Source organism: Ruditapes philippinarum, unplaced genomic scaffold (assembly GCF_026571515.1).
Source record: "Ruditapes philippinarum isolate M1 unplaced genomic scaffold, ASM2657151v2 ctg67_1_1_1_1, whole genome shotgun sequence".
In the NCBI taxonomy this organism is placed as follows: Eukaryota; Metazoa; Mollusca; class Bivalvia; order Venerida; family Veneridae; genus Ruditapes; species Ruditapes philippinarum.
Window position 1 is genome coordinate 313,172 of NW_026859561.1, and position 245,598 is coordinate 558,769.

The 245,598-nt window shown below is 31.5% G+C and overlaps 9 protein-coding genes and 1 long non-coding RNA gene across 12 annotated transcripts; 6 read left to right on the top strand and 4 right to left on the bottom strand.

Annotated features, from left to right (window-relative positions):
* The first annotated feature begins 103,811 nt into the window (after nt 1-103,811).
* Nucleotides 103,812-110,599, top strand: LOC132756971 (chymotrypsinogen A-like). 2 transcript variants are annotated; one of them, XM_060748114.1, is made up of 6 exons: nt 103,812-104,053; nt 104,388-105,033; nt 106,463-106,556; nt 107,341-107,509; nt 108,336-108,481; nt 109,902-110,599. In XM_060748114.1, the coding sequence occupies exons 1-6, from the start codon at nt 103,996-103,998 to the stop codon at nt 110,064-110,066; spliced, it is 1,278 nt and encodes a 425-aa protein (XP_060604097.1). In that variant the 5' UTR covers nt 103,812-103,995; the 3' UTR covers nt 110,067-110,599. The 2 variants fall into 2 exon arrangements, with proteins under 2 accessions (XP_060604097.1, XP_060604098.1); XM_060748115.1 differs by having other exon boundaries at nt 103,863-104,053; nt 104,391-105,033.
* Nucleotides 110,600-114,511: 3,912 nt separating this feature from the next.
* LOC132756972 (uncharacterized) lies at nt 114,512-119,452 on the top strand. The gene is made up of 2 exons (XM_060748116.1): nt 114,512-116,333; nt 117,435-119,452. The coding sequence occupies exons 1-2, from the start codon at nt 114,870-114,872 to the stop codon at nt 117,648-117,650; spliced, it is 1,680 nt and encodes a 559-aa protein (XP_060604099.1). The 5' UTR covers nt 114,512-114,869; the 3' UTR covers nt 117,651-119,452.
* Nucleotides 119,453-128,006: 8,554 nt separating this feature from the next.
* Nucleotides 128,007-132,187, top strand: LOC132756973 (uncharacterized). Of its 2 annotated transcripts, XM_060748118.1 has the most exons (5): nt 128,007-128,483; nt 128,958-129,030; nt 129,571-129,638; nt 129,838-129,901; nt 130,137-132,187. In XM_060748118.1, the coding sequence occupies exons 4-5, from the start codon at nt 129,886-129,888 to the stop codon at nt 131,678-131,680; spliced, it is 1,560 nt and encodes a 519-aa protein (XP_060604101.1). In that variant the 5' UTR covers nt 128,007-128,483; nt 128,958-129,030; nt 129,571-129,638; nt 129,838-129,885; the 3' UTR covers nt 131,681-132,187. The 2 variants fall into 2 exon arrangements, with proteins under 2 accessions (XP_060604101.1, XP_060604100.1); XM_060748117.1 differs by having other exon boundaries at nt 128,007-129,030.
* An 11,743-nt stretch (nt 132,188-143,930) lies between these two features.
* Nucleotides 143,931-155,520, bottom strand: LOC132756995 (uncharacterized). Its single transcript, XM_060748156.1, has 3 exons — nt 155,362-155,520; nt 146,051-146,257; nt 143,931-145,080 (listed from the first exon to the last, which is right to left on the bottom strand). The coding sequence occupies exons 1-3, from the start codon at nt 155,405-155,407 to the stop codon at nt 144,848-144,850; spliced, it is 486 nt and encodes a 161-aa protein (XP_060604139.1). The 5' UTR covers nt 155,408-155,520; the 3' UTR covers nt 143,931-144,847.
* A 1,412-nt stretch (nt 155,521-156,932) lies between these two features.
* Nucleotides 156,933-160,841, top strand: LOC132756975 (uncharacterized). The gene is made up of 2 exons (XR_009629393.1): nt 156,933-157,848; nt 160,655-160,841. It is a non-coding gene; the product is annotated as an uncharacterized LOC132756975 (long non-coding RNA).
* A 4,334-nt stretch (nt 160,842-165,175) lies between these two features.
* On the bottom strand, nt 165,176-189,435 carry LOC132756976 (atrial natriuretic peptide receptor 1-like). The gene is made up of 25 exons (XM_060748119.1): nt 189,018-189,435; nt 186,664-186,773; nt 184,535-184,669; nt 183,848-184,072; nt 182,829-182,935; nt 180,954-181,049; nt 180,399-180,506; nt 179,037-179,169; nt 178,576-178,718; nt 178,181-178,298; nt 177,052-177,127; nt 176,460-176,562; nt 173,445-173,669; nt 172,966-173,070; nt 172,278-172,349; nt 171,757-171,925; nt 171,191-171,349; nt 170,580-170,775; nt 170,014-170,154; nt 169,533-169,656; nt 169,186-169,254; nt 168,103-168,265; nt 167,559-167,669; nt 166,856-166,947; nt 165,176-166,217 (listed from the first exon to the last, which is right to left on the bottom strand). Exons 1-25 carry the CDS (start codon nt 189,254-189,256, stop codon nt 165,663-165,665), a joined length of 3,774 nt encoding a protein of 1,257 aa, XP_060604102.1. The 5' UTR covers nt 189,257-189,435; the 3' UTR covers nt 165,176-165,662.
* A 5,500-nt stretch (nt 189,436-194,935) lies between these two features.
* Nucleotides 194,936-197,817, top strand: LOC132756977 (zinc finger protein 724-like). The gene has a single exon (XM_060748120.1). It carries the CDS (start codon nt 195,110-195,112, stop codon nt 197,696-197,698), a length of 2,589 nt encoding a protein of 862 aa, XP_060604103.1. The 5' UTR covers nt 194,936-195,109; the 3' UTR covers nt 197,699-197,817.
* A 2,530-nt stretch (nt 197,818-200,347) lies between these two features.
* Nucleotides 200,348-219,445, bottom strand: LOC132756990 (atrial natriuretic peptide receptor 1-like). Its single transcript, XM_060748152.1, has 25 exons — nt 219,216-219,445; nt 217,688-217,797; nt 216,973-217,107; nt 215,824-216,048; nt 215,541-215,647; nt 214,978-215,082; nt 214,118-214,225; nt 213,614-213,746; nt 213,022-213,164; nt 212,362-212,485; nt 210,957-211,032; nt 210,210-210,309; nt 209,623-209,847; nt 209,147-209,251; nt 208,254-208,325; nt 207,387-207,555; nt 206,881-207,039; nt 206,104-206,299; nt 205,474-205,614; nt 205,042-205,165; nt 203,798-203,866; nt 203,162-203,324; nt 202,733-202,843; nt 202,355-202,446; nt 200,348-202,034 (listed from the first exon to the last, which is right to left on the bottom strand). Exons 1-25 carry the CDS (start codon nt 219,443-219,445, stop codon nt 201,168-201,170), a joined length of 4,089 nt encoding a protein of 1,362 aa, XP_060604135.1. The 3' UTR covers nt 200,348-201,167.
* A 5,859-nt stretch (nt 219,446-225,304) lies between these two features.
* Nucleotides 225,305-229,908, bottom strand: LOC132756978 (thioredoxin-like protein 4A). The gene is made up of 2 exons (XM_060748121.1): nt 229,872-229,908; nt 225,305-226,354 (listed from the first exon to the last, which is right to left on the bottom strand). Exon 2 carries the CDS (start codon nt 226,328-226,330, stop codon nt 225,902-225,904), a length of 429 nt encoding a protein of 142 aa, XP_060604104.1. The 5' UTR covers nt 226,331-226,354; nt 229,872-229,908; the 3' UTR covers nt 225,305-225,901.
* A 3,154-nt stretch (nt 229,909-233,062) lies between these two features.
* On the top strand, nt 233,063-243,451 carry LOC132756979 (SAP30-binding protein-like). Its single transcript, XM_060748123.1, has 10 exons — nt 233,063-233,206; nt 234,101-234,200; nt 234,653-234,827; nt 235,350-235,462; nt 236,043-236,082; nt 236,469-236,557; nt 237,596-237,687; nt 238,228-238,340; nt 238,945-239,061; nt 242,981-243,451. Exons 2-10 carry the CDS (start codon nt 234,105-234,107, stop codon nt 243,136-243,138), a joined length of 993 nt encoding a protein of 330 aa, XP_060604106.1. The 5' UTR covers nt 233,063-233,206; nt 234,101-234,104; the 3' UTR covers nt 243,139-243,451.
* Nucleotides 243,452-245,598: the final 2,147 nt, after the last annotated feature.

Below are 245,598 nucleotides of genomic sequence, written 5' to 3' on the forward strand. Positions count from 1 at the left end.
TCGTGTGTAACCTTTTCATGTTTGAATTCATTTTAATAGAAAAATTTGGATAGACACAATGTAGCACAGGTAAGTTTACTTTTGAAATTAGTTTTAAAAGTTTTGAATAAGTAAAATAATAATTATTGTTAAATGTTCGATTAATCTTTATGCAAAAAAATACAAAAATAATATGTTAAAGTAACATAAGGTAAATATTATAGCTTTATAATGCCTATTTCAAATTTGATATCTTTTGCGGTCTTATCTGCATAGCTAGCTTGTTCTCGTTTTGCTTTTTTAAGGTTCTTATAAACAGATAGAAAAGTATTATGTTGTTCTTGTAATGCAATTTTGTGATACTCTTCGCCATGATAGTGCTGCCTTGGTTGTAGCAACAGGTCGACCGGTAATATTGCGTCACGGTTATATAACAAATAAAAATGGACTATGCTTTGAAGTCCTAGAGACATTGAATCTAAGTGCGGCTAGTGTCATGTTAAGATGAATATCCCATTGTTTGAGATTTCCCTGGATTCTTTTAGCTAAGATATCATGTATGACATGGTGAGAACGTTCATTTTTCGCGTTTTCCGGCAGCATGATAGGTAGTTGTACGCACGTGATCAAATTCTTAACTCTTTAAGTGTTTCTTTAAAAGCATTACTTGTAAATTCTGATCCATTGTCAGTGACAATTTGTAATGGACATGCGTATCTAGGGTAAATATCTTCTAATAGTAAATGTATAATTGTATCAGTACTTTTTGTCAGCAGTAGGGAAACACTCGGGATAACCACTGTAAAGGTCAATAAAACAAATAATGTAGCGGTTACCACTCATTGTTTTTTCATAGGGCCCTATAACGTCGATACTTTTTTGGCTTTTTTTAAAATTTTAACTTTGGTTACTTTTTTGTTTCCCCCCATGGGGTGCTTTTTTTTTTTTTTAAGGTTTTACGGGGGGACTGACAATCAACACATTTGGGAAAACCTTTTCATAAAAATTCTTTGGGAAATTTTTTGGCCAAAAATATTTTTTTATTTTTTAAAAATTCTCTGTTCCTGGGGGGGACCTTTTTTTTATTTAAATGTATTTTGAGTAATGAAAAAGGTTTTTTTTTTTTTTTAAGGTTGGTTTGGGGGGGCGGGAACAAACAATCAAAGGGAATTGGGATCTTATTCACATTAGACAAGATAATCAGACTTGGGTTAAAATTTTCAAATTTATTTTGCCCCTGAAACTGATTTTATTTGGCTTTGCCCCTTTTGATTTTATAACTTTTTATTTCCCCAAGAATATTTTGGGATTTTTTATCTTGCTTTTAAGGGCAATTTTTAAAATTTTTCGAATTTTTTAATATTTTTTCTCCCAATTTGGGGTTTCTTGAAATTGGTATTTTTTGTTTTATTTTTTTGGGCAAAAAAAGGGTCCCTTTTAGAATAAAAAGGGCTTTTTAATTTTTCCATAGCTTTCATCATTTTTTCCAACCAAGAAAGTTACTTATATCTTTATTTGAATTTTTATTTTAATTTGAGACTGTTATTTTTCAAGGGCATTTTATTAAATTTTAGTTTATAAAGTTAAAATTTTACCCGGATTTTTTAACATTTTTATGGGTCAGGCGGGGAAGGGTTAGAAAATAATGGCAAAAAATTTTAAATTTTTTCCTGGCAAAAAATTCCAATTTTTCCCCAGTTTATAGGCAAAAAATTTTTAAACCCCCCAAACGGGAATTTTTTGTTTTTGCTGGGTTGTTTTTTAGAAATTATTTAAAAGGGTTTATTGTCTGTAATATAAATAAAACTCTGGCATTATGTTAAAAACATCTAATTTTTGTAACGCATAATGAATACTGATAATGCTTCTTTTCTATTATGGTTCTGTATTCTTTTGGAGGATTCACTTAATTTTGAGATTAAGAATATTTATAGGTTTTATCCAAATACCAGATTTTGTCAAACATTTTCTGATTTTTTTAAAAACATGCTCCGACCCTAAGTTTCTTGAGGAGTCCGTGTATAGAATATAACGGCTTATTTGGGGTCTTGTTGAATGCTAAAAGTGGAAATTTTACGTGTTTAACTTTTTCTTTAATTGTTCAAAAACTTTCTTTTAACATTTTTCTTCATTGTCCATTATAAAACCCCCGGGAAAACACGTTTTCTTGTAAGATTGATTAGAGGTTCAACCACATTTCCCGAGAAATATTTTAGGGCAAAATCTTCTATAAAAAAAAAACCACAGCAAGCACCAAGTAAAAGGATCTGACATATCTTTAACCAAACATTTTGGTTTACCGGAAGTGACCTAATAGCTTTTACTTTTTCTGGGTCTGGTTTTTATACCATTCATGAATCCAATTATAAAAGCCAAAAGGTACTTTGTTTGTTGGCTGAATAAAAACTGCACTTTTTTCAGGTTTAAGTTTTAATTTTATCTCCCTTTAAAGTTTTTGGAAAATATGTCTGTATATGTGATAAGATGTTCATTTAATGACCTTCAAAAATTGAATGTCGTCAAGATAAACTGACAGCAAATTTGCCTCTAAACCTTGTAGCAACATTGACATGGGAAGTTTCTTGGGGAAAACTCCCAGGGGGCAAGAAACTAAGGCCCAAAAAGGGTTTTTTTTTTTTTACTTTGAACTTTCGAAAAAACAAGCCCCCCGGGGAAAAAAAAAAATTTTGCGTCGTAAAAGCCGTTTTTTCCTTGTCTTATTCATGCACGGGTATCTGCCAAAACCCTGATGTCCATGTTCTAGTGTTTTAAAAATATTTCGAAAGACCCTAGTAGTGTTAAAATATCCGTAAAATTAATGGGAGAGGATATTGAATGTTTGGCTTTGTAATTTTTTTTTCAATTGTCTAAAATCAAACAAAAACCGTTTACTGCCGTTCACTTTCCCCACAATAACAACAGGAAATCGAATTTAAGGGCCTCTATGACTTCTTCTTTATAATATTGGGGCCCCATCTAACATCTCATCGATTGGCGTCCTCATAATTTTTCTATTTGTTTAAAGGTGTGCGAATGATGGGCTTAATTTGATTGGGGGATGATTACCTTTGGTATTTTTCGGTTTACAGTTATCTGTCTGTGATAATTTTCAATAATTTCTTTATTTGCGGAAAAATTTTATTTTTCCCTTAATAAGTCGCCCTGACCAAAATATTAAAATGCCTCTGAAGGTGTATGAAATGTCACGGTTCGAAATCGTTGTTAAGAGGGGAAGTTTGTTTTGAAGAGCCTGCTGTGACCGAGTTAATGCTGTCCTCAACTTCGTGAACTTTAGCAACTACTGAATCTCGTTTCAATCTTATAGTTCTTTATGTGTATTACTTGACGATCATAATAGGAAATCTTTCTATCAGCCGAAAGTTTCATAACAGAATTTGTTATCATAAGACCTGGTTCAGAAGCAATCATTCCCAGTTTCTATAACTTTTTAATTCATATAAATTTATCATTTTCCAAGCCTGGATTTTTGTTTTAACTTAGTCAGTGCACACATTAACTGTTTGAGGTTTCAGAATAACATCCTGTTTTAATCTAAACAATTGATGCAATATGAATATCTTCATTCGAGGGGTACATATGTATTATTAACTCTTAAGCAGCCTAAATCAAAATATAATATCTAACGCCCATTTTGTGTTAACCAATTCACGGCCTAAAATAATATTTCTATTCATTTTAGAAACAACATAGAATTTTTGAGTTGTTTCTGTTTTTCCTATTTGAAAAATTAAGATTTATATAACCATCTATATGTAAATAATTTTCCGTCAACTGAACATAAATTTATTTTCTGTTTTATAAGTTGAGGGGGATTCTTCAATTTTCTATATATTCTGCGATGCAGAAGACAAACTTCAGCACCTGAATCTAACTAACGATCTGTATTTATAGTTTTCTATTTTAATCAAAACACGAATTAGGGCTTCAGCTAATAATGCTATACTAAATAAATTTGGTATTTTATCGTTCCTGTCAATGACCCCTTTGTGACAGGAACTTGCTAGTTTTCCCTGAAAAATTTACTTTGTTTCTGTCGTAAAAAATTTTGTTTACGACATTCACGCATAATATGACCAAAATTATTACATTTCCAGCACTTAATCTTTGATTTCAAACTATTATTGCTATTATTTTTCCTAAATCGTGAAAAATTTCGTCGGTGAAATACAGAATATATTTTCATTTTTCCTAAATCTACAACTACGCACATGGTGACCTGGTCTCTTACAGTACACGCAAAAATTTCTTGTATAAGTGATGATTAGAATTATTTGCTCTGTAATTATTGTATTTTGCGTGATTTTGAGAATTAGAAAATTTTACTCTGGCAGAAAATCTAGCTCTGAAATTTTGTTCATTCATTGCGCAAGTAATTGCTTCTTGTAAAGTTTTTGGCTTTTCTCTCATAAGTTTAAGTTTTTTTTAATAATTATGCGCTAAATTATCCGTAAACAAATTCTACTAACTGAAGTTCAATTAAACTATTATCTCCTAGTTTATAATTTTCAAAGCGGTTTCAGCACAATTAAAAAAAATTTCACCAAAAAATTTGAACACTTTCTCCAAAATCTTGTTTTAAATTTCTCAAAAGATAAAATTCATGATGTAAATCTTAATTTCCCCAAATCTAGTACTTATTTCTTCTTTTAATTGTTCCCACGAAATTACGAGGATTATCACGCAAATATCTACATATAAAATCGCTTACAGTCCCTTTACTTGATTGAAATGCGACTAATTTTATTTTATTATCATCCAAACCTTTTAAAACAGCATATTTTTCTATAGATTTTATCCAGTCATTAAAATATTTAGAATTTCCATCAAAATTTTGTACTATTTCTGATAAACCCTGTGAACCTATGATAGTTGAAATATTGTTCAATTTATCTGACAAAAATTTTCAAAAAATTGTAGCTATTTCTTGATCTGACATCTTCAAATTAGCACAAATTACAGGTATATATAACGATCACTCACCTTTAATTTTCTGTTTTCAGGTACTTCGTTGTGTCGCCCGCTGTCCAAAATCGTCGCTTCGACATCGCTTGTCTTTAGGCGCCAAATCAACCGTTGTCGTATAACGGAGAAAGAACTCACGGATGTTACATTACTTTTTAATATACAAATACAAACACGCATGTGAACGAGTGGAATACCAAAGTCGAACTCCTCCTTGGACATTTTTGAGAATAGTATATATAAAGACAACCTGTCATAAGGACATTTTAATAATGTAATATAAATACACACGTTTTAGAGTTACATATATTTTAATTCATTTTGACATTTAAGATCAGCCGCTTTGTATCCTGAAACTATAATCTCATAAATCATGTCATGTTTTCCATAGGTGCACCCCCAATTTGAAATAAAAAAACCAATATATTGTATATTACAAGTTGACTTGTACAAAAATCTTTTTTGAATATAGCGTGTGTATGGATTACTCATTAGCCGTTGCAACCCAGCTTACGGACATAGTGTTTTTAAAATTTAAAAAGCGATAATCAAGATTCCGCACTTTTAAATACAAATGATCAAATTTTGCTTTGCTATATTATTTTAAACATTTCCATTTATTTTTTTTATAATTATTAGCAAATTATTTTTTAAGATTTAAGCGAATAATGATTTGTGTTATTGTTCATCATGGCTGTGAAGAAAGAAGTCATGGTTTTAAAGAATTTAAGTTTAAACGAATACGTCAAGAAACGAAATATTTCATAAAATCAATATTTTTGAAAATTTCAAATTACATGAATATCTTTATTAGGAGAATTGGCCGTATTGCATATCGGATACAGATAAAAAAATTTTTTAGTTTTCTTATTTTTTAATTTTAAAAAAATGATTTTCGGTATAAAGAATTGTGAAACACTGTTTCACTTTAAGAACTTCTTTAAAATTACTAAAGTTAATTATTATTCAATTTTTAGTATTGTGCCGTGCAATGTTTGTCAAAAGACACATTGTTATGGGCCTACGGCCGAAAGAAATGAATTATTCCTTATCATTATGAGATAAGGGAAACAGTCGTATTAAATTATAATTTTGTTCATGAAAATGGGATTTAGAACAAGTGAGTTGCCTTCATCATTGTTGACATTCATTTGTGATAAAGCTATCAAAAATGTTAGAATAAAAAAGGGATTTTGATTTCTTTACAAAAATACAAAATCATTAAAGATGCACTAAATGGCAAAAGGCAAATATAAAATATGGCTCGCTTAATGGTCAACGTGTGTTTTAAAGGGATCAAAAATTTTAACCTTTTGAAAATAATCTTCTGTTTAAAGTCAGATATTTTTGGTCCATCACATGTGCAAGTTTTTAACACCTGGTCTATTATTATAAACAATCAAACTAGAATAATTTAACCTTGGTGTGAAAGGTCATTCCTGAAAAATTCTAAATTTCTGAAATTAAACATTTATCTGTACATCGGTTTTTCTGTAAAAAACGTGTGTGTTGTCAAAATAAAAAAAATCTCCTGTTTGCTGAATTAAATTCTATATGAGGGTTTCCCTACTGCATCTTGATCTTGGACATTAGGCCATTTATCTCTTACCGCTAATTCAGAGAAAAACAATGCGGGATTAGTTGCCAGTGACTTGCAGAGACAGTGGTAATCACTGATTAGTTATCAAAGGAAGTTAATTAGTTTGATCGACCTAGTTATCAAAGGAAGTCAGTTAGTTTGATCGACAACAAAAATAGTTTTAAAATCGGCTTTTCGGCCTAGACAAAAAAAAATAAAAATAAAAAATTACTATGTTCTACTGGGAAGTTTAATACGTCCCAATTAGATTCCGTGGGTTTCGCTACAAGATACCACGGAGGTAACACAATTTTTTAAGCCAATTTCTTTAAAAACGCCAAAATATATTTTGTAATCTATTTTTACGTTTAGGTCTTTAAATTACATTCCATCAAATACACCAAAACCGGTGATTCAAAATTCCATGATGCACCGTTTACTTTTCTTAGAGCAGACGATTTGATTTTTTGAGATACAATCAAATTCATGTTTAAAGCCATGTTTTTATAGTGGGGAATAAAAAACCATATATTTAATTAAGGTTAAAGATAATAAATGGAAGTACACAATGAATTAAAAAAAACGATATTAGGTCATTTAGAAAGAAAGACTTTTTACGAAAAGAAAACGATTTTCAAAATATCACTATGTCTTTTAACATATTCCAAGAGATTTTAAATTTAAATATAAACAGTAATTAACCGATATAACGATATTAAAAAGTAAATGAATTCTGACAGATTGGAGTAATGACAATGATTTGGTTTCAAAAAATGATACATATCTTCTCCCCGACATTTTCCTTATTACGGGGGTTTAATCATTAAATTTTAAAAATCTTATAGGGCAATCAACTCAAATATTTTCAAAATAAATTTAATTTTAAGTTTAATTTAGTTTGTGATAATTCATTTAAACCCCAAAATACCCTCGTTTATTTTTCCCTTTAAATTTAAACAATAGTCGATATTTTTAGGTACTTCATTTTTAATTTCTAATTTTTTTCTTTTTTCCCTTAATTTCCCATCAATTTTTCCCATATTGTGTGCATACAATATATAATGTAATTATGTACACTGTGATATAGCAGCCTTTAGGAGCAAAATAAAATAACAAAAATGATAAGTTGCCTGTATCATGCAAGAATATGAAATACACATATAGTTCCATGCCGCCCTGAGCTTATCACGTGACACTCGGGTTTTCTAAGATGTAGGAATCTGTTGTCCAATATTAAATAGACGCGGTAAATAGCTTAGGCATCATAGAAATTTTAAATGTTCATTTGAGTTCATATTAGAATTTCACACGTAAAATGTAAAATGGTAGACAGTAATAAGGAACCAGTTTTTATTATAACCAACTTTTCATTTCTCATTTGTTAATTACTAGTGGTTTCCTGATTACAATAACAATTAGGCACATATTGACATATATTATTTACAAATCAGGAAATATCAAATTTCACTGCAAATAATAAGATGCATCAAGTTAATAGGCTTATCATATTGAACGATTTGAAGCACAAAATCATGTTTGTTGGGCTTACTTGAAGTGCTCAACAAACACTATGTTTTACAAAATATTTTTGTTAACTATATCAAATAACGAAAGAAAAGATCATATGTTTTAATGGTGTTGTTTTAAGCATCTATTAGAAACATGATTTATTTTGTGAATAACGATTAGTTGACTAATATAATAATAAAACATACGTACATCTTTTGTCATTGATATCGATGGTACACGATTTATCAAGGTGATAATGTAAAAAATTGTAATGAAAAGATTACATACTTTTGATAATTATTAAAATTCAGGTACATTAAATAATGATTATTAAGAATTTAATGTTTACATTTTTGTTAGTAATATATTCTATACGAAGTCAAACCTAATAGAAAGTTGATATTAATAAAATCGTTGATTAAGCGGTAAAGGAAAATATTTGCAGGACCTAATTTGAAATTAGAAAAACAACATTTCTTACGTTAATACAAATGTTAAACGCTGGAAATATTTTAAAACATTCATAATATATATACGTTTCAGCTTGACAATGTTGTATCATGACTATTGATAATTAATCGTAAGCCTGCTGGCGGCAACATGTTTTACCCATACAAACTGTGAAACAGTGAGTGGAAACCAACATTATTCGGCACAGCGTTACCTGTGTTAGTCAGTTGAAATACAAAATTATAATTTTTATTTAATCGTATGAATGTTCTATGAAATATTTACCGCAAGAGACAAAGGCTGTTGTTAAGAGCATACGATATTTCAGGGATGATTTCAACAAATCAATAATTTGTAACAATGACTCTCAGGTTTCCAGAAAGCTCGATATTTTTACCAGTAGGCCGATAGTGGTTTGAAACACATATTCAATACTTGCTTTATTCTATATCTTATATCCCTTGTTATTGCCAATAAAGTTTCTTTGGAATAATCTTATAATATATACAAGCGATTTCAAACGATTAAACAAGAAAATGCGTAGGTGAGAGCAATGAAAATTTATTAAAATTGACTGCTATCTTTAAAATACCTTAAGTATTAAAAGATGTGATACTATTGCTTTGACTGGCATTGCTTTCATAATCAAATAATAATAAAATCACAGGAAAATAAAAAAGGTTTGTACCATTTACTCCATAAACCATATTTTAACTGCTTTGAGTGATTCATTTAGAGGTCCTGTGATATGAAGCTAAATTTAAATAAATTTAAATTTACTCATTAAGAATATTTAATCACGAGTCACGTATTTTAAAGTGATAGAGATACAGATTTGAACTAATTTAGAAGTGGTTATCAAAATGCATGCTTTAAATTATCACTTTTTTCTATTACTGTGATCTTTTTTATTGAGTTGACTAATTCTAACATAACTTGGCTACTCAAGACAATTGATCAATCAGCTTACGCTCCTGGAGTAAAGGCCTACATTTCCTGAATTGTTTATGTTTGAGTTGATAATTAGTGTCTTAAATTTAAAACCGAAATTTGTAGCTATAAAATTTACGATTTCGTGCTTCGCCTTATTTTGTACAAGAAGGGGATATTGTTTCATTTATTTATAATCGAGTTTCTTCCATTACTTAAAAAAATTTTTTTTTTAATGATAAACGATAAGGCTTATGTAACTGTTATATGAAATAAATGTAAAGTTTCTATAAATGCTGTAATTGAAAATGCTATTATACGTTTATATAAATTACGTCAGAACTTTATGATATACATTATTGTTAATACGAACGTTTGTTACCCGGTATCTTTAATTTCTTGATTAAATGTATTATGTTAAATGAGGTAAAGTCACACATGAATAATTACTCTATATTAGTCAACAATGTTCCTGTTAGAATCATATGGCGTGATGGATACGCACAATTCGCCCTATGCTGCTTGAATTAAAAATTACAAGTACAGAACTTGATTACCTACAACAGTTTGTACAAAGAATCATTTGTTTTACGTTAAATAAGGGGAAAATATTTATAACATTCTATATCTATTAGCATTGACGAAAACATGTGCTGAATGATACCCTGTGAATTATGCGGAAATGTTTTTTAACGTTTTATACAAGTTCATATTATTTAAAATTGTGAATTTATAGTATTGATTGTAAAACATATTTGTTTGTATGCTTGACTTTTGAGGTCATTTACTCACCTGATGATGTGTGGCTTGAAATTGAATAATAAACTAATGGTCAATTGCAAGATGCAAATGCATAATGTACTCTTTTGAAGCTAAAAGTTAATTAGTCAATCTGTATGTTGCAAAGATTTATACAAAGTTGTGAATATGTTTATATTACAGCTGATTTCTAAGGTATTCTGTTTCTGTTTTGTAATTGCTCTCAACTTCCAAAGACGGTTTTGTCCCCTTGGGCCCCATAGTAGATTTTAACACGAACCGACTTGGGCCAAAGAGGTCCAATGCTCCAGGGCAGCTTTTTTATTATCTTAATTTTCAAATGTGTACTTTTGTACACATTTGCTGTTGAACAAATGTTAAATATATAGATACTATTGTCACAAAATAAAAGATGGGCCAGAATGTTTATGTCAAAGATTGGCTGTGTTAACTTCTGTTATGAGTCGTGTTGACCCTTTATCTTGGTAAAGTAGCATGCAGGGGGGTCCAATTAGGACCTATTTTTATCTGTTTTAAAATCACGTCATAACGTCTATATAGAAAATACGATATTTGACCTGTAAAATTCTAAATAAAATAGATGGGTTCAATAGTCATTAAAATGAATTTCATATAAATCGGGATACCCTAACCTGTTCACATGTTAGTGATCAGCTTGTGACATTTGCCTAAGGAAATCATTGATACCAAACGGCTAGAAGAGGTTTTATTAGGAAAAATAAAAAAAAAAAGTTAGAAATATTGTAACTTGGAATTCATTGTCTTCCAAATTTCATATTATTTAATTGTCCTTTTAAGTTTAAAGCGATAACCGAATTTCGCACTTATGAAAAATGATCAAATACTTGCTATTTTATTCAACATTTCATTTCTTTCGTTATAATAATTAGCAAATTCTTTTTGTTTTTTAGATTTAAAAATAATTAATTGTAAAAACGCATGTTTTATATAGTAAAAATGCTGTGAGAAGGAAGTAATGTTAATCAATTAAAGGTAATTATAAACGTTATACGTCAAGAAACAAAATATAATAAAAACGATATTAAAATTGAATTCAAGATGAAATCAAATAACGTGTAATGATCATAGAATGCCGAATTGCATGATGCGATACAGATAAATTTTCTTTGTTTTTTTTTCTTTCTTTTTAATGAGGAAAACATGATTCTTGGTAAAAAGCGTTGTGAATACTGTAACTTAGAACTTCTTGGATAACTAAATATTATTTAACATTCATAGTGCAATAACAACTAATTATGGTTTCAAAAATGTATGCAATTTTTGTCGGTTAGTTTCAGGCATTGTCCGCCAATTTAAATATGTGCGCACATATTGTCAAAGGCATGTTATGTCTCGGAAATGAATATCCTTTATCATTGTGTAGATAAGGCAACAGTTGTATTATAATATTGTAATGAACATGAATTCAAAACAATTGAGTTGCTCATCATTGTCACATAATTTGCGATAGAGCTATCGAATTGAAGTCAAAAGAGTATTTTGACTTCTTTACAAAATACCAAATCATTATAACTGCACTAAATGGCAAAAGGCTTCATGATCAACATGTTTTTTTAAAGGGCCCAAAAATTATAACCTTTTGAAAATAATCTTCTGTTTAAAGTCAGATATTTTTGTCAATCATATGTGCAACTTTTTACTATTTGGTTTATTATTATAAACAATCAAACTAGAATAAATTAACCTTGGTATGAAAGGTCATTCCTAAAAAATTCAAAATTTTTGAAATTAAACATTTATATGTACATCGGTTTTTCTGTTAAAAACATAAATGTTGTCAAAATGAAATGCTCTCTCCTGTCTGCCGAATTATTCCCTGCGGTCTGGAGACCGCAGGGTATTGGTACGCGTTTAACTTTTGAGGCATGGAGGAGCACGTGACCTGTTTTCGGTACATGGAGGAGCATGTGATCTGTAAACCTTACATGATTGGTTAATTGACCTTTTCGAAAACCTAGCTAAATACCGTTTGCCGGTACGTTACGGATTTACCTGTAGGGAATTAGTCCGAATAACACCTAATTAAGAATGAAAAACTATTACTTGATATTTCTAATTTTCTATAATTATTTTACCGTTTAAGGTGGAAAAACTTGAGTGATGTGTTTGAAAATTATCAATGTTTCTTTAATATCTATCTCAAATTTTACAAACAATAAATTGTTTATACTGAAAATCTACAAAATTAAAATATTCGTAGTGGCATCTGCCATAATAAATAGAGATATTTTCTGCGTAAACTTGTGTGTTTACTTTACTTATTTTTTGCTCGGAATTATTCATAAAATGGTAGGCCTATTTAATCATTTTCTTAAAAAGAAATAATTGTTTTATGTTCGACCTTCTCCGGTCTTCAACGGTCACCTTCTTCTATATTGATCGTTTATTCAATTGTCAACTATATTCCTGATACAAACGTTTATTTATCCCCCCTCCCCCCAAATAATGTTGAAAATACTTAAATGAAATATCTTTATATCATTAAAATGTTCACCGCAGGAAACCATTTTACTTGTATTCTATATGGCTTACGTTTTTCCTACTTTATCTTGATCTTGTACATTAGGCCATTTATCTCTTACCGCTGATTAAGAAAATCAATGTGGGATTAGTTGCCAGTTACTTGTAGAGACATTGGTAATCACTGATTAGTTATCAAAGGAAGTCAGCCACAAAAATTTAAAATCGGCGTTTAGAACAAACTAATTAGTTAAAAATATCAGGTCTACTGAAGTTTAATACGTCATTTTCGGTACGAAATACACGATGCAAGATATGTTTGTAATCTCATTTTGATTTGGCGTTATGTCTTATATCAATTCATCAGATACATCAACCATGATTCAATTCAATGATGCACCGTTACTCTCCTGGACAGCTTCTTATGATCAGACGAATTTGATGTTTTGAGATATTTCGTCAAATTCATGTTTTGTAGATGAATAAATGTTTAAGTTTCAAGATAATAATTAGAAGAAGACTTTGTATTTTAAAACATTAATGAAAGATCCTGTATGTTGTGATCAAAGTGGTAAACCACACTAAGAGAATTATATATATGTACATAATTATGCAAATAAAATAATTTTCAAACATCGAAGAATATGTAAAATATGTTCTGCAAATATTTGGGCCTATAATATGCAATCATTAAAATATATGCATTCATTTCTTATTGTAAAATTTTACTTAAACTTTATAGAAAATAAAAGTTTTATTACCTCCCTTTATTTACATGAAATTTTTACTAAAAGAAATGATTTTCAAAAACTCACCATGTCCATCAACATATTCACAGAAATTGTAAAACATAAATATAAAACAGTAATTAACTAAATAATTGATATTAGAAAATATATGAATTCTGACAGATAGGAATACTGACAATGGCCTGGTTTTAGATAATGATGCTCATCTTCTAACGACCTTTTCCGTGTAACGCGGTTATACTATTAAATTAATAAGCTTATAGACAATCAACTGCAGTATTGTTCATAGATTCCATCTTCTTAATGTTTTTTAAGTTAGTGATAATTCATCTAATACCAGTTTTCATAAAATGATCAATTTTTGTATGCAAACAATGTATAATGTAATTATGGGCACTGTATTATAGCAGCCTTTAGGAGCAAACTGATGCAACAACGATAATGAGTTGTCTGTTTCATGCAAGAACATGAATGACACATATAGTTCCATGCTTCACTGTGTTTATCGATATAAGGATCTGAATTTGTTGCCAAATGCCAAATAAGAACGGTAAAAAGCTTAACCAAATGTATTATAAAAAATTAAAATGATCATTTGAGTTCATATTAGAATTTTACACGTAAAATGTTACGAGGAATTGTGCACAGACAATATAATTATGAATTATTTCTGTTTGCAGATCATCTACTCGTTTACCATCAAGTTTGACAGAAGAAGATATAACATATCTAATATCATTCAGACAAAGGCCTCTTTGTACTGTATACGATGCTTCCCAATAGATATTAGTTCTTGTTTAGTTGTTTGTTGTATATTATTTGTTTGATTGTTGTTTGTTTAAGTATTGACAAGTGAGTCGTCATCAGTCCTGTAAGCAATAATGATAATGCTACATTTGTAATAACAATAGTCAGTTATTTGTGTTGTTTTACTTCTAAAAGACACTTTGTTGATATGGTAGAAGTGAAGAATTGACAATTTATTTCACATCATATGGAATATCAAACAATGAACATTCAACGTTTGAACTACTTGATATTCTATAACAATCGATATCAAATACAAATCTGTACCCCATATAGCCTCGTTTTCATTTTTAGTCCAAAATATCTATATTGAAAAACATTTCGTACTCCATCTACTGCATCTAACCTCATTTTCCCTTTCTTTGTGAAACAAATCAATATAAATTGTGTATTTTACTTGAGGTTACAAAGTTATGTCAAAATGTAAATTGCAATGTATATAACGATAAGATAGATAAAATATTTATGTCAATCATGTTTTCCTTCCTAAACAGCAGGAATCAATATCAATGTAATCGAAAAGGAAATCAATTTCAAACATATCTTCGAAGATGAAAATGAATAATAAGGCATCAATTCTCTATATTACGTGTGTATCAGTTTTAAACTATTTTCTTGTTTCCATGCTATTTTTCGAACAAAGTCCGTCTGTTAACAGTTTGACTTCCTGTAAAATTAACAGGGAAGGACTGAATATAAGATGAATTTTCATTGGTCATTTTAAAATTTCAAACTGAAATCGGCAAATCTCATTGGTCATTCTAAAGTAAATTGTAAAAGACAGTTCTAACCATTCTATACAAAATGTAAAGGATAGTTTTTACCATTTTAAAATAAAATTTTAAGGATAGCTCTTTAATTGCAATTCTGTTTTCGGGCAATGGTAAAGATATTTAACCAAGTTTACAAAACTCACTAGATAACATGTACTACAGAGATAATAACTACTCTAGAGAAACATAGTGCTCTAAGGAATAGACATGTATTTCATGAACTTGTCATGAAACCTAAATATAGTTTTTAATTAATCATGAATAATATCGGGAGACAATGCTCTCTACTAATGGTAGAAAGTAATTAAGAACCAGTTTTTATCATATCCAACTTTTCATTTCTCATTTGTTAATTACTGGTGTTTTCTCGTTTACAATGACAATAACAATTAGGCACGTACTAACATATATAATTTATAAATCATGAAATATCAAATTTCACTGCAAATAAGATTTCTCAAACAAAGCGGCTAATCATGAAGAACGACTCGAAGCACAGAATCAGGTTTGTCATGTTTGTTGGGCTTAACTGAAGTGCTCAATACACATTAATATAGTTTTACAAAATATTTTTGTGAACTATCCCATATCAAGTAAGTTAAAAAAACAGAGTCATATATTTTTTTAAAGTGTTGTTTTAAGTATCTATCAGAAAAATAATTTAATCGAAATAACGACATTGACTAATATACTAGTTAAATACTTGTTCACCTATGGTCATCGATATCGATTGCAGACTATATATCTAGATGATAATGTAAGAAACAAAACTATAATTTAAATAGTTCTTTTATAATTCAATAATCATTTAAATTGAATTCATCATTACTTAAAATTTCATTGTCTGATTTCGCGTAATTATTAAGGCGTAATATAGATTTCGTTTCTAAGGAAATATCATATTGTAAAAAGGTTTATATTTGCATATGTGTATAATTATGTTAATGGCAATAGGCGTGTGATTGTTATTATTATCCCTTTAATTATTTTGATTTAATCTAGAATCTATCATTTGATTAATATTTGACATAAAACAGATCTTATGTCGATGTGTCTATATATCTGTTAACACGCCAGAATAATTTATAATCTGCTTTATCAATATATGTAATATAGGATCATGCATCTCACAGCAACACTATCCATATAAGGCATGCACGTTTATACATGAAATTAAACAGATAAGATCGTACACAATGTTCTCTGCCGAATTTATTTTCAAGTAAGCTGCTTTAAACAAATTTTACGCGTTTCCAAGCTCCTTTAATTCAATTCGTGTGGACATCTTCAATTTCTTCGGTCCTCCTTATTACGGATGGAAGTTTATTTATGCAATACAATTTGATTCGCTGTATATCGTAAATCCGGGTTTATTTATCCTTTAAACAACAAAAAAGTTTTTTTGCGGATCCGTGTCTACTTGGATAAAAGATAATTGTGTTGGTTGTTATTTAAACAATTCCGAATAAGAATATATTTATACCTTTATTCGGGTTGATTTTGTGGTACTTCTACTTCCTTCTAAAAAGAGCCTTGTTTTTGCTATGATTCCTTGTAGCATTTTACTTTTTTGTGTTTTTCCAACTGTTTTCCTTGAAATTACTTATCAGAAAGTACCAAATCGACTGCTTTGTCGATGTAACCAATCCAGTAAACTTTGAATTATAACCTTTCTATATATGACTTGATAAGTTGTTTGATATGACTGACACCTTCATAACTTAGATTTTTGAGAGAGAGAAAACGAACAGCTCAGAACGTGTCGTTTCTTACGATCAGATATGGTTTTTCCTCATTAGCTTAAGACTTCCTTGAATCAAGCGTTCTCTTCATCATACATTAATCATTCAAAGTTAACACTAAATCCATCTTGCGTGGAGAGGAATACGTATATGGAATTATAATTCTTCCATATGATATAAAACAATAAAACCAATGGAAATGATTATAGACCGTTAACAAGAATAGTCATTGTATCATAAGGCAAATTACCAAATTTAGCATAGTCTTTATAGCTCCAGAAAACATTAGCCATTAATGAACGTACTTTTTACATTATTTCCTGTATGTTATTACCTCCTCAATTTATACTTGTAATAAACAAATGTGTTTGTATTCCAAAATTTATAATGAAAATTTCAACGGACATGAGGTTTTAACTGGCCCACAAACGTTTTGTCAAGACACAATGGCAAGACTTACATACAAATAAGTGTTCTTAATTTTCTGAATACATGTTCACTACGATTGAAACCTACATTTTCAATTGTAAGGAAATAGATCTCTCTTATAAAGAAAAGGATATATCTAACATTTCCTGTCACTGTTTAAAAGATTTTTCTGAAAAAAAAATCATTTTCATTTAAATAACGCAACACCGTTATCTATATTCAAGAGACACTAAAATGATGATTAAATTCGTAAAACTGTTATTGAATATAGAAGATCGGACCAAAAATCTAAATACTTTTTATTAATTAATGGAAATTCGTTAGAAGTTACAGTATTATTTACCGTATCTCGAGTTAAACATGCAATTTACATCGTTTGTTTAGCGTCGTTTAGAGGTGTTTATTATTGCTGGCTTGTTTATCCATTTTAAGACGAGTTGTTGTTGTGTTTTAATGTTGTAAGTTTTCTTTTGTTCTTTAAAATTATTATACTCTACTATCCAGTTAAAACGGGGGATACATAATCTATAAAGAAAGTCCGACAAGGCATAATTCAAAATGTAACAGGCTCAGTTTGATAAGGAAGCAATAACCACAACAAAATTATATGAAAATTGCAGATTCGGTTTGATTGTGTCTGTACATGAGGGATAATGAATAAGTGCAACATCACTCACGCCCCCGAGCACCGGCTTGAGCGGTACTAAATTCTCAACACTTAATAGTGCTGGCAACAATGATCCCGAAGGACCAGAAAAAATATAACAACGCTGAAGTGAAGTACGGGGCAACTTTTTACACCTGCCACACAGCACTTGACACCTGCTGTTGTAAAGTATAAAATCTGGAAATAAAGTGATAGAATCTGTTCAAAGACGGTATGTATTAATGCATAATACCGTTCCTGCCGCCTTGCACCGGCTTATGCAGAATTAAGATGCAGAAACTTAAACCAAACCTCAAACATTGCCCTTTGAGCTTGTTAAATATCAAACATCTCATACATTTTGTGACCTTTACTCGATAAATGATGATTGCTGTACTGGTATTTTCATCAGACCAAAATAGAAAAAATACAATATGTTTCAAGAAGAAAATATTTAACCTATATGATTTTATTGTTATTCGTTGTTTAAAAAATTAACAATTTCCAGCATATTTCTGATTTAGGTTTGCAAGTGAACTGAAATATTATTACTTGGCATAGTTACCAGCTGTGCGACTTTTCCAGAACAAACTTTCCCAACTTGTGCAAGTAAAATGATACATTGATATGAGTTAATTCTAGATTGAAAATGTATTCATCATATTCTGTATGACATTGTGATTGTCAAAATGGTTTCTTGCATTTACTGGGTTCAACTGTATGCGAATTGTTTAGATCTACTTTAATACTATACATTAATCGTATATTATTAGTTGATCCAGTTCTTCGCGAGGTAATAAAAGTACCGCGGATTACGTATGTTTAGCAGTTCCTTAAAACAAGGGAGTTATTTGAAAACTAATTTTGATTGAGTGTTTGTCTTAACATCATACCATCAATTTCATCTATTAATGTTATGATAATGCCCTTTCTACCACATAGATGCCTTTCTGTTATTAAAATTTCTTTATCTAACTCGTGTTTAAGTGACATTATGCCAAAAATAGGGTATAAAGTGAGTGACCAGGTAAAAAAGAGAGAAATAAGAATCCCTAAAGAAAGCCCAACACGGCAAAATTAAAAATGTTGAAGGCTCGGTTTGATTGAGCCTGTTCATGGATGGTACTTGGAAGTGCAAACTACCGTCCACGCCCCTTGCACCGGTGCCATTCCATGAAAAGCGGCATATGGTCCCTAAGTAAAACAATGCGTGTGCCCTAAACGAGAAATCGATTGGCGGAACTAAATAAAGTTGAATTTTGAAAGGGGATCAGAGGTAAAGTCAAAGTAAGTTATCATTTTGCCATAATTCCTTTCAAGTCTTATGGCCTATAAATATCTTACGTGGCCAAATGTAACTTTTGATGAAACTTTTGGAAATATCCATCTAAAATAACGTTAAATCTATAAAAAGAGTTGACCAGTCTTATTATATGTTAGACAGATGTACATTGTATATGTTATCCGAGATATGTTTTCACATTAACAGTTGATTAATCACCATTATAACAGTCAAACTTTTGAAATACACGTGTAATTAAGCTGTAATTGACAATGAAAAAATATGAACATAATAGATGATTGCAATAATAATTGATAACGAATGAATAAACTTTTTATAAGGTAGAAAGTCACTCTATTTATTCATTTTGATCATTTCGAAACATAAACAAGCGAAACTCAAGCGCACAAAAATCAAACCTGTTACTTTGACAATAAACCACTAAAGGATTGCATTTGGATGATGTTTGTAAGTGTTAAATACCTGATCTGATAAACCAATGTATAGCAGGTAATAAATTGTTCTAAAATAACAAAACATAATTGCTCGTTATAAAAATGTTTATGAACAGTATCAGCATATTTTTTAAGTTTAATTTTTCTATTGCTTTTATCTATATTACTCATGGAATTTTTTTTTTCCAAATAATGATTTTTTATCTTCCAAAGACTTTGATTTCTGATCTGATGTTATGACAAATGAAACTTATAGACAATCCAGTGAAAAAATAACTAAAATAACTAAACACAAATTTTAGGTACATATTCATCCTTATATTTAAGCAATAAAGTATGCAACAATTTTCAATGAATACATTTATTCAAACAATTATTTGACACTTTTACGTTAGGTTTTTGGATTGATAACTGGTTTATGAATACAAATAATATTGATAATGTCATATTACCTTTTCTTGTAAAGAGATATGGTAGATTTATTCAATTTTTTCCTAATGTGGTGCTTACGAATAATTTTCATATTCATACATAATAGGGGCCTGTTTAAAGCATTACAATGCTGAAGTTGTTTAAAAACTGAAACTACAATTATCGTGATCAAAAAGGTTGTTTTATGAAGTATGTGATTTAAACTCGTAATTAAGAAAAAAGAAAGGAAACTTTGTGTAAATGTAATATTGTCTCATCTCGTGTTTCAAACAAATACTCCCACTCGAGCCTATGTCACTTGTGGAAATACTATATTTGAAGCTCACAGATAAAAGAATAAAAACACAAACAAGAATGATATCCTCAATATGATTCTCATTACTGTTTACATTACAAAACGTATAATTTTATTATAAACATTGAGTTATAGCAACCCAAAACAGAAACAACAAAGATATCTTATTCTTTGTATCATGCTAGAGCATGAAATACATAGTGTTACACTCCCTTGTGTTTATCAAATGACATTCATGTTTTGTAAGACGTAGGAGTTTGTTAACAATTGCAAAACGAACTTGATAGATATCCCATAAATGAAATTAAAACTGTTCACATGTTAAGTTTATACTGAAATGTCACACGTAAAGCTTAACAAGAATTACCCCCTAATGTGCGTGTTTACAATTAAACAATACTAGTTAGTAATTATTAATAATTTATATTCGTAACTCATCTATCTGTATAATTAACTACAGATGTGGACCTGAGGAACGTCAAATATCATACAGACAAAAATCTCTTTGTAATGTATACAGAGTATCCCAATAGAAATTAGTTTTTTGTTTATTTGATTATTTGTTTGTTTTGTTGTTTGTTTTAGTATTGAAAAGTGATGCATCATTGGTACTTGGACATTAACGATTGTAATGATAAAAAACAGTTGTGTTGCTATGTATCCTTTTAACTAGTTGAAGAGAGAATCATGGCTGTTTTTTAGTTGGTTTCCCAATTATCCTATAATTGATGTTGAATTATGATACAGTTAGTTAAATATTTAAACCATGATTTCCTAATGAATATGACTCAGCCATATTTTTTTTCTGAAAGTCAATACTATTTCGGATATGAAATAGAATAAAACGCATTAATTCTTTTCTATTTTACGTTACTCGTGTGTAAAAAAGAAACCTGTAATAAAATGTGTCCCGATGTGTGAAAATCAAAAGCGGAATGTATTATTTAACATACTAGATGTAAAAATATTAATTAAACTGCATTTTAACATAATTGCATTTGCAAACAAAAGAAAAAGATTGTTCAGATTGTTTAATATTATATAAATTTTAGTAATGTAAAATATTGAGATAAAACACCCGTCATCTAAATTATAGGATTTAATTTTTGGGGAAGCCATCTTGCAAATGGTAAGTAAATAAGAAACTAATCCCCTCTTAATGACTATGGATATAAATAGCCGGATAAAGACTGGAGTGGTACTCAATTTTTAACACTTAATTGTTGGAATCAATGACCCCGAAGGACCATAAAACAACAATGAAGTGAAGAACTTTAATTTCACAATAGTGCTTGTTGAATTTCGTTTGGAGGCTTCCATCTTGTTTAACATAGCTTTCCAATGAATGCATCCCTGTTAATCATCTTGTATGTATAAGCAATGAGAGATTTCAGAAGACAATGACCTTCCTTTTGAAGTTATGACTGTGAAAGCTGATTCTACCCAATTGAATATCACTTGTTCATTCAAAATACAAAATAAAATGGTTTCTACATAACTGTTTTCGATGCTTGTTTATCTGCTAGATATCTGTTTTCCCTCTATTTTATTGTAACATCAGTGTCATTTCTGCCGTGTGGTGGCTGTAAAAATATCTCCCTTTACATTTGATTTAATATGTTATACTTTCGATTAAAGATCGTTCAGCAAGACATTATTATGGACGGTGCATTGTTTTGGTACTTTTAGTTATTTCCAATTCCTGTGCTCGTTAAATCACCCTTAGAATATGTTGCCTGCTTTTAAATATTGTCTTGTGACAGCTTATCTGTAATATGAAAGCTTCATAATATCTGAACCCCTTTCAAAATTCCATGTAATATAGTTTCGCCCATTTTTTTTTCGCCAAGGGCACACTCAATTTTAACTTGCGGATTATATGCGGCTTTTATATAGAATGGCGCAAAAGTGTCACATTGAAAGTTCCATGGTAACCGCCATATGAAAATATGTGTGGATGTTTCAAAATTCAAAATTTTTCTAGTTCATGTTAAATTTTAAATTCTCTTTAAGCTGGTGCTGAGAGCGTGGAGGGTAGGTCGTAATTACCATTACCGTCTATGAACTGGCCCAATCAAAACGAATCTGTAACATTTTCATATATGTCATATACTTATTCTTCCTTTTAGCGCAATATATTCAAAAGCAAAAACGTTGGATGTTGGTATGTATACGTGAAAGGAAAGATGTGGTTATTTATCTTAGAGCATAAACACATTATTTAGAGAGAGAAAGATAGACAGAGAGATATACATTCAAACACCATGCATACACACAAATAAAAATAAATAGTTTTTTTGTTGTTGGGTTATTTGTGTTTTTAGGGGGTAGGGGGGTTCAAATAAAACGATATCAAAATATGTTATGATATGTATATGTACTAATAAAAATGACAATAAATGTCATTCCTACAAGACATTGAACTTCTGGTAAATTGTAATAAATTCTACAATTCAATTTCCCTATATTCATGAATTTTTTATGTCAATATGTGTTTGATGTCGTATTATTATTGCAAGAAACCTTTAGTAGTTAACAAAACACTTGAGCATGTCCTATGTTTAAACATTCTTTTGCATCATAAAAAAACAGTTTTTCAATTATGTGTATACAGTAATGACAATAAAACCTACTCGTACGTAAAAAAGTTATTTTCATGACAACAAAATGAAACAGCTACCCTACAGCTATCCGATATTCTTAGACAAACAAATAATTGTATCATTGAATAAACACTCTGTACATAAAACAAACTTTTGTAAGACATATAAACCTTAAATGAACCAGGCTTGGGGCCATTACTTTGCAAAAGAAAATGCATTCCATTACCATTACTTTTGTGGTTTGGTGCAGTATCAGTACCAGTACCATTACTTGATTTTTGGCAAGTAATGCAGTACATTACCATTACTTGGACCAAGTAATGCAGTATAATTACCATTACTTTTGAGAATAAGCATAAGCTAAGATGTTTTGTAGCTTTAGTTCAACCCTTTCTCTGATCAAATTCATTGTCAAATGTTTTCTTGAGGGCATTTGAAACTGGGGTTCCAGTGCCTCTGCAAATTGCTTGAAATGATCACCCTTAACCGTTGAGAGTGGTACAAGGTCGGCAGCTGTCACAAATAAAACGGGCGCCGTCCGATTAAACGATTTTTACAAAATCGGCAGATTTTTTGATGTCGTGGACGCCGGACGATTTTAAATCTGATACATTGCGTGGTCATGAATGAAACAGTCGTCGGGCGATTTTCGCCGAGTGGATTTTACAGAAAGAATTGAACGGATCAGGCGGTCGCCGCCCGATGTCCGTTCGGCGCCAGTGCGATTTAAAAGTGAAGCGGATGGTTGCGCGCGGGCACCGGGCGACAATGACTTTACATTTAATGACATCCTAGATAAATCAGCCAGTTGTAATTATGCCGGGAAGGCCAAGGAGTTGGTCAGTGTTGTTGACAACGAGTCACCAACGGCTAGTATCGAGGCCGTAGAAGGCGAAAATCAATCAGACATTCGCATGGACATTGAAGAAAAAATTCATGTTTACTAGTATTCAAAAGAAATTCACAAATATATTTTTGAGGCAATTACAACTTCTTCAAGCTGAAATTACAACAAACACAAACAGCCCGTTCGCCGGATGACAAAACGATGACCGCCCGGTGCCTGTACATGAATCGTCCGGGTACCGGGCGATAATCGTTTGACTACTTGTCTCTATTCAGGCACCGGGCGGGGCCCGGCCGATGTCCGCCCGGACGCCTTTTAAATCGGACGCTGTTTTAATAGAAAAAAAATCGCCCGATCAAAAAATCATCGCCCGGTCGCCGCCCGGCAACCGAGCGATGTCCGCTCGATGATATTTATACTCAGTGACCCCAAAAATTATCGTCCGGCCGCCGTTAGCTTTTAAGTATTACTTAAAACTCGAAGGCGCCCGCCCGATGAGCAAAATTTTCAGCTGCTGCCGTCCGATAGTCACTGCCGCCGGACGGACGCCGGCCGATATTGCGATTTTTTGGAGAAACAGACGCCGCCCGGCGGCATTTTCTTATTTGTGACCTAGGCTTAAGAAATTAAAGTGTTTATGGCTTTCAACTGCTTAGGGTTGTTTGGAGAATACTGGTCTGAAGATGAAGGGGATTCTTGCACAAATGTTGTGATTTTTGCTTGTTTATCTGCCTTCTTTATTGATGACTCAATGTATTCATCTCTGTGTTTTACCTTTGAATAAAATTACAACCGAACTGAATTTACATAGAATTTTATTTTAAGTCAGTAATAGTGATTGCAAGTATGCATTTCGTGATGATTAGTGTGGCACGCACATGGCAGCTTGACATAATGTAACAATGAAAACTCCTAAAAGGTGATAATGCCCGATGGTCAAAAAAGGCAAGTGTCAAATAGTAATTTTATCTTGCATAATAGATTTGGTAGTAGATTTTTGAATTTGAGTTTTGGTTGGTAGCAAGACTTTTTATAAAGGTGTATAAAATATTAGATTGGTTACATGTCATTTCTATGACAACAGTGCGTCAATGGTTATATGCTATGCTCAAGTCTATAATGATTGATATTTTACTGTAAAATTGGTGAACTCAAACTCATCATTTAATCCCCATTCTACACCGAACAATGTACATGCCTGCAAGTACAATAAATGTTTCAATTGATACCAATGTTATAAATCAAGTGAGAGGGGATATTGAATTTTCATGATTTTATATTTATTTGACTTATTAAGGCCATCACAGTTTTATCTTGTGTTTTTCTTGATCATCCATACCATTTATGATGAAGTAGGTTTGGTGAAGTAATGCAAAGTAATGCATAGTAATGCGCCTCAATCAAACCGAGTCTGCTATTCTTATGTAATTTTGTCGTGATTAATGTTTCCGAGGGATCACTTTGTTTCCAGATTTTTTTTCCATTAAATTCATGAATTTTGCATTTCAGTACCATTACAAATAATGCAAATTGGCATGCAGTATCATTACATTGCATTACCCTCCAGAAAAGTAATGCATTCCTACTGCATTACCATTACCAGTATCATTACACAAAGCCTGAAATGAACGTTGGAAATCAGATGAGAATGGACCGTTCCGGTTTTTGTAACGGAACGTTTAGCCACACCTTTTCCATTCATTGCTAGGTCAACTGTTCGCAAACAGTATCACAAACAAAACCATGTGACTATTCTTTTTGCAAATCAGGTCAACCAGTGACTATGTATTATTTCAGTGTAGCAATTGGATAACAAGTTAGCCAATTTACATAAATCTGTAAACACTGGAAAGGTCCATAATAAAAGTTGATTTCTTTTACTGGAATGACATAATGTTCCCATCAGTTTGTATTGTTTTGATAACTTTCTTATGAAAGCAATCAATACGTAGCAACTTTTGTTGACACTTTGGAATAGGGCTATGACTCTGGCACAATCAATAATTTTATGACAATAGAATAGCATTGAAGGTCTTGGTAATACATAGAATGGCGTGAAAACTCCATTTTAATTTTGAAATTTGCCATTTGTCTATCGATCAAAACAATATCATGTTAGTAGGTGTCCCTTCTTACGTAACAAATGGTAAATGCATGACCTTGTTCTTTTTTTAATCCAGTTCACTTCTAAATTTGAATATCATTACTTATACAAATTATTATAACATAATTTCACACATTTTTGCTGTGTCAAACACTTTTCTTCTAATAAATCGAGAGTAAGAGAAAATCAATTTTGGTATGTCAACAACAACGAAATTACAGTTCGCCAAAGTTTGTCTACCAATGAAATCGCTCTATTTTGTTTAAATTTTGCCGAAGTATTTTCCATACAGTGCTGTAACTCAACTGTATGTATTAAATACGTGAAATGAGCCGATTTAATGGACTCCGCCTATTTACATAGTGCACTCGGTGTGAATAGACGGGGCTAACTGTAAGTCGGTTATAGGTTATATACAGAGTTTTAATAAACTAATTTTCTGGCTTCACTTCGTTCGCTCGAAAATTAATTTCTTAAAACTCTGTATATAACTTATAACCTATACTTACAAAATACTAAGATGACGCCTTCGTTAGTAGAAATTAAGAACGTATAACTTTTTTCTAGCCCTTTATGTTTCGTTCTTGATGTTCTTTTAGTTCAGACAAGCTTTATACTAACCAGTTTTATATTTGTAGTTAATAACAAGCCTTTACAGTGTCACAACAGATCAGTTATAATATACATGTACATATTCTCACAATAATACCTATTGACATGACGACACAAAGGATTAATTAAAAATAAAACAGCAATATATTTAATGTGTCAACTTTATAACATGAAGTTATCTTTTTTCAAACATCGTGCCAAAGTTTTACAATTCTTTTCTTTTGCACACATGGGGTTCAGACTCTATCAAATAAAAAATTTTGATATCCGTGCAATGACAAAATCTCCATTCACACTGGTAAAGACCCCATTGTGTTACATGTATTAATCAACAAAGATAAGAATATTAAAAATATTAAACAATAGTTTCCACTGTTCCATGGGGTGATGAAATAGAAATACATTATTTAGCTGTTGTTTATTTGTCGGTGGTAAATATTGAATTTGAGACTATGTGTCCATAATGATGTCGGTTATCGTTTTAAAAATATCAGTGTAGTCATTATGTTCAACTATCTCTTCTTGAAAAATTGAAAAATTGTTTAATTTTTCAATCAGTTTTGAGAGTTCTTTACTGAAAAATAGTTAGTATTTTAAAATATTAAACTTTGTATAATGTCCATAACCCTTAAATTCAAAATGTCACGCGCGCCTTGTTCTTAGTAAGCATGTTCATGGATTACGTATTTTTTCTTGCATATCAGACAGGATTATCTACAGTCCTTACACTGCCCCCCCCCCCCATTTAGGACAAGACGCATGTTTATAATGACGTCATTCCTACACGCCTTTTATGGATGACTTGCGTTCTTAGGATGACGTCATTGTGTTGTCATGAATGAAATTGTAAATCCATACACTAGTATAAGTGAAATAATTAAGTTTTTGTATTTTCTTTTGGAAATAGCATTTATTTGTTATATACAAGAAAAAGAATCAAACACCGGTTGTCGTCACAGACACGAATATCTAGTTCTTTAGTAACCGTTTAGCGGAATTTCGGCAGACGTTAAAAGTTTCTCTGTACCGGCAACTGTTGTACGATTCTTATAATCAATCAATCCAGCCTTGACCCGGCTTAAAGTGAAACTTAATAAATAGAACTTTTAACAGTATCAACCGGTTATGATAAATGTGTACCTAACAGTGTCAGACAGCAAACAAAAAGTGTCCCTGCTCTCCTGCTGTTTTCATTTTGTTTAGAAAATACATGTACATAACTGTATAGAAGGATGCAAAATAAAATTCCTGTTATTGTAAAACAAACATAGGAGAAGAATCTTCAATTTGAGTATAACTCTCAAAAGAGTCATATACACAATAAAGTAAATTACGAATTACATAGCAAGATGACGTGACTTCAAGTATTGCTTTTCTTTTAAGATTAATGGTTATCATTCATTAACCGTTCAATTTACAAGTTATTTGAATTAACTTATTTTAAAGATTCTCCATTAGAATAGTAACAAATTATTAATGTATCAATCTTAATTGCAATATCGGGAGATACAATGCTAACTTCTATTCTAGAGTATCCATTAATTATAGATAAATGTATATGATAAAATATGGACAAATCTTTCTTCCATTCACTGATCTATGTAGTACATTTATTAATTTAACTTAGAAGATTTTTTTGCAGTAGTTATATGATACAAATATGAAAAACAAGATCAACAAGGAAGGACAGCGTTCAATGAACGCAACACAAACAATTGGAATTATACAAATAACAACATATAACTTTTATCTTTTGCTTAATGCACAATTGATTATTGTCTTTGTGATCATAATTAATGATAATCAACCATTAAACACAATACATCTAGTCATTTTTCTTACAAACGATAGCAACTTTACATGAGAGCATAAACTACTAAACTGCAACGTGTTTGAAGGTGTAAAATAACTTGCAATATACTTCCAGCTTAAAATGTCTGCATGTTGTGATGCTTTTGTTATAGGATGTCTTTGAGTAAGACTTAAGAACAACCTTAAAGTTTTTGTTTGGACTTGTTTTTGTTTTGATTATTAAATTCTAATAATAAGCAAAACTGTACAGATTTATACACTCTTTTTAAGTTAAACTGATAAAAGTTTCTTTGTTAGAAACCGGACAAAACTATAGATGATGTGCAATCAAAGTAAGATGTGCATGATTTTCAAAATATAAGAATGAATAATTTCCACCAATAAACAGACAGAAATGGTAATAAGAAGATTATTTATAATAAGCTAATAAATTAAAAATTTATTAAATAAAATACGGATTTTCATTTTCCGTAATTTCATTGAAAAAAGAATTCACTTCAGTGAAACATATTTTCCGTATTTCTATGTAATGGAAAGAGCATCGAAACACGAGGCTATTTGTATGAGGGGGCGTAGCAGGGAACGTATGTTTATGTTTTACTATGATACAAAAGAAAAAGAACATCAAACCACTCGGCAATCTGATAAATACTTGGGGGATACGTCCCCTCGTAAAAATCAAATAGCCTCGTGTTTCGATGCTCTTTCTATTACTTGTAGTATGTGGTATCATACGTGAAATCAAACCACGTAGTAACTATTGCGATGGAAAATACGTTGCAACTTTGCACAACCTCCGCATTTGATATATTGACGAACGGAGTATTCAATTAGCGTTAAATCTATTAGTTTACCATGATGGGAATATTAAACAAAAGTTCCCACTGTCATCATACGCCGTGATAAATTACGTTTACAATGAGTTCTCTACATTGTATGTGAAGTGTTCCATATCGTCTAAAGGTTGTTTTATTTTTTAATGAACCTTAATATGGTAATATTTAAAATTAAATTCCTTATATCCATTTGTTCTTTTATTTTACTGGATACTTGCCTTTTTAAATGCCACGTCATTTTTTGGAAGTAAGGATGTCATATAATCAAAGGGATGCAAGCTCAGTGGTATTTTCTGATCTTTGCAATCTTAATCGTACAGTTTATCTGTATGTATTTTCCTTTATAAGTTTATTTTGATATACTATAATTCATCTTGCAGGGCACTGGGTTGCAGCGACTGCATTTAGACTTTTTGCTATAACAGTTTGAGTTTGATACAAACGGAATTTTGCATGACCAGAGTTTCTTACTTGCATTATGAAATCATTTATGTTCATATTCTTATGACAGCCACACTTTATCCTTGCATTTCGTGTCTTAGTCCTTAAGAAAGTATGTTTAAATGCCTAAAATGACACTTAAAAAAAGAATAACAAAATTAGTTACCTTGACTGGGATTTGTACCCCAGACCTCTCATTTTCTAAGACGAACGTGTTACCCTTGGACAGTAATACGCTTAGTGTGACCATAGCGGCCTTCGTTAATCGACATCGCTAAAAATAGCGCTTTGTTTACATGGATTAAATTATCGGGTGCTTAACTTATAAGACAATTACATATGGCCTAAATTCGTCCCTGTCCTAGAGTCAACATCCTTACTTTATTTTTCAGAAAGTTTAAATAAAAATGTTCATTTAGACGGTCACAATAATTCGAATCTTTACGGAAACACCCGAGCAATTTTCGTTGATTAAAATGATATTCATCCGTGTAATTTGTGATTGTACATTTATCTACAATTTTTTAAGCCAAACCTATTTTTAAACTTTAAATGCGTTATAATTCGTTGGATACTTGTAACAAAATAAAATTATTTCCTTCTTTACATCGCTATTTTTAAGCTGTTTTGAGAACTACTTTTGTTGTTAGGATTGTCGGGAAGCGCTGTTCCAGATATTGATTATTAGCATTGTATTTCCTGATCTGCGATCAGAAATTACAAAAAAAAGTGGAAGCATGGACGTTTTATTGAATAAAAAAAAAGAGAAAAAAAGGAATATTTTTTAAAAAGAACTCATCCTTGGTAAAAGTATATTAGATATTTTCTGATAATTTTGCGTTATTTCTTAGTCTGAACAGATTGATATTTTACAATACATGTGTAGAACATAATTTAGAAATAAGACCAACACTATTTCTAACGTTAATACGAATTATGACGCTAGAAATATCTTAAAACATTCAAAAATGTCTATATGAATACATGCAAGTAATCATTTTTTATTAATGTTTCGTGAATAATTATTACTTCATCTGTTTGATTCTATGATTTTTCGATTAAATTACTTTTGTGTTTACCTGAGCGAAAGTAGGGTGCAAACTAGAACAGCCAAATTTGAAATTGGCGTAGCGCTATAGATTTCTTAGGATTTCCTGCTTAAGCCGATGCTATGGGGCGTTGGTGGTATTTGCATTTGACAGTACCGTCCATGAACAGGCTAAATCAAACCGAGTCTGCAAAATTTTCAATTCTGCCGTGTTGAGCTTTCTTTGGGGGTTCTTATCTCTCTCTTTCGTATTTGCAGTCTCTGAACAGTTAATATAAGCTATTCAACACATATCTGTTATTCTGTTATTCTGGTGCGAAGAAAGAATTCCATTCTGGTGCGAAGAAAGAATTCAATTCTTGTACTTGAAAAATTCCGAACCGGTGTAAAATAGCCGATAAAAACCGCTCAAACTAAACATTATTTCTTAATTCGAAATGAAAGAATCGTAAACCATCTGCGTGTTAGGATAGAAAATTGTTGATAGATTTAAGAGGGCACAAAATGAACTTAAGTGTTCATTTTTGTAAATAAATGAATTAAAATACGCCAACACTTTCTGTGTTCTTAAAAAACTGAATTGGCTGTAGGCTTTATTAAATTATCTTCATCAAAATGCAATTAAAGATAACAATACAATTAGGCCCTTCCAAATGACAGAATGTAAGCGTAAGTGAAAATTACATTACAATAATAATATTCAGATATAGAAATCGCTTCTAGACTTATGCTTAAATTGATAAAATGATTAAGTTAATTAATATATTCATATAATTCAAGATGAAGTAATTATCAACATGACCTAATTTATTTTATAACTTAATAATTGCCAATTTTTGAAAGAGTACATAATTTTGGCACTATGTACGTCGACAATTTATAAACAAATAAACGGTTATTGGAAACAGTGAATATAATATAAGCTGTTTTTTAATGAGATTTCACGATAAGTCTGTTACCGCATAACAATTATCTACGGGTAAACATCCTATTTCTATAATTATAAATGATGAATAAATAAGTAATTTCAGGAAAGTATGAAAATCAATAATTTGTTTTAAGTCATTAACATACCTTTCACGACTGTTTCACACTTTAACTCAAAATTCAGAGTTTCTCTCTGCATTTGAATAAAACTTGTCATCGTGTGTTTATTGTAAGCAAATTGGTTATATTTCGAATATATATCTTGGCAAATTAAAACAATGAATTTTGCAATAACCCAATGATGGCCATTGCATATCCTAAAAGAATAGTGCTGTCTGTTTTGTATTTATCTTTTTTTATGCATTATTTTTATATTCTTTTCGTTTATGATTAAAAGGCTGAAACTATCTTTTACCAAAATCTTTATATTAAATTCTCCAATCATGGTCGATAATTCTCTAAAGGTCTGTCTCTAAAAGTAACTCTGACTAAGTAAGTACATTTCATTATGTTCTCTTCACAATTTAACCAATCAACCATAAAACGCAATACATGCAGTTCTTTTTTTAAAAACTAAACAAAAACGACATAACTAAAAAGTCGCCTCCAACCCCCTATACACTCAAAACTAACAAAAAAAACAGCATGATATAGCGCATCTTGTTATGTGTATTACAATTGGTAACTTTACAGTTGACATGTAAATTTTGTCGGAAGATAATTCTAGAGTAAAATTTGTACAAAACTGTACATTCATTTCAATTTATCTTAATTTAATTTTAATTAGCAAAGTTTTGCTGTAAATAAATACACAAGACAACTGAATAGATGTGGCACATTCGTATTACGTTATACAAATGTTTTTGCATCTGAAAATAATAGTACAACAAATTTCCTTGTAAGGTCATAAAATTTTTAATATTTACTTTACAAAATGATATTTCTTATTACTTAAGATTTTTTTGTTTTCATGGGGTTTTTTTTGTGTTGTTGTTTTTTTTGTTTTGATTTGTGTGTGTGTGTGTGTGTTTTTCGTTTGATTTTGTTTGTTTGTTGTTTTGTTATGTCACAAATGTTTGCTTGCATGCATAATCCAAAGCAAAAAAAAAAATACCAAAAACACAGCAGCAAAAACAAAAAATAATAACAACAAATCACAATTAATTTCTGGATCTACTTCTTTTGCAAAAGATATTTGCGTAGAAATTCAATATTCCCTGATTTATGAATAATACATGTCGACATTCGTTTTTTTATTGGTACTAATGTCGAGAAACCTAAAATAGTGATTAACAAATGTGAGAACTTATAACAGTACAACACTAAAGCTTGAAGGTATTAGGGCAAAAACACTTTGGAACAGGATAAACCCACATTCCTGTTTAAAGTATTTGCTAATATTTATTTAGAAAAAGATGTTTTTAATCAAAGTTTATTGTTTGTGTCCCTGCATTTAAACAGAATACATGCAAACAAGCATATACATATGTATTTGGCAAAAAAGTATCAGCAATATGTTTGTTTTAAAGGAGATATATTATCAGAAATGTTGAAAAACGTACAAGGAAAACTCGTCTAGTTTGTTTGACTGCAAAAATACAAAATTGTACAATGTTGGCATTTGCATTAGTGATCTTTAGCTTTTATTCTCCCTCTTGTTTAGTGCTTTGTGCTTGTTTCTTTTGTTTAAGCTGTTTTCATGTGAATATCGGGGAATTTTAAAACATTTATGATTAATTTAATACTTTTTTTAGAAAAAAAGGTTTATGGTTCCAGGCAAAAAGAAAATTGTAACTTTTGTTCAAAATACTCCTTCATCGATATTTACAACCTAATATATTGTATAATGTATTGACAATATAATATATGATAAACAGGATCAACAAAGAAGGGCGGCGTTAAATGAACAAATTTACATTGAGGCGTGAATAAATGAATCAACGCACCAACTGAATAATTTGAAGTATCCTGGTTTTTTTCACAAACACTTTGGCAAAATATACATACATACAGATGGTGTCTAGAAACATCAAATGTAAATGTCTTATATCTTCATATAAAGAAATCTTGTTTGACGCTATAGCTGAACTTGCCCGTAAAGAGTTATTAATCAACAACGATAACATTATTAAACAAACGAAAGTTCCCACTGATAATACGAGGCGTGATAAATTCGAATTACAATATATTTTATACTTTGCTTTTTCCACCGAGTGCTAATATTGATTATCGATATGTTGTATGATTGAATACCATATCCATGTGAATGTCAGCATCAGTAATTGTTTGTAAAACGTTGATGTTATTAAATGTGGGAATATGCAATATATATTGAAATAATGAAATAGACTTAACAGGGTTAAGTGAACTTTTAATCGGTCACGAAATCAACGAACTCATCGTGTAGCGTTTTATTTTCGTTATTGATAAATATCGATAGCTGTTGCGTTAAAAGTCTTATGTTACGGTTAAGAACTGTTCACTATTTAGTAAAGAAGATGTAAACGATCGGAAAACACGAGATGGTATTCCTAGGGGCTCCAGTTCGATACCCGGTCAGGCAGCACATGTTTCTCTCCCTGTGACACTTGCATCGTACAATGACAAGTCTAACATTGGAACAATGACAAAATTTACGCTAGTATTACATATATGATTAAATCGCGTTGGCAGTACTAAAACAGAAGTCCCCACTGACAGCATACAGAGTGATCTATTGCATTTTCAGTGTGTTCTAATTTAAATCGTATACTCGACATTAATTTGGCATCATCACTTATTTCACGTTAATGACATATTTACGTGTGACTACACTAAGTGTTAACATTGATCAAAATTGACATATTTTAGTCATACAGTGTTTAACAAAGTATTCGTACAATATGTTTCATCTGTAGATTTTTACAAGAGTATAACAACATTTTACTTTTTTACACAAAAAACACTAATAGTACATTGGAATGTATGCATGCATCAGAAAAATCACCATTCTCTTAACGTTCTTATCTGTTGAAAAATGAATTTGAAGTTCCAAAGTAAAGATAGTTTTAATATTTAAAATTGAGCAATATAACATTTAGTTATTCTAACTGAAACATGGAAGAAGTAGAGTGTCAAACCATTTATCGCGATTTAAATGTTGACGTACTGTTTTCTAAATGACCTCACGGAGTTGATGACATTTTATTTGTACAAACGTACATTGTTTGTTCAAAGCGTTAAGTACCGTTAACTAAGATTGGCACAGATTATGTGTTTTATGTTGTTGAAAAGAGCTCTACTGAGGTCAAAACGCATATTAGCATACAATTTAAATTTTAACATCAATTAAGTGAAGCATTTTAAATAGAAAATATGCCTAGAATACACATATATATAAATATACTCAAAATGAAGTCAATATCAATTTTTGTGCAATTTTTAGCCCGATTAGAGTAAACAGGTTTTTCAGTTTGGGTCATTTTGCACAATTTAAATGAAAATCTTGAAAAATGGGGTTAGGAAATGATCTGATAATTTGCATACACGGTATTGGTCTAGATAAACATCAAATAGTACACAAATTCCGAAACAATATTTTCAGTCCCGACAAGTGGAGTTTCTGGAGATGCTGGTTTTTCGGGGTTGGATATATATTACAGCATGACTTTTTAGAAAATGAGCTATAAAACATTGTTAGTGTGCTCTGTTAGTACTTTCTATAAAATGTGAGTAATTGCTGAATTTGGTATCGAATCAAGGAGCAAAAGCAATCGAGAAATTGATGTTGTTATTTTGTGATTATTTATGAAAGTTATATAAGTTATTCGGATATTCAAAATTCAACTCGATTATGGGATGGGGGCGGGAAAATAGTGTCATATTAAAAGCGATGAAATCATGGAAAAAAGCGTAAAAAACTCGTACCAATACAGCAGCGTGTGCAAAAATAATTGTAGTAATGTTATTAAAAAAGACTAAACTTAACAAAAAATGTATTTAATGAATTTAAACAAGAGAAATGCACATGGGAAATTTTTATTATTGACACCATTATATGTGTACAATATAATTTACAACTTTAATCATTGTATTGTAAATAATTGAATAAAAACGGAAGTATTAAAGTTTGTAAACAGAATCCCTCTTAGATCAATTACGATTTCTAGAAAATGGTGCAATAAATTGTCAATGTACCTAGGCAAAGATACAATTACAGCGATCTCCAAATACATGTATTGAGAGATAAAATAAATATTGCTAACTTCAAAGGCATTGAATTAGTTTTTGACGTGAAAATATAGTAAGTATTATTTTCCTTGAATGTATGACAAATTATTTACATGTGACTGTATATTTTGATGATAATAGTTTTCACTAAAAGGCGCTGGTTATATGTCTATATTATCCGTCCATCCGTCTCTTTTCATCGTTCTTTGTTCCTACATTTTTATAAAGTATCTGTGTTGACTTTATTCTTAAATTATACCTATAATTGGCAACGATTAGAAGTGCATTGAAAAATAACCGTTACTGCTTATACGTAGTTTAGGTATTGAATTCCGTAATAAGTTAGTTCGCAGTTTGAATCATAAATATAAATACATTTGTAGATAGCATTTAGGATAAGTGCAAAGGATGAGAACAAAACCACAAAGCCCTGAAAACGTTAAAAAGATTATTATAAATGCTCTCACTCGCACATCTAAACAAATTTTATCCCGTTTTTAGGCTTAAACCCGACTGTAAAACATATAATGGTTTGTTTGGGTTTTCAAATTATAATAAGTACTAAACCCAGTCTTTGGTTCGCTACATTTTTTTATTTATTTATTTTGATATTCTAACGACTTCTTAGAATGAAAATATATCTTATATACAGTCGACAAAAACAACAGTCCGATTATGAGCGTTTGCATGTGCGCGATGACATAGTATCCTACCATTGACTACCGTTAACTTTCTTACCTTTGAAATAACGGTAATTTATTCAATGAAATGTTACGGGAGCGTAGCTCGGATACTTGATCGAAGAGAATCAATAGTCATAAAATCCCTTGTATCATTTCACAGTGACAAATGATTAATTAGATACGTTTTTCGGTAAAAAAAGAAACCCATGAGCTTAGTTTAGAGAGTACAAAAGGAGTCAGGTGTCAAATTTTCTTTTCTGTCAATAATTGAGTTAAACATACGTTATAACGAAATAAACCTCGTTATTCTTCTAAAACAATACTGTTCACAGTTATAACAAACCGCTAAAAAATTGTTTCACAGTAAAAGCTAATAATACTGTAACACAAAGGCAATAAAGAATGTGGAACCCTCAAAGAACGTCCAAAACTCGTAAATTGGAAATTTTCAGTTTAGGTACGATTGAACCAGTTCATAGAAGACGGTCTTCATCCCACTGTTATTGTTGTCTTTTTTCTCTCTTTTTCTGATTTTTATAGATCATTGATTTCAACCTTTTCGCTTTTAAATATTAGGTACTGATTATGTTGGTGACGGTAAAGAGGCACAAAAATGCACAATAGCCTTCTCATCTTTATTTTAAGTGTAACATGCTACCATATAAGTCCCCCGACGTGCAGATTAAAAATGCATGTATATCATAAGTATCATTGACTTTAAATGAATCAGAACTATTTTCATCTTTTGAAATCGATTAACATGACTATTTAACTTTAAAAACAGCACCAGCAGTATAAGTAAACTTAAAAGGCAGATTTCAGGTCTAAAATATCATGCAAGGGGATAAACATAAATTTAGAATAAAGAATTTATGACAAAAAGGAGATTTCGTTGAATTTACACAGAATCCTTTTTTAATGTTTTGGTGTTTAAAAATATGTTTCAAGACATCAAATTTTCAATATTTTCGAGTTTGAATGTTGAATTCTGCTTAAGCCGGTGCTAGGGGGGCGCTGACGGTAACTTACACTTTCCAGTAGCATTCATGAACAGACTCAATTAAACTGAGTCAAATATTTTCAATTTTTCCGTGTTGGACCTTCTTTAGGGAATCTGATTTTCTCTATTTGAAAGCAAAACAAAATACATTCATTTGAACTTTAGGCTAAAATAATATCGTAATTCAAGGTACTACTTATAGAGCTTTATTAAATAAAACTCTAGAATAAATTAAACTGACTGATAATGATAATTTTTTGTTAATCATGAGTTACCTGTTTGTTTGAAAGGGTATTAATTATATGACAAATAAGACTTGTGCAAGAATCAATATTTACGGCAATAATCAAGAGTATATATCTACAAATATAATATAGCTTGACTGTTGTCCAGTTTGAATGGATATTTGATATGGTTTGACCAGAAAAATCATATAAACCGAGTCTGTAATTTCATATAATTCTGTCCGAGAGATCATACTTTGTCAAGTGTAGTGTCAAGTGCTGTATGGCAGCTGTACAAATGTGCCCCATACATCACTTTAGTGTTCTTATATTTTTCTGATCCTTCGGGATCAATGATTCCATCAAGCGTTGAAAATTGAGTACCATAACCATGTGAATGTCAGTACCAGTAATCGTTTGTAATATATCAATGTTATTGAATGTGAGAATATGCAATATTATATTAAAATAGTTTAGATAATGAAGTGTACATTGTCCTAGGCAGTTGTAAGGACACATAACTCGTGCAGTTTAACATGTTCAATCACGTGATGTTGAACTAGATACTGACGTAGAAAGTTAACCAAGTAGACTTTATCATAAAAGTATTTCAGGTATAATTACAAGTTTAAATTACTCTTTATCTTTATAACTGTTTCAGACACAATTATCATAGTTGTTCCTCTTCTGACTGAGTTTGTCTTTAAGAATACTAGATAATATATGATAACTTACCCTTAATGATGTACCTTTACAAAAGTCCCGACAATTATCACACAAACAAGTAAGTAAATGCTGTCCGATATTGTTACAAGGCAAAAAACCTATGCCAAGCTGTTTAAAATTAACTCTTTGAATATAAGATAAATTTCAAAGTTTAATGGATGAAACAACATAATAATAAGAATAATAATAAAAGCAAAATATAGGCATAAATTTACTCATTTGTTTTAAGTGACATGCATTTCATATGTGTTGTGAATTAAACATAAAGGTTTCAAATATTTTTGCATTGAGAAAACATTTGATGATGTCGACCTATGTTATTTGCTGATGTAATTAGGAAATAAGAATTATTTCCTTAAATTTATATAACCAAATCACGAACAACTAATAAACAATGTCAAGACCAATATATCATGTCACTACCACTTCTGAGAAAATACTTATCCTTTCCAAAAAAGATTCATTTAGTATTTAGAACAGACAAAGATGATGCAACCTGATCAATGCATGATGTTAAAAGATACGCTGATAGGTCAAAAAAGTTCCTCTCTTGTGCTAAAAAATGAAATTCAATATTCAAAACTTATCTTTGTTATTCATATCATTTGATTTATATTCCTTGGGAACATTTTCGAGAAACATATAGTAATTAACCAATGTATAGCAATAAAGCTTGTCAAGAAACTTCAAGAGTTTCAGAACAGTGGCATATTTTAGATTAATGTATGTGCTATCACGATATTTTTTAAATGATAAAGCAATGAAAACACCATGCAGCAGTCCGATTCTCGAGTATATGATGTTTTGATGGGAAAATAGTCCGGCATATATACGGGGTGTCAATTATTGAAGTTAAAGATTGATTATACACATGAAGCCGGTGCTAGTGCTTTCATTACTCTTAAGAAAACTCACCTTTCCAGAATATTAATAATCATAGCAGGTGTGTGTGTGTGTGTGTGTACCCTTTACCTCATTTCCTGGATGTTATATTTCTCTTGTCCTTCCTAATTATGCATCCTAGCCTGTGCTAGTAAGATATTTTGCTGTGTTCATTATCTCTAAATACGTTCAACAAAACAGAACCTGAAATATCAAGTTTTTTTAATTTTTGTTTCTGTTCTTAATGTATTTCCTTAAATTGCATTGCTTACGAGATATACCAAAGATACAAATTTTTCTTTACATTGATTCGAAATAATATTTTGTTTAAATGTAATAACATTTATTAATTATTAGATTCCAGTCCTGACTTTTTATTCGAATAACAATAGATTTAACCAACCACAAACATTGGCATGTTTATACATTCATTGTTGCTATATTCTTATTGCAATTCATTTATCTGATGTAGTTGTCTATTTTGACAATAAGTGTTTTCTTGTGTTTTGTATAAAAGCTAAGTTCTTGAAACATTTTAAATAAACATGCATAATTCTGTCAAAGGCGAAAACACCTTATATATCAAAAGGTAAATCACATTTTGCCTTCTCTTGTCTTTAAGGGAACATTGATATGTTCGATTTACTTCTAATTACTTCAGCATCTAGCCCTCGAAAACACAAATGAAACATAAAAGGAATGATTTCAGACAAATTAAACTTAATTGTCCAGAAATAAATCATTCTAAGTTTATTTACACAATGAAAAATGTTATCTGTAAATGGGAGTATACATATTGATCAAACAATTAATGTTTAAATTGGTGTTGTGTTTCTAATTTAAGTGTAAAGAAGATACAATAACTATTTATAATAGTTTTTGTTTTCACTTTAAAAATATTTACATTGGTTCATTATTTTTTATAAGAAAAATTCTTACTAAAATACAAAATAACTCTTATAATAACCTTCTTAATGAAGTAATAATGAAGGGAATCTTTGCAATTAACAGTATATAATTACATGTACTACACTATATTAAGTGAAGGCTTTGCGCATGTCGTTTTATTTAAAGGACATTAATAAGGAAGGGAACTCAAAGTCGCCACATGTCCGTGTAACTAAATACTTAAAAATAGAATTTTCACATAAATTCGCGTTTTTCAGTTATATTGTTTATCAAAGTTATATGTCAATAATTTCAGTTGCTACGAAGAAATTGAAACATACACATTCACTGCAAAAAACATCTCGCATGATTTATGGATTTGAAGTTGTTTTGTCTGTTGTTGTCTTTGTTGTTGTTGTTTCCTTACATAATTTATTAATCGTGAAAGTATTATAATTAAATTCAGACGAAAAATTACTTCATGAAAGTGTCATAGTAATATTTGATATTTTATGAATGCTAAGACAAAGTTCGTTGCTTTTCAGACCTTATCAAAAATCATTATGGTTCTTGACACGAACAACATACGTACATATGACCTTCTATTAGACCATTTGTAGAGTGCCTGTATTGTGATCTTCAATGAAATGGACTTATTAGTATACTTGTTTTCGGCAATAATGCTTTTTTCATTTTACAAGTGGAGACAATAACCAATGGTTACATTTTTACACAAATGTACAATGTATAGTGAAACATCAGTTATGTACGCAACGACTGACGTAAGCACCACTTAACATTTAAAGGAATTCCACTGAGGTTTATGAGCCTAAAATATATAACTTTATTTTCTTATATTAATCGGAACGAACAATGTGCAAAACTACATTTAGAATTTTACTCAGAATTAAATCGAAAAACGTTCTTGTGCGAAATTTTGTGCCCGCCATATTTGAGTCAAAAACGTTTAACGCTACCATATTCTGGCAATTTTTCACAATTGTTCAAAAAGTTATTCTTGAGAACGTAATGTGAGCGGATGAAATTGTGAAGTAGATGTACCACCATCATATAAAAACCAGTGTTCCTTTAAGAAACAATAATTCCAAAACCAGACGTTTTGCTACATGTATCTTTATGTATTTACACATAAAATGAAACAACAAAACCAATTTTTGTAGAAGTTTCTTTAACCACACAATTCTTTAAATATTATAGACTTGAATATTCTTAATTGACTTTCAAACAAATAACAATGGTATTTAATATCGTTTCCGTTTATAAACTGACAATATAAAATTTCCTTTAACTCGCTGTTGTATGACAAAATGTATTTGTCTCAAGATTCTCATTAAATACAATTATTCCTTCACAATATCCCGATGAATAAAATTTTCTTTATATTTTTTCATAGTTCATAGTTCTTATCTAGTTCCTTCTTTACAAATTTTCATATCATTTGATAATTTACTTTAAAGCTTGACAAATCAAATAAAGCTTTTGTATTTTGAGGTACTAGTAATACAAAAATAACAATTTGCGACAGAATCGAACTTCCTTATACAAAAGTTGCTACAGATAAACGGTATGTAATTTTAATACATACTATTAGAATATTGTTTTAAATGTTATGATAGTTATTTATCCAAAATAAAAACGCTTAAGAAATAATTAGAAATTCTCACTTGTCAAATACAATTTGTATATAGTTTTGCCTCTAGGATATTATATCAGAATATTGCGAACTATAAAGATAACTATTTTGACGTATAAAATAGTCAGCTATGGCACGGTTCAACTCAATTTAGAATGGTATATTTTAGAGTTTTAATAGTCATTATGGCTTAAATGTTTCAAATTCAACATATGTTAGAGGAAATTATAATTTAATACTGTAACAAATGTCATATTTTAATGAATTTTTTAGTTATTCATACACTTAGGATATACTTTTATATAGAGTATGCAATATTTACTTAAAAAACATATGAGCGAATGTGAAACCATATGACGCCTTGTTTTGCGAAACTTGTCAAAACATTAGGCAAAGTGCAATAAAGTATAAAAAGTTATATTATTGTTTTGTTATACTTATGAATATGAATTAATACATAATAATTTACGTGAATAGTGTTTCATCAATATAGTTATATATGACAACGCGTCAACAAAGATTTATTTATAATGTTAGTAAACTAATCTGGAAACTATATGAATCATTCCTTTTGCAATGTTTATGATTCATGACAACAAGCTAAATCATTTACAGATTATACGAAAAACTGTAAGCGGTCCATTGGATTACAAAATGTTTTGAAAATATAAAGAAGAATTTAGTCTATCAAACTTGATTCTATAAATAAAGCCAGCTTTTTGATTAAGAAAAGTTATTTGAAAGGTCAATCTCCTATTTCTGATTCATAAATTATATATGTCGGTATATGCGTAATTGTTATTGAACAGGAGAAACATGTAGTTACTAGCAAATGAGAAGAGAAAGTTTGGCTAATTAGAAAACACAGTCCTAATTGCTATCTACCATTAGGAAGGATAAATTATCAATGAAAACTGTTTTTGTTTCATGACATGTTTCATTATCACTGAATTGGTTATTTTTGTATTGCTATAAACTTGTTATTTGTTTTATGCCAATAAAATTATTTGAGTTGAGTTGATATCAATGAAAAACATGCTCTTTGGCACTATACTTTTCTTTATCTTCAGTTTGTTATGTTTTGTCCTTAAAACAAACAATTAATCAAAGTATTTTAATGCTTTATGTGGTATTTAAGGACAAATATCATTATGATTACATAATCTGATTAATAATATTGTATTATTTGCTACATATATTGAGTTAAGCTTATTCCGGGAAACAAATTGAAATTGGCCTTTGTTCCAATGTAAGATTTGTAGATTGATTTATGTAAACATGTTCTTACGAAAATAATTACATTAGAATTGAAATTAGAACTATAAAGCACTACTAGAGAATTTAGTCAATACACTTTACATACCGAAACAATTTCAACTTTCCAACTGCTTCAAAATATTCATCCTTTAAGTCAGCTTGGTTTATTTTACAAACAAGTATTCTAACATGCATTTAAATAGTAAAGTTATATTGTCTTTAACATATATCAATATTTTAACTTGCCAACATATTTTATCATTTATTCTACATTGTATTTTTTTATTGACCACATTTCGAGATGATGAAGAGGGCTGAAGTGATATGTATTTAACTGAAAATAAATATCACTATTTTTTGTTGTTTGATAAAATGAACAATGAAATAATCTAAGAGAATGTCATTAAATATTGCAATATTAGATTGCATGTACCACTCTACTTTGAAACTTCATATTGTTAACCTATTTGCTTGAAAAGAATTCCTTTCATGCGCATGGTTGATACCAGTTTTATGAAGATATTTACTGCAAAAACTTGATTACTTCATTTTTTATTCAGAAGTGATTGCATCAATAAAATATTCATAACAGGAACATGTTACATGTCATTTATAATTTAGATAAAGTGCTAAGAATAACGTTTGACAATATTCTAAGGAAACGATATTAGCTCGTTCGTCTGAGATATGCTGATTGTTTCGATCTTCAACTTCTTCATATATCAAATATGTTCCTAAAATGAAATATTCTGATTGTACAAATGCTAGCTACAGATGAACGTTATATTGTTGTAAAAGAACATGAAATGAGTGATCTGTTAGCATTTGTAATCCTTTTTTAGACGCAGCATCAAACATTATGTATGTATAAAAAGGTTTAAGCGAGAAAATATAGTGTATCGAGATAAATTACTATATTTGAGACTATTTACGCTGATATTGTGTTATGATATTTAAAACTTTTGTATATTTGAATATTCCGTAGAAAAGAAAACTTTTCATTGAAATATATTTTCCAGACCTTTCTTCGTAATAATATACCAAGCTTCTGCTTTAATTTATCATGAAAAAATCTTAATCCTAAATTTTATAACGAGTAACATATAGCACACGAGTATGTCTTTATATGAGAAAAACAAATATGATGACATTCGCTCCTTTATAAATGTCGACAGATGAGTGATTTTATTCTTTTGTTTCTTGTCGTATTTTATGCCATTTTTCATGATGAAACTTTGTTCATGTTCTATTCTTCTAAATTCATATTTTTGCCTCAACTTTAAATTTAGGTTTTCAAATTTCATACGTTATCTTCTTATGTTTTATTTTTATCTTCCTGGTCACTATATCTAGTTAATCGTTGAACTTGAAAAATTGATCAATGTATGCAGTCATATCATTTGTGCATTTGCTGAAACGGTTAATCACGAGATATTCTTGCCCAAAACAAATAATATTTTATTCTTTCCACAATGACCAATTATTTTTTTAATCTAGAAACCAACAAAATGAATAAATCATAAGAACATGATCTGGAGGATGTTTGTAGAAATATTTATTGTCCTTAAGGGTTAAATAAATTATGTCTTATCAATTCGAACTTTAATCAATTATTCTCTTAAATTTTAGGTAATCACATCTGGTATTGCTTAGATAGTTTTAAATCTAAATTAAAAAAATTCAGCTCTTTACGGCTGTTTACAGCTGTATTCAACAATATACTTAATCAAAATATGCAAGTTATTACAGACAGGTTTTAGAAGAATAGACTAGAAATGGTTATTAATAGTTACTGCATAGTTGGAGAAAATTCGAGTACCGTGAACGTGACATTTTCATCAGAGTCATAATGTACATATTGGTTTTTCTTAATGTAGTTTGTTAATTTGGGAGTTTATATTACCAGCGGATTCAGTTAATCATTAAAGATTTCGGGTTTTAAGTTCAATGATATTTTTTGTACATTTGTGTAAATTGAAAAGTATTCATTCATTGATACATAAGACAGCTGAAATTTCACTCTTATGTAACTTATCATAGAAAACAGTCTTAAAGACACAATATATATTTCATATGGGATCCCCGCTTAAAAGTAAAAAGAGAAACTCATTTTGGACAGAATATAAAACATCAAAAAAGTATTTTCATAGACATCTGTAGACAATAGCATTTACTTTACTTATAAACGTTTCTACAACAATAGGAATGTACGTGTGAGAAACCATATAAAATGTTTGCGTATTTGCTATATGAACGGCTATTCTTATATAAAAAAGTAATATATAAATAAGGAAATATATTATAAATTGTTTTATATTGTTGATATCGATGTTTTTGATGATATTTCGCGTTTACAATATGTCAATTAAAATGGACAATAAAATTAAAGTGACATTATGCTCATATTTTTAATGTTAAGTCAAGTTAAATGAGTAATATTTTTTAAAAGATTGACTTTTATGATGGTGATTGACCAGTATTTGATAACGACAAAATATAAACAATGTAAAAACGGCCTAAATCATAAAATGACTGCCACCCTTAAAAAAATGAACGTTACTGGTCGATATGTACCCGAATTTCGGTAAGTCATGTGGATTATTGATAATTTGTTTATAGAAAAATATCAAATTTGAACAATATTATTGCACATGCGAGTTCTTTCGATTTTACCTGTCCACTGACCATTTACACTTAGATGGGCATAATGTCACTTCCTTTAGGTGTTTAAAAAATAACGTGATAGTGAACCTTTATAATATTCTGTTTGACAGAAATCAGAACTGTTTTCCAGCTTCAATGAAAATGATATTTATTTGCTTTAATTGCCTCCTTTTTACAAAGGGTAATAAACTTATGAAGTACTTGTCACGTGACTGTTGTTCAATCAATAACTTTCCGACTGTACCATCCGGAAGCCAAACGGAAATTGGAAAAAAAGCGATAGTGATCCTTTAAATATTCAATTTCACAGACAGCAGTTTTCTTTTTCTGAGAACTTATAATTTCTCTTATTGTTGTATTTTACAAACAGTAATTTACTTTGTAGTGTGATATTTTGATCTTAATTTGTTTCAACAGATTTTCAAAATCTTTTCAGATTGTGACACCTGGAAACCAAACATCGTTTAAATAGCTCTTTTTACGTATACAAAACAAATAGCAAGAAATTTATATCATTTAAAATTTCTTTTTAACCCTGATATAAGAATTTATTTTTATATTATCAATTTCTTTTTCATTACTGATAGGTCTGAAGAAAGATAGACACAGTCATTTTATGAAGTAAAACAACAAGAAATACATGATAAAGTTTGTAATCCACTACGAACTACTTTTTACATAAAATGTGATTCCTTACGTGTTGTGTAAAAAGGAAATCTGTATTCAAGGTTTAAAGATTTCATGGCAAATAACAATACGTCATCATTACCATATTAGGGCATAATTGATTGAAAGGAAACATAGTTGTTCGGCTAAGTTCTGACTCTTTAGACTAAGTTTGTCTTTAAAAATACTAGATAATATATGATAACTTACCCTTAATGACGTACCTTTACAATTATCACACAAACAAGTAAGTAAATGCTGTCCGATATTGTTACAAGGCCAAAAACCTATGCCAAGCTGTTTAAAATTAGCTCTTTGAATATAAGATAAATTTCAAAGTTTAATGGATGAAACAAAATAATAATAATAGCAAAATATCGGCATGCATTTCATAGGTTATGTGAACTGAACATAAAGGTTTCAAAATGTGGTTGCATTGAGAAAACATTCGATGATGTCGGCCTATGTTATTTGCTGATGTAATTAGAAAATAAGAATTATTTCCTTAAATTTATATGACCGAATATCACGAACAACTTAGATACAAGGTCAATACCAAAATATATTATGTCACTACCAATTCTGAGAAAATACTTTTCCTATCCAAAAAGTATTCATTTTGTATTTAGAACAGACAAAGATGATGCAACCTGATAAATGCATGATGTTAAAAGATACACTGATAGGTCAAAAAAGTTCCTCTCTTGTGCTAAAAAAATGAAATTCAATATTCAAAATTTATCTTTGTTATTCATATCATTTGATTTATATTCCTTGGGAACATTTTCGAGAAACATATAGTAATTAACCAATGAATGTATAGCAATAAAGCTTGTCAAGAAACTTCAAGAGTTTCAGAACAGTGGCATATTTTAGATTAATGTATGTGCTATCACGATATTTTTTAATGATAAAGCAATGAAAACTCCATGCAGCAGTCCAATACTCGTGTATATGATGTTTCGATGGAAAAATAGTCCGGCATATATACGGGATGTCAATTATTGAAGTTAAAGATTGAATACACATGAAGCCGGTGCTAGTGCTTTCATAACTCTTAAGAAAACTCACCTTTTCAGAATATAAATAATCACAGCAGGTGTGTGTGTGTACCCTTTACCTCATTTCCTGGATGTTATATTTCTCTTGTCCTTCCTAATTATACATCCTAGCCTGTGCTAGTAAGATATTTTGCTGTGTTATTTATCTCTTTCAACAAACAGTTCCTGAAATACGAGTGTTTTTTTTAGTTTTGTTTCTGTTCTTGTTGTATTTCCTTAAATTGCATTGCTCACGAGATATACCAAAAATACAAGTTTTTTTTTACATTGATTCGAAATAATATTTTGTTTAATGTAATAACATTTATTAATCAAAAGATTCCAATCCTGACTTTTTATTTGAATAACAATAGATTTAACCAACCACAAACATTGGCATGTTTATACATTCACTGTTGCTATATTCTTATTGCAATTCATTTATCTGATATAGCTGTCTATTTTGACAATAAGCGTTTTCTTGTGTTTTGTATAAAAGCTAAGTTCTTGAAACATTTTAAATAAACATGCATAATTTTGTCAAAGACGACAACACTTTATATATCAAAAGGTAAAGCAGATTTTGCCTTCTCTTGTCTTCAAGGGAACATTGATATGTTCGATTTACTTCTAATTACTTCAGCATCTAGCCCTCGAAAACACAAATAAAACATAATAGGAATTATGTCAGACAAATTAAACTTAATTGTCCCAGAAATAAATCATTCTAAGTTTATTTACACAATGAAAAATGTCATCTGTAAATTGGAGTATACATATTGATCAAACAATCAATGTTTAAATTGGTGTTGTGTTTCTAATTTAAGTGTAAAGAAGATACAATAACTATTTATAATAGTTTTTGTTTTCACTTTAAAAATATTTACATTGGTTCATTATTTTTTACTTTATAAGAAAGATTCTTACTACAATACAAAATAACTCTTATAATAACCTTCTTAAGGAAGTGATAATGACGGGAATCTTTGCAATTAACAGTATATAATTACCAGAATATATTAAGTTAAGGCTTTGAGCATTTCGTTTTATTTATAGGACATTAATTAGGAAGCGAACTTAATGTCGCCACATGTCTGTGTAACTTAATACTTAAAAATAGAATGTTCACATAAATTCGCGTTTGACCTTTTTGAGTTATAATATATATCAAAATCATATGTCAAAAATTCCAATTGCTACGAAGTAATTTAAACTTACCCATTCACAGCAAAAAACATCTCGCATGATTCATGGTTTTAACAGGTTTTTTTGTTGTTGTCTTTGTTGTTGTTGTTTCCTTACATAATTTATTGATCATGAAAATATTATAATTAAATTTAGACAAAAAATTACTTGATGAAAGTGTCATCGTAATGTTTGATATTTTATAAATGCTAAGACGAAGTTCGTTGCTTTTCAGACCTTATCAAAAATCATTATGGTTCTTGACACAAACAACATACGTACATATGATCTTCTATTAGACCATTTATAGAGTGTCTATGTTGTGATCTTCAATGAAATGGACTTATTAATATACGTGTTTTCGGCAATAATGCTTTTTTATTTTACAAGTTGACACAATAATTAATGATTACATTTTTACACAAATGTATAGTGAAACATCAGTTATGTACGCAACGACTGACGTAAGCACCACTTAACATTTAATGGAATTCCACTGAGGTTTATGAGCCTAAAATATAAAACTTAATTTTCTTATATTAATCGAACGAACAATGTGCAAAACTACATTTAGAATTTTACTCAGAATTAAATCGTAAAACGTTCTTGTGCGAAATTTTGTGCCCGCCTTATTTGAGTCAAAAAAGTTTAACGTTACCATATTCTGGCAATTTTTCACAATTGTTCAAAACGTTATTCTTGAAGAACGTAATGTGAGCGGATGAAATTGTGAAGAACATGTACCACCATCATATAAAAACCAGTGTTCCTTTAAGAAACAATGATTCCAAGAACCAGACGTTTTGCTACATGTATCTTTATGTTTTTAAACATAAAATGAAACAACAAAACCAATTTTTGTAGAAGTTTCTTTAACCACACATTTCTTTTAAATATTATAGACTTGAATATTCTTAATTGTCTTTCAAACAAATAACAGAGGTATTTAATATCGTTTCCGTTTATAAACTGACAATATAAAATTTCCTTTAACTCGCTGTTGTATGACAAAATGTATTTGTCTCAAGATTCTCATTAAATACAATTATTACTTCACAATATCCCGATGAATAAAATTTTCTTTATGTTTTTTCATAGTTCCTGTCTTGTTCGTTCTTTACAAATTTTCATATCATTTGATATTTTACTTTAAAGCTTGACAAATCAAATAAAGCTTTTGTATTTTGAGGTACTAGTAATACAAAAATAACAATTTGCGACAGAATCGAATTTCCTTATACAAAGGTTGCTACAGATAAACGGTATGTAATTTTAATACATACTATCACAATAGTGTTTTAAATGTTATGATAGTGATTTATCCGACATAAAACGCTTAAGAAATATTAGAAAATTTAACTTGTCAAATATAATTTTTATATAGTTTTGCCTCTAGGTGATTATATCAGAATATTGTGAACTATAAAGATATTTTTTCTGACGTTTAAAATAGTCAGATATTGCACGGTTCAACTCCATTAAGAATGACATATTTTAGAGTTTGAAAAGTGATTATGGCTTAAATGTTTCAAATTCAACATATTCGTATATTAGAAAAAAAATATACTTTAACACTGTAACAAATGTCAATATTTGCAGACAATGGCTACGAAAAAAGGTCTCACGATATATAAAAACTGATAACGTAACATTGTAAGTAACACTTTTATGAGATTTTTAATAAATTCATACAATTAGGATATACTTTTATATAGAGTATGCAATATTCATATAAAAACATATAAGCGAATGTGAAACCATATGACGCCTTGTTTTGCGAAACTTGTCAAAACATTAGGCAAAGTGCAATCAAATATAAAAAAGTAATTAAAAGTTATATTATTGTTTTGTTATACAAATATGACAACACGTCTATAATGTTAGTAAACTAATCTGGAAACTATATAGCATTAATCATTCGTTTTGCAACGTTTATGATTCATTACAACAAGCTAAATCATTTGCAGATTATACGAACAAAAAACATGACATTACATCGGTTCAATTAATTACAAAATGTTTTGAAAATATGAAAAAAAGCCTATCAAACTTCATTCTATAAATAAGAAAAGTTTGTTTTTTTATTTAAAAAAGTTGTTTGAAATGTCATTCTCCTATTTCTTATTCATAAATAATATATGTCAGTATTTGTGTAATTGTTATTGAACATGAGAAACATGTAGGTACAAGCAAATGAGAAGAGAAAATTTGGATAATTGGAAAACGCGGCCCTAATTGCTATCTATCATTAGGAAGGATAAATTATCAATGAAAACTGTTTTGTGTTTTATGACATGTTTCATTATCACTGAACTTGTTATTTTTGTATGGCTATTAACTTGTTATTTGTTTAATACCAGTACAATTATTTGAGTGAAGTTGATATAAATGAAAAACATGCTCTTGGGCACTATACTTCTCCATCTTCAGTTTGTTATGTTTTGTCCTTAAAATAAACTTTTAATCATTTTTTTAAAGCTTTATGTGGTATTTAAGGACATATATCATCATGATTATATAAAGTGATTAACAATATTGTATTATTTGCTACTAATATTGTATTAAGCTAATTCCGGGAAACAAATTGAAATTTGCCTGTGTTCCAATACTGTATTTGAATGTAAGATTGTAGATTGATTTATGTGAACATGTTCTTACGAAAGTAATCACATTCCGAATTGAAATTAAGAACTATAAAGCATTACTAGAGAATTAAGTCAATACACTTAAAATATCGAAACAATTTCAACTTTCCAACTGCTTCAAAATACTCCTCTTTAAGTCAGCTTGGTGAATTGTAAGGCTTTCTTTACAAACAAGTATTTTAACATGCATTTAAATAGTAAAGTTATATTGTCTTGAACATATATCAATATTTTAACTTGCCAACTTATTTCATCATTTATTCCACATTGTATTATTTATTTATTTTACCACATTTCGAGATGACGAAAAAGACTGAAGTGATATGATATGTATGTAACTGAAAATAAATATCACTATTTTTTATTGTTTGATAAAATAAACAATGAAATAATCTAAGAGAATGTGATTAAATATTGCAATATTAGATTGCATGTACCACTCTACTTTGAAACTTCATATTATTAACTTATTTGCTTGAAAAGAATTCCTTTCATGCGCATGGTTAATACCAGTTTTATGAAGATATTTACTGCAAAAACTTGATTACTTCATTTTTTATTCAGAAGTGATTACATCAATAAAATATTCATAACAGGAACATGTTACACGTCATTTATAATTTAGATAAATTGTTAAGAATCACGTTTGACAATATTCTAAGGAAACGATATTAGCTCGTTCGTCTGAAATATGCTGATTGTTTCGATCTTAAACTTCTTCATATATGAAATATGTTCCTAAAATGAAATATTTTGACTGTACAAATGCTAGCTACAGATGAACGTTGTATTATATGAGGATAATGTCAAAATGATTTTCTGTAAAAGAAAATGAAATGGGTGATCTGTTAACATTTGTAATCCTTTTTTAGACGTAGCATTAAACATTATGTATGTAATAAGAAAGCGAGAAAATATAGTGTACCGAGATCAATTTCTCTATTTTAGTATCTTTGAGCTGACATTTTATTATTATATTTAAACAAAGACTTATTCCGTAGAAAAGAAATCATGTCGCTAGATTATATTTTCAAGACCTTTAGAGTGTAAAAATGAACCAAACTTCTGCTTTAATTTATCATGAGAAAATCTTTATCCTAAATTTTATAACGAGTAACATATAGCACACGAGTATGTCTTTATATGAGAAGAAAACAAACAAATATGATGACATTCGCTCGCTTTATAAATGTCGATAGATGAGTGATATAATTTTTGTATCTTATACTTTATGCAGTCTTTTATGCTGAAAGTGTGTGCATCTTCTAATCTTCTTCTGAATTCATATTTTTGTCACAACTTTAAATTTCGGTTTTCAAATTTCATATTTTATCTTCTTGTGTTTTATTTTTATATTCCTTTTCACCATATTTGATTAATCATTGAACTTGTAAACTTGATCGATGTATGCAGTCATATCATTTGTGCAATTGCTTTTCACAATGACCAATTGTTTTTAATCTAGAAACCAACAAAATGAATAAATCATAAGAACATGACCTGGAGGATGTTTGTAGAAATATTTATTGTCCTTAAGGGTTAAAGAAATTATGTCTTATCAATTCGAACTTTAATAAATTATTCTCTTAAATTTTGGGTAATCAAATCTGGTATTGCTTAGATAATTTAAAATCTAAATTATATTTTTTTTAATTAAGGAGGTTAATTTGTAGTATTTGTTAGCAATTTTTTAAAAGCTATATTTAGCAATAAATTTCAACAATATATGAAAGTAATGTCTTAGAGTGAGGTCTTAGAAGAATTAACAAGGAATGATTATTTAAAGTCACTGCATTTTGTTGAAAACTCGAGTACCGTGAACCACAGTGATATGTGTACATATTAGGTTTTTTAATGTACAGGTTTGTTGTTGTTTTTTTGGAGTTTACATTACAGGCGGAAGCATCGCATCATTAAGTTAATCATTAAAGGATTTTGGTTTTAAGTTTTATGTTAACTTTTTGCATTTTGTACATTTTTGTAAATTGAAAGGTATTCATTCATGATTGATAAATAAGACAGCTGAAATTTGACTTTAATGTAACTAATCATAGAAAACAGTCTTAAAGACACAATATATATTTCATATCGTTTTCCCGCTTAGAGTTTGAGGGAAACGTATTTTGGACAGAATATAAAGCATCAAAAAAGTATAATCATAGACATCTATAGAAAATAGCATTTACTTTACTTATAAACGTATAAACAATCAGAATGTACATGTAAGAAACCACATAAAATGTTTGTGTTTTTGCTATATGAACGCCTATTCTTATAATAAAGTAAAATGTAAATAAGCAAATATATTTCAAATTGTTTTATATTGTTGATATCAATGTTTTGGTGATATTTTACATTTACAATATGTTAATAAAAATGGACAATAAAAATTAAAGTGACATAATGCTCATATTTTCGATGTTAAGTTAAATAAGCAAAATTTTTAAACATTGACATATAACGAAATAAAATAAAAAGAATATAAAAACGACCTAAATCATAAAATGACTGCCCCACTCTTTTGAATTTCCATAAGTCATGTAGATTATTGATTATTTGTTCATAGTGAATATAAAACGGGACACAATTATTGAAAAACGCAAGATCTTTTGATTTTTGCCTGTTCACATTTGGATGGGCATAATGTCACTTCCTTAAGGTATACAACATAACGTGATAGTGTACTTTAAAATATTCTGTTTGACAGAAAGCAGAACGGTTTGCCAACTTCAATAAAATGATATTTAATTATTCTAATTGCTCTATTTAGCAAGGGTTATTAACTTTTTAAGTACTTGTCACGTGACTGTTGTTTAATCAATAACTTTTCAGGCTGTACCATCTGGTAGCCAACCGTCAATTGAAAGAAAAGCGATAGTGGCCCTTTAAATATATAATTTTACAGACAGCAGTGTTCTTTTTCTAAGATCTTATAATGTCTCTTATTGTTGTATTTAACAAAGAGTAATATACTTTGTTGTGTGATATTTTGATATAAATTTGTTTCAAGAGATTTTTTCAATATCTTCAGAGGTCAGATGTAACACCTGGAAACTAAACATCATTTATCTTTTAAATAGAACTTTTTACGTATACAAAACCGATGCAAGAAAATTATATCATTTAAAATGTCTTTTTAATCTTGATATAAGTACTTATTTTGATTTTATAAATTTGTTTTTCAATACAAATAGCTCTGAAAAAGATAAACACAGTTATTTTATGAAGTACAACGACAAATATATGATAAATTTTGTAATTCACTACATACTACTTTTTCACACACAAAAAAAACGTGAGTCCTTACGTGTTGTGTAAAAAGTAAATCTGCATTCAAGGTTTAAAGGTTTCATGACAAATAACAATACATCATTATTACCATAATAGGGCATAATTGATGGAAACGAAGAACCCGGAATGCCTTAATAACTTAACGCATTGCTTGCATTTGTTATAAAGTTACCTGTTATATGCGGCTTTTTATCAATGTATTAATATTATTAAAATGTTACAATGATTCAAAAGATGCTTAGAAAGTTGTGCATTAATTTGATTATCAAAACGCCTGAAATGTATCATGTAATGTATTATAAGTAATCAAAGTAAAATTAAATCAGTTGAATTATGTAACTGTGGAACTTATTATCACTTAAATTTGTAGTGTTTATTGTAATGAATTCATCATTTTTTGGAGTAAATTTTCTTAAATGTACGCTCATATCACCATTCCATGTGTTTAATCGCATTTGTTCTTGTTAAATGTAACAATGTAATAGAAATACTAAATTAAGTGTAAATTGAATAATGTGAATACAAATAACAAATCCTCTATGTCAGTAACAGTCTGTATAGACAACAGTAATGGCAATATCAAACTGAAGCCGATAACATGTTTAGCTGGCCGAGTGGTTAAGGTCGTTGACTTAAAAGCTCTTGCACACATCATTGTGGTTTGGAATCGTGCCATGGACTTTGGTTTCCTTTATGTGAGGTACGTCTGTGGTTTTACAAAGATGCCCATTTGTGTCTGAAATGATGTACGAAGGGGAACATGAGGTTTTCCCCTACTATCTGGAAACAACATTTTTTAGCTTCTTAAGATGGTATATGATATTTTATAGATGATTTTGATTTTATAGTAATGCCTTTCCAAGGAAGGTCAATGTCTTTTTCATTTTATTTTCGAATTTCAAAAATATCAATGATACTACATATATTGGAGGATTTACATGGTAGTTTAAACAACAATCTTCAATAAAGAAGCATTCATTTGAAAGATTTGTTAAACATTTAAAAAAGACTTTCAACGAAATGCAGCGTTCATTAGAATAAAATCGCCATACTTGTTTATACGTCACCTTTTTAGACTTTTAACGGCAATAAATTACTTGTTTGCACGCGAATGCAAGATCAGTTTTCCCAACATCATATCATAACTCTTATCTGAAGCACTTTGTTTTCGTCAACAAAGACTTGTTACCGAGGAGATTAATTATCGTTAGATTTGCCCTCCTATTGCTTAATAAATTATTCATCGCTTATATTGATGATTTAAATTTGTTAGTCATCAGATGAGAAAGACTCTAATGTAACCAATATTTGATTGTCAAAATTGACTCTTAATGGAACGGACTTCTGTGACATATTTGGCAAATATGAGTTGCTTACAGATAAAATTTAGATATTCGGACAACGGACAATCCTAAACACTGGTATTTAAATGAAATGGTTTTTACAGCGGAACAGCTTTGTTCAGTCTATATAACAATCGTTGGTTACCAGAGTACAAAAATTCAACTATTGATTGTACTGTTCTAAGAATAATTTTTAGAATGAAAAAATAAATAAATGGAATTTATAAAGAACCTCTTGGGCTTTTCAACATTTTCTGTATTAAGTTTGTTACATATATATCATAACTTCACACATATACTCACGAGTATCATTCACTAGAAGTAAGTAATTTTGTTTACAAATGACATGAAAAGATTGGACGTGGATATTGCTGATAAGTATTTCAATAACTATCTTAATTCAAAATCAATTATATGATTAATGTCATAAAGAATGAGCAAGCTGACCATATTTTTCTTTACGTAAACAACTAGGTAACTCTTGAATGCAGATTAATACAAAACAATAATAAAAAAAGTATTTATTGAAAGTGTATCATTGTAACAATGGTTAAAGCAAATCACAGCATTTTATCACCCAATATATATCATAAAAATATTTGGATACAAGCTTATCGAAAGGCTTTATTTTAAATTACAAATGGCCTAAAATATGATCTGAAATCATTTCATTGAAATGCAATAGCCTAACAAACTTGATTCTATTATGAAAATAATTTGTTTTCGACTAAGCAATATCATTTGCAGCGTAATTAAATATTTCTCGATTCGTGAATAATATATACATTGTCCTTTGTTGATATTGTTACTGTTATGGAGAATCATGCACTTACAAAAATGAGAAGAGAATGTGTTGATAATGAAACATCTTTGAGGTAATTACTATCTACCGTTAGGGGAGAGATCATTCCTAAACATGATATCTTGACAGTTTCAAGAATCATGTCAGATTAATGTGAAATCACCCGGAGCACTATGATTTTTTATGTTCAGTTTTAAAATAGTTGTTATATTGTAGCCAATTTTGTGAGCTTTTATTATTTTGTATTGTATTGAGACGAAGTAGGACATAAAATGTTAATGAGTTACATGTCATGCTTTCAAGCGATTTGGATTTTCATGTTTCATTTTAAGAACAAAAATTATCCTTTTAAATCCAGAAATTAACATAATGTGTAAATAGTAAGAAAGAAATCATGAGAAAGATATAAAGTTTTTTGGTGATTTTTCCATTCACTATTAATCAATTATTCTCTTTAGTTATTAATATTGCTTACAATTGAAATTCAAATTTGTCACTGTTCTCTATTTAAGAGTTAATTTAGTTTACATTTTGTTTCATTGATAGTTTAGTTTCTTCATAAAAAAGATTTCAGATTCAATTTGGAAGAAAACTCTATAATCATTTTACTAGTAAAGTTGCTTTAGTTTCGTCAGTATTTTACGAATTATTGCATTCTTCAAAATTTGAGAATCATCACATCAATATAATGACATAGATAAAAATCTGAATTCCATGAATTTTCGTGTCGATGTTTATAAATTAACTTACTTGATCTTCAACATGGACTGGTAGATTTATTTGAAAGCCGGTTGAGTATGTTACAAAATATTCTCTGAACAATACAGTCGTATCGTTGAATGACGCTAACGAATTCGTTAGAACATTGGACTCAACATTCTTCCAAGTTCGGTTTTGAGAAATTATTTGTAAGGTAAATTCTGGAAAATAGCAATCTATTCAATTGTTCATGCATTAGACACCTGACTTCGCTTAAACATCACTTTATCATCTACACACATAGGAAATAAGTCTACAGACATAATATATTTGGTGTGGTAATCCTGAAAAAAGTAAAACAGGATCACACACTATACAGCATATATAAAGACAATAGCATATGCCTTTTATGACATTTTAAGCAAATGTGATAAAAATATCGAAACTTTTAACAGTTAATTATTAATTACCACAGATAGAAAATATTCATTACAAACCAAAGAAAGTAAATTAAAGTTAACTTTAATAACTTTTTTTATGTTTTAACTTAATATTACTAATTATAATGATTGTTTATAATGTTCTATTTTCAAGCTTGTACACCTTTTTTGCTCCTTAAAGAAAGGGTAAATGAAATATGACAATCATCTATTTGACGTATTCTACAAAGATTCAAATGTGTTCTTTTCACACTCCTGCGTAACCGGATATACACTGTCTACGTGCGTTCGGAGAACGTGCTTTAAGATTTGCCATAAAACGTTTTGGATTCAGTCATTGAACAATCCATATTTTGTTAAATAATACAATATAAAGTGAAAACCTTTTTTGTTTCTTTTAGATTTTTTACCCATTAATTTTTGTAATTTTCTTTTGTTATCAATCTCTTTTAAATATAATAGGCATGGATATTCTTAACTGTCTCTCAAACCCGACAAAACGATATCTGATATCATTTTCATTCAAAGGCTGTTGAATGACATTTTTTTGTAGAATTCTAATAAAATAGTACTTTACTTTAAGAAAATATTTGGTTCGATAAATTTTTCATTTAATTTAATTTAATTTAATTGTAGTTCATTTTTACAAGTTAAATTACATTCGGTATTTGACTTTGTAATACATGCTATCAGAGTAGAGTGTTTTAAAGTTTAATTTGGTAATTGTGGTGATTTATCTAACACAAATACACTTCGGGAAATAATTTGAAGTTCTGGATTGTCAAATACAATAACATATCCTTTTGCCTCTAGGAAATTATATCAGCATATTGCAGGCTAAAAAGATAAATAATTTAGTTAGGAACTATTCTGACGTATAAAAGCTAAATCAGCTATTGCATTCTTCAACTACACTCGTAATCAGGAATAAATTAAAGTTAAGGTGACAACGGAGTCAATTATCACTGAAAATACCTAAAATGAGATTTTTTGCTAAGTAGATTTATCAACCTTTTCTGAACACATTCGTGATTTAATTTTGGAAGCAGTTAGTCCGAAAAAATGTGTTTTTAAACGTTTTAAAACGGTACCTATACTATTTGTATCTGCTATTCGCGTAACCTGTCGATTATCGATAACGCTCCGCCCCCTGTTGAGGCATCAATGAGAGAAATCGGCAGTTCCATATATCCGTGAATTACAGGTCCATACTGGTCCATACTTCTCGTAATACATGTATCGTACATTTACAGTACATCTTTTATGAAAATCTCAACAATTAGCCTTTTTTTTACAAATTAAGAAATTGTCGGCCAATGTACGTAACATAATATATGAAACATAAATAATTAAGCATAGCGGCAAATCGCACGACCACGGGGTTGATTAAAAATGTAGTTGCTAAAATATCCATAATGTGAGAAAACAATTTGTCTGTCCCGTTAATCTGATAGATATTACATTGAGTTGATAGACTTTTGTACGGATTCAAGGGCTTACTTTACATTCAACCTCGTTTTCTAACAATGTCAAGTAAAACAACAACAAAAACAGACAACATTTTTTATGTGAACGCCTATATGACTTGTGGTAAGGTGTCCCTGACAAATTTCTAAATCATTTTAGATTGTCTAAGGATGATTATTTCTCTATGAATAATAAAAAGATATTAAAATATATTCTCAGTGAAAATAAATTGTTCGCCAGTAAATCGGACACAGTACTAATAAATCTGGGACAAAGTATGAAATTTATTGTCTATCCCGGTCGAAACTGGATCTCTATGCCGTGCATAGATGATATTCATGATAATAGAAGTCAAGAAGGCCAGATCATAATGATCGAGTAATACCTTTTATTTCTATTAAAATATGTGAAGCATGGAAAAAATATATAATATCCCGTTCTTATTTGTACATCTACCATGGACTTTAAAAGACTGTAAGAAGCTCCGTTTTTTGTTATTTTATTTTATATTTTAACGGAATTTCATACACGAATACACAGGCAGAGTGACACTGGTATAATACAATAATAATGCTGAAGATAATAATAATAAACTTCAAAAAGGAAACAATTAAATACCCCGCTAGAGGTGCGCAAATGCGTTCCATTTCCCCCCACTGAGTGCCTCAAATTTTACCGATAGTCACGTGACATGTGCGACAGATACCAGACGGACAGTAAATCACGTTAAGAACTGAAGAAATTTCGGCTATAAACTGATATTAATCAGCAGCTTTTTAATTGGTCAGATGTCAATGGGTCATAAAATGTTGTTAGAGTATGTTACCGCAACTTGTGACCCTCTCTGGTGCGATATTTGTGTATTATGCAATTATTTAGCGTGAAACGTAGGGGTCCGAGAGAGAACAGCCGATTAATGACACTTCGTTTGATGCGGGTCGGACTAACTTTGAATCGGCATAACTTTTTTAATAACCAAGCAATTAACATGCGGTTTAAAGCACATGAAAGGAAATTCATTATCGGAGGGAACCATGTCAGGGATTTTTGTTTGCTCAATCAGCGACTTAATGCCGGCTCGCCACGGCGAGCCGGTATTACGTTAGGATTTTACTGAGAAACAACCTAAAACTCCGAATCAATCCAAAAATTTAATCGAAGCTTAGCTTCCAGCTTTCTACAAAATTTATCTATCAGGGCTAGGATCCAAAATTATTTAGCCAATCAAATTTGATCTTATATAGCGTCAAAAAACCTTCAATTTTCACGCCATTTTTAAAAAGCAGCAAGTATTGTTTTGAGCGCAAAGATATATTGATAATTAAAATGTTTGTTTTCATGGATTCTTTTCAGAAAATCATGTTTACACTGACCTTTGATTTAGCGATTTCACCAGTCCTGTTTACTCTGTAGTAAGTTTTCGTTTGGTTAATAAACATAAACGACATCTGGTTCTGTGCATTTTTTTCTTTTTCCTTTTTTTCCGGTCATTTCATCCTTTCCGGTATTTAGTGTATGTATTTACTGGCCGGGATCCGGGACGCCCGGGATCCGGGATCGTATAAGATAATAAGGGAAACAACTAATAAACTATATTTGTGTTGATTATTGCCGTAATGAAAGGCCATTAAACGTTAAGTTTTTTTATTGTATGTAATGAAAGTTAAATTGATTTAACTTAGGATATAGATATATTTAGAGCTATTTATTAACAAAATCACAATACTTATAATTATATGCCTAATTAATTGGAAAAATCAAAGACTTTATTCTTGAATTGGTCAAATCCCGGGATCCCTATATACGATTCCAGCTTTTCTGATAACAATATTCTTGAACTGTCCAATTCCTGGGATCTCTTAAATTTTTAATATGATCCCGGCTTTTCTGAAAACTATATTCTTGAACTGGTCAATTTCCGGGATCCGATATTTTTAATAGGATCCCTGCTTTTCTGGCTGAATTGATTGACAACTTGTGTTTACTTTAGGACTTGTACCTGTCACTTATTTCAATACTTAATAACATATTACAACTTAACTTCGTATAAAGAGACATTTTTATGAATTCTATTTATCTATTTTTTTCTGGTCAAGGTCAACAGGCCATATAGTAAATGTGCATAGACATAGGGACTTCATTCTATCTGTTTACATCTTCATATATACTCATATTCCTCTTTGTTAAACTTAGAGAACTGGCTTCCTTAACTTTATATGTCACTTTTATTTTGATGTTCGCTGAAGTCTTTTCAGCTAACAGAACTGTCATTTTTACATTTAAACACGCCCCTGGAAATAAATTTCGAAGCGAGTCGCTACTAGCTTTTTTAAAAGCTAACCTTGTTATCTTTTATTACGTAATATGTATGGTGATAAAAGTCGCATAAAATGTTTGACGTTACGTAATATTTTTTTGAGAAAAGATAGAAAAAAATTGAGACACGGTTCCCCAGATCATATAAGTATGGTTATTTTCCAAAAGTTTGATGACAAAAAAAATAAGAAATGACTTTGATATGACGATTTAAAATTTTAGGATTTTTATTCAAAATCAATCATTTACAAAGGCATTTTTTCAAATATGTTATTTTTTTATGATGATCAACGACATTTAATGCACAAAGATTAAATAAATAACAATTATTACTAAAATAACTTGGTTTAAATGACATTTATGTGAGTACCACGGAAAGTGTCTGTTGTCACCTTAAAAGTCATTATGGCAAACAAGCAAAGGCTACGAAAAAAATTTGCCACGATAAATTGAGGATATTTTAGTTTTTTTTATAAATACAGGATTTATTTTCATCGAGTGTTATGAAAATAAATATTTCATGAGTGGCGGTAGCTGTTTATTAGATACATTTTTTGACATTACAATTTGAAAGATTTTCTTTAAAATTTGTGTATTGGCTGAATTTTGAAAAAAAGGAGTCCGGCAAGACACCGGTGAAAATACAAAAAATATGTTTCACTGCAGTGAAAAATAATCTTTTGCAGTGAAAATACGCAAAACAAAAAACAAAACATTTTATTTCATAAATATTTCTCAATATTTCATTCATAAGTATATAGTAAATAAATATATTAACGCTTTACTGCATCTATCTTTTAGTAACATTCCAAGTAATACCTATATGTCAGTTATTGATTAAGTCATAGATTCTGGAATTATATAATAATGTATTGTCATAAAAATACAGAGCGTATGCAATACTCATAACACATATAAACGAATATTAAAACCATATGATGCCTTGTTTTGTGAAATTGGTAACATACGCCAAAATACAATTCAAGAAAAAGTAATATTTACTTTAAAATTATATTATTTTTGCAATTTTCTTTTAAATTTTGACATTATCGTTAATTTGGATTGTGTGTAATCAAGCTATATTCATGACGACACGTCAACAAATATTTGCTTATATTGCTAATAAACTAATAAATTAATAAACTAAATCAAAGCACTGCAAGTACTGAGGTATACATTGCTTGACATCAAGACCATGTGATTTTAATCTACTGAACTCAATAGAAGTCATCTTCTGGTTACATTCAATTTCGAACACAAATCTAGGCTTATTTCTTCTCAAGTTATTAATAGGACAAGAAAGAGGTGTTGTTCCTACAGACTAGTGCTGTGTTTTTCCAGGCAAGACTATATGGTTTGCGAAATTGAAGAGCAATACAGAAATCAGTTTGCAAAGACCGGTTTATTATCTGCAGTATACAATGCTGAAATAGTAAAATAGAGTCTTCAGTGTTTTTATCTATTACTTTAAAAACAAGACCAACATGTGGGTTTGTAGTCTACAAAAATGTGGTATTGAATCATTCAGTAAGACTTAAAAGTTAGGTGAACATTTTTGTTTACATGCAAAACGCATTCACTGGAAAATATGCACTCCATAGTGCAATTATTGATTCAAAATAAAAGCATTTGTACTTGACAAAATTTAGGCATCAAAGCCTTAAGCTCTAGCCTTGTACATTCTTAAATTTTTACTACAAGTACATTACGAAAATTAATGACTCCCCCCCCCCCCCAAAAACCCTCCCAAAAGGCAAATTTTATCCCAGGGCTAAAATTAAAACAATCTTGGTAGAGGTCGACTACACAATGCTTCATGCCAAATATCTTACCTTTAGTCTTTGTCAATTCAGAGGGGAATACTGTTTAAGTTTTTTTTTCTATACATGTATATACATTTAAGGAAATCCTAAGACACCATGGTGCCTTGTAAACCTTGTACCTTCAGACAAGATTGTTTTAAAAGTTTTTTACTATATACATACCATATATAATGAAAACCCAAAAAGACTCCTTGGCAGAGCCATTTTGACACCAGGGCTATAATTTGAACAAAAGTGATAGAGGTTTATTACACACGTAAAGGTTTCATGCCAAATATCAAACATCTAGCCTTTGTCAATCCAGAGGAGAATATTTTTTAAGTTTTTTTATTCTATACATGTTTATACATTTAAGGAAAACCTATGACACCCTAGTCTATTTCACTAGGGGCAACATTTGAACAACTTTGGTAAAGGACGTACTTGTGATATTATTTACCAAGTATCTAAGCTCTAAGCCTTAAACCTTCTGATAAAAAGATTTTTAAAAAAGTTTTTGCTATATACATATAAGGAAAACCTTAATATATGACCCCAGGGGTGAGGCTTTTTTTACCCTTGGGCTGTAACGTGAATAATCTTGGTAGAGGTTAACTACCAAATGTTTCATGACAAATATCTAACCTCTAGTCTTTGTCAATTCAGAGGAGAAGATTTTAAGTTTTAACTACATACATATCAGGAAAATCTATGAACCCTAGTGCAGGGCTAATTTGACACCCAGGGTATAATGTGAAAATCTTGTGAATGTCTACCAGACAATGCCTTTTGCGAAATATCTATGCTCTAGGCCTCATTTAAGTCTTTGAACAACTTTTGAAGCCCTTTACTCATGGAACAACCCTGTCAAGTTTGGTTGAAATTGGGCAAGATGTTTTCAAAAGATGTTAACTATATAATTTATAAAAACACACACACATGCACGCATGCATGCACACACACACAAAAGAGGGAATCGCTATATGCCAACACAGCATCTACATGCATCAGACCAGCAGTCCAACACATTTTCAAAAAATAAAATGACAATTACATTGTTGATGTGTTGAAAGCCTTGTGAAATTTAATAAAATTAAGCTTTATAATATCTAGAATAAACTTTCATTTTTTCATTCCAAACTGTAAACAAACAATATGAGGTATGGTACATGTTATGGTCAACCAAGTGGATCTCATTGGAGCTAGGTGGAGAGGAGTGTGGGAATCCAAAGATTAGTAAATCATGTTTGCTTACTGAGTTCATCAGAAAGTATTTAAGCACTAAGTTGAAATTTATATGGCATAATGCACTTTATGTGTGTTAATATGTTATATATCAAAATTAAATACTCAGTATCTTTTTTTTTTTGTTAACTATAAACTTAAAGAATTAATAAATTTCTTTTACATAATCTATGAATTCAGTTTATAGTATCTTTTTTGGTTTGACTTTTATCACAGTCTGTGCTTTTTGTGATACCATACTATTGTTTCCGGCACCTTTACTCCAAGTAAGCAAATGAAGTAATTGAAGACCAGGACCTTGAGTGTAGTAACTTCCTTTCTGAGTGGGAGATCTGAACATCACTGTCTGTCCTGTCCACCATGTCTCGATATCGGATTTGTCTTGGTACAGACCACCCTGTCTCATGGTCTGCAAGGTCCTGTATGTATGGCCAGCTGGGACTGTTTAATGTCACCGAGGAGAACTCCATATAGTTTTTTGACAATCAATAAATATTTTACAATCCAATAGGAAAAAAAAGATTCATGTAGTATCTTTTTTAGCTAAATCCTTTCAAGCTATCATCATCATGTACAATAAAACTTACTGGTAAGGAGTTAATTAAGGGCTTCTCCCCCAATACAAAAAAGGTCAAATTAAGAAGTAGTACTGTTACAATGCCTTATCAAAAATAAAGTCACATGCATATATAGACAATAACTAAATATTTAACAATATTGATTTAATACAATTAAATCATTAATATATGCAGTCCAGCCAATAATGAGCTGAAAATATTTATCAATATCAAAGAGTGAGAAAATGAAAAGCAGCCTGACTAAAACTCAAACCAGCTAGAGACACTCAGAATACCATACCTCAGCACTACCAAAAAACCCAGAACCCTTGGAATACCATACAGCAGCTCTACAGCTTAAATATTTTCAGTCTCATAGTTCTATGCATTGACATAATCCACAGCATATTGAAATTTTTCCTTTTTCATTGGCACACTTAAGTAACAAAGTGAATTGACTTATGACTCAGTTATGTACCATCATAAACATATATTGGACCCTAAAAGTAACAGGGTGAAAATATCACAGGGTGAGAAAAATGTGCAGTTTGACCGGAATCAAACCTGAATCAGAATATTATACATGTATGTGGGCTGTACTGACTCACTCAGCTGAGCTATCTAGCTGGCAATGTCAATAATCTATTACACATGGGCATAGAAGTCAAAGAAACATTCATTGATAATGACCCATTATTTAATGTAAATCATATCAGAAACATCCCTTGAAAATGATATCATTTCATTTTTGACCCACAGTTATTACCACTACCTCCTAATGGGCCTTAGTAAACTGAGCCTGCAGAATTTTATAATTTTGCTGTCTGTCAGACATGGCAATTTCTTATGGGTTTCATCTTTATCTCCATTTGAAGGGATGTAACTCATGTTTACTAAATAGTTTGTTCTTATCTGTCTATCTTAGCCATTACAGACTATTCTAGCTGTATATAAACATAAACAATCTTTTATATTAACAAACAAAACATAATAAGATGAAAAATTTACCAGTTGGAGAAATTCATCAAATGGATGGAGGTCCAGGAATGATGAATATGGATAGAAATATTTTTTTTGACTGGCTTTATGTACCTTCTAGTTATCAGTGTGGCAAGGAATTTTATAATTATTCAGTTAAACCTGGTTTTCATTTAAGATTTCATCATAAAAAGATCTTCAGGACTCTAAATAAATTCATATTTGTGGTATCAGGGGAAATTAAATTACTATTTGTGCTAAATCTGATCATAAACATTAATCTAAATATTTTCAATGTACCTGTGTTGAGTGTCATATTTCACTCAACACTTTGGTTATCCAGGTCAACCCTTTTTTTACTAATGGCTTTAATTTAACTGACCATGCAATCATAAGCTCATATATGGCTAATAATTTTACCTTATATATATATCAATAGTCTAAGGAGTTATGTAAAAATAATGTTAAGGGTGGCTCAGCCTGACTGAGTGATTTGATTGTAAATAACATATTTCAAAATATATTTCTGGACTCAACATGCTTTCAAAACTCTGTAAGAAAACTGTCAAATGATGAATAATTATCTGGATTTGTTACCCAAAATCTGTGTGATTCTAGCACTTCATTTTTTCTAGGATTGCAATAGCTTTCTATTTTGTCAAATATTTTTTTCACTTTCAGTTTATGTTCTGCATTTGCCCATGTAAATTGATAACTTTAGGTCCAGCACAGTGTAATAGGATATTTACTTGTATCTTTTCATCTTTCTCAGCATTTCCACTGGCAATCAACACTGGTAAAGTAAATTTCCATTGGCGCTTCCATTTGATAAAGTTATGTGATATGTTACCATTTTCAACATCTAAATGTCCAGGGGGGTCTAAACATATCTGCCATGATTGTCAGTTCGAATAATACCGATTACGAAGGCTAAATTCGAATAATATTGAGTACAAATCCTTAGTTCGAATAATATTGAGTACGAATCTTCCCCTTCCCGAAAATGGCTTTTGGACGATATATTTCACTAAAGTGGCAGAAAAGCTTCACACTGCAGGTGTGAAACAAATAATTGCATACTCCTCCGATGCCACCACGTTGATAGGGTTCTATTATATGCAATTATATGACAATACGTCAGAACGTAAACTTTAATCCATTCATACAGACGCTTACAATGTTACATAACACTAGATTAGACATATATATCTGTATATGCTCGTTTTCTAAAACAGTTTGAAATAGAAAAAGTATGCAAATCTATATTTAAAAGTAAATAAGGTTTATTTGTTTGATTTAATATTAATTTTGGGTGTTGGACATATTTTTATACAGAGTCTGTCGTAATTCATTCATTCTTGCACGCGCATGCGTGGATACGAAGTTTGAAGCGTAGGTTTACACAATGCTTTTATGAATGAAATAAAAAATTTCATATTTTTTGCTTTCATGTTTAGAAAATGTTTATTTGAACTGAAAGTGCATAGTTTTGAATTTTCAAAGCCTATTGACCACTATGCAAACAGTATATTAATAAAAAGTGATCTTAATGTGACAATCCTGCAAAATGAGGATCTACTTTTATCGAGGTTTCATCCAAAGGTGGATGTTGTTCAGCAAAACACGTTAGGTGTACTAAATCTGAAATACAGCTATAACTCTGTATACATTGCAAGCAATGTATACAAAAACCATTCCTTTAGCTACATATATGCTAACAAACTAAATCATTTACAGATTATCAAAAAACATAGGTTCATTGAAATGCAATGGCTCATAAAATATTTTAAAGCGATTACAGACATACTTGAATCTGTATTTAGAATCATTTACTGTTGTCATCTTTATAATTGAGAAATGATATTTGATGTGCAATAATCTGATTTCTGATTCATAAATAATATATCAGTATGAGCGTAATTGGTCATGTAAGAGGGGACGCGCAGTTATTCGCAAATGAGGAGAGAAAATTTGGTTAATTAGAAAATTTTGTCCTAATTGCCATCTACTATTAGGGGGCGGGAGACAGTATAAATGAAAACTATGTTTTTCGTTTCATGTTTCATGACAGATCAAAGACAAGCACTCCATTGGCACTATACTCTTTCATGTTTAGTTTAAAGTAGCTGTTATGTTTTGTCCTTACAACAGACTTTCAATCAAAGTATATTAGTATATAAAGTATTTATTAGCTTCGGTGGTATGTTAGGACATATATCATTATAATTACAGAATAACAATATTGTATTATTTTCCTAATTCAGGAAAACAAATTGAAATTATGTGTCTTTTTTCTATAATATTTAATATGAAGGTAATTATGTGTATATAATTCAATTTATTTACAAAATGCACAAGTCCCACAATAGCGGGAAACATCAGCAGTATACATACATAAACATATACAAATACATAATGGAAAACGGCTATATTACATTAAAATTTTTTTGGATAATAGTAATATATAGTTACAATTTGGTGAGCAAAAATATATATTATAGTAAAATATTTAGTATGACTAATGGATCAAATAGAATGTTTACACCTTTCATAATAACCTGAACAAAACGAAACGAAAGCCTATCGAAAAAAACAAACACGAAAGATATCCAGGTTATAAATAGGTTCTAACAATTTAACATTCATTTCAGTATCAATTGTTTGTAATGAAACAGAAAGTTTCATATTTGAATCGTAGATTTGCTTGAGAGAAAAATAAAATGTGCGAAACGTACTTATAGCATAAAGATTGTAATTTAATACTTAATGTAAAAGTGTGAAAATATATATATTATACATATAGCCGAGATGACATAGTATTTCAAATATCTTAAGATATTATACTTTTCAAATTTCAACAAAGGTGATTGATTACATGTTGCATAATTTCAACCTTTTTAAGAAAGATAGAGAGAGACTTATATTAAGTACGTATAACAAAGAAACAAATTTTCTTTTAAATAATTCAAATGCCAAATAAATAAATATATTTATATGCTTTAGTCAATATATAATTCTTAATTTTGTATATTTAACAATATAAACTTAACTCTTTCATGATACACAAGAAAATGAAAATAATGCAATATATTTGCAGCATATAGAGCATTTTTGTCAGTAATGTCATTTCAGAAGAATAGTAAATATTCTAAATTTTCTAAAAAATGTAGTATTTTAATGTTTCACAATGTGACATATAAGTTTTAGTGAACCTTTCATAAACATCCTATGTGAACTATGTGAATAAAAATTACAGAATATACTGTTTTAAACAGAAATCATTAATATCTAATACATAAACATGGTATATTAGTATGTTGACATATTTCATCTACCAATACCTTAATCTACAGTGTACATAACATAGACAATATATGTAACATAGAGAATAATCAAGAAAAAACAAAATATTGCATAATTTTATTACAACAGATACTTAAATTTTCTAATTTCTTCATATTTCTACAGTTTAATAGTTCTATGAATTTAAACATACTTGGTCTTTGTCGGTAAAAATTATCTATATATTTTCTTCTTTCGTTTTCAAATATTGGACATTTAAAAATGTAATGAAATTCATCTCCTATATCTCTACAAAGAGTGCATTTACGATCGTTTATGGGTATGTTTTGCCAACGTCCCGTTTCAATTGGAAGTCGATGGTTCCTTGTTAAAAACATAAAAAATTTCCTAGCAAAATACAGAGGTAATGTGTCTATGTAAGCGCTTCTACAAAAGTTTTCTTTTATATATTTATACAAATTTGAGTCTGACGTATTGTTAATTTCAGCTCTCCAGCTTTGAATATAGATATCTTTTAACTTTTGAAAGTTTGCTTTAATAAGCCATTTACTACTGCTAAAACATTGAGCATACCATATTCCAGAAAAACCTGTCTCACATAAATATTGTTTAACATTTTCTATCCAGAGTGACTTAACTAAATAACTATTTTGTAGTTCCCTTAAAACAATATACAACTTTGATGATAGTTTCGCTGTTTCATTACTATTTATATTATCAATAAGTCTTGTCCAGTATGATACAACCCTATTTTTAATATGAATTTTTAAAGGAAAAATGCCTGTCTCTCCGTACACCATATAAGACGGTGTAGACTTTTTTAAATTAAAAATATATTTGTAAAACTTCAGTTGAACTTTTTCCAAAACAGAAACATCGCCAAATCCCCAAATTTCACTTCCATATAATAAAATTGGTTTGATTGTCTTTTCAAATAGTTCAATTTGTAAATCAAACGGTAAAGCTAACAATTTAATTTTCCTTAACAATGCAAACATAGCTTTATTTGCTTGTTCTGCAATTGCAATTTTAGATTTATAAAAAGAGCCACTTTTATTAAAGTATATACCTAAATATTTATATTCATTTACAACTTCAAGAACGTTTTCTCCTATTGTAAACACTTTACAACTTTTAGGACGGCCTTTACTGAAAATCATAATTTTTGTTTTGTTTACATTAATGTTTAATTTCCATTGATCGCAGTATTCTTTGAATTTATTTAAAGCAATTTGAAGATCTTCTTCATTATCACTGAATATGACGGTGTCGTCAGCGTAAAGTAAAATAAAAAGTTTCAAATAAACCCGAACCCCTTCAACAAAAGCTTCTCTAGAAACTCCATTTACACCACTACTATTAAGATAGCTTTCAAGGTCATTCAAGAAAACTGAGAATAAAAAAGGAGACATGTTTTCCCCTTGACGTACCCCAACAAGACAGTCGAAAAAAGGCGTACATCCTTCAGAAGTTACCACTCGCGATTTAATGTTATTATAAAGACTTTTAATGACATTAAAACATTTTCCATTTATATTATTTTGTCTCAATTTTTGCCATAATCCAACCCTCCCCTATAAAGATTTTTATATAAGTCTCTGCAAATCTATTCCACATTCCGAATTGAATATTTACCATATTTCGAGATGGTCTTAAAAATAATCCGAGCTCTGAACTTTAAATTAAGTATGATATTGGAAAAAAAAATGTTACATTATAAAAAGAACAATGGAAAAATAGTATAAATATGATGATCAAATATTGCAATAAATTAGATTACAAGTACCACGCTATCTTTGCACTTTATATCGTAAATCTATTTGCCAGCAAAACTGGTCTTTCTTGCAAATGTTAATACCAATTTTATGAAGATTTTACAACATAATTATGATTATTTCATTATTTATTCAAAAAATGACATCATATTCATTATAGGAACATGTTACGCGTCATTTATAATGAAGATGAAGTGTTAAGAATCACAGATTTCACAAGATTCTATGGAAACTAGATATGCTCGTTAGTTAATTGTTTCCGTCTTTAACTTTCTTAAATCAAAAATGCTAATATTAATAATTTTTATTGTAAAAAGCTAGTTACAGATTAACATAATATTATAAAAACATAACATAACGTAAATTTTATTTAGCTTTAAACATATTTTAATGTTTATAGCTATTTAATTAAAATATTCAGTCACGTGTCTTTTGTTTAAACACTGAAACAACTGAAAATCAAGCATTATTAAATAAACTGCGATTACGATCCTTTGTCATTTTCCTTTTTAGAGACAGCACGTCAATTTTGTTATCTTAAATAAAATTTGGTATTTAATTGCTCTACTTGCTGCATTTTACAAAGGTTATTTACTATGAAGTCAAAACTCGTTTCAACAGAAATAACTTTTCAGAGTGTAATAGCTGTAAACTAAACATGATTAAAAGACGACCGTTTCTTTATTTTAAATATGAAATATTTCGTACAATGTGAAATTTGTTTCCATTGTTTAGAAATATCAAAGTCAAAGTCAAAATATCTTTATTTTTCATCAGTTCACAAAAAGTGACAACATGATACATTCCAGAAATCATGAAAATATTAAATTCGGGTAAAAAATAGGACAAAGTAGGCTAGCAAAGATCGCATTTTAGAAAAGTGAGGATCCTTTCATAAAGAAAAGGAAAAGTTGATTTCACGTTTCTTCTTTTGTATATAATTTCAGGCTACGAGAAAGTGTGAGAAAATCATTATATTCAAATATGACAAATTGATTCAAAAATGATAAAATAAAAAACTTATAGGCGGAGAAAAGTTCATTGAAACGAAATTAATGTACACCGCACGATTTTTATTATTATCTCAATTTGTCCTGTTATGTCGATTAGGTTTTTTAATGAAGCGTTACGTAAGGCAACGCTCCTATTTTTATATTTACAGACTAATGCGTTTGGAAAACGTTTATACGTGCAAACTATATATGTAATCAAGGGAAATACCAGTTTGTTTTACATCATATATTCACATCTGGTGTTCAGTGATATTTGGGAGACATAAAATGTTACTTCGTACTTCCGACATTCACCTATTGAATTATCATTTTGTTTCATTGCACACTAGGGATTTCCCTTTTCAAACGAGAGCACAAGTTCTTAAGTTGCATGACAAGAGGGTTAATCTTTCTCGTTTAACGTATACAAACTCGATACAAGACATTTATATCATTAGGAATTTCTTTTAAAACTTTACTTAAAGAATTTCGCTTGATATTATGAATATGTTTTTATTACCATTAGCTCCGAAAAAAGATAAGTACAGTAATTTTTTATGAAGTAAAACAACACATGATAAAGTTTGTAATTCGCTACTTATTTTTTCTAGATGAAACGTGCCGCTTGTCGTGTTATGTAAAAACTAAATCTGAATTACAGTTTCAAAGTTTCATGACAAATAACAATGCATCTTAATGACTAAATGAGGTCATAATTGATTGAAACGTAGAACCGGGGTTACCTAAATGCTATAACGCATTGTTTGCTTCTTGTAACGAAGACTTGTTTATAACGTATCATGTTAAACGCAGCTTTCGTTAATAAAAAATAAATTAATAATTTAATAAAAGATGTTACAAGTATTCAAAAGATTGATAGAAAATAAACTTATCGCGTTGATAATCAAAACGTGCAAAATGTATCATTTTCATTAAGTAATCAAATAATTATTACTTCAATTAAATGGTGTAACCGTGGGACTCATTAACACATTAATTAATAGCGATTAGTGTAATGAACTCTTGGTGTGAATTATCAACAAATACTCTTCCATAACCATTTAAAGTAATATATCGATTTGGTCTTGTTGAATATATCAAGAGAAGACCAAATAAAGTTTTGTGAATACAAACAAGATGATTTCAATGTTGATTTTAGTCTATAAAGGCAAACCGGAGTCGATCTTATTTTAGGGTGTCTGTGGCCGAGTTGCACCCTACCCCGCTAGATTATCTGCAAACAACATTTTCTGAATATATATTTAATCCATAGCCATAGCTTTCCAAAGAAAGGTCAGTTATAAGATTTGTTTGCCATTTAAGAAGAGTTTCAACGAAAAACAACATACATAGCATGATATTCATATCCTTCCTTATAACCTTTTTTATAAAACTTTTTTTTATAAATCATATCATAACTCTTATTTGAAACACTTTGTTTTCGTCAACAAAGACTTGTTACCAGGGAAATTAATTACTGTTTCATTTGCCTTCCTATTGCTTGATAAATTATTCATCGCTATATTGATGATTTAAATTTGTTAGTTATAGGTTGAGAACGTCTCAATTATAACAAATCTTTAAAATAAGACAACATTTTCATTTAAAGGAAACAAGAATTTGTAAAAGAGTTGCCAACGTCCCCCGCCTCGGGAAGTTTTATATGAAGAATAAAATTGTGCTATTTCAAAAGATTGAGGTATGGGTCTCAAGACTTTCAGTCCAAAATTATGATAATTGCTAAATCTGCAAATGCAACAATAAATTTTTTAAAGAAATTAAATGAAAAAAAAAACAGAATTTAATAACTCTATCATGTTAAGCTTTGACCGCGAAGTGGGACCTTGACCTTGGAGGTAGGGGTGAAGGTGTTGTGCAAGACATATCGTCTTATTATTGTAACTATTTGTGCCAAGTATTTTCAAAATCCTTTAAACTATGAAGAAGTTATAGATCAGACACAAAATATACCCTATAACAGATTATGTTTATCTTTGATCTCTAAGTGTGACCTTGGAGGTAGGGACCCATGTTTCGCGCCTGGCATATTGTCTTATTATTTTGATTATTTGTGCAAAGTATTCTTAGAATCCCTTGATCTATGAAAAAGTTATGGACTGGACACAAAATATATACCCTAAAACAGACTTTGTAAATCTTTGATCTCTAAGTGTGACCTTGACCTTGTAGGTAGGGACACAGGTGTTATGCATGACATATCATCTTATCATTGTGACTATTTCTGCCAAGTATTTTCAAAATCCCTTGATCAATGAAGAAGTTTTGGACGGGACACAAAATATAACATATATCAGACTCTGTTAACCTTTGCCCTCTATGTGTGATCTTGACCTTGTAGGTGGGGCTGCAAGTGTTGTACTTGACATATCATCTTATTACTGTGACTATTTGTGCCACGTTATTTCAAAATCCCTTGAACTATGAAGAAGTTCTAGATCAGACACAAAGTATATATACCCTATAACAGACTATGTTAATTTTTGACCTCTAAGTGTGACATTGACCTTGAAGGTAGGGATACAGGTGTTGTGCATGACACATTGTCTTATTATAGTGACTATTTGTGCCAAGTATTTTCAAAATCCTTTGATCTTTTAAAAAGTTATGGACCGGACACAAAATATAACCGGTTGTTGCGGATGACACATCGTCTTATTATTGTTAACAATTGTGGCAAGTATTTACAAAATCCCTTCAAAGATAAGAAAGTTACGAACCGGACACGACATATACCCTCAAATAGGCACTGCTGACCTTGAATGAGCGACCTTGACCTTGGAGGTAGGGGTCTGGTTATTGTGCACGACAAATCGTCTAATTATAACAAATAATTGTGCCAAGTTATTTCAAATACCTTTGAATAATGATAAAGTTATGGACCGGACACGAAAGTGTGACGGACGGATGGATGTTCTTACCAGAGCTTCATTATGGGATTTTCTTTTGTTATTTCTTTTGTTCTTTTTAACCCCACAATGCAGAAAATAACCCCACAAGAGAAACGGAATGAATGACATCAAAGACATCTATTGTTATGAGAACAATAGACAAAACCCCATAATGTAGCTCTGGTTTGTATGGACAGACATACGGACCGACGGACGGACAGACGGACGAAGCCTATTTCTATATCCCCCTTTTATCTTCGAAAAGGCGGGGACAATTTTATCTTGATACTGGTATTTAAATGAAATTGTCGCGGTAGAATATGTTGGATCAGTCTATATTTCATACATTGGATGTCTTAAATTGCTAAACTTTACATCACTTTTAACTATTCTTATTATGAGAGTACAAATATTTAACTATAGATTTTACTTTTTCAATCTGTTATAAAAGTATTGTATAAACAAATAGAGATAAACATAATTCATAAAGAATCACTTAATCTTTGATTAAAATTTCTGTATTTATTTTGTAACATATACACTAATTTGATAAGTAAGCATTGTGACAATGCATTCTCACAATGTCACACATTTACATAAAAGTAATATACAATAGAATAACAATATTCAATTTATCCTCGAAGTTGTCTTGTTTACTGCGGGCGTATAAAATCGAAATTGCATCATATCGGAAATTATTTTATTAAATTTATCTTAATTCAACATTAATCAAATAAGTAATGTCCAGTAAAATGAACAAACAGATCATTTTTTCTTCACTTCAGCAAGATAACAAGGCAATACGATAAAAAACAATACAATGCAAAAAAACTTTACTGTAATGAAACCTGATAACATTTTACAATGTTTACAGCAAAAAAAACACAACTGGGCTTTATTAACACAATCATAGAATCGTCATTAATGCTGATTAGGCATATAATTTAATACTAAAAAACAAACAATCAATCCGTCAAATAAGACATAATTAATTTCTATTGGATGCATCGTGTACATTACAGAGCCTTTTTGACTGTATGATATAAGATATGTTATTAATGTTTCTGTCATAATTGATGAATAGATGAGTTACGAGCAGAAATTATTCATAACACTTGCTCATTTGTACTCGCAAATAAGAGGTAATTGTAGTTAAATCTAACGTGTGAAATTCCAGTGTGAAATTAACATCTAGACATTTTAATTTTTTCTAAACTTTGCATAATGTTTGTTACATAATTTCACATATTATGAAATATGGATTCCTTCTGATAACTATAAGGAGGCAAGGAGCTATATGCATTCTTGTTCTTTGATAAAAAATAAAGTTTTCTTTTGTTGATTTCCCTTCTTAATATAAATGTATGATCATCATGTTCCTCTGTTAAAAATAAATTGCTTTTTACACCTGATAAAATGTAGCGAATGCACTTCCATAATTTGCAGCATTTGATGCCCCAATATAAATCATATCAAATATATTTAGTACTCGAACTATAAAAATTATTCCAATGTATTATCTGAAAGAAGTTTATTGAAAGCAATAGAAAAAAATATTTCAAATATGTTGTGTTCTAGTGTTTAGCCTTACAAACTTGATTTTGTTCTTCGAATAATTGTATCCAAATAGTCTCTTTGTCTAAGCAAAGTAATTTGCAGCGTAATACAATTTTACCTGATTCGTGAATAATATATATTCTGTGCCTTATTCGCTAGAATATTGAAACGGAGAAACACGCAGTAATAAAAAATATAAATAATAGGGGGGATAAAAATATAATAATAATACAAAGTGCCAAACACAATCTACCATTTGTATAGATAGACAGAATAGATTGTGTGAACATTGTACAATGCATGTTGTTGAAAGTGAATACCACTTTCTTTTAATTTGTACACATTATTCTGAAATTCGCAAGAAATATTTTTCCAAACACATCATGGCCATTTTAACCTTTATTTGTCAAGTAGAAAACAATCAACTTTACTGAATGTATCGAAATTTTTAAATGAAGCATTTTTGAAAAGAAATGAAATTAATATGTAAGTTAATGCATGTCATATACTTTACTGTTTCTCCAAATCAGCTTCGCAATGATGTAACAATTATATAACAATGATATGTCATTTGATGCATGTGTGATTTGTATATATATTGTAGATTGTTAACCTTTGCCAAAGGCATTTTGTATGCTGATTATTGCAAATAAAATATTGAATTGAATTGAATTGTAAAGATCACTATCTCTGATATTCAAGTATCAACAGAAATTGATGAAATAGATAAATACAGAATCCCTAAAGAAAGCCCAACGCGGCAAGACATGTCCTGTAGCGCTATGCCTCTTCATGCCTTTTCTTAAAATTTTGAAATAATTGCTAGATTTGAGGCAAGCTAAGTTTCGTAATCTTAGTCAACTTTCTCAAACATATTCCTAAAGAAGACTTTCTTTCGATCAAGGGTTTTATAAGACTTACATATTACCTAAGGTTATCTATTGTTATTGATCAGGTGATATAATCAGGATTCGGTACTTAAAAGTAATATTGATACATGACACTTTAAAGGCCCTTTATGCCCCAGTTATGTCTTTATATTTATTTCTCAAATAGCTTTCGGTGTACTTTTACAGTTTCCAAAATGTTGGACCATTTTAACCAACTTATTGACCAATTACCTGAACCATCTTTTTCTTCTGTCTTACATGAAATATTCATAAAAGGAACAAGTAATAAGTCATTCATAATTGAGATAAAGTAGTATGCCAGTGTTGTAAGGAAACGACGGGGGGCGAGTATGTCTGAGATGTGTCAATTGTTTCCATCATGAACTCCTTTATAATATAAAAAATATGTTGGCATAATGAAACATATTGATCATTATAAATTATACTTTTAGATTAACGTTATTTTAATTAGGTATATTGTTCACCAATGCATATCTAAAAAAGAATTGGATATAATGTTGTGTTTGTGGTTTAAAGTTATTAGACGGCGCGGTTCATCAAACGTGTTTTAACATTTTGGTGATTTAACATGATAAACAAATACAGAAATGCATTGATGTATATCTTTCTTATTAGATAATAATTATATCCACATTGATTGACTTAAATATTTTTGTTGGCATATACTATTTATTTTAATAATCCTTGTATTATATTATTATAGTAGAGAGTTTGCCGTTGTGAAATATATTTCACTGTTTCCATAAAAGTGACGTATTCTTATATCCTACTACGTTTTGTTTAAGTTATTATTTTTTCTTATAACCAAAAACGAAATTTTAAACTTTATAGGTATTGTTCTTGATAAAACTCTTTGCTGTTCATTTAACCATATAGTCTGATCTTAAGTTTGTTATGAAATACAGTTAAGTCTAAGAATTACTTCGAATGACAAATGTAAAACAATCACGATTTACAACTCAATTAAAATATTTCTACTTAGATATACATAAGAGAAATAAATGATAAATTTCCGTTGAGTTATTAATTCCTTGGGTAGTATTATATTGAAATGAAGCAGGACATCACATAAATACAATTAACTCTCTTGTTTATGGATTTTCTTGATGGTAATTATTACCAAAAATAATAATGTATCGTTTTAAAACCAACAATTATTCTTGGAAATCTGGAAATTGTGCAAATACAATGTAGTAAGGAACACATTAGAAAGTTGAAAATATTATTCCTTGAAATATTTATTATGTTTAATTTAATGGTCAATGAAAGTATGTATTATCAATTTGACAGTAAAGCAATCATTAATTTTCTTGATTTTAGATGACCACATCTGATATCAATATCATATTTTGGTATTTACATAGAACATTTCAAACCACATATTTACAATTAAACTTTTTATCTGTTTCGGTAAAGTTTTCAACAAATAGTGCATTCGTAATAGAGTTGGAAGTTACAAGTTACCACAGCAATGTCATTGGTTTGAAGTACATAAAACTGTGCATGATTTGGTCGTGTCGATTTCTTTTATAGTTGCATGCCTCCAAATGAGCATCTTTACATTCCAAGCAAAGTAACTTTGGGGAAAATGAACTAAGACTTTATCCAAAAAAAACTATTTGAGTAATGATTTACATTTCATATGTAATGAATGACATATTTTATTATTCGTACCATATTTCTACTGCGTGACTAACGCAGTAAGGGCTATATTTTGCATATTTTGACCTTTATTTGTTAATTTAATATTATTGAACGTTAACTTTGCAATGTGTAAATTATTTTCTTTGTTCATTTGAAAATAATTCAGTTTTTTAAACATTTTCAAAATTTTCATAAAAAATTGGCATGACTTGGAGGCGTGCTGCTTTAAACATATATATTTTATCTTCAACATTTATTTGAAATAAGTTGCATAACCTCTGGATGCATATATTGATTTGTAACAAAGACTGACAAAAATATAGTCTTATCGTTTAGTTACGCTCAGAAATACATTGAAGTGTAAGGAATCAATATTCGTTAAACTTCATGTTTTAAAATTCTGATATTTGCTGTATCCGTGTTCACTTCTTCGTGTATTTGACAGCTGACATTGCTTAAATCTCACTTTATTATTCCCACACACAGGAAATTCATCTAAAGACACAATATCCTTGTCGATGTACTCTCATTTTAACTAAAGAGGAACACACACTGTACTGAAAACATAAAGTTTTTTACAATCTATTAAAATAGCAACATTCCAAGACGTATATTTGCTTTATCTGTCTGACAGTTTAAAACCAATAAACATCCAATGACATTTTTAGGACAATGCGTTAAAATATATATACATGTATCTATTAATGATTTTTTAACATTCATTTATTAATTACCACGGAAAATGAATATTCATTAGAAAAGAAAAAACTTAATATTTACTATTTTAATCTAAAAAATACAATAAAAGCGAACGTAATTATTTATGATATTATATTTTCCAGCCAGTTAACCTTTTTTACACAGCTACATTCCATTTCATTGAACTTAGCCTCAGCAATTTGTGTAGCATAGAAATTATCTACTTTGTCTGAACAGATTATCAGTCACTTTACAGACTGTAACAAGCAAAAACAGTTCAAGTACATTATATCGATTTGTAATTAGAAGTGTTATTTATTACATGAAAGCTGTTTCCATTTTACTTGTTGAGAAATTAAACTAGTCAAACTTTTTTTTTCTTTTTACTGACGTTAAGACGTGTTTCAATCTAAGAAGTTATATCATGATCTAGCGATATATATATCATTTTAATGCACTAGATTTCTTAATAAAATGTAGACACATTTTCAACGTCTCTAAATTTTGTCCAATAAAGCAAATATATTTAAGAAATATATTGTGAAAATGAATTCCTGTAATTAATTAATCAACAGTTGGGTTTCCATTATTTAGGATATAAATATTGGCACTGCAGACTCTAATGTACCATGCTCTATGACTACATTCCTGGTTTTTCAAGTAACAAATGTGCATAGTTAAAGTTTGATTTTCCGAATTGGAAAATATGTAAAATAAAATTATTACCTGTATACATCATCACTTACTGAAATAAGAAACTGAAAATAAAAATATAAAAGGCAATGCGCAGGAAGCAATTTTGTCAAACAATTCAAAACTGTTTAACTTTCTTACATCAATTATTCGGACGCTGCTCGTTCAAACGTTCTTTAACAGGAGGAAAAATATCTCTTAAACACCTCTTTAGGCAAAACAAAGTTCTATTCTAGTGGCACTCGAAGCATATTTAAATTCGAAGAATGAGCAAAGAAAACATATAAGCATAACACTAATTTATTTGGTATTCGTCAAATAAATTTTGTCTCATGAATACATTTTATTCGAATTAAACTTTATTGTTAATTTCTTTTGTACACTTATTTTTGATTTCTGATATCATAACAAGAAAATACTTTGAATAGATATCACCCAGTATAATAAAAATCACTTTGTATACTTATCACTTTTACTTGTATATAATCAGCTTTACTCTGGTTAGTTCTGGCTTCCAAAACTTTATAAGCCGCTAATTAACATTTTTGTTTTTCATCTGATGCGGCATTGAAGTTTTGGATTAGACCCGTTTCGAAACCTAACCAGAATAACATAAGTTGATTTAACCTTATTTTTCACTTGCAAATACACTTGACCCAATCAATTCTTGTGCATTTTACGATAAAACAATTATTTTAATATCGTTCTATACCAATTAAAGTATCAAAATATTAATACCGTCATTAAAATTGCCTATTTAACTGTAAAACATCAATTACGCCGACTACAGTCGGCCATGACATTTAGGTGCCACGCGAGACCTCGTATGACGTCATTCGCGGGAACCGATTAGAATAGAGTCGTGTACTATATTTAGAACATCTTTGTTGACATGATTTCAATATTTTTATTCAAGATAATGTTTTTATTTATTTTCATTAATTTTTTAGTACTTAAATATGATTTTATTGAATACAAAAGTCAGTAAATCACCTTTTTCAATATCTTTAAAAAACGTAATTTATAAAAATATTTAAAGCACATGGGTTCGTAAAGGTCAATCTCGTAATCACGTGGTCAAATATTTTGGCAATATGGCGGCCAAGTGCAGAAATTTTTACCTGTCGGAAACTATTAGGAAGTTTATGTTCGTAATAAGATTTTTATTTGTCCATCCTTGGCTTATCAACAGATTATATATAGTTTTATCAAGGTATGCTTCACTTTACTTCATGGCATTGTCGCTGAATGAATACGAGCGTGTCAGATTCCTGGCACGATTATTGGTGGACTTTCCCTACGGGGTTGTCTTCAGCGTTCACGTCATGTCATAGTATATAAACGGGTACGCTGAAGACCTTAAGCTATACTCTGGTCAGTTATATTTGATTCATAATCTGTACATCCTCCAAATTATCAGAAAACAATAAACTTAAAATTTTCTTTGGATATTTTAGATATTTTAGGTTTAGTGCCTAAACACCCTTAAACATTGTGTGGTCCAAATTCCAAACTTTATATTTGAATACTTTATTTCAGGCAATTTGAAAATAAAAGGTTATTAACAGGCTTAAACACCATCAATCTTCTTTTGCTCCTGTCAGTTATTGAAATATTGAAAAGCAGATGGTACTCCAGGTATTTTGCCAATCTTTTGCTTCTGCTAAAAGTTGTTGGCATCAAAAGGGAATTAGTCGTAAAGCTTCAAATGATAAGATAGAATATTATATTTTCTATGTCATTAATTAATATAAGGACATACTAATGTTTAAAAATTCGCACTATCCTCGGAAATTGTGTTATATCCTGATTTCTAATCTGTTCTGTCTTAATAAATAACAACCTATTCTGTCCTGTCTTAATAAATAACAACCTATTCTGTTTTGGAGGTAACACAACTGACAAAAATATCTAAACTAGGTACACCACTGCTGAGAATCTTTTTTAAAGGCACTTTCTGATTAGAAAAAATCATGAACATGACAGACTAAACCACAAAACCAACCTTTTATCATTACAAATAAAAAATGCCTATAACATAGAAACACGTTGGTAAAGTAATCAATCACACTGTTTGCTGGCAAAGGGTACTATCGTTAATATTCTCATATCGATAGATTAATACATGTTTCACAATGGGGTATTTATGGATAAACACAGTGTTGTGTGAATCGAGAGCGTTCGTCATTGTAGCAATAAACAAATCATTTTAGAAACCATCTGTGCAGAAGAAAAGGAAAGAAATCACACGACGTAAACAAGATATATACATTGAAGCATTTTTTCAAGACGATTGTTTATTTTTGCCATTGTGCCAAGACATATACCCGAAAATATTTCTCAAGGACAGTATTCATTCCTTTTGTAATGGTTCACATATCCATTAATTGTGAATTGTTACTGAAAAGCTTTTGTAGTAATCATCTTCCTCAATTTCTCCCTTTTCGGTCAAATAAATAAACGACAATTTAAGTACTATCAAAGGTTAGTTCCTACAAAATGAAAGACGAAAGTCAATATAAACACAATATAAAAAATCTTTTTTGTACTGGTGACCTTGACCTTGAATACAGCGACCCCCAACCCCATCCAAACCAGCTGAGAATCAGCTAAACATTAAAAAATGATTATGACATAATGCGTTATGCCATCCCTGTAGTATCACAAGAAAACTGAATTGTAAGCTCACCTCATAGATGTTGTTGCTAATTCGTTTTCAATAGTAATACCAACAGTGTTCGCTTGTTTTCTGACTTCTTATTACCATTAATACATTTTTTTTTTCAAATCGCTCATACTTTTCAATGTGTAGTGTTTACACAAATATCGCATCAAAGCTAATTATTGAAGAAAATAATCCTCTGCAAAATGTAGTTTACAATTATTAAGTTAAAAAGGTAGGATAATAAATACTTTCAGAAATATTTTTTTAAAACATCGCTATCCTCGGAAATTGTGTTAAAGACTGATTTCTTATATGTCCTGTCTTAATAAATAACAACCTATTCTGTCTTTGAAATAAGGCAACATTGACTGACTAATGACAAAAATATCTAAACTAGGTATATCACTGCTGAGATTCTTTTTTAAAGACACTTACTGATTAGAAATGATTATAAACATAGCAAACTAAACCATAAAACCAACCTTTTATCATTACAAATAAAATATACTTATTAATAAAAGCACGTTTGGAATGTAATCAATCACACTGTTTGCTAACGGTGGGCAGTTTCGTAACTCTTCTCATATTGGTATATTAATACATGTTTCACAATGGGGTATTTACGAATAACCACAGTGTTGTGTAAATCGAGAGCGTTCCTCATTGTCCAAGTAAAAATCATTTTAGATACCATTGAAGCATTTTTTCTAGACGATTGTTTATTTTTGCCATTGTGCCAAGATATATACCCGAAAATATTTCTCGCAGACACTATTAATTCCTTTTGTTGTGGTTTACATTAATTGAGAATTGTTTCTGAAAACCTTTTGCATTTACATGTTTCATCTTCAATCTCTCCCTTTTCGGTCAAATTAATAAACGATATAGCAATTAAAGTACTATTAAAGGTTAGTTCCTATAAAATGAAAGATGAAAGTCAATATAAACAAAATGTAAAATTTTATTTTTGTACCGGTGACCTTGACCTTGAATCCAGCAACCCCAACCCGATCCAAATCAGCTGGGAATAAGGTAAACATTAAACATTTACTTTTGAGAAAAATGATTATTGCATAACACGTCGTGTCATCCCTGTAGTAACACAAGAAAACTGAATTGTTAGATCACTTCTAAGATTATGTTGCTAATTACGTTTGCAAATGTTCGCTTGTTTTCTGACTTCTAATAACCTTTTTAAATCATAGGCAGTATATTTGAATACAATTCGCTAATACTTTTCAATGTGTAGCGTTAACACTTTCGCATCAAAGTCAATTATTAACGAAAATAATCCTCTGCAAAATATAGTTTACAATTATGAATAAGTTAAAAGGGTAGGATGATGAATACTTTAAGAACTATTTTAGACATCGCGGTGTTAGTAGGTGTTTAACGCTTACTTTCGTAAGCACGTGTAATTCATAAGAATGTAAAATATAAAGATTTTGATTTTGCCGCGTTCTTAAGTCAGGTTGATATCAGAAATTTTATGGGATAGCAAGAACTTGCGAAGACGTTCCTTGTTTTTCTTTAATGACTAAGCAGGCACTTTTTACAATTTTATTATTTAAGCATAATGATAATCGAAAATCAGATATCTTTTAACGGAAAAGTCTGAACAAACATTCGGCCAATTTTCTTTTCTTTAATTACAATGTATTTTATAAGAGAGTACTTCTGCAATTATTATTGCTTTTTAGTTTGTATTGTAATTGTACTATATATGATTTGATATGAAATAGGCAACGTTAAAATGCAAGACAAAGGCAACTTTAAATATTAATAAAGAAACTTTGTACAATACGACCTGATTATTCAAAGTTCACAAAATCTTGATTATTTCTTTTTAAAATATAACAAATGTACATATTCTCATATATTTCAGCAGTGACACATTTTCGGGCCCTTATTGTTTGTTTGATTGGGTTTTACCTCACGCCGACACAGTAAAGGTCATATGGCGACGATCAAGCTTTACTAATGGATGACATCAGGTGCCCTTCCGTGTATTTTTGACAAACGCTGGGAAAGCTACTAATTCATACAGCTAATTTTAAATGTACTGTAATTACTTGAAATGTTTTGTTTATCTCCGCATTGAAAGTCTTTTGGCATGCATATCTTTCAAAAGTACCACACTTTTAAATAAAATATTCATTTTGGATCAATTCAAACAATCAAAAAAATAATATGATGGATTTTTCATGTGCAATTTATATAAAATGTGACAACAATTTTGCACAACGAAATCCGATTATACATTTTGTGTTTTATTTTGTCTGGCTTCTTTCTTAAGAACAAATGCTTGATCAGATCTAGCACGCACAGTATACCACCTACATAAATCAAAGTTTTTTTTAAACAAATTAGGATTAACGAATGTGCTGTTTTGCAAATTACTTATAAAGGTTTTTGTTTTAAATGCAAAATAACATGCAGTTAAGTGACACTTATGCGTGTCTTTTACACAGGAAGGATAGAAAATTACATTTTGACATTCTTCCACATGTTGCAGTTGGTTTTAATACATACAGTTAAGTGGGGTTAATACAGTCATGAAAGAATCTGTTATGGGTCTATGTTGGTTAATACAACCCTCATAAAAGCAATACATTTGTATAACCAGACACTTATTTTGATGCTGTTAGATTGATCTTAAGATATTTCTCAATTATTTCAAAACAATTTCATAACTGAATTAAGCACAACCTACAACACATAGTTGAAATATTACATAAGTGTTTTGATATGACCATTTGACCGTTATTTACCCTGTTTTATCTGAAAGTGATTAGCTTATGCCACCAGTATAGAGCCTAGTCATAAAGAACATCCCACTCGTCTTATCATGCTCTATAATATTGTCTGATCAACTCCAAATTTCCATCTTGTTATTACAGTTGTACAAATATATTTATGCAACTCCACTTGTTTTACAGCTACTCAATTATTGCTGGAAGAGGTGTGAATATTCTAAAATGAATTTTTATCTTACTTCAAAGAGGTGTTGATTTTGTAGAGCAAGAGCGCAAGTGTGTAAAAGCATTAATTTATCATGTTTAAATTGTGCGAAAAGCGAAAGTAAAGAAAAAATTAATTTTAAACGTTTAAAAACGTCCAAAAATATATTTAATTAAAAGAACTGTTTCATACATATTATTTAAAACATGTGTCATATGTGTTATATCACCTTTGTAATTTAAGATCAGCCAAATAATCACGGTAATCATTAGACTCAAGCCGATTCTTAGCTTTGTTAAATTTTATCATGTATGTCCAAAAACCTACACAGCACGTTTTTAATGAGGTTACTATGGTTTGCTTTGTGTGTGTTGCTATTGGCTTTATATACTTAAGTTTACAGTTCAAAGACAGTAATTAATTGTAATATGTTTAATGACAACATTTCTTCTTAACAGTAATTTTATATTAGTTTTCTTGTTTGACAAAATCAGTAATACCAACACACAGATTTAAGCTGAAATTTATATCGTACCGGAAAGGCTTTTTGTTTTCATAAATGAAGGACCGCATTCATATGATTGATATGTCTATCAATAATGATTTACATTCAAATGTTCTCAAATAAACAGGCAACTATAATAATAAGCGTTCGTTTCTGGTAAACTGTACAAAAAAGTAAGTCAAATGCTTTTTGTTTTTAATGTGAAAAATAATGACTTGAAATTATCATACGGTGCTTCAAGGATTTTGTTCAAGACAACGTTGTTGTAAAAACAAATTAGATGACAATTGATAGATGTTTGTTCAACGTTAGAAAATAATTCTGCATCTGTAATCTGTCAACAACAAAAAAGCGAAAACTAAGAAATAACTTAATTGAAAATGCATTAAGGGGACAATATTGATTAGCCGTCTGCAAATAATCTGTTAAGACACGACACCTCAAACTATTGAATGTTTAAGGACATGAATGATGTACTTACCTAAAAATGCCTGATGTAAACATTAACTATTGCATTAACTTAAAAATTAACGCTAAATGTTTTGCTTTATGTGGATATAGTTTTTGTTTGTGTTAACATGAAACCATTAACTGTACATGAACCAATTGCATCAATTAAATATTCATAGTAGGAACATGTTACAAGTCCTGTATAATTGAGACACAGTATTATGCTTTGACAATATTGTAGAAAAACGACCGGGCAAGTGTTTTTGAGAAGTGTTAACTGTTTCAATCTTAAACTCCCTTATAATATATATTAAGTATGATGACATAATAAAATAACCATTTTAAATACTACTTTACGATTTACGTTAATTTAAGGTATGAGCCACCTAATGCATTACCTCCACTTTGAAGAGTACTCAAATATGCTAGAACTACTGTCAATTGCATTGAAATTGAGGGTCGCGGGTTCAAGCCCCAGAAGAGGCAACTTTTTTTTCTTTCTTTTTTTTTCTTTGAACATTTTTTGTGTCTCTCAGATCACTCTTGATAACAAAAAAGTGTTTCATTTAAATTATAAAATTATTATTGGTATTTTTTGGCTAAATTGTGCAAAATTTATTATAAAATATGGTACCTGATATTTTCAAAGTCTAATAAAATAAAAACTAGACGGTAAAAGTATTTTATATTTGACAAGTGCATCCAATATACTTTTAAGAAAATTTATGCAAACTTTGAAAACAGTCCCTGATTTGAGTAAATTTTAGGGATATTTTGAATAAGGCCCTCCAAGTAGAAAAATGATCAAACAACTACTTAAAATGGGTGGGGTAGGGTAACATTTATATACATATTTCAAACATTTTGAGTAGAAACAATAATTTTGCTTGGTCATTTGTTAGCTGAATGCTTTTATTTGTTTCTAAAATATTTTCTTTAGGAAAACATTATTTCATAGTGATTATATAATAGAATAATTAGAGTTTCTCATTTCTAAAAAAAGACCCTTCTAATAGCAAGTTTTACTTTAGAAAATTCATCCTAACTCGCAAATCCATAACGGTAAACTTTGTATTAAATTTGTTGATTCTACTGTCATATTAATTATAAATGACATATTTGTAATTATGTTCCTTATATGCCATTAGGAGGTCTCATACCTTATTAAGGTATTCGTGATGCTTATCTATTGAAGAATTAGATTGTTGAAATTACAATCATGAAATTAACTATTGTAGGTGTAATTTCACTTTAGTACTATTTACTGAGATGATTAATCGGGAATAATTTGAATATGGAACAAATAGATGTATGTAAATCTCATTAGACATATTTACATAGATGCACTAAAATAATTTTTGTTGGCTTATACTATTTCGTGAAAAAATCCTTTAACTATATAAAAATTGTTTGCAGCTTTCCTTTGTAATAATAAAACAATAAAACTAAGGCAGTGCATTTCCCTTTAAAGTCGTCGTAGAAATTTTATTCAACATTGTTTTTATAAAAATGTTGTCTTTTTGAAATTACAGGTTTTGCTTACTATGCTTTGTTTATTACTTTTCCTTATAATCATAAATGAAATTGTTAACTTCTTTCGTGCAAATAAAACATTATTTGTGATTTTCATGATGAAACTGTTAATTTAAACCATATCTTCTGCCATGTAATTGTTTACTGTCAGAACTATATAAAATCCCTGGGTATGATCGTATTGAAATAAAGCAGGACATGAAATAAATGCCAATAATTTCTCTTGCCTATTTTTTGGCAACATTACACTTCACTTCTTCATGCATTAGACAGCTGACATCGCTTAAATGTCACTTTATCATTCTCACACACAGGAAATACATTTAAAGACACAATATCCTTGTTGAGGTACTCTCATCTAAACTAAAGAGAAACATATACTGTTCTGAATATATAAGGACAATTACAATCCATTTAAATAGCAATGTTCCGAGACGTATATTTGGCTTCATCTGTCCGACAGCTTAAAAGCAAATAAACCTCCAATGAATTTTTAGGACAATGCGATAAGATACATTCAGGTACAATATATCGATTTGTAACAAGAAATGTTAATTTTTTACGTGACGGCTGTTTTCATTTTACTTGTTTACAGCAGATGTTAAGCGATGAGTGACATCTATAAAATTACTTGCTAGTTCAACTAATGCTCATAATGAGTTTCGCATTTCAGATTGAAAATAAAAAGGCGGTACCTGTGGGCGCGATAAATATTGCATATACCTCTTTTGAACAGACCTGTCCTGTGCCCTGTCCTGTTTTTGTTTCAGGTCCTCCTGGGTTCCTTGCCACTGGTTCTTGTTGCTGGAACGTGTGGGGGTTGCGTTTATTGAACGCCGCATTTCCTTGTTGATCTTGTTTATCATGTTTTAACACAAGCCTGCAATTTTCACCTTTTAATTTAACTGTTTTTCATGGCCTTTTCCAAGACAAGAGTAGATCAACTTAACTCAATTTAACGTGCATGAAAATAATATCTTTACTAATCTTAACTCTCCATAATTTATATTGCGTTCTGTTCTTAGAACTAAGATGATATTTATTTTTTTTTAAATACAGACAGAACACAAATGTAAGGATTGTAATCTACGATACATGTATACGACTTTCTTGTTTACACAAAAAAAACACCTTGTTTTGTAAAAGGTGATGTGTTGTTTCATGACAGATATCATTAGATCTTCATTACCAAGTGCACACATAATTGACAGAAATAAAAAATCAGGACTGCATTAATGACTTAATGCATTGTTTGTTTCCTTTTACGAGGATTAGTTTTAACGTTACTTCTTACACGTCGCAGTCATTAATGTACGAAAATTTAACATAAAATGTTGCAAGGAATCTGTAGCTTTTTAGATACGTTAACAGAATTTATTGGTTATCAAAATGTCTCAGATGTTTCACAAAAAGTTTATTATCTGTTACAGTGTTGTTTTTTTGTGTTTTTTTTTCAGAAATAAGCATTTAAATCTAAATGCTTCAAAATTAAAAATATTGTCTTTAACATATTGTACTTTCCAAACAAACTAAGCTTTAATAAAATTGCTTAAAAGAAAGAAATGACAACTAAAACATTTATGCAAAATTATTCGAACTGAATTCAGTATGAACGAAAAAAAGTTTATTTTATATTAACAACAATTTAGTTTTCATCCTCTTTCTATCAGATTAAGTATTTTGCTAACAGAAAGAGAAAACATACAAATATCTTACTTGTAAATTAATAATTTTCTTTTGCTGTATGATACTGTAATTTGTTAAAATACAAAATTTCTCATTTTTGGTTCAATATAATGCGTTTATATTTATTGATTATATGATAAATATTGAAGATCCCGTCTGTAAAAGTTTTTTTTTTCATTAAAAATAATTATTTAAACATAATAGTAAGATGATATAAAACTATGTATATTTTTTACGAAGAAAAATACAGCTAACCAGCTTATATTGCAAATTATTAATGACAACCTTACAAGACTCTTATTAACTAGATATTTTATTTAATGCTCTTTCTTTTCTCTTTGGCAGAAAGTGGAATTTCGTCCACCGTCCTCACCAGTTTTTATTGTTGCTATTGTTGTTAAATATCAAACAATAATATTTGTCAAAAGTTATACCATTCTGTCTGCAAAGCATTGGATTATAATAAGTAATTCAGGGGTTGGTGATTCGATAATCTAGCAAAACGAAATTTCTCCTTCACAATGATCTCGAACATTGAGTGACCGACCGTTGAAATCTGAATACAAAAATGAGCCGCGCCATGACAAAACCAACATAATGGGTTTGCGACCAGCATATGGATCCAGACCAGTCTGCGCATCCGCGCAGTCTGATCAGGATCAATGCCGTTCGCTTACAAACCCTATAACAAGTAGAGAAACTGATAGCGAACAGCATGGATCCTGATCAGACTGCGCGGAAGCGCAGGCTGGTCTGGATCCATGCTGGACGCAAACCCATTATGTTGGTATTGTCATGGCGCGGCTCAAATATTGTGTAAATCGACGTTAATACCACAGCAACAAAACGTATGAAACGTACCACTATAAAACTTCTCATTGAGTTGGAACTTGCATAATATCAAATGAAATTTTGCTGCTTTCTTTGTTACATTGTGCTAAGGAATGAATTATGAAACACGTAAACTATCTCTACGTTGTGAATTGATTGAAACTTTAAAAATCACCAACAATTGTTACTATTTTAATAACAAAATGCTTTGATATTACATATATGTTTACTCGTCATCATGTTAAATATAAATGAAGTTTATTATGCCAATTTTGATAATGTATTTTATAGCACCTACAAATGTCAATGTTCTAAGATATTTATTAATTATAAGATTTGCCCTTTCTGTGGTTTGAACCCGCGCCACTCAGTTGATGAAGCAGTTAACAGTAATTCTAGCCTAATACACTTTAAGCGGAGGTAATGCATTAGGAGTATACTTCCATAAGTTAAACGTGCGTTAAGATACAATATTTCATGACTGTCTTCTTTTTTATATCTCTTCTACTATAAGCGTCTATTACAATATCATTGGCACTATCTAATAATGTTTGCATTACCGCAAGATAGAAGAGGAATAACAATAAAAACAAATTTATTGCACCAAAATATAGTGTTACAAGTTAAAATGTTTATAACTTCCTGTGTTCTCTACAGTTTACAATGAAACGAATAAATTTGAGATTTATATTGTGAAAATGAATTATTGTAATTAATTAATCAACAGGAGTGTTGTCATTACTTAGGATATAACCATTGACACTGTCTGCATCTACCATGCTCCATGACTACAGGAAAGAACATTCCTGGTTAGTTATATCAAGTAATAAATGTGCATAATTAAAGTTGACTTTCCAATTTAGGAAAAAAAGAATAAAATTATTTCCTGTGTACATCACTTAATGAAATAAGAATCTCAAAAAATATATAATGTAATGAAAATTTGGACAAGCCAATCAAAACTGTTCAAACTTTCTTACATTTATTATTCGGACATCAAATATGCGGTAAAACTTGTTCAAAACTTTTCGTTATTTCGAACTCAATTTGCTTAAATATTTAAAGTTAAATTACTAGTGGTGAATCAGATATTATAAGAACATGTTTATATTGCATTAAATTATAAACGATCATATTGTTAAGACATTATATCACAGGATAAAAACCTTAGGTTTATATAATTAAGTAATTCTAAAACAGGAAAAAATGTCTTTCAAACAACTTGATAAGCAGACCAAAATTCTATTCTAGTGGCAGTCGATGCATATCTAGATAACTATAAAGAATGGACAGAGAAAGCATATAAGCATAGCACAAATTTATTTGGTAAACGTCAAATGAAAATTGTTTTAAGTATATAATTTATTCGAATTTATCTATGTTGTTAATTTCAATTTTATGCCTTTTTTTTATTCTGATATCATAACAAGAAAATTCATTTAATAGATATCACCGCCGTATAATAGAAAATCACTTGGTTGAATTTTCTTATTATAATGTACCTCTATGAGTAGTAAAGAATTATGAATTTCTACCAATAAAATTTTGATACAAAGCCATAATATCAAGCAAATATAATTCTTACAGTAAATGATATCCTTTCGAAATAATAAAATCCGTATTTAAATACCAATTTATGAAATAATAAAATGTCATTTGGTCAATAAATCATGGAATCAAGAGTAATAATTAAGTAACATACGTGTATGATTTTACATACATTGTGAAAGAGACAATTATTTAGTTCAAAGGTATAAAAATAAAAGAAAACTTTGCTTTACTCGTATATAAAATATTCATTTAATATCTTAATCACAAATTCCCAAAAGAGTGTCTAAACACCGCTTACTTTCAACCCTGTGTATTTAAAATTCAGAGAAAAATATTTTATACTTTATTAAAGACAATTTCGTAAATAACAGGTTCTTTACAGGCGCAATCATCATCAATCTACTTTAGATCCCGTCAGTAATATTGAAAGAGAGATGATAACACAGGTATTTTGCCAATTAAAATGGTGCTTCTGCTGAAAGTTGTTGATATCAAAATGTAATTTCTCGTATATCTTCATATGTTCAGATAAATATATTTATTATAGAGACATATTATAACGGTTAAGATTTAGTACTATCCTCAGAAATTGTGTTATTGTCCGATTTCTTATTTGTCCTGTCTTAATAAATAACAATCTATTCTGTCTTGGAAATAACACAAAACTGACTGACAAATGGCAAAAATATTTAAACTAGGTATGTGCTTGCTAAGTATTTTTAAAGATACTTCCTGTTTAGAAATGACTATGACCATGACAGACTAAACCACAAAACCAACCTTTTATCATTACACATAAAAAGTACTTATTACATAGAAACACGTTAGAAATGTTATCAATCACCCTGCATGCTAACAGTGGGCACTTTCGTAAATCTTCTCATATCGGTAGATTAATACATGTTTCACAATGGGGTATTTTACGGTTGAACTCAGTATTGTATAAATCTAGTTAGTTCCTCATTGTAGCAATCTAAACAAATCATTTTAGATACCATCTGTGTAGAAGAAAAGGAGAATTAACATGCGTTAAACAAGAAATGTACATTGTAAGTTCTGACATTTATTCAGACGATTGATTATTTTCGCGAGTGTGCTGAGAGAGGCTGAATATTGCTTGGTTCTGACATTTATTCAGACGATTGATTATTTTCGCGAGTGTGCTGAGAGAGGCTGAATATTGCTTACTAGTAATTTCTTTTGTAATGGTTTACATGCTGCCCATTAATTGTAAATTGTAATATAAAAAGCTTCTCTAATAATTATCTTCTTCAATATTCGAATTTTCGGTCAAATAAATAAACGACTCGGCAATTAAAGTTCTACCCAAGTCTAATTCCTATAAAATTTGAAGGACATATGTCAATATAGGCAAAGTGTAAAAAATCTATTTTTGCGCCGATGACTTGACGTTGAATCCAGCGACATCTGAGTCCATCCAAACAAGCGAGTATAAGCTAAACATTAAAATACGGTGATCACATAATACGTCATGTCCTCCCAGTAGTAACACAATAAAACTAAATCTTTAGCTCACTTCAAAGATGTAATTGCTTATTCGTTTGCAATAGCAGGACCAACTGTATTTGCTTGTTTTCTGACTTCTGACTTCTAATAACCATATTTTTTTTAGGAAACAGTATAATTAAATACTTTTTTTCAAATTCGCTTATACTTTTCAATAGCGTTTGAATCAAAGTCAATCATTGAAGAAAATAAGCCTTTGCAAAATATTGTTTACAGCCATAATTAGATCAAAAAGGTAAAATGAATCAATACTTTGAGACATATCTGAGACATCGCGGTGCTTGCAGGTGTATAGCGTACTTTACGTGTTGACATAGAATGTTAACCATGTTTTTTTATATTTTGTCGCGTTTTTAAGTCAGGCTGTTATCAGATTATTTTTTTTTGCATTAAATCACTTTATATAACAGTATTTCTGCAAGTTTTATTGCCTTTTTGTTTTATTTGTATTTATTGTATTTTGTATGAAATAGGCAACGCCACAATGCAAGGCAAACACAACTTTCCATATTAAAAAGGAACATTGTACAAGACAGGTTCATAAATTCAAAGTTCACCAAACCTTGTAAAGGAATATTTTCTTTCAAAATATAATAAATGTACAGATTGTCTTTTGATTAAGTATTAACATTTTTAGATGCTTATTAACAAGTTTTTTGGGAATAACAGATTCATTCAACCAATCTAAAATCTATATTAAGCGTTTGTTTTAGCAAAATTTAACAAACATCGTATGAGTTCGTTAACTCAATTTTGTTTTATATTATTTGATACAAATTAATAAATTCTTGAAAATAATTTCACAAAATGATAAAAAAAACTTAAATACGATTAACTCAATCCTTCCAATTGAATATACTGTAATTTCTGGAAATGCGTTGTCACGCCTTTGTAACAAAAGTACTACAGAGTTCTAACAAATATTCGTTTTTGATAGATCATTTTAAACAATCAAAAAATAATATGATTGACTTCATAAGCGCTATTAATTTGAAATGTGACAACAATCAATTTTGCACAACGAAATCCGATTATTCCTCGTGTATTTTATTTTGTCTGGCTTCTTTCTTAAGAACAAAAGCTTGATTAGATCTAGCACGCATAGAATACAACCTACATACACCAATGTTATTTGAAACAAATTAGAATTAATTGAAACAAATGTGATGTTTTGAAGGTTTCTTTTTGTTTCAAATGCAAAATAACATGCAGTAAAGTGACAGTCCTGCTGAAGGATGCAAAATATTGACACACTTACACTAGCAACTTGCTAGCAGTTGTTCTTATACATATAGAAAAGTGGGGCTGATATAATCAGAAAAGTCTGATGTAAAAGAGTATGTTGTGTGTCATGGTTGGTAAATACAATTGCCATAATAACAAAATTTTTATGTAACCAAATATTTTCCTCTGATACGGTTAGATTTACGGCACATTTTACTTCTTAAGATATTTCTCAATTATTCCGAAACTATTTCACAATTTAATTTAACACACCCTACAATGCATATTTGTATTTTGATATGTCCCTTTGACTCTTACCTTGCTTGTACTGAAGATGATTAGCTTTTGCCACCAATATACAGCCAGGCCATTCTGCACATTCCCTTAGTCTGACCAGGCTTTATATTGTAAGCTCGTCACCTTCAAATTTTCATCTTATTATTACTAAAATTGATAATGGACAATTATACAAGTCCATTTAAGCAAATCCACTACTTTTACAGCAACTATGATTTCTGTAAGAGGTATTAATATTTTAAATTGATTTTTTTTTCATGCTTCAAAATGTGAAATTTTGTGGAAAGGAAAAGAAAAATTTGATTTATTTTTGAACGTATGAAAATGTCGGTAAATTAATTGAATTAAAATAACTGTTTGCTATATATGTTTATAATAAACTTTATCATTATATGTCCTTTACCATTCAATCAGCCAATAAAGCACCGTCATCATAAAAATCAAGCAAAATCTTAGTTTGGTTTCATTTCATTATTGACATCAAATAGAAACATAAACAATAGTGTCTACATTTAAATTAGGATTCTTTACTATTTTAAATATGGTTTGGCTTCATACATGTCATATACTTCAGTTTACAGTTTGTTTTCTCAAAAAGACTGTTTTATATGTAAAATGACACCCAAAATTCTAGTTCTTAACAGTAATATTCGTTTTTCTACATTACAGCTTACACCCAGAGTTTAGCTATAATTTAAGCTGTATCGGAAAGACTACATATTTTTCATATATGAATTCATCATACGTTGTCATAGATATTAATATATGTAATGGGTATGTCTAGCATTCAAATCAGACAACTTATCGGTTTCTTAAAGTAAATCTAATGCTTTTTTTCTGTTGTAAAAAAATAATGGCTTAAACATATCTTACGGTGCTTCAAGGACTGGTTTATCAAAACCTTGTTGTGGAAATAATAGATTACAAATGATGGATGTTTGTTTAACGTCGGCATTAATTTAATTGTGCATGTTCCTTCATAAAAGGTTATGTAATCTGTCAACCAAAAAGCGGAACTAAAAATCAACTTACTTGAAAATGCATTGGGAGAATAATATAGTTTTCTTGTCGACAAATAATCTGTTAACACACGACACCTCAGCATCATAATGCATTGCAATAATGCTATGAAACACAAGGTGGGATTTTCAGTCAGGAAAAGAAGTTATTGTATACACATTCAACTAAGTTAATATATCTTATCAAATAAGCAGGCATTATCTTGTATTTTTATTATCAAGAAAAATAGCATGTTTAAGTACTACATTGATAGTTTACCATACACTTTTATGAACTCAAAGTAAGAGTTCTTATCGAATGCTGTTCAAGTTTGCCCCGCGCAGTTTAACAATTGTACACTTGTCATTATAATGTACTCTCTTTCTTCTTAGCAAAATAAAAGTTTACATCGCCAAGCATATTATTTTTAAAAAACTAGAGGATGCTTTTGTAAAAAAGCGCATGTCTCCCCCACTGCTGAGAATAACTGTGAATGGAAACAGGAATGGAAATGGAGATAAGATAATGTAAATACCCGGTAGTCACTTCAATGAAGGCTGTCTATGGATGGTTTCTATTGTTAAGGTTGTATGAGAAGATGCTTCCTAAACTGTTTGTTTTTAACCAGGTATTCAATTTTGAAAATCCTGGTTATTCAATCAGCGTATGGCAGGCGGGCGTCAAACGAAATTGCACTTGATGGTCATATCATATATAGTTTCACAAATGAAATTAAATGAAATTGTGTCTGCTCCATAATTCTTCAAACCTTTAAAGGATTTTGATGATACTTGAAACAAACGTTCATATTGTCAGATTTTTTTACACTATTGAAAGACAACTCAAATTACAATGTATGTAAAATCATGATAACTGTAGTGTGTTGGGATGACTCCACTCGTTTTCACAATGAAGCCTCTCTGGTAGATACTTGAAACAAAAATTCACCACATCCAGAGAACGTGTAGAGTACATGTTTCGTATGGCTGGTTCAACTTGACACTTGAATGTCATATCATATATAGTTTCACAAACGAAATTAAAGGAAATTGTGTCTGCTCCATAACTCTTCAACCCTTTGAAGGATTTTGATGATACTTGAAACAAACGTTCATATTGTCAGATTTTTTACACTATTGAAAGACAACTCAAATTTCAATGTATGTCAAATCATGATGACTCCACCCAAAAACAATAGGGATCATCAGCTCTATAAGACCAATCATCCTATGAAGTTTGAGGGCTGTAGGTCAAAAGGAACTCTAGTTATCATCCGGAAACGAGAAATTGACCAACGGTCACTGTGACCTTGACCTTTGAACTACTGACCCCAAAAACAATAGGGATCATCTGCTCAATAACACCATTCATCCTATGAAGTTTGAGAGATGTAGGTCAAAAGGAACTCTAGTTATCGTCCGGAAACGAAGAATGGACGGACGGACTGACGGACGGACGGACTGACGGACGGACAGGGCAAAAACAATATGTCTCCCCCCAGTTTGAGGGTTGTAGGTCAAAAGGAACTCTAGTTATCATCCGGAAATGAGAAATTGACCAACGGTCACTGTGACCTTGACCTTTGACCTACTGACCCCAAAAACAATAGGGATCATCTGCTCTATAAGACCAATCATCCTATGAAGTTTGAGGGCTGTAGGTCAAAAGGAACTCTAGTTATCATCCGGAAACGAGAAATTGACCAACGGTCACTGTGACCTTGACCTTTGAACTACTGACCCCAAAAACAATAGGGATCATCTGCTCAATAAGACCAATCATCCTATGAAGTTTGAGGTCTGTAGGTCTAAAGGAACTCTAGTTATCATCCGGAAACGAGAAATTGACCAACGGTCAGTGTGACCTTGACCTTTGACCTACTGACCCCAAAAACAATAGGGATCATCAGCTCTATAAGACCAATCATCCTATGAAGTTTGAGGGCTGTAGGTCAAAAGGAACTCTAGTTATCATCCGGAAACGAGAAATTGACCAACGGTCACTGTGACCTTGACCTTTGAACTACTGACCCCAAAAACAATAGGGATCATCTGCTCAATAAGACCATTCATCCTATGAAGTTTGAGAGCTGTAGGTCAAAAGGAACTCTAGTTATCGTCCGGAAACGAAGAATGGACGGACGGACGGACTGACGGACGGACGGACGGACTGACGGACGGACAGGGCAAAAACAATATGTCTCCCCCCGAGGTGGGGGAGACATAATAATCGTGATCATGATAGATTATACCATATAACCAAAATTTTTCATACTGACATTGGATACTTCAGTTTAGTATTCACATTACATATGACTTATATGTTATGTTATTTGTAATATGTAACCATGGTCATTATTAGAATTTCACTTGGCGGGGATTAATTTTATTTACACTTTTGTATCATATAGGAACACATTGGGGTTTGAACTTCCAAGTGGTGTACTACCACTGACCGTTCCAAGGCGGTACCGCTCTTTGTTCTTTCACGTGTTTCGCACGTCTGTGTTGTTACTTGTTTTGAATGTTTGCATGTTTTTTAATGTCTACCATGTTGAATTGTCTGTCTCCCACCCTCCTCCATTTTTACTCCCCCCCCCCCACCCGCCCCCTTCACAGCCCTTGTCCCTTTAATTTCCACATGGGCCCGTTTTAGATTTTATTATTTCACACATTACACATGTCCCTGTCACCCTTTCGCCGCCATTGTGTCCTCTCCCGGGTTTGGTTAATAATAAAAATAATAATAATAATAATAATAATAATAATAATATCTTTATTTAAAGAAGGTTACACATTAAGAAAATACAATAGCAATCATATATATCTTATTTCCAATGTGGCCTTCTGAAATAGAAAACAACAACAACAACAACAGAACATGCATAGGTAGAAAAATGAAAGTATAATATGTAAATTTTAGAATAAGACAACTCATATACTTTCGAAAGACTATTAACAGTTTGTTTAACCATATACGTATATTGCATCATTCGTTCGTTCGTTCGTTCGTCGTTCGTTCGTTCATTCGTTCGTTCATTTATTTATTCATTCATTGATATGAACATCAAGATATGTTTTTTTTGTATTTTTCTTTAAAACATTTAAGGTTTTCAACACTACAAATATTTAAAGTTATATTATTCCAAATGTTCATGTCATAATAAGAAAATGTATCTTTAATATAGTTTGTTTTAGGTCTTGTCCATAATACAATATCTTTTTTGGTTTGGTGCTGCGGTGTTGGCTTGGGTGTGTCGGGGACTGCGTCCGGTGAACGTTGTCTTTGCCTTGTTTCTCTTTATTCTTATTTATTCTCGTTTTACATGTATGCTTTAAATGTAAGATATGTAGTAGACAACATTATTTACTTAGCTGGTATAACTGAAAATTAGATCGATTAGTTTTGTTGTTGTTGTTGTTGTTGTTTTTTATATAGACTTAAAATGTAAACTACTTTTACAGGAAACACCTAATAAGACCCGACGGCATAATAAAACGTACTTCATAAAAAGTTTGTAAATTGATTTCTGTGACCAAACCTTATATATCATGGTTCTTGTAACAATATAAAGTTCATTTTCTCACATAAGTTAGCATTGACATTTATCAAGACATTTATGAAGTCTTTACGGACAATCTCATGGATATGGTATTTCATCATGCATCTAATCGATAATCAATGTAAGGCACTCACCAAACAAACAATATAAAATACATTGAAAATCTAATCTATTGGTCCGTGTGATGATAGTGGGAACTTTGTTTAATATTCTTATCTTGGTTGATTAAAGCATGTAACACAACGGGATGTTTGAGGGTAACCCAGCAGTTGTGTGAATCGAGAGTATATTAATGTGCGTATAAAGGACATTTTCATTTGATTGATTCTGAAAACCATGTGTGCAAAAGAAAGGAAATGTTAACTTTGACACTATGTTTCAAAGTATATAACTTCAAGTTATAAAGTTGACACGTTAGTTATAAAGTTGACACGTTATATATATGTATAACTTCTTCCGTAACAAGATGTCAATATATAATTTTTATGAAGAAAGGGTATTATAGAATAACTCAAGAAATATATTTTAACACATTCAACGCTTTTTAAATGTTTTTATGATTACAAGTTAATCATATGCAACGTCTCTCAAAATAAAAGTTCTCCTATCTTACCTAAATCCACCTGAAAACGGCAAAATTGAATTACGATGTATGAAAAAAAGATCGATGCACTAAGGCAGATGTCAGAAATCTGCGTTTCTTATAACAGATATAATGTTTTTACGTGAAGGATTTTTCTACAATATATTTGCTAGAATATTTTTACGTATAGAATTAAAGTGAGTACAAATCAAGAGAATGTGATATTAATCATCTAGGTCCGTATAACAGAGAAGACATATCCTATGATCATATGGTATGTTATAGAACAATCCAGTGTTCCTAAAGGCAGTAAACCGCCTCTTAATTTAAAAATGAGTGACATGAAATATGAATTTTCAATTTGATCTAGGTATGATTCTCTTATAAAGTCAAGTTTAATACTTTTATTAAACACAAGTCTGCTAGATGAATTAAGTTACCATAAGTATAGTGTCTGCTTACACTGCACGGATTTGCAAGCTTGTCTGTCTCTATGCTAGTGGCAAAGGATAATCACTTTCAGTTCCATGGGGCTAAGTGTTATCTATTTACGTGTTTGTTTATTTATTTGTTAATTTGTTTGTTTGTTTGTTTGTTTGTTTAATTGGGTTTTACGTCACACCGACACATTACAGGTCATATGGCGACGTTCCAGCTTTACTGGTGGAGGAAGACCTCATGCACGAACGGGCACCTGAGTAGAACCACCGCCGTTCGGTAAGCTAGCTGGATAGCTTCCTCACATAAAAGAATCCAAAATCCCTGTCGGGATTCGAACACACAGTGGTTATCTATTTACATCTCACTCATTGTGATTTATATGATATTGCGTTTATATAACATTTCATACTTAATGTAGTACGAGCAGACAAGCAAAAGGCAGTACGATTTCCACTTTTACGTCAAAATAAAAACATTTAAAATAAAACATTTTTTCCGTCAGAAACAATAATACATTTTTTTTAATTATGTTCCCTTTTCCCAACGGGAGACTATACATTAAAAATTTTATCTAAAAGAAAAAAGTTTAAAAAATAAAGGGGTCTAAAAAAAAGCATTAATGTAAACAAAAACCGAAAAAAAATTTTTAAAAAAAAAAAAAATTTTTTAACCAAAGAAATATGTCAAAATTTTAAAAAATTAAACAAAAAAAGCAAATGAAATTAGACTCCCCAAAATAATTTCTGATGATTTTAAAAAAAATCTCGCAAAAAATAACATCAAAAAACATTTTAAACTAACTTTAAAATTTTAAATTTTTCTAAATTTAAATAATTGACATGCAATCTCACTTAAACGTTTATGGCATGTTAAATAGTTCTTCTGGGTTGAAACAAACTTAATTCTTAGAAAAAACATAAACGTGGATTTTAAAAACGAAATTCAATGAACATTACCTTTTTGGCAAAATATAAGAGCTCGACTCCCGAAAGGAGTTGTTACAGTTATATTTTGTATATACAATAGTAACTTTTCGCCGCTAGAGTATGTCCGATAGCAGCTAAATAAAGCTTAATTTTGTAGATTTGTATATAAAAGTACATGTATTTTATAGTATTTCATTGCAACTTATGTATTACATTCACAATTCATAAACCAAGAAGTATTGTTAATTGCAAGTATTTCTAATACTTGGAAACATGAAATTTGCCTAATTAAAACTTAACTTGGTTGTGCGAAAATTGTCTCGTATTGAGAAATGAGTCAAAATAATGTAACAAGTCGACAAAATCGACACCCTGCTGCACTTGAATGTGACCTGAAGTGCACATATATTATTTATTATACTAAAAACACTTTTATGTTGACGTCACAGCAGCGCAATACAATTTGGTGATTTATGACTGCCTTTTTGCGATACATGGCGGGTATCATGGGTGTTTTAAGTGCACTTGTATAAAGGGTGTCAATAGTACTACACGAGATGGACAATTCAATAAAACAACAGATAAGATGAGGGTCTATAAATCTAGTTGTTATTTGATCTTAAAAATATTACTACCCACCTCCCGGGGTTTAACAGAGTAACAGATAATGAACTTCAAATTTCTTCACTTTGAACTGAAAGAGTATTTTTCACCTGATCTCAATAAATATAAAACGTAAGTTTCACTACTTATACTAATGTAGGCCCGTCAAATAGAATGCGTTTGCAAATTGGTCATCTATAAAATACAATACAATGAACAAAGAAAAAAGCAACCTTCCGGCTTTATTGCTAGATTTTTATCTCACTTATGTTATACAGTATGTACATGCTATGCTATTTCATAATTAGCCATAATAAAAATGTGAAAAGAACGGTGAAGAAACCTACTAGACAGATAGTTTCTTTGATGCAATTTAATTGCTGTTTCGGGGAAGAAAATGGGGAAAGCCTTCCGAGCAATAAACCCGTTAAAGATTGGCACTAGAATGTTAAACAGATCTCAGTCTCCTTTTACTTAGTCAGTTAAGATCTTGCACAAATACCATATTGCACACACTGACTTGAAACCAAAGAGAGGACACACAACCATCTTCAACGGAAACTTATAATGAAAATTAAACATTCCACCCGCTGTCCTCAAACTAAAGGACAAACAAACAAACAACATAAGTGAATCTCCTGACGTTGTCACATGGGTGGTATGTTTATTTACTAGTACATGAACAACACTTTTGATGAGGAAAAGTACACAAGTCCCACACAGAGTAGAGCAAATAAAAGGGTTGAAGATAATCTTAAATTAATGACAGATGTAAACGAAAAAGAAGTATATTTATTTGCAATGTTATTGACCTTAAACAACTTGTACACGGTTTATCATAAAGAGTACTAAAGACGGAGATGGCCTTCTGATTTTAACTCATTCATTTAAGAAAGTACAACAGATCCGGGAAAGGAAATTAAATCATTTAAGGCACCATCCGGCAGGCAGGATCACCTATTAAATACGACAGAATGTCATGCAAAGGATTTTATATGTTAGGTGTATTTATTCTGATTTCGATGATTTTAGGTAATACACATTTTAATTCTTAATATTTGATTTATTATTTATTTTTAAAGCAAGCATCATATTATTATCAACTGATAATTCTTGTAAAATAATTGGTTATGTCTATAACAGTTCATGTCTACAAACCTAATATTTCATTTGTGCTGCGAGTTTTCATAGCCAAAGACTACAATTAATTGTAATTAAGACGAATGATTTTACTTTCTCTACGGATAATTTGTTCATCACTAATACATTGCAGTCACCTTTATACATGATGTTGCCGATTTCATTTGTATTACATAACTGATTATATTATCTAATGAATGTTGATTGCGTTTTTTGTGATTAACAGGAGGGGTAGAAAACAAGGCACTGCAAAAAGTTCTTGTAAAAGAGATCCGATTCAAAATACAAACAGGAATCAATGCTTCCGATGCCGCTGTTAGAAATGGCTTTGACGACGATGAAAATGCACCATACACAAAATTTATCCACCCAACACTAGCAATGGATGAGACTAGTCGCAAAGAATTTGAAAATAAATTGATCGAACAATACTATGAACATTTGCGTCAAGAGCCACTTTTAAACAAAAGGAAAGGTAAAGTGGCCGGTCGTTCGACGCAAAAGGAGCAAACCAGCGGTACTAAACATGAAAGCACTTACAACAAAGATGACACAAGAAACATAAATCTAAGTGACCGAAGTGGAATCACTTTATACGATAATAATTTGCATAGTTCTGAAAAAAGAGCTGTTGACACTGTCAAGATAAATGATGAGAAAGACCAAAGTGGCCTTGGCAGTACGATGGATAATAACGCAACACTTCCAAACCAAAGAATAGTCGGAGGTTCGTATTCCGTATCAGGACGTTGGCCTTGGCAAGTCACAATACAGTATTTTGGAGCAGACGGATATTGGCATCATTTCTGTGGGGGAAGTCTGATTTCTAATTTATGGGTAGTGACTGCTGCTCATTGCGTCAGCAAACTAGAGTAAGTACTTTTTATTGAAATTATGATATATGAAATAAAGTAAAACTGCAAGAGATAATTACAAAACGCGATTGAACTTTTTTATGTTTAATTGAATATATATCGTTAATAAAGTAAAAGGACAACTAGAATTATATTTGTTAAGATAGGTAGTTTCCTTTATAATACTCGAAACATGCATGTAGGTTACAAACTAAGTTTCATTGTTAATACCATTTTTATTTTGCGATTGCTTTGTCGCAACGTGTTCTTTCTGTATTGTTTTATTTCATCTGTACCTGAACGCGTAGGAGATATTGACAAAGGTTAAACAAAAGATATGGACTGTTTCTTATTTACGATTAATTACATGTTAATTTTGTGTTTATTATGTCGTTTGACTTAATAATGTTTATTGAAATGTAATAAACAATAATGAACTTTTAAATCATTTTATAAAAACACGCACAAATACAACAATGATCAACATTTTGAATTTTAATAACACTCAATCCCTAAATAATTTTTAGAGCGACACCATAAAGCAGTTGTTGGTATATTCAAAATGAGAATTTGTCAATTAAAATATTCAGTGCGATACGTATTTTATGCGCTGAAATGGGTCTGATCAATTATTGGTCTTTCGATATGTAGCAATGTTTCAGACCCATCATTTTTGCATAAAAGCTTTTTATGTTGGTGTCCTGGTATAACTCACTGGTCATATAGCTGGGCTATCTTTTGCGGATTTTTTTGTCTGGCAATGAGTACAGTTAGTACTTTAGTATTTTGTATGAATATCAAAATACTATTTTATTTGCATTTTGCTTTATTTTATTACAAAATAATCTACATTCAACACTATTCTTTTCTAGTGATAAAAATATCACGTGTTCAAAATCAGTTATTACAACATTACAACACACATATTTGCACTTTTTTAAAAAAGCTTATTCATGTCTGAGGCTAAAGTGCCTTTAAATAGTGTATGACCATCGTGGATGTTGAATTGCATTCACGTAAACTTTTAAGTTATTTCTAATGGATTTATTCATCATGTTGTTAAAGAATATAAATGGAGAAACAGTTTTAGAAATACAAATTGTTGGACAAATAAATCAGAAACATTACCTTGAATAATTCAATTTAAGGTAGTAGCATATTAGCAATAATGAAAGTTGTTTTCTGTAAAGTAATGAATACATTATAGCTGTAAATGGCAAAAAAATATTCCAAATTGTATTTTTAGGACAAAGGACAATCATAACAAAAGTCATACTATAGGATTATTTAAAAAATTAAACATACATTAATTAATGTTCTTTGCACAGATATCTTAATGTTGCAATGTGGTTTATAAGGTATTTCATAATTACTATTATCGGTATTAATTTGATGCTTTTGTGTTTTCCAAATTTTCTGTGCATCAATGTTGTTCATGTATATTTAGGGAATATATGATTCGAGTTGTCCTTGGTGACTACAGATTAAGTACCCGAGCTGTTCACAGAGAACAAGTGATTGATCCGGCAAGAATATTAATGGTAAGTTTAATAAAAATTAACCCTAACACACTTGATAAGGCTACTGTAATATCTAATGGCAGGTTTTAATCCTCAAAGTAAATATGCACGAACATAACAACATATCTGTTGCTGTTATAATTTCAAATTGATTTTAGTTTTGACGAGGATTTAACTGTGTACGTAATTTAAACGAAGCAATTGGCATAACAATGACTTGGAACACTGACAAAAGAGTTAAAGACTTCTATTTTGCACTTTAAAAATATTTACAAGAATAGTTTAAAACATAATGCAAATTTAGAATTTATCAATTTAACTTCTTTAGATGAATTAAGGCTTTTATATTACACTTTAAAAATATTTACAAAAATAGCTTAAAATATAATACAAGTTAAGAATGTATCAATTTTACTTCTTTTGATGAATAAATGTATTCAGAAGCATTACTTTTGTTCAGTTTTAAAGAATGTTTTAATTAGAATGCCTTCTAGATATTTTATATAACTTAAGGCTTATTTTACAAGGATTTCAATTAATAAAACGAGGTAACTATTCCTTACCTTTGCCATCCGTGTAGCTCCAGGCCAGCCTGCACGGCCATGGTCTTTCTAAACAGTTAACTAACATTAAATTTTCATCTTGGTATTCCTAGAATTGATATCAAAAAAAATATTGACACGTCAATGTAAACAATTCAATAGGTTAGGGCTGACACCAACTAGACATTATTATTATTATTATTATTATTATTATTATTATTATTATTATTATTACACTAAAGAATTGTTTTACAACATTACAGCATGGCTATTATGAAGAAGATAGCTACTATTTTGATATAGCAATGGTGAAGCTCTCTGTGAGTGCGAGATTTACAAACTATGTACAAAGTATTCATATCGCTTCACACAAGATTAGCACATTTTCCGGGGATGATTTGTGCTACATCACTGGTTGGGGTAATACAGTTGGTAAGGGGGTTTTCACTTCTTTCTTCAAACATGTTTGCATGAGTACCCGAAGTTACGTATTTCAAAAGGCCACTTGTATTTGATAGAGCAACCCCTTGTAGAGGAAAAGTTTCGATAGTCAAACAACCGGCTCGTTTCCGTTATTTGCTTGTTCGATTTCTTAAAAGTAGCGACGTATTTTGTCAAGAAGCCTTGACGAACATAATGCAAATAATGTCATTAGATTGTCCTCAACAATCACCACTTCGCCATATACTGGTATATTGTCAATTTATCATGACTAATGCTAAAACGTTAATAAACATGTAGAAAGCTTGCATTAAAAGCGGATATAAGTGCATGCATATATTCGTAGATATATCAGAGATGATGTTGCCCCTTATTAGTCTAGAAGATCTCTTGGTTGCTGCTATATGAATGCGATTCGCCAGAAATAACAAGGTCAATAATAAACTCAAAATGAGTGTGCTCTTACAAGGAAAACATGAACATTTAGCCTGATTGTGGCAAATTTTAGAATCTACCTATATGACCTAAACAGACCATCCGTGCCTTCTGATCATGGTGTTCACTTTTCACTATTCAACAAATATTTAACTTAACTATATTTTTCCCTTTAAAAAGATGATGACAGGTTTGATGGCCACGTCCATTTAAAAGTTGTATTGTACTTGCAAATCATATTTCCGAACGAGATAGTGCCAATGCAAAATAATAGAATAAAAAAACATCTTAGCAATTGCTATGCATTTTCCGCATTTTGGCCAATTTAGTATGGTCACCCCAGCGTCTAAAATTAAAATTATTTGTTCTCTTGTTTTTGCAGGAACCACTGATCATGTCTATACGTCTGATTATCTCATGGAAAGTCAAGTTTCAGTACTATCAGAGATGGCTTGCAGAAAATTTTATGGAAACATAATCGAAGACACTCAAATATGCATTCTTGGTAACCACGCCTCGGCTTGTGCTGTAAATATTAAGTTTTTCCTTTTCTCAGCAATATCGGTCAATCGCAACTTTTTGGCTCTTTTTATCAATCTTCGGGTACGAAATTTGATATTGAATGATAGTCGATGTGTTCTGATTAAATATCGATATTTGAGCGTTGTTCGTCGGCTTTTAAATGGACAGAGATAAGATTCAATGTTTTAATGTTTAGACTGTATGATTCTATTGTGTTTTTTGTTTGTTTTTTTTTTAAGTTGGTACACTTTTCGTTAAAAAGTTATGAAAATGCAAATTTCATGTCTTGGTTTTTACATTGTCAACGGTCTCAGCCATCGGCTTGTATAATTCTTTATGAACTACAGTTCTGTATATTTTATTATCACTTCCTCTTCTTCTTCTTCTTTTTCTTCTTCTTCTTCTTCATCCTTCCTTCCTTCTTTCCTTCCTTCCTTCCTTCCTTCCTTCCTTCTTCTTCTTCTTCTTCTTCTTGTTCTTCTCCTCCTCTAGCCCACTCTGAAGCATCAATGTACTGATTTGAGCAAAGGACGTTTAGTTATTTTTATATGACCAACACGCTAATTTATTACATGGGACGTTTAATTATATTATATATACACGGCTACAGAAAATTCATGAATAAAATTATATTGCAATTAAAGACATAAATCATGCAGCAGCTAACTTCGTTTCAAAGACTTTAGTATTGCAGTGCATTACTGTCTGTTTTTATATGCATAGAAACTCTAACTTTGCAGCTCGGGAAATATAATACCTGATTACTATGATGATAATATTATACCTTACAATAATGTGGTCTTTCTTTATTACTTTATTAATAAATGTCGAAGAGCCTTTAAAAATGATATTCATCATTACATCAGCGTGCAGACAAAAAGTATAGTTACCGCTTGAGAGTGCAATATTGTGGTTCTATTGGACATTTTAATTTTAGCCAGAAAGAGTTTATTGATCGTGCATTATTCAAGCTGATTGCCAAGTTTTCTGAACATTGTACCAGAGAACAGTTTGAGTTGTAAGTGCGGTATAATATATACAATAGCACACAGTACTTCTGATCAGTCCCAAACATTGCTTTGGTACATGCTTATTGACTGTTTACTAAACATATGTGAGGCCTACATTGCTGTGTATTGTGTAGTGATCACAAGGTTTGCAAAGATGTTTTGAAATTCAAGATTTCACCATGTTCATATTAAATGTTGCGGGGCGCGGACGGTAGCTTTAAATATTGTACTCCAGTACAGTCCATGAAACAGACTCAGTCAAACCGAGCCTGCATTATTTTCAATTTTGCCGTTTTGAGCGTTCTTTGGGATTCCGTTTAATACTATTTACATCACTATTCCATGCATGTCAATACATTAAAAGCAAAAAGAGATCTGTTCTAAAATAATAATCGATTTTTACTTGCATTTTTCAGGGAGACAGTGGTGGACCTCTTGTTTGTCAAGTTGGTAATGAATGGAAATTGGCGGGTATTGCTTCGTGGGTAGGAAGCTCCACTTGTTCTCCAGATTATCCAAATGTCTACACGCGCATGCGTGTTTTCGCTGAATTTACACAAAGTTTAATGAATCAGTATTAATTAAGTGACTTACATTTAACATTTGTTGTTTATGCAAAATAATTATACATGTGCGAAATTAATCAGCTGTGACATGATTGTGCTTAATATACTAGAACTAATACTAATCAAATCATTCTTGTTTCATAAAAAATAAATGGCGAATTATAAAAACGGACAATGAATAAGTGTGTATGAAATTTTAATGTGTTACTAAACGTTATAACCTCCCTTTACTTTGATGTTTTGTTATACAAAAGATGAGCTACCAGCAGTATGGTGCCTGGTCAAACTGAACGGATGTCCAATCTCGTCTGGCATTTTACTTTTGGGTCAAAAATTAATCATTTCCGGTTCCAACAGAGGGTTCTCGTTATTAGTACGTCGGAAAACGGTAGTTTTTGACACAACTCTCATTTGTGTACAAAACTCCTCGTCTCTTTTTCAAGACTAGCGTAACTTGCATTTATTTTAAGTTTAATAAAAAATAAGTTCAAAGTTTTTTTTGATATCATGTTCAAACAAATTGATTTGGGATTAAAGCTACAAGTATGCTTTGTAATTGTTACTAAGTACAGGATTGCATTATAAATTGCGGTGTTGTACTCAAAAATGTTTTTATTTCATTACATAAATTAAAACTAAATTTTGGTCGAAAAGTAAGTTGAGATGAAAGGAACGAACAATTGCCCAATTTTTGCTGCGTCTTTGTATGAATTTCAAGTTTTATTTTAGAGTAGCCCCCGTGGGCGTGATTCGTATAACTTATATAGAGAACGACGACAAGGTGATTCATCTTGCAAAATTTCAAACCTCTTGTAACTGCACTTTCAGAGAAGATTTTAAGACATTTAAATGTATAAGTATGTAAACTTAGTTGCTTCCAGAATTGGCAATGTTCGACCCTAGGGTCATGACTTATATAACCTTTGTATTCCCCAACTAGGCAATTCTACATGCTAAAAATTTAATAAGCTCTGGACATTGTTGTTTCTGAGGAGTGACCCTGGTGTGGGGGCAACTTTGGTTCAAGGGGCATGATTAATGTGACTTATGTAGAGGACCACAAGCTGATTCCACTTGCAAAATATCGAAGCTTTTGCCACTGGACATTCAGAGTAGAAAATTTTCAATACAGGTCGATGTAAACTATGTGACCTTCAAGGCACACCAGGGAATGACTTGTGTTACTGTAGGTATAGATCCACCAAAAAATTTAAGGTCAAGGCATTGAAGTTTGTAAGAAGAAAAAATACTTAAATGGAATTTTATATATAAGTCTGTATAAACTAATTGTTCCGTGATGCGGGTCCCATTTTGACCTCAGGTGCATCATTCATTTAACTCTTTTAGAGGACCACAATTGCCAGAAGTCTTAGCTCTAAGAACTGTTCATTCAGATAGTTCACACTTGTTTACTATTAAGTCTTTGTAAACTTAGTGACCCCTGGGGCAGAGAAATGTATGAACCCATTGGGCATAATAAATATAGCTTTGTGGTGGTTCATTATGCAATACTGCCTACCAAATGTCTAAACTTTGGACTTTGAAGACTTTAACGCATTTTCCTATACAAGTCTTAATAAACTTAGTGACCCTTTGGTGTTTTTTTTTATATTTCCTATGCTTACTCTATAGACATGATGTCTATAGCAGAGTTAACTTAGATTGGGAAAGACATTTGTCCTGGGGATAGAGAGATGCAAACAAAGCATGCCGAGAAGGAAAGTTAGATCATGAGAAGAAATAGTTAGATTCTGCAGTCAAGGTAAAAAGGGAAAGGGAAAATGAAACGTTAAATTTAGAAAAAGAAAGGGAAGATTTTTTTTCTTTCTTTCTTTTTTAGTTGTGTTAGAGTTATTGCCCTTGGCATAGTATACATTTGAAATTTTCAACTTGTTTGCGTAACTTAAAAAGTGTTTGATCTGGATTCCTGACAGTTTACAGGTATGTTCGCCAGCATGTGTAGTTAGGGGTTGGCTTGTGTATTTATTCAGTATTTGTAGAGTTTTTTCCCTTGACTTAGTAAAGCTTTGCAATTTTCAACTTGAATCGCTTATAGGCCAAAAAATATTTGGCCTACAGTTAGCCGATTTACAAAACAGTTGCGTGTGGGGGCACCTGTGTCCTATGGACACATCTGAAATAATTATGGTGAATTTTAAACTCGATGTATAAAAGCTTATACTTATTTGTTGAATTAATTTGTTGCAAGGAATCTACATCGAATCTTAATTATGAAAGTTCATTAATTTATATTACAACAACAACAACTGTACTCATTGTCTCTAATGTAGTGCTCGGTTTTTTTTAATAAATATCTTTACAAATATTAGGTGCTAGCGCTGTTGTTTATATTGTGTTTTATATGTGTACATTTAGGTAATAGCTGCATAATTATTACAAATATTATATAACGATAAATTGTTTAATTAATTCACGTGATTGATTTAATTTATCACATATCCGTGCCGCTTTTTCAACTCCGTAAAAATTGTATTGCATGGTCGTGTATACAGTATATATATAAATTGACGTGACGTCATTGCGTTATATAATCAAAGCGTTACTTTAAGACGCGCTAAATACTATATAAGCGCGACATTAAAAAATGATTCGTTTTCACTTTAGACAGTCTTTATTTTGAGTATGTGAAAGAAAACTAGAATAGTATATTCGTGTAGGTTCATTACTGAATTTATAGAACACGTTCAATAAAATACTATTATGCTCGCCATACTGATATATTTTCAAGATTGATGCGCCTTTACTCGTGCATTAAAATTTGCAAAAGCACGACGACGCATGCCCGCAGGTCTATGCCCCTTTTCTTCTAATTTTAATGAAAAACATTGCTTCTAATTCATTACTCAGTAGCAATAATTTTCCCTTTCATAATTTGTTTCATCTATGATTCTCTTTATAGTCATTCAAAATAAAAGTATTTAATTCCATCAAGTTTAAATATTCATTCTTTGCCAATGTAAAGAACTGCAGTTGTGTTGGAAGTGTCTTTAAGAATTCTACATTAAGAAGTGTCCATGGCAGCATTAATTTGGTGTTAAAATGTGTATGTTTTGAATGTGACGTTCATATAAAATAGAAGAAAAAAATCTACGAAAGTGGCAATACTGAGAATGAATTTTGGTATATTTACAATCTACTGCTTACCGCAGGGTGTTCACTAGCCATGAAATTCTGAGGGTCATTTTGACTAAGTTTAACCGACTACAAGGCCAAATCCCCATGATTTTAACAAAATTTGACCCAGGCCTTTTGGAAATTTGAAGGGTCAAAGAGTCATTTTATCGTATAAGTAGTGCACTTCTGATCCAACAAATCAGATGGCCAAACAAGATCAGTAATTCAGATCTGTGGAATAGAACAGGCCAGTCATCTATTTCAAGCACCATCAAGAAACGTAAATGGCATTGGATAGGACACATTCTGAGGCGACCCCAACACAACATCACAAGGCAAGCATTGGATTGGAACCCTCAAGGTAAAAGAAGAAGAGGCAGGCCAACAACCACCTGGAGACGAACAATAGAAGCTGAGTTGAAAAGCTGCAATATCACCTGGGCAGAAGCAAAAAGAGCAGCAATGAACCGACCCAGACGGAGAGCTGTTGTGGATGCCCTTTGCCCCACTAGGGGATAACAGGATTAGGTCAGGTAGGTCAGGTCAGTGCACTTCTGATACCAAAAAAAATAACAGTTTCAATCCAAGTTTGCCCGACATAGTCTATGTCTCTGACATATATAATTTACTGTAGAACTTTACTTCCGTTAAAATATGTCCTGGAAACGACTTTAATAAATCGACACGTTGTGTTATGGTGGGATTTGTTTACTTGTACACCCCCTATTCAAAGATAGTAAAGACTTAGCTCTAGTAAGGGACACAACAATTCCATTTCATTGAGTTATTCAATTTCTCCAATCGTAACAACTCGGCAATCTCCGTCAAAAGGTGTTCCGATTGCAATTTCTCGATAGTTCGTGATTCATCGGTAATAAACGTGAATCAATATCTATTTTAAGAATAAAAGTAGATCTTACTTTCTAAAAATAGAAATATTGTTTAGAAAGGCATGAAATGAAAAATATTTGAATGAAAGTTTTGTAGATTATGCTTTTTTAACGTTCTTCATTTACTTAACATGGTATTTAGTTAAATCACAAACATGTTTTTGATATTTGGACCTTACTTTCAATTCATTTTTTCTTACCGGCTGATGCAATTCTGCTAAAAATAGCGTTTGACCTTAACCCTAACATTTAATTATTGCGCGTATGTTGTTTTATCAAAATAAAGTGAATATGATCTCTTTTCATGTGTAATAATGATCAAAACCAAAAAGTATTTTAGATTATCTGACTATCAATTGCTCATTTTGTTTCAAAAATATACATATAATGAACTTACCATAGAACTATTTTTTCAACATTACTAATATACTGTAGTTACGCGCCACACTTCCGTTAAAACTCAACTAAACACAGAAACAAGAAACATGTCAACCAAATATCGCTCAAAAGTTTACTCACTAAAAAGACAGTAGAAGAATATGGCGTGTGAAAATAGTAAAAAGAGAAGCGTTTGTATGAAGTCTTTTGAATTAAATAGAAATTCTGGAGTCGAAAGTGTTAATTCAAGAATTATTCCGGATTCGAAATGGACAGTATGGTGCTATGAAAAGTGGAAATTTGCGCCTAAGTTTGGACAATTACGCAAACATAATATGGAGAACTGGTGTTGTATTTTTAAATAATTATATAAATGTTAATCTTTTCAATTTTCTTTTTATTAACGATATAAATAATGAGTTCTTGTAAATGTAAGCAACACTGTTGTCATACTGCGATACATGCTCGTGAAAACAAAAGTTTCAAAGGATCCCGATGTACAAATCACCCTACACGTGGGTTATTACGTCTTAATAGCACTGGTGAAGATTCATCACATAATCAAGTACAAAACTCCGATTTAAATCATGGTGTTATAAACACAAAGCAATCACATTATAACCAGCATAGATCTAGTTACAAAAACTTAGTTGATAACATAAACATGGGTTCAATAATCAACTCAGCAAGTGCCTATTTGGATACAGCCACGTCTTATTTTGGAAATTTGTGCCCTTATAAATCAGGAACAAACGGTTTAGTAAATAGTAAAAGTGACAAGTCATCTTTAACTTATTTGAAAAATATGATAAGTGGAGTCAGTCAGTCTTTTAACACCAATTCAATGATAAATCAAGCTCCTGGAATGAACTCCGGCATTGACAGTATGAAACAATCTTACAAGTGTAACAAAGATATCTTGGAGGAAACAGGAAAACCAACAAATTGGAACAGAAATATATTTGGTGCTATCCATTGCAACCTTTTGGGTAGCTGCTCCACAAAGTCAGAGAAAATGAAAGAAGTGTATTCTGAGAAATATGTACCTCCTCATAGGAGGTACCAATATGACAAATGTAAAAGTGTTTCTTCTACTATAGATCCTAAACTTACTCCGTACAATGCTAGGCTGCTTGAAAACAGCAAGAAAAACCATCATTCTATTCTTGGAAAGGATCTCTTAGCTAAAAGTCATCAGTGTGAACATAAAACTGAACATAAAACTGATAATTGTGAAGCTGAACAGAAAACTAATAGTGTAGAAAATCCGAAACTTGATCCTCAAAAGACTTCTACAGAGAAATCAAAAATTGGTTCTTCACTTAATTCTGACAGTAAAAGTTGTGTGTTATATGTACGCAGTAGTAGAGGTAAAAGAGGAAAACCTTCTGCCAAGAAACGGAGACGTCAAAGAGCTCGACAAAATGAACAGAATGATCAAACCTCCTGCCATAGTGACAAATCAAGCTCAAATATAAAACCAAATAGTGCTCTTCATGATAATAGTGTAATGGCTTTTATTCTAGGATATAGTTCGGACAAGTCTGAGACAGAGGAAAAGTCCGAGACAGGCACCAATTCATTCCATTTTTCTTGTGATATAGACGATGAACTAGACTGGTCAGATAGTGACCTTGAGAGTGATGAAACATGTTCATCATTAGAAGATGAAAACATATTTGAAAATGGTCTGGGATTTCAGTGTAACAACCCACTATTAGGCTTGCAGTGTTTTCAAGTGACATGCACAGTGCAGCCCCCTGAAGAAGCCATTCTGTCACCTAATTCAAGTGCAATAGAAAACATTAACTTGTTATGGAAGATTCAGGTGTCTGTCAAATCAGAAAATCCGAAGAAAGAATCATCCACTTCCAAAAAGGTTAGAACAAAAATAAATTTAGTTGTTCTCTTTAAATAAGGAAAAATTTATTTGTTTCTTAGGCATAATGTGTTTCTTAAAAGAGCAAACATGAATTTAATATTGTTTTATAAAATAATGGTTGTATCTTTGTATGATCATGTTAGATACGGGTGTGTTACCTGAAGAAAGAAGCTCTAAATGTGAAGTGATTTGTTACAAAAGTAGCAATTTAGTAGCAATTTTTTAATATAAACAAAGTGGTAGTTTGACTTCCATACTAAATCACTTGACTATGACTGTACTAATTGCCGAAATGGAACAAAAGATGGTTCAGATTGGCCAATAAGTAACTTTTGGAAACTACAAGCACACTAAAAATATTTTTTTAAAAAACTTAAAAATAAAAATACAAGCATTCCGGAAGCATATATGTAAATATATAAACCTGTGCCTGTTACTCCTTACATTGTTTTATACATACCGAATAACTGATTAAATTAGCTCTTCAAAGGAAGATTAAATACATTTGTTATTTCTGTAAGTTATGATTTGCTGTTTATTAATGTTGAATATAGTTGAACGTTAATTCAGCTTTACATCAATCATCAATAATATAATGCATATGACACCTTAAATCTGTAACAACTTGACAAGTATAAAATGAGTTTCATATAAATTAAAATAATATTAATGTATAGATGATAATGCAGTTAAGATGCAAACTGTTACATGACTTGATCATTTGCTTTGAAACAGCTGGTTACAGGTTAATATAAATGCCCTTGAACAAAATGAAATTTATGTAAATATGATTTGTAAGGTAACTGGTTGTTGACTTTAAGCCACTTGCCCCTCATCGCAGTGGGTTCGAATCCTGAAGAACTTCGGATTCTTTCAATATATGCAAGAAAACCATCCAGCGAAGTTAGCTTAAAGTACTTTGATGATTCAGCTCGGGTGCTCTTTTGTGCTTGAAATAATGCACAGAGGGGCACCTGAGGTCTTCATCCACCAGAAAAGGTGGAAAGTTGCATACATATATGACCTCTACTGTGTTGCTCCACTACCACCTTTATATTGTTGCTTAAACTATTAACATCTCCATTTCTTTTGTTTCAGGTCCATTTTGCAGACGATAATGATCTCGCTACAGTCCATCCAATGATAGCCTGGTCTCATGCATACCAAGCAGCACGTAAAGGACCCTGGGAACAGTACGCTCGTGACCGTGGACGGTTTCTTAGAAAAATCACAGATGGTGAAAAATTGCTCGGACCGATTCTGAATCAAAACCATAGAGACAAAATTTATAGAGAACGATTCTTGGAAAAATAGATTGCCAGTTGTTAAAACTGACACTACCGACCATGCCAACAGGAATATAGTTGAGCTGTTGATAAAGCTTTGTAACTTTAAATGACAATCAATAAACATTGAATACTAAGTATAAAACATTAACATATGCAACAATATCTCTACTGTCCCACTGTTCTCATTAAAACTGTTAAATGTGAAGGAGTTAAAACAGCATTTGTGAATTGGTATTAAGTTTGGGAGAATGTTAAGTCTGTAATTATACCTTATATTTAGAATTGAAGGGTTTATATATCATTTGTTATGTCACATGCATTCCAAGGTCTGCATTCATCATCAGATATATGTTTTTGTTAGTTATATTGAGACAGTATTTTGAATATGTAATAGGGGGGTTTGCTTTAAACTTTGTAGTGAGGGGGCATTGCTGTGACATTACATACATAAATTTCTAGGATTTATTGAAACATTGCTGTATTTTGAAAAGTCAGGAGTTACGAACTTACGATATGTCTCATTTGAAAGTGTTTAGAACATTATTATATGCAAAAACATCGGTTCAATCAATTTCAAAACTGATCAAGGATACGATGAAAACGGGATTGGTTTAAAACTTTTGGGGAAACAGGATATCACATGAAAGCAATGAAAAGAAAAAAAATAATCAAAAATTAATGAAGTGAAAATTTCAGACTCAGTTTTATTGAGTCTGTTCATGAGAGATATGTAATCACTGTAATGTCGCAATGCTTAATAGAAATTGCTATATCATTCAAATCCCAACACTGTTTTACAGCAGTATTCCACCTTTATGTAGACAAGAAAGAGATAATATTATCAGAAATTGAACTTTGAAGGAGATAATAGATCTACTGTGATTTTTTTTAGGCTGAGATATATATGTATAAAAGATCAAAACTAGACAAATTTTTGCCATTGTTTGTGACTGGAGTGTAAATTGTTTATGGTTATATGGTGAAAGGTAAATCATGACTTTGTCACTTCTTCCCAAGTCACCTTTGCTTGTACACATGTATAGCCACATTTCTTATCAGGCCTTTACATAAACTCTTGTACATAAGATGTACTTGAAACATGATGTTTGCGATAAAAACTTCATTCTTAAATTTCATCAGGGGAAAGAATCTAGTCTGGACATGTTTTTATCTGAATTTGTTACTTTAATACATGATACTGTAAATTTTACTCTATTTAAATCCTATTGTCTCATTGCTCAATGGTTGAAGTAGTTTTGATGATATTTTAACCATTCCACTTAATACCTATAGATGTAAAAGGGTGGATTTCACACCCATAAATTCTTGTGTACTGATAACTGCCCTTTTGACTGACTCAACTAATGCAGTCTTACTTAAATGATGAAATAGCTGTATAATCTAGGTGTAATTGAAATTAAATTAGTAGATATATGTAATTCATCATCTCAAAGTAGGCCAACATGGAAATTGTGTCATTGAGGCAGAGATAACAACTGTTTATAGATATCACAATATTTGACTGATATGTTAAACTGCACGTATGCATAGATGTTAATATACTCTATTGTTAATGTGTTATTGTGTAAGTATAGTTTAAAAAACTGTGTTAAAAAAAGATTATTTTTTTGTACTCAAGTCAACATCTAAGAAATTTTGTTGTTATAGTATAATGCAAAGCATTATTGTTCTTACAATTTGAGTGAAACATCAAGAGAAATTCGATTTGAAGGAAGACCTACTTAAGTGTGATTATTGAACTTCTTAATTTATATTTTATCTCTAAAAATAAATTAAAATGATTCTTGGTTTCTATGTTAAAAGTATGTAAGATAAAAAAAATATGTAAGATAAAAAAAATTATCAGTTAATAAAAAAGGTTTTTTTCTAACCTTAAAATAACTTAATTTTCTAAATCATATTGTAATTTCTTTTTCTATTGGGCCTTTCCCACTGGTGCACAATTTCAAATTTTGACTGGTCAGGAAATATGTTTCATAATAAAAGTTTAGCCTATTTAATAAAGTCTGTAAAAACCAGTTATATAGTTTAAGATTTGAATGATGAAATGTTTAACTTAACTTTGCATCAGAATTTATTCAAAAATATTGCTTGGCCTTTAGCCAAAAAGAATAATCACTAATATAATAGTTTATAACTGTATAAGTAAAAAAAGCAAGTGGACATTTCAAGATTTTTACTGCGTATAAAACATGTAACAATGTAGAAAATTGTGATATTTTTAAACCTTATGTATTTTTATGATACAAAAAATTTATGATGACATAAATCAAAGAATTAAAATTACACACAGACAAAAAACATTGCATATATTTTGTTTGTTTTAAAGATTTAAATATTAAAGAACTCTTTAAGTAATTTTTTATTATTGTTGATAAAAACTGTTTCATTACAATACTGTGAGTGTACTGCATTAAATAATTTTGTAGATTTGTTTTTGATATGTTTAAGGTTACATTTTTTTTTGGTAAATGCTTTAGTCATCAACTGTATAGCCTAGAGGAATATGTACTTAATCGTGAAAGCTACTTGCAGGTAAAAGAAAGATGATATTACTTTCCCAATCAACTTTCTACCTCATTCAGTTGTATGTGTTGAAAGTACAATTTTTATGTTATAATCCTCATCATGCTAGTTAGTCTTTGCCACCAGTATAGAGATAGGCACCTATGTGCAGTTTGACCGGGCTCTATACAGTTGTTGGCTGAATATATTCAATTTTACATCTTGATATACCCAAGGCCATCCTTAAAAAAATGTTTGTTTGCAGTAACGCGACCGACTCACAAAATTTGCCCCTACTCAAAATTTTTTTTCATGGTCTGGATAAAAAAATATTTTTTTTAATCAGAAAATTATGCCTTGTGCTTTGTTTTCGTTCTTTTAAAGGTTAATAGAAGAAATAAAATGTAGGTCTTATTAAAATAGAATTCAGTTATCAATTTATTAATTGTTACCAGATTATCAAAGCATATATTGTCCAGCATTTTGAAATTCCATGTTTATTTGGGAGTGCAGTTCAATTAAAAAAAAAAATCGACCTACCTACCCACCTTGAAAATTCTGGGTCGGGTTACTGCAAACAAACATTTTTTTAAGGATGGCCCAAAATAATAGACAGTTTCAAGAAATTCAGCAAGTTAAAGCAGCAGGCCTCCAGATTTATGCTTATTTTCATTAACAATTTTAATTAATGAAAAGATAATAATCAGGTGAACAAAGGAAGTAATTTCACATTGCAAGTGGCATGTAAATTCTATAACTACCAAAAATAGATCATAATTAAATTTTGAAAAATACATGTATCCCTTCCTCTCTGGCGTGGGTTCGATCCCCGGGAGATGCTTTGGTAGTTTAGTGCGGAGGAAGGTAGTCTAGTACTGGTGTAACTCTCCAGGAACGATGGTTAGGAAACTACCTGCCTATATGACTGAAATACTGTTGGAAAAAGGCGTAAAATGAAACAAACAAACAAACAAAACATGTATTCCTTACTGCATTAGTAGCACAGTAAAAATATAATGATAAATACTGCTAAATCATTCTTTATTTGCATACAACATGTTAATTATTTATTGAATTTTGAAGACTTGTACTTTTCTTAAACATGTTGATTTTCTTAAAATATTTTTGCTCATCTGAGGCTTGCAGCTTTAAGGGTTAGTACTTTTCTTAAACATGTTGATTTTCTTAAAATATTTTTGCTCATCTGAGGCTTGCAGCTTTAAGGGTTAAACATAGAAGGAAGCCAACTATTTAGCACTGTGAACCCAGGTGGGGTCAGTGGTTTACAAATATCATTCACTCCTGTTTGTTAGAGATTATTATTACATCTTATTTTAACATCTAAGTGTTTAAGGTGTTATATTTAGTAAGTAGGATGACCAAATAAGAAAAAATGCTGGTGTGTTTTACACATTACACACATTTCTTTACTGTTAAAAGTTTAATAACTAATCTATGGCAGACTGTTAGAAATTGATTATAAATGTCATGTATACATAATTTTTCAAAAATAACACCAAAAACAATCTTTTTTGTTAAGTTTTTAAAATGGTAGCACATTCATTTTTGTTTTTATTTACACATACTTTGTTGGCAATTAAAGTCCTCGTGTACATCGATTTTTGAGTTGATATCATGATCTATATGTCAAATCAACAGAAACAATAAGTTTCAATAACACAGGTGAAATGTTGACTAATTTGCATATATGTTAGTATAGATGCTGTATTTGTTGATTACGGTGTTGAGTTGTTGATTTACAAATTTGCATTACACTACGTCATTCTAGGTTGATATATTATGTTAATTTATTAAATATGCTAATAAGCTAATAATGAAAAATATTTTGGTTTGTTTTCATTTAATGTCATATATGTCTTGTATAATTAGGGCCTAAAAAGGAGTCCTTGAGGGGGGAAAAGGGTCATGGGTTATGTACAAATAAAATTTGACAGCTTCATTATTACCTATTCACTCATGTAGGACCTTAATTATCAACATGTGAAAGTCTAATTTGTAATGAGATTGAAATAACTTTAATTTCAATACTTTGATTATATAGTTGAATTAAATCAAGTTTTGTTATGAATGATTTAAGTAGTCATTTTGACAGGCATCCAGAATGACGTGACAAGTGACTTCATGATTTCTCATATGATATCCTAGAATTTTTATATACCGGTACAACATAGAAATTTGTTAACATCAGAAATGTTTTAAGTAGTTTCCCTAAATATGATCAACAAGGAAAGGCGGTGTTCAATGAACGCAACCCCTATACGACCCAGCAACAAGAACCGGTGGCAAGCCTTACTAGGACATTCTACCATTTTTCTGAAAGCCTGTATATAAAACAAGTAAGAAAAGAATGGAATATTTTGTTATAAGAGTCTAAAGGCTGAATTTTAACTTTGATATATTATAAAGGATGCAGATGCTCCTATCTAATTGTCTAGATTTTGGGAAAAAACTTCATTTCCAGTTTCAAATGATGAAACCTTAAATGACCTATACCATATGACTTGATTTTATAACCATGTGAACAAGCTTTATCAAAGGTCAGTGACCTTAAAGGTAGTGACATAGAGACAGAAAAACTAATTGTGATCATTAGTTAAGCAAATAAATCCTTAGTAAGGCAATGACCTGTAATAAGTGACCTGTGTCCTGTTAGTGTGAAAGGTGAATATCAAAGAAACCCAAGTAAACAATATTCAAGACAGCATAACTGGTTAAATTGTGTTTAAGTCAATAAGGTTTTTTTCTTTTTCTTAGTATGCTTTTAGTTCAAATGAATGAATATCAATTCAGAATTGATAATGTCCAACATTTAAAATAAAGATAAAGTTGACATTTTTTAGCAAATTTAGTTGAAGGCTTCATTTATACACCTGTAAAAAAGTCGAGCACTCTCCAGATACTTAAAATTGGTTGTTGAAAGCACTGTCATGAGATGATGACTTAATTGAGCTGAGAAATTGTTATTTGATAAGTAGCGATACCACTTGAGTAATAGTAAACCAGTAAATTTACGAGTACTTTATTCTTAACCAAATTATGGAAGCATAAGCAAATGTGTTGTTTTTTACCAAAAATGTAAGTGTTTATAAGTTTGGTGTTGCAGTGTTTACAAAACATTTACTGGTGGATATTTTTGTTAAATGTTGATGATTACCTAACCTACAATGACATTTTATAGCCAAATTTTTAATAACGTGTAATTGCCACATGCCCAGATGATTATAGCCTCAACCCTTCTCATACTACCAGTAAGGCGTCTAATGCGATTATGAGGTAAATTTTGCCACTCTTTGTGCAGAGCTTGTTGCAGGTTGACTGCAGGTGGTTCGTACCATTACCCAAATAAAATTTAAAATTTCAGTTGTAGTCATGTCAAAATTGAGGCAAAATGCAGGATGTGCTTAACTTATCTCCAGACTGGTGTATAATTTTTTTTTTAGGAAAGGAAAGAAATTAACTGTTTCCTGATAACTTTCATTATTGTTAAACTATTATTTATGAATGTTTATCTCTATCTTGAATTAAAGTGCATGCATACTTAAAGGAATAACCCCATAGTTTACTTTTATTTATGTTAACATTTTGTATACGTAGCGAGAGATTACGGATTTTCTGAAAACTGATGTAATATGTACTTCTATGAATTTATATAATCATTTTCTTCTTGGTAAGACAGTATGCACATAGCAAAAAGTCATATCTTGAATGCCCCTGTCAATTATTACAATATATCTGTACATTAAATAGTAATCCTATACATTGTCTGAATGGAACCAACAAAACAGATCAGTAATGATAAAGGAAATTTTACTGTATTCTTTTAGACAGAAACTGAAACTAATTGTCTAAAAATAGTGTTGAATAATTCACCTAGATAAATGCACTTTTACATGTAGAATGGAAATTTAAAATTGAAATAAAAAAAACTTATATCTTTTAAAAGGTAGTACAATTCATTGCCAACATTTAACATTTTTATGACTTTTCCGAAGAAGAAATCTTTTCCGAAGTCTATATTTACTGAAGTATAATTTATTGTTCTACAGAACAACCTTTTAAAATATAACTAAAATCTATAGACTTGCCATTTATCAACAGGTCAAGGTCATTTACCTGAAGAGTAAGATAGTTTCTGGACTGGTCTTCAGTCTAAAACATTTCATGTGTCTATTAGTTTCTACAAAAACACCAAATACAACAATAGCTAAGTAATCCAAATGCAATCTTTTGTTGACCAAAGAATTAACCCATACCATGCTAAATATCTCGAATATGCTGAGGTTGAAGACGGATGTAGAGAATTGTCAGATTATGTATTTTATTTGAACTTTTGCTTTATTTTAAAATTATTAACTACAGTTTGAATGTACTGGTGAATATTGATCAACAGCATAAATTTGATGGTATTGCAATAACAAACTGTACATGCATTCAGTTTAAACAAACAAGTTATTCCCGATTTTTATAAGCTAATGCTTCATCTGTATAAATATACAGTCAACCCGCTTAGCTCAATCTGCATTTTCATCTCCTTATACCAATATCTTTCACCCTTGTGGCTGAGGGGTTGCCTTTAAGAGTTGAGGCATCTGAATTGCAGCCAGCGTTTATAGGTAGAGCATCCGACAGGTTTGCAGGTACAATTCTCAGACAAGGCAGAATTTCAGTGAAACAACTGATCTGTATCATTGACTCTTTGATCATTTACTTCCCACCACTGATGCCTTGTTATAATAAGCTCAAGTGACAAAACAGACCTATGTCATTAGTAAGATTCCACATAATCTGTATTTTCATCTTCTTGTGGCTGAGGGGTTGCCTTTAAGATTTGAGGCATCTGAATTGCAGCCACCGTTTATCCCTGCCTGATTGTAAGAGGCAACTAAATAGGTCAGAATTACTGGAGTCTATGCATCTCTTAGCTCCAGCAGGTGAGGTGGTTTTGTTTTAAGTTTTTAACACCCGAGGTAAGCCGAAGTCATATTTCCAGTGTTTCAGCACCATATGACCAACAATGTGCTGGTGCGACGTAAAACCAAACAAACAAACCACTATTAGTTGCATAGTTTTATGTATTTTGATGCTGAAACTATTTCAAAGTAGAACACAGATTCTGAAAAGTAATGGTTACACTAAATTGTTATAAAACATGACAATGTATGCAATTTTTTAGAATATTTAATCTTTGAACTGTGTCCAAGAAGTTTCTTGTTGATGTCTGGAAAAGGTGAGACAGGTGTTTAACAAAGAAGATTTCTGTCAGAAATTGGGATTGGTGTAATTGAATATAGGCTGTGCACAAACATTACGACAATAATTATTGTTTGTCAGCTTGTAGTTGATGTCAGTGAACATGTTTCTGTTATATATAGTTCTGTGCACTACATGAACTTTGCTAGACATCAAACAATATTGAAAAATTCCTTCAAATCTGAGCAATTAGAGTATGCATGGGCAGTTAATTGTCAATACAGAAAGCTCATTATGCTCAGGAGTTGTCTCCTTTCATTTGAATGTATGTTTAGATATTTCTTATCTCCTGTACTGAATACATTATACATTATTGGGGACAAATACTGTGTTAAAACTACACCACTGTAGTGTGTTTAAGGTTATTTAAGGATTAAAATCAAAAGCAGAACTACAAACATAGTGTTCTGTTGTTTTAGATCACAGACATCGAAAGAAACCCCTGTGTGTCCTTCCTTTATTTCATACATGGTTAAATTCCTGGATAGAACCACTAACTTAGATACAAACATAACAAAATAATATTTGTGATATGCTAATACTTTATTACTTCTCTAAAAGACAAAACATTCTGGCATAAAAGTACATGTTATCCTAAATCTTCATAAATTTTCAATAAAAATTTTAAAATTTCAAGTTAAAATAAAACAGTTGCTTAGTAACTATAAAATAATATGTGTATACAAAATCACAATTAAAAATGAAATGCTGTTAAAATACAAATAATAATAAAAATGTTTACAAAATTGAACTTAAACAAGATGGGCTTTAAATTATGTTCATAGTCCATTGTATTTCAAAATTTATTTGGCAATACTTAATCTTCGTTTCTGGAAGAATGTGATATTTGCTGGAAAAAACAAAAACTATGTAATACTAACACTGCAATAGTTCATATGACACAGTGTGGCTATTTGGTATCAGTATTTCAGATGCATCATATGGCTATTTTCAAATGAGCCGCGTCATGACAAAACCAACATAATGGGTTTGCGACCAGCATGGATCCAGACCAGCCTGCGCATCCGCGCAGTCTGAATAGGATCAGTGCAGTTTGCTATCAGTTTCTCTTATTGTTATAGGGTTTGTGAGGGAACAGCATGGATCCTGATCAGACTGCGCGGATGCGCAGACTGGTCTGGATCCATGCTGGTCTCAAACGCACTATGTTGGTTTTGTCGTGACGCGGCTCAAATCAAGAATTCAATCACCAGTAAATAAAGTAAAAATATGATCAAACTACTTAATCCAAAAGCAATGATTTCTATATTCTAAATTTAATATCAGACAAATAGAGTGGTTTTTATTGTAAGTGTTACTTAAACAGGAGTTTTGGATATTGCTATAGTGTTTTGTTTGGAAGTCAAAATACTACTTTGTTTATATTTTGCACCTCTGACCCAGTAACCTGATTCATGTACTTGACACAAAGTCTCATGATGAGCATTTGTGCCTAAAAAACTTAATTTATGTTATTTGAAAAATTCCTCTATGCACGAAGAAGTTATGGCATGAAAAAGTTTGGACTCATGCACGCACAAACACTGAACACCTATTTTGACAACTACTTGCACCGAGCTCGACAAAAATCATCTGACCACCAAGCATAATACTTCAAAGCATAAGCAAGATACAGTGCGGACAAAGAAATTTTGATATTTTTATTTGACCTTTCTCCTCTTATGACCTTGACCTTAATTTTTGGCAAGACAACTCAACTCAATTTGTTCCAAGTTATATTATAATCCATCCATGTATATAGAAGTTATACTAGAAAATGAATGTTTTATTTTCTTATCTGACCTTTGACTCCTATGTGTGACACTCGGCCTCACTATGGAGATTATTTGGCAGAGTTACATTAAAATCCTTCTACACATGTAGAAGTTACATTCCAGTCACAGGTTTTGCACTGACCCCCACACTTACGAACTTTCGCTATACGTATATGCAGTATTTCGATAGAGCGGAAGTCAGTACGCGAGCATGCGCTTTGCCATATCTCGTTCAGTTACCGCTCACGTTTTAAACTCGGTTGCTATGAAGCGACACTAAGCGTACATGGCTTTTACAACTAAAATATCAGACAAACACATTAAAACAATACACAAAAACTACACATAGTTGTTTTCTATATTAATAACTGATAGTCAAACAAATATCTCAATATTCTTACCGATTTAATGTATTGTTTACATGTGATGACAGCAACGCTGTGTGTTAGATTACTTTCGGTTCAGAAAATTCATTTGTTTACCATCAAAACTCATATGTTTACCATAGGAACCATATATAGATAGAAAGCAAATTAAACAAAGGTAAAGAAAAAATTGTCCGTTTCTGAACAAAAATTCAAATAAATAAATACAAAGTCTTTTTGAAAGGTCCCTTCTTTAAGTTCATTTGAAAGGGGAATAATTTGGTTGGATTTTAGACAGGGAAACAGGGAGTTATCTTTCATAGCTAGGGAATATGGCCAACTGAAATCATGCAAGCAAGTTTGTAAGTGCCCCATGTGTGACCTTGACCTTTGAGCAGCAGACCTAGGTTTTGTGTGTGACACACCACCTTATTATGGTGAACATTTGTACCAATCAAATTATTTTGTAATCCTTCAAAGAATGGGCAAGATATGAACCGGACAAATCCGGATGCACAGATGGTTGTCAAAAAACCTATCATGTGACAGAGGTGCAAAATGTAACAGCACTATACAGAGAAATGAAAGCACTAATAGTCTAGTAAAAATAAAATATGACCCAGAACTAATTGCAAAAGTTTTGAATCTTTGTTCATTGAATAGGTCTGGTATATATATATGTCAGAAAAAAAGTTGCACATATAACTCTGTGCACAACTTTTTTTACAAGCGTTCAAAGTTCACGAATTTTAACTTTATATTTTAAGACCCGAACTGTACACCATACACGCAGTTTTTTCCTATGACGTAACAATATTACGTAGGCACGCGCGTCATTGAAAACTTGTCATATGATTTCGTGAAACTTCCGTCGAAAAATAAATATCATTTTTCATCAACAATAGCGTTTGGATGGCAAAGGTAAGTTTGTTTTGTGTATTTTACATTTACTTTTATCATTTATGCCTTTTTACTTTCACAATAAGTGCCGTAGTTAAATATAACTACGATTTTATGCTAAATATTTTTGGAAATAAACAGCAAACCAAGATCACCGATAAATCTTAGGAATTGAATTTATTCTGTTCCTAAAATAAACGAAATATATATATATTTTTAAGAAGACGATGTTAATAAGACATATTTAATATGAAAACTTTGTATTTTCGACATTATATTGTTACTTTGAAATGAACAGATTTCACGATTTTTTAATCTACGGAAGACAAGACGGGACATAATTTACGTCGTGAATATGCATCTTTTTATTATAACAAGGTATTTTTATTGTATATAAAACAATATTCAGATTTATATATAAATTTATATTTAGATATATATTTTGCATAACTTAACATGTAAATGTACATAAATAAAATCAATACTTAATTTCAGAAAGGAAATCCATGATTTACACACCAACGGTCCTATGATGATAATCCAATGTTCAGCTCTCTCTTGTATCAAGGTGAGTCATACTTTAAGTATTATCTATGCACAATTTCTATCTTTAATATATGTACAATGTTTGTTTTAACTTGTTCTTTTTTTAATATGTCTTTATGTGAAATGAACCTGACACCAGCAGCTCTTCTTAGGAAATTTGCAAAATCGCCCCCGAGCTTTCATACTACGTGATTGCCCGGAACATATAATACATTCCTTATATGTTAACCTTACTTGGTCTGTTGTGATTGTATAACTTATTGATTTAATTAATATTTCAAAAATGCAAAGTATAACATAGTACGGATATGTTTTGTTATTGCCTTCATTTAACACCTATGGAAAGTAATGCCAAATATTCGAATCGTTCTTTTCCATTGGCCAAATGGCGTCACGCTTTAGCAATCAAAGTCGAAAAATGAAATGAACGATTATGCCATTTTGAGTATCGGTTCATGCAAAATATACTTGTTTCTTTTAAATACAAAGTTAATATGCTGATATAAATATATTGCTAAATTCATACACGATTTCTCACAAAATATGTCTTTTATTTCTATAGATGATACATGCCACATTACCAAACCATGCTCATGGAACGAACAATGATATGAAGGGCGTTGATTTTCGGTATGTTTATACTGACTACGGTTTATTAAATTAATAAATACTCATGACATTTTCTCTGTAAATGATTTAATATACACATGCTGGCCATTAAGTTTTCGGACAAAGGTTCAATGTGTGTTAAACCCAGGGAAATGACATAGGCTATTTAAGGTAAGCTGAAATAAATACACATTTTATACTGAATATTTCGTTTTTTCAGAAACCTGTTGTGCATTTCTGATTCCGGCATCTACAATTAGATATCAACATGGCAAAGTCAACAGGTATATTTTGTCTTTACAAATGATGGTTTATACCTTAATTCATCATCTTCCGATAATGTGCAAATAATGGTCTGAATACTAAGAAAATAAATGCACAAACATATAAAATAAATATTTCATAAATTATATACCGTATATTCATATTTTGCACTACATAATACTATTGTAACAGCTAAATAATGCATATACAAAAGAATAATATATGCAGATATGTAGATTTAAACTATGCTTTCAGATACTACGGCGTGTGTATTTTGTGCACAGGATATCCAGAATGGGTCCCAAATTGTCACTCTCAGAGAGAAGGGAAGCAACAGTATAAACCATGCCAGCGATCTGAGGAATTCAAGTATACGAACAATTCCAGGCCAAATTGTGCACCAAGACTGTAGACGGGATTTTATTCACAATAGAAACATTTCAAATAGTTCCAATGTTAAGTGTAACCAAGTTGAAAGGCCTTTAAGATCAAATGATAACTTTGCTTTTAAGTTTAATTGCTTATTCTGTGGTAAGCTTGCTAAAGTTGCATCTGGTAAACGTAGTTTAGATGTTTATCCTGTAAGAAGTTTTGATTTTCAGGAAACAATACAACTCAAATGTTCTGAGAGAAACGATTCGTGGGGAAATGTTGTTTTAAACAGACTGTCGTCAGTTTTGGATTTGCCAGCGGCTGATGCAATATATCACCAGACATGTAACGTCAACTTCCGAACTGGAAAACATATTCCAAAACTGTTTATGGATGGTGAACCATCAGTCAAAAAGAGTCCCGGAAGACCGGAAGACAAAGCTGTACAAGTCGCATTTCAGAAAGTTGCATGCTATTTAGAGGAAAATGTTGATGTCCTTATTCGTCTACAAGACCTCGTGCAGGTAATGTCCAACAGCTGTGGGGAAAAGGCATACTCTGGAAAGCATTTAAAGAAGAAACTCAAAGATCATTTTCAAGACTCCTTGATAATTACTTCGTGTGAAGGAAAAGATGACTTGATATCCTTAAAAGAAACAGCTTCATCTATTTTACATACATTTTACAAGACACAAAGAAGTGAATCCGAAGAGGAACAGAAAAATATTATAATTGAAACGGCAGCAAAATTGATACAACGTGAAATTTGCGATGTTAAGGTTTCAAAGGAATACTATCCATCCTTTGCTGATGTATCTTCAGTTGACAAAAACTTGAATTATGTCTCAGACAGTCTGCGGTTGTTGCTTCAACATATATTTCCTGGAAAGGATATTGCTATGAAAACGGCTGCTATAGGACAAGCCATAATGCAAGCTTGCAGACCTAGAGCATTGATGTCACCTCTCCAAATTGGCCTTGGAGTACAGCTTCACCATCACTTTGCATCAAGGTTTTTGATTGATACACTTTTCAACATGGGGTTTTGTTCTTCGTATCCCGAAGTCATGAAATTTCAAATGAATGCCGCTGCAACGCTCAATACTGGCATTGCTTCATATTTTCCAGGAAGATTTTTACAGTTTTGTGCTGATAATGTTGACCATAACATAAGAACATTAGATGGGCATGGAACATTTCATGGCATGGGTATAATTGCTTGCACTGCTCCTGGATCAAATGTTAGTGTTCCAATTCCAAGAAAAGAAGTTACCTACCAAGAAATCACTGATCTTGGAAGAATTCAGATTAAGTTCTTCCATCAATATAAATCTGAACAAATGCAAATGGTTCAATTTGAATCGCTGTCACAAAAAGAGGAAATTAGCATTTGTGGAGCTTTTGACACTTTTTCTAAAGTTATTTAGCCATTGAAACCATCGAGACCTTCCTGGTCAGGATGTATGCAGTTGTACGATACGAGCACAAGTTCAGTGTTTCCAGGGAAATCAGGGATATCATTTCTCCCAATGATCGAGTCCAAGTGATTTGACTTGCATTTATTCCCCACTTTCCTTCATATGTGATCTATCTCGAAAGTATGCTGTCACGCCAGTCCTTACGTTTGATCAACCGCTATTCCAGAAGGCAACACATATCCTCAACTCCAGTAGTCATGACTTAGGTGGAAATGTCGTATTAAGATTAGGAGCATTCCATACTGAGATGAGTTTCTTGGGCACTACATTGTATTGGTAATTTGATGTCTGGTTCAGGATTACAAGTCATGATGCAAAATGTTTATGCACCAAATGAAGTAACACATATGCTAACGGGCAAGGCCGTTGCACGGGCGACTCGATGTCATTTTCTGCTTGATACAGCATTACATGCAATACTGATGTCTAAATTATAGACACACAACCGCCTAACAAACTAGAATCATTTGAAGAGTCACTAGATACACGAACTGATTCCAGACGTTGTTCTGAAGACACAGCGATAGAACTTGAAATTTCTAAATTACATGTCGCTAATGACGACACAAAACATATACACACGGATATCCAGACTGAACTTGTTAGTTTGTATGAAGATTTGATATTTGGTAATGTACAGAAACAAGATGTTTGTCACTCAACATGTTTACAAACAATAGAAACCAAATTTACTGAAGCAAAGGAAATCATGAGTTCTAATAGAACTTGCAAACTGTGGTTTCAGTACATGGAAATGATATCCATTTTGCAAAGTTTCATACGAGCAGAGCGGACAGGGAACTGGTTAGAACATCTGCAGTCTCTCCAACAAATGTTACCATACTTTGCAGCTGCTGGTCACTCGTTCTACCTTCGATCCGCATATATATACCTACAGAACATGAAATCGTTGAATAGCACACATCCTGATGTACACAGTGCTTTTTTGAAAGGTTGTCATGTTGTGAGAAGAAATGATAGATATTGGGGCGGAATCTCAACCGATCTCACAATTGAGCAAGTTTTGATGAGATCATTAAAAACATCGGGTGGTCTTACCCGAGGTCGAGGAATGACCGAATCACAAAGGACAACTTGGCTTATGTCAATGCCCGCCACAGCACAAATGAATGCTGCTATGCAAGAATTTACAGAAACAGGATATAAAACCAGTGAACAACACAAGGAAGAGGGCAACGCTCGTTCAAAAAAAGATGAAACGGACGTCACTGAATTCATAAATTTTCTTCAAATTCACAATCCATTTAATGAAACATCTACATCATTGAGGCACATAGAAACTTGTGTTACTGCCGATGGAAGGGTGAATTGTGATAATGCAAAATAAATTGGAAATAATATTCTTAAAGACATGGTTGGAAAAGATTTTGAAGGTTATTCATTCAAAAAATCAAAACAAGCTGTAACCATGAATGAAAAGTCTTCAATCAAGGTACTTGGTGAGCCAGTTGTCATTGATCCACAGTTGCTGTTTCAAAGATTAATTACTGCTGCTCGATTTGTTGATGGTGATGTATCAAGTGTTTTTCAATATGAACTTAGTAGTATTCCATCTGCCTTGTTTGACAACACAGGACTTCCTAGAGAGGCTAACAAAGCTGCACTTGCTGACGCATTATGGAATTTTGGAAAATTTACAAATCCGGTCCAATTAGATGACATTGCCTCTGAAAATGTGCATGTACTTGACGGCGGCTCGCTTCTTCAGAAGATTCCTTGGGAAAAAGGTTCAACAATTGAAAATGTCTGCAAGCAATATTATTCCTACATCTCTAAAAGGTATGTCAATCCTACAGTCGTTTTTGACGGTTACATGGACCATTCTATAAAAGATGTTGCTCATCTTAGGCGTATGAAAGGCGAAGTTGGTACAAAGGTTGTGTTCGGTTATAACACACCACTGAAAATGAAAAAAGATATGTTTCTGAGAAATGAGGAGAACAAACAAAACTTCATTTTTTATCTTGGTAATTATTTGGAACAAAGAGGCATTATTATACGCAATTCACATTCTGATGCAGACTTTCTGATTGTTCAAACAGCTGTTGAATATTCTAAAACGAAAACAACGTATGTTATCGGTGAAGACACAGACTTGCTTGTCCTCTTATTGTTTCATGTCTCGTCAGATTCGAAGAATGTATATTTCAGATCAGACAACAATTCGATTCGTCTGAAAACCCAAAAGGTGTGGGATATTCAAAACACACAAAATGTGATTGGAATAGAGATTTGTAATCTCCTACCATTCCTGCACGCTTTCTCTGGTTGTGACAGTACTTCACGAATATACAACATCAGCAAACCGGCATGTCTTAAAATAATGTGTAAAGATGAAGTGTTCCGGCAAAATGCTGCAATATTTCATTCTTCAACAAACAAAGAAGAAATTGTTACAGCTGGTGAAAATGCCATGAAGATTTTGTATGATGGGGCTAGGGAGATAAATTTGAACAGACTGAGATTTCACAAATTTGTAAGTAAAACCATGTCAAGTTCATCTGTTATTCAAGTTCAAAGCCTTCCACCTACATCTGATGCTGCGGCGCAACACTCTATGCGGTCCTATTTTCAAACACAAACATGGATTGGAAATGATAAATTAGATCCAACTGAATGGGGATGGGAACTTCTTGAAGGACGTCTTGTACCAACAAAATCTACACAACCCGCTGCTCCAGATTTTCTTTTAAATATTATCAGATGCAATTGCAAAAAAAATTGCGACTCTAAGAGATGTACCTGTCGCAAACATGATCTCGAATGTTCTGTTGGATGTGGAGAATGTCATGGTATTAGCTGTTCAAACTGTCGGTCTATTTCAGATATTGATTTTGCAGACATGGAAGACTAGATCTGGTTTCGACACAATTCTCTTAGAACATAGTTATCAATTGTACCTGTTTTGTATTGAAATGTATTCATAGTTTGTGTTATTATTAGCAATGTACATCCATCTGGCATCTTGTTTGTACATAAGCAATAGGGGTTCTACTTTAAATTATTCATATAAAACTTTGCAGACAAATACAAAAATAGAAAAATAATTTGAAATTTATAGAATATAGTACCATTTGATGTGGATTACAAGCATGACAATAACCCTACCATATACTCAAAGTGATTTAAGAGTACTTATCGATGTGACAAGCACGTAGTTCTTGTGAATGAGCTAGCCTGTATATACATGTTCTTTATATTAATGTATTGTTGCTTGCCAAATTAGGTAGCTCTTCGAGACATTAGAAATATAGTTTTATTCCGTGTGTAATGTCAAATTTCAACAAATGACACTTAAATGTATATACTACAATTTCTCCATGGTGTTTTGGTAATTGTTACTCGCTCTAAATTATACCTACTTGTTGTTGTTCATTTTTTACTTGAAACAAACAAATCATTCAAATTGCGTTAGATGTTCAGAATGTTAGCTAAAAAAGTTTACCTGAATTATTCAACGTTTATCTAAACACAAAACTTACAATACATAATGTATGTATGTCCTTTTTAATTCATATGAATACAGTTGACATAATTTACAAAGTATTTCTTCATGCATAAATATGTCATTATGTATTGTTTTAACTGTATATATGCATGAAATGGATGATTTGCTGCTTATATATCGAAATTTGACTGGTTGAAATTTTTAACATAAAGTGGGTGGGGTAATTTGACCCCACTTTATCATAAAATTGCCTATGAAAAAATGTTTTTAATGTAAATTATATGTATATTTTTGAATTAACATGGACAGAAATTTGTTTGTATGAAGCTTGCATGTAATAAATATGTTTAACTTATATATGGAAGAGTTTTTTTTAGTATCATCGGAAAATAATAAGTTACACGGATTTCATAACTGAAATTTATAGGTGTCAACTTGAAAGTTAAAAAAATCACACTTCCCCTTCAGCAAAAGAGTGCAACTTTTTTCCTAATATCAAGCAGATATGGTACCATCATAAAATATCAAAACAAAAACTTTTGCAATTAGTTCTAGGTTAGCTTGATTTTCGGGCTAATTTGACTGGACTATAAACAATTATAGACATGATGCTTCATCACCCAATAAAGTAACAATTTTACTATGAAAGCTAAGAAAAAATGCAAACAAAACGGTCACTGTAAATGATATTCTTATGATATTAAACAAGGTAAATGTAATTTTCCCTTCGAATTAATGACATTTGCATTCCGATCAACTTAAATGCAAAATAAAATGTGCACTTTATTTTTCCAGAATATCTGAGAATCCACATTAGGAATATTGTCAATTTTTGGTGTCATTTTAAAGTATGTTCATTTATCTTTTCAACTGATGTACTTAAGTAACCTTTTATTTTGCTTTAGTGAATGTCACATAGAGGTACATTAGAGGTCAAAACCAAAATAAACAAAAATACAAAAGTTTTCTTGTGTTGATTTTCGTTAATTCTACCAAAAGGTTAAAACATTTTGCATTGTCCTTTCGGTCTTACAACTTCCACAACAGCCCTACTAATTGAGATAATATAAAGCCTCATAAGGTTTGCTAGAAGTTTGTTCCATTGCAATGTTAAGGTGCTTTAAATTAGTGACAGCATGCCTTGACCTGACCAAGAGCATCCAAAATGTGCTCAATGGGGTTTTAGTTTGGTGATAGAGACGGCCAGGGCAAAAGTTTATTCCATTAACATAAACAAGAGGGCCATGATGGCCCTGAGGTCGCTCACCTGTATATAGGACCCCCCAACCACCACCCCCCCCCCCCCCAACGTTGCAGAGCCAATTTAACCCAAGGGCTTTTATTTGCACAAACTTGGTAGACACCCATAAGAAGATGTTTCATGCTAAACATTTAAGCTCTAGCTCATTGGGCTTTTTAAAAGAAGATTTTTTTTAAGTTTTTACTATACATATATAGTTAAAAACAATGACACCCCTGGGGCCGGGCCAGTTTTGACCCCAGGGCTTTTATTTGAACAAACTTTGTAGACACTTACTAGAAGATGTTTCATGCTTAATATCTAAACTCTAGCTATTTGGGTTTTTTCAAAGAAGATTTAAAGTTTTGCTAAAACACATATAAAGAAAATCAATGACCCCGGGGCGGGGCCAATTTTGACCCCTGGGCTTGTATTTGAACAAACTTGGTAGACACCTATTAGAACATGTTTGATGCTCAATATCTTAGCCATAGCTCTTTGAGTTCTTTAAAAGAAGATTTTTTTAAGTTTTTACTATATGCATATAGGGAAAATCAATGACCCCCCGGGCGGGGCCAATTTTCACCCCAGGGCTTTTATTTGAACAAACTTGGTAGACACCCATTAGAACATGTTTCATGCTAAAAATCTTAGCTCTAGCTCTTTGGGTTCTTTAAAAGAAGATTTTTTAAGTTTTTACTATATGCATAAAGGGGGAAAATCAATGACCCCCCCGGGGCGGGCCAATTTTGACCCCAGGGCTTTTATTTGAACAAACTTGGTAGACACTAACTAGAAGATGTTTCATGCCAAATATCTAAGCTCTAGCTCTTTGAGTTCTTTAAAAGAAGATTTTTAAGTTTTTACTATATGCATATAGGGAAAATCAATGACCCCCTGGGCGGGGCCAATTTTCACCCCAGGGCTTGTATTTGAACAAACTTGGTAGACACCCATTAGAACATGTTTCATGCTAAATATCTTAGCTCTAGCTCTTTGGGTTCTTTAAAAGAAGATTTTTTAAGTTTTCACTATATGCATATAGGGAAAATCAATGACCCCCCGGGGCGGGGCCAATTTTGACCCCAGGGCTTTTATTTGAACAAACTTGGTAGACACTCACTAGAAGATGTTTCATGCCAAATATCTAAGCTCTAGCTCTTATGGTTTTTTAAAAGAAGATATTTAAAGTTTTTTCTTTCGGTTGCCATGGCAACCAGAGTTTTGCATGGAATTAAATTCTTTGAACAATTTTTAAAGGTGACCACCAAAGGAACATTCCTGTGAAGTTTGGATGAAATTGGCTTAGTGGTTTATGAGGAGATGTCATTTAAAGTAAAAGTTTACGGACGGACGGACGACGGACGGACGCCAGACGAAAAGCGATCACAAAAGCTCACCCTGTCACTTTGTGACAGGTGAGCTAAAAACCATCACCAAAGTGTCACTACACTCACTACACTGACCTTCTGAAGGTCATGGCATAGGTTTATATGCTGGTTGAAATTTTAAAACTTTCAAGTGACATATGTATATGTGCCAATGAATGTCAAGGTAACAAGTTGTACCACATTAGCAAAATAAGCTATTGTGCCTATAACATAAAAACAAGCCATATTAGAGTGATTTCTTGTAGCGACCATTATTGCTTGATGGTTAATTTCAAAACTGTACCAATTGTATAATAAAATGTTCCAAAAAAGGAAAAGTGCACACTTTCTTTTGTGTCTCAGTATATATATGTAATAGTTACAGCAAATAACATGAAATAAAAATATTCCTAATTTTATGTAAAAACACCTAACTAAAGAAAATACACAATTTATCTACATACGTTATTAATGTTAACGTCTAATTCCAGTAAATCACAATGTCCAATACAATAAAATTTCTTATTCAAGAAAATAGAAATCGAAGTATTAAACATATTATTTTAGAAAACACATTGTTCATAAATGTAAATGCATAAATCAAAGTAAATGACAACAGGTTCAAGTAAATGCATAATTTAAGTAACGCCTACATTAATAATTTAAGTAAACATGATAAAAGTTAACACCTTAAGTTACAATTCCAATTGCAATAAACAGTAGAAATACACTTTTCTTGCTGATAACAACAGAAGCAATATAAACCAAACTTTGACTAGAAATCCTGATTTATTCTAAATGATTAGCCGCCTTAAGTCGAAATATACAAAATATATTTTTAATAGAAAAATATAGTTATAGCTCTCACCATTAAAACAATAATCTCAAATTCTTTATCTTTTTTTCATTAAAAACTGTAAAATATATCACTCCCAAATTCAAAACTATATACATGTACTAATAAATATAAAGTAACAAAAGATTCATAGTGGCCCTAGATCAAACACCTATGATATAATGCTAGAAAAGGTCACAATCCTTCAATCAAGAAAAGGTCAAAAATCTTCGATCAGTGCAGAAATATTGTATTTATTAAGATCACATTAGGTCCACCATCAGATGGTCTGGAATTTATTTTCTTTAAGTGCTTTATCAAACATTTACATTACCTAACATCACTTCTGCTAATCGTCCAACATCTTTTTTTATCTGTCTTCAACTACCAGAAAGGTGCTACGTTTTGACTGGTTGGTATATTTAACGCTTTCGTTCATAAGTTAACTGTGGTAGTGACAATAACTGAACATATCTGAAAGGCGCTACAGTCTAAATATTAACAATCGACAATAGACGGTAGCAAACTCCAAGATGGAGATTTACATCATTCAAAAAAGAGGTCCTGGTGACCTCGAAATCTGCGGATCTGCAGAAAATTGGCATCCCTGTATAGGGAGATAGAACTGTTGTTCCTAAAGAAATAAGATATCATGTCTTAGATAGCATTCATGAAGGTCACTTGGGTTTTAATAAGAGCCATGCTAGAGCTCATCCAACTGTGAGGTGGCCAGGGATTAAGAGATGTTCAGGAGAAAGTTCATTCATATGACTTCAGTCAAATTGCAGTAGATTTGTATGATAAGTAAATTTTTTCTTTATGAAGAACAAAGCCAAATTTACCATCATGAATCATCGTGAAAACAATGTATGGTAAATAATTTGACATAGGAACTTATAATTAGATGTATCGCTTAATTAAACAAGAGGGCCATGATGGCCCTGAAATCGCTCACCTGTATATAGACCCCAAGGACCGGTCCAATTTTAAACCAGGGGCTTTTATTTGAACAAACTTGGTAGACACCCATTAGACATGTTAGATAATGTTTCATGTTAAATATCTAAGCCCTATCTCTTTGGGGTTTTTAAAAAACGATTTTTTTCAATTTTAACTATACACATATAGGGAAAAACAATGACCTCTGGGCGGGGCCAATTTTGACCCCAGGGCTTTTATTTGAACAAACTTAGTAGACACTCACTAGAAGATATTTCATGCTTGGTATCTTAACACTGACTCTTTGAGTTTTTCAAAGAAGATTACTAGAAATCAATGAACCCAGGGCCGGGCCAATTTTAACTATAGGGCCCGTATTTGAACAAATTTGGTAGACACTTATTAGAAGATGTTTCATGCTAAATATCTTAGCTCTTAGGATTTTTAAAAGAAGACTTATAAGTTTTTACTATATACATAAAGGGAAAAACAATGACCCCCTGGGGCAGGGTCAATTTTGACCCCAGGGCTTTTATTTGAACAAACTTGGAAGACACTGACTAGACAATGTTTCATGTCAAATATTTAAGCTCTAGCTCTATCGGTTTTTTAAAAGAAGATTTTATTAAGTTTTTTCTTTCGGTTGCCATGGCAGTCATTGAATTTAATATTTTGAATTTACTGGCCCGAATTCCAGTCTTAATCCAGAATTTATTCTACCATACATTGAACTAAATTTTCTTAAAATTAACACTGGCCCAAACTAATATTTACTGGCCATGGGCCACCGAGCAAGTGCTAAATTCTATGACTGCCATGGCACCAGAGATCTGCATGGAATTAAATTCTTTGAACAATTTTTAAAGTTGACTACCAAAGGAACATCTTTCCTGTGAAGTTTAGATGAAATTGGCTTAGCTGTTTATGAGGAGATGTCGTTTAAAGTAAAAGTTTACAAACGGATGACAGACGCCGGACAAAAAGCGATCACAAAAGCTCACCATGTCACTTTGTGACAGGTGAGCCTAAAAGTGTCATGGTCATTTGTTACAACTATATAAAAAGATGTGAAAACCTTAAAAAAAAACTTTTTATAAATTTTATCAAGAAAGATGAATGTAATAATCTGATTTTCTGATTCTCGTTATACGAAAGTTTATCAAAGGGTAAGTATATCAAAATTCTTGTTCCTTAACATATTTTCGAATCCAGGAATTGAGCACAAAAACACTTAAAGATCCTGTATGATTTGAGATAGATATTGTACCTGTGTGTATACCACTCTTACAATAAATTATATAAGTTATACCATATTACTGTATGTTTATAATTATGCAAATACAACAAGTTTCAAACATCAAAGAATATGTAAAATGTGTACTGCAAATATTTGTGCACATAATATGTAATCAATAAATTATATGCATTCATTTCTTATTGGAAAATTTGACTTAGAATTAATAGAAAATAAATTTCTAATTACCTCCCTTTATTTAGATGGAATGTTAAATTCGGTAACATCTTTATAAATAATGCTTATTGGAACTTACAATATTGACAAATCTTAATTTGAGCATCATATTTATGAAATAAAACCATAAAAAAATCGTGTTACAGGATCTTTAATTATAATACATCATTATATAAATTCAAAACAATAATGAACAAAAAATACATACAAAACCAATAAACAGACCTTATGTCATACATGAAACAGTAAAATGAAACTACTTATATACAATAACTGTAAATTAAACTAGAAAAGGTACTTAAAATGTAAAACATATTAACTAAAAATACAGCTAAAATCTAATTGACTACTATGTATTTTCTTGAAACAAACAATAACAAAACATCACCAAAACCATTTTTCTTGAGTAACAACCCATTCTTAATATAAAAGAAAAAGTTTCCCATAACATAACAATTTTTTAAAAATAACAGAAACAAAACATGAAAATCAACTAACACTGACCGTAAAACTTATCACATCACAATTAACGTGTACATGTAATAGCCCTATAACACATGCTAATTAACATACATTGTATCCTTAACACATTATCACACATAACAGCCCTATAAAACATGATAATTATCCCACATAACAGCCCTATAACACATGATAATTATCCCACATAACAGCCTATAACACATGATAATTATCCCACATAACAGCCTATAACACATGATAATTATCCCACATAACAGCCCTATAACACATGATAATTATCCCACATAACAGCCTATAACACATGATAATTATCCCACATAACAGCCCTATAACACATGATAATTATCCCACATAACAGCCTATAACACATGCTAAATATCATGTCAGCCCTATAGAATATGCTTAAACACCACACATATAACAGCCCTATAACACATGCTAATTATCACACATAACAGCCCTATAACATATGTTACTTATACAAAGGTACATGTATTTGAAGAAAAATGACTAAATAATAACATTTAAGAATGTATCTTTTGATACAGGGTGTGACAGTAAGTTTGCACACTTATTATATACTCTTTATTTCCGCCTTATCTAACGAAATATTTTTATATCTAATGAAACATTTTTTATAAAACACAAGTTACCATAAAACTATATTGTTTTCATAATCATATGGTGAATTGTCGAAAGAGTTATTACATAGAATATCTCTGTAATTTAACACACAAGAAAATTATACATAAACAGAATAAAATGTTTCGGCACAAAATATTATGTCCTATTAAGTAGGATTTTAACTGTCAAGCAATGATTTTGTTCATGTGCTATTCCCTCATAGGGAAATATAATAGCATATTTCTTTCATACATGCAATTTGGTACTATTAATTTTCGAACAATATTTTTGCAGCAGGTATATTGCTTTGCACACTTCAAAGCAAGTAGAAATCAGATCAGTTTTCAAAATTGTAGGATATGGTATATGTAGGCTTAGTTTTCATTTGTAAATAATAGCATTAAACGATTTGCCAGTTTTAATAATGTTTATTGTTAGTGTCACACCCTGATATAAAAATCTAACATCAAAACAAGCATTTGATAGTATTGAGGGCAATACAGTAGTCCCCTACCGGTCCCTCAAAAAGTTCTTTAATTGTCATACACTCCTGTGTATTGCCATTTATAATGAATTTGAGGATGAAGTCTGTATTTGAAAATATCAACCACAAAACATAATAAAATAAGTTTGTCTATATCACAGTAATGTGTTAAGTTTCCATGCTTAGTAAGGAAATTATGTTTATACAACCTTGTCATATTATTACGATGTGGGATTTTAAAGTAAATCCTATAAGGAATGAAGAAGTTGGAGTGAAAATACCAGTTTCTCGAAAAAATCTAAGTTCAAGGGGGACATAATTCTGGAAATAGTCTTGCTAGAGTATTTAACCTTCTCAAAAAATGTCGAGTGATAATAAGAAACATATATATGAAGTTTGAAGTAGATACATTAGGAAATAAAGAAGTTATTTAAAAAAGACAACATTTTTTCCCCTAAAAAATCTAAGTTCAAGGGAGGTAATACTGATATTTTTTGTGCTAGAGTTATAAACCTTGTCACATATGATATGGTTGATGACCAGAAACTTATATTTAAAGTTTGAGGTAAACACCTTAAGAAATAAAGAACATATAGTGAAAAAGCTGAAAAATTTAAATCAGAAATCTTGAAATTCAGGCTATTTGTTGCCATAGCAACCAGAATTTTTCAAACATAGGAAGAAAAGAAAAAGATGTGCATAATCTCCAGACTGCCATCTACCCATATTTCAAGTTTCATAAAAATATTTTCAGTTCTTTTTGAGTTATCACTGGATCCAGTTTATGTCTTAAATTTGCCATATTTTCAGACTATTTGTTGCCATAGCAACCAGAATTTTCAAACATAGGAAGAAAAAAAAAAGACGTGCATAATCCTCCATACTGCCATCTATCCATATATCAAGTTTCATAAAAATATTTTCAGTACTTTTTTTTTGCGTTTATCGCGGGATCCAGTTTTGTGGACGGACGGACTGACGGACTGACGGACTGACAGACTGACAGACAGACAGACAGACGGACAGACAGACGGACAGACAGACAGACGGACAGCAACCAGGAATTTTCAACATAGGAAGAAAAGAAAAAGAGGTGCATAATCTCCAGACTGCCATCTACCCATATTTTCAGTAGTTTCATAAAAATATTTTCAGTTCTTTTTGAGTTATCACTGGATCCAGTTTATGTCTTAATTTGCCATATTTTCAGACTATTTGTTGCCATAGCAACCAGAATTTTCAACATATGGAAGAAAAAAAAAAGACGTGCATAATCTCCATACTGGCATCTATCCATACTATCAAGTTTCATAAAAATATTTTCAGTACTTTTTGCGTTATCGCGGGATCCAGTTTTGTGGACGGACGGACTGACGGACTGACAGACTGACAGACAGACAGACAGACAGACGGACAGACAGACGGACAGACAGACAGACGGACAGACGGACGGAGGGTAAACCTAAAGTCCCCTCCGGTTAAACCGGTAGGGGACTAATAAATTTTCAGTCCCCCTTTAGATATCTTACATATAACTAATAACAAATACTGTTTATGAGAAAGCACTATGCAGTCAACAATGTCATAAAGTTTGATACTCAAAAATCCTTAAAATCCTTCATTTAGATAGTTTTAGAGTTTTCAAATACTGAATACATACAAAACTCATGTAAAAATAAATTGGACATTTGTGTTACTATGGTTACTTGCCTCCAGGTAAAACATCAAAACAAAAAATTTTTTTTTTCAAAAATGACACTTATTACTGTAATCTAATATTGTTTATTCATATCATTTTCAATAGTCTACAATGTTCATGATGAAATACCTATACATGTAGTTCTGACCCTTTTTAACTATGTGTCACTAATGCTTTCTTATGTTTTCTATAAAAAAAACATTGCCTGAAAAGGTGTTCAATCTTTTTTTTCCCTAGTAATGTTTACAAATAAAATCATTTTAATAATAAGATTTTTAGAATGAACCTGAGAGCATACAAACTAAATGAGTTTAATGACATCTAATCCTTTGTTTTAAGTGAATGTTAAGCATCTTTAAGCTGGACTTGTACTATTTTACTGTCTCCTTTACCATGGTTTTTACCTTTTCAATGGGGCTGTTGGGTTACAATTAACAGCAACTATTTATCATTATATTATCACAGAGTCATAAAGTTTATACAGTGTCACTTGATTATCAGTTTAAAAATCACAATCTTCAACGTTAAAGTAACCGTCATACAGCCCATTAAAGCCAATGTACAATTTACCATCTTCTGTGACCTTGACAGGATATGCCAATGTAGACTGAAGGTCATGTCCTTTGGGAAACTTGACTTTTCCTGTCTCAAGGTCAATCTTCCATCCATGCCAAGGACATCTGACAACAAGCTCATCTGCTAGTTCTTCTATATCTCCAAGATGCAGAGGACCACCTGATGAAAAATAAAGGATCAGAACTAATAAAATTATTACTTTAAGGTTATTACATCACAACTGTGCCTTGTCATAATAACTGTTGAATATAACAAGCTTTGTGACTATACCTTTGAAAGTTTTCAATCATTCTATTTAGTAAGTATATTTGACATATACAAAGGGACATAAATCCCAAATATAAAGATTTCAGAATAATGTCCCTTGTCTCATCACTGTTCCTTGTCATGAAAAGCAAGTAATTCACATTTCATACATCTTGATTCCTTGATAGTTTTGAAATCATTTTTTCTTGAAAATAAGCAGTTTTGACCAAACTGAGTAATGACAGTCACTCATATGAGCTGTTAAAATTGGTAAATTTTTTCTTTTTAGCATATTATTTTCTATCGTCAGCAATAAACCTTTAAAGCAGTATGCCTTCAGATTCATACTCATTTACATGAAAATATTGAAACCATATCTAAAAGTAAAATATTGCGAAGTGAACAGAGTAATTTACACATTGCAAATGTCACTAACAATCCAAGTAAATTACCTAAATAGGCATAAATGTAGTATCATGTGACATAGATTGTGAATACTATAATAGTTTGTTTTAAACTGTAAATAGATTTTTCTCAAGTTTGATTTGCTATGAAAATACAACTTCTTATCTGGAAGCATGCACCTGTTAAGATTAAGAGCTTTTATGTACTTCACCATTTGAGCCGCGTCATGACAAAACCAACATAGTGGGTTTGCGACCAGCATGGATCCATACCAGCCTACTCACCTGCTCAGTCTGATCAGGATCCATGCTGTTCGCTATCAGTTTCTCTACTTGTAATAGAGTTGGTAAGCGAACAGCATGGATCCTGATCAGACTGCGCGGATGCGCAGGCTGGTCTGGATCCATGTTGGTCGCAAACCCACTATGTTGGTTTTGTCATGATGCGGCTCATTTGATAAGTAACCAAGGTTTCAAACCTGCATGAGGACATTCCTCTTTCACAGCATATACCCTCGTCTTATATCTGAATAGTGCTATATCTTGTTCATTTGCTTGTGTGAGGGTTCCATGCTCTTTGTCTTTATGAGGGATGACAACACCATTTTTTCTAGGTGATGCAGGAGGGGTTAATATCACCTTACTGGACTTGCATCTCTGAACAGGTATAGACCAATCAAAAAGATCTGTAAAATATAAAAAAAATTATGTAATTCGAACACTGTCATGCTGATGTATGTCAATAAGTTTCGTTTAGTTAATATGCTGATTTTGTTTTTTTAGTATTTTGTTTATGGTTGCCGGGACAAATAACCCAAATAAGCCTTGCCTAACTTAAAACTACATTGTACATATATATATATCATAAGGCAAAATGGCTATTTTGGACAAAATCAAGTTTCTGTTATCACATACACTTAGGGTATGGAGCTCCAATACAGCATATATTATGTTATATTGTAATTGATTCATTATGTGTTTATACTGGGATTGACAAATATACAATCTAGCACAGACACTTGAGATGTGGATTTCGAAATGCATTAAACTCTAAATTAACTGTATATATGAAAATCCCAGCACACATACTTATCATATCGTATTCAAATGAATCACACTTTGAACATGAGAACCAGTCTGACTATAGTCATAACCATTGGGGAATATGCTGGTTCCCACATTCAAAGCATACCACATTTTGAATATTGAAAAGGCAAACTGAAAGACACATTTAAATTTGTCAAAAAAGATTTTGTAAATGGAGTAAAATGGCAATACTTATGACTTAATTACTTCACACCTTACTTAATACAGTAATACACAACATGTCAAATCGTACAAGTTACAACATTTCATAATTGAAATTTGTTAGTATAAAGTGTTCCATTTTTTCCATCATATAAATATATACCAGTCATTCCATAAATTTATGCTGTTTACAGATATGAAATTTAAAATGATTATAAATCGATCAACATAAAATCATAACTTAACACCCCGTGCAGAAAATGAACAAGAAGTCCTGGGACTATCCCAGGAATTCCTGAGAAGTCTCAGGAATTTGTCCTGGAAAAATCCCAGGATTTCCTGAGATAATCCTGAGACTTTTTTCACACCGTTAAATGGGACTGGACAATCCCAGGAATTTCTTGAAGACAGGAAAAAACAGGAAAAATTATTGCTCTGCTATCCCAGGAATGTCTTGTTCTCAGGACAGTCTTATAATCCCAGGAAAGTCCTGTTCCCAGGACAGTCCTGTAATCCCAGGAATGTCCTGTTCCCAGGACAGTCCTGTAATCCCAGGAAAGTCCTGTTCCCAGGACAGTCCTGTAATCCCAGGAAAGTCCTGTTCCCAGGACAGTCTCATTATCTAATAAATGTCCTGTCCCCAGGACAGACATGTAGAAATGTAGAAAACAGTAAAAGCTGATATTTTAATAAATGCTGCTTTGAAATACTAATTTAAAGCACAAATTTAGTTCGTTTAAAAATATTTATTTTAATATTTCATCATATTTTACATTTTATATGTATACAATTATTACATATAATTGAAGGGATTAGAACAGAAAAATTTATTATGAAAAAAATCACACACTATTTCCAATGTCAGCAAATTAGAACTTAAGATCGAGGAAAGTTTATAGATTTGAGAAAAAAAAACACTGAAAAGTTTGACTGTGATGGCATCTAGAAGCTAGCTTTGATTCACAAGTTAACAAACTTTCCCTGCATGGCATTTACATCATTTTGCTCTCAGGCTCCCAGCTTACTATCTTTCAGCCTTGAACAGTTGGCACTCTGATTGACACCCTGACTCCTTCATTATTTCTGGAAAAAAAGACATGTTCAGCAATACTGAGTGACTGTCAAGTACAGTTCTATTCTTTTAAGCAGTGTAACAATTATTTATCATAATGTGTTTGTATAAATAAACCAAATTCTAGCCCCCTTAGCATTATCAAATTTAACAAAAATGTGCATATAATTAGCATGAGAAGAAAAAGGTCCCTAATACATATGAAGCCTTGTTCAAGTGATTTTTAAGAAATGACATATTCACCCTGCATTTAACCTGCCTACATCAAGACTTTGACTTCTTTCTTTAAAAAAATCAATTTAAAGAAGAAATGTGTTCTGATTTTTAATTGTCTTTTATTTCAAAAATAAGATTTGTTCATTGTAATGGAGAAGAAAAAGGTTTTGTTGAAATTAAAGTTTTGTAATATCAAATAAGCAGTGATGTCATGAAACTTTACATGCAATATAAACACAAGTGGTGGCATGGCCAAATGCAGGTTAACAAATCAGACCAGTAATCGAAGGATTCCTTGCCATATTTGTTTAAACCCTGTCAGCAAGCCATTGTTTCCTTGAGAAAGAAACTTTACACTTATAATGCTTAGTACTATTTGGTTGCAGAATAATTTGTTGCTTATAAGTTGGATGTAAAATTCAACCAAGGTAAGAACTTAAATGCAACTTTCATTAAAATAAGAATTTTAAAAGAAAGGTAACAAGAACCGGTTGAACCGGGTGATGCTCCCCGAGAAGGTTCTGGACACAGGAAAGTATAAAAAAAATGAACAAAGGGCAATAACTCCAAAATTAGACCAGGCTTTGTTTAGGTTCTTGAAGCGTTGCAGTTCTATCCAATTATATCTAGCTACCTACAAAGTTTCATGTTGATATCTCTAATAGTTTTAAAGTAATGTCCAGGACAAAAGTCAAAAAGTAAAAATAAACAAAGGGCAATTACTTCAAAATAAGGCAAGGCAGAGTAATGATTCTTAAGCACTGCACTTCCACCCAATGAGACCTATCTATCTACAAAGTTTCATGTTGATATCTCTTATAATTTTAGAGTAATGTCCCAGACAAAGTTCAAAGTGTCAAAATGAACAAAGGGCAATAACTACAAAAGTAGGCAAGACAGTGTTACAGTTCTTGTGCACTGCAAACTTACTCAATGAGATCTATCTACCTACAAAGTTTTATGTTGATATCTCTTATACATTAAGAAATATGTCCCGGACAAAGTTCAAAGTGTAAAAATAAACAAAGGGGGATAATTCAAAATTAGGCAAGGCAGAGTTAAGGTTCTTGTTCACTGCACACCTACTCAATGAGATCTATCTACCTACAAAGTTTCATGTTGATACCTCTTATACTTTTAGAGTTATGTCCTGGACAAAGTTCAAAGTGTAAAATAAACAAAGGGGGATAATTCAAAAATTAGGCAAGGCAGAGTTACGGTTCTTGTGCACTGCACACCTACTCAATGAGATCTATCTACCTACAAAGTTTCATGTTGATACCTCTTATACTTTAAGAGTTATGTCCCGGACAAATTTCAAAGTGTAAAATAAACAAAGGGGGATAATTCAAAAATTAGGCAAGGCAGAGTTACGGTTCTTGTGCACTGCAAACCTACTCAATGAGATCTATCTACCTAAAAAGTTTCATGTTGATACCTCTTATACTTTTAGAGTTATGTCCCGGACAAAGTTCAAAGTGTAAAATAAACAAAGGGGGATAATTCAAAAATTAGGCAAGGCAGAGTTACGGTTCTTGTGCACTGCACTTCTACTCAATGAGATCTTTCTACCTACAAAGTTTCATGTTGATACCTCTTATACTTTTAGAGTTATGTCCCGGACAAAGTTCAAAGTGTAAAAATAAACAAAGGGGGATAATTCAAAAATTAGGCAAGGCAGAGTTACGGTTCTTGTGCACTGCACTTCTACTCAATGAGATCTATCTACCTACAAAGTTTCATGTTGATACCTCTTATACTTTTAGAGTTATGTCCCGGACAAAGTTCAAAGTGTAAAATAAACAAAGGGGGATAATTCAAAAATTAGGCAAGGCAGAGTTATGGTTCTTGTGCACTGCACTTCTACTCAATGAGATCTATCTACCTACAAAGTTTCATGTTGATACCTCTTATACTTTTAGAGTTATGTCCCGGACAAAGTTCAAAGTGTAAAATAAACAAAGGGAAAGGGGAATAATTCAAAAATTAGGCAAGGCAGAGTTACGGTTCTTGTGCACTGCACACCTACTCAATGAGATCTATCTACCTACAAAGTTTCATGTTGATACCTCTTGTTGTTTCAAAGTTATGTCCCGGACAAGAAAAGGGGACGGACGGACGGACGGACCTACGGAAAGACGGACGGATTGACGGACGGACAAGGCGGCGACTATATGCTCCCCCGAAATTTTTTCGGGGAGCATAACAAATGGTTTCAAATAATTGTGCAATGAACTATTTTTTTCTTCTGGGAAAGATTAAGAATAGTCAAATATAGTTATTTAAAAAAATAAAGCATACCTTTTGGGGCTCAATACTGCACATCATTATTCACCTAGCATCTCAGAGTCAGACTCAATACTGGCCCCACTTTAAAGCCTGCAATTTGTTTGAAATCTAATATCAGATTTTTCCATTGAAAACAACACATAAAATAATTATGATGACCCTGTCTTATTCAGTGGCATAAAACTTACTGACAGGTGTGTATAGAACTGTACCATTTAGTCCTCATGATTTTAATTTGTTTCACATTATTTTAACTTGCAGAAATAAAACAGACAATCTATCTATTTATATGCTATTTTCTATATTATATATGTTACAAATTAATGTGACAATCAAATCTAGATTGAAATCAATTGTTAGTAAATTGTTTGATATACATATATAACCTGTTTCTGTATAAATGTAACTAAAGGTTTAATTACCTCATTCTGTTGTATATCTCCTTGTCCCAGGTGATTCTGATTCTTGTCATTCTTATTAACCATAACTACACTTATTAAACTTAAACACCTGAACATCTTAAACAAAACTATATCTCCAAAATTGCTTAAACAGGAAGTAGTCTCCTCTGTAATTTACACTATTTCCAAGCTTCTAGCTGACCATTCAAACTGGACAGGTACATCATAAGGTAAAACAGGGTTAATCCAAAAATCAAAGCAGTTATCATTTTATATAACATTCATTGAATGTAAAAAACCACATCAAATAGCTAATAGATAAGTAGATTTAAAAAATCATGAATTTAATAAAGAAGAAAAATTGCAATGTCCTATACATATTCTGCATATCATTCAAATTTGTAATGTTACCTCTCCCTAAAATAATCATATGGAACAGTCTGATTTGTAGGAATGACCAGGGAGTAAATTAGTCATGCACATTATGGTGGGAGAACAAAGGTGGCCAGTTTTATCAGATCTTTGATCTGTGTGGTGTTATATCTAAGTGGGTGTCCTAAGTGTATGCAATTATCAGGCATATTGGTTCCCAATGATTTGAAATAGATAAAAATGACAGTTGCATGAGCTTGAGTAAAAAAAAGTACTGTAAGAAGTACAATAGGTTGAAAACATATACATTTCAATGTTTGTAAATGCAAAAAAAAACTAGAGTAGAATAATGCTTTGGGTAACTTTTATGTTTTTGTTTTGAAATGGAATGACAGAATTTCATTTCTTTCCATGGTCCACACAGAAATCACTGATTCCATGCCAATTCTGTCCGTATTCCGCTCAGAATATGTGCCAAAATTATGTGCAGGTTATATACAATCATGTATATTTGATTTTCCCTATTACAATATCTTATTAAATGAAAAAAAATAATTTCCTTGCTATGTTCAAAAATCAATTAGCAATTTTTTCTTAATTGTTTGTGATTAAGGTCTAAGATTATAGAATTTTAAATTCTGAGTATTTTGATACCCATTGTGTTAAAGAAAACTATTACAAACCGACTTCAATATTTTATCAATTTTTCTCCTTTTTTATACTTAGCATTTTTTCAGCTTTGCTCAGTAATAAAAAGTCTCACAAAAGTTATTTCATTTATTCCTCTGTCTAAAGAACAGGAATTAACAAGACTTCTTACTTTTCACTTTACAGAAAGGCCTTCTAAGAAAATATCTTTCTTGTCTTTGACTAAAGGACTTCACTATAAATGAAGTCCTGAAAATTCCTGTCCTCAGGACATATTTGAAAATAAAAGTCCTGAGATTTCCTGTTTTTTCCTGTTGGTAAGATTAAAGTCCTGACAATTCCTGTTTTGTCCTGTTCAGTATGTTCAAAAGTCTCGAGATATCCTATAAACAGGACTTTTGTTAAGAGGTAGCAAACAAATCCTGGGATAATCCTGGGATTTCCTGGGACTTCCTGAGAACAGGAAATATTTTCTGCACGGGACTTTTTCAATAAGGAGAATATGTAGTTAAGTATCCGGGACATCAAAAATTGCATACATTTTTGGAACAACTGATATGCAATTTGGTAATAATACCGAAATGTTTTCTACGGAAATATATATATTATATAGGGATGGTCGCTATACGTCATTCTATATTAAACTGTAATGTACTTTTTGTCTTAATGGAGACAAGCAGCCTTAATTTCATGTAAAATAATTATGTCTAATTATGTTGTTTGGATACTTTAAAGTTTCCATGCCCCGATGTATATTAAAGGATTGCGGTGAACGAGTATGTTATGTCAACTAACACCTCCATTGTCCGAGCACGTGTATGCTTGCTCCTTATTAGTAAAGGTGTTATGATGAATGGCTACCGCTACGTCTTTTTATTTTAATCAAATCATAATCATTGGATTCAAATTAAATACTGTGATAATTTCCAATCAACTATTTCTGAAATTCATGCAAATTATTTAGGGGTTGTTCTCATCTTTGAAATGAAATCTGATTTGATTTCGGTAATGCAACACATTAATAACAAGGGATGTAATCATGATATAATATACATATCCGTCTATAACATCATCATTTTTATAATTAAATATTATTTTCCTTTGTTTATGGTTCAGTTTGAATGACTTTATATCAATTAATTAAACAAGATCTATTAAAATGTTTATTTTAACTTTTACAAGCCGATTTCGGTATGGTAACATATATTTCGGTTCGTGACAAATCAGGGAAGTAATCTTGATATTTAGTTATTTGTTTCTAATTTCATTATATATAATTATTTCGAACTGATTTTTTGCATGAAAGTCAAACTAAAACTATTGTAATAGATTATAATGGAAAAAATATAATAGAACGCTTAATTATGATTTTACAAGTCGATTTCGGTATTGTAACATATATTTCGGTTCGTGACAAATCAGGGAATAATCTTGATATTTAGTTATTTGTTTCTAATTTCATTATTAATAATCATTTCGAACTGATTTTTTGCATGAAAGTCAAACTTAACCTATTGTAATATATTATTATGAAAAAAATTCTGCATTCTGGAATTAATATTTCAAGGTTAAGTTTTCGTATTTCACAAGGTCAAGTTGATCTTAGATCTGCTTATGTCATATTACATGTTGGTACCAATGATGTAACTGGCCCTCGTTCAGAAGATGAGATTATCTCATCTTTTAACGATTTGATCTCCAATGTTCGTCAACAATCTTCTGGAAGCATTATTGTATCTGCAATTATTCCACGCCCTATAGATTTTGATACAACTGGTAATAGGGTTAAAAATTTAAACAATAAATTGGTTCTACTATGCAAATCTAGAAATGTTATTTTCATTAGAACTTTCAAACCCTTTCTTAAATGTGGCTTGCCCCGTCGTGAGTATTATGCTATAAAAGACGGTGGTTTACATCTTAATCTAGAAGGTACAAGGCGTTTGAAAGAATTTTTCATTAATACCATTACTCACTTAAAGTAATTACAACTTAGTGTTGGATGAGCGCTACATGTTTACTGCAAGTTTCAATATTTGTATTTCTAGACAGCTTGTTAAGTAAAATATGTAATTCGTAATTATTATAATCTTTAGAATATACATTCGTAAGATAGTGTCATGTTCTAATGTCATTATGTCTTTGCTTGAGGCACTTGGTTTCTCAAGAAAGATTAAATCTTACAAACTGGCAATGGCTAGTATTGAAGATTACTTTCTACTAAGGAGGTTAGAAGAATGCCTCTTAGTGGTTTTGTTATTGTGTATACACTTGTTCTAGAGTGTTTCAGGATATTGAATTTAATGTTTATATTCAAATATATGCATTAGTTGATATATGTACTTTATGCCTTTGCTTGAGACACACTGTTTCTCAAGAAAGGCTCAGTCTCGTAAGCTGGTAATGACCAGTCTTGGAGATTATGCTACTAAGGAGGTGGTATGAAAGCCTCTTAGTAGATTTGTATGTATCTGAACTTATATTTGCTGATGTTTTGTATTTTGTAATGTTTTTTGTTTGTATTTTTCATGGCCATGGGTGTGGCTGGATTATGAATATTACTTCTGTAATGATTAATGGATTGTCATGTGGATAGACAAAGACATTTTGATTGAGTTTCATGATGAAACAATTTTCTATTTGTATTGAATAATAGAATCATTTAATATGAATGTGAAACATGTGATCTCGAATTACCTAATAATATTATATCAAGATTAAAATTTCTCTTGTGTTTTCTTTTAAATGATAACTTATAATTTTGTTTATTTTGAACTAAAATAACTTAATTATAAGGTTGAATGAATTTGACCTTTTTAAAAAACTCTTTTTCATTGGTGGATTTTAATTTATGCATTACGTAGGCAGTAAACAACTTTCTATTGGTCGCCTATATTTTTGGCGGTAAACTTTTTTGTCTCTTGCGCTTCTGCATTTTTGGTTCATTCTGTATTCGTTTGACAAGAAGATCACATGTTGAATATTCTATTTTACCCTCCACGCCCGCCCTTATTGTGTGTTATTTATATATTTTATTGTACAATATTGTATTTTGTAGAAGTTATATTTGAAGAGTTGCTGGATTATGAATATTACTTCTGTAATGATTAATGGATTGTCATGTGGATAGACAAAGACATTTTGATTGAGTTTCATGATGAAACAATTTTCTATTTGTATTGAATAATAGAATCATTTAATATGAATGTGAAACATGTGATCTCGAATTACCTAATAATATTATAGCAAGATTAAAATTTCTCTTGTGTTTTCTTTTAAATGATAACTTATAATTAAAGTCAAACTTAACCTATTGTAATATATTATTATGAAAAAAATATAATAAAACGCTTAATTGTGATTTTATAAGTTGATTTCGGTAATGAAAAGTTGATTTCGGTTACTTTACCGAAATCAAGTTGATTTCGGTATCGTAACGTACCGCAATATATTAGACGCTAAAGGCTTGTTATAGTTCTTGTCGGTCTGGTCAAGCCTGCCCAGAAGCAAAAATATCTCAAAGCTACGACTATCATAGACCCACCTTTGAAACGTAAGTTTTGAACGGGAAGGAATACCAGTTGATCCATATCGAATCATTATCACACAAAGCAGCAGAGATAAATACATATAAACAGTAATTTGTTAACTTTGTTTTGATTTTTGCCAATCTCCCGCCATCTCTTTTGTTTACATTGTGCTCGTTCTTTCTATGAATCGTAATAAATACTTCAGGTATGAAAACACTATATTTGTAAAACCGATCTTTAATACGGGCAAATCTTGTCATCAATGCAGTCATTCAGCATTAAAAGTTGGCAAATTGTGTTTAACGAATAATAAATACCCAAATCGCAAAATTAACCTAAATTTACTTATTATTATAGGAACCTTTGCAGCAGTAATCCTAATGGTACTGTACTATGTACTGGGAGCAAGTGAACTGGAGTCAGAGGTATGTTAGGTTTTTTTTATATAAATAGAAAAAATGTTAATTAAGATTATTTTTTTCTACCATAAATACCTCAATACAAAATAATATAGCTCATTTACAATAAATATAACCCTTCTGACTGTTTAAAAATAATGCTTCGGGACGCTTCGGGACGCTTCAGGACGCTTCGGGACGCTAAATTTCTTCGGGACACCGGGAAATGTATGCCCTATTTGGCAGATTATCAAATACATGAAATTATTATTTGTTGAAGAAGCTTCCATTACTAGATCAAGTAACCATCATTTAATAGAATGTTTAACTAACCATCTAAAATATTTCTGTAAAGAACCTAATACAAAAGTTAAAACATATGTAAATGGTCCATTACTGCAACTGTACTATTAAAGTACTATTTATCAGTTATCACATATTAAAAAGGGTTATAAATTGATAAACAGTTAGATGAACTATATTTTGCTTCCTTTGCTCATTTGGCAATATGTGTATGTTAGTATTCATCCTTAGCTGTTCTACAGAAATTAGAAATTTCGACGGGAGCGATAGCGACAGGAGAATGTTTCTAATTTCTCTAGTACAGCTAAGGATGAATACTAACATACTTAGTGTCAAGCTTTATTTGGCCTCATTATTAACATGTATTTACTTTATTACGTCACTATGCGGTTTTATGAAGTACTATGAAAAATAGAAGTCGACTATGAACGAAATTCGATATAGTATCGGTTTTTGTTCTTCTATGAAAATTAATGCACAGAATTTTGAAGAAATACAGCGTTTTCTTTGGATGACAAATAAAGCTGGACACTAAGTATGTTAGTATTCATCCTTAGCTGTTCTACAGAAATTAGAAACATTCTCCTGTCGCTATCGCTCCCTCCCGTCGAAGTTTCTAATTTCTGTAGAACAGCACGGATAAACACTAACATATACTTATAGTGAATTATTATTTTGTATGGAAGTGATTGAATAGTCTATTGGGTTCGAAACCTGATGGAAACAGTTTCATTTTTATTTTTATTTTTGTTCAAGTTTTAATTCTTTTTTTAAGTACTTACTGTCTGACAAAACAAATATATGATTAGCATATAAGATTTTTTTTGTCTCTCTTAAAAGTTGTTAAAATTTTCATACATTTATAATTAGAAACGAAAAAATGAGATAGTGGAATATATGAGATGAAGATAAATTCGATTAAAATGTAACATAAATAAATCAATCAAATAAAAAAACATAATCATTATGTAGTTTCGTACATGAAGGAGGAAAATAGTTATATATAGAAAAAAACTTTTTTAGAAGCCAGTTAACCATGGAGTATATATATGTTTCTTCAAAACTTAGTGCTCTACCGATCCAGCTATTACGACATATATTACTTATATCAGTCAAACGTACAAGCATTAATGGTTACGTACTGTAAATAAATATGATGAAACTTCTGTTTATCGTGCTCGGATTATCCGGGAAAAATATCACAACTTAATTTGAATAAGGCAGATTTGGCGTTCCATAATGTAGTCAATAGTGTAACATGGTTAAATCTAGGTTCTATTTAATAGGAAGGAGGGAATCGATATCACTTTTCAATTTAGTTAAAAATTTCTCTCTAAAGTTGTGAGGAAAACAGGTGGCCATACACCGGTCGTGACCTTTATTATTAAGCAGGCCAAACTTGAAAATCGGCAATATAAATAGATTGTGATGACGAAATAACTATCCAATCGGAACTCACGTTACCTAAACTTAAGTCACATGACTTGTTCAATCATAAACAAACCTGCATGTATATATAGTAAAGACGTGGCATATGTTGCACATCTTGGACGTATAGAAAAAGGTGTTAAAATAAGCGTGAAAATGTCGACAGACGCAAAAGCGGCGGATAAGGAATATATGGATGAATATGACGACTATAATATTGACCAGGAGAAATACGTGCATTCAGCACACAGTGGAAAGGGAAGGTCGAAGAAAGAAGCATCACTAAACCACCACGAGGACCCTGCCGGACACACGAGAAAAAATACGCAAAAATTGATGAACAACGCTTCTAACAATAAGAAGGCGTAATTTGTAAGTAGTTTGCTCATTTGTCATATACATTATTCACGTATATGTATACATGCAATGTGTATTGGCGTAGCTATTCATGAAAATTAATCTCACGTCAGTGCGAGCTTTTTTTCTCTCTCCTGGATACTGTTATACATTGTAATTTGGAGGAGGGCCTTTCTATTTGAAAGACCCTGTTTGGAGCATTCATCTGATCTGTTTATGATTAGGAATAAAAATAATGATAAGAAATGCGAATATTAAAATATTAATTCTACCAATACACATTTTTGTCCAAACATTAAATTGAGGTCGGTGATTTATTAATTACACTAATTTGTATATTGTATGTGCGTTTTGCACTGATGGGTGTTATTCTAGACATGCTTGTATTTCACCGTTCTTGAATTCTTATTTCTCTGTTTTTGAAGTAATTAGAGTCATTAACTCTTTCAGTAAGTAAATGTGTCTTTATGTCTAGAAATGATACAATCAGATATATATAGTGAACAATGTTCCAACTAGATAGACATTGTAACGATTTCGAATAAGTAACCGGACTATTGTTAGTTGTATAATATAATAATTGTATGGACATGAAAGGGAAATTTCTAAAACAAAAATATAATAGTTTTGAAAATCAAACTAAGGTCTGCACAAAACATTGAATTTCTATGACGTAGATCAAATGCACAGACAGTGTGATTAATTAACTTAAAGGAACAAAGTCAAAATTCCCTTTAATTTCATACTTACAAGTACACCCTACCAGTTTCCTGATTATAATACAAAGTACATGAAATATAACATCTCTACACTGTAGACAAAGTTATTTTGACTTTACCCTAAAAGGCTTGAATTGGAGACTATTTATAATCAGTAACAGCCTTGTTTTATTATTATTATTATTATTAAAATAGATAAATACAGAATCCCTAAAGAAAGCCCAACACGGCAAAATTGAAAATGTTGCAGGCTCGGTTTGATTGAGCCTGTTCATGGACGGTACTGGAAAGTGCAAGTTACCGTCCACGCCCCCTAGCACCGGCTTAAGCAGAATTCAACATTTAAACATGAAATAGTAAAATTTTGAATTTAGAAACATCCGCAGATGTGTTCATACGGCGGTTATCATGGAACCTTCAATGTGACACTTCCGTGCCATTCCATGAAAAGCGGCGTATGGTCCCCAAGTAATAAAAAGCGTGTGCCCTAAACGAGAAAACAATGGGCGGAACTAAATAAAATGGAATTTTGAAAGGGGATCAGAGGTTATGAAGCCTGCGTATCACAGATAAGACGTCAAAAGACAAATTTAAAAAGCAGGCAACATATCCCAAGGGTGATTCAACATTATTCAAGTAGGAATATTGGAACCACCCAACTAGAAAATGCCGAAAAGTTGAAACTAAAAATACCACAAGCACAACAATAATGTCGTGCTGAACGATCTTAAAGGATCGAAAATATAACATCATTGATTAAGACTTTTTAAATGTGCACCATATGTGTGTAAAATTACATTGACAAGCCAATAAGACTTGAATATTCTGTGCACACAATACATGTATATATGTGCCGATTTTCTTATCTAACTTTATTATATACATACATAAACACCCACGAGTATTCCATGTTTGTTTTGTAAAGAGGTCTCGCATGACATATCAATGTATATGTCATATAAATACACAAATTAGGTTATCTATTATACAATAATATATAGAAACATTTTTACGTCGTAAAATATTTGCATGGTAGGGCTGTTGAGTCAGTATCGTTAATATGCCCTATATAGTATGTTGCATAGATGTTTCAAAATGTTATGTTTCACTAGATTTCTGTCCGATATTAACAATCTTCGTGACCGAGGTCGTCTTCTATATTAAAAGCAGCATGCCTCAAGATTCATGCTTATTTTCATGAAAAAATTTATAATGTAAAAAGTACTGTCCTAGGATGATAACTTGAGCCTTTGTTTACATAACAAAGACCAATAACAATGCGAAAAATAGGTTAGGCAGATCAATGCCACAACCTATAAAAATGAAAATAAAACTGCATGTTATCATATGTCTTGTTAGGGCAGTAGGTAGAGCAACCGTGTCAGTAATATGTTTTACCCGTACAGGCAGAAGTTCGACTACTGGTCCGACACATTTTTTTTACCTCAGAACACTCAATTGTTCAGAAAATGAGTTTGACCGTTTTTTTCCATATACATACATGAATATGAGATCGAATATTTTATTACACTGCGATAAAAAAAATACAAAAAGAAAAAAAGAATAGAGATGAAAATAAATAAATATATTCTATAAAATATATATTATAAGAAGAAAACAAAAAGGAAAACGAAAAATAAATAAATAATTATAATGATAAAAAGAACAGAGCAAGAAGAAAAAACTGTGGTTATAAAATGGCACTACGTAGGGTTCGAACCCATGAGTACAAAACACTAAAAGTTACAAAAATTTCGATCTACCGGCAGAGCCATAACGGTAATACACAAACGATACTGTAAGAATAATGCTATATAGTATATGTAAGTGTTTACTTTGACGATATCGGATAATAATCCAGATAACCCCGTTTTTGGACTTTCCCATGTACCGTTAAGACCAAATTACCATCCTAGGACAGTATTGTCAAGACTTAGTGAACAAAGAAAGTAATTTACACATTACAAGCGGCTTGCCAAACATGTATTCTGTAAGGATTGATCTAATGCTACTTCTGCATATACCATTTACATTGTTAATTTAAAAAAAGCTTCATTTTATTCACTATGAAATCTGAAGAAGGTTTATTTTTCTCGTTTCAGACCAAAGTATGAGTCGAAGAATATATATTTGGAAATGGGTACGGACGGACAAACACTGGATTACGATTTTAGAACTGTGATAATATGATGTTAACTGCCTTGAACATTAAAAAGGAACACATTTGTGTATTATATAAAATGGGGATTTCGGTGTTAAAATGTGATAAAATAAAAGCTTTTGTGATTGCTCTGATCTCTTAATTGAGTCCCCATTGTAAACTGATTTGAGTATGACACCACGTGACAGTATGTCTCCACACGATCACGTGACGACAGAATCGAAGGGCAAGAAAATGACATATGTTTGTGGTGAAGGTGAATTGTTAATATATAGGCATTGCTTTATCAGGGAAATTATTTGGCTTTTTTCAACATCAGTTACTGGTTTCAAGGACATTCTTTTTTGAAATCTGGTGGATGTATATACATGTATTAAAACTGAATACGTTTAAATGGTTACATAGCTTCTACTTCTGGAATGTCTTCATAATAAATACAGTCTTCCGCCAATAAATCAGTTTTGTTGTTCACGTAAATCTTTTTTTATTTCTGGTCATCAGTAGCTCTTACACATTCAGCCAACTTTCCGTGTTTTATGCTTATTTCGAATACATTGTATATAATAATTTTCTGAAGAAAACATACTAGTATACAAACATATAGTTTATTTAATATGTGGTAGAGAACGTTCTATGAATATATTCGGACATCACTAAATAAGCCTAAAAATGCTATTTTTTCCTTTTTAATTTTTGATGTCCTTTTACAGTTTCCGGAAATATACTATACTTAAGGACAATGAAAACGCAGGGTCGGTATAATTGCATTTTAATAAGAAAAAAATATTTCTTATAAATATTTTTTTTACGAATTCAATAAACCGAATGCATTGCGGTCATTTAGATACCAAAAGTATGAAAAATGATTGCATTTTAAAGACCTTATTGCGTAATAAAGACGGTACCCAAAAAATCAAAAGTGACACTTTTTGCTGATCATTGAACTATGCCAACAGTCAGTTTTAAAAGCGCCCATGCACACACAATTTTCCTCTATAGAATGCGCTTAATTACAATGAAACTACTCAAGACTTGCTATAGCAAATTGTACGCAATGGCTGTACAAAGAAAAAATCACTGGGTAGCTTTAGGACAGATTCAGACTGGTCTATCTTAACAACAAATCGCCAACCGTGTTTGTGTCTATCACAATTTCTCGGCTTCACCAGCTTTTTCGTACTACTGGTACCGTCAACGCTCGACGGAAACCAGGCAAGCGGAAGGTGACGACAGCATGCATAGATATCAACATTCGCATGGTACACATTGCCAATCGGTTTAGGACACCAGCATAAATTGCTAGAACACTAATCCAGGACGCCGTAATCCGACAGTCTCTGCCGACGTTTGAGGTATGCTGGTCTTCCATGTCACAAGTCATACCGTGGCCCACCATTATTTTCACGACATAGATTTGCAAGAAGACGCTAGGCAGCTGCCCATACCCATTGGCGCTTAAACAGATGGAACAGCTTTTTTTTCTGACGAGACCACAGTAATGGTCGACTTAAGTGACCGAAGAGAGTGTGTATATCACCGCCGTGGTGAAAGGTTCAGGGATGGCTGTGTCGTAGAGGATTTGCACTACAGGCCAAATGGCGTCAAATTCCACAGGCAACTATTCGCACCCTAGTAAGGTCCGTGGGGCGACGATGTACATATGTAAGAGACGCTGATGGAGGACATTGTCGTTTCTAAAGATCCCAACGGTGACATTACGAATAGATATTTATGAGTAACTTTGTTTTGGATTTATATTTTGGTTTTTGCCATTGTTGAGTTTGCATTACTGTGATGAAAAAGTGTTATTTTGGGATTTTCACCTTAAGAACTTCGATGGACTGGTGTACATTTGATTTTAAACATTTTGAATTATTTTCAGTTTGTGCTTTATAATAAAGGTATGATATATATCTGATGGAGTCGGGAGTGTTTTTTGTCATGTAATAAAATGCATATAGTGCGAGCGTCCGTTTTCATTGTCCTTAAGTGTAATTGGCCATATTACTAAGCCATGTTTTGTGTCTATAAGTACCGTTGTAGTTATTTAGTAATTTAATTGTATGAAGTAAAAATACCACTTTGTTTACATTTTGGTAACTTTTCGTAAATTGTATCATATTCAGCACATGTCCTAAATCCATTACACAGGTTTGCCCTTACTTCAGAAAGAAAAGAAATCACTTGAGAAGCTTACTTTGCCTTTAAGGGGAAATTGCACTATTTATATATTCCACCGGTGAAAAAATTAAATAAACAAATGAAGTGGAAGATTTTCAGACAATGGGATTCTTTAAGAAATATATTTGTACAAACAAGAAAAGTTGATAAAAAAAACGGGGTTTACACAAACTAAAGTGATTCATGTGAAATGTATAGTAGCCTTAAAAAAACAATACAGAACTTATTTAGGATTACAATTTAAACAGTCTGAATAATCATCTGTAACATATCAATTGTTTGGGTATGAAATGGTTGTACCTCTTTGTGTTATAGGTTTCAAGTTAGATATTAAGAAACTGTAGTAGTCATGCTTAAAGGCACACACATCATCAGAAATTAATACAATTTTCCGGTAAAGGAAAGGCTAACGTTTTAATGTAGGATGTTTATCACGTGACGAAAGTGCTCATGAATATAAAATATTTTGTCATATTAAATCAGCAAAAAGTAAAATGGTATTGCTTTGTCAACTATATAAGATAGGTATCGCTTTTGTCAACCATACAAAATAGTAAACAGCTAACTACTAAAACTAAACAAGAGCCATGTCAACATGGCCATCCCCCGCCGAATGTGTTTGCTCATTGGAAGAATGTATATGTAGTAGAGCAGAATAATTCCATTTTAAGAGGTCTTTTGGTAATGAAAACTGATGGCTATAGTGATTACAGATTTGAAACCTATGTGAATACTGATGGCTGAAAATAACAAAGGGCAATAACTGAAAAATAATGCAGGGTAGGTTATCATCCTTGTGTGCTGCATCCCTCCTCAGTAAAATCTATTCACCTATGAAGTTTCAAGTTGATACTTCAAATACTTTTTGAGAAAAAAATTGAATTGAAAAATTAAGTATGAAAAATAACAAAGGGCAATAACTCAAAAATTATAAAAGGTACAGTTATCATTCTTGTGCAGTGCACACCTCCTGAGTGAGATCTATGCACCTGTGAAGTTTCATTTTGATATCTCAAAGGCTTTTTGAGTTATGCTCTGGACAAAAATTAATTTTGAAAAATAACAAAAGTGCAATAACTCAAAAATAATGCAGGGCAGAGTTATCATTCTTTAGCACTGCATTCCTACTCAATGAGATCCATCCACCTATGAAGTTTCAAGATGATACCTCAAATACTTTTTCAGATAAGCTCTGGACAAAATAGCATGAAAAAAACAACAAAGGGCAATAACTCAAAAATTGTATAGGGAAGAGTTATCATTCTTGCGCACAACATTTCTCCTCAATAAGATCTATCCTTCTATGACATTTTATGTTGATATCTCAAACACTTTTTGAGTTATGCTCCACTCAGGTGAAAAATTAGGTATGAAAAATAACAAAGGACAATAACTCAAAAATTATGAAAGGAAGAGTTATCATTCTTGTGCACTGCACACCTCCTGAGTGAGATCTATGCACCTATGAAGTTTCATGTTAATATCTCATAGGCTTTTGGAGTTATGCTCTGGACAAAAATCAATTTTGAAAAATAACAAAGGGCAATAACTCAAAAATCATGCAAGGTAGAGTTATCATTCTTGTGCACTGCACTCCTCCTCAATGAGGTCTATCCACCTATGAAGTTTCAAGTTGATAACTCAAATACTTTTAGAAATATGCTCCGGACAAAAATTTCGGACGGAAGGACGGACGGACGGAAGGACGGAAGGTCGGACGGACGGACGGACGGACGGACGGAGACTATTACTATATCCTCCGCCGAAAATTTTCGGCGGGGGATAAAAATCAAGAGCTGTTTCAGCTTTAAGACAAATGCGTGACGTCAGAAAGTAACAGAACGCCAATATATACAAAATGAATTTATAACTTATTGCAACAACCGACCGTTAACGTGGACTTGATAGCCTCCTGTTATCTCACGGTCCATAAGGGATTTGAACTTACAGAAGTGAGGGACATGTCATTCATGGTCAACGACCTAAATATATAGCCACTCGCTTAGGCCTTACTTTATATACATGTATATTAATTTTCTTGTAGTTCTGTTATCTTTAATAAAGTTTATGATTTGTAACTTTAATTTACATTTTTTGTATATGACACAAAGTACATGTAAACTGAAAGAGATAAAACGAGCTTTGTACTAAGAAGTCGGTTTGTTAGACACAACTAAGACCAGTAAGTTTTAGGATTTCATTATACAAAACAACATAGAACGCTTTTTAACAACAACAAAGAAATCTTATAAATACATGTACATGTATAACAACAATGTCTTAGGTTAGAAATTTACCCTTAAAATGAGAAACCTGTGTTTATTTCCTTCTCAAAAGGAAAGTGTAATCATGTAAAATATCATAAAATGTTCAAAGTCCACACTTAAAGTACCATACATCTCAGGATGCTTGGATCCCAAACTAAAGTTGTGAACATTTGATTGGATCTTGAATAAGCTCCCGTTTTCTTAATGAACCGGAAGTGATAATTTAAGCCTTTGCCAGAAGTATTGAGCCAGGCCAGCCTGCATATTTATGAAATCTGACCAGGCTGTCTGTATACTGTTAGATACCCAATGTATATATAGCAGGACATATCACCAACTCGTTGTCAGCAGTTAAGTTACCGTCTTGTTTACTTATGCTTTCGTGACGTTTTGACGCACAACAAATCGCTTATAATCATTTCCAGCCATTTCCAGCCATGAATAAATAAATAAATGTAATATTGGGACTAAATTATAAACCAGAGACTGATCTCTTCCGTTTTATGGGCTTTGTACTGGTAACACATGAAACCGAATATTTGTGCTTTCCTTGTGGTCAGTACAATTCTCCAGAGGTAGTAGTTCACCATTTGGTTTTGATTTGTTTTCTTGTATTTCTGTTAACTTTACAGTTTGTAACTTATTATTATAATTCCCGTTTAACCGTAACGCAATGTCATTATGTGTCTCCGTACTAGGTTTTAGTGCTGATACCTCGTGTTTATCATCGTCATGAACGTCACTATTACAGGTATCACCTGATATTATGTCCATATTGTTATGGTCATTTTCCTCAGTCACAACTGTACTTTTATCAATACAAATTCCGGAATCGGCGACACTGATTTTCCCGACACCGTTTTGCCCGCCTTTAATTTCTTCTGACATGGATGCATCATCTCCTAAACCGTTTTCCTTTAGATCTTCCATGGAAAACTCATTATCACCAAACGGCTGATCAGTTTCCATGTCAAGCTCGCCATCATCATCTTCACCATCCTCTAAAGCAACAACGTGTAAACCCGTCAACCAGAATGTCCTCATCATTCCTTTACCCTGTAATGTAACAACTGACTGCATGTTTATACATGTACAGTAGAAACCCTCAATTAAAACCACCATAGGGACTGGTCCAAAGTGGTCTTAATTGTGGGGTGGTCTAAATTGTGGGGTGGTCTTAATTGTGAATATTCTTATTGCTTACATACTTTATGACCATGGTATATTTTAGCCATCTCTATTGTCTTAATAGTGGGGTGGTCTTAATTCCGGGATGGTCTTAAGTAGGGGTTCTACTGTAATCGTTCTTCATGACAGTTTAATTAAATATTAAAAGCGAAACGATAACCACCCCTTCTTAATCCATACAGTTGCTTACGTTAACCTTACATGATTCTGACTTTAACAGTAAAATGTATGGGGTAATAAGATTACAAGCATGTAAACAAAAGCTGTCAAAATGTGAATACAAAAGTCTGAGGAAAATGATATTGAACAAAAACAATATGCACACCATAACTAGCAAAAAATTGTCACATTGATAAAATCAAGGAATAAATTATTTAAGAGAAAAAACTTCAACAAATCACACATTTAAAAAGTCAACCATGTTGTACAGAAACACTAATGAAACATAAGTTACTTAGGTCGTAGCCAATGCATATACACAATAATGTAGTTGATATTCTGTTTACCTTAATTGGAATTTCCCCTCGTTCCTCTATATCAAACAAAGGGAATTTCGCTAACGCCGCCTGTGTGCTTGGACTAATGTGTATCTTCTGGGCTGAAATAGAGTAGTTTTTAGTACAAAATACGGTGAAGCATTCTAAATTTCTAATGCATTTTTACTGATGCAAACATATCCCTGTCTCTATATTGTAGGTATTAACTTCATATATGTTTGGATGAACAATACAGATTGCAATTTCACATATCTTTGAAACTTGGTTACATACATGCATATATGTGTAATATAATACTTATTGGCATTTTTTACTAGTCTTACCAAACATAAGGTTCATAAGCATCACGTCTTGTAATAGTGAACATTTAAGGTATGAATTATCCCAGAGAGGATTAACAGCTCGCTGGCATGCATATACCGCTAGCAAAGATGTAGGACAAACCGGCCCATTCATTCAAATCAAGGGTGCCATGATAATATTGATGGAAAATATCACACACACAAAAATATCACAAGGAATAGTATCACCAAATACAATTGTATCAAATATACTAAGTATTATATTAATCTTACCATACTAGTATACAATCTACAGTAGATAAGAGTTAATCCCATTATAGAAACAAACAAAAATTACCATAAAAGATGTATATCAAGTTACTTATTCATTTGTTTGTTTTATAAAGATAATAAAAATGCCATGTTATTACGCTCTCCATTTGACTCCATCCTTGATGCTGTGTTGACAGTGTCACCAAACAAGCAATATCTTGGCATGGTTAGCCCAACAACCCCTGAGACCACTGGACCCGTGTGTAATCCTGCATAAATTGAATATAATATACATGTAATGTTGAACTTTATAATTATATCACTTTTCTATTTAAATATGTTTCGCTATGCCAAACAATCTTAAAGATAGACTAAGCATCTTCCTTATAAGAAATATTCAAGCATGTTACAAATAGATTCATACACTTGAGCATGATATATTCAAATGTATAAAAAAAGCTTTAAGGGCACATATAGCTTTTGATCTAATCAGCCTCCAATTCACGACGACGTGAATAAAAATATTATAAAAAAACAATGATTTTGAATAAGAGAACATGACATTTTACAGCGCATTATATTACTAGTAGTATATATCGACCTGTGTCTAAATATAAATTGAGGTGCTACAATGAAAACTGGTGCATTTCGTTTGAACAATATTATATTATGTTATAGTTAACCGATGCATCATTATTTTACCAATTCGGATTTGAAGTTGTCTGTCTGGTTTGTGAGGTATTTTGAAAGTCAATACACTGTCCAATATACTGAGAGCTACTCCTGCAATCTCCTTCACGTGCAAATTCCCGTTCTTCTCCGGCAGGCCACTTACAATCATGTACGCATCTCCTATAGTCTCCACCTTAATAAACATATCATAGTTTATTATATGTAATAATTTTAATAGATATGATATTAATATCACTTAAAATAATATATATTTATAAACCGATATAACACGCTATAATACCAACATAAAATAACAAAACTATCATGAACAAAATAAAACATTTTCTAAAAGGTTTAACAAATGATAAAGATGATAAAATACATTATCCTATATCAAGTTCCAAGTCTCTTATTACTCTTTTGTTCAAACATGCACCATATGGTCGTGAAAATATGATAAATTCTGATCGCTTCCTTGCCTTATTAAAATCATATACTAAGCATGCATTTTTATAATGATTTAGTCAACCGGACTAAACTATTTTTTATAAATATAATATTAGATACGGAAAGTGAGGGTTCATACGGACAGATCTGTTAGTGGTAAATAATTCAAAGTGCATTTCAAATAAATATAATTTATTACATTCCGATTTTGCGACTCCGTAAATTTATATGGTATTGCACGGCCGTGGCTATATATTGACGTGGCGTCATTATACGAGTTTGTAATGTTTTTTTTTACATCGTTGTATTCTCATCTGCCCAATTGGGCCTTGAGATAGCAATTAAAACTTAAAAATTTGTTAATACATGTACATGCTTGATGTTAGCGTTTTCTAAAGGCGCGTCAATGAAATATGATTCTTTTTCAATTCAAACGGTCTTTTTTAGGTATGTGATTAATATAATGCAGAATTATGTATAGCATCGGTATGAGTTTATTTTAAATCACACAGTTCGTTGGCTTTAAACCACTTGCCTCTGAGCACTCTAGGTTCGAGCTACGCAAGCGTCGTCGGATTCTACATATGAGAAAGCTATCCAACTAGCTTACGGAATCAATAAAGAATCGCACCGGTTTTTTGTTTTGTATTTGACTTATTTACACACCTTATAAACGTCATAATGACTTATTGTGTCGTCGAACAATGTGTATAAAGCATTCAACAAGCCTACAATCTGAAATAGAAGAAAATTTATTACTGATACAAGATGTTCTAACAAGTAAACTGTCAAATAAATGAAAATTTAACATTTTTATTGAAGCACATTTAAATCTTGCTCTGTCATCATCAAAATTTGTTATATCTCTACATTACAGTAAGATAGATCTTAACAAGTATTTTGTTTTCTTTAAAAACACGTACGTCTGCGAAAATGAAACAAAAATCAAAAATCCGAAAAAAACATCAATTTTTAGCATTACATTAAATTAAAGAATTGAAAGAATTGTTAACCTCAAGTGGTGTACTTTCACTAGCAAGGTCTGTAAACCGTACAATATCAGAGAAGTATATTGTAACTGAATCAAATGCTTCTGCCTGTACCGCTCTTCCGATCTTTAAATCTTCTGCAACTTTTCTGTATAAAAATGTATATTGTATAATAGACTTTAATCCTAAGTTACAACTATTTTTAAAACTTTCTAGTCTGTCCGAAGATGCATTTTAGTAAAGGATGCACATTATAATATTTTTAATATAAATGCCACCATTCGCAACTGCTTAATCGGGGATTGCCAGTCAGCTCGCCAGCAGGTTTTCCCGCCTTTTCATCAAGCATGCTCATATCATTGTCAATTAATATTTACCATTTTTTATGTTAAACTTTATACAAACCCAAATTATTTTGTGAATTAAGTGCATTTTTGTTGTTTTATTTTTGTATTATTTTATTTTTATTTCATTTCCTCTAATTGTGTATGAAGCTAATACTGACCTTGGTAGCATTCTGTACAGAAGAGCGTCGGTTTTTATCTTTTCTTCTTGAAGTTGCTGTGTTCTCTCTGCAACAATGTCTTCCAAGTTATTTGTATACTTTTCCATCATTGCAATCATATTGTCAACAACACTTGTCTTTCTAGAATATTCATATTAGGATAAAAAATTAAAATTACAGCCAGTCATAATTCTATGTATGTTTTTTGGATCATAGGTCATATGGCGACGTTCTTGCTTTACTGGTGGAGGAATCATAGCTTTACTGGTGGAGGAATCATAATTCTATATCATAAAATACATTGCTTCTCCTAAAATATACAACCTAATGAACAAATTGGTCATACGAAAATATTATCATTTATATTGAGATAAAATTCTGATAATATAGAAGCATATCTTAAAGTTATTTCATATATTAAGATCATTTGCTATGGAATACAATTTATGCATTTCTTCTTTTCTTAAATATTTACAAACGTTTTCTAAGTACAAATATTTTATTTGTTAATGTCCAGTTTTATTATTACTGTTAAATATAACAAGTATAATGTAACGTTTATATACTTGTATGGGTTGATTTTCTCTAACATTCTAAGAACAGTCTTCATGGAGGGTCTGGCCAACGGGTCCTCAGCCCAGCAACGGTGTATGAGTAAAATCGTGCTTGTTCTTCTGTACTCGGTATCAAGCTCAGCGTGCGTTATAGCAGGCCGGAACAACTTGTCGGGATCCTCCGGTCGTGCCACTTTTAGAATTATCTCTATAACAGTACATGGAATTTATGTGTTAAATAATGTTTCTTTCAGTTAAGGTGGCCGAAGTATAGTCACAGCTTACAATTGTTACAGCTTCATGATGAAATGCCATTAGTGGTCAATTTGTTGCGCTTATTATCGATATATTTATCAAGTTGTAACTGTAACTGTTTAAAAGTTTGTTTGTACCCAGGGATTAGATAGAAATACACACATTTGTATCTTGTTTTATTATTAGTACTATAACATTATGCCCATATGCATAACAAATAAGCATGTTCTGAGAAGATCAAGGGTTGAAAATATGTTGGTTAGTTTGAAATTTCTTATTGCTTTCAGATATTACATTTTTGAGGATAACAGTATGATCTTCTTTTGTCAAGATAACAAAAGGATGTTCATGTATAAACGTAAATGTACCTTTCGGAGTCAGATGAGTATGAGCACTGTAGGGTTCATTTCTACATAGCAACTCTTTCATTATAATACCGATAGCGAAAACATCTGCGCTACTTGTGCTTTCATATGACTCTTTCTTCAATATCCTTCGTAGAATTTCTGGCGCCGTCCAAAATAGTTCTGAAAAATAAATGTTAGACATATGAGCCGTGTCATGACAAAACCAACATAATGGGTTTGCGACCAGCATGGATCCAGACCAGCCTGCGCATCCGCGCAGTCTGATCAGGATCCATGCTGTTCGCTTACAAACCCTATAACAAGTAGAGAAACTGATAGCGAACAGCATGGATCCTGATCAGACTGCGCGGAGGCGCAGGCTGGTCTGGATCCATGCTGGTCGCAAACGCATTACGTTGGTTTTGTCATGACACGGCTCATATGTCAGTATACTACGAAGTTAATATGCTCTGCAGAAAATATGTTGATATTCTTAAATTCAAAGTAATGATTTAGTAATTTGATGATATATCAACTTATTTTGAAAACTGATAGAACAAACTGAAATACAGAAGAAAAAAACATACTTGCGTAAAAAGCATGCTCCCCCATAACTTCTAGATTGTCATGGCGAGGCTTTACTTTCTCCGTGCCAAAATCAGTCAACTTACAAACCCAACGACTGTCTATAACACAGTTTGAACTTCTTAGGTTACCATGGTAACGTATGTTACTCTTATGGATGTACTCTAAACCCTGAAGTAAAAGTAAAGTGGAAAACGTATTATAGACATCTTCAATGACAAATGAAGAATTGTAAATATAATTAGGATTGCAGATATGCGAGTTCTTCTAGGTTAAGCTTGCTATCAATGCAGTCACATAATGTATGCTTGACGATGAATTCCTATACATTACTGAACACACGTGGGATCTTTTCTCTTTCCCATGCACTATCAACTATTTTAATTAACATACAACGAAAATGCTATATTCGTCATATGTTTCATCTTTTGAACAAAATTTTAAAAAATGAAAGCTGATATATATGACATAACTGAACATCCATATTATATATATACTTACAAATTGTTATGTTAACATTTACCTGACATATGTCAACAACTAGAGACAACTTGAACATCATGTCTAGATGAATGTCATCATTCTCAATTACATCCTGAAATAACAATCTCAACATCTTCATCAAAGTGCCGCCATGGTAAAAACAAAAAAAAAACAAAAAAGTAGTTGGAATGACATGATATGATTTCAAGATTTTCAAGATTTTATAAGACTTTAGGCCTCCGGCCCATACACATTTACAACATATACATGTATATGATATGAATAGCATAATTCGTCACAACCTGTGTTTTATTTCAAGTTCTGAAATAAGCAATTACATTTGTACATGTATAGTTAATATAAAAGTATAGCTTAGAACATAGAGGGGTAACTTTATAAGTATATAAACATGATTTTTTTCGTAACAGATCCTCTGAATTGGATTCGCTTCAAAGGCCATTAAATCTCTATATTACACCTCCGACATGTAAATTCATAAAAAAGTACTTCATGCTGGAGAAATATAGATGACAACTTCCACTATATATAGTCTATTTAAAGATATCGATGAAATGGCCGATGATATTTTTAATGTCAATGCCGATCGATGCAAATCTAAAATCATTGTATCTGCATGTAAGCTATTCAGTGGAAAAGACATTTATTAATTGTCTACTATGAAAGGTCATGCCATTTTGACTATATATAACTGTTTGAGTTTAACAAACCTGTATACTGCCCTTGGTACAGTATTCCCAGATGCAACATACTCTCTCAGGAGAAATACTCATGCCAATAAATGTGGTCAAATTTGCATGTTTTAATTCGTACATCTACAATTTAAACATATATTTCTGTTCAATCTTACATACTTCAGAATTTGTACGAGAATAGCGAGAATGATAGTAAAGTAATTTTATAGAATGTATATTCCAAATGGGCGTGTAAAGCTTTTAAAGATTTTATTTCAAACGTCCTTTTTAATTTTTGTTTGATTTGGCTGATTTAAAAGCCAGTCACACGTATGATTAAAAGACCTATTTTCTAGTCAAATAAATAAAATATGACTTTATAGTTTTTGTAGTTATCTTTTTATGTTAACTTTGTAATAAGATCAATGCTTGAATATTGTTTATTTATCAACGAATTCATTAGAATTTCTTTTGCTTCAAATAAGTTACTTAATTGTACACAGTTCTACATGTACCTCTTTCATGCGAAGTAGGAACGACCTATCGGTTTGAATTTTCTTCTTTGTGCTCCACTTTACTGCAACCATTTCACCTTTGAACATAGCAACTGTTGTAAATATTTGCCCCCTATTAGCTGAATGTCTCGTGGTCTGGACGGAAGTGGCTCCACTTCGGATAGTTTCGTAAACACTCGTACTATCAATACTGATGACACTGTTGCTGAATAACCTAGACGCTTGCTAAAATAATGTATGAAGTGTGAAAGAAGCTTTGTCACTTTCGTAGTTCATTGTGTAATGGAAATAAACGACAAGAGATTTCTAAAATAGAGTGAAGTTTATGGAACGCCGTGACTGTCTTATGCTATCAATATTTTTGCTATCTTCTGAAATGATGCTATTATTTTGTCATTTTAGCATATTAACATGTGCAATGTACATCAAATCTTGTCTACAGACAATGCTGACTTGTTCAAACAGCATGTTAACTTGTCAAATAATCATTATGACATGTGCAGACAACATATTAACTTGTCAAAGTATCATGATGACTTGTGCAAACGACATGTTAACTTGTCAAAATATCGTGATGACTTGTGCAAACGACATGTTAACTTGTCAAAAAATCATGATGACATGTGCAAACAGCATGTTAACTTGTCGAATTATCGTGATGACATGCTCATAATACCTTAACAAGTTAACATGTGTTTTGCACAAGTCATCACGATTTTTTGACAAATTAACATGTTGTTTCAACAAGTCATCATAATAATTTGACAAGTTAACATGGCATTTGCACAAGTCATCATGATACATTGACAAGTTAGAATGGAGTTTGCACAAGTCATCACGATACCTTGACAAGTTAACATGCTGTTTGCACATGTCATCATGAAATTTTGACAAAATAACATGTCGCTTTCACAAGTCACCATGATACTTGGACAAGTTAGCATGTTGTTTGCACATGTTATCACGATGATTTGACAAATTAACATACTGTTTGCACATGTCATCATGAAATTTTGACAAGTTAGCATGGCATTTGCACAAGTCATCATTATACTTGGACAAGTTAACATGTCGTTTGCACAAGTCATCATGATACTTGGACAAGATAACATGCTGTATGCACATGTTATAACGATAGCTCGACAAGTTAACATGCTGTTTACACATGTCATCATGGAATTTTGACATGTTAGCATGGCATTTGCACAAGTTATAATAATACTTTGACAAGTTAACAGTACGTTTTGACATGTCAGCATGATACAAGATAACATGTCATTTGCACAAGTCATTACGATAATTCGACAAGTTAACATGTCGTTTGCACAAGTCATCATGGAAATTTGACATGTTAACATGCTGTTTGCACAAGTCATCATGATACTTTGACAAGTTAACATGCTGTTTGCACATGTCATCACGATAATTCGACAAGTTAACATGTCGTTTGCACAAGTCATTATTATACTTTGACAAGTTAACATGGCGTTTGCACAAGTCATCATGACACTTTGACAAGTTAACATGCTGTTTGCACATGTCATCACAATAATTCGACAAGTTAACATGTTGTTTGCACAAGTCATCATCACATTTTGACAAGTCACCATGTCATTTGCACAAGTCATCATTATACTTTGACAAGTTAACATGTTGTTTGCACAAGTCATCACGATACTTTGACAAGTTAGCATGTTGTCTGCACATGTCATCATAACAATTTGACAAGTTAACATTCTGTTTGTACAAGTCAACATGTTCCTTTGACAAGACATGATGTAAATTGCACATGTCAACACGCTCAAACGACAAAATAATATCATCGTTTCACAAGATAACAAAAACATTGATTACATAAGACAGTCACGGCGTTCCATAGAAGTTGCTGCATTGCCGTCCAAAATGATGTTCATAATATATTAACCTATCAACATTATCGAGTAAGGCCAGTCGGCACGTCCTTGCAGCCTTAACAGTCTTTGTACTGTAAGCAGCTCAATATTTGTCTTTTGATATTTGAATTCCTTAATTTTCAAACGGATTACCGGGAAAAAATATTAAACAAATCCATCAGGTTGAGTGTGTATCAATTGTTAGGGTTTAAGCCATTGGTATATAGGGAGAGACTTCTTACTAAACTAATTAATAGACACAAAGTCAAGATGTCAAAGACTAAATTGTAATAACAAAGCTTATTTCAATAGATGTTATCGAAGAACTATTTGCCAGTTAACTTCGCACTTTATGTTTTTTGTTGCCGATATATTGATTTTAAAAAAGATATATTTTATTTCTATAGTATTCAGGCCGTCTTGGCTCTTTACCGGTTGCATTTAATCTTTTGAGAGCAGGAAAAGGATACTCCAGTATATTAACCCATATAATCAACATTTTAGGTGATAATTCCAAAAACAAAAGTAGATGTAATTTGCACGATCACAATAATAAGTATAATCTTATGTTTAGACAACAATGATTCTATAAACTTTTGAACTTGGCCTGATAATGTCTAACATTATCAGACATAAAAAATGAGTGATACTAGGCCATCTAATATAAAGAGAAAAAAATAATTACAATAAATGCATAATTCATACATAATTAAATTCTGAACAATGTCCGATAAAAGCATTACCGTGTTTACTGTAGTTATTATTTTACTGAAGACTATGCGGAGATATAATGTAATGGTGATAAATACAGGAACTGCCTACATTAGCTGCTTGGAGCGTATTTCTCACATTACAGATACCTAAATACCGCGTCACGACAAAACCAACATAGTGCGTTTGCGACCAGCATGGATCAAAACAAGCCTGTGCATCCGCGCAGTCTGATCAGGATCCATGCTGTTCGGTTCGCTATCAGTTTCTCTACTTGTAATAGGGTTGGTTAGCGAACAGCATGGATCCTGATCAGACTGCGCGGAAGCGCAGGCTGGTCTGGGTCCATGCTGGTCGCAAACGCACTATGTTGGTTTTGTCGTGACGCGGCTCATTAATTATTTTCATGTACCATAAACGATGACGGTAGTTTCTTCTGTTGGAAGTTGAAATTCAGGTCAGAGTAATTAATTTTCCACGACATATTCTGTAGAGCACGTTCTTTTCGCCACCATCTAAAATGTACAAACAAATAACTTTGTATTGTTGATTAAAGTTAGGATAAATCAAGCAATGTTCGTTTTTTATGATTTCTGTCATAGAATTGATATCTTGATATATAACACTTAACTACTCTATATAACAACAACTGTAATGTTGTTGTTGGTTGTTGTTGTTGTTGATGATGATGATCATGATGTTGATGATGATGATGATGTTGTTATTGTTGTTGTTGTTGTTTCATGTTTTTTGTCTTCTGAAAACTAAGCTTTTCATTTTTTTTATTATTTTCTTATCAAAAGACTTTAATGTAATTGTAATACTTCATTTTATTTGTCTTACATAACGGATAATTGTCGTTGCTATTGTTGTCGTTGTCGTTTTTATAAATTGATTAGCTCAATGTTGATAAAATTATACAATAGTATATACACGATATTTTTCTTGAATTCAACACTAGTATAATAAAATTATGTATGCTACTGTAGAATTGTCTTACTTACCTTAATATTAGGAACGCAGTCACCAGAATAACAGCCACCGGGATACAAACAGACAAGACAATGGTCAGTGTATTGTCTGAAACAAAAAATAATTTAAGAAAAACAGTGACATGAAAAATAGTGAGCAAATTATGAAATGATATCAAAATTTAAAATTGTCATACATCTGAATAAGATCGAAGTCTAGACTTGCTAGGTACAAAGTATCTCTGTGATGTAAGAGGTTTATACAATGTAATTGTTTTTATATGCCAAGTGAACAGACTCGACAGGCCGTCACGAAAAGGAGACATATTTTGAAATAATTTATCAGTCTTATTTTCATCACCCACGCTTAATAACTTCAGTGCTAACTAGTGCTTCTAAGCAACTGGTGAAACCGCATTTGTATGCAGTACACTACGAAGTTTGCCCGGTGGCAATGACGTTTCCACTGGTAGTACAGCATTAGGATGTCAATTAAAGTGATCATACCTAATATAAACCAATAGTAGTGATATTATGCTCATTTTCTATTGTCAAGCTGAGCTGAATTGACTATATATTACAAATGATTGGCCGTTTTAATGGTAATTCACCAATACTTGATATTGAAAAATGTTAAGGATCTGCCTAAAATATGAAAAGAGTGCTACAGATGGCTATTTTCAAAGATTCCCTTGAGCAATATGAGTTATTTATTGTTCATGCAAAGCAAATTATAAAATTATACAATTGAAAGAAATTATGGCAAAATGTATACTTATTTTGACTTTCACCTGTTCACTCACTAGCTATTTCCCTTAAATGGACATAATGTCATTTTAACATGATCATTATTGACCTGAGAGTTAACAAACGTTGGACAATTAAATACAATCATGTATAATCACACTTGTTTGAAAAGACGCCCCTAGTTGAATGTTTGATCTTATTACAAACCTTTAAGTATTCCAAACAGAGTTCAGTTACTGGAGGGATATATTTAACGTTAATTACTCTAAATAATCAATTTATAAAGTCTCAGGAGGATAGGGTAATGATAAAGCAAATTTGCTGAAAGCAATAGACTTTAAACAAGAATTGTGTTCGTGTTTTACGTTTCGTTAACGAATCATTGCAACATGATGAAGGGCAAAATAACACCAACCTTTGGTAGATTCCGGTGGACACTTTTCGCCGAAAAATCCACAAGGTGGAGTGTCGGGTGGAATATAAGTATCTGTGGTTCTTCCATCACCCCAAATAATCTTCGTATATAACCATGTCTGAATATAACATATTGGTGCAAATGTTACATGATTTATCAAAATGAATCACTTTGGTATATTCATGTGTACCCGTGTACACTCCAAGTGTGAGAGGGCCTTCATGAATATGGTCAATAAATTCAGTCGAAAATTTGTTTTTGATTCATTTGTCTTGCGGGATGTCAAAATTTTCTAGAACATTTTAGAAAAGATCGGTCTGTACAATAAATGTTATGCATTTGTTATAGCATTTGTTAAGAACTTTGTTCAGTTAACAGATTATTAAAGAACTTACAATTTCGTATTCCGTCTCCAAATCGTTGATGACATAAGCGAGTCTAGCCACTTGTATAAATGTATCAGTTGTGTCCATGTCATATACGAAAAACGTGGGCTGTCTATCACCAAGGTTGCCCATCACGACATCCCCCGAGAGCCCTGTTTCATATATAATATATTTCCCCTAACTCTAGAACCTACATCTTTCATATGTTTAGTCAAAGAAATTCGCTAAAAAAGCTTGTCTGACAGGAAGATGATTCACAAACTTAAGGTGTAAAGTGATTAGTAATGCTGAGTATAAGTTCAAATATGTCACCGTAAAAAAAGTATAAAAGTATAATGTATAACTATACTATAAGATACACACAAATCGATTGTAAAAAAAAAAAAAACGTTGAATACTTTTAGAACTGATATAAAACAACTTAGTATTTGATAAAGTATTAACTAATTCTGGTTAAACTAGATTAAAACCTTTGAAGAATACTGATGACGCATAGGTAAAAATAGAAGTTCCGTCGTGGGTTGAGTTTGCGATGAGGGACGCATTTAAAGCCATTGCATACAGCAAAACGGTGTCGTGGAGGTAGGCTGAGTACTGGTCCGACTGGAATATAATGTAAATGAAGTCATTTTCTAATTTCCTTTTGTCACTACAGCTAAATCACGGGCAAAATTGTAAATTGTTGATGTGTTGTTTTTGTTTTAACTGAACAGGCTTGCAAACATACTGACCAATTTCAAAGATTTAAATATAGAAAGATTTCAAGTCATGAAATAAAAATGTCTTAGATCATTAAATAACAAGAGCTGTCCGTAAGACAGCGCGCTCGACTTTTTTATTGCTTGCCAATAAAAAAAGTTTTTGCAGTAAAAGGCAATACAAGAACCAAGATTCTAAGTCGATAAAAGGCCTTAATTTTTAAAACAAATCCTTGACAGAGTTACCTTCTCTTGCGTACAGATGGGGGTAATGATGTGAAATAGCATTAAAAGTTTCAAAGCAATATCTCAAAGGGTTAAGGCAATAAGTGGATTTTACCCATATTCAATGTATTTTCTAAGTCAAAAAGGGGCATAATTCTGTCAAAACCTTGACAGAGTTATGTCCTCTTGTCTGTTGATGAAGGTCGTGATGGTAAACAAGTATGGTCAGTTTCAAAGCAATACCTCCAATGGTTTTGAAATAAGTGAGGTGGTACAAAAAACTTAAAACCAAGCTCAATACACTTTCTAAGTCAAAAAAGGGCCATAATTCTGTCAAAAACCTTGACAGAGTTATGTACTCTTGTCTGTAGATGGAGGTTATGATGGTGAACAAGTATGGTAAGTTTCAAAGCCATACTTGTAATACTTCTGAAATAAAGTGGGGTGGTACGAAAAACTTAACCAAGGTGTGACGCCAACGCCGACGCCGACGCCGGGGCGAGTAGGATAGCTCCCCTTTTCATAGAAAAGTCGAGCTAAAAAGGTTTAAAATCATAAAATGAAATAGTTGCCAATCATGAAATTAAAATGTCTCAAATCATGTAATAAAAGGGTTTCAAATCATATAATAAAAAGGCTTAAAATTATGAAATGATATAGATTCAAATTATGAAATAAAAATGTTTCAAACCATGTACATGTAATAAAAATGGTTCATATCTTGTAATATAAAGGCTTCAAATTATGTAATAAAAGAGTTCAGTTATGAAACTTAAATGTTTCAAATAATGAAATGAAAATGTTTCAAACCATGAACACCAGATATCTCAAAACATACTGATGAAAGTATTTCAAATTGTGAAATAATACTATTTTTGATAATGAAATAAGAAAAGGTTATGCGCTTACTTCAGTAGCAACTGGTATATTATCACGACCTAGAAATGTATTGTTGTAGGCATCATAGGCCTCGTTCTGCCATTCTGATATGTTCAAAGAATCCAACCCTAGTCCAAACTTAAAACAAACAGAATACGGTAAGCATAATTAAAGCTCAGCAATCACTTGATTGATTCAATATTGATGGAATAGATAACATGCCTTTTAAATTGTACTTTGTCTCCGATATGTTCAGAGTTCTACCCTCTATCATAATTGAAAAGGTAGCCAAAATTGAATTAATTTATATATGTTATAAATATTAATACTAACTTTAAATTACGTATAAATTTAACATTCACTATATATGTTCAAACAATTTGAGATGATACCCTGTCACGAGAGTGACTTTTTCTATTTGCCTGTACTTGTCTTCCAAGACAGGTGCAACTTCTGAAGCGGTTACAACGCATTTTGGGATTTACTATTACAATGTTATATGAACGTCAATATTGTCCAATCAGAAACGATGTTACAGATCTGTAATATTGTAATATTATTTATATATTAATTAGACAGACATACATAGAGGAGATTTCTGAAAGCCTGTCTTGCCATCTCGTCATACATATCACCTTGTTGCCATATTCTAGTGTTAGATATATCATCACCGTCCGCCGGCTGAAAGACAAATAAAAACAATGGAATATAAAGTATTATAATGAGTATCACCTCATGTTAGTTTGTCAAAAAAGATAAGATAAGAAAAAAAATGAATCTATTTTCATTTTAGTCTTCTTGCATGGGTAACATTTCAAACTGAGGACACAGTACCATTTGCTTAATATTATATTATTTGTTATATGTTGTTATATGTTCCAGTAAATAAACGAGTTTCAGCTTATATCACCCGAGCTGCCAAGGAAGGAGAAAGAATCGTTTATATGACCATTTAGCCTATTTCTATAATGAATTAACAAAACTTTACATGTACTTACTTTGAGGGAAAATTTAAAATGAGTTTGTCCAATGAAATTCGCCTTAACAAAAGTAAAGTATTGCGAAGTAAATTGATTAGAGTTGTGAAAATGATAAAAGACTACTTTTATGACAAGTGAGCGCAACAGAGCATTGAAGATATTGACGTTAAAGGCACATTATGTCCTCAGAAACGAATAGTCTTTCCTTCTTTAGAAAAGGCAAACATGAGTTTGATCATGATTAAAAACTGTTTAAGAGCATGTTACATGCTTGGTTAGAAAAGAAGCGCTGCATGAAGTTATAAAAGTAGCAAATAGTCAACAAATTAGTATTTTGACTTCCTTACAAAATCACCATAACTGTACTAATTCCCTGACAGCAACAGAAGCAAAGTACGATTAAGGTAAATGGCCAATAAGTAACTTTTAGTTAGAGAACTAAAACAGGACAATTTTATAAGATATTAAAAGCTTTTGAGGAAAAAGGCATTTCAGGGACATAATTGGCCTTTAATGGTACATGTTTTTTTTTCACTAACGTTACATCACACGCTATGTATAAGCAACAATGATGAATGTTACAATAGTATTTTAATGATAAAAATAGAAATAAATATATAATTATTGACAAACGAAAGGGATGAAAACAGTCAATTAAGCTGATATTTATTCAAAGTAAGGAAATTTCAATTGTATCAAATTCTTCACTTTTTTTATGTGTATTGAAGTGTATTGAATTCCGTACTTTAAGGTGTCACTTTCATTAACAATGTTAACATTATGAAATAAATAGTTCTCCAAAGCAACGTGTGCCTCTCAGTAACTAAATATAATATTTTTCTCTGAGAAAATCACAGACGGGAATAAATTCAACAAACATTAGATTCCAGATATCAATATGGAAAACTTCATTAGATCTATACTCGATTTTATTTGCGTTACAATTACTGTGTCAAATCTCTACACAAACAATGTTAGTTATATTCACTGTAACCCGAGCTCAAAGTAAACAAACTTGTAACATTTCAGTGTAATTGAGTAGCATGTATGGCCTTACTCAATCAAAATAACAAAGTAATTTAGGTTCTTATCACAACTTAATGGTGCATTGCAAAGAACATTTGAAATAATGATTGATTAGAACATTTTATTTAAAAAGAAATTGCCATTAGTCCTACATCACTGCTTTTATAAATGTTTACTTGACATAATTAATTGAAAAAATTTAAAACCTTGCAAAAAAATCAACACAGTTAATACAACAAGACACAGTTTCGTAGTATAGTGACGGATCGTTGTTCGTCTCAAACAAACTCATCAAAAAGCTAACTGATTGAATGAAAGACCTTTTCGAAATACACCATATAGACATACAGGCAAACTTTATACAATATTAAAAATACCAGGTTCGAAGAAATTCTATTGAACCTATATGTCAATATCAAAACTCAGAAAACGTCCTTCAGCCCAATATACGCACCTCAACATCTGCATACAGGAACTGGTAATTTCCACTCGTCATCCCTTTCTGGTGGGCGCGAATCATGTACGTGCGGATCTCGGCTCGTGGTATTACCAATACTATCACTGTTAGAAAGAAAAGATACATGCATTGATATGTTGTGCCTAAATATCTTTAATGGGTATGTCCGCCTTTCAGTCTGGACAAAGTCATTCATCATTTTAGGGTAAATTTCAAAATATGTATTGCCTTTATAGCCGTGTTGCTGCGTGGCCGAGTGGTTAACGCTGACCGCGTGGGTTCAAACCCCATTAGGAACAAGCCGTTGTTTCATTGAGCAAGAAATTTTACTCATTGTTAAGTACTAGTTAGTTCCAGGAATGGATTCGAGAGTGTTTAAATACGCTTACAGCTTCCAACATAGTCGAACTCAAATAAAATTCGTATAAACTAGTAGCGAACAATGCAGTCCACGATCAGCGGCTGTTCTTTGTCTTCATGTTAGCATGAGTAAAATGAGCCGTGTCACGACAAAACCAACATAATGGGTTTGCGACCAGCATGGATCCAGACCAGCCTGCGCATCCGCGCAGTCTGATCAGGATCCATGCTGTTCGCTATCAGTTTCTCTACTTGTAATAGAGTTGGTAAGCGAACAGCATGGATTCTGATCAGACTGCGCGGATGCGCAGGCTGGTCTGGATCCATGCTGGTCGCAAACGCACTATGTTGATTTTGTCGTGACGCGGCTCAAATCTACTACCACAAGAAGGCCAAGGGTAAAAGCATTGTGCAATTGCAAAAAAAAAAAAATCCACTATTTTAGGAGATGTGAAAATTAATAAATATCTATAAATTTTATTATTTATACATGTATATTCCCCAGTAAAGGATAACTTATTATACGAGTATATAGTGCACACTCTCTCCCCGACTAGTGTTAAATATTTAACAGAAAATCCCGCTTTTACCATTGGTCAGCCTTTCATTACACAATTCATGGATAAATCTGAAAAAAATAATGCCAATTTATTAACCTCTGGCCTCGTAAATAATAGTTGACCACATCTGGTCAATTTGAGCAATGGACGCATTGATTTTGACGTCACTATAATGATGCGCTATCAGGAAATCGTAAGCTGGGTTTGACACTAGCGAAGATTTGATGGTGGTCGCTCCTCCTCTATAAGCATCCCCGTCACTGGAAATCAGCACCAGACGTCGCCAACCGGTGTATAGGTAGAAAAATCTCATCATGTCACCTGAAAAGATTTTGTAGCAGTCAGATCTCGTCATATCGTTTCCTTAGCGAAAATTTTGATTAAAATCGCTATTTTAAGTCATGACTCTGTTCAAAACAGCAAAATACAAAAGTAAGAGTATATGTTTCAAAAAATAGAATTGCTGTTATATTCCATATATATTTGAAACATGTACTGTTATGTTATGCACTGGTTTTGACAGCGTATGATAATATAGATCAACCTGTTATAATCATTTTTATATAAAATATTCAGTAAAAATCTCATTTGAAACCATTTAGATTTATTTTCTATAACAGTACATTAATTGTGGCCATGTAATACCATTCGACCATATAAAAATATTATTATCATGTTGCAATATCACAATATATGAAGTTATGTTGAAGTATTAATAGTCCATTTCATGGAGATGCTGCAGGAAAAGAAATAAAAAAAGTAATAATAAATCAAAATATTTACCAAGTGATGCTATAGTAGCCATTGTTCTGGTATATGTATTTAAGATATTCTTGTTGTAAATGGTTTGTCCGAGAGATAACCAGTTCATCACTGGAATATTTCTGTAGGCCAATAGCTCTCCAATCGGTTCCACGACTGAAATTAAAGGAACAATACTTTATAAAATACGTTCAAGGTAAACTATAATATCTTTACGTATTAATAATATAGGTACATGTATCATAATACACTATGATATTACAGTACAGTTTTATTTGTAGTTAAATGGCATTAAGCTTGATTGGGCTGCATATTTGTTAGTAATTAGTTGAAAAAGCTTAGCTCAAATGGATGAGCATCGGAATAGTTATCTCTGGGATCTCGGATATTGAGTCTAATGGTTATTTTGTTCTCACCGCTGATTCGGATATCATGTTAAAATTGGCGTAAAAAATATTAAATAATAATAATAAAAATTAGGTTGATAGAATGATATTTGTACAAAACTTTTATTAAAACAGATGGTGAATGTGATATATATACTGCAAATACATTTGTGTTGTCCGGGAGATTTTCATTCGTTATTTTTATCACAGCTTACTATTTCTTAAAACAATTACCAAATATGAACAAAAAGATATAAAAATAAAGTGATTGTACAGTTTTTAGGGGGGTTGTTGTTGTTTTGTTTTGTTTTTTATTAATGGTAATTTTTGGTCATATAAGCTTTACACAATAAGATCAATTTAACGATGTAATAACTAAAGCATACGTCTAAAACTTCGTGTCTATACTCTTCACCAATTTGTCTGTTTTCTGTTTCAATATGTTGACAAGTTATTTCTAAATTACATGTTTACATCTTGTGTTTCACATGAAAAAGTAGTTAAATATCGTTGTTGAATACGATACAGATTCAACGATTTAACAGAAAATAGTTTTTCGTATCAGACTTTATTTAGGGAAAAGCAATTTTAGTTTTTTTCCCAGTTACAATTATGCTCTTTATAAAGAAATGAGCCGCGTCACGACAAAACCAACGTAATGCATTTGCGACCAGCATGGATCCAGACCAGCCTGCGCATCCGCGCAGTCTGATCAGTATCCATGCTGTTCGCTATCAGTTTCTCTACTTGTAATAAAGTTGGTAATATGATTGTTTCATGTATGAATAAAGGTCATGAACTGTTATTTTTATTGCTTTTCAATATCAGATTGTAAATTATCATTTGAAACAGATCCCAACAGAAATTAATCATTTCATTCTGTTTAACCGCAGGGTAACATTTACATCAGCTCAATTAGTGTTTTAATATGGTAAAAATAATATCAAAATAAAAATACTTAAAGCATGTAAAACAAGAAAACTCATCATGGTGAATTACTTTCGTAGTTCAATATCAAAATGACGTTAATTAAGCCATGTCGCAACGATCGAAAATATATTATCATAACATAAAAAAAAAAATTATTATTTTGAATTGATACGGTCGGTAGCTTAATTGATTTTTTTCGCATGTGTGCATGTACTGAAAAAGATCATAGTAAGATTCGGAAAATTAGGATCATGTATACAACATAGTGAGGTCAGTATGGGATTCACTTTTGTTTCCCCACTGACCGTTCCAAAGCGGTACCCCTCTGTGTTCCTTGTCTGTATTAATACTTGTTTTTGAATGTTTATTACATGTTTTGTGATACAATGTATCTACCTTGATGGATTGTCGTTTACGGTAGGTATTTTCTCACCCCCCCCCCCCCCCGCATTTTTACCACCTCCACTTTTCACCCTTACAGCCCTTATCCCTTTAATTCACATATGGGCCCGTTTTATGTTCCTCTCCTATCGCCGCCCTTATGTCCACTTCAGGTGTTTGTTGGGTGTCTTCTGGGTGCCCTACTTGGATCTGTCGGGGGGCTGCGTCCTCCTGTAAACGTTGCCTTTACTTGTTGATCTTTATTCTGTTTTTTTTTTTTTTTTTTTTTTTTTTTTTTTTTACTATATATACATGAAGTGTATATTTCAGGGCCTTTATTGTTAATACAGAACAAAACAGTGTTAGGTATACTACTAGTAATTCTGATGTATAATCGTTAAGACATGTGTGGTCCACAGCAAAAAGATTTCATAAGTAAGAATTGTTACCAACCTTTCGAGCACGGGGGTCCGAATACAACGTCAACATGATGTTGTAATAGAATATCAACTAGTGCTCCAATACCCTGCTTGCTGTCACAGTCAGTGTCTATGGCAGTTATACTGTAAATAAACAATATTTTTATTAAAATTATATTTAAAAAGTTACCGTAATCAGTCAAAAAGACAGACCGGTTTAATGTACTATCTGGATTTATTGTAAGAGCGGTTAAGTGTTTCTTTTGAAGAGCCCAACCATGGCTTAAACAGTACATGGTGGTAAAACTGGTTGTCGTTTTAAGACAAATTCAATGTTGGTGTTTAACAAAAATTAATATGACTTATCCCTTTATTTACTGAAAACAACAACAGAAAATATATGTAGGCTGTGAAAAATACACTTTATTGACTATAGAGTTAATATGTACCACAATAGGGAGGTATGAACATGTTTAAGTGACATTGCGGAATTAACAAATAACAATTCTGTCTCATGTACAAAAATCAAAGACTATGCAATCTGGCACAAAATAAAAAAAATCACAAATGACGTTAATGACGTTACAAGTAACTACACATGTGCATACGATAAATTACGCCGGACCCACTTAACAAAGTAAAAGTTTATAATAATTATCAAATTTACGAGGTAAAAAAATCATTCTTCAAGTTCCGGAATTTTAACGAATACGAGTGCCTTTGCAGATGTGACGGTAACTTTAATACAGAAGCAGTCCGGTTTTTCTTTATGATAATAAAATTCTTAATATTGTTAAAAACTTTGTATACTTGGGTGTAACAATTTCCTCAAACGGTAGCTTTAATCAAGCACAAAAATGTTTATCTGGGCAAGCCTTCAAGGTTTTATATGCACTCAACTCTCTTTTTGATAACTTGTCATTGAATGTTTCTGAAAAAATTAAACTGTTTGATTCTATGATAATGCCTATTCTTAACTATGGGTCTGAAATATGGGGCTTTCGTAATTCACCAGATATTGAGTGCATAAAAAGTTTATGAAGCAAGTTTTAGGTGTAAGACAACAAACATGTAATGCTACTGTATATGGTGAATTAGGTAGAGTTCCCCTTCTTGTTTTACGTAAGATTAGTATTGTAAAGTTTTGGTTTAGAACTGCTAAGAATCCAGATTCATTTTTGTATAAACTTATGATGATGACAGATAAAAACAATCAGTTTGTTAATAAATGGACCAATGATGTAAAATGTCTCTTTCAAGACTTAGGCTTTTCTTACTTATTTGATAACCCTCATTCTATTTTTCTTAAGTCTATTATCCAACGTATATATGATCAATATTATCAACAATGGTTTTCTGAAATTAATAATTCTAGCAAACTTGATACGTATAGTTTAATTAAAAGCACGTTTGGAAAAGAGAAGTATCTTGATTGTATTATAAATAGTAAATATAGAATAGCCCTTTCACGTTTTAGATGTTCTGCTCATAAATTAATGATTGAAGAAGGAAGATTTAGAAATATAGTGGAAACGGAATATCATTTTTTACTTGCTTGTCCGTATTACATTGATCTACGAAGAGAATATTTACCTAAATACTACTGCTCTTGGCCAAATGTACACAAATTTAAAATTTTAATGAATAACTCACAACAGAATGTTATAAAGAAATTATCTCAATTTATTTACTATGCAAATTTTGCTAGAGAAACAACTGGTAGCTAATTCCAACTAATTTCAAACATTAATTATTATAGTCTTAATATTTATTTTATGACTGTGATATATATATGTAATATTACTTTTCTCGTATTTAGATGTTTTATGCATTTGTTAATATGTTTATATGTTTATATGTATGTATACACGCTATTTTTGTTTATGGCAATAGACATTATGTTTGTGCCTTAATTAAATCTTGAATCTTGAATCTTGGTTTCCTATGGTTCACCCCTTGTATTAACACATACATTTTATGTTTTAAGACAAACGACATATGTCTGAACATTCTTAACCCAAATACAAATTAGGTTGTGCAAAATATTGTAAATAAATACATGTAGAACAATGGATGTAAATATGAATGTTATATGAATGTAATACGTTTAACAAACGCTTTGACTATGTAGGTTTTGAATCATTTAGCGTAACATACAAATGTTACAAACAGAAACTGTTGATTATTATTTCGTATAAAATACGTACCTGGACATACTATTTAGTTTAAGGAGTTTTTTCTTTCTTGTTTTTCTTTTCTATTTCTCTTGTTTTCTGGTTTATATATTGTATTATACATGTATCACGTGTATTTTCTACTTGTGTTTATTAATAAAAAAATCCGACTTAAACCAGAAATAACAAAATTAAAGATTTCTACAATACTTACTTGAACACATAACTGGGTAGTAGTGATTGGTCTTTTACCGTTTTCAGACCAAGTGCTAACGCTGCAACGGAACTTGATGCGTTATGTTCAAAACTTGCCTCCGGATGTGACGTATAAGGCACCATCCAGACGACTTGTAACGTTGTTTGTCCAGATATATTTTTAACCAAATGCACAAAAATAAACACAAACATCCCATAATAACGTGATGTTTTTTGTCTCTTAACAAAACCACTCATCCTCGTTTTTGCCCTGTTAAATCCACTAATTTGAATATTTGACTGTAACACTTAATGACAATTCGTAATAAAAGCAGATACATTAACATAAACTTTGAAATAAACTTGTCATTTTTATGTAATCCATCTTATTGTTGAACATGCCGCTTTAGTTTGACATTAAACCAAATTACCGTCCGCAGATTGAGAATGAAAACAATAATAAAAAATTATTTTAACAATTTTAAGGTCTTTTTAATTTAAGCGACAGGAAACAAAGGAATAATTCAACAGCTAAATTTAAATTTTAAATGCATCCGTCGATTTTAAAATTAGAATTAGAATTATGTATAGGTTAGTGTTTAATAATATGTATTAACAAAAATAATTGGTCAAGCCTGTCGCAGGCAGGCGACCAATTATTTTTGTTAATGCATATTATTAAACATTAACCTATTTAATGATCAACATTATTTTTTTAACCAAAAAAAGGCATTTCACTAAATCATCGATAGCTCCGCCCATTCGCTCTACAAAATGTCTACACCTTGTCAAGTTTCTAACATATCACATTTAGATAAGCTAATAAATGGCCCTTTCAACAAATAATCAGGCACATTTTTTTACTGAAATGTCACAGAATTTATACCTTTATCTACAGTAAGACTATCATGCTGAAAAAAAAACAGCGAGGAAAATGATGCAATTAGGTAAAAACAATGGAGTTAATGAAATGTGTACATCCTTTATAAATAAATGGAAAATGTGAGAAAATGCATTAGATTAATAATTTATACAAATTCATTATTAGCTTTAAGTTATTCACTAACATTTAAAATCCCTATTGATTTGCTCATTTGAAAAACAGCTTTTTGTGTGCCAATCTAGGTTTACAGGTGGAGGGGGTTCATTTACCATGAGTTTTCCAGTCAAAAAATGTATTTATAATCATTGTATTCTTAATATCAAGGATTGTTAATGCAGTTTATTCCTATCAACTGAAAGAAAATTATGTTGTGGTTACTTTTTCTAGAAAAAAAGAAGTTTAAAACAGCAATTTATAACAGGCATTTTTAAAAGGATATAAAAAAAACATTTGTCTCTGCATGCCCCACATGTATTATCTATGTAATAAATTAATTGATTGTATCCTCACATTTAGAAACATCTGACCTCGCTTAATTGTTTTTTACGTTGGCATTGTTTTGCTAACCTAGATATTTTACAATTCAGAGTGCAAATCACACCTCTAACTCCTCCCTAATATAATGCATTATTGAAATTTGTTAGACTCAGGTTAGACGGCAGATTAAGTAAATTTTATTTAGTTAGTACACATTAACCAAAGTTAGACTTAGCAGAAATTTGAAAAATACTACAATGTGATTGGACAAAAAATAATGTTGATCATTAAGATTATAAGAAGACAATGGCATAATATGTACATAAAATGTATATTCTGCGGGTTAACATTTTGTATAGGTCAACAATCCATTGTTTAAAAAGTTCCCCCTCCTGATTTTATCAATCCTTTCAGTCAACAGTTTGATGTTTACGGTAACAGCGAGTATGAAACTCAACAAATAAAGGGAAAAAACAAATCACGTAGTTTTTATCACACAAAAATATATGTTATTGGTCACACCGCATTGCGTGCTGACGTTTTTCAATCTCTTGGTGACATAATTTTCACGTATGAAGCGCGTGCGTATGATTCTTTAAAGTTGGTGCTCTATTAAAATCCACTAAAATGAAACACTAATATTTTCTTATATTCCACTCCGTAGCTTCTTTTTTCTGCTCGTTAAACAAACATACAAATTATAATAAACAATGAGTAAGGTCCCGATTTTGTTCAAAGAATTTGGTTTTAAAAAATTGTAAATAAAAAACGTACAAACTTTAGAAGCATTAAATCAATTCTTCGTAACATTTTAACCTTTATTTGCTGCGGTAATCAAAATTAGCATATGCATACATGAATGTTATCCATTAATTTACTCAAAACCTATTCGTTTACTTAAAAAATTATCATGACCGCAAGTCAATGAGATTCCCCAATAGGTCAAACAATCGTAAACATTGTCCGGGTATCCGGTTTCTCTTAGAGTCCGTGTTGATGCAGTTCATAATTCCTTATTGAACACCATTAACTCCAATCATTCACCTTTAACTTTCCATTTATTTAGTGTTTCATAGTGCATTCATATTTAAGTAATTCATATACCACTACAGAACGTGTCATTTCATTTGCACTTCTTATAGACAAAATCAGAATTCCGTGTACTTGTCAGCATAATGAATATTAACTAACCAAATATTACAGTATTATACCATTTAAATAGTTGAAGTGAAATAATAATCAGTGTCATTTTGGCACGCGAGACAATCAAAGCTTTAGAAAATGCATTAAGCGTTTTGTTCATTACAAATAAAGTGATACGTTAGGTAACTCTTCGAACCTGGTACAATGTTTGATAGGAAAGTATTTTGTAAATAGCCGCCTATATGTATTGTATAAGTAGTTCTGTGTATTTCAGTGTATTACATGAAGTAGTTGAATAATTAAGACTATCTATCATGTTTTTGTACTGTGTTAAAATAACTAGATATATAAAAATAAAAAAAAGAGTGAAAGATATAGAAAATGATGTCAATTTCAGGATTCAAATATGAGACTTCCACAATAATCAAAACGATGGCGAAAAACAAGAATATCTACTTAAGCGTAAAATGAAGTTCAGATTAAACAACATGAAAATACATGTATCCACGTTGAAGCTTCAATGCAGATTTTAAACCACTCTCGAGTTACTAATACTGGTGTGATATGAGAAGCATGCCGGTGGTCTAGTAGGACTCTAATCCACGTCCCCTAGGTTGACAGACAGATGCCCTAATGGAAATATTTTAATGCACTTTATATCTAAATGAAAATTGAAAGCTTTTATTTATATGTTTAGTGTCTATAATCACAATTTTCGGATTATCATATTTCGAATATTCGACTGTTAATACGAATGATGTAAATTATATATGCAGGCATTATAAAAAGAAAATAATAATTAGAATTTGTATTCGATTTAATGTATAAAATGTCTAAAATAGGAAAGATCAGATAAATAAGAGTGTTTTCATCAGTTCCTCAATATCGGCTTTAAAAAATGAAGAAATATAAATTCAGAAAGGCTTCCGTTTATGATTGTTTAGTTGTTTAGGCGATTGATCGCTAGACCATAGGAAAAGTTTTTGCGAGATGGTGCAGCCTATACTCTGTTTGTCGTTACCAAGGCAACCAGCTCGAAACCTAAACTCATCCAAGTCAGCATACGCCTTTGCAAATGGTTCCAACAAGGCTACTTTTACAAAACTATTACGAACATGTCTCCGCACTTTGCTACTGTACTGATGAAAGAGAGTCATCGCTGTGTGGAGTATGCTTATCTAGCTAGGCTGAATATCGCATTGTATAGTATTGGAGAGACAATTTTGTAACATTCTACGTCTCAGCTATTTCAAGACATGTATTTTTCATACAAATTGTTGAATAATGTTGATGTTTTGTCTAGACATTAATATATTCTTTCTATTTTATTGCATTTTCAAAACAACAGGAATTTGTTCCGGTTTAGTAAATTGAAATGGTCAAAGACACAGTCGTTTAAAATGTCGAATTAATGTTACGTTAAAAATATTTTCCCATTTCATCTCAAAGCAGTGTATACTGTGTAACTGTTATGATTATCATGCTGATAAAAACATATTACCGTTACTTGATGTGCTGAAAGAAGCATAACGTAACAGATAGCCAACCCATGTCTGTACTCAGCACTTTGATTTTATACTTCAATATTGCTAAGTAAATGTATCGATGCTTCAAGCGGACTTTTGTTTTATTGGGCATAGTTTTCAAAGAATCAACGTATGGGGGTAAAATATAGGTTGCTAACCCAGATGTCTAAACTAAGGTCAAATGAGCTCTAACGAGCTAATATTTACAGTGTGTTATGCAAAGTGTTTTATAAACATAGGGATTGCAAGTTTGCGACTATGACCGCGTTTAAAAAATGTGTTAATTATAGTACATGTATTGTATCTTATATCATCTATACAACTGATGAAAATATTGAAGTGGGTACATGTTCTATATGCATGCTATGAATGGTGGTGCATCATGGAGTACTGTTTAAACTGGCAGATTGTACAGATAGTTCAAGAGTAAATATCTCAATGCATCCATGCTTTGATTTTTCTTAGGCCAATAGAGTATGGGAGATCTTTTCTAAATTACATATCCTTAATCACGTGGCCACGAATTAATGCTAAGTATTATCACGTGCTTTCATACACTTTCCTTCATGCTAAAGTACACATGTACTTATCTACTTATCTTTGAAATGACAGCCATGCATAATAATTTGATGTATCAAAGGAGAACATTTTTTTTAATTTATAAAAGTAACAAATGTGCACTAACTTGAAATGAATAAAAGAACAAACCTTTAAAGTTTTATAGAGTGCAAACCATTCAATTGATTGTCATTTATTTATTTTTTTATCTTAATCAATCAATTTTTGGTACGTCAATTTTAATACGTTAATCATTTTGTCGAAAAGAGATATATGGGAAGTAGGCAGTAGCCGAAAAGAGTCGGTTGAGCGGTTTGATAGGTGGACTGACCGACTCTTTTCGTTTCTTTATAAAAAGAATAAAGAATTTTGATTGGCATAAAAGCATTTATTTAAGACGATATATTATTACAACGTGCCAATCGAACAAATCGACGATTATTCGTAATCATCTTGGAGTCAAGTAGTTCTGCCACGTGGCAAAAACATAGCATGCAACGGAAAATTAGTTAATTTCGGCACAATTATTATTGAAAAATATGCCTGACAATCAGAATCAGTTTAAGAACGCCCATTGCACGTCAACCAGTTAAAACTAAATCTGAAATATCGTGAACAGGTATTCAGTATATCTTCCACTCGTGAACATCAGCTTATGGCTACTTGTGAAAGGTTATGCTTAGTCAGTCTGTGAAATAAATCAATTTTGACCTTACATACAAAACATACAAATGGCATCTATGTACTTTCGATTTCTAAAAACATAATAGTTCATATCATATATCAATAATGTACTTTTTACTTTTTATCTATTAATTTAATTCATTTAAGTGGACTTGTACATGATATTATGAAATTAACTAAACAAATCCCGATATTTACATACTACATTTTTTTTGTATTTGTTTACATGTTTAGTTTTTTTAAACATAAGTTAGATTGAAATAGGAAATACCGTATCTGTTCTGTGTATTCTTCCTATTACGTTCAATGTCCTTATTCAACGATCGAAGGAGAGGAAATTTGAGACTGGCAACGTACCAGTACTAATAAAATTTGTATACCCGAATATAAATGATATTTAAAGCTGCTTTCCAGAGTTTTGACTGTTTGTTTTCAATATAATTTCCCGGCCATAATATTCTATTATTTTGCCGCATATAAATATGTAGCAGGTTTGAGTAAGTAAATGTTATCTAAATATAGTCCAATAAATCTGACATAAATTTTGATGATATAAAGATACAGCAATTGAAAATATAGCGAGAGTTTTGATACAATTTTACGCACGGATTCAGAACGGTGTGAACGGATATTATACATTACTTGCTTAAGTTACTTCCCTTTGATAATATCACGCCATGTGTACAGGTTAACAGATTATATAGATAGTGTCGTTTAAGTTGTCCAGAAACTTTAGACGCATGTAATTATTCAATTCAACAATGAAAAAACAAACAAATGTTTGAAGAAAGTACTTAAGATAAGTAAGTTTTGAACAGTATTTTATAAAAGAAAGCAGTTATGGATATAAACAGTTCAAAAGACGTAACGACGGAAATCGAGTGTATGTGTGAATTATTAGACAAAAACATGTGTGACACAGCTGTGATTGTCATAAATAGAGATACTGGAGAAGTTTCAACATTTGGTTCTTCTATAGGTTCATTATTTTTCGCACAGAACCCTTCTGTAGCGACCATGTTCCGCGACTTTTGTGTAGTGTATATGAAAGGCAATGGCTATGACAATAAGGGAAACAAGTCGGAAAATAATGTTGTAAATAGTGAAGAACACTCTTTAACCGAAAATTGTGATAATGCAATGTGTGAGAAAATAAGCATCTGTAAAGATTCTTTAAGTGAATCTACTGAATGTGACAGTGATTGTCTTTCTAAAAATGAAGAAGAAAAAATAACCCACGTTAAAGGTGAAACAGGAAGTAAAACTTACTATGCAAAGCTTGAGAAATTAGCAGACGGAAGTGCTCTAGATAAAACATTCGGAAAAAATGTTTCAATCTTGTCCCCAGATCGCAATATAAAAGCTATAGATGATATTGACAAGACAAAATATAAAAATTTGACTGAAAATAAAGTTGGACATCAAACAAGATTTACATGTAGAATATGTAGAAAATCATTTAAAAGTAAAGCAGGGCTGTCATCCCACGAGAAATATATACACGAACAGATTCAGTATAAAGGGCTTGAAAAACTAGAAAGTCATGAAAAGAATATTAAACAACTCTTGTATACTAATAACGAAGGAAATGAAACATCGGGACCAAGACGCGATATGTATGAAAAAACTTCAGATAACACAAGTACCAGATACCTTTGTAATATTTGTTCGTATTCAACTGAGAGATATAATGGTATAATTGAACATACACAAACCCATGTAATTATGAATCAGTTAACTTGTTCTCTGTGTGACAAATCATTTAAAGTCAAGAAATCACTATGGAGACATACAAAGCAGCATAAAAAGTTACCACACATGTGTAAAACATGCTTGAAAATGTTCGAGAAGAAAGAAGACTTGGAAATACACCAAGTGTCTCACAGTTCCTCTCATGTTTGTGACATTTGTGACAGAGTATATGATTGCATTGGTCGACTTAATTATCACAAGAAAATTTCTCATGGGCCAAAACTGGTAAACTGTGAGATTTGCAGCTCGTCGTTCACTCGTCAGTCATTACTCAGACAGCATATGAAAAGACATGGTCCTAAGCAATTTTTCTGTGACAAATGTAGCTGCAGTTACTTTTTCATGCATCAACTTACAAATCACTTAAAAACTCATGATGAAAGTAGTGTCAGATATAAATGCAATGTTTGTCCAAGGGAATATGTCAATATTTCACATTGGAAAGAGCATATGAAGCTTCATGATGGCTCGAACTTTGTACAGTGTGACAAATGTGGCAAGTCTTATAGCAGCAGAAAAGGTCTTAATCTGCACAAAAAATCAAAACATTTAGATGAAAGGAATTTTGTTTGCCAAATTTGTGAAAAAGCATTTTTGACCAAACATCATCTTAAAAATCACCTGATTACTCATAATGAGAAGAGAGATTACAAGTGCAGGTTTTGTGACGCAGCATTCAAAAGGAATGAAGTATTGAAGATGCATGAAAATGTCCATACTAAAGAACGAAAGTTTATATGTGATATGTGTGGGGAATATTTTTTACGACGTTCGTCATTAAGGAATCACCGCCTTACTCATTTCCGGGAATATCAGAGATGGAAATGTCGATATTGTGAAATCAGATTCAGAACTCAGTCATCAATGATGACACACATAAAGAACATGCATGCTGAAGTAGATCTTGCACACGAAAGGCCATTATGCAGGAAATGTAAACAGTGCGGCAAGATTTTTGCAAAAGGATTAACATTTAGAATTCACATGGACATGCATGCAGGTATAAAAAGACACAAGTGTCGATTTTGTGAAAATGCATTTACTGATCCAGCAAATTTACGGATGCATATTAAAATTCATGGTGGCTCATTGAAAAATAAAAGACATGTTTGTAGCAAATGTGGTCTTAATTTTAGGTCTGCTAAACTGTTACAAGATCATAATATGACAACACATGACAAGTCAAATTTGTATGAAGATCAAAAGAACTTACGATTTGAGCAAAACGAAGGTCTAGACTTATCTTCAATGCAGTATAAACCAGTAGAAGGGGAGATAATTACATCTGATACCTCAGATAATGTACTTGCTGGTGAGAATTGTAAAAGAAAATTTGTTACAGCCACGCAACAGGCATTTGGAGATTTCAACTCGGGTCTCATGCCATTACATGCTAGTCATGGATTGGTAAACATTGGTCAGCAGCTCACTACAGGCAATTATTTTGGTAATTCAAGAACGTTGACATCAATTGGAAGTGCCAATATTGTGAATTCAGATATTGGGTTTTCAATTTCTAAAAATGAAATCGTTCAAATGAATTCTGAAGTTGATCACAGGCAACTAAGGTCTGATAGTATGACTAATAATTTAACTACACTCACTGGGTCTTCAGGAAAAGGAGATGACACCGATCCTCACTTAGAAGCCCAACCTTGTTATAATTCTCATCTCTAAAACAATATGCCTTTGTAATTTTTCATTATTGCAGAATTCAAATATTTTTACACTAAACTTAAAACGGTTACATGTTTTGTTTTCTTTGCATATTGTTAACGATTAAATTATTTCTTTTCTTCTGTGTGAATTTTTGTTAAAAAAGTGTATTACCCTTCCTTAATTTTAGCTAGACTATCTGAAGAATACGGAGAGCTGTTATACACTCGCACTTACCACGACGTCGATCTCGGCGTCAGCGTCGCCGTCGCACTGGTTAAGTTTTTGCATGCAAGTTGGTATCTCTTATACAATACTACAGGAGGGTATGGGGAAACTTCACAGACTTGTTCTCTCTGATGACACATGCCCCATAACTCTGAATGACCACCTATTACCGAGATATGCCCATTTTCTTACGTGACCTGTCAAGTACTGAGAAAATTCGGGGGGGGGGGGCTGTCGTACGGACAGCTTTTGTTGTTAGTAGAAATGTAAAGTTCTTTGTATAATTGGAAAACATTAATTTATGAAAAATAATTATTTTATGTATCATATATAAATTATAATTATTGCAATGAAGTATACATGATATTCTTAAGTCCCCTTTAATCAAGTTTGAGTAATAAAAACTGATATTGAAGTTTTATACAGCCTGGTCATTTCTCAACAAAAATAAGCAAACTCTGGTAGTATATGTGTGAGGGAAATAGATAATTGCACAGGGAATAAGTTATTCTTATGTGCTGACAAACTGGTCATACTGACTTCCACACATTCTTATCTTCTAAAGAGAAGATCCACCAGAATTTATACCTTGCCAGGCTTAATTTTCTGTTCGCCAAATTTGATAACATTGTATTCATTTTGCTAACATTTTGTCGTCAATTTAGCTATTATAATAAAGTAAGTTTATATAATAAAATGTGATTTATCTTTTTGTGCCCCCACGTTAGTGGCGGGCATTTAGATTTACCCTTGTCCGTCCGTCCGTCCGTTCACTTTTGTGTCGCACGTAACTCAAAATGTATTTGACCTAGAGTCATGAAAGTTTACAGGAATGTTGATCAGCATGTGTAGTTGTGCACCTGAGTATTTTCGTCTGGATATTTTTAGTATTTTCAGAGTTATTGCCCTTGACTTAGTAAAATTTTGCAATTTTCAATTTGTGTCGCATGTAACTCAAAAAGTATTTGACCTAGAGTCATGAAACTTTACAGGAATGTTGATCAGCATGTGTAGTTGTGCACCTGGGTATTTTTGTCTGGATATTTTTAGTATTTTCAGAGTTATTGCCCTTGACTTAGTAAAATTTTGCAATTTTCAACTTGTGTCGCAATTAACTCAAAAAGTATTTGACCTAGAGTCATGAAACTTTACAGGAATGTTGATCAGCATGTGTAGTTGTGCACCTGGGTATTTTCGTCTGGCTATTTTTAGTATTTTCAGAGTTATTGCCCTTGACTTAGTAAAATTTTGCAATTTTCAACTTGTGTCGCATGTAACTCAAAAAGTATTTGACCTTGAGTCATGAAACTTTACAGGAATGTTGATCAGCATGTGTAGTTGTGCACCTGGGTATTTTCGTGTGGATATTTTTAGTATTTTCAGAGTTATTGCCCTTGACTTAGTAAAATTTTGCAATTTTCAACTTGTGTCGCATGTAACTCAAAAAGTATTTGACCTTGAGTCATGAAACTTTACAGGAATGTTGATCAGCATGTGTAGTTGTGCACCTGGGTATTTTCGTGTGGATATTCTTAGTATTTTCAGAGTTATTGCCCTTGACTTAGTAAAATTTTGCAATTTTCAACTTGTGTCGCACGTAACTCAAAAAGTATTTGACATAGAGTCATGAAACTTTACAGGAATGTTGATCAGCATGTGTAGTTGTGCATCTGGGTATTTTCATCTGGATATTATTAGTATTTTCAGAGTTATTGCCCTTGACTTAGTAAAATTTGCCAATTTTCAACATGTGTCGCACGTAACTCAAAAAGTATTTGACCTAGAGTCATGTAACTTTACAGGAATATTGATCAGCATGTGCAGTTGTGCACCAGGTATTTTCGTCTGGATTTATTTAGTATTTTTAGAGTTATTGCCCTTCACTTAGAAAATTTTTGCAATTTTCAACTTGTGTCGCAAGTTTCTCAAAAAGGATTTGACATAGTCATTAAACCTTATGGGCAGGTTGCTCAGCATATTTTAGATTTGCACCTGGGGTTTCGCTTGTGGATTTATCCAGTATTTGTAGAGTTATTTCCCTTGACTTAGTAAAAAGATTGACAGAACAGTGGCGCGGTGGGGGCACCCGTGTCCTATGGACACATTTCTAGTTTATCATTTAACCTCATCGTTTGGCATGTATCTTTCGACTTTAAAATTTCTTTGTCCATGTATATATGAGCCGCGTCATGACAAAACCAACGTAATGTGTTTGCGACCAGCATGGATCCAGACCAGCCTGCGCATCCGCGCAGTCTGGTCAGGATCCATGCTGTTCGCTATCAGTTTCTCTACTTGTAATAGGGTTTGTAAGCGAACAGCATGGATCCTGATCAGACTGCGCAGATGCGCAGGCTGGTCTGGATCCATGCTGGTCGTAAACCCATTATGTTGGTTTTGTCATGACGCGGCTCATATTTACCATAATTTTCGTTGTTGTTTCAAGTAAGACACGTTAACGACTTGTAAAATGGTTTACACATAGATAAACATAATATAAACGTAGTTACATGACTTTAAAACATGACTTGAATAAAATCCACCATTAATCCAGCTTTTAAACACAACAGGCGCGGATCCAGTGAGATCGCAAAATTCCGAAAAGATGTAAAACATATTCTGAAGTGGGTTGACTAATGTTTACAGGGGTGGGGGATTTGAGTCCAAATCTAGTAGGGTGGTGGTTGTGACCCCCTACACGTATTGACCCGCGCATGACCACTTCACATAAAAAAAAGAAAATCTGAACTTGACTCGGATTGGAACAAAATTATCCTGTTGTGTAGATTTATTGTCTTACTGTCATAGTGTCAGTTGTTTAAATCTTAAAACTCAAAATTTAAAACTTGTTAAATCAGTCATTTGATAAACAGACAATATAAGCTTACTTCAATTAGAAATACAAATGTAGTCAAGTATTTATCTATGCTAAGATTTTAAGAATCTGCCATTTTCAAGCCGTTTTTACTATGTATTTGTCTAGTTCACCCAAACATTAATTGCAAATGTTTCCTATATTCATTCATTGCATCTCTTAGATGACAAGGGAATGGCGTTTTACCAAGAATCAGAATGATCATTTATCAAATATTAATAAACGTAAATACAATGATAATTGAACAATTGTAATTACATGTTTAAGATTAATATGAACTAAACATAAGTAGGAGAAATAGAAGATAGTTAAATGATAGAAAATATGAAAAATATTTCATCTTATTTCAGTAACTTCTGAATAATTGGCACGTCAGTTAAGTTAATATCAATCTTGAAACCAGTTGTTGTGGACGGCCATAAAGTCGGTAGCACTTGTTCTTGCCGGTGGTCGAAATTTCTGTGTTTTCTTTACATTTTTTTCACTTGCAGTATCATTTTCAGAACCGTCATCTTCCACAGAGATAGTCTGCAACCCTTTTGACGTTTTATAATTAGTGTGCCTTTCGCGTAAACGCAGAAGTCTATTTTCCTCCATTTCATTTGCATCTGCGTTCCTTGTATTTATACTTTTAGAATTTGTGTGAGTTGCACCAAATGTTTCAAAATCATCTGAACTTGATAGAGAGCTGGAATCATTTATTATTTCTAATTTCTGAGCACTTTGCTGATTATCATCAGTCAACTTTGGATCAGAATTGTTTTCGTCAACGTAAGCGTTTCTATTGAATGTTTCACAAAAGAATTCTGTGAGAGAAAATTTTCCAAGCGTCCTGTTTGAATCTCCATTATTTATTTCTCCATCATTGAATCTAGACACACCACCTGTATTTATGATGTCATTTCCGGTTTGTTTCAAGTTTGCACCAGACGATTGCACAGCGCAGTCTGCCTCAATATCTTCTCCGCTAGTTGTGTCAGTATTTAGAAAAACATTTCCGAATTTATCGTCGACTCCTTTGTCCATACTTATCCCGGAATCAGCAACGCTCACTTTTCCCTGAAAATTGTCGCACACTTTCAGTTCGTCTGCAGCTAGATTATTAGCGCCACCACCATTATCTTCGTCAGTTGGACTATCATTTAGATGCTTATCGGGTTCTATGAGTTTCAGGTACTGGTCAGATTCGATACAGATTTCTTCGTTTTCGCTGTATAGTCCTGACAACCAGTATGTGCGCATCAATCCTTTACCCTTATAAAAACAAATCAAAATATTTCACCGCCAATGTCCCTGATTATTCACAATTGTAAATACACGTTTTCTAACTAATGACTCGATTTTTATTTCTTTATTTCATTTTCTTTTTTTTTATATCAAACTTTAAGGTCAATTAGATGATGATTCTATTTAAGAAAATATATAAAAAAAATCTCATTACAAATAGGATGTCAAAAGAGATAAAGCATTGATATCAAGGTGCCAATACAGGTCTATAACTAAATGTTTTTGTGTAGGAAGATCCTAATTTTGATTTGAATTTGAAATTACAAAATGACGAACTTATGAAGTACCTTAATTGGGATTTCCCCTCTCTCTTCTACCAAGAATTCCGGAAACTCGTCTAAGGCTTCTTTAGTACTTGGACTGATGTGGATTTTCAAAGCTAGAATAATTGATTTATATGCCTATATTTAATTTGGTGAGTCTTTAATATTATTTAATTTAAGACTGAAATATTTAAGCTACTGGCGGATGCGCTCAGTCGGTAAAGAGTCAGAATGGTAATATATGCTCCAGAGTTCGAGTCCCGGTCTGGGTAAATCTGTGACATACAGCAAGAATTTACGTTAATTCAACGCCAACGATTTAAGTCAGAAAAATATACAAGTATATGTGAAATATATGCACTTAGAGATACCGATAAAACTAAGATATTTTAAAAGACTTGCGTTTTCCGTTTGACTCCATTCTCGACGCAGTATTTACAGTATCTCCAAACAAACAATATCTAGGCATTGTCAGACCAACTACCCCGGCTACCACCGAGCCCGTGTGTAATCCTGAAAAGAGAAGAAATGTACAGAAATAGCTTTTAAGAGTCCTTGTATGTAGAATGAAGCATTTTTTTCATTTTCGGAAGGATATGGATTTAATATTGTAAATTTCTGATTTGGTCGCCGGTTGATTTCTACTAACCAGATCCTGCCAAGTTGCCCGCAAAAGGTACACACTCTTTATCTTTTAATAGCCGGCAATATAGACATATACAACCATCATGCGATTTAATTGATACAATAATCAATTGGAACAAAAACAAACTCAACCGGAATGGAAATAACACAAAGGAAACAAAATTGTAAAAAAACGTGTTGGAATACCTATTCTTATCTCAAGTTGTCTGTCTGGTTTATGAGGTATTTCAAATGTGAGCACACTTTGTAAAATGCTGAGAGCAACACCTGCTATCTCCTTCACATGCAGCGTCCCGTTTCTTTCTGGTAATCCTGAAACTATCATGTACGCATCTCCGATCGTCTCGACCTAAAACCGAAGCGTTGTCAATGTGTAGAATAATTGTAGAGAATTTTAAAAGGCATAGGACGATCGCATGTGCTTGCGATAAGTGAATATGTGCTCCAATGACAATTAAAATACAGCTATTTCAAATATTTAAATGAAATGATCTATGCATGAGTAGGCGATTTGGATCTATTATTGACTTAAAAACATAAATAACATCATGACGGACAATAAATGCATACACACTAATAATATTCTGGCTAGTTCAAGGTAGAAATATGTAAAATTACCCGGAAACAGACACCATCCCACACATGTAGCATTCGGAACACCTCATTGATACTGCAGGAAATTGTTTATCATTGCACATTAACGAATATTGCTAACAAAGTCAACAATATAATATGGTCGTACATTGAAAGGAAATTATATGACATTTACGGTCATACGCCTCTATATCAATAAAATGACAAATAAGTATTATACACCCTTACCTTATATACATTATAATGACTGATAATGGCATCAAACAATGTATACAATGCATTCAACAAGGCCACTATCTGTAAGAATAAGAGAAAAATATGCTTTGACTAAAATTCGTATTAAATTTTAATACTACTTAATAACTAGTTCTTAATTTTGGTGTTATCTTATATTTTTCTTGTTGGTACCATTTATTAAGATCATTTAAACTGTAGAATCTTTGAACTGTGTCTTAAAATACGAATCGTGGTAAAATATTGTATTGTATGGTAACTATCTTTTAAATGCGTGAACGAAAATACAAAGTGATCGACATATGTACATAATTATTGTTCTTTTACCCATGTACTGACATTAATCTGTTTGAATTAAAACAAAACACTTATTAGCTTAGAACATGACGAGATTAATATTCAAATTTGGACTTAAGACAAAACAGAACTTTGAAAACAATTCAAATCTAAGTAATATTACACTTATTCCAATAAAATGAAAACATACAATGGTCATATCAAATATACATACATCATCATACTGGTATTTATCGACCAATTAAACACTCAAATGTGTAAATATATCTTGTAAATATATCTGTTTCTAATGTAACATTATCATGTTGTATGTCTAATTGGTATTGCCATATTTTATCTTGTTGGTATTTATTAAGGGTCAATTGAACTCTTATTATCATAGTCAATACTAACATCAAAGTGATAGGAATAACTCTAGAACAAATTAAGAGTGTTATATTATTTGTTTATAGGGGCTTTCAAGTGACCCTATTGAAATCTTCTTGATATTCTAAATATTATATTTATAATCATTCACAAACAATGTATAAATTTAGACAGAATTATCGTAATAAATTCGTTTTCACGATAGAATTGAGAGAATTTGAAGATAAATCCATAACCTTAATCTTTAAATAATTCCACTTGAAATATAAAGCAAAGTTTTCTTGCAGTGCTTTGAATTTATTCGTTTTTAAATACACGACAGTCTGTTCAACATTCGATTCACTTACGACACACATCCCTATCTTAACTAGTCCGACTAATTGTATTACGCGATAAGATATTTCGCTATTTTGTTTATGGGCAGTATATCTTTACCAAGAACAAAAACATCATAGAATCTAGCTTTGGCACCCCAATATATTTTGACTACTATCTTGCCCAGATCCTGTAGATCAATAAAACGCGTAATCATCGACACAGTGTAAAGGCAACAATATATACATATAATAATATACCTCTAATGGTGTGCTTTCACCAGCTAGGTTAGTGAACTGTACAATGTCGGAGAAATATATTGTCACAGAATCAAACGCCTCCGCTTGTACAGACCGACCAACTTTCAAATCTTCCGCAACTTTTCTACAATATATAAAGTAATTAAATCACATTTATGCAATTTAATTTCTACATTTAAATGAAAGAAAGTAGGACACAAAATAAAACCAATTAAAATTTGAGACATGTCTTGCAATCACCACAATGGTAATTCATGGTGGCAATACTATAGTCATGATTCTTTCCTAATATTGCAACATTTTAAGTGCAATTCTTTACCTTTTTTGTGAAAATGCAACATGCATTTTTATCATTAAAATCAAATGTGACGGCATTGGTATATAACCTATGAACGTATTAGCATTTTCTAAAACGTGAATATAAATGTTTACCTAGGAAGCATCCTGTATAAAAGAGCATCAGTCTTGACTTTCTCTTCTTGAAGTTGTTCTGTTCGTTCAGCAACAATGTCTTCCAGGTTGTTGGTATATTTTTCCATCATAGCAATCATGTTGTCTACTACACTTGCTTTTCTGAGATAAATATTTATTAAATAGGTGATTACATTTGATCAAAGTTATATTTATGTTCATAAAATAGGAGAATGTATTAACACAATAACTGTTTTGCAATTTGTTACGATAATTTTAATTTAGACCTGAATAAGGTATTTTCCTATAACTTATTGAGATGAGTACTTTATCTAAGATAAGATAATTTTCAATTTAGCATTAAAGCAGTAAGATAGCACTCTAAAAATGTTGAAGTTATCATTATAGTAATACATTGTATATAATAATAATTATAGAATAATTTAATATTCAATTTGGAGAATAGCTGACTGTAACAGTTTAATTGTTCATTGTGGGATCGCCACCATTTAATTTTTTTGGTAAACGCTTTAATTATTTTTTAAAGCACAAATAATAACAACTTCAGGACTTGATTATCATTTCTAAAACGTTAATTTATGTAAAATTCAATAACGTTTGTTTTAAAAACTGACGAATACTTGTACTCACTTGTATGGATTCAATTTGTTTAATGTTCGGATGATATTTTTGGTCTTTGGCCTTATTTCTGGATCCTCGGCCCAGCACCGCTGTATAAGGTATATCATATTGGACTGACTATAGTCTGAATCTAGTTCCGTGTCTGATATAACCGGTCTGAAAACTTCGTCCGAATTTTCCGGTTCAGCTACTTTCGTAATGATTTCTGTATGTACAATATGAGAAGACAAATTTATTTATGCATCTTTTTTCTGTGCTATATGCTATCAATAAGAAATGTTTGTAAGTGGAAGGCAGATTTGTTTAAAATCCAAAAAATCTTTCTTCCATTAGTTGTTTAGTTAATTTATCGTGGGTTCAAGCGTGAAGTTATTTATTGTGGGTTCAAACGCTTCTCGGGTCATTTTTCTTCATATGACACCAGTACTACAAAGTGCCATGAAATGGACTTGAAAGTGATTAACATAAGTTGCAAAAACTAATTTTATCAATCGAGCGCTTAGATAAGTATGTAAACCATGTAAGGTCTATAATTTACTTTCTATATAATTTTGAAGCCAAACAATGGAATTTTAACTAAATCATTCATTAATAATAATATTCCGTAAATGAATAAATTTGGATCATTTAATGTCAGGTACATTACGATTTTATAAACTATTTGTAACACCAATATTGTACATGATAACCAATATTGTACATGATAACACCAATATTGTACATGATAACACCAATAATATACCTGGCTATAACACAGTATAGTACTGCTTCACTTTCTAATCATACCTTTTGGAGAAAGATGAGATTCGGCGCAGTAAGGCTCATTTCTACACAACAATTCTTTAATTATTACTCCAAGAGCATAAATATCGGCTTCACTCGTGCCTGACACGTGCTCCTTCTTCAATAGTTTCCGTAATATCTCTGGTGCCGTCCAAAATAAACCTATGATCGAAAAAGAGCAAGTTGCATAAAACGTACAGAAAAAGAGTCTTTATATTTAACAGTTTGTGCTTTTGGCTAGAGTCCATACCTTGTGTTACTTATAAGTGCATAACTGTTTCAGAACTCGCCGATTTTATTTTTGTATAATTTTTCCTGTTATCCCCCAAGAAATATTTATGAGTTGTTTTATACATTGGCGATATACCTCTTACAACTTGACCTGCTACATTGTACTATAAAAAATGAAAAGCTGACAAACGGCTTATGCTAAAATTAATCTTTTCAAATATTTTAAGCAATATGTCAGAATATGAAACAAAATATTTTAAAGTATGAAAAAACCTTACGTGCATAGAAAGCATGTTCGCCGAAAGTATCAACGGACTCGTCTGCCGGTTTCAATCTCTGTGTACCGAAGTCAGTTAATTTACAAACCCATCGATTGTCAATAACGCAATTTGAGCTTCTTAAATTACCATGAAATCTGACTGAACTCTTGTGAAGGTAGTCCAAACCCTGGGGGAAAAACAATAATAACCTTTAACCTGCTGGAAAACCAAAGAAATTGCCAACAAGTATACACAGCTATGACAGCCTGCACATCCATGCAGTCTCTTCATGCTCTATACTGTTGGTGATTAAACTTATATATTGGTATCGATATCTTATAACATCTTAAATTGCAAACTTAAAGGAAGGCAAAACCATTACATCAATTCAGCATTTACGGGGTTACATAAAGTACAAAAGCAAATATTAGATAGCACTTTATATATCTAATATATGAAATGACAAAGAATGTATCATATACCTGTATTATTAAAAAAAAACAAAAAAACACAAAGCAATCATATTTTAAAGAACGTAAGTAAAAAACAGTACTATCATCTGCGTTTATAAATAAACTCTCGATAGCGGTCAGCAATGGAAATGCGCTAAAGTTACCTCTATAAAGAGGTGTACATTTAGGTTATAAAATCATTACTTAGTTTATAATTATTGAATCAAATCAAGTCGTGTCATGTATCAAATTATCACGAATTATAGGAACCAAAACATGCAAATTTATTAAGTTATCATGATGTCCCGACAAGAAAACCTACTCAGATTTTTGTTATGTAATAACAAAACTTACAAACATTTCGATGAAACTCAATAAAATAACCTTTTATCAAAGTAAAACAGAGGTTCTTGTACATATGTAATACTCTTACCTGACATATATCGAGGGCCAGTGAAAGTTTAAACATTGTGTCTAAATTAATGTCGTCATTTTCAATTACGTCCTGAAATTCGTTTTGGAAAAGAAAAAAAAACAACGTGTACTCGTAATTGTTTGAGCTATATAAGTACGTTGAATCAATATTTTTTACATGATATTTCACTAAATGTTACAGCTACTATTTTCAATTAGCACATATTTAATTCACAGTGTTTTTATGACTACATACATAATTGACAACTAGAACATAGAAATTCAAGGAAAGCATACTTGACATAATAATAAAGCTAGAAAAAAAAATGTTAACGATTTTCACAAGTACAGCTGTAAACCTGCTGAGGTTGAAAGTATTGAAACTTGGCACAAGCATAGAGCCTGGTCGGTCGGAACATCTTTTGAATTTGACCAGGCTTTAAAATGCTGAATATATTAAGTTTTTATGATTATTCACCGTTTCAAAATTTGAAACATGTGGAGGTCTATTTTAGCAATAAAGCATGTTAAGGGATAAAAGTGCAGTTTAATCACTTTAGGACAGACTTTTTTAAGTTTTTCCGCTATTCTGATTCAACCAAATGTAATAGGCTTTTGCCACCAGTATAGAACCAGGCTAGCGTGCACTTCCGTGTTGTCTCATCAGGCACTATACTGTTTGTAGCTCGATCTTTTCATTGTAGCTCGATCTTTTCATTTTGATTTTAAAATTCCTTAAATTTAATATTGTATTGACTGTTCCAAATTTAAAGCAGAGCGAAGCCAAGTCACGAAATTCTCAGATTAATAATTAATGAACAAATTTTAATTTATTTACTTTGTGAATTAAATGCTTATGCTATTCTTAATTAATATTAATTGACAATTTTAAGCAATATATTTTAGTCTGACCTGAATACTTCCTTTACTACAATACTCCCATACGGAACAAATCTTCTCTGGTACTGTACACACTCCAACAAATGTTGTTACATTCGCATGTTTTAACTCGAATAACTGAAATAGGCCAATGCTATTTTGACAATTTAGAAATAATATAATTTTAAGATATACAAGGCATGTGGATGCAATGTTCATAAAGCGAAACTTAACTGCAAAATGCTAGCAATAATAATAAACGCTGAAGAACAAGGTGCAATCCTGACCACAGACATGTTCTGTTAATTCGTTACTTCTATGAATTTGCAATTGTAATACGGGATAGTGATGTGATACGGAATGAAAGTAAAATGTTAAAAAATCTTCAGAAGTAATTGTAATTATCATATAATCTACTTATCAAACATGCACGTGCTTAGTATGCTTACCAAAAGATTCAACAAATCGAATACTACCTTCACTAGATTTGAAAACTAAATTACACATACACGTTTCATTTGCAGCAGAAACTTCCTATCTGTGTGAATTTTCTTTTTTGTAGATATTTTCACGGCCACCATTTCTCCTTTAAGCATGGCAACGGTTGTAAAAATCTGTCCTCTATTTAATGAATGCCTAGAAGTCGCGGCGGAAGTTGCTCCACTTCGGATAGTTCCGGATAAACTCGTGCTGTCCAAACTACCAGTACTACTGTTAAGACCCTTCGATGCTCTCTGTCAAGTTAAATAGTTTTAAAAAATATATTTCCTTCCCATGTTATAATAAAAAAAATCAAAACTGAGCAGAGAACTGCAAATAGTTCAGCAAATAGGCAACTAACCTTATACGGTAACATTTTTCGTTAACAGTTAACATTATTTCAAATTTTCTCCTTTTTTTTCTTACATCAAAATCAAATTTGTATCATCAGTCTCTGTTCGTATTTAAACCAATCAAAATGTTTTTGCAAGAAATGAAGGGTAAATACAGTATCTTCTATCGAAGAAAAAATTCGTGAATATTTTTTTTAATGCACGGATATCACGTTAACTTCTATTCAGAGAAATACACGTTTTTGTACAGATTTAAATCTTACCATAGAAGAGTGTATTTTCTTGGAGGTCAAGTTGAAGTTTAAGTTGTTGTAATCTATTTTCCATGACATATTCCTGAAATTACTTTCACTTCTCCACCACCTATGAATATTGAAGTACATGTATTATAGATCATATTGTAAACGCAGATTTACTGGTCTGTTGAATCCTTAATTCTAAGATGTAATATCCGGTTTATACATACGTTTGATTTTTCAACTTTTATCACCATTTTGTTGATGCATTATTATAATGGTCTCATTGGCCTCCCGTGCATCAAAATAGTATACGTCACAAAATCGACTTGCATACATATATAGTAACATTCAATGAATCACTGAATTCAAAATTTATGGGCCACCTTTTGGCAGATAATAACATTTAAATTTAAATATGAATGGTGACATGTCCGGGGTTTGTACTCTCAGTGCCTGAAAGTGTGGATGGTCCCTCATTAAGCCACGCACGCACGCACACACTATTTTGTTGAATGTGTGTGATTTATATTTTCTCCCAATGGTAAGTGGTCAGAATCAAAGTATTAAAACCTTGTGGTCTTTGCTCTGATCAGACTGCGTCAATGCTAATTGGTCGGGCTTTAAAATGGTGACAAGATACAATTTTACTTCATCAGCAAAAAATGAACATTTGTTGTCGATATATAAGACTTGAAGAATAATTGTTACTATGTGTATGAGCGTAAGAAATCATATATATATATTAATGAACGTCAATGAAAACAATCTTACCTGAAGACAAGAAATAACGCAAGTAGAATCACCAACATTGTGAGACACACTGGGATTATGATTATCAAAATGTTCTCTGAAAATATAATAAGAAATAAGCTTAGGAAATTACCGGTCAATAACTTATAACCGTTTATGATACGTTGTCAATGTCATATTTCCATCAATCTATAGCCATTACCTTTTCACGATAATTAATTAAACGGGGCTGCTATAAATTAACGACAAGAGTTATACATACAAATAACTTGGAAAGTGAACCACGTACAATATTTTACACGTATCTTGATGCATAAGATTTAGGAAATATTAGAAAATTAAATGTATGAGTCTGATCAACTGGACGTTTGATCACAATTTTTCAATACAGTGTACAGTTAAATACTTACCTAAACGTAACTATTTAAACGTAATCCTGAACAAGTTGGAAAACAAATTTGACACAGTATGCACACTAAAAAAACATCAAAATTTGCCTTTAGGATAACATGATAAGAACTGATCAATTAAACAACGTAGAGGAAAAAGCACATACCTAAGTTTCTAATATAGCAAAATATCCCATATTGGAATACAGAAATAAACAACACCTTCGTAGAGTGTTTACTAATTATCGATTATCTTCAAAGCGCCGGCATGGCATCGATAGATCACAGAACGCTGTTATTGTCCACGTGATCGATTTTAAAAATCTACGTGACGAAGCATGTTTGAAATGTAACAATTTCAATTTTATTGATTCACCTACGTATAAATATTTTATTTGCGATGGAATATATGAGTTTAAGTTTCGATTTTTGAAGAAAATCAGACACAATTGCCGGATTGTTTGCTAGGAATTTTATTAAAAAGTAAATTAATATAAATCCGTGATTACATATATCATGCTGCATAAGAATAAATGTTAAACATTTAGGAAACAATTGAAAATCTTTTTTGATCTATTTGTCCTATTAAAAATACTATTTTTTTTTTTTTTTTTTGGAAACTATCGGACATAGCATCATGCTATCGTATGTCCCAGGAAAAAAATAAATATAGTTATGTTTAAATTCGATAGGAAGTTACAGTTAAGATTTTACTTTCTCTCGGGTAAAAGTACATATACAATAGTATAAATGTTGCGTTTTGCAGCTTTTACTTTGAGTGCACATTCAGTTTTTATTAACGTATTATATCAAACTTTCAAAAACAATACCCAAGATAAGTGTTTTAACATAAAAGTTTATGATGTACATAATATATCTATCACTCAATTCTGCGTAATAAAAGTTCTTTCAACAGATTTTTCTTTTCTTTTTATTCTTATGTCTTCTTATATGTCTGAAATATTCTTTTAGATATCAGTTTAATAATTTGTGCATGTAGTGTGTAGTTTCCATGTGTTATACATGTTCTTACAAACCTGAGGGCGAGTCCGACGGCGGGCAATTTTCGTTGAAAAAGCCACAAGGGGGCGTGTCTGGGGGAATATAAGGGTCATCTGTAGTGCTGCCATCTCCCCAGATAATAGTTGTAAATGTTGATGTCTGAAATAATTGTGGATATCGTTTACTTTCTTCTTTTAAATGCCTTTGTCATGTGAATTTACGTTCAGTTATAACAGAGAAAATGATGATAATCATGATGATGATGATGATGATGATGATGATGATGATGATGATGATTACAGAGATAATAATGATGATAATGACTGATGGTTGTGGTGGTGTAGATGTTGACGATTTTGATAACGATTTTGATAATAAGGTTTTGAAAAAGTATTAAGTCTTTATTCCCTTCCGAATAAAAATAAAATAGAAATGGATAGCCTTTTCAATACTATTGGGACGGATAGTAATTCGCGTCTTTAACTTATTTCCACCAAATTCCATTACATCAATACAGCGTAGGAAAACATCAACAGTTTGTGTATACAAATATGTACATATATCACTATAACATTGAACATAAACGTTTAATTTATCTTTAATTCAATGCACAATTATTTTAATAATACGAAGCCAACATATCTAAATTAATGTTTTATTCGTAATGGGTGTATATTTATTTAAAATATTCATACCGCATTAACTTTCGCCAAGTTTTCATCGATCGTATACTGTAGGCTGGCAACTTGGTGAAAAGATCCCGACGAATCCATGTCGTACACGAAGAATGTGGGCTGTCTATCACCCAACGTGTTCATGACAACATCTCCTGATAGCCCTAAATTAATACAAATGTCACGTGTAATATGATAAACGTCATGTTAGTCATTTAAAGACATTTTCTTGATCTTCAAAAAATAATAACGATAAATGCACATTTGATATATCATTAGTGTTAGCACGTTGATTCCCCCATACATCGTCGTTACAATAAAATATTAGAAATAACGAAGAAAACGACCGCAATAAAAGTATAATTTAGGGTGTCAGTTTTGTCACATTAAAAGACAGTTTTGGCGTTTCAGGGTCTTTGTTATAGAATTTCATGGTGCCAAAGAATTGGTCATCATTATGTAAGAAATTGTCTATTTCAACTTATGGTTGCCATTGATATTATTTCTATTGGGTTGTGGTTGTTTATTTCTTTTTATTATTATTATTATTATTATTATTATTTTTATGATTTATTATTATTATTATTATTATTATTTGTATCAATATCTGTACCTTTAAAAAATTCTAAGGATGACCAGGCGATTATGGCTCTTCCACTTCCGGTAAATCCGTAAGTTAGAGTCCGATTCAACGTTTTAGCATATAATATGACGGTGTCGTGTAGGTAGGCGGCAAACTCATCCGGCTTATAAAGAAAGACAAAAAAATCTTAACTGGTATCACCAATTTTAAAAAATGCAAATGAAACTGTGTTAGTGACGTTAATAAGGAATATATAAATGGATATACATATGTATTTAATACAAGAAAATATGTTTTGTGCCATTGTTTCTTTGTGAAGAAAAAATCAATATGTTTCAATCTTCAGCGATATTTAATATGTAACGTTTATGTTACTTTTAAAAGTAAATTACAGAATCCATGATTAGGAAATGGTGTACAAGGTCTAAAATGGGACTCTCTTTTAATATTGTTCTGAATGGACTAAAATATACGTCATTATATTTTTGCCTTTGAAATGCAAGTATTAAAGCAGGTGACTGACAGATAATTTACCTCGCTAGGATCTGGTATATCAGATCTACCATTGAAGATGTTATTGTAAGCATCAAATGATTCAGTTTTCCATTCTGTTACGTCATGTGAATCATGACCGAGAACAAACTGAAATAAAGTAATCAAAAAAAACGATGTAAGAACAAATGAGCCGCGTCACGACAAAACCAACATAATGGGTTTGCGACCAGCATGGATCCAGACCAGCCTGCGCATCCGCGCAGTCTGATCAGGATCCATGCCGTTCGCTTACCAACTCTATTACAAGTAGAGAAACTGATAGCGAACAGCATGGATCCTGATCAGACTGCGCGAATGCGCAGGCTGGTCTGGATCCATGCTGGTCGCAAACCAATTATGTTGGTTTTGTCATGACGCGGCTCAAATGATTATTTTCCATTATAGTTTATGATGACAGAGTTGTGTTTATAAGTAATAAAACCTAAATAAAAAATACACGATGACATAGAAATGAGTTCATGGCTTGGTGTTTCTTTCAAATAAAATCGGGGTGTTGCCGATGTCGAGTTGGCACCGGGGTTTCAAACTACAAATGATATACGACGACTTCGTTATAAGAACTTGCTGATGAAAAGCCCAAAAATGTCATGGAAAGCTAATATGTTTGATTCTGACATTTCAAATGAAATAGACAAAATGGAAACCAAACGGGTCACCCCTCGCGGCAAAATTTAAAAAGTTGCAGATTCGTTTTGATTGGGGTTATTCATTGACGGTAGTGGTTAAAGCATGTTTTCGTCTAATGTCCCAAGCGCCGGCTTGAGCAGAATTCATCAAGCTGTATAATAATGAAATAAGCCTAAATAGGGAGATAGAAAATGATACACACTAATACATACATATAGAACATTTTCATGCGCCTGTCTAGCTGCAGTGTCGTACTGGTCACCTCTCTTCCATAACTGATCACTGTTTATAAAGGCCATGTCCGCATTTCCAGCAAGCTAAAATGATGATAAACATTAAGCACCTTAACCCAGAAACTATGACTAATTTAGATCTATTTATTAGTGTATTAAACACACTTGGCGTGAATTAAGATAGGGGCCTATCTTAGAGATTAGTAAGTACATGTATAAAAATAATTGGAATATTCCGTTTGTTGTTCAGAAGGTCCTGCAATGTCTCTACATCATCATTCGATTTATTCATAATTATAGTTATTGGAATTTGACAGCATGTCATTGAGTTGAGAACAAACGACAGACGAATCTGTTTACTAGTTGTTGAATTGATCCGGGGACAACTTTTCAATGTCAGGAAAGAAAAAAAATAATTACATTATTGTATCTACAAAATTTGGTCAACCTACATGAGCGTAAAGACTGGCCAATATCTACACTGATGGCACAAAGCTAATTGACGTTATACATCAACCATTTTGATTATATAAATCAATTACCCGGGTATCCGTGAAAAGGAACTGGTAATCTCCGCTGGTCAGTCCTAGGAAGTGCGCCTGTAACATGTATGTACGTAACTCATTCCGCGGTATTACCAATATAATAACTGGAAAAAAATATATCATTTGATAATCAAAGAATATATTTCTTTAGATTAAGTGGTGGTACTAATCGCGATATTAAAAAATATGACAATCCAAAACATCAGATTACATGCACACAAGGAATCTTATAATATAGTTTAGGAAAGAAACATCACAAAATTTCCCCAAAAAATCTTACTTCTTCCTTCGTAGATAATATTCGACAGGATTTGGTCAATTTCCTTTGCAGACGCATTAATGTTGACGTCACTATAGTGATGGGCTAACAGGAAATAATTCGCAGCATGCTCTTTGAGATTGGTTTCTATGACACCAGCTGCACTCTTGTAATCATCGCCTTCACTAGAAATCATGACCAGTCTCCTCCAACCGGTGTAGTAGTAAAATAATGTCATAATGCCACCTGAAATACATGTACCACGTGAAAAAAAAACATGACATTTCTTTGTCCGGTACAATTATTTTGCAATTTAATAACTCTCCGTTTGTAATATGCAGTTATTTGGAGCTGTCTTTTTATTTTGAAGATAGGTAAAATGGTAGTGAAAATCCAATACATAACATAAACCTTACTTAGGGGACTACGGAAGCGTCCTGGTGCCAATTTAACGTGTTCTATAAAAATTGAAAACTCCTACGTAGGAGATAGAAAAGCCTAAATTGGCCCTAGGACGCTTCCGTAGGGGACAGATCTTCTTAACCGACATAAATTTACGTTACATACGTTGAAAGAATATAATTCAATATCAGTTTAGTCAGGCGATATTCCTAATACTGGGAATGCAACTTTTAGTGATCTTCAAATGCAGTCACTACAGTCTGAAAAGCTCATCTTCGGGAATGAAAAAAAGTACCAAAATAGTCAATATACAAAACAATGAGAGAAAAAACATTGCTTCTTTCATCGATAGGTTTCGACCTTTGCTCATATATTGACTGTATATTTCAAGCAGCGTGCCTCCAGATTCATGCTAAATATCGTGACAATTTGAAAATGCATTTAAAATTAAAATATTGTGAGTTTTAAGAAAGTAATTTAAACATTGCAAACGGCTCTTAAAATCTATGTCAATAGCCAAAAAGAAGTCTAAATATACAAAATTAGCCCCTCCTGTGTTAGTCACGCAGTGAAAATCAGTCATTACTCACACATAACATGTAAAATATTACTTGAATTTTTTAACTTTTCTTAAAATTTATATCTATGTATATTTTTGAGTTTGATTTTTCTTGAAATATCTTTTGCTGATTTGGAGGTGTGCAGCTTTAATAATTTTGTGTATCAATTGCGTAAATATAAAATGCCGTGGAATGAAATCGATATTACCTAGTGACGATATTGGAGCCATTGTTCGTATGTACGTGTTATGTTCTGTCTTATAATCTATAGGTTGACCGAGAGACACCCAATTCAGCAATGGAACATCTCTGTATGCGAGTAACTCACCAACGGGCTGGACAACTGTAAAAATGTAAAACTTATGCAAACGTAATGTGAACAATTGTGAAAAAGCTGAGATCTCTTTTTAAGGCCTCAAAGATGAATAAATAATTTGTTTTTTAGAAAGGTCAAGCATTAGTTTTATAACGTTTAAACAAAGGTTTAAGATGATGTTAGATGCTTGTTACCTGAAGCAAATAATGCTTAATGTAAAATAATGTGTCTTAAAGGAGCAAAATGTAAACAACGTAGTATTTTGACTTCCATACAAAATACCAAATCACTATTAATGTACTTGTTGCCAAAAGAAAACAGATGAAAAAAATGCTTCAGGTAATTGGTCAATATACTATAAATGTACACCAAAATTTAAAGAAGCTTTCGAGAAAAAGCTTTTCTGACACATGATGGGCCTTTAAAGCAATGTCACTACGATATAATGTAGGTGAAATGCACAGGCTCGACTACATATTCAATTTTACTGAACAGTTTATGACTTTAATATCAAAATGATTTCTATAACAAAATTGAATATTCATCATCTAGTTTACAGTATTATAAAAAGAAAATTATTTAGTATGTCAAAATCGCGATGAGCTACCTTTAGAACAGGGCGGTCCAAAAACGACATCAACGTTTCGCTCCAGCAGAAGATCTACCAAGGCCCCCATACTTTGTTTACTGCTGCACTCTGTATCTATCACTGTAATACTACAACAACAACAACAACGACTAAATAATCGAAATACCCGTTAGCAACAACAACAACATAAACTATATTAAGCACAAGCAATTAGAACAAGCATGTTAGCATACACTGAATAATAACAACAAAAGTACATAACAATACCATTACGAGTAGGCCTACATCTACATCTTAGGACAGGCAGTCAGGTAAAAACATATACGAAGGCGATAATGACAGTAGCATCTAGTAGCTCGAATTTCGTTTATCTCGAAGTCAAATGTACGCTCTTTGAAGTACGAGATACGGAGAATCAACTTTATATAAAATGCATTCAATAATAATTTATAATAACGAGAAAAGGGAAAATAGGGAATAAAAATGTTTGAAGCGTTTGAAGTAGAATTTGTCTTAAATAACCATTACCTACTGCAGAATGCGGATTATCTATTGTATGATATATTATTTGATGTTTTTTACTATTAGAAACTTTGTTCTAGTTTTATCAGCATGAAGGTTGCTTTGCGTTTTATTATGTTTTAATTCGATCGCACTGCCTTATGTTTACAATGTTGTTTTTTCTTAAATTCATGTTTTCGTGTATTGTCTGATTGCTTAAAGAAATTCCACTTAGGTGTATTTAAGTTATTTAAAGTACTTGAATGTTTTCAATTTTCATATTAATCATGGTTATTCTGGAACAAAACCCGGAGGGAACGAAGGGAACGAAATGCCTGAAATATTGGCCACATGTTATCATGATCATTGTTATCGATCTATACAAGAATAAAATCCTCTGAAAAATACTTTCAGTCCCCTAATCAAATGTTGTTTTCTTATTTAATAGGTTCGGTAAAGAACTTTTGAACACGTTTTTGAATATGAAGAAGAATGCTTTATACAAACTTGAGATAATAATAATAATAATAATAATAATAATAATAATAATAATAATAATAATAATAATAATAATACTACTAATAATAACAATAATAATAATAATAATAATAATGATAATAATAATAATAATAATAATAATAATAAATAAAATTAGATAAAATAAGATAAAATAAAAGAATAAATGAACAGCATTACATTCCATCATTTCATCTAAGCTAGCCCATAAACAACTGAGTGTCTGTAATAGACTTGAACTGCTTTGAATTTTGGTCAATCCAGTTTATTTCATTCACAAAATATTTAAAAAATCGTCCAACGGTATAGAGTCTGGTCAGAATGCCGGTCCTTATTTGCAGAATATATGTATTTGTATTTTTCATCCGATATATTGATAAATATTTTTTTTTCATCAGAATCATTATATGTCAGTAGCTTATTGCTATGAAAACTTTCCAGTTGAAATTACAATATAAATGATGATGCTGCACGAGCAATATTATAAAGAAATACTGATATTAATAGAATAAATAACATCAATACTTACTTGAACACATATCCTGGTAAAATAGATTGATTATATACCGTCTGAAGACCAAGCGCTAGCGCCGAAACGGAAGATGACGCGTTGTAGAAGAAACTTGACGTCGGATGTGACGTAAACGGTACCATCCAAACAGCTTGTAACAGCGTTTGTCCAAAAATATGATTTATCATTAGATGGAAAAATATAAATGTGTAGCTAAAGTCGCAAATCTTGCTCCTCCTTTCCGTCATGTTTCCTCAAAATGTTTAATGCTCATGGAAAACAAAGGACAAATGCTAATCTAAATTATCACGAATTTTACTTCAGTTATTTCACATTTTCTCAAATTAGCCTGCTTAAAAAATGTATCACCAATAAACTCTAACGCTTGATACAGACACGCAAAATATTTTCGTCACAAAAACATAAATGAAAACAAAGCCGACCACTTTGATATTATTCTCGTATATTCATTCTCGTTTTTTCCACATATTCCAAATATACACTATGATAATATTATAGCCACGACAATTAACGTTTTAAAAAGATCGCATATATTTAAGTGCCTCTCTAAATATAGTAAATGAATGTAAATATTTCACGTTGGTAAATAGTTCTCATTGTTTAAAAGATCCCCTTCTGATTCACTAAATCTTTTCAGTAAACATAACAAAAAGTACACATTATAATAATCATCCATTTCGGGCTGCAATTTACATTACCCCATGCACTATTTTCTAAGGACATGTTAACCGCCGGACTACTTTCAGATAGAGATTGGACGCTGATCTCTAAAGACGATGCAGGACATGTCGTCTGCGAGCAGAGAAAAGAAAATCGTCTGATAAAAGGCATTATTGTTACAATTAGGGTAATATTTCAAATCCACACTTATAAAAGTCACAACTATCAATGACAATATCCAATAAATTCATTACCTCGTTCTCTCTTTGTGACTATAATATGATTGGCTATGTTAACTAATGGCCATGCTATTGTAAATTATTTAATAATTAATCTTTCTTTGATTATATTTCTCTGAGTTAAGTGTTGTATTATGTACATGATTTTAAGTGTAGCTTATTTAATCAACACTATATAACATATGCATGTATACAATCTAACAATGCTTAATTTACAAAAGAAGGTTATAGATATATCTATTCAGCCCATCATTTATATTTGCATATAATTAAAAAAGAAAAAAGAAATGTATTTAAAATAGGGATGCCAATTTTGTAGCCAAATTGTGTTTTTTTTAAGCATACATAATCGGCTATGTTTTTGCATTTGAGCGAAATACTATGCGCAAATTTGGATATATACGAGTAAAAGATAAAGCAAATCTACAAAACGTTTTTCCTTAAAAAGCAAAATGAAACCTATAAAAAAACATTGCTGGAAAAAAGTTTCCATCGCTTTTTAATACAAATTAAAGAAAAGAATTCCGCTTCTACAAACATTATCAAGAATCATGTGAACTTTATAGTCACAGGTATTAAGTACAGCAAACACATTTGCTAGGATGCTGGGAAAGAAATACACTCTCCTTACATGGATTGAAGTTTGTTAAAACAACGCATATGGTATTTCAATGCATATAGTATTTCAAGACAGCTCTTCGAGAACGCGCGGAGGACATTGGAGATTGTCTCTACAACAAGCTCATTAACAACAACTCTATGAAGTATTATAAAGAAATCGAACATTTAGGGGCACTCCAATACGAGTACCGGTCACTTGAGGAAATGATTCATTATTATAATTAATATGACAATAACCCTCATAAACGTATAACAAATATTTATATGAGCAATCAAAATATAAATTTTCATCGGCTAAACGTGTATCTGAAATATAAGCCTATGAGTTGATATAGTCAGTAATATTTGAAAGTTTACGAGCGCGTATTTTCTTTGTTGACGCAGGCACTGTCTTCTGCCACGGTTTTTGGGTATTTTTTCACTATTTTTAGGCTTTTTTGTAACTTTTACTTTTATTCTGCAATATGAATATTAGATTGGAACTATAGAAAACATGCAAGACTTACAACTTATTTTATAAAAGATTTAAAAAAAGAAAGAGTTTCTTTAAGTTTTTTTCTCAAATGCGTGCTCATTTTATGACATAAGTAATTCTAATTTAAGTTATATTTCATGAAATATTTATAGACTTATAATAGTGCTTAAACGTACATATTTCAATGATAACTCATGGTGTACATCTTAAGACCGATTGAATAAAGTTTTGAAAGTTATTTAAAAACTTTATCAAATTTGAAGTAAATAAGCTCTTTCATATTTACGCCGACAGATGTGGTAGGAATAGAATTAACAAGTAAGGTTATGACAATTATGTCCATGTTCTGAAATTGAAGACGAATTTCATTTCATTCATATATTTAATGCTTACGCTGATTAAAAATTCAGCTGATCAAACGCTATTTTTATCGCAGACCTGGTAGGTACAAATTAATATATTTGCTCAGAAAACAGATCATAACAGTTGACAGTGCAGCTTTAAGGCTTTCACCCCCACTCAACTCCGTCATCCGGTGACTTTCCCTCTCTAGAAATCTTCTATATTTTCCATTATCTCATTGGAACCCGGGCTCATGAGTAAAACAGCATTACATGTAGCCTTAAAAAGGATATTTAATTAAAAGGCTGCGAAAATAAACAATTCGTGACCCCATTGCTATTATTTCACGCTTGTTATAAAATTACTAGTCCCTTAATTATGACTGGAACACAATCACGCAGTCAACGTACTGACAATCTATTAAAACTTCATAATTTCAAATCAATAATACTAGGACCACGAGTCACGGTGATGTATCAAGTATCTGTAGTATATTGACACAAATGGTTTGGGCAACTGAGGTCAATTTAGAGATCATTGATTGTTTAATAACTTAATAAAGAAATCAAATAGATATTAGTTTAAAGCAAACTCGAAACCCTGTACTTTAACGAATCGCCAATTCGTGCAAGTTAAATGCTTAGTGGCATATATTTTCGTCAAGGTTCAGCTTTATATATTTCTGTCTTGCTACCCAATAAAGACACCTTAAAGAACAGTACATGTGAATAATCCCGTTACGGTGACAGAAAAAATATTATCATTCTAGTAGTACAAAGTGTATATACTGTAACTCTGTCCTCTATTAGGTACAGCCGCCTCACAAATTAACAGTGCGGATACATAGATGACTCCTCATAGTCTAATGAGATAAGAAACTACAGGTTTTGCCGCCTATATACGTGTACATTCAAATACATGTATAAAAAAAAAGTTCTTTCCAACAAAGAACGTTCACCCTAAATCGATCATTCTCAGTGAAATTATACTCAAGAGATCAATACAAGCCAGCAATGTTCACATTAACAAATTAAGAGTCTGTAGTCCAAGGGGCAACTGTCGGGGGGGGGGGGAAATATTCGGATACCGTCCTTCCAGTTTCTTAATAACAACAAGTAGGAAATTAAAATAATAATGTCAAAGCAATTAGATCTAGCATGGATATTTCATAGCAATTCATCATAAGATTTTTCTTGAGAAAGGAATGTTAATTAAAGACTTAGTTCAGACTGGGAATCTCAGCAAACATTATGAAGTTTTATAGTGTTGACACAGTTGTTTATACTTTACTGATGTCATTTATATTCTGTTTCCAAACAATGTATTGCTTCAAAATAAAGATAATTAGATAATAATAAAGCATTATTTCATTACATTATTTCCCTTATGATATTTAATCTTTGTGGTAGATCCAATATCCTTGGTAAAATAAAAAGATGCTAATTAAAACAGCAAACCTCCAGATTCATGCTAATTTTCATAAAATTTTGAAAATGAATTTAAAAGTAAAATATTGTGAAGTAAGCAAAAGGAAGCAATTTACACATTACAAACAGCACTTGCAACCCATGTAAATTACCAATATGATGTCAAAATATTCAAAAATAACCTTTACAGTGTTAGTAAATCCGTAGAAATATGGTTATAAATACTTAAAAATTAATCATTAATCGCACATAACATATAAATTATAACTTTATTCTTGGCTCTTTTTACTTTTCCTACAATCTTAGTACATTTTTCTCAGGTTTGGTTTTATTGAAATATTTTGACTCATCTGGAGACATGCAGCTTTAATACTGATAAGTACAAGTATATTAGGGAGGTATACCATATAAAGTTATACAAAAATAATTTAGTGTATAATTGCTAGTTTTCAGAGATAACAGTTAAATACTTGACAGGTAAAGAATTACAAATTGTGTGTCCTAAATGAGTTTAACTTTTGTAAACAAAGATTTTTAGACATAATAAACAGGAGCACCGCTGGGAACTTAAGTTATGCTCCGGAAACTGTTTTCAGTTTTAAGGTAATAGTGACCTTGAACTTTGACCTTGTGAACCCAAAATCAATAGGGATGTTCTACCCAATATGGACAATCATCCTATGAAGTTTGAACACTGTGGGCCAAATGGAATTTAAGTTAGGGTATGGAAACTGTTTTCAGTTTTAAGGTAATAGTGACCTTGACCTTTGACCTTGTGATCCCAAAATTAATAGGGGTCTTCTACCCATTATGGACAATCATCCTATAAAGTTTGAATATTGTGAGCCAAATGGAACTTACGTTATGCTCCCAAAACTGTTTTCAGTTTTAAGGTGATAGTGACCTTGACCTTTGACCTTGTGACCCCAAAATCAATAGGGGTCTTCTACCTAATATGGACAATCATCCTATGAAGTTTGAACAAAGTGGGCCAAATGGAACTTAAGTTATGCTCCGGAAACCAAATTGCTAACGGACGGACGGACGTACAAACAAAATGGTACTTATGTGACTTTTCCTTTGATCTTTTTGGCCATTTTTAGTCACACAAGGCTTAAAAAAAGACACACAAGTAAAAACGGAATGAATAGGATCAAAGAGAATTTACTGTTACCCATTGTTCTCCATGTCACACTAGTACATCTGGGTTCGTACGGACAGACGGATGGACGGATGCCAGGGGTTATAACATAATATGCCCAAAATTCTTTCGGGCATATAAAAAGGGACAAATTTTTGAAACAGCAGCCCATTCCAATGCTCTATGGCCTTGATTCTACAACTTACATAAGAAATGACTTCAGAGATAAAAGCTATAGATCCTTTTGAATAATTTATTACAGCACATGTAGTGTTGAAGATTAAATAGGCTTAAGCAGGTGCTAGGGGGGCGTAAGAGATGTTGTACCTTTTCCACTATCCCTCATGATCAGACACAATCAATCCAAGACTGCTATTTTTGTGTTATTTTATTGTTTTCATGGCTTACACTGAATTTCCCTAATTTCCAGATTTTTTTCCATAAAATATTTACATATAAAAGCAAAGTTCAGTATGTCCAAAAATAACCAATTCTACAATACATAATTGAAAGTAATACCATTTTTTTATATCTCACTAATATTTATTAAATACTTATCTCACTTTTCCTAGTTAAATTCATTGCAATAGTGAGGACTTCATTTTTTAGTATGACATCTAACCTGGAGATAATTTCTGTAAATTTCCAATGGCAACATTATACCTGTTTTATATCATACATTATATTCTGGTTGATCTCCTGCCAATCCAAAAGTTTAGATAATAAAATTGGACACTTGTGTCTATTCTCTTATTATATTCACATTTGTGAATCACATTGATCTACTTTGATAATTACAAAAGAAAATAAGAAGAATATAACATTCATTACTCCTTCAAAGTCAGCCTGTATGCAAGAAAAGCAGGTATGGAATCCCTGTACAAAAGACTGTTTATATATTTTAAGATTGTAAGTGTTCTGAAATTTTTCTGCCTATTATTATTAAGACAGCTGTCATTAGTATAGTATTAGAATGTGTGTGAACTCATCCAAGCAATTACCTAGACAAACATCCTGACAAAGTTTGATGATGATTGGGGCAAAAATGTGACTACTAGAGTGTTAACGAACAAATGTGGACAGACGATGGACATTCAACAATCCTAAAAGCTCACCCTGACCCAAAAAGCTCACTCATGTGAGCATAAAATAATATATACATGTAATTTGAAAATACAGTAACATTTCTTATTGCTTCACTTGTTTTATTCAACACTTCCTTCACAATAGTCTTACTACAATTACACCATATAAAACATAAACAGTCTAAAATATAAAATACAGTTCAGTCACTCCAAACATTTACAGTGTAAAATTTTGATTAAGTCCTTAATCAACAAAATTTCTTCCTTCACAATAAACTTTTCTTTCTTAGTTTATAATTTTTTTAATTGTATATAGTAATACTGGCAAAGCCATAATTCTACAGACAAAACACATTATACTGTTTATGTTTGATTGTAAAATATTTTTGGAACCATAGTCCAAACTTCTTTCAAATTATATTAAATGTGGATAACATACTTGTAAAATAAGAAGTACTTAACAAAGTAGATAACCATAATGACCTTAAAACTTTGCACAGAATATTGAAAATTTGAGAAATTTGTGCTTATATACCTTTCTAAAGTTCATTCATACAATGTACACTTCATGCAGTCTAGTCACATTTCTATTTTCCAATTACACATACTTTATTTGCTTGATACTCACAAAGCCTTACTGATGAAACATGTAAATTTATGCACAAAGACATGAACACTAAAGTATGCAACCAATCAGTATCTGTACTTTGTAGAATAATCTTTAGGTGAGATCACAAGACCTCTGCCTTTTCTAGCTCCTCTATACACAGTCTCAATTATGTCAATGAATTCTTGCACGTCCTCCATTGCCCAGTTAATTTTGTTGTTGTTGCCTGTTCCCAAATCAATCATTATATGTTTGTTTCTGTAGAAGAACATACATGTACATGGGTCATACAACTCGTACATCTTGTTGAAGTCTGGAACCTCTGAGATATCCACCAGAAAAATCACCGCAAAGTTTTTCATCTTTTCTGCACATTTGTATAGCGTCTCATCCATGACCATGCATGTTGGGTCCCAATCATGACCAAATCGAACAATCACTACTCGATCTTCTTCAGAGAGAATGGCCTGATCAACTTGCCAGCCATTGTGAAGATGCTGCAGCATGTACGACATGATGCTATTCTATAGCTTTAACCTCTGAAAATATAATAATTTCAATATCAGAACATTAAACAAGAAGTGGAAGAAAATACAATACAACTACTGTAGAGAGGCCTTCTGTCAGGCATTTATTTCTATGCAAAAGAAATACCAATTACCAGTTGTCCAGTAAAATTTCACAATAAAATACGAGTCATTTATCTATCTAACCTGCAGCTTATTATAAACCACTGAACATATTGATTGTCTTAAATATATGCTGATATGCACCTCAGACAAACTAAGGCAAAATGGTCTCACAGGGCCATCCTTAAAAAAATGTTTGTTTGCAGTAACGCGACCGACTCACAAAATTTGCCCCTACTCAAAATTTTTTTTCATGGTCTGGATAAAAAAAAAATTTTTTGGATCAGAAAATTATACCTTGTGCTTTGTTTTTGTTCTGTTAAAGGTTAATAGAAGAAATAAAATGTAGGTCTTATTAAATTAGAATTCAGTTATCAATTTATTAATTGTTACCAGATTACCAAAGCATATATTATCCAGCATTTTGAAATTCCATGTTTATTTGGGAGTACAGTTCTAAAAAAAAAAAAAATCAACCTACCTACTCACCTTGAAAATTCTGGGTCGGGTTACTGCAAACAAACATTTTTTTAAGGATGGCCCAGGAGGGCATGTCCCCAAACCCTCTAGAATTACACATTAATTTAAACCAACACTATGCCTCTGGTAATGAAGCCAGAAGGAAAAAATACTCACAGGAAAAACGCAGACTCTTAAACAACTTACCAATTGCTAGGCCCAATATATTAAGGCAGTAAAATACAATTTTTTAAAATACATGACCTAGTAATAAATGTTGGATATTGTCAAAAAGAATTTCAAAAACTTCACAAAAGGCCATAATTCATTTTAATTCCAAGCCAAAAATTATGAACTGATCTTGCAGAGTTACCTCCTTTCTTATCCTGAAAACATGTGTTTCAAGTTTCAATTGAATATATTCCAAGGTTTTGGGTTTTTTTAAGATTAATGTTGCATGCAAAAATTCTAACCAGGATTTTTTTAAGTTCTGAGCAATTGTTTTGCAAATTTTGGGGCCAATATATGCACGATATCCCCTTAAAATAGTATGTTTTTTACAATTCTGTCAAAATCCGTGTTACAGTTAGTGACTTCTTACTGTGATCTCAAATAAGTTCAAAGTTACAAGCAAATATCTTTAATAGTAGAAATGAGAAATGATTTGTGGTACAAGATACTTTTTATTTACCAGTGTTTCCCTGAAGCTGATGCTTGGGCGAGTGGGAATACTAGGATAGACACATTCTTTGGATAGTTAAAATAAAAATAAAGTTACACAAAAACATAATATACATGTATGTACATTGTAGCTAACAGTACATGGAAATACCAAAAGACATTATAAAAACAAAAGATAGTGAAAGAAACCAAAATTATCTTTAATGAATAAATGTTAAATCTTTAATGTTAAAACTGGAAAGAATCAGGCATTTAGTAGTTCAAAGAGGACAGTCAGATCTTATATGTGGTGTAAACTTAAATTCTAGCATGCTATGTTGTATATTATCAAATCATTTGTAAAATATATTTTCAGGTATGCTGATTTCCAAAGTTTTTTTCTTTTTTATCCGACAGGGGTGGAGGGGATGTTTGTAACAAAATAGACTACAATAGACTACACTTAACAAATACCATTTTATTTAGAATATGAAATATTGGGACTATGGATCCTATAGCAAAATAAGCTATTTTAGCAAATAACAGAGGCAAAGACATAAAATTCAATATCAAACATTTTTGCAACTATCATGAAATATGAAATGCAAAATTATAACAGAGCTAAAGATAATTTTTTTGGCCCAGGGGTTTTTACCCCTCAAAATCTAGTGAGGGATAAAATGCAAAATCTGAAAAATGTAAGGGGTAAAATCCAGACTTCCTGAAATACGTCGGTCCGACGGACATGTCCAATAAATTTTGATTAGGTCCGACAATTTTTTTTCCGGATCGGTTCGGCTTTTATCCCAGTCGCATGTATACAAAATGGCGGCGCTAAAGATGCCAAACCTGGGAAAAAACGTAATTCTACGTCAGAGGAGTGCCTAGAACAGCAATAAAAGGATGAAAAGAATAGACCTGAGACAAAATTTAATGAAAAATGGAAGCAGGACCGTGAATTTTTAGTGTATGACAGGGAGGAGATGAAAATTGCGCTGTACAGACTGTGCCGATTGTACGGCGAAAAAATTAATACCGAAAAGTTTCCCTTTGATTTTGATTAATTTTATTCGGTCTAACAGATTTCGTTTTGGTCCGACAGATTTTCATGGTTTGTCAGACCGAATGTCCGACACTTTTTTCTAACTTTCGGGAAGTCTGAAAATCTGTAAAAAAAAATAGCAATTGCATTTTGCATTTCTTTACAATAAATAAGTTCAACTGATTTTTTTTTTTTTTGATTTTTGTTGGCATGTTGTTGTTAAAAATGTATCACACTATTTTAAAATCTGCCTATGTCAGTTCTTAAACTATTATCTACATATTTTTCCATGTACTCCAGTTTGAACAATTTACAGTTGAAATTAGAATTAATGAAAAATAAACATGAAAGATTTATATCTTTCCTAAAAAAAAAGTATTGATCTGAGAAAAAAATGTCCACTGTAGACGGGGTATGAAAATATTGAATACAAAACAGGAGGTGAAATTTTTTTTTATTTATTCCAACAACAAAAGTGAAAGAAATTTAAATATATTTTTCTTTATTTTTAAGAATAAGATTGACAATGGATTTCTAAACAAACTTTATGTTAACTCCTACGATGATTATCTAGCACATAAATTTTATCAATAATTACAGATATGGGAGTTACCTCCCTTCTGTACTTCCTGCTACTTTCGTTTTTAACATGCGTTGTTGACAACAGAATTTTTACTTTTTAATGCAATTAAATAGAAATATAATGTATTTTCATGCTCAAAAAATCCCCTCCTTTAATATTAAATGTTTACACCTAAATTTGTCACGCTTGTGTTATTTACATACAAGCGTATTTTTTTGTGCTTAACTTTGACGCATGAATTCTGAATGTGATGCGTTTTTTAGATTTTCTAAGCATTTGTCACGCTGATATGCTGAAAATATGACTTTATATCTAATGACTTATGTAGGCAGTTGAGTGGAAATAAGTTGCGTTAACTTTAATGACTTTTGGTTATTTTTTTCAAAAATTTGTCCTTTAGGTTTTATTCATACACACTGTAACAAATGAAAATGGCTGCAAAGCCATTACATTCGTTCAAAAAGTGACAATTAAGGACAAGTCAACCACTGTTACATTTCTTTGATATTACACTTAATTGAAACTTGTGTTACATAATAGTGACATTCATACGATTAATTTTTTCAGGGTCTTTCAAATCCACAAACGTCCGGTTACTACCTCACTTGACAAATATCAATTACAATAAACTCTTCCGTAAATACTTAATGAACTGTTCTCAAAATAATGAAAATAAAAATTACCTTTACTTCAGTGATAAAATTAATGGCAGTATTAATATATTATTGTAAAAAGTAGCTGCTTGTGCTGATGAATATTTTTCAGCTAGACGCTTATTAATTATGAGCGAGACTAAAAAGGATTGGAGCACCACACTAAATGCCGGGATCGGAACCCGGAAAGGAAAGGAAACCCGGATCCAAACTCCTCACGTTCCAAACTCCTCACATTGAAAATATTAATATATTTCAGTCCTTTCACCTTAAATTATATAAATTTATATTGAAATTAAAACCATCTACACCTAATTGTATGGTCTTTGGTGAACTTGGATAGAAACCAATTCTTGTACATGCTAAAGCTAGATTGTTATGTTATATATTATATACAATGTATTATGTTTTTGGAGTAAGTTGATAATCTCTAAAGATAACAAGATATGTAATATTCTTTGCAATTCTGCTAATAAATTACATATTAAAGATAAGATAAGATAAGATAAGATAATCTTTATTTAAAGTCGGTTTCATAAAAACATATAAACATTAGCTATATAAGCTATTTTCCGACATAACTTACTATCCTATAACAATTCAAACAAACAATCTGTATAAAAGAAAATATATAAAAGTATTAAGAAGATCAATGTACATTTATGAAAGACTCTGTAAAACAGTTAAGATTTATCAGCACATATAAATATGGGTAAGAAAGCATTAAATGATTAAAAGCAAATATAACATTACAATCAAACATCACATAAAATTACATCATACAAGAATTCTGTTTATGTACACAACCCTAAAATCAGAAAAAGAATTAGATTTTTTTTTAAATTTAAATTTTTGAAATAAATTAAAGTAAATGATTCAATTTTATTTTATTTTAATATAGTTGACCTAATTTCCAGTATGATGCTTGAGCATATATCAGTAGCAGCATCTGATATGTACTCAGTCATGAAAATATGGGTGTAACTAAAACATGTACAAGTATCACAATAAAACTTGAAATGTTGAAATTAATGATATAGTTTATTCTCCTTGCATGGTATTTGAGATGAACGAGGTATGTCTGAATACTTTATTTCCCAAAAGGTAGATAATCTTGATCGTTAAGAACAGACTATATCATCAGTTTGTACAGAATTGGATAACAGTGTTTAACCCTGCAAAATGTTTAGTGTATGGCATTTATAAGACTGAACATACTTTTGAGGAATATCTTGATATATTGCCTTTAAATCTTGCTATTTATATGTGTAAGTTTAGAACTATGAATCATAATTTTTCTAAAGAGAAAAGACAATATTTTAATATTGAACGTGTTGATGGAATATGTCACTTATGCACAAAAATGTGTCTTCATTTCATTATCATTTTGAATGCACACATTTTCTAATGATAGAAAGACATATATTCAGAGATACTATGTTAACCACCCAAGCTTTCTTAAGTTAAAGGAATTCATACATTGTATAAATAAAAATAAACTTGCTTTATTTTGTAAGCTTTTATTACAAAGTATTAAATAATAACTCATTCTCCAAAGTTAAACTATATATTATATATTATAATGTAGATGTTCTTTATTCAGGGAATCTGTATATATGTTTCACATTGTTAAGTGTTTGCATGCACTTGTGCTATGAACACTTCATCATGTTTTTGTTTATCTTTTATATAGTCTAGCTGTAGTTTTAATCACATGCATGTAATATGCCTAGATTAAGTAAATAAACTAAACTAACTAAACACACTGATTACCTCCCTTGGCAGACTGTACTCTGTACTGATAAGGGAAGATCACTTCGTAGGAGATTGGCAAAGTTCAATAGGCGAGGTATAAAAAATTGGTATCTGATTAAATGATAGATTTCTTTATAAACTTTCTAAGGATGTCTTGAAAATAAAAATGAATAGAGTAGAAGCTTTAAAAATTTTGTTTTAAAGTTTTTCAGTTTTTCATCTGAAAACCACACTCTCAAAGTCGTTAAGAAAAACACGGCGCCCCTAACATTTTTATTTCTGAATCAAATTTAATAAATTTAGTATCAAATGAAACGTTACTTAATAAGCTTTGTAGGGATGCCTTAAAAATAAAAAAAAATGGTGTAGAAGTATGAAAATTTTGTTTTAAAGTTTATCATTTCATCAATTTGTTAAAATTGATTTTCAAATAAAAAAGTTATTAGGGAGCGTGTTTTCATTCCGAATTTTACAGTGTAGTTTACAAGGAATCACAAAAAATATTTTAAACAAATATTTTAATGCTTCTACTCAATTAACTTTAATTTTCGAGGCATCCATAGAAAGCTTATTAAGTAATCTTTCACTTGATACCAAAATTATCGAAATTGATTAAGAAACAAAAAAGTTTAGTTTTATTGGGAAGAATGGGATAGGCGCCGGGTATTTATACCTGGCCAGTTCAAGAGCCTCTCTAACAATCTAACTGTTTCGTGGACATATATGGACACGTGCCAAGGAAAATGGTCATCGAAAAAAAAACTTTCTGATACATAAAAAATTACATGTATCATTTTTTCCTATTCAAATATGAAGAATGTCTAATAGTATTCGTTTATGCCACATTATGTTTCTTTTTAGATATTCATGACTTTGAAATAGATGTTAAAGACTCAAACTCATTATTTTCAGTTTGCACAATAAAAATTCATTTGTATACACATAAATTTACAGTAGATCTATTCAAAATACGGAAAATCCGAAATTCAAATTTCCTTTTTCTTCTGGGACGAGTTTCAAAACTTTTAGTCATAATTTAAAGCTGCATTCCTCCAGATGAGCTAAATTATTTCAAGCAAATTAAACTTGAGAAAAAATGTACTTAAGTTTAAGAAAATTAATAAAGATTCGAGATTCAAGTAATAATTTACATGTTATGTGCGACTAAGGACTGATTTGCAGTATTTATTACCATATTTCTACTGTGTTACTAACGCAGTAAGGGCTACTTTTTTTGCTTATTTTGACCTCTTTTGGTAATTTTCGTGGATTGCAAGTGCTGTTTATTATTTTCTTTGTTCGCTAAACAATGTTTTACTTTTATAAGTACATTTCTAAAAATTTCATGAAAATTAACATGACTCTGGAGGCATGCTGCTTTAAACATTGTTTGTTTTTTTACCCTTGTTTACGTTGTCAACCATAATACAGGCTTTCATAAACAGCATCTAAAATTTCCAGTTGTTTTTAGAAAAGTTGTAAGAATTTACAGAGCAATCAAATTTTTACTTCTTGTCGGTAAATAGGGGTATTTTCTTTTTCTTTTGGATAGAAAACTTTCTTAGGGGTAATCCAACAATCGCAGCTGAAACGGAATTTACACAATTTTGGTAATACTTTAAAACTTTTTAAATATTGTCTTATTACTCTTTGTAGATTATATTATTATTTTTTCATCTACGGTTCTGGATAATGTTTTTCTACAAAGACAAAGGAGAGAGTAAAGATTTGAAAGTCTTATATTTGATGTGATTTCGGATTAAATTTATTCGGACAGTAATAAAATTGATGTAATTTAAATGATTTTACTGACCATTAATCGATATTTAAGGTACGCCATCCGCTTTTAATTGGACGCACAAATAACTGTATTTAGTCTTTAAAGAAAAAATAGTGTCATATTTATTTTTATTGCCAGTGGCATGGAAAGTTAATCAGCATAGCGTATGCTGAAATTGATTGGCTCAGTCGTAGATTACCAACGCACTATGCTGTGTAGGGTCGTTTTTGTAAACAGTTGTTCAAGATAAGCATCTGTCAAAATTTGACTTTTACGGAACTAACTTTCTACTTATTATCAGTTGTCCGAAGTTATCCGGGACATCAGACTATATAGGATATTTAGAGCCCTGAGTAATGATTTACTTGTCCTGCTGTTGTGCATTATTTTTTATACATGTATATATAACAATGTAAATTTACAATGTGGATGTGGGACTGTATGTAGGTTCTATCAAGTATGGTAAGACTGATTTAGATATTTAAATATCAATTTGGTGTCTGGTGAAATTGACGTCTCTCATATATATCAGAAGAGTGAGACTGACACTAGAATATTCAAAACGAAGTTTTTGTCTGAATCTTGAAACCTCCATAAATCTAAAACAATTTATCGAAATCTTACTTGCAACTTTAATTTCAAAGGCAATTAACACTTTTCTCATATCTATTATACAATATTTATAGATATTGTCTTTTAATGATTACTTATTCTGGTTTGATAGAATTATGGACATTACTGGTATGGAGCGGAATGACAGTACAGCTGCTATGGCCTCTCTAGCCGCATATGCTGAAGAGTCCGAGTCAGATGAAGAAGGGAAGGTAAGTTAAATGTTATTCATGACTTTATTGAGTCTGTATAAGACCTGGGATTGAATTAAATTATTGTGAAAATAATTATAATGATATTTTATTTTCCCTTCATTTTTATGCCTAATTTTAATAAAGTTTATAATGACTGCTTTACTTTTTAAACAGCTGTTGTGATTACATCATTAAATGCCATCAGTGTAGATCAAGATTTGCCTGTACATTGTTCATCAGTGTGATAAGACTGGATGCTAAACTGTTGGCTTCCCTACCTAAATATCTTAACCCTTTATGTGAAAACCTTTATTAAAGAAAATCAAATCATCCAGAATTCAGCGGGGTTATTCTTTTTGCTGTTAGCAGCAATATTAAAGTAAAAGATAATCAATTTCTAAAACAAGTTTAGAAATATATACGCTGACATTTAAACCTGTATTTTGAGACTGTATATTTCTGGTTTACAGCCAATCAAATCAGCAGTAGATACAATTTCTGACGATGAACATGATACTCCCACGCCAACTCCTAGACCAAATCCTTCATCAGTTCCCAGACCAGCTTCCACATTGATAAATGATGATGAAAACTCCAGATCTGACATAGATACAACAGACAGAAAAAAGGCAAAGAAAAGAAAACGTAATTACTATTGTATATATACATTTATCATTTATCTTGATGATTCAGCTATGTTTAAAGATAGGTATTTGTAGGTTTTAGGACTTCATAAAATGATATTAATAATTTTTTTTAATAAATAAGATTGAAGTTAATATTTTAAATATTTAGCCCCTCAACTCTGGCATGGATTTATACTGGATTATACCATTTCTAAGCTTAAAAGACATCCTGGTTAAGATTCTGCATAAATGTTCCAAAGTTCCAAGGCCACGGAAGGTGCTGAGTTGAAGCTTTTGGGATTATGGTATGAAAGATCCTAAACTCAATCATAATCATTATTCACTACTGAATTATTAACCTTGTTAATTAAGACAATGAATCAAATTGTCAAATTCTTTAAAATTAGTTCTTCTTTTTAAAATCTTTAGCATATTTTTTTTTACATATCTACAATTTAGTTTATAAATATCTAGCTTATCATCAGTACTGTAATACACTATGCCTGCAGTAATAATTTGTAAAGTAACATTTGTTTCTCAGCTACAAGATTAGTGTCATATGGAGCTGATGAATTGGAGGAGGAGGAGTCAAGTGAAAGTGAGGAGGAGCCAAGTCCTGAAGAATCAGTAGACCATGGGCGTGGCATTGTAGAGGTATAGATAATTTTCTTCTTTCTGTTAGGTTATCTTTTGTCATAAAAAATTAAGATTCTGCAAATATTAAAACTAGTTTTAGCCAAACTAAAATTATAAACAGTCTGTAAGATGAGATTTTGTATTGATGCTTTATGTATTTTATTTGTGCTTCTTCTGTCCAACATAGAATCACAGGCTTCCACTATCTTTAAAACTTAAAGTACACAACGAGTTATAGTTAAATACTCTAATGAAGGGGCTGTAATTATGGATATTAAATGGAAACTTCAGTTTAAGTAAATAATTACAAACTCACATTTCCATCAGTTTTTGTGATTTTAATTCTGTCCGTTCCAGTTTGTTTCTTTTATTTTGATCTGATTGTAAATTCAAAAACTTTATATACAGTAGTATCATATATACAGTAGTATCAAGATCTATTACTTTTTGTCATTATCTTAAGTTAAAAGTATTACTGACCAACTGAAAATCAATGTACTATGGGATTATACAGTAAAATTTTTATAATACCCAACTGTACAGCGTACCAGGGTACATCTTCACCTTGAAGGTTTTTACATACTTTTTGATTTTTCAGGGGAAGATAATGAGTTCATCTTTAAATGTTGAGCAAGCATGTAAGTCATTTTATTTTGAAAAAAATCGGGAATTCTTTCAATAATTATGAATTTTAAAAATTTTCATTAACTGACATTCAGGGGTTAGTGTTTTGGAAATTTTCATTTGCTGTCTTTCTCTATATATTACTATATATTAAACTTGTATACACAAAAAACAAAATTACCCTAAACGGTTAAACCTAAAACCTGCTGAATAGAAACATATTTAGCCTTACCACCAGTATAGAGCCAGGTAAGCCTGCACATCAATACCATGACTCCAAGTGTTAGTAGCTCAATATTTGTATTTCCATATTGTACTCATACAAGTAAAAACAGCAATACAGTTATATGTTATTTCATAATACAGCTTAGTATATACAAATATGTTGGTCTTATTTCAGCATCATTATCAAGATCAATGCTCAATAAATCATTTGATGAGATTGAATTACCTCCTGAACCAGTTACTAAATGTTCCAAACTATTACAGGTAATGGATTTCTGCTTCATCTTTTTTTTCTAGAAGATAGTAATTTTTAAATCAACTATTGGCTATCCAGATTCCTATTTACCTGGGTGTTGGCATAAAACATTTGGTCAACTTCTTGTACAACTACATATCTTATCAGTCACAAGAGATGATTGCTTTTTACACATTAACATATCTTTGAGATTATAAGTTATTTAAGGTCAATACCTGTAATATAAATTTTAACTGAGTTTTGGCAATTTAGGAACGTTGTCACACAAATCTTCAAAACTGCTGCAAGTTTTCAATTGGAACTTTAGATAGGTCACATATCTAATAAGAATCAAAATTATAGATTGCTGTCCATGACCCATAACTCTGGTATGCATTTTGACTGAATGATGGACCTTTGTTAACTTTGAAAATTCCTGGTTAAATTTATTTGTGAAATATCTATTGACTCTTCAAATTTAAGTACTGAAGGTTCACTTGAAACTTAAAAACACGTCTTCCAGATAACATTTGATGGTCAATGTCCAGGACATTCAACTCTTACATGTATTTTAACTAATTTATTGCTCTTTATGAACATAAAATCCTGGTTAAGTTTTGTGTGCAAGTACAATTTTCAAACCTACTCAAAATAGTTGTTCATGAAACTTGTCTTTGGGATCTTAGTGGATTACTGTCCAAGACTTATAAAGATGTAATGTTTTGTAATGAAGTCATTCTCTTTATGAATTCCTCCATCATTCAGGCCTTTTCTTTTACTATCAAACACTCGCACTAGTAGAGCATGCTGTTCTGGCAGCTTTTGTGATTTGTGATTTTTTTCTACAGTTTACATGTGTATATTTTTACATGTGCAACACAGTTGTATATAGATTGTATCTATATTGAAGATGATGTTATCCCTTTTGTCCAGGACAACATGCACTTCAGTTAGTATTTACTGCTGCAAAGGGTCATTAAGTTGTATTATAAAAGAGTTATATAATTATTTGCAATTCTGATAACATTTAAATGGTATACAATGTTGATATTACTTTTGTTTTACAGGACAAAATCGCCAGTTTACATGATAGACGTATGAAAGAGGGACTGGATCTCAATAGAAATATACAAAACAAGGTGGAATTTAGAAATCCAAGGTAAGTGCTTTATTTAAAATACATTTTTATGTCAAATGACATGTATTTTACACATGTATTTAATTTGATAACTACATTTTAACCAAAAGAGTAATAAGATGTCTATATTTAGCCCTTTGTCTGTGACTGAATTACCCATGAGAATTATGGGACCAGTGCAGACCAAGATCGGCAGGCATATCCATGCTGTCTGAACATTGTCTGTATCATTTACTATACAGTCAGTACGTATGAGCCGTGTCACGACAAAACCAACATAATGGGTTTGCGACCAGCATGGATCCAGACCAGCCTGCCCATCCGCGCAGTCTGATCAGGATCCATGCTGTTCGCTATCAGTTTCTCTACTTGTTATAGAGTACGTAAGCGAACAGCATGGATCCTGATCCGACTGCGCAGATGCGCAGGCTGGTCTGGATCCATGCTGGTCGCAAACCCATTATGTTGGTTTTGTCATGACGCGGCTCATATAAACCTGTTCGTCTAGAGAATGATTTTTGGTTATGTTGCTTTTTGTAACATAGTTGTCTTATTTTCCAGTATATATGAAAAGTTGATAGAATTTTGTGGAATAGATGAAAAGGGCACAAACTACCCACCAGAATTATATGATCCTAGTATATGGGGGAAAGAATCTTTCTATGATGCATTAGGTAAATACAGTATATACTTTATCCTACTTAAAGAAATCAGTAACAAAATCATTGAATAAAACTACCATATTATTAAATTAGCATACAAATAAAGTAATCATAACTTGCCAAAGGTACTTTCTGTACATATAAAATTTTGTACAACATGTCAATATATGCAGAGATGTACCTTACTCATTTATTTAGTGAAATATGATTATAGAAATTGTAAGTTATGTATATTTTGCACTACACATGCAAAGTGTTGCTTGCATTTTGAATATTTACTATGTTGTAAAATTCTTAAAAACTTCAGTCATCTGAAAATGTGCAGCTTTAAGTAAAACTATGCTTGTATCCTTAGAGCAAACTACGAAGAAGATTCAAATAAATGTACATGCATGTTTTTTCTTCTTCACAATTTATAATGAGGAATCATTTTTACATAAAAATAAGAAAGAGATCAACACAGCACATGCATTAGAGCAAAACAATCGAGAAGATGTTTTTGTTTAAACTGTAACTTTAACTAATGAATAAAAAAGAAAAAAAAGACAACTTATATGTCTTCTTTGAAAGAAATGTTTTACTTGGTCATTTAATACATTTTTCCCTTCTTTCCTAGACAAGGCTCAAAAAGCAGATATGGAAAAACGAGAAAAGGAGAGAAAAGAAAGAACCAAGGTTGAGTTTATAACAGCTACAAAGAAATCAGGGTCAAAAACAGATTTAGTTGTTCCTGGTAAGTAAATCAAGATTGAGTTTATAACAGCTACAAAAAAATCAGGGTCAAAAACAGATTTAGTTGTTCCTGGTAAGTAAACCAAGGTTGAGTTTATAACAGCTACAAAAAAATCAGGGTCAAAAACAGATTTAGTTGTTCCTGGTAAGTAAACCAAGGTTGAGTTTATAACAGCTACAAAAAAATCAGGGTCAAAAACAGATTTAGTTGTTCCTGGTAAGTAAACCAAGGTTGAGTTTATAACAGCTACAAAAAAATCAGGGTCAAAAACAGATTTAGTTGTTCCTGGTAAGTAAAACCAAGGTTGAGTTTATAACAGCTACAAAAAAATCAGGGTCAAAAACAGATTTAGTTGTTCCTGGTAAGTAAACCAAGGTTGAGTTTATAACAGCTACAAAAAAATCAGGGTCAAAAACAGATTTAGTTGTTCCTGGTAAGTAAACCAAGGTTGAGTTTATAACAGCTACAAAGAAATCAGGGTCAAAAACAGATTTAGTTGTTCCTGGTAAGTAAACCAAGGTTGAGTTTATAACAGCTACAAAAAAATCAGGGTCAAAAACAGATTTAGTTGTTCCTGGTAAGTAAACCAAGGTTGAGTTTATAACAGCTACAAAAAAATCAGGGTCAAAAACAGATTTAGTTGTTCCTGGTAAGTAAACCAAGGTTGAGTTTATAACAGCTACAAAGAAATCAGGGTCAAAAACAGATTTAGTTGTTCCTGGTAAGTAAATTATCTCTACTGTTATCTTTAGTATTGGGTTCAAAACAAATTGTTTTGTTTTTCTTCTGGATTTGACATTTATTATAGTGCTCACATAGTCGCCACTTTGTCCGTCCGTCCACTATTCTTGTCTGGGACATAACTCTGTAACAACAAGAGGTATCAAGGTGAAACTTTGTAGGTAGATAGATCAGAACCATAACTCTGCCTTGCCTAATTTTGGAGTTATGCCATTTGTTCATTTTTATACTTTGAATTTTGTCCGGAATATTACTCTGACACTATAAGAGATATCAACATGAAACTTTTAGGTAGGTAAAAAAAAACTTGAACTCTACCTTGCCAAATTTGGAGTTATTGCTCTTTGTTCATTTTTACGCTTTGAACTTTGTCTTGGACATTGCTCTTTAACTATATGAGATATCAACATGAAACTTTTTAGATAGATAGATCTCATTGGGTGGAAGTGCATTGAAAAAGAACCATTACTCTGCCTTGGTTAATTTTGGAGTTATTGCCCTTTGTTCATTTAAACACTTTGAACTTTGTCCGGGACATAACTCTGAAACTAGAGAAAATATCAACATAAAACTTGGTAGGTAGATAAATCTCATTTGGTAGAAGTGCATTGTACAAGAACCATAACTCTGCGTTGTCTAAATTTAGAGTTATTGCCCTTTGTCCAGTTTTACACTCTAAACATTGTCCAGGACATAGTTCTGAAAGTATAATAGATATGAACAAGACACTTTGTAGGTAGATAGATCTCATTGGCTAGATGTGCAATGTACAAGAACTGTAACTTTGCCTTGCCTAATTTTGAAGTTATAGGCCTTTGTCCATTTTTACACTTTGAACATTATCCAGGACATAGTTCTGAAGTATAATAGATATGAACAAGACACTTTGTATGTAGATAGATATCATTTTGTAGATGAGCAATGCCGTTTTGAATAATTGCACTTTGAACTTTGTCCGGGACATAACTCTGAAACTACACTTTCTGTGTCCAAAACCTGTTTGGGGAGCATCACCCGTTTCAACCTATTCTTGTTTATAATATACTGTCTGATGAATATTTGATAGATATTGGATACTCTGTGTTAAAGTTTTTCTGATTACTTAACTTCAGCATTAGAGAACATGTACATTGGAACTTTGATAAAAATATGCAGGCCTTGTCCTACCAGACTTGGCATGTTATTGTTAAGTGGAGTTGAAAGTATTTCAATATTAGAATACTGATATTAATTAAAGGAGCTCCACTGAGGTCCAAAAGTCCAAAAACACCAAAAAATCTTGCATAAATCAACTGGTGTACTTTAAGCAGAAAAAAAAATGAAATAGATATTAAAGATCCTGTATGTTTTGTGATTGATATTGTTACTGTGTGTATACCACACTTGCAAAAAATTATATATGTATATAATTATGCAAATAAAACAATTTTCAAACATCGAAGAATATGTAAAATGTGTACTGCAAATATTTGTGCACATTATATTTAATCAATAAATTACATGCATTCATTTCTTATTGGAAAATTTGACTTAGAATTTATAGAAAATAAATTTCTAATTACCTCCCTTTATTTACATGAAATGTTAAATTGGGTAATATCTTTATAAATAATGCTTATTGGAACTTACAATATTGACAAATCTTAATTTGAGCATCATATTTATGAAATAAAACCATGAAAAAATTGTGTTACTGGATCTTTAAAAGATACACTCAAAAAAATGAAATAGATATTAAAAGATACACTCAAAATTAAAAGTTGATTATTTAGTGTGATTCTTGGCCCGATTCGAGTTGAAAGCCTTTAAACTCTTTTCATTGTTAGGTCATTTTTGCACAATTAAATGACTATTGTAAAAAAACAAAATTAGCAAACAATCTTAAATTTTCTCACAAGTTATTGGTATATACCGACATCAAATGGCATAAAAATCCTGAAAATTGTTTTTACATCATAAGTTGGTTCCCTTTACTTCAGCTGCCATCAGTAAAGGTGGGGGAAAATCGAGAGTTGTGTGTACATGTATGTACTGGTGCCTAAACAATATTATAGCATAAAATCGGCTATTTTTCCCTCTTTTGCCCATGTTATAATGGGGCCAAAACCATGCGTTAACAAAGTCACGTGCTCTTGTTATAGCCCGGTTTTACCTATGTGCAATACATACAGGGCCAAGTAAACAAACAAAAAATAAACGATTTGGCCTGTCTTGCCAAAGTGTTATATTGAAATTATTGATTCGAGGGCCCCAATCGCATAACGGCGAGCAGCATTCAAGTAACTATGCCGGAAATACGGCGTATAGACAGTGCCTCTTATCTTGGTTGTCGCCCTTTCTAAGAAAAGGACAGTTGTCAATGTAAACAAATAAATGTCATTTGGTTTAACCCTCAAATTAACTTACAAAAGATAAAACAAAATGAATATGAGAAAATGTTGTTTTATTGATGCTAATATTGATAAATGCTATTTATATTTCTTTGAGAGAATAATGTTTAGTGCCTGATATTCTTTTATAAACTTGTGAGCTTGAAAAAAAAAAACGATTCTGATGTCAGTGATATTTTTTCTACCATCAATCTGACAAAATTCTTAGAATTTCTGAGAGTCATGTTTCATCTTAGGCAGAGTAATTTAATGTTTTTTTTCTTGAGTTAATAAATCTCCAATGATAAGCTTTGTTAAATCAATTAAAATTCGAAATTTCGAACGGTTCTGAGCATTTGAATTTCCCAAGTAGATCTAGTTGGCCCCGGAAAAATAAAACGCATGCATAAAACATGTAGAATTGGATAAATACCGTCCTAGCACAAGGATTTAATGTATGTGTTTTGTATTAAATATACATCATGAATCTTTTTTAAAATTTTATGCTATAATAGCGTCAACACACGTTTATTTTGTGTTATAAAGTCTGCAGAGTCCCTTAGAACTGTTGGAGCCCTCGCCCTACCGGGCTCGGGCACCAACCATTCCTCGAGACTCTGCAAACGTTATTACACGAAAAAACATGCGTTAACCCTATAATTGTGCCTAGTTTGATTGTAGAGATGGAAAAAGTCTTCATTACATTTATCAAAGAGAACTATAAGACTATGCAGGGAAGATGATAGAATAATAATTGAAATCTTTTTGCAATATTTTCTTTTTCTAATCTGTAATTCTGTACATTTCAGACGAGAAAAAGCGAAAATCAAAATGGGACGAACCAAGCCAAACAGCTGCAGGAAGAATTGCAGAAAAATTTAATGTGAATTTAACTTCTATTGCAACAGGGACCAAAACAACTGTTATACCGGCAACGGGCAGTATACCCAAAAAGTCTGGTAAATGAAAATTGTTAGGATCTGTTTTATGGATGGATCTTAATTTACAGAATAAATGGAATTCAAAACTTTGGAATTTGATATTAAATTAGAAAATGCCAGATAAAAAGGAATAGTGATAGTGAAATGAATGGAAATTGAAAACTGCCATACTGTTTGTCTCAGGAGTTTGTATTAAAAACTTGACCTGTACAAGCTACAAAAGTGCATGCTACATCTAAATGATGACTGTAAATGTTTGAACCAATAACCTGCGGAAATTGATTAATCATTTTACACTGCTTTGAATTTGGAACAGTTCATTCAATGTTCAAGAAATATCAGCATCAAAAATAGAAAGATATAGGGCTACGAACAATATAGAGGCAAGTCATGAAGGTTTGCCTGGTGCAAAGGCTAATCTCTTTTGGTTCCTGCAGGTTGTGGTTTAGTTTGTTCACAACGCCTTGATATTTATATAGAGTGATTAAGTGTTCCTCATTAACACAAAGAACTTTATAGAGTTAATCATGTTGTGAGACAGTGTAACCATCTAAATAAGATGGTATGTTAAGATACTAGTGTTGGTAAATATGTAAGTGTAAAATGTTGTCATGGTGGTATTTTTTTGATGTACATAAATATGATATTAGATAAAATGGCCTTGAATAAGTTTGATGATTACAAGACAAGTATAAATATTGAAGACGGGAATCATGGAAAAACAATCCATTTTCATTTCTCACCAGAAATACATGCATTTCAAATATTTGAAATGAATAACATTAAGGTATATAATATACTTGAAAAATGACATGTAGTATATACACTTCATTTTATAATACCAAATGTTTCAAAGTTGTAAGCTGTACTGTACATTTCCATAGCAGCTCTCAAGTCATAATATTGTTATGAATGATTATCAATTCAAGACAGCGTGAAGGTTTCCAACAAATTTTCATTTCTTACAAATACACAGGTTCAACATTCCAGAAATGAATAACTTTATTGGCAGTAGCATCAAATTAGTGTCTAAAGCAGGAGTGCAATGTTTATTGTTGTACAAAAAATACATATTATATTCAATTCAACAAAATCGTTGCTACACAGTATACGTTTGTCGAATATATAAGGTCAGAAGTCATAAAATTAAGAAGATTTTTAATTTTGGATAGATTTTAAGTTTACATACCAATTAGAGATATACTAACATTAATGACTTAATACACAAGTGACTATCTATTTATTTCACAACTTTTTTTAGTCTTTATCTTCAGATATTTTGAAATAATGTGTATTTATTTCCTGAACAAGAAAAAAAGCAATTAGGATATCTGTAATTTTTATGCCACCGCAGCATCTGCGATGCGGTGGCATATAGCGATTCACCTGTGTGTTTGTTTGTGTGTGTGTGTGTGTGTTATATAGATTATATAGTGAACTTAAAAAATCTTCTTGTGAAAAACCAGTAGTCCAATTTCAACCAAACTTGGCAGGATTGATCCTTGGGTGAAGGGCTTCCAAAGTTGTTCAAAGAATTTCGTTCCATGCAGAAATCTGGTTGCCATGGCAACCAAAAGGAATAATAAGAATAAATTAAAAAAATCTTCTTGTAAAGACCCAAAAGGCCTATAGCTTAGATATTTTGCATAAGGTATTGTCTGGTAGACCTCTACCAAGATTGTTCAAATTAAAGCCCTGGGTTCAAAATCGGCCCCGCCCCAGGGGTCATTGATTTTCACTATATGTACATATAGTAAAAACTTAAAATACCTTCTTGTAAAGACCCAAAAGGCCTAGAGCTTAGATATTTTGCATAAGGCATTGTCTGGTAGACCTCTACCTAGATTGTTCAAATTATAGCCCTGGGAAAAAAATGGCCCTCCCCGGGGGTCATTGGTTTTCCTTATATGTATATAGTAAACACTTATAGTAAAAACTTGTGCAAGTGGTTAGATATTTTGCATGAAACATTGTGAAGTGAACTTCTAGCAAGATTGTTCAAATTATAGCCCTGTGGTCAAAATTGCCCCCGTGCTCCGGGGGTCATTGATTTTCAATATATACATATAGTAAAAAATCAAAAAATCTTATTGTCTGAAGGTACATGGCTTAGAGCTTTGATATTTGTTAAATGATATCATCTATAGGTACTCTACCAAAAGTTGTTCAAATTTTGCCTCTAGTGTCAAAATTAGCCCCGCCCCCGGGGCCATAGGTTTTCCTTATATGTATATAGTAAAAACTTAAAAAATCATATTCTCTAAATTTTTAATGGCTAGAGTTAAGATATTTTGCATGAAACATTATGTAGTGAACCTCTAGCAAGATTGTACAAATTATAGCCTTGGGGTCAAAATTGGTTCGCCCCGGGGGTCATTGTTTTTCATTATTTACATGTAGTAAAAAAAATATTTTTGTCTGAAGGTACAAGGCATAAAGCTTTGATGTCTGCTATATAATATCATCTTTAGGTCCTCTACCACAGT

Bases quoted from the DNA above. Each gene is read 5' to 3' on its own strand.
- LOC132756971 (XM_060748114.1), top strand. From the start codon at position 103,996: ATGTCATGCAAAGGATTTTATATGTTAGGTGTATTTATTCTGATTTCG. The intron at 104,054-104,387 runs GTAATACACATT...TGTGATTAACAG, and splicing joins TCTGATTTCGATGATTTTAG to GAGGGGTAGAAAACAAGGCA. The intron at 107,510-108,335 runs GTAAGGGGGTTT...TTGTTTTTGCAG, and splicing joins TGGTTGGGGTAATACAGTTG to GAACCACTGATCATGTCTAT.
- LOC132756972 (XM_060748116.1), top strand. From the start codon at position 114,870: ATGAGTTCTTGTAAATGTAAGCAACACTGTTGTCATACTGCGATACAT. The intron at 116,334-117,434 runs GTTAGAACAAAA...CTTTTGTTTCAG, and splicing joins AATCATCCACTTCCAAAAAG to GTCCATTTTGCAGACGATAA.
- LOC132756995 (XM_060748156.1), bottom strand. From the start codon at position 155,407: ATGGATCAACTGGTATTCCTTCCCGTTCAAAACTTACGTTTCAAAG. The intron at 146,258-155,361 runs GTGGGTCTATGA...TATATTTTACAG, and splicing joins TCAAAACTTACGTTTCAAAG to ATCTTTTTGATTGGTCTATA. The intron at 145,081-146,050 runs GTTTGAAACCTT...ATTTTTCATCAG, and splicing joins AGAGGAATGTCCTCATGCAG to GTGGTCCTCTGCATCTTGGA.
- LOC132756976 (XM_060748119.1), bottom strand. From the start codon at position 189,256: ATGAGTGGTTTTGTTAAGAGACAAAAAACATCACGTTATTATGGGATG. The intron at 173,670-176,459 runs GTACATGAAAAT...ACATTATTTTAG, and splicing joins AACTACCGTCATCGTTTATG to CAAGCGTCTAGGTTATTCAG. The intron at 166,218-166,855 runs GTAAACAGAATA...GTTACATTACAG, and splicing joins GAGGGGAAATTCCAATTAAG to GGTAAAGGAATGATGAGGAC.
- LOC132756977 (XM_060748120.1), top strand. From the start codon at position 195,110: ATGGATATAAACAGTTCAAAAGACGTAACGACGGAAATCGAGTGTATG.
- LOC132756990 (XM_060748152.1), bottom strand. From the start codon at position 219,445: ATGACGGAAAGGAGGAGCAAGATTTGCGACTTTAGCTACACATTTATA. The intron at 217,108-217,687 runs GTAGCTCATCGC...ACATTTTTACAG, and splicing joins TGGACCGCCCTGTTCTAAAG to TTGTCCAGCCCGTTGGTGAG. The intron at 210,310-210,956 runs GTAAGATTGTTT...CAATATTCATAG, and splicing joins GCGTTATTTCTTGTCTTCAG to GTGGTGGAGAAGTGAAAGTA.
- LOC132756978 (XM_060748121.1), bottom strand. From the start codon at position 226,330: ATGTCGTACATGCTGCAGCATCTTCACAATGGCTGGCAAGTTGATCAG.
- LOC132756979 (XM_060748123.1), top strand. From the start codon at position 234,105: ATGGACATTACTGGTATGGAGCGGAATGACAGTACAGCTGCTATGGCC. The intron at 234,201-234,652 runs GTAAGTTAAATG...TCTGGTTTACAG, and splicing joins AGTCAGATGAAGAAGGGAAG to CCAATCAAATCAGCAGTAGA. The intron at 236,083-236,468 runs GTAAGTCATTTT...GTCTTATTTCAG, and splicing joins TTTAAATGTTGAGCAAGCAT to CATCATTATCAAGATCAATG.